The 288,358-nt window shown below is 38.1% G+C and overlaps 2 protein-coding genes across 30 annotated transcripts; both read left to right on the top strand.

Annotated features, from left to right (window-relative positions):
• Nucleotides 1-49,625: 49,625 nt before the first annotated feature.
• On the top strand, nt 49,626-217,755 carry PLEKHA5 (pleckstrin homology domain containing A5). 28 transcript variants are annotated; one of them, XM_052669654.1, is made up of 31 exons: nt 49,651-49,796; nt 49,925-50,001; nt 52,647-52,704; nt 146,556-146,639; nt 147,813-147,933; nt 154,457-154,561; nt 157,867-157,939; nt 162,200-162,300; nt 163,249-163,364; nt 171,356-171,823; nt 175,786-176,254; nt 177,769-177,852; nt 180,155-180,274; nt 180,952-181,005; nt 187,362-187,442; nt 192,978-193,040; nt 194,147-194,227; nt 194,362-194,511; nt 196,822-196,923; nt 198,032-198,143; nt 198,369-198,415; nt 199,180-199,227; nt 199,314-199,502; nt 200,003-200,120; nt 203,838-203,953; nt 205,224-205,433; nt 208,140-208,298; nt 209,620-209,747; nt 210,582-210,727; nt 211,857-211,941; nt 214,827-217,755. In XM_052669654.1, the coding sequence occupies exons 1-31, from the start codon at nt 49,699-49,701 to the stop codon at nt 214,843-214,845; spliced, it is 3,882 nt and encodes a 1,293-aa protein (XP_052525614.1). In that variant the 5' UTR covers nt 49,651-49,698; the 3' UTR covers nt 214,846-217,755. The 28 variants fall into 28 exon arrangements, with proteins under 28 accessions (XP_052525636.1, XP_052525634.1, XP_052525633.1 ...); XM_052669655.1 differs by having other exon boundaries at nt 49,652-49,796; nt 211,857-211,961; XM_052669662.1 differs by lacking the exon at nt 208,140-208,298 and having other exon boundaries at nt 49,649-49,796.
• Nucleotides 217,756-232,816: 15,061 nt separating this feature from the next.
• AEBP2 (AE binding protein 2) lies at nt 232,817-288,158 on the top strand. Of its 2 annotated transcripts, XM_052667919.1 has the most exons (9): nt 232,946-233,700; nt 252,171-252,378; nt 255,152-255,259; nt 263,000-263,186; nt 270,393-270,517; nt 276,975-277,042; nt 280,485-280,598; nt 280,861-280,927; nt 282,226-288,158. In XM_052667919.1, the coding sequence occupies exons 1-8, from the start codon at nt 233,072-233,074 to the stop codon at nt 280,913-280,915; spliced, it is 1,494 nt and encodes a 497-aa protein (XP_052523879.1). In that variant the 5' UTR covers nt 232,946-233,071; the 3' UTR covers nt 280,916-280,927; nt 282,226-288,158. The 2 variants fall into 2 exon arrangements, with proteins under 2 accessions (XP_052523880.1, XP_052523879.1); XM_052667920.1 differs by lacking the exon at nt 280,861-280,927 and having other exon boundaries at nt 232,817-233,700.
• Nucleotides 288,159-288,358: the final 200 nt, after the last annotated feature.

Below are 288,358 nucleotides of genomic sequence, written 5' to 3'. Positions count from 1 at the left end.
ACACTGTTTCCTAAGGAAAGAAAACTTAAAAATAAGCTGATGTCATGACTCCATCTTGATTTCTTTTCCTTTTTTTTTTTTTTTTTTTTTTCATTTATTTACCTTCTCTTCATTATTCCTTTAGCCTGAGGACCTTCTACTACCACCTCTAAGAAACCACTGATTACTTGGGCTTATTTTCTTTTCTAAGAATTAAAGAAGAGAGTTATAGATCTTGTAAAATTCTTTTTTCCAGGTTCCTAAAACAGAATTCTTCCAATTCTTCCAATTTTTAACCAATGCATATTTTTTCTGTTGCTAATAATAGTTTCTTTAACATCATAATTAAAACATTTTTAAAAAATAATTGATTGCATTTAAAATATTTTCTGTCAACTTTTCTCGTGATTAGTTATATTTCAGTTCCCTGTATGTAAAAAGGGATGTTTTTTCAAAGTCAGACACTATAATACAGGCTCTCAACTTGGCACCTGCTCTATTAACACACATTATGCAGCCATGTACAGACTGTTAGCAGCTTCTAAAGATAGATCTGCTGCTTAGCAGCACATCAGCCCTTTAAACTATATATGAAATACTGATGCTGTGTAAGAGCCCTCCATTTCCAAACTGCTTAAATAAGAAATAGAATGTTTCTGACTTTCATTTGAAGAGGTGAATAAAAAAACCCTGCATATGACTTTACATACAGAGGGCCATTCTTTTAGTTCTTGATGATGAATAACAGCATAGCGTGTTGCTTTAAACTCTCAGGAAAACTTAACAGTTATCTGGCCAAAATGTATCCATTTATATTTGTCAGCCTTCTTTGCATCTTTAAACTGAAAATGTCTTACAAATCTATGCTAGTACTATTTATTATGGGAGATACAATAAGTGCAAGACTGCAAATAAAGGAAGTTCTACAGCAAGTCTTCTTTAATGCAATGAAATATTCAGGGTTTTCTTTCAGTATAGTCTATCCTTTCAATTCAATACGCCGAGCTAATAAATGTTTTATTTTTTGCTCTTAAACTGCTGCCAAGTGGTGAATGGAAATGATTAATCTGCATTTGTCAAGAGGTTACCACCAAATAAACAAACAAATACCTGAACCATTATTACAAATAAAGCAATATCACTTCAGTCAGTGCACTTGTACTATTTGCAGTTATACCTATGGACACATTTTACCCATGGAGCTTTATCAATCATGACCCACAGTGTGGTGATTTCTATTCAGAGAAAACAACTGACATTTAAAATAGTGAAGAGTGAGCTGCTGCACAAGGTTATCGTTATGCACACAGCACAACATTTTCCAGTAAACAGTAAGCATCATTGCTTCCATATTTTGGGTTCCTAGACTTACAAAATGTAGACCTGATCTAATCTCCACAGTCTGCTGAGTGCCTTTCTTTGTTTACAGTACTGCAAGTGTAGATAGGCGTTGGAAATGAAGATGTTAAGAACCTGGTTGATTTCAAAAAGATTGGGTGTGACAAACATTTTTTATTAATGAATAAATGTCAAAAAAAGAAAAATATTCCTACAAATACACATAAATTTATGAATAAAACCACAAATTACTTGATCTGGACAAAACCTTCAGTTACAGTTAGAATATGTTGGCTCGAGTTTTACAACCATAAGACATTCTGTGCCTTCACTCAGGCTGTGTAATATTAATGGGCAGAGTACCAGTTTAATTTTAGAATTCTAACTCACTATGACTCCACAGTAATTGATGTTTTACATGCAGTTTTGTCACCAGGAAAGAACAAAAGCATGTAATCATTGATAACAGCAACTTTGTAATAATCAGTTTTGGATCATTTTACATAGCAGTCTAACAAGTAGCCCAGTGATTTCTGTACTACTTTTTTTCGTTGTTGCTGTTTTTCATGGTGTTGTTGGTGGTGGTTTTTTACTTATTTTTAATATAAAGAATAAGTAAATTTATACTTATTGGCTACATTTCACATTTCAGTTGGGACAAATCTTGCTACAGCACTAAAGCAACTGCTACAAGCTCGGAGCCTACAGCCCAGAAGCTGAGAAATGCACTCTTTACAACATGGAAGAAAAAGCAAACTCTCCATTTTTTGTGAAGCACATGTTGTATGAAGGTAGTTTGAGTGCTCAGATCTCAGTTCTGTTCTTTTGCAACTCTGGACTGAAGAGACCCTGTAAGAACCAAGGGAACGGGACTCCATGCAGTAATGCAGTACTCATGGGAGCATAGCACTTGGCAAAACCACACATATGTTTCCACAGAGTGACAAATTTGTACTGTTAGATTTCTACTGTTTTGGTGAAACTTATTCTGAGTTGACAGGAAACAACTCTGACTTTAAGCTCCTTCTTTAGATGCTACTGTAAGGCAGTGTGCGACCTTTTAGGATATTTATGATGTGAACAGAACTGCCTTTAAAATTATAATCCTTCAACTGTCAGCACATCTTTGCAAAGTTCAATAGATTCATAAATAATGGAAGTTAATATTCCAATACAATACTTATGTAAATTTTAGAGGCAGATATATGTGGGCTGCAAATACAAACACAATATTTTTTTCCATTAGTAGTACTTCAGGCTCAAAAGAGACAAAATTCCAGACGTCATATTCAGAATAAAATTTGCAATCCTGTTGCTAACAACTTTTTTTTCTTTTAAGGAAGTTCAGTTTTCCATTTTCCAGTATGCTGATTTAGTCATTTTGGCACTCTCCCAGTTTCAAATATAAAATAAAGCCTTGATGCTGCAGTAACATTTCCAGCCTCATCTTTATCTCCATTGTATTGCAAATATTTATCCTTTGCTCTCATGCAGCTTCCCACTCAGAACAGTCTGCCAATCTTTTTAAAAGCTTAGGTCAGTAGATTCCTCTCAACACAGCAAAGCTTTCTTGGAAACATAGGAAAAAGTCATACAACAGTAAGAGTATCATCAACATTTTGGCTACAGTTCTTCATATCTAAATGGTTATGACTACTTCTAATATAATCATTGGTTCAGTGATACAGAGATGATTATGGTGAGGGCTGTAGGTTAGTATATAATAACATCCTTCTTTTATCCCTTCTTTATAGAGTTGGGAACTGGACCAGTAAATTTCAGGTTCCCTATCAAAGGAAGGACATGGTTATCCAGAATTAAAGCTCTGTAACTTCTAAGTTCCTGTCTTTCCCTAAATTGTGTTTAGCATACCATGAAGTATTTCAAAATAACATCTAGAAAAAACTAGCATGCAAGAAAGCAGCAGCATGCCTAACACTAGCACATTTATCAAGCAACAAGCTGGTTGTACTCAGTAGAAAATAGTAGACATCCGCCTTGCTCCTCAGAGCTTTAGGGAGTATTCCCTTCATTTCTTTCAAGAATTACTTTTTTGTTTGTTTGTTTCATCAGAAGCAGTACATGAAAAGGGGTGGCATTTACAGCGCACTTTACAGTTCCTACTGCAGATTTTCAAGGGAAGCTTCGTCTCAGAACTGCTCATTCACTGTCTTCTCATAGTTCAGGGAGAAAGAGAAGCAGGCATCTCTGGCAGCAGATTTGTCCTGTTACATAACAGCAGCCTAATACAGACAGAAAACTTTGTCACTGGAGAGATCTGTTGCTGTTATAGTAGACAATAAAAAGCAAAGCTAAATGAAGATCACTGCTGCAGTCAGAAGTGGACAAGCTGTGTTTATTCATATCCAGCCTTGCCCAAAACATTTACTCCTCCGTTCATTTTCCCAAGGAGAAAAATAAACGAATATTGTTGGATGTAGGTTAGAGTAGGCTGAGTAAATTATGAGTAAATTATTTAGCTTTCATGGCCTCTTTAACAGATTATTCAGACTCCTTCACCAAAGTTTATAGCTAGCCTTGATTTTAGAATGGACTAGTAAGGGTTTAGGGTGTTGAAAACCTTGAGGAATCCTCTTTTAAGAATTATATAGATGCATGGGCTTTTTTTTAGTTTTCCATTTTAGAACATTCACCACGGATAGTTTTAACTAAACTTAAAATAGCTTGAACATCACTCAAAAAAGCTGTTATACGATGACTTCACTGCTCAGTTACATTTTGAGTCACTGCCTATTTCAGACAAAACACATTTCAAAAGAATATCCATTTCCCTTGCTAGACTCAGCCAACTGCAATTTAAAATCTTCTTTAAGCTTTAAATAATCAATTATATACACAGTGAAAAACTTTTCTTTTAATCTTTCCTACTGTTCAGAGAGGTCCAAGGTTTCCTGTTTCAAGATTTTCCAGGAATGGACAATACTTTCCACCCCTCAATATTTTAACTAGTGCCTGTTTATAACATGCTAAAACAAATTTCTCTGATGCTTTAAATTAGCCTTGAGTCTGCCCCATGAAGACAAATGTTCAATGTTCTAAAATATTTTGAAATTTTTGAAAATTTGTGAAAATTCTGGCAAAGCAAACAAACAAAATACAGGACTGGATACACCTGTGTGTTAATGTTTTACTACACAACATAATAAAACTATCAGGTTTGTGGCTTTACGTGGGAGAAGTCCCAGACTCCTAGATGACATCTGATAAGATTTACTATGCAAAAGTTATAAAAAATGCTGGGGGGTTAATTGTACGGCCATAAGCTAAAAAAATAAGGGGGTTGGGGGAGGGGGAAGAAAGAGGACGGAGGTAGCAGTAAAAAATGTTTTTATTTTAGTAGAACGTCATGGTTTCTTCATGGTTTTCTTTCTTCTTTTTAATCTTCATTTTTCATTTACATATCAGTCACCTCTTCAAGGAAGGTTTTAAAAAACTTTTGGCATTCTGTTTATACAGAATTATTACCTACATTTCTTATTATATCATAGAATCATAGAATCATAGAATCATAGAATGGCTTGGGTTGGAAGGGACCTCAAGGATCATCAAGCTCCAATCCCTGTGCTGCAGGCAGGGCCACCAACCTCCACATTTAATTCCACCTCCAGAGACAGGGCTGCCTGTTTCAGCACTTCACCACTCTCTCTGTGAAGAACTTCCCTCTGACATCCAAACTAAATCTTCCCTCCTTCAACTTAAAACCATTACCCCTCATCTTGCTATTATCTACCCATGTACAGAGTTGACTCCTCTCCTGTTTGTAGGTCCCTTTAGGTACTGGAAAGCTGCAATGAGGTCATCCTGCAGCCTTCTCTTCTCCAGGCAGCCTGTCTTCATAGGGGAGGTTCTCCAGCCCTCTAATCATCTTTGTGGCCTTCCTCTGGACCCTCTCCAACAGCTCCCTGTCTTTCTTAAAATATATCTTCTTATTCTAAGAATTCTGTGAAAACAGAACTTTATTTTCTGTTTTGCTTGTGTTCTGACAGTTTGGTAAAGAGCCTATATTTTCACTCCAGTTTTTTACATGTTTCTGATTTATTGTGTGCTCAGACCCTTTGAAAATCTATCCTATCACCTGCATTGCTGTGTGTAATGCCACAGGAGTGCAGTCAAACCTAAGATGGTGCCTGGACACTGCAGATGAGATCTAGAGTACTCCCTGGGCCAGGTCTGGAGAGGATCCCCTGCCATTCTTCTGGGAAACCTTGACATATAGAGTACTCCAGATATCCACAGCATAGAAAACATGCATGCAGCGTGAAAGGACTATGGGCTTCAGCTGTCCCATCTACACTATGAAGTCCAGTTTTCTTTGGGAAAGAACCCTAATGTCACCTGCCAAAGTGACATGTAGATAAAAGTAGATAAAATTCCTGAATCCTGAGAAGAGCAAGTTTCAGGATAAATCTCACAATAAACTTTGGCACAACTGGTGTAGGTACAAGCACTGGTGTAGGTACAAGCACAGTGTCACAACTTTGAACAGTCCCAAAATTAACCTGTAAGTGCCACAAATTTTCTACATACACTTCATATAATACTGCATGCCTCAACTGAATGTTATTAGAGTTAATGATTGCAAAGCTTTTTGGAGCTATAGGAATTTAAAAAGCTTTTAGGAAAAAAAAAGAAAAAAAAAAAGAGACCTTTGTGCAGAATGGTAAACTTAAAATCTTCACTCCCCTTTTGAAGGGAGTGTGAATGGAGGGAGGCATCTCATGAAGGTGATGTACTGGAACTAACACTGACTGACTGACTGACATTCAACCTCTGACTCTTCAATGTTAGTTAGCTGAGATTGTGAAACCTTTCTCTGCACCTAACTCTAGGCAAAACTGCACAGATTCTATAAGCTTTTGTCATGCTTTTAACAGCTGTTGACTCTTGCAGTGTGTCCGTATGTATGAGTGTTCATATTTGCAAGTTCACTCAGTATTTGCAAGTTTTCTCATCTTCTTGAAAAATTATTTTCTCCCTGCTTCCTCTACAGAAGGATTAGCCAGAACCCTATCTATCTTGACGTCTAAAACAAGGCAGACACTCTCCACCAGTTGCTGCTATCTTTTTGTACAAGAAGAAGAGAAAGGAAGTTTAGTATGGTCATGGCCCAAACTAATACAGATGCAGAATAGGCATCTGTTTGTAGATAGTAACTACAGTTATTTAGCTGCACACTTGTTCATTTTTGTTACTGGTAATTCCACATGGTATATTAAAGCCTCTTTCACAAAGTGAAAAATCAGGTTTAGAAATTGTGAAGACAAAAGCCATGGTTCTACTTTTGGACTAAAGTGAGTTTGGTGAGAGCTGCACTTGAATTCCAAAACTTAAGCAGAGTCTTAATTTCATATCCATTTTCTGTCATTAATTTTATTCAGTGTCACAATTTAAAAGATTTTCTCACAAAATAGGCAGTAGAAATAAACTAAAAAAAAAAAAAAAAAAAAAAAAAAAAAAAAAAAAACAGCTGCCATAGTATTTCCCTAAGAAATTACTTCTACCTAGAAACAGCTTTATTAGTTTGCATTAATTTGCAAAAATTATTTACTCTTAAACCCACACATTAGAATATAATTATCTGCTGAGAACCTTTGTGTACAATCAACATTAGTTACCAGGAGTTACTTTTTTTTTGCAATCAGTGTGCAACAAAAATTGATATTTAAGTGAAGGCTAAACTTACTAAAGAGACAAATTCTTTCATCCCCTACAAGAGGATGCCAGAGAAGGGCAATGAAGCTGGTGAGAGGTCTGGAGCACAGGTCTTGTAAGGAGCACCTGAGGCAACCGGGATTGTTCAGTCCATAGAAGAGGAGGCTCAAGGGAGATCTTATCTTCCTCTACAACTCTCTGAAAGAAGGTTGTAGCAAGGTGAGGGCCGGTCTCATCTCCCAGGTAACAGCAATAGGATGGGAGGGAATGGCCATAGGTTGTGCCAGGGAAATTTCAGGATGGATATTAGGAAAAAATTTCTTCTCAGAAAGAGTGTTGAGGTATTGAAACGTGTTCAAATGAAGTGCGGATGTCTCACTGAATGATGTGGTCTAGAGCAGTCATAGGCACGGGTTGATGATTGGACTAAATGATCTTAATGGTTCTTTCAACTTTAACGATTTTATGATTCTGTGATCCTGTGAAGTATTTGTGAAAAGGGAACTGTTTAGTTCCTTTTGTTATCTTTTGGCAAGTTGACAATCTCATAGCATCCAGAGAAGAATAGTTAGATCTAGGCAGTACTCTGTCAGTGCTACAACCAAGATAGGGCTAAAGAGATAAACTGGCAATGTGGTGTCAAACCACTGTTGTGCTGCGTGCTTACCCACTACTTACCAGCCTATGGAATATCATGGCTTTTGCTATGGCCACTAAGCCACCGTTTCATAGCCATAGTTCCTCAGACAGGAACCTGTAACTACTGTACAGGTCATAATTTCCTTTTAAAAAAAAAAAAGATTTTCTGTGCTCTATGTTAAAAATATAAGATATTCAGTGCTTTGTGTGGACCCCTCTACCTTTATACTCTTGGACTGTGTGTTTTCTACTCTGCACAACACTTCCGTTAAAGACCTGATCTAACAAGTATCCTTCTGATAAAGAAATAAATGCCTTTTTTGTAACTGGAAGGAAATAAAATCATAGCAAAGAAAGAAAGCAATAAGAAGAGAGAACAGAAAAATTAGGAATTTTCAGGGGACTGTAACAGTCACATAGGCAAAGTAAATCTTTCAGCAAGTGTATCAGCAGACACCATCTGTGGCTACTGTCTTCCTAATCATTTGTAAACAAAAAGAGTTAATTATGAACAAAGAAGAGTGAAATGGACTAAGAAGTAAAAATAAAAATAAAAACAAAGTCTGTCTTTCACCCATTCCAAACACATTTGACTCATGACAATAGAGACCATTAAAGATATTTCTATTGAGTTGCCATGGAAGTCTCAAGAAGCAGAGAACCTGCTGTATAAAATAAGGGGATTTTTCAAGAGTGCCTCTTTTAAAACAAAACAAAAGAGTAACTGAAGTTACTAGTTATTAGAGAAACAAGCTACATGCATATGTAAAAACAGGTTTCCACAAAACTTGAACACTGCTTTGTATCACACTCTGAAAAACAGAGATTCTGAATGCCTTGAAACTTGAAGTCAAAGCAAGACTGCCATTATAAAATGAGATGACAACCCTGTTTTTTGTGAGCTACAAAATTTGATTTCAAGATGTCAGTGAATTTAAATGAACATAGCGTTGATTTCGTCATTTGTAGAGAAAATTTGTATCTTTTTCTTTCGAAAAGAAGACAGCAGCAAACCAGAACACACCATGAAAACACACCAGAAATATTCTCCAGTTTTAGTAACTCAATGTCATACCGTGAAATAAAGATATAACTGCTAAAATTGTTGTACAACACATCTTCAAACAAAAGTAGTGTTTCAGAGTAGTTAAAAAAAGCTATACGCTTTTTAGCTTAATCAAAACAAAAAATAAGGAAGAATAATTTTAAGTTTGCTGCCTGAAGTTACAGGAGGTACTTCCCAGTCTGTTTGGAAACAAAAGCAGATGTGAGCAAGTAAATCAGCACCGCTCTCTGCATTTCCACACTTTCTTAAAAACAAAGGTGCATCACACAGAAAATAAAAGCAAAAATGTATGATAACTACAAGCAGTTCAAGTTTAAAAGTCATTGTGCCATTGGAAATGGGTTGATTGTACAATGGACTTATCTTCTTTGGTATTTTAATCGTAAAAGTAGGATCTCAAATTTTGTTAGCAACTTGCATCAGAATGCTTGAACTGTATTTACAAGATACAGTGCAAACAGTGTTTAAAAACTGGAAGATAGATGGCTTGATAAACCATAGTATGATATATGCATTTATTTTCTTGGTATCATTACCAGTAGGATACTCCAAACAACCACCTTTTGTCCTATCATACAGGAGATTGCTATGTGGAAAGGACACCGCAGAATGTAAAACACAAGTAATCAGTTTTGTGAATATCAATAACACTTCATCTTAAGGTCCTGGTACATAATATGCTGCAATTCAGGTCAGGGAATAACTGTTTACAGGATGGTTATGTAATTAAAGCTAAATCAAGGCCAGGTGAATGGTACTTTTTCTTTTTGCTGAGCTACACAATAGGTCATAAATATTCAGACATGATAAAATACTTGAATGGAAGAGCTGATTAAGAATGTGCTACCTCTTAGATAACAAAGAGTCTCGCTGTGACATGCCTGAACATTTTGTTTCTCTGACAACCTATTGCAAAATCCAGAGAGAAAAAGAATGAATTGTATTAATACTTAAATTAACTGAATTCTCTGTCTTAGAAAACCAGTTATTGCTGATGCCAAGATGAGCAGGACAGAGCATTTATAGACTCGCTGTGTTTAAGTAGCAAAATGTGTTCTTCTTTCACACAAGAGTCTTGATTATTTTAAAGTATTTCTGTATTTTTCAGAAGGCAAGGATGTGAACCACAGTCCAGCAGTGCTCTGAGACTGCAACACCGCAGTGTTTCACAAACAAGTTTGACCTTCGTGGACTAGAAATAAAGTTCCATCAATCAGCTCAGGTTGCCAGGGCTGGTCGGGCTCCTTACATTGGCACCAGCTTTGCTTTCTGCAACAGAATACCTGCTGATGCCTAAGAGGGCTGAAACAATGCTTTAACACTTCAGGGCATCGGTCTGAAACAACACTTGTTTTCTGGTTAGAAAAACTGACAGCATCTTTAACTTGAAAGAAGAAGGAGTTTTGAACTGTTTTGTGATATAAAGTAATTTTAGCGCACTTGGACAGGTGTTTAAAAAGACCTGAGAACCACCATTCCCTTTGATCAGTTCAACAGCTAACATTATTATCTCCATCTACATTTGAGGATTGGAAGGAAGATTAAAAGTCTGGCTTATGTGACTTATGTGCAGGAATATTTACTGTGATTAAATTTATTGTTTTAATACTGAATTGTCAGAATTCTGCCTACTTTTAGTATTAATGTTATACTGGATGAAGTGCCTTGGTAGTCCCATAATTTAACTGCTGTATACAACTCTATTAGAGAACTGAAAAGGCCCTGCCTTGAAAGATCTACAGCCTTGTGTTCTGTGAAATGATTTGCAACAGCAGAATTAGAGTGCAATTAGATTTCATTATGACTAGTGAACTGGATTGCTATATTGATTCTAGACGTTAACTTCAGCAGATGGTAGTAAAAGTTCTGCTAAACTCAACCAAACAAGCTCACTGGATTATTCTTTTTTTGCTCTCTTTAAGGCCTAAGACAACTGTAATACAACGAGCTTTCATAGTTGTAGCATTATAAAAGTGCACACATATCCACACATACATACACACACACATAAAGATGAACAAAAAGATGTGGGCAACTGGTTGATTCCGGGAAAAAAGAAAAGCATGAAAGAAAAGAAAAAGAGGAAACGTTTGTTTAGACTTTATTAAAAACCATTAACACTTCTAAGTCGAGAATTTGAAAATCAATTCCCTTGTCATTCATCTTCAAATTTTGCAGATTTGTTCTTCTGCACAAGTAGATTGTACTTTTGTCCCAGAATAGTATTGGATGAAAAACAGAGACATTACAGAGTAACTTGACAGAAATGACCCCACAGTTATGCAATTACATCTGTCTGCAGATGGCAAGGTGATAAGTAAAAAAGCCTGGAGAAGCAAAACAAAATTTTTTAAAATACCTGAAAATGTCAAGGACTTTATATAATACAGGGCTTTATACCCCTAAAGCTAATATTAAGTCTGTCATAGCTATTCTTAAGGTAGCATATGTTTTCTTTGTAAACAAACTCACAGCACAGCAGCAGCCTGAACCTTTGCAGGCACTCTGTGCAACCAGCGTCTGTTTACCATGTATGTATAAATAAAGCAGACACAATGCCCCACCTAGGACTATGTTGGAAGCAGTCATAGTTTCAGCCAACTAAAAACAACTTATCCACTTTCACACTCACAGATTCATTAACAACAATTTGCACGACCTTATTCTGTCCAAATGAGGGAAAATCACCACCCAGAACTCCAGAGGGTTCATGAGCCCTCTTTAGAGAACTGTCAGGAATAGTCACATTTGCACCCAGCATTCAAACTCCAAAGATATTTCAGGGGCAAGGAGAAAGCCTTTCAGAGCTGCACAGTCTCTAGACAGTATTAGCAGATATTCTAAATCTCCAGTTTTAAAGGCTTAAGAGCCATTTAGGCATTCCAGTTAATAGGTACTGGGCTGACACAAAGGTATTGAATACCTTTCCTAACCTATAAAGCTAACCTATAATTGCATTTATATTTGCTGTGTATATTTACCTCCTTCAGTAGACTAGGTGATACCCTGGCATGAAATCTTGTCCAATAAATGCAAATGTGTATTTGGGGAAGGGTATGAAGTTATTTTAACTGCTCCCCTTGCCTAACAATTTGAGTGCAGAGTGCAGTGACGTGGAACAGACAAACCCAGGTTACTCTGCCTCCACAAAGGTACCAAATCCAAATAAAGGTGAATGTGTGGAAACTTTTGAAGTTTCCATGTTTGTAAGAGATAAGCTGGTAGTATGTCTGCCAAGATGCTTAGGGCCAACGTGAGGGCTGAGTGTTAGAGATATTTCCTCTCTGGCACACATAAACTGGGGCAAGAACAAGAAGAATTATTTATTGCTCCTGCTTTGAGCAAGTCCTAACAGAACTCCCAGTCTGTTGAACAAAGTGTGGAAAGTGAAACTGAAATGTAGGCTTGTGCTTACTCTAATGAAATACTTATTGTTTTCCCTGTATTTCCTTATACAAACATCAGTTCTAGAAATTGAGCCAATGTAGAACAGAGCAGCACTTGTGTCTTAGCCTGCAGTTCTCTGGCCAACATAAAGCAGAAAGTTTTGGTAGCCTTCCAGAATATAATACACAATACAGTACTTAATATTTGTAGGCTAATACACAAAAACTGCTTAGAAACTCGCATAACCACAAGCAGCTATAGCGGTTTTCCAGAGCTGCGCACTCAGGGTTGGTATGCTAGGTGTAAGCACTGAACATGAACACCTGGGTGCCACGTCCAATCTTCCTGGGGAGCAGGAACACACTAACCGCAGGGTTAGCATAGCACATTTGCAGTAACCCTCATTAAAAGGCACACAAGTGCTACATGCCACTGACAAAGCTGATGACAGCCATACGTACCTTTGTATGATCAGACTGCTGTGCTCTATTTTGTACAAAGCAAGCAACAAGATGGAAAAAAACACGGAAGCTGTTCTCTGCTGCAGATTAAGGGACACAGTTTGTTTTATTTCTTCACTTAGTGGCATTTTACATTTCAGCATGAGGCACATGCAGCTGAGATGCTGAGCAATGCAATTTTCGACTCACCTTCAGGTCCATCAGCAGCAATGGTAGCTGGTACTTTTCCAGTAAATATTAGTGGTAAATAAATAGATAGATAAATAAATAAAGATGGAACCAATGAAAGTTTTCAACATACTTGTGTATGGAAAAGGGATTATGACAGTTTTAGGTGACAGTTAAAAGTGAAAAGGCAAAAATCCCCCTATGTGTACACCAGGGCTTTCAGCTTCATTGCGAATATTGTCCGGTTACAAACTACAGGAATTGGGTCCTCTGCTGTATTTATTAGTGTGTTTTCTGTATGTGCATGTGTTTTCCTTTTCAGTGTGGAGTAAGAGCCTTAAATTATGACATTAAACCACAACCTTTGAAATGGCCTTGAAAGCAAAGGGATTCAACAGTACACACAGTGCATAATGTGTCTGCCAAACTTTCTATTTTTAACTCTTTTAAGCTATTTTAACACCATTCCACTTGGGAAAGAAATCAGACTCCCTTTTATTGTTAAGAATACATTACTGTGCTTTTTTGAAACTCATGCTTTGCTTCCTAATCACCTAAATGCCATGCATGGATAAAGGGCATTGATTATACCTTTGTTTTTTGTAGTCAAACCATAGAGTCAATTAATTTGCATAGTATATTTAGGAAGATAATCAGTTATTAAAATGAAAAGGAGGCAGACAAAATTAAACTGAAGAGTATTTCAGCCAATAAGTCCATATGTAGCATATATGCACAAGATTTTCATATGGTTGTGTTTCAAAAAAGTAAAAACTCGAAACTATTACAGACCTTCAGATGATGCTGATTTCATGTTTTACCTGCCTTGCAAATCAGGCAAATAATTGATTTATCAAGCTTTCTGGGTCATTGACATTTATTAAAAAAAAAAAAAAAAAAAGACTACACTTGAGACTGTTGATACTAATGTATACACACTTAATTTCCTCAAATACAATCTGAGATAGAGAGAGGGAAACATACAGGTGGTAATTCTGTTTTAGCACTGTATTTGCTGTCTAAATACCACATGACTGTGGCGATGCGTAAATGGACAGGGCAAGCCTAGCTGAGGTGCCAGTGACTGCTAGTGTTACCACTTGCCCTGCTATGGTTGAGTGGCCAAGACCGAGCCTGGAGCATTGCAGCCCAGAGGGAGCACAGTGCAGGGAGGTCCCTCCTTGACCTTGGGGGACATGAGGTCTTGAAATCCTTCTGCTTGTGGGATCATACAGAGGCTTTCCCCCCCCGACAGCACACTTCAGCTGGGATCCCTTCTTACAACCCCAGTCCCATGCAGGGCTGGGACACAGGCATGCGGGAGGGAATTGGCCTCCGGTGCTCCCTGAAGGGTGGAGGGCCCCAAGTGAGTTAAGTATGTGAATGCTGCCTTCGAGGAAGCTACTGCATGCCTATCAGAGAGAAGGATAGTGATGATGAACATGTTAAAGACATTCACTAACTGTAGTGCTGCTGGCTATGTAAGCCAAAGATGGCTGTATAGATGACATACCAAAAAGCCCTTCAGCAACAGTTAGTTTGTGACTGTGCTGACTGTTGCTTCTGCTGTGATCATAATCATCTCACTACTGATGAGTACCACCTGCTCATTGGTTATTTCCCAGATTATACTTAGCTATTGCCATAGAAGAGTTTCACATGAGCTATTCATTACATTATTGCATGTGCACAACAGAGCCCAGTGCCAACTGCAATCTCTGGGCACCAGCACAGCCCAAATGGAAGTACTGCTTGTGTGCTCACCTATCCTCTCAATCCTCTCACTAAAGAATCTTGGCAGGCAAAGAATGTCAAGGAATTGGATTTGTCTTTGGTCTTTCTTCTCTATTTTTCTGCCACAGCAGCATTTGCTTCTTTCCCAAGGAACGTGATAATTAGTGTATCACTGCAGTTTTGTTTTGCTTTTCATTCGCATGTGTTCTGATCCCCTAAAATAATCTGAAGCAAAATAGAAGCAACCTGAAGCACAGTAGGACTGAAAAGAAAAATGTTTATATTTTCAGGCCTAATTTAAAAATGTCCGAGGCCCATTCTTAATTCTTCCATTCTTAACTTTCAGCCTGACAGCTGCCAGAACAGATGACAAAATATTTGGCATTGTTCTCATCTTTAAGACATGTAACAGTTCTGAGGCAAACCTTCCTTCTGATCCAAAGGATTTCTTAAATATTATGGGGTTCCAGAACAGGAACAGTCCTCCAAACAGTTTTAAAAACTGTAATGTTTTCTTCAGTTGAGGGACTCATATAAAATCTTTTTAAATATTAGCAAATACCACTTGCTGGAAATAGAGCAATTTCTAATTGAAAGCAAATATAAAACAGCAGTAAAGGTCATTTTTTTTTCTTACGGTTTTACTTGTGCAAATAGGTAAGAGGGCAAGACAATCAGGAAACTGAGGTTTTTTTCAAACTTACCTTTCGGTTTCCTGACTCAAGCATAAACATACAGCCAAATTCTACTCTTATTAATATGAAATACTGTGTAGGGAATTTTATTTCCTTTAGGAGGAACTGAATCCGAATTCAGGGCACACAAAGCAGCACCAATTCCTCAGAGTAAAATCAATGAACAATTTCTGTTGGAGGGGATCTCTGGGGGTCCTCTGCTCCCACCTTTCTCTCTCAAAGTGGGCCCGACTTTGAAAATAAGTCAGGTTGCTGGAGGCCTCGTGCCGTTGAATTTTGAAGGTCTCCAAAGACAAAGTCTCCACAGGCTTTCTATGTGCCTATTTCACTCCCCCACCATTCTCGTGGTACATGCTCTGTAGACCAGACAAGTTAAAACTCTGATTATTTGGTTAGACAGCATACATTTTCTCAACTAGTTAGTACACAGGAATGTGAAATTGCTGCAAGCAACAAGGTAAGCAGATGAAGAAGAGTTTGCAGAAAACAACTACCCTCTTTTGTCATATCATTTGCGATTTTTTTTTTTTTTCTGTAAGATTCTATTTTACATTTGGACTGTCTTAGACATCATTAAATTAATACAAGAAAAAAAAATCATGCATACTCTTTATCATTTATTTCTGCTCTTAGTCCTTCCCAACTCACTAAAACTACTTGGTTTTAATCACCGTTGCCGTCTCATTTCCTTTGTAAATATGAATGGGAATGCTGAGAGGGCGAGAGTCATTAAGGGCTGAACGGCAGTGCCTTGGGCTAAGGCATCACAACAGCTGCATCCTATAACCTCTTCTCCTGCCTACTCTGTGAAATACCCCCAAGCTGTTTCATCTCCTTATGCTTCTCACCATGTCTTTTTTCAAGGCCTCAATTCTGAAAAAAAAAATACGTTGAAAACAGTCTTAAGGAGGTATTCACTCTCTCAATGGCTCTCTATTAACGCATCTGAATAGCACTGAAGTTCTCAAGACCCTCCCCTAAAACTAATAATTAAAGATAAGATTGAAGGGTTCAGAGTAAGTACTTCAAAAGATCAGCTCCATTTCATTCGTGTTCCCTACACCCCTCTTACTTCAATTAGGATTTGTGTCACATATTAAAGTTCATTAATTATCATACTTTAGAATCTTGGCAGGTATTTTGAAAATAATCACAGAGTATTTGGAGTTATGTTTTCAGAGAATGAATTCATTATATTCAGAGATTGTTGTATAACTGTTGCCTGTGTTGTCTAACAACAATAAAAAAAAGACAAGGGAAGCATTTAAAACAGCTTTATTCCTTCTTCTTTTTCTTTTGTTTAAACACGTTTTCATTGTCACTTTGCTGTGAAGTCAAGCAGTCAAACAACAACACTGCCAACTGCAAAATCCAGATGTCTTAGAAGCATAACTAGCCATATTAGTTGCTTCACTATATAGAAATACAATTAAAATCAAGCTACTGATATTACTATGTTGTTCACCAAACTGATGATTATAGACACTTAGAAGAAAAAGAAATCATGCTTCCGAAATCATGCTTCCTCTACGTATAGAAACGCTGTTAAAAGTTAGAGGAAAAGAAAACAGCAAATACAACCCCAGACGCATTTTCTTCTACAGGTGAATGAACAATTAGAGAAAATTCCAGGCTGCTCTTGAAAAAAAAAAAAAAAAAAAAAAAAAAACGACTCTTGAGCTGGTGCTGTGTTGAGAATTACTTCTCCCTTGACCAGTCTGACTGGGTTTCCACACTACTAATGACTAACTCTAGACTGCAGGTTGCACGTAATAAAAAAGAAACTTTAACAAAGGAAATCATGATAGTTGGGGCTATGAAAAGAAGGAAAATCCAGTGGGTGAAAGAAAAACTGAGCTTCAAAAGTCTTTGTTGTTGTTGCTTGTTTGTTTGCGTTTTTTGCCTTGTTTTGTTTTGTTTTGTTTAAAAATGGAATATAGACACTTTGTCCAAGATCCATATGCAGAAATCCCCTGAGAACAGTTCTTGTTCTTCTACCATACCAGATAACCCTGTGATCTATGATTCATCCTTCAGGGGAGAACCAGTGGGAAGGATATACCAGTGTTTTGTATACCAGGGCAGACTACACCAGAAAAGAAGCATGATGTCAACAACGTACCCAGGAAGAAAGAGCCTTAAACTAACTCACATAGCTCTGAAGGAAGTGCATTGCCAGGAAGTGGAAAAGTACAGCAGATACTCTGCCTTCTGGCAGAGAAGGAGGGCATGGCTTTTCAGAGCTGGTGCTCAGCTTTGGCCTCAGGTTCTCCGAATAAGGACTTAAAGGCATCCTTCAGAATGGGATTTTTTTCTCCATGATTTTTATTAAAAAAAAAAAAAAAAAAAGACGAAATCTGGCCATTAAATCAAAATTAAACCACACATTTCCTCCTGCAGGGCTGTTCTGGCATCTAAGCTGCCTTTATCTCTTTATAACCAAACAACAGTGTGATGAATGAAGATATTGTGGCATGGGAATAGAGACATTGGTGTCTCTAAGATGGAGGATGGATGAGGAATTTAGTCTTCTTTTGGAAGTACCAACACTTGTCTATCTCCCAGTGTTGACAGAATCATCTGTGGGAGACAGGGCTGCCCTATTTTGTTAAGTGAGGCTTTGCATTGCAAAACTCTGTGAAAAATAAACCAGCATGAACTCAACTATTATACTTCAGAAAAGTCAGTTTGGAAGAGCACTATGTCATAGGAACATATTTAACACTCCCAAATCCTCATCTGGAACAAGTCTCGAGTCACCAGTAGTATGCTGAATGTCTGGCTCATTATATTACATTATATTACTTTTTTCATTTCAAACAGTTCCAAATTACTTTACAAATTATATACACAGCTTGCCTAACCACTTAAAAGCAATTACTGGCAGGGACAAGCTCAAGCGGAGTCAAGAGCTGGCGAGGACATGTGGTTGGTGGAAAACTGAGGCAATGGCTTTCTTGAGTGACCAAGGCTCAGTTCACTGCTCTAAGTAATGCTGAGAGGTTGCCTATTAATTCCCCATCTAAAAAGTGGTTATCACTGTATGCTGTGATCCAATAAACAATGTGGAGGTGGATAGAGAAAATTATGATTGCAGTTTTTTTGAAGTTTCTTTACTCAGAAACTACCACAAGGTGCATTATTTGATTTTGAAGATGTCGCAGAGAAAAGGAAACATACCAAACAAATGGCACGAAACTCAGAATCTCTTATCTCAGAATAACAAGTGGCTCAGGGGATCTTGTGAGACTGAAATCATCTGGGTATTTTAAACACGATGCTTAGACCACTAAACTATCCCCTCCGGTAACTGAGTTAATGTTTCAATTTCAATTCAGTTAAAAAATATCTTATTGACATGTCAAGCTAGAGGAGTGATGCCAACATGTAAGTTAGGGTATTCCAAGTGTTTGTCGGGGCAGGTGATGCACTCCGGTGCTGTTATTTCATGTTTCAGCATTACAAGGAAGCGCTCACTTCTCAGCCTATTCTGACAGCCACCAGAGAACAGAGAAGTGGCTCAGATGGCTGCCTGGCTCTTGGTGCGTGACCAGGATGGCTGCTGTAAGATGGCTGTGAGATGACCCTGTGGTGAGATATACAGGGCCCCTAGAACTGAGAAAACTGAAGGGAAAGGAGCTAACAAAGACAGGAATTCAGTGAGCCCCAAACAGATTCTAGGTATATAAAAGACAGCGAAAGAGAAACTGCCCCGGATAAAATCAGCTGCTCGTTTTCTGTAGGGGAGGAAACAATTGAGGGACTGAAATATTGTTGTAATAGTGGAAACTATTTCTATCCATCTGCTGTCGCTCAGGGGAGAAATCAAAATGCTGCACTCTCAGAGAGAAAATCAAGTTATTTTCTGAGCGAGGGAGGAGGGGGCTGTTTCAAAGATTCCTCCTGCATAATCCAACATGCAGTGGTCTCCACATCTCGCCTACTCCCACTGGCTGAACAGGCTTGTTCCTGCAGGGAACTGATGCAGAACTGGGTCCTGGTGTTTCCTCTGGCAAAGCCTGCAGCTTCTACCACGTTTTATGAAAATACTAATTACAAGCCCCCAGTTAAAATTAGAGATATGCTACTCCATTCTTTAAAAAATTAGCAGCTTCATGCAAATTAAAAACAGACTTCTGCACCTTCAACCCGTGCTAGTTAGTTTACACCCTTATTCTTCACATTGCCTGATTCGCCGTCTCGGCACAGCAACAACCTAAAATGCAGCTCTATCACTGACCCCAGGGCTTGCAGCACGCTCTCCTCATCACCAGCTCCATAACATACTTCTCTGTACTTGGGAGCTTGGCAGAGACCATTTCTGGGTGATTTGTCATCCTTTTGAGGTGCACTTCTGTCATTTTATTATTGTTTTCTTTAGTGGGGTGACAACCTCTGATGATTTGAAGTGCTGGGCCTGGAGCCAATCTTCTAGGCTCTTGGAAATTTGCTTGTCACCACTGAAAACCTCAGGCCACTGATGTGGACAGGTGACAAATTCTCCCTACTTAACGCTGTAACCAGCTCTCAGTGTATGTGTTGTTGGCACACAGCATGCATGTAAATCAAACTGCTAGTGCTCAGGATAAACTGTGACAGCATTTGAAAATGTTTGATGTTGTAGGGTCAGCACAGACAGAATAAACCTTGATTGAGTCACATTTTCACTGGAAATCTGCCACTCACACATTTTGGTTTTAATTCAAGGGCCACCTTGGTTGAGATAATGAATTTTCAATGTCTTCACAAAGATTCTTGCTCATATCTTAATAGTATCTGCAGTGCTGCTTCATTATCATCTGAAATAGTCCAGTGAATCACAGCACAAATGACAACAGAAAAATGACAACAATTCCACCTTTGTAGAATACATATTATGGCACAGGCAGAGGAATAAGCCTTGTGGAAATATAAATAATACATTCTAATAGTCAGAGGTTCATAAATACGAAGATATACACACACCAGTAACTTCTATTGAAACCGGCACATTTCTAGAACTGACGCACTGGATGATTTTGTAGGAATCATTTTGTCACTTTCCAGCTCAGTTTCCAAATATGAAATGTAAACTGATATCATTCTTACCACACTATGTAAATAAAATGCCTTGAGAATATGAATAAAAATCAATGCAGAAATGCTAATATATTATTTTTTAGCTACAGTTGCATTCTACACATACAAACAGGGAGCAAAGATGGATTTTTGCTTTTTTGTGTATCAGTGCCACCAGTGGAAGTTTTGCAAACCAGATTAGGTCCTTGGAGACATAAGTGCATTCCTACTGCTCCCAGTGTTTGTACAGTTGCAAAATGACTTAAACTACTAAGCAATTCTGTTTGTGAGTGTACAATAAACACCAGCCTTCATCTTACCTTGTTAGCTACACTGGCTCTTCAGTGCTAAGCGTAGGAAAAATGGGAGCTGTAATATGAGGAATTGGGAGCTATGTGACTCAGAAAATACAAGAATCTGCAGCTTTATCATGATGGGAAGAGACCAGTTCTGCCTGAACAAGCTGGCTTCTAGCAGTAAAATATTTCTCTAATTTCTCTTGTTAAAATGCTGCTCTGGAAATAGCAAGAGACTTCAGTTAATTAAATGTTAGATGGTTCCTGCATAATTTATATTTCATTTTGGTCAAAAGTCATCTGAGGACCCCACAGTACTGTGGCAGAGCTATGTGCTAAATTCTGCCTTTGTATATATGGCTGCCCTTCTTCTGAAGTCTAAAGACTTCTGTGTGATGTCAGGTCTTGCTAAATTCATTTTGTGTAGAAGGTGAAATACTGGAAAGCTGAATAACTCGTCCAAGGTCAATGACACAACAGGGAACCAAACTGCCAGGAAACGACAACTTCTATTTGCCTGCTGAACTCGCTCAGATGCATTGAAAATTTAATTTCTGCTCTGCTGACTCATAGGCAGCCACAGAGGTGTGGCTTCAGCGTAGGGCAGAAAAGTCTTTCTAGGGACACTGCTGAGTCACTTCTTTTTGTTTGGGCCTATTCTGTGTGCATTCAAAAGGGACTGCCAAGTCTGGTCCTAACGATAGCAGCTGTTCAAACTGTAATACCATGCTATTGCTGCTGCCATTGGGTACTGCTGCTTCTCTATTAATTAATCAGTGAATAGCATTCTCCTTTAAAGTAAGCCACAAGAATGCCTTAACTTAAGGAACAATACCTTTCAATACAGATAGAAAAACAAAGGTACAGGTGTATATTTGCATATATACATTCTCTTAAAGTAAATAATTTGAAGGTTTTAATACACTCTTTCATTTTGAAGCGTACAGCTTTAAAAATATTTTTAGAGCCTGTGTGACTCAGGAGAATAGCAACAGCGTCTATATACTTGTTTTTTTTCCTAGTGTTTCAGTCCAGCCTGGGGTTATTCTCCTGCCAAGAGTTAAACAGCGAAGGACTTGGCATTCGCTCTCTTGACGACTTTTACACGTCCTTGCCCAATGAGTAGTCCTACCAAAGTTAATAGAAATACTTATATTGTAAGCATATGTTAAATCTCTTAACAGGTCACAGACTACAACAGCATTGATTAGGGCTGACTAAATATAGAATATTAGAAGTCAGAGGATGATTTAAGAATAACTTTGCAAATAAAATCAGACTATATTTTCTAGGTACTCTGACCCTAGTTCTACAACTATATAAATGAGTGAAATCTTCACAAACACAAGTTATTCGTAGCCATCCTAATAGAGAGTGTAAGTAACTACATGGTTTTCAATCCACACATTTACAATTTTCTAGCTTTGATTTTTGGTGTTTTTTTTTTTTTTTTTTTTTTTAATCACAACACTGAAGTTAAATGTTCAAATCAGGAAGAACAGTTTTAAGATCTTATGTTACAGTACAGTTTTGAACACATTGGGATGAATCTGTACCCTCTGGGGAGCTTCTGTCATTTTTATTTTTGGATTTATACCCCAGAGGCATAGAGCAGTCAAAATGGCTAAGACCTATGAGGAGGTTAAGTATAAAATGAGGAAGGTAATATTACAGCCCACGTAAGCAACTAGATAAGAGCCTTTTATTTGATTCCAATACTGTGCATATACTATGCATATACTATGCATATATTATGCAATTTGTCCATTAAAAGGGACTAATTGGAGGAAACCAATAATAGTCTTTATTAAGAGTGGGTGTCCCAACTTTCGTCTGGGCAGGCCTGCAGAAAGCGACCACTTATCAAGCCTAGGAGGAAAGAAGGGTGCAGCTGTTTTTAGGGCTGTGGAGCAGCAGACTTTCCTGCATGAATCTCATGTCACTTGAGAGCAAAATGACATTTTCTACAAATCTGAGAACAGTGCTGGTAAAGGTCATTCTTTACAAAATAGTATAAAGATGACTGATATATGAAAAAGAAGAAAGACTGAGAGAGAGTAAATGAAATGGCGAGCATCACAAAAAAAATAAAACCCGAAAAACAAAACAAAACAAAAAGAACATATTTAAACATGTTTGATACTTGTCATTTTTAAAAATTTCTGTGGTTACTCACTATTTAAAAGATTATCTTGAGAACAGAATAACCCTTTGTAAAATGTCAATTCAGAATAAACATTGCTTGTATTTCCCACAGAGAACTGTTCATAATAGTAAAAACACTTTCAAAAATATATTTTTTTCTATAAGAACTTTTTATTTTCATATTTCATTAATCATTTCATGAATCGGTCATAAAACTAATTAAAACAAACAAGCAAACAAACCTTGCAGGTATGAAGAGTAAAATGCTGGACATGAGCTATAGTAAACATCATAACTTATTAGAAGATACGGCACATCACTTGTCACAAGGATCTATTCTTAACATAACAAAGCAAGCCTGCGAGAGGTTTACTATCTGATGATACCCTCTCTTACTTGACCATTAGATGTTCACTCCTCCATTTCTTATTAGATCATTTTAAAAGCACTTTCTTGTCACTTCCATGCTAGTCTCCTGCCCTTCCCTGCTGAGCTGATCCATTTACTGAACTCGAAGAAGCAGAACTGCCTCCTCTAAGTTACTGAGTACATGTACCAGTGCCAGCAGGAGACAGGCGGGGAAGAACTGCAGGGTTTTAAAGAGGGCAAGGAGGAGATTTGAAGGTACTAAAAGATGGAGAGGAGAATGATTGACAGGCTTTTGACATCTAGTAAATTTAAGAGAAAGTTAAGAAATAGAGAACAAAAGGGGGGGAAAAAAAAGCATTTGTGGATGGAGAAGCCATTGTCAGACATTTGAACATTTTGGGGCCATGAAATAAAAGGAACTGAAGACAATGGGTGTGAGTGGAAACCCGAGGAGAAGTACAAAGAGTAGAGTTGAAGTATTATGAGCTGTGCACTCAAGGTTAAATCCTACAGAGTGTATTAAGAGTTTGGTTCCTCTTTCTTTATAATTGCTTAACATTGAAGTAGCTCTACTGACTTATCCATGGAAGGCTTCATGATCTGATCCTGATTAAATTTATTTTTTTTTTAATAAAGCCAGTGATTCTATTTTAGACCTACTGATATTTTGAGTTGGACTTTAGCCATAAGAATACGGGACATCTGTTAATTTTGGTTGCTCTGACTAAAGAAGAACTGAAAGTTTTATCTCTTCATCTACTCCTGTCTTATGTTAGTCTTCTGCTGGCTTCTCAACACTAGCGTGACAGGGACAGCTGAGCATAACCATTCCTATTCCTATGTGGAATAAGCCTGTAAAGAAACACAGATTTCCTCCATAAAGATAATGTCAAAATCACGCCTTCAGAGAAACCAGAGTAAAATTTCAATACTTCTGACAGATCAAGGAGGTGATCTGATTCCAGTTATTATAAAGGCAGCAGATTGCAGCTTATCAAATAAAAAACAAAAAACAAAAAACAAAAAAACAACAGAACATTAACAACCTAATAAGTAACCAAGCAACAGAGGCAAGACATCATTGCTGTAAAAACTTTAGATTTAATATTCTCTGTTTTTTACCCTAAGTTTACAGAACTAAGTTGATACTATCACAGGCTTTTACTATGATAGATCCTGTGTCATTATCTTCTTCTGTGACTTTCCTGCCAGTCAGCAATTTTCTCACCACAGTTCCAGTACCAGGGCAACTTACTCCTTCTTAGCTGCCTAACAAAGTTGAACTTATTCAACATCTGTCACAGACACCACTTACACCACTTAGTGCATGGTAAGGATAGCCAAGTTAGCTTCTTTACCGTGCAAATTACATTGTGCAGAACACATGTACAGAGCACACTGTGAGATGCTGTTTCTGCACCCTACCTAATCTGTTAGAAGTAACTTGACTATCTCAACTTGGTACCACATTGTGTGGTGGAGACCTAATTGATGAGAATGTCTTAGCTTCTACTTCCACACCATCTTAAAATGGGGTTATTTTGCTTCCTTACAGGAGTGCTATAGGAATAAAGCCATGGATGCTGCTGAAGTACTCAGGTAGCATGGCAAAAGCCATGGAAACCTCCCCTTGAGTCCTTTTGGGCTGGTGCAAGCTGAGCCAGTCCCTCCATGAGTACATGCCTCCTGAGTACATGGCCTCCTGTGAATTTCTTCCTTCCGTCCTACTGCAGGTCAAACAGTGGATCAAACATGCAGAAATACGAGAAAGAAGGATTTTTCACTATCCTGTTAGATTAGTAGCCATTCAAGCAAATAGTTTTAAAAGAACATGAGAAGTAAGAAACAAGGGAAATTACAAGGTTATGAAAGGGCAATAATGGAGAATAGTCAATTAAATTAAATGAGGGAATATTTACACTTACCATTTCTGAGATTTACAATTCTGTAAAATAATCTCCCAGAGGAAGTCATGAAAACCTCATCACTGAGCCATTCTAAATGAGTTGGAATAGCTCTACGGTGAACATTATTGTGTGGGCTGTGGACTGGCTTATGGTTTCTCTCTTTCTAATCAAGCACAGTACCTTGTACCTCCTTGGCATAAACTGTGGCATAATCCATACCTACAATTTGTATTTGGATTTTAAAACCTGTCTAGATACTTATCCCAAATAAATTAATGAGATTACCAAAAGGATTAATGTGCTGTTGTTTGCCATTCTGTTTTCTGTGATCATATAATATAAATGTTAATTTAAAAATTTTGGATCACTCTTGAAAGCATTTCATTACATGGATTTCCCACACATAAACATATCTACTGAAAGTTTTCCCTGTTATTTGCATAGCATTAAATACTTCTTCTCTTGTCTAATGCTTGGTAACTTTAGGTAAAACAGTATTTTTATGAGTCAAGATCCTTTGTATTCTCTTATTGTGCATGAAGGAATATTTCAGAGGCTTTGAGTTGGCACTGCAGAGCCCTTGGGACAGATCCCATCCCCAAAAGGATTCTCTGCAGAGGATATGACAACAACAGCAACAAAGGTCACTGTTGCCAGTGCCTCATTTGACATTTCTTTGTCTTTATCAAATGTAGACTCCTACATCTCATTATTACCTGAATTGTGTATTGTCACTTTGCCTGTAATTCCCGGGGCTGCAACTGCGAAGAAGCTTTCTCACATATTGTTTCTCCCATCTATGTACCAGCTGAGATAAGTAACAAAGTCTAAATGAGCAGGCTTTGCATGCTACACAACCTTGTTCACTTCAGCATAGCTAATTCTGCTGCTAGTCTACAGAATTAATTCCATTTTAGCTTACTCTGATGATTTATTTACTTTATTCAAAACTATCTTGAGTCTTAAATTGACAAATGATTAAAACTGAAATGAGATACTTGGCTGTAAATGGTGTTACTAAGAAGAAAACAGTAGTTACTGGACCCACTGAAGCTTTTCCTACTATTTCAATTACAGCAAATATTGTGCTTCACTTTCTTTTGGAAAATTATGTTTAAAGTTTCCATGAAAAACATCTGCTGCATTCCATCCCAGCACTGGCAGCCACTCAGAGACAGATTAAATCATTCATTCCATATATACTAGTAAATTTAGGTTCCCTTCTGCTAAAGCTGTTATTGACCATGGATTATCGAAGCACTCATTTTATAAAAGCTGATTTCTAACTTTTTCCAATTTGACTACTTCAAGTAAATAACTTACTTTTTCTATATTCATTGCACCTTAAATGCAATAGTTAGTTCTGGGTAGCATAGCTTTTTGAAAAATCAGCCTATCAGGCTTTTCCAAACACAACTCTTGAATCTTTTAATCTTGGCTACTGATGATGATGATGCAGACATTGTTGTCCAGGATTCTCTATTTTAAAGAAGGTCTTATTATAACATAGACAAAGGTAATCAGAATCTCAGCTAATCATTTTCTATACTTTCTATCTTGAAGTATGAGAATAGCTCATTAGAACACGACTGATATTCAACATGTACCATTGATTCCCTGAACAATGGTGCACATGTGCTACTAACACAGCTGTAGTGTTTTAAACATTTCAACATTTTGGATTAAAGTGATGTAACAATCTTAAAACTAACTTAAAGTGGTTGTCATTATTATATTTTTACAGTAAGATAAACTGAGAACTAGAGATCTCTAGCAAAAAAAAAAAAAAAAAAATCTAAATGCCACCAGAACAAAATGAAAAAAAAAATAAATGCTCTGAGATTTATGATTGCCTTCTTATGATCACTAACAAAAGATTTTCAAGGGGAATTAAAGCAGTTAGGCATCTAAGTCTTAACAACATTGACTAGATTGTAGGGTAGATATGCTCCATGATGTTTTACCCTCTTGGCCTGCTAATTAGCTTGAACTTCTTCAGAACACTGCAGCACTCTCCTAGCCCATGCATCCAGTTTTTACAGGTGCACACCCAGGTCTAATCCTGAAGACAAATCCAAACATGACTGGACGTGCACTTGAACCTGAGATATGGGGAACACTCACAGAGACTCAACATTTATACAGCTTGTTTAAGTAAATAGTAGTTAGGGTAGTGTCTTAAGCATAACTTTTTCATGACTGTATTCTCCATCCATATTTCTGTATTGTGAATTATTTCTTAGCTAGACATAGAAAGGAGAGATTCCAAAATACTGCAGTAATTTTATTGCATTCTTGTATTCGTCTTAAATGCTCAGCTTTAAGCTGGGTCTAAATAGAGTCCAATGCTCTGAAACTATTAAATTCTTTAACCAAAGATGAATTGATCCTATTATGTGTTTGACTGGGTTGGAATTCTGCATTAGAGATGTTAGAGCGTTGATTTTTGTGCCAATACATCTTGAGTATCTGAGAGATACAGAGGTAGCTGTTTGAAAGTGGTTCCATGCGTACTTAAGCCCTGTACAATATCTACCTTTGTTGCACAAAGACCTCTGTTCACTTTAGTGTACAAAGAATTGGTTACAGAACACTGTGTGTGGATTGTAAGTGGCATGTTATCCGTATCTCTAGGCAAATTTTGCATCTGCCAATTTTTATACTGCAGAAATTACCCCTTACATGTAGCTTACAATCCTCCTTGTGGTATTTAAAGATTGTTAAGTTTGAGAAACAGAATGATTATTTCGTTCTTATGATAATTTTACAGATTTTTATGGAGAACGTATATACTAATATCGAGGGTTGTAGTTCTTCCACTGTATCCAGTGGAAGCCAAGCACTCTGAAATAAAATGGCTACTTACAATCTCTATTGTAATAAAATCCTGTCTAAACTCAAAGAAATAGGCTGTTTATACATATAAAAACCAGCCTGTAAGTGAGTCCAAGCAGTATCTTCCTAATACTACTAGGATATTTCATATGTCATCCACAAATGTGTCATGTGAGGGATGTCCTGTATTAAGTGAAACTAATAAGACCTGGATTAGCAACACATATAAATGTAGCCCTACTAGAAAATACAATTCTTATGCCTACTTTTTGCCTCTAATGCAAACAATAGCTGAGTAAAGTTAAAAAACTGATTAAAATTAAACCTCAGTTCAAGGCTTTCAGTCACCAAAAATGAAAGTAATGAAAACCAGGACATGAATGCTGGCTGTGTCAGATTTTGGGGAAATAATAGCTGTCTTTTAAATTAGAAGGTTTTGCAAAGCCTGTTAGAGAGTACAAAGCAGCAACCCACGTAACTCCTCTCTCATGTTAGGGAATCCAAAACACAATTCCACCCGCAGTGCTGCGTGCAAGATTCACAAATATTTGATTCTACCTCCTCTAAGAGCCTAACAAAATCTAAATGAATATTTGGAAAATGACTAGTAGCTTAGCATAAAAATTCCAAACAACTCTTCCTACTTATTTGCATAGAGGCACTCAACCTGTTCTTTTTGTGTGTCTGTACGTCTGAATCAGTACATTTCCCTTTCTTTATTTGTTTCATAGCATGTATAGAGATCTATATGCTGGACAAACATGACTTAATGAACTTATGTACTACATAGCAATTAATTTACAGCATATACCAATAACACACAATGAAGTATTACACTTCAAACCATTTGTTCACCTTCAGATTTTTTTATTTTCTAGTCCCTTTACCAAAGCTAACCTGTCACCCACTTTCCTCTATTATTTTCTCAGATTTAAGCTGATGTTTCTAGTTAAGCAGATGGTAGGCAATTTCAGGCCTTAGAATGCACCAGTCTTGGGTATATCACTCTCTTCAATCCACAACAGTCGAGAGCTGAAAGATCACAAAAACAGCTTCAGTGGAAAGGGCTATGACATTTTATTAACCAGGGCCCTGAACCTGGAATCATTACTATAACAGTGCAAAGTGGAGGTAAAATATCACATCAATATGACAGTGTTTTACACTCATTTCATACTTATGCAAACGACTGCATATGTGAAAAGCAATAATGAATTAATGGACCAAACTACATAGTAGCATTAAGGGTATATAGACAAATTTATTTAGGATTCACTAGAGCTATAGAGCAAAATTTTAAACTGCAGACATTTCTCCTTCCTCACATTCATGTCACACTTAGTGCTCTCTCTAATACACCTGCAGATGGATGTGAATAAGTTATAATATACAAAATCTGTAATTGCTACAGGATGCATTAAGTTACTGGTTGGATAGAGCGGCGTGATTCAAATGTGTTGATTGTCTTTGAAATAAATGGTTAAATTTCAGCTCATTAGCCAGTAGGAAAGGTAAGGTTTTGATGAGAATCTTTCCTGGATGACTGCTAATCTTTTTGTTCTGCATGCAGACACACTGTTGCCTATTGTCATGGTAACAGTCATTTCTGCCTCTGTCTTTCCTTAGGGTATGGGCACCCATACACTTCTCTCCAGGTACAATCATAAGATTCTTCCTCTGTTATCCTGAAGGCTTATTATGTACCCCTGATAGTGCTCCCCATCCCCCAGGAAGGGACCTTGCTTTGCTCTGAGTGAGGACATGTAATGCAAAGTGATTTTTTATTTTCTGGCCACAGAAGCCACTGACTTGTGACCACATTCTATTCAGTCTGTACGGGTACAATTAGATCACACCACTTAGCCCCTCGAGTTCATGCTGAAATTTGAGCACGTATAACATGAAGTAGGCATACAGGTGCTGACCAACACATAAAGGACATAAAACTGTTAGAGAGCGTCCAAAGAAGGGCTATGAGGATGGAGGCAAGAGGGCAAGGTGTGTGAGGAGCAGCTGAGGGCCCTGGGTTTGCTCAGTGCAGAGCAGAGGAGCTGAGGGGAGGCCTGATGGCAGCTTCAGCTCCTCACAGGGAGCGGAGGGGCAGCGCTGAGCTCTGCTCTGTGTGACAGCGACAGGGCCGATGGAACGGCATGGAGCTGTCAGGGGAGGGCAGCTGGGGGTCAGGGACAGGGGCTGCAGCACAGGGCGGTGGGCATGGAACGGGCTGCCATGGCCCCAGGCTGATGGGGTGCATCTGGAGAGCTCTCTCAGACATAGGGTTTGGATTTTGGGTGGAATCAGGAGTTGGTTTATAATAACTAATTTTTATTTGGTAGTTGGAGTAATGCTCTAGAGGAAGAAAGGTTCAAAATCAGTAGCCACATTTCAAGCCCATCCAGTCCGTCATTTGCCTGCAAACTCTGCCCATGAGGCTTTCTGTGCAGAGCACAGGGATGAACCCAAGCACGTCCCACCATAAGCCTGCTTGTGCCTGCCTGCCTGCAATTCCTGTTCCTGCATTCCTTCTGCTATTTGGTCTTAAAGACCCTCCTTGCATTCAGATAAAAGACAATTTGCTTCTGCCAAGATACATAGCTTCTGCTAAGCAGACAGACTTCTCAGAGTGAAATATTTATTGTGCTCATAATGCAAACACGCCACAGGAGTGACAGCCTTTTCCAAATTCTTACAAACCATCCAGGGTCACCCCCACACTTGTCACACATACCTAGTTGCCAAACAAAGCCTAGCATTTGCACATCTCTTGGTGAAGGGCAACTGACTGACAAGAAGCCTGGGGGCTGCTCTAACTTACACTGCTCCCAGGGTAGTGGGCACCGGCTGCAGCAGGAAGCCCCAGCCTCCTTTCTCTGGGAGCTGAAAGGGCAGGATACAGCTTAGGAGGGTGCTGGGGCTGCTGGCACCACATACATAGATGGGGGACTGCTGCTTTGACAGAGCCACGTAGATTTTTAGCTCCTTTTGATAGCTTGAACAGCATTAAAGTCTGGAAGTGACAAGGGTATCTGGCAAGAAGATTTCAGAATTTTACTAAGGACCTTTGCCCTCAGCTTTATTGTCATAATTAACTTGTCATCTTTTTCATTAGTCCAACAGTGTAGAAAGGAGCTGAATTTCTGGGATTAAAAACAGCAGAAAAAGAAACAGTAAAAAAAAAAAAAAAATTTTTTTTCAGATCTTCCTTTCTTTCAGTAAGGAACAAAACAATATGGAAGGGTGCTATTTATTTTCCTTCTGCTATGATCATACCATTACAGACAAGAAGCTTCTCTTGACTCATTCAGGTCACAATTTTTGCTTACCCTGTGTTTCACTTAGGGCTAACCTGAATAAAACTTCACTTAAACCTGGGTGGAGACCTCAGGCTTTTGCCCAGTGTGTTTTCTGGGTGCGAAGGGAATGACTGAATGTAGGAATGTAGACTCAGTGCTACAGGCAACATTTGTTGTATTAAATATTTAATAATAACACTGTGTCCCTACCCAGCACTGTTCATTTCAGGCTCTCAGAGCAGTTAATATTTACAATAGTCATATAGTAAAGCATTGTTATTAATTATTAATATGTTTACAGATACAAGTTGGGATAAAATATAACTAAACACCTTGTCAAAGCTGTACAACAAAATCTCAATCTGTGGGTTCTCAAAAAAAGAATGGAGCTTGGCAGTGACCTGTTTTTCACCTCATCATGTTCTAGATAGTTGGCTGCACACTTATGACCCATACAATTTGTCTGTAATTATTAACAGCAGTGGGAATTCAAACAAGTTAGAGAGGCTCAAAGGACTTGTTGCTCATGTACAAAAAAAAAAAAAGCAATAGAGAAGGCCACTGATACAGTCTAATGTCAAAAGAAAATAGTCTTTTTCAACCATGATAATCTTACAGAGCAATTGTAAGTGACATTGGGCTTGAGATACTGAATAGTATCTCAAAAAAATATATGCATATTATGTGCAGATTTTGCTTTGCTTCTATTCTATACTATAATTTCTCATTTCCCTCTATTTTTGCTAGCCTGTCTACCCATTTCCCTGGTGTGCTTATACTCAGGGCCCTTCTTAACACACAAGGAATTTATTAAATTTTCTTTGGAGTAATTAAACATGCATAGGAAAGGGTGCTGGTATTATTTTGTGCTATCATCCATTTCTCTGCATGTAAGTACAAAATTTGAGCAGCATCGACTAGGTGTGTGTGGGGTGCACTCCAAAGCATTTGTATTCCCAGTAAAGCACAGTTTCTATGTTAGTGCAGTATGTTATGCATACTGTAGAGGCAGCGACAACTAATGACATCAGAAGAAGATGGACAGGCAGCGTAGTTGTAAGATAAATCACTAATGGGAAAAGAGCTTAGGGTGGCAAGAGTGAGGACCCCATACTGCTGATGGTGTGCAGAAGGAAAAGGAAGGGATGGGTATAGGAACAGAAAAAAGAAATATCAGGCTGGGAAAGAGGCAAAGCTCAGTGTAGAAAAAGTTCAGCAAGCTGAATAGATAAAGGGGAATTTCCCCCCTCTTAAGTGCAGCCGAAGAGGAGAGAGCAGTGTGCCATATATCCCCTTCATTTTGACTTGTGCCTCAGAGAGCCACAAATAGGCTGCTTGTTATTTATGGGCTTTAATAATCTCACTCAAGTAAACATGGGCTCTAAAGCAGAGGATTGATTGCAACTCATTCCCAGGTATAACATGAGGTATTTGGGCCAACATTCTGCAGTCATTTTCAAGACTGCAAAGGTGAAGAGAGACCAGAATATTGTTTCTCATTCCTAAATTATTACTGGCTCAAATGTCCTGAATACAGATTAGAATTACCCGATTACACTAACCTAGGGAAAGAATTGGATAAAAATCCATAATCGTATTTCAGGAAAATAGTCTTCATTAGAGAGTAAAATCCGTTTTCCTCTTCATCTTCTCTGCTCCTGAGTGCTTATATCAAGCACACAGTGCTTTTTATAACCATCTTCTGGGGTGCTTGAATTCAATTGAATATTGTCTACTGTACTGGAAAGATTATGAAGTCACCTAGGACTCATCTCCTAGGACAGCAATAAGCCAACCTTCCCGCCAGTCATAAACACATAACACGCCTGCATTTAATGTTTGCTCTGTTCCCTTTGAAATGTTAATCATCTCTATGTAAATTCCAGCACACTGAAACTCAGTTCATATTAACTTCAAGTTACCTGATTTAGATACAGTAAAGGACAACAATTTATTGGGCTTTTTTTAAAGATCAAAGAAGCTTGTTCCTAAAATATATCCCCTAACATGCAAATGATTGTTAATGTCTCTAATTAGCTTATAACTTGAGGGTGCTTTCTGCTGTTGAAATGAAGTATTACCGTATCACAGGCTTAATAAACTCCATGCATCTGATTCTTTCAGGTCACAACTACAATTCCTATCCTGGTCTATGACTTCTGGTCTATGATTTCCCCAACCCTTACTGGTTCTGTTAGAAAAAAATCAAAATCATGGTTTCAACAGCTCTTCTCCAGCTCTATGACAGATAGCTCTGCAGAAATAATTGAGACTCCATCATGACAGGTACAGAAGTGGCATACATGTATGAGTGCTGCTGTGCAATGTCCTACAGCCCTGTGCTACAAGGTCTAGAGGTTCTACCGGTCTGCCAGTAAGAAATTACTCATAATTCACACTTTAAGCTTATTCTCCATTGCTGTAGCTTATACAGAGAGATAAATAAGCCACAGTGGCTATCTTAGTTTAAAACCCAAGTGGCAAGAAGTTTCCACTGTTAGGTAGCAAAGTGAGACCAAACCTACATCATAGGCCTGCAGAAGACTCTACCTGATATGTTTCACAGTAAAACAAGAATTTACTGTCCCTAGTAAACCAGAAACAAGAAGACAGAGTATCACGTAGCAAAACATTTTGTTTAACTTGGAAAGCAAATATTCAGCACACATACACATATTTAAAAATAAAAAGGTGCGATTGGAGATTGGACTAGTGCAGTTCCACAGGGAATGCTGTAAATGCCCCTTGAAGTTAGTTGGTGAGCTGGAGGTGAGAACATAAAATGTTCAGAGATGGCTGAACATTTGTTACAAATGCGTCCCTTCTTCATGCTCATTAATCATTTCTTAACTGATTCTGATTTCTTCAAGTACATTTGTTGATATGCTGCAGGATATATCTTTAAAGCAGCGCTGCTAAGAAGAAAATTACGAGTTATGTGCACAGGAAATAGGAAATCAGACTGATCTTTCTCTGCTGCCTTTTTATATCACAATATTACAAGGTAAGGCTGCTGTATTTTTTCTTCTTTTTAAAAAATTTTCTTGTCTCTCTAACTATTCCTCAGTAATTTTTTTTATGGTTTTATTTGAGCATCACTAGGTTACTACTAGTGTCTATCTAAACGTTTTTCCATTCATTCATAGGAACATGATCACTGACTGCATTTTCTGGAAACTAACATTGAATATGCATAAGATCACTTTTTTTTTTTCTTTCTTCTTTTTTTCTCATAGAAATGTGGACAGCAATTAATGGAGCTGCAAAAATGGCATAACAAATTGGTGTTTCTTATTCTCAAGGATTTATAAAACTCATTTGTCCATGAAAAGAAAACAAGCAGTAAAACCAGGATCAGGCTTTACACTCACATGGATTGTTTCACTGTGTATCTTTCCAAGTATACTTAGCCTGCAAGTTCAGTCAGATTTCTAAGAAGAACGTTCAGAACAGATATGAGAACTTTCACTGGCAGCTTGCAAGATGCATGCTGAAATCTCTGTTGTGCAAATGCTAATATGCTTGAGTGCTCAGATGAGCACCTGAGCATTAACAAAACGCAGGCATTTGGTGTAGGATTTGATCATAGATTTTCTTTTTTGTTTTAATTTGCTAATTTTTTGTTTGTTTGTAATTTACAATATTACCATTCACACTGAAGCTGCTAACACAAGTAGAAGAATGAAGTTTGAATCTGCTGATATGTTCAAAACCCATCAGCTGGAATGTTTTTACTTGCTCTCTGCCTGTAACAGGATAGCCACATCTTTCAGCAAGCACAACTCTACTCTCTTTGACCTCTGCTTAATAGCAAGGTATTTTTAAGGGAACACATCCAAATCCCTGTTGGACAAGATGAGAATGTTTATTAGGTGATTCATTTGAACGTGACAAACCCAAGGCAAAGAGAGGGGTCTTCAATGGTGCTCTGATACATGCTGTGACTTGGGCTCGGACAACAACTTGGGCATTACAGAGGTTTAAGAACTCTAGCTGCACTCTGAAGAAGCTAATGAAAGAGAGTGACTGCAGAATCCCTTAACAAAATAAAGGTTGTGAGTCTAGGAATTAAAGAGAGAGGTAGAGGGCTGTGGCTGAGACTTCCTAGAGAAGCTATGATGCTAGTTTCCTTCAAGAGAGGTAGTTGGTAGAAAATTAGAGAGCTGAAGTCTTTGAAAAAGGTGTTCTAACATTTGAGCTGGAATGGTCAGAGCAAACTGGCTTGTACAAGACCTAACAAAGTGGAGTTTTTTACCATGTGACTCATGTTTTTGCAAGAGCTGGGAACCTTATATTGTCACAAATGTGCATAGTATATGAGGGCAGACCGGTGAGGCTATGCCTGAACTCTTCATACAGATATGCACATTTAAAGAGAACAACCCCCAAAACTGTATGGTAAAACATTATGGTAAACAAAGAAATAGATTTACATGCAGAAATTGTAGGTCATTCTTTGACAAAGTAAATTTCTCGCTGACGGGGCCTTACGTGCTCCCTCACCACTAATTTAAACCAAAAATATAGTTGAGTCTACAGGTCTAACCCTTTTCCTGTAATATGAGTTGAATAGCATTTACCCTGTATGGTGCAAGTCAGTTAGTGTAGGTCCATTCGACATGGAGAATTTTAACTTTTTGTCTTCCTAAGATCAGTCACATTTGTGCCAATATAAATATAAATATATATATTAGGAGAGCTAAGCTTTATACAAAGATAAATTCAGGGTACAGTGAGCAGAATGTTTTACTCTTCTAACCAAAACATGACTCACTATATATTTTTCCTATGAATAGCCTTCCATGACAGTGTTTGACTATCACATGGTATTCTATAAAATGCTACATACACACTTCTAACACTACTTTAAAGCAGTATTGGACTGGATGTGGTTGAAAAATGTAACTATTTTTAATTTTTTTTCTAGTAGATCAGAAACACTGGGTTTCTTATTCTCCAGTTAAAATGCCTTTTGCTTCCAGTGTGATAAACATTACTAAGATCGTTTTTATTCTGTTTGCATAGCTTCTAATGAGCTGGTCCTCACTGTTTCTCCAATCTGGGCCCATTTGTGTCACTTCTGATATGTGATGAAATCTTTGGGTTCTGTTGTCTAGACTTTCACTCGGTCATTTCAGTTGGACTACTATGAATATTCATAAAATCACAGAATGGCCTGGGTTGAAAAGGACCTTAAAAATCATTCAGTTTCAACCCCCCTGCTGTGTGCAGGGTCTCCAACCACCAGACCAGGCTGCCCAGAGCCACATCCAGCCTGGCCTTGAATGCCTCCAGGGATGGGGCATCCACAACCTCCTTGGGCAACCTGTTCCACCGCATCACCACCCTCTAAGTGAAAACCTTCCTACTAATATCTAACCTAAACCAGCCCTGTATTAGTTTAAAACCATTCCCCTCTTGTCCTGTCACCATCCACCCTTGTAAATAGCCGTTTCTCATCCTGTTTATATGCTCCCTTCAAGTACTGGAAGGACACAATGAGATCTCCCTGGAGCCTTCTCTTCTCCAAGCTAAACAATCCCAGTTCCTTCAACCTTTCTTCATAGAAGTGCTCCAGCCCTCTGATCATCTTAGTGGCCCTCCTCTGGACTCACTCCAAGAGCTCCACATCCTTCCTGTACTGGAGACCCCAGGCCTGGATGCAGTACTGCAGATGGGCCTCACAAGAGCTGAGTAGATGAGGACAATCACCTCCCTCTCCCTGCTGGCCACCCCTTTTTTAATGCAGCCCAGAACACAGTTGGCCTCCATCTCACACTGCTGGCTCATGTCCAGCTTCTCATCCACCAGGACCCCCAAGTCCTTCTCAGCAGCACTGCTCTCAAGGAGTTCTTCACCCAGAATATTATCAGAATTATTCTGTAACAAGCAGGCCTGGATATGCTAGCCACTATTTTTTCCATTTACTTCTTAGTGAAACATGAAACATCTTTAGTCCACAGGAACTTCAAGCTTTATTTAGAAATAAATTATTTGTAACATCTTGATTTACTGGGGTGTTTGGGGGCCACTTTCATTTACCTGAGTGATACCAAATATCAGCAGCATCTGCTCAATGTTGTCTGTGCTCCTAGCTATCTGGAGTTGTAGGAAGTAAAATGGAGATTTGGCAGTATTCAGCACTTTCTGAAGAAGACTCTTCATTGCATGCTTGCATCAAGCAGGACACATTGAAGATAATGCATGGATGTAAAATTATGCTGTCTTCCAGAGGAGGTTGATCTAAATGAGTTTAAGATCTCATAAATCATTCTGTATTAGATATCTGGAGATAGCGATTTAAAATTCATTACATTATCATGGATTAGAAGGTATTCAGAGGTATAAATGATGTGGTGCAGCACTGGAAATGTGTCCCAGCAGGTCAGGTGAATTGGTTTCCAGTTCTTTGTATTTGGTCACCATCTTACAATTCTGCAGTTAGTGGTTTTGTTCGTGGGTTGCTAACTGGAGAACTGGAACTGAAAAGTGAAAAGAAACAAAATATATTCTACTTGACACTATAGACTTCATTTATTCCCATGTAATTTAGTGGACTGTGGCTGATTTGCCTTTGCTTTGATCTGCTATGTAATTCTTCCTTCTCTATCATACATGTTCTCCCAGAAGCTTTTGGTTCTTGGCAAGCTTGAAAATCAGGCAATTTATTTGGTAACTAAGTATGGACATAGGAGCCTTACTTCAGTTATCTATTTTCTTTGCCAATAAATCATTGCTGGGCAGATTTCTGACAGCAGCAAAAATGCCATGAAGGGCTAGGCTGGAAATTAAGAGCTTTTAGCCAAATCAAGTCTTCATGAGTATCATATATTGCAGTATTGATTTCTACTTCTTTATGGATGACATTCTCTGAGCATTTTTGCCTGCTCTGTATATTTAGAGAAGGAAAAAACTACATTTCCATACCAGCAAAACAACCTTGTGGCCTACTCACTGCTGAAATCCATTAAATGACTCTGCAAGGTGGGAAACGAGCCTGGTTTTCCTCTTCAGGTTATATATTTTACAGCTGTCTCATAGAGTACACATCTGTCTGTGTGGTCAAGGCCATCCACCTGACTGCTGTATTTTTGTCCTGCATTTGTTTATATCAGCATCCCGCGTGAATGTCAGAAAGCACTTACCTTCAAAGCTCTGCTGTTGTACAAATACGTTCTCGGTGCAGAAGCGCTCTGTCAGTGACAAGCAGCTCCTTGCCAAGATGAGAGCAAACCTGGCAGAGGCTTCTTCCTCCTGCTCCACCCGGTTTTGCGCAAGTTTCTGACGGGCTTTTAGCACTGAGTCTCTAACTAGAGTCAGCTGGCTGATGCTGAAATTGCTGTTGTTTAAGGTCAGAAAAGGCCTCGGTTTTAATTCAGTTCTTTTTCTTTTTTTTTCCTTCTTGATTCTAAGCCTTTTTCTGTTGGGTTACTGCATAACTGAGGGCCCTGACAAAGCACACATCCCTAAGACTGCTTTCTCTGGGATGAGCTCAGTTTGAAAAGAAAGTTGCCAAGTTGCAGCAACAGCATCTGTATTCTGTGTTAAAAAAATGATTTTGGGTTCAACTGTGTCACTGAAGGCTTAAAGAAGCATTTCTACAACAAAAAACAGACGATACTAAACTCAGTAAGTTGTTCAAATGTCTGTGTTATTAATAAGACTTTCATTTCCACTGGGACATAAAGCTGGGTTGAACTTGTATGTACCTTTGAAACGTCTGAAATACATGACAGGCTTCTTGTTTTCCACTGCATTTATTCTTTCTTTTGAAACACAGTTAAATGTTACTGCTTTCTACAGCTGCTGAAGCATGTGGACCTTTTCAGTGAACAAGTTAGATTGCATACCTTACCTTAATTTCAGATTTACCACAAATTTTATTTGATAGACAATCTGTTAAAAATAACTTAAAAGGAGAAAGGGGGAAAGGGAAAGGGGAAGGGGAGGGGAAGGGAAGGAGAAGGGAAAGGGGAAGAGATCTTGGAATTTTCATGATCCTGTTTAAAAGCTGTATGTGTTAGGGTTTGAAACACTTCCCATTACCTCTACAGATATTCTAATGCTTCGTGTTTCTTTATATCCAAGAAAAGGTTGTCTTGTTTGACCTACATAGGGCTTTGCAATTTGCTCAGCTTTGTGCTCTCTGTCAAGTTTACCGGTCAGATACTTCGTTGGTAATCTCATCTCCATAGAGCACGTTCTTTCTGAGGACTAACAGAAGCCTGGAGAAGTGTTTAAAGGGTGAGACTGTAATTACAGGGGCTGTAGTTAGCAGAGATCCTTCTGCGTGAAAATTTGCCAAAAGCTTAATGTGTCACTTATTTCTAATAGCATTTTGGCTTCAGACAACTTAGGCATCTTACATGCTGACATATGAGTATCACTCCAAAAACATATGTGTATTAAGTGTTGTGATACCTATAGATGTAATTGTGCTTCTACTAAAAAAGTACATATCTGATCCTTCCTGTTTTGGAAATAACGACAGTGCATTGATAATGAAAAGCAATGAAGAACGATGACAACAAAAGAAGTGGCAAATTATCTCAATCTTATTTTGTTCTTTTCTATTTTATTCTCTGAAAGCCTGGAAAATGCTTTTATTTACAGATTACTCTCTATCACCAGTGTATCTCCTTCTGTAGTTAACTCTTTCATTCTTAGCAATCAAAATAAAAGTAGATGATAATTTCTCATATTAGTATTGCAACACCTTTCTTTTCTCTAGTTTCCTTAGGAATTGGCTATAAACACCTAATATACATATGTATATATATGTATAAAGAGTGTACACTCTTTAGTAATACTGTACATGTGCAGAATTGAATCAAGTCTTTTCCAGGTCTGCAGCTGAACGGTTATATATTTTTTCCACAGCAATAACTGCTCCAAAACCAATTTTATCTTTCTTCCACTTACATTAATTCTTGTGTGTTGTGGCTCTAGTGACTCCCTAGCCAACATTTAATACAGCTTTGCTGGATGAGTGTAGAATCTATAATCTTTTCAGATACATTCCTGTAACATTTTCACACTTCTGATACAATCGTCCTTTGTGCAACAGTTCCAGAATTCATTTGAATTCTCATACTTTGTGTAAAAATACAGTGTTGTCCGTCCCATTGTGCCATCTCCTGAGGGAATGTGAAAGCACCTTCTTGCGTCAGCCACCTTGGGATGTTATCCAGTATTTTTAGCTGTTTGCATGCTGCTGCAATGTGGTCACATACTGCTGCCTTTTTTCTTGTCTGGCTGTCTTTTCTTGTGCTGGCTGCAGCCTACAGCATGGCCTCTTCTACTGCTTGTTGTATTCTCCTCCATATAGGTGTTCTTGTGTGATCATTTCTATAGCTTTGAGATTATACTGGAAATGTGGCTTTCTCATTTCTCTAATTTTTCTTTTATTTGACTCACTGTGGTACTGAAAACACTATGTCTTCTGCCATCATCATAAATAGGGCTGCTGTTTTACATGATCTTTTTCACTATTGGTCAAAAAAGTTGAAGAAAGGGTTCCCTTGGATAGCTGAACTGGTAAAAGATTTGTTTTTCACAATCATGTACACACAGCTGAGCAATTCCTGATGAAAAAGCACATTTTTTCTCTGCTTCTGTTCTGTTGCAATAGGCAATCTTTGTATGTGGTACTTAAAACAAAATCTGGCTATCAAGCAGGAACAAAGTGCCTCCTTTCCTCAGTAAACTTTCTCCTTTCCCTTCAAAGTTACTAAAAGGACATATGCATATGATAACAAATGTGCTGTCCCATCTATTACCACAAATATTAGGACATTCATTTGATACTCTTGTGACTTCTTTGAACACCATGTAATGCTCCCACTAGGGCTTACATCGCTCCTCTAGCATGGTGGTCATGTTACAGGGAGCTCCACTGCTGCAGCTTGCTGTGAAACACCATCAGTCTTCAGGGCCTTTGGCATACTGCTGCTCACTCCTGTTTCCTATTGAGCAGGGTTGCTTCATTCTTCTGTGCTTTTGCAATCCCCTCTGCAGTTGTCTTTGTTACAGGATCTGTTTAAATGCCCTCCCTTAGTAATTTTTTATTTTCTTTTTCTATCATTTCCTGAGATTCTGGATTACTTAATTTATTTCAGATTCTCAAGAGTTCTCTTTGTCTTCCAAGCTTTTTGCAACAGCCTGATGTGAGTTTTCTTGTGTTCTTTCTAGTTTGAGACTAGTATAAGGCTTTTGCACATGATGCTTCAAGTACAATAAAGCATGGACAGAGCTTTAAGAAGAGCAAACCTTCAATTTGCAAGTCTGCCATATGCTTTCCTGTTCTTTCTAAAATCTGATATATTAAAAAGTTACAGTAGGGCTTAGTGTTCTCAGTAGCTTCACTGACGGAAAGAGCACGGTGAAACAATACAAGGAAAGTAAAACAGAGTACTACTCATTTGGAGAAACAGAGCAGCTGAACTGGACTTGCAAGAAGCACAGGTCACATTGTAGGAAATGAAGTCATCAGCTACCAAAAGAGCAGAATGGAAAGCCAGATATCATTTGTAAAAGAGGGCTCAGTACAGGAGTGGGAGAAGGATGGTGTCACATTAAAAATGGAAAACAAGTGGGCAGGTAGAATAAAGAAGTGATGGTCATATCAGACAGGAGGACGTGGACATTATTCACATCACCATCCAGATTCCTCTGGGGATCATCTGGAAATGCAGAGTTTTGCAGAAATTACCACAAGTGAGGGCAGGTGCACAGTCAACACGGCAGAGAAAATGCAGCCTTTAGGGAAAACGAATAGCAGAGAGGTCATCCTGTCACAGTTTTCACCTGCTTCTGTGCAATGCTGGTCCTTGTCAGAAGCTGAAATGCAATGGAGGGAGAATGCTAGGGGAGGCAAAGATAAGGAAGTAGGGTTCAAGGCAGAAACAGCATCAGCTATCCTTAGTGCTAGAAATAGGAGGCTGAGAAAGGAAGGAAAAATGAGAAAGTAAAACTAGTGCGATCAATGGAGCAGCAAGACAGAAAGGAAATCGAAAGAAAATGGATGTGCTAGTGAGAAGCAGTATTTAAAATACTGAACCTTAGAAGACTGTTACTTTCCCTGAGATTGTTATGGTAGTAATGGACTGACTGGCAAGGTAACTGAATTACAAAATTTATGGAACTTGGTGCAGGAAACAAAAGCAATTCTTAAGAAAAAAAAGAAAGCGTAACTTTTAGGTATTTAATATGGAATAACAAAAGGAAGGAGGAGGTACCACAGGGGTGCTAAGTTAAAATTTCAAACATTTTAAATATTCAGAAATCTGGAAAAAAAAAAAAAAAAAGCGATTAATGTCGCTGAATAAAGAAAATTTAATTTTGGAAAACATGAAGTGTGATGATAAAAGCAAACTTCTAAAAATGAAGCTAGATTAACCTTTGCTACAAGTAGGGAGAGATGGAAACAACTGGTGAAAAAAAAAAAAAGAAAAAAAAAGCAGAGATGTATTAACAGCAACACTTAACCAGGGAGCTACAGACTGTGTGATCTGTGAACTGCTTCCAGGTGTTTAATGAAAGCTACCATGCTGTTAGCGAACACAAGCCTGCCACACAGGGCTTGTGCCTCCCCTGGAAAAGAGAGGCCTACAAATCAAAAGATTTTGAAAACCAGCTGAATGACAAAGCCACACAAGAATAAACCAAATATGACAGAACTAGACAAGCATAAGGCTGCTCCAGACTACCAACTACCAATTAAGATTATGCAAGCACTAAAAAGACAAATGATGGTGGATCACTGGGTGTAACCAAGTGACAGGTGGCCTTAAAGGATGGAGTGCTCTGCACTAGACTGTACTGATTGCATTGACCAGCTCACTGCTGCTGTAAAAGTGGTCTGGAAACTATTTCATTTTTTCTGAAGAACCCTATCTCAGTAACTGATATATCAAAAAATATCATTTGGACGAAATTATGCAAGTAAGGTTTCAGAAATACTTTTTCTGTTATATTTCCATCCAGCACAAGTGGGTAAAACTCATGTCATGCAGTGAACAAACCATTCTTACTGTGGCTGGAACAGTATAGGAGTAAAAGTACCAAACCTGAAAGGATGAAACTCTGTCCTACCCACCACTGAAAAAGCTTATACTATTGAAGAACAGGAGACCCTAAAGACAAAATTTTAAAAAGTGAGTACATAGGAATGCTGAAGTAAATGAAAATATAGAAAACTGGCATAGGATTTCTGGCAAATGGACCAGTTCAGAAAGCGCTAGGATGACAAGAGGTGAATGCTGTTAATAACAAGTGTTGGAACAGATACCAGCTTGTATCTAAAAATATGCAAGCAAACTTTCAAACAAGTTAAGAGCTGTCCTGGATTTGTCTGTAATGTTGGAAAAATTACAGACTAAAAATATGTTACTTTTCTCATTATTCTGCTGTAGCATTATTAAAGAATATAACCACTACACTGGTAATCATATGTCTAGTCTGTAAAGACTGGCATACATATTTTTCCAGCTGTGGTAATTACAGAAAATGGACTGTGATTTGATTATGAGGTAAAATATCTTGTAAAAATAGTATCACTTAAAGCTCTTCAAGGTATACAGAGCACAACATTTTGTGGAAAATGGCATCAAGATTGTAACAAGAATGTCTACAAAAATCTCAAGGATCAAACCCACGCTTTTATTTTGCATTACTCTGAAAGCACGCTACCAGCTGCTGAAATGTTAGAGATAGCTTAAAATTCTATTCCTTTGCTATGTGGTTGCTAACGGGATGAAAAATGGAAAGATACTGCAAATTCTTACTGGCTCCGTTAAACAAATACAGGAAAGAACGCACAAGAGAACAGATCACACAGTGAAGGACTTACAGGACTTTGCACCCTTGAGGATGTATATGTACAGTGGCAAACTTCTGGATGTTTCTCATGAAGTTTCTCCTTATTTGCTTGAAACAGAACATGTTTTTGAGAAGTAGGGCAACAGTAATGAAAAGGACTTAATATAAAAAAGCAGACGCTGAAGTCTACCAGAACTGAAGAGACCTGTGAGACCTGTGGTCCAGCTTAGAGGCAGAGAATTTATGTGTTGTACAGTGTATGATTTTATTCTAGATTTTCAAATCACAGTATTATTTAGAAGATGAAATTTCTTGGCTTAAAACAATTGTGGCTAACCACTATCAGTGAGAGGACAGGCAGGATGCTGAGTTCATTATTTCTCTCACAAATTATTTCCTTCTTTATATTAACTTAACCTAATTTGATCAATAAAATACAATTAAAAATGTGCTTCAACTGCAATGCAATAGTTCCAGGCGACCACATGCCTTGTGGTTGTTTGAAGGCTCCCTAAACTAGAGGTCTGTGAAGCAGCGAAAAAGAATAGAAGAAGGTTTTAGCAAAGCAGCTCTTGATCTTGAGGCCTCATTTTTTTCTGAGACGGTTGAATATATTATGCTCAGTAAACAAAACATGAAGACCTGACTGTGGCATCTATCATCTCAAGCTGGAGGACTGGGCCAGAAACTCATTGTGGTATATGTGACATGGACATAAAGGTAAACAAGTCTCTAAAGTTAGAAGAGAAACGATAGGAAGGAACTGTTCTCTGTTCAAAATTGCTCTGAATGGTCAATATTTTTCTGACAAGATGATGCTGGTCAGAAGAATAATGAACCCATTTGCTTTTCTGATGTTTCCTTGCCAAGGAAAAGTAAATCTCACTCTCTTGCTTTGGAGTTTGCTTTGTATTAGTTTGACAGGATCTTTAAGGAAATTAAATGGAAAATAATTGAATCCTCATGTAAGGATGTATTGTCTCAAGGGAAAGAAAAGTTTTGCATTACACAACCTTACCTGAAAATCATTAATTGCAGCTTAGAAAATTTTTGAAATGAACTTTTTTTTTTTTTTTTTAGCACAGACTATTAAACCAATTAAACTGTAAAATAAATTTCTATTGCCTGAGTAAGCGTGGGCTTTAACTTTTATCTTACAAACTGTGAAATCAGTCTGTGAGGTTAATGATCCACAGCTTGTTGAGTCAGATCGATGTTCTATACTAACCCCGAAGAAGACTACTGTGCCACTTGGACTAATGACCCCTAGGAAAACTTGCAGCCTTCAAAGCTACTGGACAAGAGCCCTGCAGTGTTATCAGGCTCTTTATAGCAAAAAGAGGCTCCATTCTACCAATAAAGCAGTCTGCAGAGGCTGTCTCAGACAACTTTTCTTTCTTGTTTGCTCTGACCTTGTCAAATTGCCTCTTGTATCTACTCAAAGATATTCTAACTTCTGAGAATGTTGATTTTTTCCCCTTCTGTCATGAGTGGATCTTCTCTCCCCATTCTATGTGTTGGATCAGGACAAGCTGGATCAATTCATTGATCTAATGGGAAAGGAATCATTTGAGAGGATTGATGTCATATTTTATACCAGATTAGCAAACCAATCTGATTCACCATGCACTGCAAGATCACTACGGAGGCAAAAAAAAAAAAAAACCCACAACAAACTAGTTTACAGATGGGGGAAAAAGAGAGCGTCCAAAGGAAGGACTCAGTGTTCCTTGTGGGGTCTCTTTCAATTCAGGATATTCTAAGATTCTATGATTAAAAAGGGACCCACCATTCAGAAGTCGCTTCCTTATTAGAATGTGAAATAGTGCACCCCCAGCAATGGTCTTTTCTTGTCATGTTAAATTTTATATTGTCTTGCTGGCTAAACAGCATAAAAATGTACAGTCACAGACAAGTCTGTATTACTGCCTCATCCAATTTCATTCGTATTGACAGAATACACAGAATCATCCTTGACGAACACAAGACTGTGAATAAGTTCTAGGTGGAGTGTCAAAACTGCCATTCTCTGCCTGCTTCAGAGGTTGCTGGCTTAGAAACCTAACCCTCTTTTTCTTGGCTCACCATTTGTTGTCACCTCATACCTGTTGGGAGAGGTGTGGGTGGATTTCTCTGAGTCTTAGTCAATGAATGCTCTCCCAGTGCTGGTTTTTAATTAATCCCATTTAAAGGGATTATTGGTTTTATGGACAGGGTTCTATTGCCTTAGGAATTTTAAATGTTTTGATTATGACTACTTTACTGAGCTGAAATGATTAAAAAAAAAAAAAAAAATCAGTAAACTTAGTGCTCTGATGTCTTCCCTGACCCTAAGGGAGCTGCTAGTAAAGCTACTGTCTTGGAGAGGTGAACAAGGAAGGAAAAAAGTGAGCTCAAATTGGAGAACCATGGAAAAAAGTTCAGGGAAGCCAGATTTTCAGTTTATCCCAAGCTCTCAGGAATGAGAGGCCATTATACTGCTGGGAGGGCTCTGTTCCTCATCCTGCCTCACACATACAGCAACAACTTGCTCCACATCCTCCATCTGCTTCCCATCAGTGACAGGAGCAACAGGCATATCAGGCCATGGAGGCAGAAGGCAGAGAGCAGTTGTTCACTCGTAGTCACTACTTCAGCAGTTCCTCTTCATCTATTCAGTGAAGAGAATCTGTTGGCCAGATGAGAGCATCCTGATGGATTTATGAGAGTCTTGTAAATCAGACTGACCATTTCACATTTGGAATTATTGGCTCATTTTTATAGTAAAAAAAAAAAATTATGAGAAAGGTAAAATATGCATGGAGTTGTTATGGTGATATAAACTGCTTTTAAAAGACAATTTTAATCCTTTTAGGTGGCATGGCTTTTTAAAAAATACATTATTCTAAAGTCTTTTCAAAAAGCACTTAAGAACTTGTCTGACTGTAAAAGGGACACACTCCTAATGAGCTTTATCAAATCTCAGTGTATGATTTGCTTTTAGCAAACTTTCACACTAAGATTGAAGCAAAAACTTTGACTAAACAGCAATTTTCAGAATGAAAGACTGTTAACCCAAGTGGTACCAGCCTGCACAAATGGTGCAAGTGTGGCTTCACTCACACTGTTCAAGGGCTCCATTCCACAAAATGATAAAGCACTGACCTCTGAGAAACCATAAAACCACATAATGACTTAGATTGGAAGGCATCTTGAAAATCATCCGGTTCCAACACCCTTGCCATTGGAGGGTCGCCACTTGCTAAATCAGGTTGACCAGGGCCCCATGCAACCTGGCCTTGAACAACTCCAAGGAAAGGTCATCCACAACTTCTCTGGGCAGCCTGCTCCAATGCCTCACCACATTCTCCATGAAAAATGTCCACCTAGTATCCAATCTAATTCTCCCCTCTTTTAGTTCAAAACCATTTCCCCTTGTCCTGTCACCATCAGGCTGTATAAAAAGTTGTTCTCCCTCCTGATTATAAGCTCCCTTTAAGTCAAAGCAACATGAATTCATGGTGCATGCCATCTTGCAGGATTAATTCCTGAAAGTAGAGTCAAAATGTGCCTTCCATATGTTTCAGAACTACAAATACCGGATTTTACTTGATGACTGTTTAACATAAAATGACTAAGAGTCCCTGAACAATGGAGTTGAACCAGGATTTTCCATCACGCCCTGGATGAGCTCCCTATTCATGTAACCAGCAAGTCACGCTACCACCATACAGCCCAATAATTTGCAAGATAATGTGACTTCAAAGGGGGAGATGGAGCACCTTCAGTGTACTCATAAAACAGTCTCAGCTTCCGAATAGCCGAGAGGATGGAGCAAAAGCATTTTCCTGGGAAGAGAATGACATGGCTCTAAAAACCCTTCTTCCTCCTGCAGGCTGAAGCGATTTTCTTGGTGGTGACGCTGTCACCAACCTGTTTGCTGTGAATTATAAAGAAACTAATCCTGTAAGTCCTCCCTACACATGGTCTGACTGCAGCCAATTTATCAGGCCTTCATGGCAAGCTTTTATCCAAGAATTCAGGCAGGCTCTGAAATACTTTATGCACTGCTCTACTTAGTTTCACCAAGAAGGCAGCTAGTCGAAACACAAGCAAAACATAAAGAAGGCTGCAACTGGCAAAACTTCTTTTCCTAACGAAGGTGTGTTCAACAAAGCACATGCTGAGTTTTGGAAGGATTTATGTACCTGAATTCTATCATCATCTAGCTTATTTTATGGATCTGGGCCAGTACACATCCTGCTGTATGGTACCTTCTGCTAGTGAAGAAAGCTGATTCGGCATGATGGAAGGTTTGCAGTGCTCTCAAGACTGAGAGCACTTGCTCTTTGCGTTGGTTAGGCTGCATGAGGGAAGTCAGTTGTGATCACTGCCTCACAAGCCCAAAATGCATGTGATTTCCCCCATGCTGTTGCCAGGCAGCCTTCCACAGCTCCTCAGTGGAAGGGTCATTATTCACTTTTACTTGTCACCTGAGGGCTCTTGCTCTGAGGAGAGAAGGAACTGTTTAGAGAATAACTTGTGTTCTCCCCAGTGAATCTTTGGTAGTCCATAAATCTCAGGTGCTGTCAGAGGTGAGTGGAAACGAAGGGTAATGTTGGGCAGAGAGGGATTCTTATCTCACATTCAGTTACTTAAAGATAACAGTGTCTGCTGACACGTTCACTGTGCTTTGGGTCTGGAGTACCTTGTACAGAACAACTGGGTTTTAAGGTTTTAGCCACAAGGTGTGGTGCGGAACGAGCCACGTGGCAACTTGCTTTGTCAGATTTAATCAGAATGGGAACACAAGGAGGGCAAAGCTGTTCCTCGCAACGCGGCCAGCCCAGAGTTTCAGTGTTTCTGTGGATGCAGGAACACCTCAGGCTTCCCAGTTCTGGTCTAGAACATGGTTTTGTAAGGCAAGATTCTCTCAGAAAGATCACAGCCACCACACAGCTCTAGTAATCTGTGATTTTTATTTGTAACTTCAATCAAAGCCGAGCATACCCACTCAGATTGCTCATCACAAGGACATGCACAGATCCACCTCCGCGCGTGGATTTCACCTCGTTCACCACCACCTCCTGGAGCACAGAACGCTTCTGGCCGTGCCCCTGGTCTGCGGCTGGGCACAGCCGTTGGGTCCCCAGAGAAAAACGTGGTGTCGCTCACTGCTGAAGGCCACACGTGAGAAATAAAAGGAAAGTCAGAAGTTGATAGCAGAGCAGCACACGCGCTCCTGGAAGAAATTCGATAAAAGTTTAATTTCCTGTAGGAAAGCGTGCCGTAAAGACCCGAGGAGCAGAGCTGCTGCTGGCAGCCGGGGGCTGTGACACACATCAGGATCCCGCCGCGGGACAGGCGCTGGCTCTGAGCTTAGCCCCGGGCCTGCGTTCCGCTTTCTCCAGGCGGGCCACGGCAGCGGAAGGACCCTTCTTTCCCTTCGGCATCGCTTTTGCCGACCAGAAAAACTCGTCGCCCACCGGGCGACCCCCGGCTCCTTTCAGAGACCGCGCCGCCCGCGTTGTCCGCTCCCGCCCTTCCCCCCCGCCGGAACTCGCCCCGCAGCCCCGCCTCAACGGCCGCGGCGGGGGAGAAGGCGCGCCCCCGCGGGTGGGCGTGCCGCCAAGCGGGGAGCCGCGCGCGCCCCCGCGGTGGGCGGGGAGTGCCAGGGCGGGCGGGGCGGGGCGTGCCGCCGTGCTCCTCCCCAGCGCGCGGCGCCCGCCCTCTCCCCAAGGTGTCGGCGGCGCCGGCGGGGACGCGCTCGCTCGTGCCCGCGCCGCTCTCCCCCCTCACCCCCCCCCGCCCCGCTCCCCTCGGCTCTCCCCGGCTGCGCTGGTAGCTGCGCTCGGCCATGGCGGCCCCGGCGGAGCTGAGCGTGGAGCGGCTGCGGGCGCTGCCCGGCAGCTGGAGTTACGGGATCAGCCAGGGCGGCCGCGTCTTCTTCATCAAGTGAGCGGGGCATTGCTGGGGGAAGGGAAGGGGTCGCGGGTCGCGGGGCGGGGGCTGGGCGCGTTGGTGGGGGGGGGGAGACCGCTGCCCGACTGCTCGCTGACCGGTCCTTGTGTGCGTCCCCGCAGCGAGGAGGCGAAGAGCACGACCTGGCTGCACCCGCTGACCGGAGAGGCCGTGATCACCGGGCACCGTCGCAGCGCAGGTAGGAACCTTCCCTGCGGTAGGGCAGCGACCCCCGGCCCTGCCCCGCCATGGCCGCCCGGCCCCGCGTTGCCGCCCCGCCCGCCGCCGGCCGAGCCCGGGCCGTCCCGGCCCCTCCCGCTGCCCCCGGCCCCGCTGCGCTCTCCGCACGCCGCCTTTACACCCGCCTTTAACCTCCGAGCCGTTCCCTCGCGTTCCTCCTGCCGCCTTGTGTCGCCGCTGTGATACCGTGAGAGCTCTCGGCCGTCTGCAGGTTGTTCACCTGCCCGGCATCCCCTCGTTGCCACCCGTGCCCCCCGTGTCACCTCGCTGGGCTCTGCCGGCGGCAACCGGTCACCTGGAAACCCTGCTGTTCTTCACGCTTTCCCATCCGGGCTGAACGCGTGGGTGGTTTCCAAGTGACTGCGAGAGGGGCAGAGGGGGGAGAGGAAGGGGACCCGAGCGCTGGGATAACTCGCTGGGAGGAAGGCGGTGTCAGCTCCGGAGCGGGAGCAGCGGGAGGCGCTGGGGGTGCAGCCCCGGCGCCCATCTCCGCATCGCGGGGTGCGTTTGCCGCCGGGAGGTGCTGGAGCGCGGCTCCCAGCGCTTCTTCTTTTGCGTGTAACCGCAGGAGAGCTGCCCGCCGATCGGACCACACCGAGCTGGTTGATGTTTGTGTTTGTTTCGTGCTTGTTACGTGTTCCCGTTCTTTAAGAATAGGAAATGGGCTTTTAGAAAGCTGTGGACGGTCTTCTGCGAGTTGGGAGGAGTTCACAGAGCGTGGGTTCTGGCTATCAGAACTCTGTGGCTTAATCTGCAGTGAAGGGCTGATGCTGAAGGAGTCATTTAATGCCGGGAAACAGAATTGCTGATTGATATCAGGCTCTTCTTTTCCCCACTCTCAGTACTCGGATTAATTGAGAAAGCAGCTTTCATCCACAGCAGCGTGCATGAGGGCAGATGTATGTGAAGTGCTCTGCTACTTGGACATTAATATTAGCTGAGCATTAATTCCTTTTTTTTTTTTTTTTTTTTTTTTTGAGCTGTCAGCGGCAACTGTTGACTGATGGTGATTCACCAGCAATTCTCTCAGTGTCTCATTTATTTCTACCATTAAGCCCCTTCTAAGGGAAGCACAGCTTGCTTTAGAGCATCTGTAGTGCTGGATACAGTGTTAGGGGAGTTATTATCAGGTAAATAACTTTTGGCAAACCTGCCCACGGCAGGAGGTTGGAGCTTGATGATCTTTACAGTCCCTTCCAACCTAAGCAATTCTATGATTCTGTGAAATGAAATTTATTTCCAAATGCTCAGTGAGGTATGACCTTGACTACCATAGCCATGATCTGTAGATCAGAAGTAGAGTAGAAGTACCTGCAGAGAAAATCATCTTGTGTATGTACATGTGTTTGTTAATTCATCTCTGAACATACTCAAAAGAAGTTTAAAATATGTCAGAAGAGACCATTTCTGAGTGAATGAATTTCTCTTTCAATTTTGTATTGTGAAGCTTGTTAGTAAATAATACTGTGAAACATTTACTAGTCGACAAAGAGAAACTTATCCTGTGCTGTAAACTGAAGAGCTTTTTATTTCTGGAGAAATACCCCGGAAGGGTATTCTTTTTGCCAAGTTCTTATAGCATCCATAAATACTTCTGCTGGAGAGTCTTCCTGTTTGATGGACTTTGCCCTCTGACAGTATCAGAATGCTTTGATTCTGTTTTGGTGGTTTTTTTTATTTCCCCCGGATATTTCACAGCAGTGAAATAAAAGCCATCCAGAGCAAACAAGCAAATAGGAAAAATCACATCCTCCAGACTGAGTGTTTTCTGCTTTTAACAGAAAATATATTGTTACTTCTCTAATTCAGTCAGTGAATCCTGCCTATCAATTAGTGCTTTTATCAACTGGAGTAAACTTAATGGCAGTGATGAATTAGAGTTGCGTAGTGGTGCCCAATGCCTTCAGATCTTCCATTACATCAGGAAACCGTTACTTGAAAGTAGCTGACCATTAGTAGTGGTTTGGATTTTTTTTCCAGAGAGATTTTTTTTCTTTTTTATGTGGGCTCCTGATTCCCAAGAGTGATAACAGAGAGGGAAAAGATGTACCCAATTCCTCCACCAGATTTGCATTGAAAATTACTTTATCTGAAACTGGGTAGAGTTGTAAACACTGCAGGAGTGCTTGTTAGTCACATCAGTGGTGGAATTATGCTAATATGAAATAGCTGTGTGGTGTAGTTGATACCATGCCTGTTACGAAGCCTGTGACTTGTGCAAGCTCCTTGCATTGATTTTTTTGCTTAGATCTCTCCCTGTCAGGTGATTTGATGCTACTGAAGTTGAAGGCAGAAAGGACTGGAGATGATTGTGAGTTCCAGTGACTTGACAAAGAAGAAAACATTGCTAAACAAGACAGGCTTGAACTGTTACTATTCGGGAATGACAAATCCAAATCAGATCCCTGTGTGAGCTGTTTGTCTTAGATTACAGAAGTAATGAGACAGTGTTTTGAGTCAATTTAAAAATCTCATTTGTAGGACTAGAGCTTTCAGCATCTAGAGTGAGGAATGAATGTTAAGTGCATTAGTGTTAGGGAGTAGACTAGTGCAACCAGCAGTGCTTCAAAAGTTAATTACTGTTCTTTGCTACTTTTTTTCCAGACTTACCCACAGGTTGGGAGGAAGCTTACACTTTCGAAGGTGCAAGATACTATGTAAAGTAAGTTGAGAGTTTATCTGTCACAGTGCTGTAATTCTAATTACTTCGTCTGAATGCCGCTGTAGTCTTGAACTCTTTCCAAACTAAGAATGGATGTTGTTGGAAAGAATCGTTCAAGCTGGTCCTATGAAATCCTAAAGACATCCTCTGTAGATGAAACCATTTCTTGAGTTTTTGTGTTAATGTTTTTTAAGTTACTTAAGGATTTGAATTCAAATGAAATTTCTGCTATGAGTTGACGAACTGGCAGCAAATATCTGTGCAAGTCAAGAAGATGTTGAGTTTCTGTGGTTTTGACACTTGTATGTATGCACTGTCATGCCATATTCTCAGAAAGGCAAGATCTTACTTGGTTGTTGGGAGCAGAGTCTTGATCCAAGCCCTGTTCTGTAATCTGAAAGTTTCATGTGACTGCCTTGCAGATTCCTTGTTTTTGTTTCCAGTATTGGTTGTTGTTTTTTTTGTTTGTTTTTGTTTTTTTTTAATTTAAATTTTAATTTCAGTAATTTTTCTTCAGATTTTAGTATGCTTGAAGGGGTATGTCCATCATGGTATAATTGCTGTATGCTCTTTTTGAAAGAGGAGCATGGAATTAGAGCTCCAATGTAGAATTCTAGAGGTCGTGTTGATTGGATCATCTTAGAAAGTTTGCCTCTCTAGATAGTCAGACTGTCCTCAACTGAAAAATTCTCAAATGGCAGCCATGGGTATTGGTCCAGCTAAAATGATGTTTTTCTAATATTTGACAAGTTGCAGGCTTTACTCGGTACATTCAAAAATTTTTGTTCACTATGCTGTGTGTTTTCCATTATTAAACCATCATTGGGGTGAGTTCTGCAAGAGAAGATTACCAGTGAGGGTACCCAGAGAGCTGTAGGCTTTAGGTAGGTTTTGCTCTTGTCTTAGTGTTGAGCAGAAGGTAGCTGCTCTGTGTAAGATGCGTTGTAAACATTGTGAGATGGGTTTTAGGCAAGTGTTGCATGGTTTATTCTGCATACTTGTAGGAAAACCATTGAGTTAACACTGAAAAAAATTCCAAAGAATATACTGAGAAGTAAGTCTTCAAAAATGTGACCAGAACTTGTGCCAGGCTCTCTAAAAGGGGTTTTTGTTACTAGACAACGTGTTTGTTTCACTGTTCTGTTCTGCTTTCTTGTAGCTTACGTTACACTGGTGTTGTATAACAAATGACAAAAACTGCACAGGTCTGAGGACAAGAATGTGCTAAGGATTTCACCCTCTGCTGTTCTGTTTGCATAGTTAAATATAGAGGAGTGAAAATTAAAACTGTGTATAGAATATAGAACAGTATTTTTCTATACCTTTGCATTCAGCAATTTATCATAGAATAAGCCTACAAAGAGTGTATTAGCTATAGTAACTGGAAAATATCAGCTTGTTTTCTTTGGATTAAAAAAAAAATGTGTAAGGACAGCTATTGTAGAGCGGTTCCTGTGCTTATGCATGAATAAACCAAGTGGTAGCTTGTTTGTGTACTCCTCCTGAGATCTTGTGTTCACGGTTTTATCGTCACAGTTAAGAGAGACATTAAGCTGATTGTTTTGCTGATAGCCAACACTAAATAGCTCTGCTTATATTTAAATTTGTGCCACATCTTTGAAAACATGTTGCACAAACAACACTTCTCTGTGATTTGATCGATGTAGGAGGATAGCAGGGGTAGTGCTGTCAAGTCTGCTGAGAGGTTCAGATGGTAGGACCAGTTTGTCATCCTTAGTTAAATATGTTTGTTGTTTCACAGGCGTAGCTACTCAGGCTGGGTTGAGGCTTGTGCTTGATGATAGCTTCTCCTTTTAAAGTTCTCTAGCACCAGTGGAGCTGAATGCTAGGCGAGATGCGAGAGCTAACGCAGACAGGGTGACAACATTGTAATCACTATCCTGTGCGGCGTAACTCTGGATGATGTGTTGATTATAATCATTCTAGTTGTCTGAGTCTTAGCTACCTCCGTGTGCCCGCATGACTGGAAAGCAGCACAGGCTGTTACGACCTTGTCTACGCAGGCATCCCCACATACGCATTTTCAACCTGCTTGCTTGAATGTACGTATTTGCTAAATGTCAATACTTATTATGTAGATCAAAGCAAAATAAAATTTTGCTAAAACTAAAAATGCTAAAAAAAAAAAAAAAAGCTAAAAAAAAATGCTCAGGGTCTGGCCTGAAAGAAATGTATTGTTTTGAGTTCTGATATGAGTGGTGGAGTTCCAGGGGAATGAATGTTAATGGCACTTTATTGATGTGTTCAACCATGTGAAACTTGGCTGCTGAATTTCTGTAATGTGTCCAGCAGGAGAGTTATATAAGAAGGATAGTCGAGTTTCCTGATCACATAAATAATTTCACCTAGCTTCTGAGCCACAGCTTCAAATATGTGGGTTGAATGAAAATATTTAACAGCCTTGCTTTATGGTAAGATCTTATGCTAGACTGTGTTTGAAAATAAAAACCTTTTGAAAATGATTCTTATGGTTCTTTAATAATAGGTCTTCAGTGTTCCAAGTGGGTGTGTCACTGAATCTATTACTGTGCTTTTTCTGGCTTTGATGTAGTAAACACTGTGTAATCAAATTGGGATAATGTCGAGGAGATAATCGTCATCTAAATCTTAGCATTCCTGGGACTGGCATTTCAAACAAATGACTCAGGAAGCAGACTGCATTGAAATGGGATTATTTTTAAAGGACACCTTATTTTTCCTCATGATGCATGCATTCATTTTCGGAATAAGTAGATACTGAATGGTGACACTTTTTTTTTTTTTTTTTTCTATAACATTGAGTTTGTTTTGTCTTTAAAAAGGAAATATATTCTGAAACAAGGATAGGTACAGAGCTATTTCTGTTGCTCAAGGAGGTTTTAGTTTTGGTATAGAGTTATGCTGATGAGTTGATGTTAGCTAGGCCTTTGACTTCCCGTGTTTTGGATTAGTAGAAGAATTGTAATACTTGATAATGTCAGTGTCTTTCTACAACATCTGTCCTCATCCCCACTAAATGCAGATGATAAAAGGTATTTTTTATTAGGTGGAATAAAAAAAAGTCATAATGTTGCACATTTTCGTATTAGATCTGGTTATGTTAATATTTTTTGTCTCCTCCAATTTGAGGAAATCTTCTTGTTTCCTTAATATTAGAAGTGTACACGAGTAGCCCTTTACTTAATGCAAACTGTCGTTAAACTTTTCTGGAGTAATATTTGGTTCATAAAATAGCTGAAGTTTCTACCTGCAATGGAGAGCTGTATGACTGTAAAATGGAAAAATTCAAGTACTGTCTTTACTTATTACTTTATTGTCAGTTCAATATGAAATTCTGTGTATTATCAGGTGAAGAATAATAATATGGAATAAAACTCCTTAGTTTGAAAGTGATGGCATACCGTGTTGAAAAACTTGGAGCTCTTTTTTGTTCATAGAATATTTTGGTGGACTGTTGAATTATATGTAGTGTATTGAGCTCCTTGTGAGCTTTGGAAAACTGAGGGCTTGTCTTCAAAACAGATAAACTAGATAGTACTGTGGGATGCTTAAGTTACTTAGATTATTTATGAGTGTATGAGGAAATAGCCCCATGTGACAATCCGAGTATGGTACTTGATAGAAAAGACATACTTGGTCACTGGCTTCAGCTTCTTCTTCTCTTAAGATTAATAAGAATTTTAGACATGATTTTTTTAATTACTGCATCGTAGTTAGGTACCAATATACTTGATTAGAGTGCTATAAAATTGCATAAGTATGTCTTTCTCTGCATTTATATCTGTTTGTTTATATGTTTCGGAAACTCTTTTCCCTGGTTTAAAAACACCCAACTCTTTAAGTTCGGGCATTTCCTTCCTTGCTTTTCCTGCTATTTTTTAATTAATTTCTCATTCTGGTAGTACTAAACATGTGGTAGTACTTTTGGAATGACTTTTACACCAGATTTATGTTGTTTAGATTATTAACTTACAAAATAAAGTTATTCAAAAATCAATCCAGTAATATTTGAGGAGTTTTGCATCAGTCTAACTCATGGGACTTCTATGGAAGTATTCTTAGGTAAGCTGTTAAGGTGTTTAGAATTTGATATTTCTTAGCCCTGCGTAGCGCTGATAATTTTGGGGGAATATGAAAGCTGACTGAAGTCAATAGGTGAATACCCTTAAAAACACAAAGAATTAGGAAGGCTAAATCTGGATTTTAGAGTTTTGTGTTGAAGGCTGTGTACTTACCAGAAGAGTTTCTGCCTGTTTGCTGAAGCAAAGTATTTGTAAGCCCAGGTTGAAGCTGAGGTGAGTTCACTGTTGAAACAAGTAGGTGTTTCAAATGCTTTTGTGGAGACTTTCATCAATAGAACTGGCTTTCAAACATGTAGTTTGAGAATTGGGTAGGTAAGAAAAATCTATTAGACGATTAAATGAGATGAGATCTTTTCAGCCTTCAGTTTCTGTTGTTTACTAAAATAAACTCCTGCTCATTACGAATTCAGCTTTTGTTTGAACCTTTGTCTTTTATGTGCATTCTAAAGATCCTCTCCCACTCAGCTGAGAAATTCTCCGGAAAAATCGAACATCAACTGGTTGTGTTTGCAGAAAAGCCCTTTTGAGAGGGAAAAATGGGAATTGATGGGGGGGAAAAAAAAAGTGAGAACAGATTATTTTTCTTCAGTAAGAATCGTAGTATTCCTCCAAGAAATTTAGTCCTGCTCTGGTCACCTCTGTCACTTATTTTGCTAAGAGTTAGGAAAGACTAAAGTTTATTCCTGCCCTTCTTTATTTTTCTTTTTTTTTCATGAGACCTCTGGATCAAGTAATGGTCTAGGTAAATGGGAGACCTGCCACATAAAATTACAGCAAACTGATCTGTGCCTTCTTCCTTTGGGCAGTTCAGAAAATGAGAACTTGTTAGGATTGCATGCAAACTTGCTATGTATTTTAAGATTTACATCTTTATTTCACTGCAGTATTTTCAAGAACCAAAATTAATGCAGGGAGCATCCTGCTTGGGAAGTGCTCAGGCACTTCACAGTGCTACTGCTCAGTAAAACACCTCACTACATTAAAGCTTCTGCTGCAGTTCTCCCTGTGGAAAGGATGAAGCTGTCTTTCTTGGGAACCCTGGGGAAAGCACACACTCTTGCTCTGTAGGGAAAAGTGGGAAGAAAAAAAAAAATATCTGTGGAGGCAGATAGGAACAGAAAGGGAATCTTGTTGTGGGGGAGCTGAGGGATGGGCTAGCTGCCAGGGGGCTACAGCAGCGTGAGCGAAAGGCAGCAGTGGAGTGGGTGCAGTGCTGAAACAGAGTGGGGGTGGAGGCACTGGAAAAAAAGAGTGTGGGTCAGAGGAGCGGAGGGAGGGCTGTGCCCTAAAATCAGCTTAGAGAGGAATGCACAAGAAGAGGATGGAAAAGGAAATATGGCCTGCTGCAGGAAAAGGCTGGGAGGGTGGACTAGGTGCAGGAAAAGGAATGGAGACTGAACCAGGTAGAAAGGGCAGTTGGCACTGAAAAGTAAAAGGGACAGGGGTGGGAGTTAATTTCCTTGCAGCAAATATTGGGATTTCTCCCATGTGGTAAGGTGACGGAGATGCATCCTACAAAAATGAGCTCTATGCCCAACAGGGACTGCTACTCTTTGCTTATGAACCTGTTTCAAAGTTAGTTTGGCGAGTAGAACATCAAACATGAAAGCTAAGGATTCTTGTGCCAAACGTGCACACATTTTGATGTGTGACGTTTTGTGGTTGATGTTTTGAGCTGTCTTGTTCTTAAAGTGTATTTCTGTATTCAGTAATACCTTATATGCTTTAGTTTTACTAAAATAGACATGAAGCCATGGGAGAAGTTAATGTTGCGCTTTTGTTGTTGTTGCTTTTAAATATTTGTAAGAGTTAATGGGTAATTACTTAAAAAAAAAAAAAAAAAAAAAAAAAAGGACATAGAATTTGTAACATGAAACATGGAAATCCATTAAAAAGAAAAGAAAAACACTGAGAAAAGAAAAATCCAGTAAAAAGAAAAGAAAGACACTGGAATCACTCAAGGTTTTTGATAACTCATACATTACTAAGCCAACTTCAGCAATTTTAGGGTTTGGAAGTTGTAATACTACTTTTCTCATTTTGGTGTTCACTGGTTATGGAGTTAATAATAGCAGATAAAGATAATGCAAACTTTGTTATTATTGTGAAGAGAATTGTTCTGTGGGCTTTCGTTTTTGGTATCCACACTGTGTGAAGTCTCACCTTCCCTTTACCTCCCTCCCTCCCTCCCCACCCCCCAAGACCCCAAGTATTTTGAGACCTTCCTTACTCTATCAGTTCCATACAGATGCTTTTTGTCTTCTCATCTCAGTCCCTGCTCCCTTCAGTGCCTTGAGCTGAGAGCCACTGCCAGTGTTAGCTGAGCTGGCAGGCAGGTACTTCCTGAGCTTTGCCAACAGAGGTGTGCAATTGGTGCAGTCACTATTCAGTAGAACTTCTACAGGTTCAAATTTGACCCAGTGCACATTGTTTTGCTTTTACTTAATGGAATTGTTCTTGCTGCTTTTTTTCTTGTGGTCTGTGAGTGTTTTGTTTTACCAGATCAAAACTAGCATCTGTTGTGGTGCTGCACTAAGCCTGTTTTTCCTGAGTATGTTTATGTTATGCTGGCTCTTATTCTAATTCTAATGAATTGCACTTTCATTAAACCTGAGATACACTTTGGCTTGGCAGTTCAGACTGATCTTCAGTATGCTTCTTTGTGCGTGCGAGAGAGGGAGAAAGCTCTTGTGAAGCTTGAGGTAGGCACTGGAAGTAAAGCTCCTCAGCTCTGGCTGCTGAGGCTTCTCTCAACGTGGAGCCTGTGTGTTTTTTCTGTGTTTCAGTAAGTAACTAAATTTAAACGTCTCTCCTCTCTCCTTCCTTTACCTTCTTTCTTTGAATGTGGGAGGTGGCTGCTTTCCTCCGTTCTTGCCTTTGACTGAGAGGAATGTGTTCTCTGACAGTGACGTTGGGAAGAAGTTACAACAGCAGATGCCTTCAGAAGAAGTTTCAGAGCAGGGACTTGTTCATAGGCACCTCAGTAAACTATTTGGGAAAGGCTGCAACTTCTCAGCATTGAATAGGTCAGGCACTGTTCAAATGGTTGTTTGTGGTGCTGCATCTGTCTGCTTTGGACATAAAAAACTTAAATTGAACACTTGTTTGTGAAGTGGAAAAAAGGCTTTTAGACAGTGTTTTGAATGCTTGTGTGGCCTGCAATGCTAGTAGAGCTTTATATAAACAATTAAAAAAAAAAAGTTTGCATGTTCAGGACGCTTCGGCAACTTGGTTCTTTGTGGCTTTCTCCACGGTGACTTAGTAAAAGCAGTAACTTGTAAGAAAAAGTAGAGTAACAAGCAACTTGTTCTTTAAAATTTTTGTTTTCTCTTCCAAAGTCGCCTACAACTTGTATTTTGTGGAAATTGTAGTTAAAGAACTAATTTGTGTTTTATTGCCTGAAAGCATTTCAGTGTGTCAGACAGGTAAGAGGAATCCTTGTACACAAAGCTGTTTCAGAAGGAAATATTCAGTTAAACCTTTGGTTTTAGGTGTCTCCTTTGCTAGCTTTCAATTCCAGCATTTCAGAGAAACTCAGGTTCTTTACTGCTCACTTAGTAAGTAGGACTAATGAAATTGTATAAGTTTTCAAAAAAATGCAAGTTCTGTTACTTTCATCCAAATTGTAGTATTAGGAAAAAAAATCTGCTATTTTGGTGGTTTTTTTTTTTTTACTTGTGTTGAAATCCTACAGACTAAGCAGCTGCTGACCAATGTTAAGACATTTACCATTGTTGTAAATGATTTTGGGGACCTCTAAAAACAGATGATATAACATCTTATGTCCTTCACTGCACCTGGTCTTTAAGAAGGGAAGAAAGCTGTGTTTGAAATAAAATGCTGTGTGCAATAAGAACAAACAAGTGGTGTTCTTAAATCCCAGTGGAGGGGAAAAATACCTTTAATCTGGTTGAATGTCAAAATGGTATCTTGATGGAGAGAGGAAAGCTGGCTAACACTTGTGTTTCTGTGCGTGGGAGGGAGGTGTGTGTGTGTATATACATGAGTGTATTGGCTGCACCATTTTGTAAGGTTACTTTATCGTTTTCCATATACGCAATAATCTACTTATTTTATCAAAGGCTTCAACTTAGAAGTTCTAAAGTTTGATAGAAAAGATTGAAAATGGAAATTATAACCAGGAGCGTGTTTTTAAGCAGTGTCATAACATCAAATGTTTATTGTAACCATTCATTTTCATCTGAATCAAGATGTAAGTTAAACGTCATTAGAAATTCATATGATCTTCTCTGATCTTAGAATCTCTTTTATGGTAGTTTCTGTCTTTAGTGCTTGGTGTGGGTCTCCCTTGCTTATCTCTGATCTGAGACAGTGCTGATAAAGCACACAAATGTTACTTTTTTGAGTGTGCAATTAATAGATCAACTAGTAAAAGCTGAAGTTTTCTTTTTATTGTATCTAAGTGCTTAAAGCATTTAACATTTGAGCCAATATTTTAAGGTGGTTAAATTGAGCCCATAATGCTCGGATACAGTGAATTTTATGAGTTTGTCACTAAAACAGTCCTTGTTCCGGTAGGTAGTCATTATTAAAATTGTTTTAGAATGAATTGGAAGAACTTCAGAGCTTGAGAAGTTATACTCAGCACAGAGGGTCTTGGAGCAGCTGTCTGTAGTGTTTCGATTTTTTTTAAGCTGACAAATGGATTTAGGGTTTCTTATGTATTTATGGAAGCACACCTAGCGACTACAGCTGACTGGTGAGCTCTGAGATAGTAATATTTTCTGATCTTTGCCATCTTTTCTGTCTTACGCTTCTGTCCCTCCTTTTGCTCAACCTCAGATAAACATAAGCTGACAGGATTTTCATGGCAGCTTTTAGTTTGCCTTGAAGTAGTGTGAGATTGAGATGCCAAGACTAGGAAGAAGCAGAGAAATATGATTGCAGCGCTGGAAAAGGCGGTTTAACATTTTGTTTTGAGCCATGTATTTCTTTTTCTGCAGCTCTCATCTGGTGGTTCAGTTATTAAATGAAAAGTACTCTGGGTAGCAGAACTAAAAACTTCCCTAGATTAAAACTTCCCCTGCTGTGATTTCCACAAATAGTGTTTAAGAAATGTTTTGCTTTTAAAGAAAATCTGCTTAGCTATCCAGATTAATACAATGCATGGTGTGTTTTAAGCAGCATAAAAGGTGAAGTCTTAGAATTATTTATGAGTGATACCTAGTATTATGGGTAAAGTGACTTCTGTTTAATTATAAATGGAATGAAACAGTCTACTTCAGGCCCTGTCATTACGGCTAATGGCTACAGACTTAACAACAAACAGGACATGTTGCTTTTTATGCCTCCTTGCAAGTCCCCCACCTGAAGTTTCTTACATGGAACACCTTAGTTTTCAGTTTTAATCTATAAAGAGATTTATAGACATCAAGACACATCTGAATCTTTTTCCCAAAGCACTCTTTATTCCTGTATCCTGAGCAAAAACACAAAATAGATTTTGTAATAGGCTCCGTAATAGAACTGGCTCTGTTGTGGATTTTGTTAAACTTCTGGTGAGAGTGCCAAACCTGTCTGACAAGAAAATCAGGATCTCTGCTGCCTCAGATTGCTTACTTTGTGGTTTCAAACAACAGAAAGTGCTATCAAATTCAGCAGTCGACTGAAATTCCACTGCTTTATCCTCTTCATTATTTTCTTCTGTGTGGATGCATTCTGCTTCAGAACGTTTTGCAGCTCAAATATGTAAGTTATGTGAAATCTTGCAGTTTTACATGCGGGGGAAAAAAGAAATGTAAGTAGTGAGACAGAAGTAGTAAAACTGATTTAATCAGTGATGTCCTATTATTGTAGGTGGGGTTTGTTGTTTCACAGTGCTGCGTGATTTAAGCTTGGGCTGAAAGACTGCAGCAGCTGAGGAGTTGGAATTACAAGTGTCTAGCTTTCATTTAAGTTTCTGCAGTCTTTGTCCAATATTTGAGTTGTTTTTTTTCTTCTCGCCTTTCAGTATGATGATATTTGTAAGTCATTAGAGGAATCACGGGAGCACTCAAATCTTCCCAAATTTTTGATGAATGTTGAAGGTACTGTTCATTTTTAGACAGGCAGCTCAACCAATGTCAAGTTTTACTGCAACCCCTGTTTGTTATTTTATTACTTTGTGCAACATTTGCCTTGTGCAATTGGAAATAGGGCTTTCAAAGAAATTACAGAAGTTCAAAAGTTTTTATTGAATTTTTCAAGGAAATCAAGAAAATGATCTGGAGTTGCTTCAGAAACCTGCATTGCTTGTGTAATTTTACAGTACCTTCTATATAGCTCATATAGATGGCAGAGTGAATATATAAAGAACACGTACAGCTTTTCACTTGTTTCAAGGTGGAGTAAGTACTTCTAAGAAAAACATGAGTAGAATTTGCTGACAGTCTCTTATATTTGTATCTTGATTTCTTTTGCAGCAATAGGGACCTAAAACAAGACTTGTAATGACTGGGGAGTTGATGCACGTGGGTTTGACTCAGTTGCTGGGTGCAACAGGTGTCTCTTTCACAGCTGTAATGGAAATGTCAGAAGGAGAGTACACAGAGCAATTTGTGTGCATGTGTTTTTTTTTTTCTTTTTCCCAGTCCAAATTTGACATGGATATGGCATCCACAACAGGCAACCGAATGCAGTGCATGCAAAGCTGTAGCTGGCAGATGTTAGTTGGTTTTGGACAAACAAATATTTCATGTGTTCCGATTTGTTTGCTGACTTTGACCTGAAATACTTTTCTTTTCACTAGTTGAGAGTCTGCACTGCTAGTTTGACAAAAAAATTTCTGAATTTCCAAGGACGTTTCCGAATCGGAAAAGCAAATGTCCCCAGCTCATCTTTTCAGCTCTGCTGCTGTTTGACTTTGTCTTGTAACTTTGTCTTATGTATGTGTCCTTATCATTCACCCTACTGCTTTTCAGTGCTTTCCTGCTTGCTTCTAGCACTAGCAGCTCAAGTAGTGTTAGACGTGATCTTCCCCAGTTGGGCTGCATCTCAGGCTTTCCTAAGGGGAATGTAAATACTGTGAGGTCAGTTCAGTATCAAGTGCCTGCAGCCTGAAACAAACCCTGAAGGATCTTCTGCTATTCAGGCAAAATTAGGATCTGCTTTGGATACAGAGTTAAATATTAAGAAGTCAAGATCTTAATTGTTTATGTTATGATTTTCATAATTTTTGTTACTTCAATTAACCTTACTGTTTTTCTTCTAAACTGAAAGCAAAAGAGTGAGTAGTGGGCACAACTCACTGTGGTGTTGACAGGTTTTAAAACCATCTGTCTTTGTGAGGTCGTAATGCAGAGAGATGGTGTACCTGTGTGCACACTCACCTGCAGTATTCCTAAGCCAGTGCTGAGTGTTGTACTAATGTATTTCTGCTGGGGCTGAAGATTTTTCACATTTGTTTCATTCCCTTTTTCCTCTCACCTCCTTCCCTCCCTCCCAGAACAGAATGGTGGGGAGAGAGGACTGTGCTAAGCCCACTTAGCGATGCAAAGCCAAATAGCCCTTGATGCCTTTCTCTTGTACTTGATTCAGACCTTGTTTCAATCCCCTAGTCATGCTTTCTCTGGAGAAGTGCTCTCTCTGTTTCATTTTAAATTGGTGATGGTTTTTAATTGGCTATACGGTAGTTAGAATTGCTTGCTCATACATGCTAAGGACTGGATACTGCCCTTCTGGTTTCACAAGCAGTGAAGGTATAGATTAACAACTGAGTGGGAATGTTTCTGCTTTGTAGTGCTGTCAGTAGCTTGGTTCAGGCGTGCTTGTCTTCTCAGCTGTTGTCTCTGAAGGACTGGCTCCTATTAGCATTAGCAAAGGAATCCATCTAATAGATGAAACTAGAACAAAATAAGTTCCGTCTGTTCCATGGATGCCAGCAAACAAGTTAGGGATTGAATTGCTCTTTGATATGTTCTTTTGGCCAGACTGGGACAAGACAGACTCATTCTCCATTTCATCTCCAGGTCTCTAAGTTATCATGATAATGTTGCTGTGAAACAGCAACAGAAAGTTATGAGTTACAGTTGGGGAATTTTTTATACTGAAGCTGTTTTGCTTTTGTGAGAAGCTAAATACTTTTGTGGTCATTAGATAAGTCCAAACTGCTTTACAGTGCTTTTTTAATGTTCCTGGTGAAGTTTTACCAACACATCTGTGGTTTTGTGTGGGAGGCTTTCATGATACTCAGATGAAGGAATATTTGATTATTGAATGATGCACTTTGATTTTCTTGGTGGATTAAAGTGTGTATTGAAACTGATTGTTAGAGGTATTGGTGGAAAAGTGCAGCACTGAACCAAGAATAAAACACTTTAAAATGGAAAGCATTTCCATCTGAATTGGAAGTAAAATAATGCTGAGTTCAAGCTAGTATTACTAAATGACCCATTCATGAGCAAGGATAAATACATTTTTATGCTATGGAATGTAAAGCCCTCTAAAGAATGGAACTCAAATACATAATGGTTTCATTAATACTTAGTTTTGTGCCACTGAACAGCAATTTTTAGTTTGCTGGAAATTATTTGTTTGGAGATCTACTATAAGAGCTCTCTCTCTTTAAATAATAATAATAATAATAAAAAAAAAACCAACAACAAAAAACCCAGCATAAATACCCATGTGCTGTTACAACCACCATTCAAAATGTTCAAGTGAAAATCCAGGCTGAGAAGTAGTAAGAGCAGCTAATCTGCGAGTTCTGTGCTTTTTCTCTCTCTCTTTTTTTTTTTTTTTTTTTTTTTTTAAGGTATCAAACTATGTTTGATAGGCGAATAAAAATAATGTTTTTGTTGTTGTTTATGAAATGATCTAATAGCATTTCTCATTTCCATTTGATGATGGGAATTTAATTGCAGGATTAGAAGAAGTCCACTATGCGTGGGATTTATGAAGTTGGTTTGGTTTTGTGTTTGTAGTGTTTTGCAACAGCAGTTGAATGTCTGGAGCCTTAAAGCTGGGGAATAAGGATGATGTAAATTCTGATACATGTTAACTTAGCTTTAGCTGCTAGAACTGTCTGAGTGAATGACACTGTGGTTGTTTGTCCATCCAACTCAGTGTGCTTTTTTTTGGTCTAATTTTGTAACCCCAAGATTTATTTTGGAAAAGATCCAATGCCGTTGGCTACGAAGTCTACAAGGGAATGCAGGGTTTTTGTTTTTGTTTTCTATTTAATACAGTGTTGGCCTTTTTTTTTTTTTTTTTTTTTTTTAAGCTTTTGAAGTGTTTAATGAATCTTTCTCATGAGGTGTGATGATTAAGCAGATAAAGTTTTAATGATGCACAGGAAATTTTTTTTTTTATATGTGCTGGTACTGATTAATTTTTCATTTCAATGAGAAATGAGGCAGTAGTACTCTCTCAAATTGGTTTGAGTTTCTTCTTATCTGCCATGCAGCTGCACTTCTGGTTTTTAAATACTCTTTTCTTCAGAAACAGTAAGAAACAGAACAGTTCCAGGGGTCTAAGAACAATGTGGTTCCCTCCCCCATTTGAGCTCTGGGGCCCTTAAACATACCCTGGGACTATCACAAGATGCTGGAGCATAGCCTCTGTATTGATGCCTCTCTGCAACTACTGTCAGTTCTGCTCTCTGCATTTCAGCAATTCAGCTATGCCCCTTAGTATTTGTAGATGTAGTGCTACCCTTCTGAGTAGGGGATGAATTCTTGGAGCTCTGAAGCTGTGCTACTTCAGAACCAAAAGAGGAATGGCTGCAAGTCAATGTGCACTTCAGGTGCTGTTACAAGTTGAGTCTGTCTGGCTTTCCTGTTTTGATAACTGAACCGCTTCCTATGACTTTGGATTAGGATCCTTAGAGATAAAGGGGATCCTGTTGAAGATTTTATTTTTTTCCTTCATGTACTTTTTTGTTTTAAGGCCAGTGGAGAAAAATTAAAATTTTTTAATTAGGGAGGGGGGGGGGAGAGGAAGGAGAGGGGAACACTGAACTGAAAGCAACTCATAGTTTCAAATCCTGATCACAGTGTAGATAGTAAAATGTTGTATCTGAGCAACTAGTGAAATATTGTGTAAAAATTAAAGGCACAGGAAATTATATTGCTGTGGAAAAATTAGTTTGCTTTATTCCCACAGGCACTAATTATCATTGTTCTAAACTGAAACATGTACTTTTCTGTGAGGGATCCTTGTAAGGCAAACATAATCAAGAGGCAGTAAACTCTCTGGTCTTATTTTTAGAGATAAATGGTGCTATTTCTCTGGTTGCTTTCCAAGTTATGTGTTGAAATGGTAAAAACAACAAAAAAAGATTGCTTGACTTAATTTCATATAATGGTACTTAGCACTCATATAAGAAATGAAAGAGGAGAGGAATCCAGCTTTATAATACATTTCCGTAACATAGCAACTTGGCTTTCAGCTATGTGTTTAAATGCTTTAGTTTTTTTAATTTGCATCCAAAACCACTGTTCTTGTTTCTTCACTTTTCAAAGAAGCTTAGCTCTGACCATGTTTGTGCTGCACAGAATATCATGTCAGTTTTTGTTCTAGATTTTTTTTGGTACTGCTTTGAGCTATTTCTCTATGTTCAGATTTCTCTTCTTAGTATCCTTTTGTGCCCCTGGCAATTGTACTAGGCCATTATTAGTCTATAAGCTAAGCTTAGGTAATTTATAAATTAAGTATATATTTATTTGATCAAGCTGTAACAAATACTGTGTGGAACTGTGGGACGACCTTTGAAGCTGTGATTTTATTTTCAGCAATTAGCTGTACTCATCTTCCAGTGTTACTACTTCAAGCTATTATGACTCACCTAGCAACGTAGTAATGGTGAGTAGTGGGCAGACAGAAGGGCATGGACTTTCCAAAAAGGAAGAGTTTGAGTATTTCCTGGTGTCCGTCAGTAACAGTAAACAGCCTATTGAGCAATACAAATGTTTTGTGAATTATGCCAGCAAATAACCAGGGAGCTGCAAGGGGAGAGGCAGCGTGCTGCTGAGTGGGCACTTCTCTTCAAAGTAAATGCTGTTCATTAAAAAATAATAATAAATAAATAAACACAAGAAAGATTGCTTTGTGCTTCTGCAGTCAGATATTGGATTAGCTTATAGTTCCAGGAGCAGTGAGGGGAATGATTAATATACTATATAAAGTTACATGGGAATTTACATACAATTACTGTTTTATTGAGCTTAAAGGAAACAGATGTTTTCAAGATATGACCTGTCTGAGCAGTAAATGGAACCGAGTAGTATGAATTCTTCAAAAGCTTTTGCATCTTTATTACCACTTTTGAGGCAGCTGATGTGGTTCACGTTAAATATTTCACATTCTTCCTTTTGAATAATTTTCTTATCTAACCATATTTAAGCTTCTGCATGTAGGAAATCATCTTGCTACAAACATAGATTAAAGGGTTTCATTTTGGTACAAAATTGATAGAATACGAAGTTAGTGAGCACAAAAATATGTTAAGTACTCTCTATGTAGAAGTAAGTCACTAAGATGATCAGAGGGCTGTAGCACCTCTCCCATGAAGAAAGGTTGAAACTGGGCTTGGTTGGCTTGGAGAAGGCTCGAGGGAGACATCATTGTGGTCTTCCAGTACTTGAAGGGAGTGTATCAACAGGAGAGGGAGTGACTGTTTACGTGGACTGATAGTGATAGGACAAAAGAGAATGGTTTTAAACTAACACAGGGTGGGTTTAGGTTAGATATTAGTAGGAAGGTTTTCACGTAGAGGGTGGTGATGCACTGGAACAGGTTGCCCAAGGAGGTTGTGGATGCCCCATCCCTGGAGGCATTCAAGGCCAGGCTGGATGTGGCTCTGGGCAGCCTGGTCTGCTGGTTGATGACCCTGCACACAGCAGGGGGGTTGAAACTCGATGATCTTTAGGATCCTTTTCAACCCAGGCCATTCTGTGATTCTATGAAGTACTTCAGCATTTAAAAAATAAACCAAAATATTCTGTAGAAAACTCATTTTAATGAGTGTTTTTTTCCACTTCGTATGATTGTTATTAATTATGATAATTTCACTGACTTTGTATTTGCCTGGAGAAGGGGACTTTCTGAAAGTAAAATAAGAAAGAAACAAAAAAGCCTGGTTTCAGTGTTTCAGCTGACTTGTAGCGTTCATTCTTTAGGAAGTGATTTGAAAATCGAAATAAGTCCCCTTTAAAAAGTATAAAAGAAACCAGAGGTAAAACCTTCAAAGTGCAATCTGCTTCTTATTAAAGGTAACTGTGATGAAAATGGCCCTCTCACTTTCAACGCACTGCGCTGAATATTCAATTGAGCAGGAACATTCAGGCTGGAGGAGAAAATATTCTTTCAGATTGGCTTTCAGAGATCCCAGTTGGTGTGAATAGCAGAACAGGTTTTGTGAAGTGGGCACTGAAGTTGGGCTGAGCCTTTTTTCCCCAGGAGAAGCTCAGTAATAGGAAGGCTTTGTTCCCTGGTGTGATTTGGATGCCTGCACTGGCAATCTACAGATGATAGATGTTTTACCACTTCAATCCATGGTATTGGTGTTGCTCTACCAGTGGACAGCTGCTGGAACTTAACAGGAGGCTCTCAACATTCACAATGCAGTGGCAGGGCCATGGAAGCAGAACATCTGTGACTATCAGTCAGCCTTCTGCGACCAGTGCTGCCTGGTCCTTTGCAGCCAGAGTTCAAGAAGCCAGGCTACTCCTGCTTATTGCCACTCACCACGATTTTCTGGCAGCACTGGAAAGCACTGGTTGAAATAATTTTATCTGGAACATAAGAAAGGAATGTTCTTGCTGCTTAGGCATGTGGCTTGCTTGTTTGTTAATGTGGTGGTGGTTGTGTGTTTGTTTTTGTTATCGTGCCACTGCTTCTGACTGGCTTTTGTCATCCAAGAGTTTTGAGCTCCACTTTAACAGGACTTATTATTTGAAAAGCAGTAGTACTATCCAAAATTTGACATCTATATGATGTTAGGCTTATGAATTGCCAGAATATATTGCCTTCAGGATGTAAGAAAATCTTTTACTGATGCTTAGCGTAAGTCTTATCACTTTCATTTAGGAAAAAAATGGAAGCTGTGGCCTTGACCCACAGTGTAGGGAAAGCACTTTATAATCAGACACCACTTGAAAATGACTGCAAAGACCTACTGTCTAAAATAACATTGTTCCTGTTAAATGCAACTTGAAGCATGAGCACAGCTTTATGCTGTAGTAGTATTCCTGTTAGAATTAACAGGAAAATGCTAAAATAGAAGGTACAGAGAAGATTCACAAGAGTGATCAAAGATAGAGGAATGTCTGTAATAACTCAGCGAGGAGTATCGGATGAAGTCTATCAAAGCGTAGATAGCAGAAAGAAGGGGAATAGAGAATGTTTGTTCACTGCATGTAGCAATGAAAGAGCTAGCAGTAGGAATTCAGAATCCAGAAGAGTTGGCACTTGTGGCTCATTTTGTATTCATAGGGTCTGAAAGACGCACGCGCTTAACAAAGGAAGGTGACTGAAAACATCTCATAGCAGCTCAGGATTTCATGGACTGTGATCTGCATTCTGTGACTGGAAGAAAGTAGGTGATCACATCTTTCATTTCATATCCCACCTCTGGGTGTTACAGTTGCCAAAGCAGGAGATATCACCATACATCTCTTCTGTCCCTGTGGTCTTTGCGAGCTGTTTGTTTCTCATCTCAGCTGGAATAGGGCACTGTGTTACCTGTGCTTGTGATCCTTGTGCAGCTACTCTGAAGTAATTCACAACAACAGTAATCTCTAGGTCATAAATATTCATTTACTGGTAATAAATCACAAGAATGTTGTGTTAGTTATGGTTATGTAAATTATTAGGGATAGTCTTGCAGAGTATCTGTGGCTGTTATCACTAAAGCTTTGATGCTGTGTGCGCACAAAATGTTGTATGGAAAGGCTTAATAGTCTACTTACTGTCTTGATTTGAAAATAAGCTGTTTAAACATGAAAGCTTACTGATATTCATCCTTATGCTTTACTACATGCAGAAGTTTACCAAGTTGAACGTAAAATTCATGGGACTGTTAGATGCTGTCTGCCAGTTGGGTATTGATTTAGTTTGAGGTAATGAATGTTTTGCAAGAAGAGGTTTGAGCAAGCGAGATGTGCTTAGCAAGGAGATTTTAAAGCAAAAAATTGTTTTTCAGATGGTAAATGGAGTTGAAGTGTTAAAATTGTACCTGTTTTTGGGAATCTTATGAAATAGGTGTAGAGAGCTGGAAATCAGCCTGGATGGTACAAGCATGGGGAGGGGAGAGTGAGGCATATTCAACAGTCTGATGGATGATTACTTACTGGCAAAAATAAAGCATTGTATTCTCTTATTTTATTCCTTCCTTTGCAAAAGAGTGGTGGTTCCACTAAAGTACATTAACATTTGAAGGTTGAATTTCTTCAGCTTTAAATCGGTGCCCAATTTGCAAAGAAAATCCTATCCTTTCTACTTGTAAAGACAATCTGTCTTTATTATTCTGCTTTCTGAAGGAGTAAATTCTTTGGAAAATTTAACAAGTGGGATATGGATATAGTAGAGCTTTAATCATTGTGCTTGTCTAAAGTTAAATTTGATTACAAAATCAAATGTTTTTATAGTGAAATTACAGAAATTAATTTGAGCAATGAAGCTGAAAGTTTTGTTATAGAAAGAACTCAGTGTTGGTCAACTCAAACTAAAATTCTATTTCCCTACTTGCAGCCCGTAACTGGTATCAGGATGTAGTATTACAAAGTGATGGGTGTTCATAACATCTGAAAGACAGTGACTCATCTCACTACTTCTAATACTAAATCATTGTAAACTGTATACACCCAACTCCAAAGAGAGTACAAGAACTCTCTAATGGAAGATTCCCATGAAGGATTTGGCTTTTGGGAATTGTTGTTACCTTCTGGCGTTCTTAAAGGAAAGAAAAAAAACAATAGTCATTCCTTTTTAAATACTTTGAAGAGTGAAAATGCAGACTTCCTAGCTGGTACAAGTTAAGGTTTTTGCTGTAAAGCTAGTATTTGTGGGAATAGGCATGTAAACTATCTCAATAAACAGTAATGAATTCCAAAACTTGCTAGACATACCTTTGGAATATCTTTTAAGTGTGAAGAGAAAGCTGTCTAGTGTGACACTGGCTGGCTTCCTAATCTAAGATTTATTTGCATTTAATTATTTCCTGTTCTGGCTGGGAAGGAAGAGTACAAGGGCTACTCTGAAAGTAATGTCTCCTTTTATATAATGTTGTCTCACGACTTTGGAGGTAGACGTTGGTGGTAGGGCAGTAGAGGTTGAACCTTCCCCCTAATATTCCTTTACATTTTGTTGCTGTGTGACAGATGGCAGAAGAAGGGCAGTCTGACAAAATGGCATCTGACATGAAAGCCTGTATGAAGCAAAGGTGTGTCACTGAATTCCTCCATGTGGAAAAAAAAATGGCACCCGTTGACATTCATCAACACTTGCTGAATGTTTATGGAGACCAGAGAGTGGATGTGAGCACAGTGAGGCTGTGGGTGTTTCAACAGTGGCAACAGAGACAGCAGTTCACATGTTACATTACAATTATAGAAACCCAACTTCTTATTTTATCTAGGAAACTAACATATAAAAAAGTACCAAGTCATAAAAATATTGCAAATTGATAATTTATAAATCAGAATTTTTTTTGTTCAAACAGGACCAAGATATTAGAACATTCTACCAATGCTGCCTGAATTTAACAGTGACAGGAAAGCAACCAAGCATTAAAAGGCATTTAGTGATTTTTCTTTTTTTTTTTTTCCTACATTGTTTATCCACTTCTGAGCAGAGAATAAGAAAACAAGCTGAAGAATAACCAAGTGAATCTTCAGATGTTGGTAAAGATCTTTCCATGCCTTTCCAATTTTCATGCTCTTCAATTTGGACTGCTTAGTGACTGCTGCTTTGCCCCCAGAAACGTCTGTTTAAATCCTGAAAAACAATAGAAGAATTGTTTGGCAGAGAAGTCAGCAAGTAGTGTCTTGGCACTGTCTTCAGCTGTTTAAGCCAGCTTGTTGACAGCAAAAGCATGAGCAGAACATAGGGGGGGAAAAAAAGAAAAAAATCAGTCTTCCAAAACTAAGTCTAATAGAAAATGCATTCCACTTTGGAGAGTGCAAAATAACAACACTTGAAAATATTTTTACATGAAAATAGGTTCTGTTTTCTTTATAGGTTAATTATCTCTTGTAGTTATTTACGCCTACGCCTTAATCCGTGTGATGGCACTTGTGTATCAAAAATGGTAAATTACTGGCTTGGAGCTACATTTGCTTTGAACTTCTGTTCCCTGCCAAAAAAAATAAAATAAAAAATTAGGACCTGATCTTTGCAAAAAGTTTCAAAAAGATACAAGATTTAGAATACAGGAAATAACATGAGAAGTGCTTAGAAATTATGTGAGAGGCTTCCAAGTCGCGCTTTCTCTGCTGGTTTAGTCCATACTTTCTGAAGCAATGATGAATTGGGACTCTTTCAAGTGCTGAAAATATAGGGTTTTATACAAAAAATCCCAGACAAGTGAATCATGTAAAACAAAAATTGATTACGTCTGTACCTGATGTACCCATAAAATCAGTTACTTTTTCATAACTGTGGTCAAACAATGTATAGCATGGGTGTAGGATTACCAAAACCGAAGGTAATGACACACTCCAAGGAGAAAGTGCTTAGTGGCCCTTTGGAACACTTTTATAGTATAGGTATGTATTAAAGAGTTTAACTTGATTTGAAGCTAGCTAGAAATGATCATTTCCTCAGTTCTATCCCAGACAGGTCCTCATCCATTAGTCGTATATGTAACCCTTTTCTCTCTAACATCTTTAACAATCTTGCGGTAGTATGGCAAGTCAAATCAAACTGAAATTTCATCTATTGTAGGAGTATTTTTCAATTAGATATGTGAGCTGGTAGGACATGTATCATTTTCAAGAAGAGCTTCTACAAGTAGCAGTTTATCAGGCAGTGCAAGCTGTTGAGAGAGAAGCCTTTAATTTTGGCATAGTTCCATCTTAGGAGGGTTTGTTAGTTCTGAAATATTGCTCGGTGAACAGCATGCTGCATGGTATTCCTGTACAGGAAAAAAATTTCTTACCTAGATTGGCTTGTAGTTTTTATACAATGTTTTTATGTGTGTACTCAAGTAATGTAAGTTTGGTATTTCCCTGTAACTCATTCCTATTTCTGTTTATATCTACTGTTTCCTTTGATTAGCTAAAACACTAAGTAGGTGCTGCTTCCAGGAATAAAGATATAAAATAACAAAATAAAATATTCTTTGGAGTCTGCTTTTATGGCTGACTCTAAAATTGGCGGAAGTTTTAGGTTGCAGTAGAATTAATAATAGTGACTTAAACAGCTTCCTAAATGTTCACAGAAATCTGAAGAAGATTGCTGTATAAAGCAGCTGAACGTATAGATGAGAAGCTGAAATGTAGTTTTACTAACAGAAGTTGATTCAAACAGGAGAATTGACTGTTCTGACCTATCAGGGTGTTGATCTTTAGTAACTATTCAAGTATAATCAAAGTTTTTAAACTCATCTGTGCAAGTCTAAGTTTTTGAAGAATTTATTTTAAAAGTGATTTTTGGGGATGTTTATTCATGACTATCATGTATTAGTAGATGTGTGTCCATATGTTTAAAAACATGAAACAATCTGTGATTTCTTTGGTTTTGTACTTTTTTTATGTTAAAAAAAAAAAAAAAAGTAAGATCCTCTCTTAAACTTCTAGATAGCAGCTTAGATTACTGACAATTTCATAAGCAAATGAATGCCAAAGTCTTTGAGCTGGTAAAGATTTTTCTATCTCCAGGTTAATTATTTTGTACACCAGTTCCTAATGAATAACTATAAGAAAAGATGAGAGGTCTATTTGAATAAAATGATTCGTGTTTGAGGTCTCAAACATTCCAGCAAAACCAGGAGAGAATTGACTTAGCACTGAAACGACAGCAAACATTAAAACAAGCAATAAAGGTACAATTGGGTGGTGGGAGTGAAGCCCTATTTATAAAGTAAGCGCAGAAGGAATGTTTACCTTGGCTACAAAGGAATTTATACCCCAGGTGATTGTTGCACTCATTACTAAAATTAATTTAAAACAGCAAAAAACCGTTCACGTGAGGAGTGCAACTAATTTGTCGCATTGATGAATGAATGACCATTTCCTTTATTTTGTCTGACTTGCTTGTAAACAGATTTTTTTCTTTGTATGTGTTTTGATGTCTTCATTGGTTTTAAAGGAAGTGAATGTATGCCGTATTTACCCCCACCTCTTACAGTAGTGCAGCATCAACACCACAGAAATGTGTGTCTGGCAAGGGTGTCTCACTGAATACTAGACATCTTGTCAATTTTGGTAAAATAGCTTCAGGAAATGGTTCTGCTGAGAAATATATTGTCAGAAATAAATGTTCAGTGCGAAACTCTATTATATGAAATAGATTGTTGTTGCCTTTTTCAGTGATATTTGACAGAGTGCTATCATTTTGTCGGAAGTGGTATGGGCTTTTGCCAGCTTTTGTTGATAACAAAATGTAAATATACTTGAGAAGCACATCGTCTGTGAGTCACCTCATCTCAGTTCCCGCCCAAAGCTGCCGTGGGGTCTGTCTGTGGAGATTTTCAAACCTTGACTGCACAGCTAGATTGCCATGGATCCCAGTGCCAAGGAGAGGTCGGTTCTCAGTTTCCTTTCTCCTGAACTAAAAACCACAAACTTTGAAGGTAGGAGTTAGTTTTCTCTTGGTGCACCTGGAAGGGAACTGAAGTTTAAATGATTGGTTCATGCTTGCTTCAAAGCATACTGAGGTGATGCAGTCTGGAGCAGGGGAAGACTGAGAGCAAGTCCCATCTACAGGCTAAAAAGCTGCAGTTTGATACGCAGTACTGGATTTTGGTGTGGCGGTAAGAGAGCACTTGAAATTTGTTGTAAAGGAGAAAACTCTTTCATATCTGAGTGGATATGATAAAAAGTAAATGCATAATAATTGAAATGTTGATTAAAAGTTAATGAGGTGACTTAAAGCATCAACTTGCCTTGAACGTGGCTTTTTTGTTTGTGTGGGGTGCTTAGTGCTTATAGTATGTTCATGTTAGTGGTATGCTTGTGTCAGTGGTCTTTTCCAACCTTAATGATAAGATGAATCAAGATCGCTTCATTTTATTTTTTTTTTCATGACCCAGGCCTGTCTAGGACAAAGTGTTTTTTTCTGGTATTGTACTGTAATACTGATAGAACAACTAGAGCACATTGATGCTGTCAGCAGCTCTAAATGCATCTTAAAAAATACCAAACAACAAAACAACAACAAAACAAACAAACAAACAAAAAAACCAACAAGCAAAAACAAGCAAAAAGACTCCAATACTTTACTCTTCTTCCTGAGATAGCTTTGTGATATGCTTCAAAATAGACCCCTTACAGTGAAGATGCAGAGCACTATATGGAATTGTCTCATTTCAGGCTAGGTGCTGTAAACAGGGGTACATGGGAAGGAAAATGTTTCTTCTTAAAATTGTTTTACGGTACAGTGGATGTTAATAATCTAATATGTCTTAGTTTGGTTAATATGGTAGAGGTGTTCTTCATATGAATGAATAGGAAACTTGAGATTTTATTCAAAACAGTTTTAATTTTTATCTGTTTTCATGTTTTTTATGTGTATTCATGAAGCATTTGCTATCAAAACATTTTAAAAGGAACTGGAGGAGGGTTTAGGATGACAGCTTTTCAGATGTTATGAAAAAACATTGGTGTTACCATGAACACATGGGCATTTAATATTTTTTCATTTAATGATGATGATTTGCTTGCAGTTACAAGAATGGACCTTCTTTGGCACGCTGCATGCTGTGTGTTTTCAAAAATATTGTTTCCCTATTATATAAACACAGAAGGCAGAGTTGAGGAATGGTAAATTGTGATTTTTTTTTTTTTCAGCTGGGTAGCTAATAATACAGCTGGGTTAATGGGATTGCTTCTCATGTAGAGTCTCAACAGTATAATATACACAAAGAAAGTTGTGTTTAACAATGTTGAACAAGGGCAGTGTTCCAAGGATTCAGTAATGATGCAAATATATGCTACCATTATGCATTTATCATTTATGTTGATTATTTGTTGATACAATCCATTCGGACCAACTGTAACATTACTATGTTGTATATGTTTATTAATGTGATACAGAAGTGCTTTCTTGTTGTTTTTGTTTGTTTGTTTTTGTTTTTTTTTTTTCTTTTCTGAAGCCTTTTTTCCCCCAAAATGTTGGTAGTGGCTTGTATTAGAAAATAGTGCAATCTTGTTTTCTGTTTCCTCCAGCTATAGTGTAGCTTGCAACTATTATCTGTTGACATGGTAGAGTCAGAACTTGCATAGATTTGGAGATCCTATTGTTAGGACCTATATTCTGTGAATTCCTTTGTGATCCGAGTCTGTTGTGGTGTTCATTACCAGTAAATGTAGTTTATTTTATATTTTTGTATCATATTTTTTTTGTATCATTTTAAACATAAACAATTCCTTTTGTTACAGCAGTGGGGTCTAAATTGAAAAGAGAGGAACGTGGATTCCTATTACAAAAAAAAAAGAAGTACTGATGGATTTTATTTTTTTTTTTTCCCCCCAGAGGATCTTTTATAGAAGTTACCTCACTTACATACTAACTAAATTGAAGCAGAAAGTCTGGGATCACAACTGTGGTCCCAATGATATGCATGCAGGCTATCCTTTGGCTTCTTCAGTAACTTTTCTCTCACAGACTTCCTGCCTGCACATCTCTCCCTTCCCTGTATTTTGTCCTACAACTGTTGTCACCCAGAGACGGCCACTTGTGTTACTGGAGTGCTCCTTGAGACTTACCAGAGGACTATTGACTTAGTTTTATTGCATTCTCTCTTCATTATCAACCAAAGGAAAGCAAAGAGGAAAAAAATATATATATTAATATGGGGCAAATGTGACTATGGAGAGATGCATTGATATGCATCTCTAGTTCTCGCTTAATGAGACTTGAATAAGAAATTAATTTCAGGCAGGCAGACCTGTTGTTGAGCACACAGGTGATTCGTTCCTACAGAGTTCTGTGAAAATAGGTACCTAAGTAGAGGAATCCATTCTGTATGGGGAAAATATTACGGAAAGCTCAAAATCAATTCCTGAGTGAGATGTTAGAGAATTCACTACTTAATCAAAAAGTCTTTCCTGAGTGTGCCTGTGGGGAATATGTTTATCTGCTTGGTGTTTTAGTTTTGTTTTTCTGTAATCTCTGATGTGCTACTGTACCAATTCCAGATCAAAATTGGAATACTGCACCAGCTCTGTGCTGCACGCTAGTATTTTCAGTTTGATTGCTATTAAAGATTTCCACTGTGCTTTTGCATCTTTAACATGACCTAAAGGGCTTACCGTGCACTAGTAGAGCAGAGTGAGAGCTGTCTTCTAAAGTGTGGTGTTCACCAGCAACCAGAATAAAAAGCAAGGGATAAACTTTTGAGCACCTTCTCGTTTACTAAGATCATCACTGCAATTGGATTTAGTTCAGGCTTCTGAAGGAACTTTTGAAACAAAAGTAGAAAAAGTGTTGCAAAGTTGAGTAGGCAGGAAGCCTTAATTCATTTCTAGGGATATGTAAGCTGAAGTTGGGCATTTTGGGGCAAGCAGCCCTGGCTGCCTATATGGTGATAGCAGCAGTTGCTCTGAATTCCACAATGGCAAATAAGCGGGCTTCTTTCCTCTCCTTTGCCCCCCCAGCCTCCAAAGAAGAAGAAATTGGGATGATTCCTTTTGAATGTCATTGTTTCATACGGAGATGATGTATTATTTGTAAGAATATCAAAAACAGTAGAGGCAGCTCATTTATGGAACTGAATATTGAGAACCCTTTCTTTACCTTTTGAGCCTGGAGCTTTTTCACTTGATCAAAACTCTTTCAGAAGCTGAATGAAGTGTGAATTTACCTGCAGTACTGTCACTTTCTGTGAAAGGCTTTGATCTTTTATCTAATTTGTAATAATTTGACTGTGTTGTTTTTTTTTTTAAAGTAAATTCAGTGTGCATGTGTTTTGATGTTTGTTTTGTTTTACCATTAAAATAACGCTCTTCTATTAGAAATGTTCTTGTTGAGGTAAAACTGCAGCTTAGCAGAGGGCTAGGAAGTTCAAGTACTGTGTGTTGAGGCTTACATGACATGTAGCTGCTGAGGAGGCTTGGCCCTTTCTCTGAGCACAAAGCTTCTGAGATGGAGTTGTGTGACCTGTGCTGGTAGGAGTCCTGGTCCTTTTGAATCTGTGGTTTGGTTTCATTTCCTTAACATTTAATCTGAACATTGTGACTTGATTGCTTAAGAGGATAGTGGTTATCAATGCACTGGTTCAAAACTGAGGGAAACTAATTTGAAAATTTAAGGTATCTATCATCCTTTTTGGGAGGCTGGATTTTGACTGGTGGAAGCAGAAAAGAATGCAAGCTTCCTCTTGAAATAACCTAAAAATGAAACCATAGTCCTCTCCTTCTTTCACATAATGTAAGTTAGGAAAAAGAAATGACGTTATGAAATAGCAAGTGATTGTGAAACTTTTTCCATAGGTGCTCAGTTTCCCTTTTGATGACTATTCAGTCAAATACAAAAAGCTTGTCTTAGGAGCAAGAGAAATGGTTGGTTCCTTTTGTGTGACTCGCTTTACTTGAAATTCAGTCTGTCCACGGGAAGTGTTCTTCAGCAGTTAAATTTATTGCTTCAAGATCAACAATATTGTAGCTATTGTGAATTGTGCAATGACACTGTGCTTAACATAAAGTGCAGTGAGATCTGTTTTAAGATTAGTGGTATGTTGCACAACTCCTTATTCATGTGTTTTGAACGTGGGTGGTGGTGCAGGTGATGAACTTCGGAGTTTACAGCAGTTTACAACAACCAGTTTAGGACCTTGTCTTTCAAGTGTATCATAACCACGTGTAGTTATATAGGTGGTAGTAACAGTAAAATGCCAGCGTTGCTTTTTGCCTTGCTTTGATTTAAATAGTGCATCTCTTAAGTATCCTGTTGTTTTGTTCCACTTCTCACTTACAGCACATGAGTAACGCTGGGGTGGAGGGCTCCTGGCAGTGTATTATCTTACCGCAATCTATAAATGGGCAAGGTCTAGTGCAGAAGGTAAAAGTAAACATCCTTTTTGTACACCACTACTTAATTGGAGTGCGTTCTTCCTTGCTAAACTATGAACTTCATGGTTGGTGTGGTCAACAGGAAAAACTTGTTTCAGGCCTCTGGGCAAGTACCTAATGGCCTCTGTGAAGCTCTTGCGTAGTTTTTTTTCTCCATAAAAATAATTTGGGATTATGCAAATGTCAGTGGTAAAACTTTCTGCTTTCTTAAGAAATGATGCTAGTATGAAAGAAGGAATACATGAAAACTGTTTTGTAAGCACAGCTTTACAGAACTTGGATTTATAACTTTTCAAATCAAGATATTTTAGTCAATTCTTGTTTGGTGAGATTGAAGTTCAATCTTTTTTAGAAGAAGATACAACCAGGAAAGATCTCTCAAGGCAGGAAGTAGTTTCATAAACCTAAGTGTCTCATGGTATGTCAAAGTGGTGTCCACTAGAAATACAGGGATATGAGTAACGTGAGAATTTCTATATTTAAATAAAACCACACACGTAGACACACACAAAAATAAAAGTGCAGAAGGAAGATTTGACTCAGTGTAGTGCTTATAAAAGTTGTTCAGCTTTAAAGATTTTGGGATTTGGGATTCTCTGTGTGGAGAAAGATGAAAGGTCAAGCATCTTTCACACCGGGAAACACCTCTTGGAAGACACGTGTTTTGCATTTGACAGAAAAGTGTGTGTCTTGCACTTTGTACCTGGATACTTATGTTGGTAATGACCTTAGTGATGCAACATTTTCTCTTCCAGCACAAACCACAAAGGACAGTTTGAATGTGTCAGTCTGCTTTAGCTCTCTGGAAGTCTAGGTTTATACATATTAATGAGACACTTGCTAAAATAATAATAATAAAAAAAGTAATCAAGAATCCTAGTCTGTGTTTTATTTTAATAGTTATTTATTAGGGGTTTGGGTGGGGAGAGATGAAGGTAAAGATTTGGGAATGAGGAGTCTTTGAAATTCTACTGTTCCTTAACAACCCAGAATACTACAAAACTGATGTACAATAAGACTCTGTACAGTGTGATATGGTATTTGTGAAGCTAGTACAACTTTTCAGCATTTTTTAATATTTGGGCTGGTGTCAGAGAGGCTTTTCTGCATGTAGTTACTGTCCTCATTTAAGTATGCTCATAAAGTGGTTTCAGGTTTTACTTGAAGTGGTTAGAAATCAGCAGAGTCAATGAAATAACTTTGGAAGCTCAAATGTTAAGCTAAACTCTATCTCTGGAGAGTGTAGAGCCCAGCACTGCCCCATGTCAGACTACAGCCAGCTCCAGTTGCTCCAGCAGAGACCTGCTGCTACCACAGCTGAGCCATGAGCCACAACAGGCGTGCTCTGGGAGAGCAGAGTTAAGGAAGGGAATAACTGTGCAACAGCAGCAGGGAGAGAGGAGTGAGAAACAGAGAAGCAGCCCTTCAGGCACCAAAGAGGGCAGGAGGAGCACAAGGCGCTGAGCTGCAGCTCCTTGCAGCCCAGGAGAGGCCCACAGAGGAGCAGGGTGTCTCTGCAGCCAGTGGGCACCACAAACGGAGCAGATCTCCTCGTGCAGCCAAGGAGGAGACTGCGGTGCAGCAGAGGATGAGGCCTGAAGGAGCTGCAGCTCATGGGTACTCCAGCAGGAACAGCCCTGGGCAGGAGCTGGTGCCTGTGGGGATTAGCCTGTGGGAAGCCCACACAGGATCGGTTGGGAAAGGGTGGCATCCCGTAGGAGGGGACCCCAATGGGGCAGGAGCAGAGAGTGGCCATGAAGGAGCAGCAGAGGTGGAGTGTGGACTGGCTGTAGCCCCTGTTTGCCTGTGCTGCTGGGGGGCAGGGAGGAATTGGGAAGAGGGTGGATGGTAGGGGAGATGGCTTCAGTTTGCTTTAACTTCTCAGTGCTCTAGTCTGTTATTAGCAGGCAATAAATTATATTGATCTCCTTTAGGCTGAGTCTGTTTTGCTTGTGTAGTAATTGGTGAGTGATCTTCCTGTCCTTATCTCAACCCAAAAGCTTTTTTCATCTTATTCCCTCCCCCTTGTTCTGATGAGTTTGGGGGAGTGAGAGAGCAGCCTGGTGGTGTTCAGCTGCCCAGCAGTTGTTAAATCACTGTACCATCAAAAGTGTTAGATAGTTCAGAACTGCTTTTAAGTCTGTCTTCTGGGTGAGAAGGCACTTAAAGGGGCAGATACAAACTGCAATGCGAAGTTTTCTGAAGGAATTATCTATTCTGGGTATGTCTGAAAAAGGGATACATTAATATGCTACAGAAATAAATCTAAAGGGATAAAGATTAAAAACTTGCGAGATAAAGGAAATTGAGTTGATCACAACTCCATGGCTTACAGTTTACAAATCACCTGTTTATTGGTTGCTGAGTTGATGGTAAATGTAGCTGTCTCGGAGATGCAGACTGGGACATATTTCCCTGCCAGACTGTTGAATCTCCATCAAGGACTTGACAGAACAAGACCCTGAGCAGATTAATCCAAGCTGACCCTATGCAGTGTCAAAGTGGTCTAAAATGATTTCCAGAGGTCTATTCCAGTTAAAATTATTCTTTGACCTAGGATTCTGCCTCCTGTGCAGCAGGAATGGAAACTCTCTATGATAGAGGTGGGGCAGGCAGCTATGTTTTAACCTGATTTAGGTCTTGAATTGGCAGAATACATCTCTGTGCCGTCAGCTTATAAATTTCTAGATAGTCTTTAGGGGAATGAGCGCGTGTATAGAAGTGTAGGAATGTTGGAAGTCTTCCCATAACCTCAAATAACCTAAAGGAACTAATATTTTCATTTTTTCCAAAGTACTACATTAAAAAAAAAAAAAGACAGCCTTTGGTTGAATATATAATATGCAAACTGATTTTGCTCATTTGTATTTTGTCTTTAATAGATATCAGCTGGCATCTTAACTAATTAGTTATAGATACTTATCAGCTCCTAATGGTAGCACATATGAAAATACTGAAGTATCAAACACTTTCCTCTGGGGAATATTAAGAATGTGATTTTGCTTATGTAGTAATTTCAAGTACTTAAAATGTATTTAAAATTCTACTAGTTCTAAGACCGGTAGCTGCCATATGCACACTGTATGTTATGGATATCACTGCCAACATCTTCCCATTTGTATTAAAGAGAATGTCTTAGTCTTCTGCTGGTCACAGTAAGTTTATAAATGAGGCCGAGACACTGAAGCTGGCATCTGAGTTGTGCCACACATTGGGAAAGAAGAGGACGAGCCCTTTAAATTGAGAAGTCTGAGTGGTCGATCATTACTTGACATTCTTGGTCATGCCAGTGAATAATTATTATCAATTTTTTAAATGGAGAATACAGAAAAATATAAAGTAGTCATCCTTATTCTGATCTTTTGTGGTTTTTATAGCAATGATAAAAAATTTTTTTTTGAATTTTTTTGTGTGTCAGGCAATCTTGATTTCTTCTTATGAATCGTTTTTAGTAGAAACTAGATTATTGGGAACATGCTTTTAATTTGTAGCATGCTTTCCTTGTCCACTGGATGGTAAAACTCTGCCCTATCAGATGGTTCTTTTTGGCCTGTGAGCAGACCTGCTGATTACAGAACTATAGCTTAGTTGTAGCTGCTTTAAACTTTCCACCTACTGAGGTACCATTTGTTTGCTGGAACAAATCCTTTGCTGGAACATCTTTTGGTTTGCAGGCAGAAACAGGACAAGAGGAGTTGTAGGCAAAGCGGAACTCCTTTCGAGTGTAATCATCACATTCAACTAAAATATCGAAAAAGAAATATCCTGCCACTGGCTTATCTTCAAATCTTCAAAATTACTTTTTATAAAGTAATATGATGTTTTCCTATGTATAAAAATAGTCTGCTGACTTGTTTAGATTCAGCTTCCTACAAAAGTGTGAATAGATTCTTCTGTATGGTTGGTTTACTTAATTTTGTTCTGAGTGAAGCTACTGCACAAATTTGGCCAGCTCCCTCTGTTGGAAGCTTAAAAGATTGCTGTGAAGTGGCAGGCTGTCTCTGTAACTGAAGCACTCTTCTGCAAAGCGTTTCCTTCACAGACTGTTACACCTAGGAAATGCAGACTTTCAGCTCTTCAGCTGTATGATTTGCCCACCAGTGTGGACAGTTGAGAGAAGTAGTCAGTAGTGTAAATTTTCCTTTTCTTGCTGTTCTGTATCAGGTGTTCAATCTATGGAACTAATCTGTACATAGTCTAAAGCGTAACCAAACTGAAATGTGTCATGTTTACATCAGCTTGTTGGAACTGAAGGTTTGGCTTTAGAGCTCTGCTCCTGTTCGTCTCCTCTACTTGCTAATGTGGTTAGTCAGTGTTAAACAAGCATGTTATGCTTTGTATATTTTCCACAAAATTTTACAATATCCCTGTTTCTTGTATATCAGCAGGAAATATTCAGTGGCCAAAATAAAATGAGTTCCTGATGTTTTTCCCTGCTTAATTTCCATTGCTATTAGAAAGTTTCCTCGGTTTGAGTCTGCTCGGGATCCATGTTTTATGAAGGTATGTGCTTTTCTGACTAGTGACTCATTCTAATTCAGCATACCTTTCAGCTAATTTGGACTTCTATCCTTTTACAGAAATCAGATAGTCTTACTTCCTGAACGACTTTGATACCCATCATTTATGCCCTTTTCTGATCCCTTGCTGCTGCTTTCTGATCAGAAATTTCCTATTTTTGAAGTATCACTTTAGTAAGGCAGCAAAGTAATATTTATAACTTTAAGCATTTTAGTTTGTTGACTGGTAAAAAAAAAAAAAAACCTTCATTGAGGCCTACGTGTTTCTCTTCCCTTCTTCTGGTTGGTGGGTAGAGTCAGTGAATGTGATTACAAAGGAAATAGTAGAGTTACCCAAAAGTTAGACACACACCTGCTATCTGGAGTCAGTAAATTCTACACAGCTTGTAACTGGGATACATTTGTTTGAGTACTTGCAGTAGCAGTGAAAAATAATCCATTATCTTAATTAAATGCATGAAGATTGCCAACAGTAGTTATAGCTTTTTTTTTTAATTAAAAGTAATTGTTGTAGCACACTCAGCTCTAAAAAACACAGAACAAAAATATGAAATATACAGTATTTTTCTTTGTGCTATTATAAATAGCTGAAATATGTTTTAAATATGAACTGTTCTCACAAAGCAATTAACTTTTAAAGCAAAGATGCAAACACAAACTCTGGCAGCTGAGTTCCTTAGAAGATTATAATCTGAGCTCCAAAGTGCAACGTACTAGCAGGAGGGGATAGCTGAAAAAGCAGTGTATTCAAGTATGAAATGGATTCTTGGCTAAGTTACAGCTATCACACAGGTGGTAGTTGATATAAGTTTCAGTATTTTGGTTAGAATTCTTTTAGGCCTGGAGGAAGTAGATTCACTGAACTGGAATACATTTTGGACCCTTGACACAGACTTCTTGGCTGGTTATATATTGCTGAGAGCCCATTGTATGCAAGAGTAATACCCAATTGCACCCTGCAGCAAATATACAGAATGTCAGTTTTGGAGTTGATCAGTACACATACTTATTTACTTGAACCTTTCACTTTAGTAAACGAGCAAGGAGTCCTGTTTTTAACTTTCTCAACACGCAAGTTGGACTGAAATAAATTGAAACAATGAGCTTCTACGTTATTGCACAAACAGTGCCTTTCTGCCTAACTTACTCTTCTGCTGTGTGCTTTCCAATTATTTTGTGTTTGTTCCCCCTCGAAAATTCAGTAACTGTTCAGATACAAGGATAGTGAAGTATTTCATGTTCATCAGGACTCTAAAATGTAAATGAAAGCAGAAAAGTAAGCAGAAGTATTTTTAGAAAGTGTTTTGCTAAGTATTTATTTAGAGACTTAATCGCAACAAATGAATTTAAGCTCCACTGTTAACTGGAGTATTTGTCTGAAGCTTGTTTTTTGTTTGTTTTTCCCTGTAATTAGAACAAGTATTAAAAAAAACTGAAATATAAAGAATTTGTTAGAATAAGTACTTTCATTCATGCAGATGTCTTAAATAACTTTTTGTTACCACACAGCATGCAAATTACTCTGAAAATCCATCACTATGGATTCGATAAATTCTCTGAATTTTTGAATAAATTCTCTGAAAAATATTGCTTAAAGAAATTCTGCTTGTCCTCTTGCTGTAATTTTAGCACGTGTTATACTTGTACAGTTTTTAACATTTTGTACTTGTATCATTATTTGTAAATGGAGTTGTAAAGAGCTTTGGCAACCACTTGTACAATACTTTTTTTTTCTGCATATTCCTACTAGGCGTTTCTCTCTACTGGGTATGATCACGTAGCACACCTCAGTGTCCCATTCATGTTCTAAGCCTTTCTGACATTTCCTTCATTACTTTGAGTGCACAAGCTGCTCCATGACCCCCTATTTTTACACATGGGAGAGCTGGTAAGAATGTTAATAGGTGTTATGGCAATAAGCAATTCACGTGGGACTTCTCATGAGAATTTCAATATTTATTCTTGTCAGGAAAACACAAATGTCAACGTTGTTAACTTCTTTCTTGTTTTGATTCTTGGCTGAAAGGAATCCATTTGCAAATGTCATTTAAGGGCTGGGCTACTGATGTGTTAGGTGTTACAGAAGCAACTGTGGTTTGTTATAAATGGAAATTCATATAAATGGAAATTCAGACGAAAGGATGAACTTAAAACTGCATAGCAACTTCTAGTTGCCATGGTACTTCAACTTGAAGTAATTTTCTTCAATGCTAAAAAGCTTCTTGGGTGTCGCCTTTGCTTTTAAGTAGTCCCTGTTAAGAAGTAAATGGCTCTGGGGAGAAGTAATGAGAAACTATTTTAGAACATCTGATGTGACAACTGATGAAGGAGTATCAAGAAAAAAGAAAATCTTAGCATTCAAAAATCTGCTTGGGGATTGCTTATTTTAGAAATATAGAAACCTGCTTTTACGATACAGCTTTAAAATGCTAAGGAATGGCAAGTCTGTGCAGCCTCCTCAGCCCTGTGTAAGAGGTCAGCTTTTCAAGAAGCAAATACTAAGCTGAGTTTGTCAAGACTTGGAGTTTGTAGGCTGAATTGATCTCCCATTTATTCTTTTCCTACGTGCCAGCTACTTTTTAGTTTGTGTTCTTCTCCTCCCTGTTTCTGAATAGAGCATCCTCTAATCAGTTCAGTTAGTGTACCTGTAATTCTTACTCATGTGATAATCAAAAAGATGCTTTGTCTGACTGGATAAAGCCCTTTGGAAAGACGTTGAACGTCTTCCAGAACTTTATCTATCCTCAATAATTTTTCTGTGCCAGAGCTGTTAAGCGTTGTGCTTGGATCCCCCATGTGGAATTGAGCTGCACTACGGCTTTCTACTTCCCAGCTGAACTACTGTTGCTGGGGTTTGGGACTGTTTTATTTATTCTTTTTGTTTCAAATCAGTTGCTTTAATATGTTCTCCTTGAATAAAACATTTGATATTTTTAAAATAATGAAGATTGTCAGCTACCATTACATCTTATTCTTGAAAATAGCAAGGGCTTGGAAAAGCCTCTTGAGTGTTGCAATGCTTTGATACATAAGGAGTAATAATCGAGAAATGGCAGTCTAGAAGCTGCCTGTACACCAATTTATATTGAATGTCATTTAGAGTTTTTAATATTGAGCATTTCAGTGTGACACGTGAATGGCATATTAAAATTGTCAGAAAAGAGTCTCAGTAAACTTCTTGAAGCTGTTTTTCTCAGAAGATACTTTCAATCTAAAAATATTTAATTTTGAAAACCATGAGTCAAAGTGTGCTACCTTATTGTAGTCACACACGGATTGCAGCTAGTGAAGTCATTCTGTGCAGTGCAATGGCTAATTAACACATGTTGCATAATATAAGCCTCAAATTGCAACATGTCTTCTTTAACGAGCTTGCATCATGCTTATTGGAATGATCAATACTCAGTGAATGAAGGTGGCAATTGACTTAAAATGACCAAGTTTGTGGTTGGTTTGTACCTCCATGTTTTGGCTGCTCCCAAGTAGCTGCTGGAATTCAGAATTATCTTTGCAGAAAAAATACAACAACTTGCAGGACTGAAGTACTGTGTGTACTGTGTTATTCCTTTTTTTAATTCAGGATTAGTTAATTCACTCAGCTATGCTTGTTAGTGAAGCATCATTAAAGAAGGGAAATTACTAATATTTTTAGAAGGAAAAAACATTGCCTCAGGCATTTTTTAGTTTGGGAAGCAATGATCATCTTTCATTTCTGCTTAGTCACTGAAAACATAACAATCTTCAGCTACTAAATATAGCATCTAGATGTTTTGAATGCCACTATTTCAAGCTAAGGCATGACAGGCGGATGGTATTCCTACTTAAAACATGTTCCCACCACAACAGTGTCCTATAACTGTTCAGGATTACCTAATAGGCAGCGCTGAGATAAAGCTGCAGCTTTATCCCTGCTTCCAAATACAGCAGAGGAATGGGTGGTTATTTAATCGTCATAGAAATGTCAGTGCATTCCAGCAAGGTTTCCACCCAGCCTCCTCTCAAACTCCAGAATACCGCTTGAATAGCTTGAGTGCTCTGGGCTGTGTACCACTGTCTTTTATTAGGTGAGAACATGGCAATAAACGTTTGCATGTTTCATCTCCATCTACAGCTATCTAGCTGGAAGATGATTCAGGAAACAGCAATAACTACACTTCTCAAGAATACTATTTTGACCTTGTTGTGTTGCTGCTATCCATTATGAACGTAAATGTTCTGCTTCTCAACCTATTACTCCATCTGCTCCACAGCTCTGTCCTGATTTCAGAGCCAAGAATAAATAACATCACTTCAGACAGCAAGTGAGTTTTTGAAAAGCGCCTACAGATTAGTCTTTGTGTCTGTCAGCAGTCAGTACAGCTTAAGTTGTTTTATACTCAATTAAAGTGACCTAAGTGAGCAGTGTGGTAGATGAGCTAAACTGTAAGTTGAGCTTTAGGTTAGCCTGCCAAAAAAAATCTTGAGCCTCCATGTCAACAACACTCATGTTATTATTGCAGATAGGCTGGGATTTTGAGTTAGAATTCCTAAGGAAATTAATTTTTTAGGTACCTGAAGCTATGAGGTTATTTCAAAAGTGATACCTGTGCTGACACACTGTACAGTAGAAACCTGGACTGGCTTTTAAAGTTAGCTTACATGCAGAAACCAGCTTAACCATAGCACAAGATGGAACTTGACGTGTTTGAAGCTTTCTTCGTGATGCCTCAGCTCTGCTTGCACCTTAAAAATCTTTCTGAAAATCCTCGCTAGGGATTCCTGTGTTATTTCAAGTGCCTTCTATTGTGACAGCTTTCAGAAAGGACATGCTTGGTTTTTCTCTGCAGCTGCTTTTAAAGTGAAGCTCATCATTTCAAGCACGTTTGACAGCTTCTTCACTCTTTTGTTAACAATCTGTAATTGCGTATTGCTTCCTACTGGTTTTTTTTTTTAATGCTTTTGTATTTTTTAACAAGATTGCCTGTGTTTTGCCAAATAGAAATGCAAATGAAATCATTCATATAGCTTCTGTAACTTACTACAAAATATTTCCAAAAGGAGCTTCTTGTCATGAGAATGTCTCTATTTGTCTGTTGTTCCTGCTCACCAGCCAGGTACTAATAATGAGACATATAATCTAAATCTGTAGGACTTTCAGCTGCTGCCAGTGACACCACCTTAGGCAGTAGAGCTACTTAAAGAAATGTCATGTAGCATGCTAAGTCCCTTGAGTTCACCATAGCAGCTGTCCAGATATGGTTGATCCTAATGCTGAAAATGTAATAACCTCATTAGATTGCCTCTTCTTTACTAAACACATTTTCGGGGTTAAATGCAGTGTGAGATTGTGATGCTGCTTAAAAATACACTGAATCCTTCAGTTCAGGAGGTGAAGAATCTCATCTGCATCAGAATCACCATGATCTTCAGGCTGCTGTTTCGATCTGCTTTTTGGATCCCTGGGGTCCTCTCACAGAACCATACAAACAAAAATCTGTTCCCACATTGCTAACTGTGTTCAAACTTGCTTTTGAAAGAAAAATGATGCCTTGAGGAAGTTGCTACCAGTGCCTTAGGCTGTCACCTTGGATTCATTGCATGTGAAGAAGGATCTTCTAACTGGCTTAAGATTTCGTGTTAGATTTTGCTGCTTTGTTATTGTTGTAGTTTTGTTTGCTTATTAGTTTTTGAGGTCCCACTAAAAAAAAAAATAGAATACAGATAATGATTACTATTGGCTATGGAATAAATACTAAACTAATGCGTGAGGAATAATAATCTGTGTTGAATGTGAGGCAATTTAGGATGTGCTTTTAGGGAAGTTATTTTAAAATGCAGTATTTCATTCTAATCTTTGTTTTTCCTATCAGGAAACTTGTAGAAATCGTTAGATTTGTTGTTTTTTTTAATATTTGGGTAGTATCAGGGGGGCTGAATCTGCTATAAAAAGGAGTAAAATAAGAAGAGACAAATTGATGGAAGAAGTGAGTTTAACACGGGAGATTTCCTGACTTGGAGAAGTTAAGATGGTTGAAGATGCATGAAATGGAAAGCAATGCAGAGGAAGAAAGATTGGAACAAAACTGAAGGGAAATAGCAATATACCTTCTGTTGTGATGGCTCCTAGAAGATATAATATCTTAAACATAATATTGGCAGAGAAAACCTGGGAAGAGCAGTCTGTAGGTTTGGGAAAGGTCTTTGAAGAATAAAATAATTGTTTAGTTGTGCTAGAGTAGCCCTAAAGTGTTTCAACAATCCTCTGTAGGCTGAACTAATTGTTAGTTTATGAGCTTGATTTCTGCTCTAGACTTTGTCTAGCTTTTTAACCTTAAGCTAGATGATGAAGTGCAGTGATTTGAGAGGAAGGACAAGGACTGGCCATGTTTTCTTTTGCACCCAGAAGGTTTGTTGGGGTTTCGCTAGGTTATGTCCAAATTATTGCTTCATAAATGCTGGATCATTTCTTATATGACTTCATACTTGATGATTTCCTTTTTTGATCAATGTGTAATCTTTTTAATGACAGTTGATCATTAATCTCTGAAATTAATAGCAAGGCCAACTATGTCACTGGTGCAATCTTGCATTCAGTCCTTTCTTCCCGATTCATCTTATTGTGTATTTTCTCACTGTACCACATCTCATGCAAGAAAGCGACAACAAATATGCCGTGTCTTGCTTAGATTTTAGTAAGGCCATGTTGCTATCCTTTGGGGAGATTTTTGAATCTGCTTCCTTGCTGCAGCCTCTCACTCCTCTCTCAGGAACATCCTGAGATTAGAGAGGGAAGATTTAGGTTGGATGTCAGGGGGAAGTTCTTCCAGAGAGAGTGGTGAGGTGCTGGAACAGGCTGCTCAGAGTGGCTGTGGATACCCCGTCCTTAGAGGTGTTCAAGGCCAGGTTGGATGGGGCCCTGGGCAGCCTGGACTGGTGTTAAATGGGGGAGGTTGGTGGCCCTGCATGTGGCAGGGGGTTGGAGATTGATGATCCTTGAGGTCCCTTCCAACCCTGGCCATTCTGTGATTCTGTGATCCTGGAGACTGAGCTCTTTGGTCAACCTGAGTTACTGTAGACATTGATATGTAGTCAAGTGATGTTCAAGTTCTATTAAAACTAATCTACTCTTGGAGATTTGTTGGCCCTTTTGGGAGAAGAAGTACTTAGAATGCTTGAGGAGTTAATGTTGTCTTAGGGATTTCCATGTCTACATTTGAACTGTTTTCTAGAATGAGTGAACACTTGCATAAAAATGCAACTATATGCAAGTAACTTCTAAAATATTGTATTGGATAATAGAGAATTATCTTCCTTTAAGGAAGTGGCAATGTTTTCTTAATAATCATTTGTATATTGTTGTGTAAATCTATCCTAGGTTAGTTCTCTATTCTGTTTCATAGGTAATTTTTTTGTTGGTGTTGTTTTGTCCTTTTGTTTCTTTATGACTAGTGATATATTGGTAAAATTAACAGGTTGCATTGATGCCACAATTGCTCATTTAAACAACTGTTGTACCTAAAATTTAAATCTTTAAATAATTTAATTTAGTACTCATTACAATTGCTAATCAAGTTCTTATTAAAAAATATATATATATATATATATATGCACACACATAGGATGAGTAAAGAGATTTACATTGTTAGATAATGGATCCAGTGATATTTTGTGATGCTTATAGTTATGAAACAATACTTCTCGAAGTTAAAAGTGTATTTGTCAGTGTTTGGATTATTCCCAAACCACCATGCCCATTGGCTTCACAAGGTTGTTTTTATTGTTTTGTTTTGGGATTTGGTTTTGTTTGTGGGCTGTGTTGTGTATGTGTGTGTTTGGGGTTTTTTTTGAGTCCTGTTGCTGCTGGTTTTTTCATTCTCAGAAGGCAACAAACAAGGAAACTCAAAAACTACCTTTTTCAAGGAAAAAATGGAGTGTTTAGGATGTTCACACATTTATTGATACATTCCTGTATTTTAGTGACGTATTTGCTTCATTTGAAAGAAAGTGTGGGTATTATTCTAAACCAGTAAGTGATTACCCTGCTGTGTACTCTCCAGTAAGCTTCTCACATTATAAGAGCTTATCTGTAATTCATTGGCTTTCAAAAGCATCTTGATTTCCTTGTCAGCAGCATAGTGATTTTATTAAATGACTCAATAATAATTTGCTAATTCTTATGTCCTTGCTCGAGGACAATCCTGTTAGTATTCTTTCTTGCCACGAATTGATCATGCTGGAAAGGACTGGAAACTGAATCTCAGCAGTTGCTGTGCAATTGATTTGTCTCATTGTGAAAGTAGCACACAGATGCGTCCTCAGCTGTAGGACCTTTTGTTAGAGGTGCTCTAAAAATAGAGCAGAATTCCTTTACATTTAGTAATGTGTGGTGGAAGTTTCCACTGTAAGGTTGTTGGCAGAAGTATAGAGCAGGCCCTGTGGTATGTAGCTGAGCCCGAGGTCTAGTCAACATCTTTTCCCATAAATTATATTAGATATCTGTGTGTTTATAAGTGTATCCGTGGTTGGGTATGGGATCTTTACTGTCTGAGGAATGTGACTGTTTCAATCTTGTCTAGGTTATAAAATTCTTTAAGATTTGTTTTCCAAGTATGGAAAATAACTACCACTAGAAACCTGGAGTCTGCCTGTTGAAAATGAAATGTCCATGATTTTTGCAGTGCTGGGAATTTTAGATTGTGAAAATTAGTTGTCTCCAATCCACTTTAGCAGAACAGGAGTCTGAACAATGCGGAGTAAATTCAACCCTTGTTAAAGGCAATAAGAGGATTTTGGAATATACAAGTTCCTGCTTTTTCACAAATCACTTCAAATACATTGTATAAAATACTCAAAAGGTTTTAAGTTCATGTGTGTACTCCATTTTTAGAATAATCAAGTGCATGTATGAAATTATGTCCGGTGAGTGCAAACCACCTGAAATATCAAAATATACTACAAGCCACGTGGAGGGGAGGACAGGAAAGCAGCCTTTGAGGAGAGATCACATTGTCTACAGAGGAGATAGCTGAAAGGGAATGTAACTCCAGAAATATACTAACAACTGCAGCAGAGTGGAGAGGAGTTGTTTTTCTGTGTCTCTGGTAGTTAAGGCAAGAAACAGTGATCTCAAGTTGGAGCAAGGGAAAAAGAGATTAAAAGAAATAATGTCTCTGATAGTTCAGTAAGCCTCGATATGTGCTGATCTGTATTTGTATATAGTCACGATACTAAGGTAGCTGCAAAGCATTGATTTTTATTTTTTAATGGGATGAAACCTCTAAAAATATTTAGCTCTAGTTTGATTTTATTGGCTAATACACTGCACATGAAGGTCATTGCTGCCACTGTCAAATTAACATGTCACTTTACACGTGTTAAACTTCCTAAATCATTGCTTGTGAACTATTTTCTTTAACACTGCCCTTTCCCTTTCAATTGATTGCATAAACAAATGTAACTTTCAGGTTGTTTTTTTTCTGGATTTATTTTCTCATTTTTAATCCTTTTTTTCTTTTCTTGGAGTGAACTCATCAGCATGCTGATGCTTTGATCTTACTATTGCATATGATCTGCTTCTTTGGCCTGTCTGTTCCTCATTCTGAATCTAAATGTAATATATTTGAAGTAGTTTTGGTTTTTTTTATTCAGTGCTCCTTTGTCTTCCCATATCATGTTATGTGCAAATCAAAATGCCACTTGGTTTTTGGAATGAGAGAGAAGTCCTAAGTAGAAGCTATCATAGAGTTGGTTGCTTGCATATGGTTATACTGCTGTCAGTGCATCAAAGCAGCTAGGCTATGCAGTGTTTATGCAGGGCTTCATTAAAGACTGGAAGTAGTACACTGTAACTCACTGTCTACCATACTTAGGAATCAGCATCACACTGCATGCTGAAGCAAGTGTTTTCAGCATTCTTTGGGGAGCTGAATGTCTGATTTTCCTTTGTTCATCTGGTTACGCAGTTTTTATATGTAAATGTTCTTCCTGCAGGGAAATTAATTTTTGTGTTTTGGGAATTAAAGCTTTTTCCCCTTATATACACAAGAAGCTGAGTAGAAGGGCTGAGTAGACTGCCTGTGAAACAAAGTCTTTTAGTTCTCTTCCCAAATGTTGCTTCCAGTGTTGTTGGAAAGCTTCTTGTTGGAAAGACCAGTGAATTCACTTGACTTACAATATTAACCTTGCTGTGATGTAATGTAGGATGTAAGTGTAATGTAAGGATGTAAGTTTTAAAGTGTATTTCGGAAGATGTACAATAACTTGGCTTTTATTGGGAGTTTGGTTTGGTCTGAAGTGCTGTTAGTAATTAAAATTTACTCTGGGGTATGGAAATACTCCTGTTGGGAATAATAAATGGCTTTTTTGTTTGTTGCTGAACTAGTGAATGAGAAGTGTAGGTTCTGTGCTATGACATGAATGTTGATTTAACATATTTTTTAATAGGTGGAGGGGCAAAAAGCCTCAAAAAATATCACTTTGTTTTCATTTAAAAAATATGTTCTTTTCAAAACAATTATCATATGTTCTCAGATTCAAGGATAAGATTTTTACTGTAATGTTAAATGTCCTATTACTGCACTTACATTCACACTCCTGTGATGGAAATAACATTAAGGCTCCTCTGAGGATATCTGGTCCAAGTCATGGTGTTAATTTATAACTCAACCTTAATTGCACAGTAAATGGAGATTTTAAAATTATTTTTATTTTTAATCTTAGAATCATTGAAGATAATCCTCATTGAAACCCTTTAAGATCATCCAGTCCAACAGTCAGCCTTTCTCCTCATGCCCACTAAACCACGTCCTTCACTGCCACATCTCCATGTTTCTCGGATGCCTTCAGGGATGGTGACTCCACCACCTCCCTGGGCAGCCTGTGCCAATGCATCACCACTCATTTTGAGAAGAAATTTGTCCTAGGACACAACCTGAACCTCCCCTGGTGCAACTTAAGGCCATTACATCTTGCCCTATCCCTAGTTATGTGGGAGAAGAGATCGACTCCCACCTTGCAATCAGTGATCTTCTAGAGTATACCTTCAATACAGCTGTCTTAGGCAGACCAAAGAGATGTGATAAATGTGAAGACCTTCAGGAAAAGCATAATCAAATAGAGTAACTATGAAGAGTAGGATGTTCTGTCCCTTTTCCTCTTCCTTTTCTGGAGTTCTGAGCTAAAAAATAAATCTCAACCGGTCATGGTATATATTAGCACTTTGTTCTTCAGATATGAATGTTTGGTTTTTTTTGCTGTCCTTTGTGGTAAGGAGAGTCAGAATTTTTTTTAAAGCTGCATTTGTTTCTTTTGTTGAACAAAATTTGCATTTCAGTAAAGTTGCTATTAATTTCTTACATCTTGAGAAGTGATGACTACAGAAATACTATTCAGCATCATTTTCAGTATTGCTTGTTAACTCAGCTTTCTCGTTTATGTGTACCAGTTTTCATGCAGTGTCGTCCCCCCCCTCTTTAAACTCAAGTCTTACTCATTCTAGCTTCTGGTTTTACAGATGGTTCCACGTTTTGGTTGTCCTTTGCAGACAGGCCTTAGCTTTTTAGGGCTCATTTTGAGCTGGGAGAGGAAAACTGGCTTTCCAGACCATGCAGAGTTCAACAGTGTTGCCTTTTTGGGTGCCACTGAGCTGACACCTCTTGAAATCAATGGATAGATCTCCAGCCTCTTCTTGAGAGGTAGCACTTCATTAAAGCCTGATCCTTGTCTCTAGCTATCTTTCCTGCAAGAATCACATTGCGATTAATGTGCTGGATTTCAATTGCTGTCTTGTATCTCAGACAGGCTATTAGGGGCTTTCTAAGCAATCTACTTTAATCTAATTTTGCCCGTCCTGAATAATTTTGTATCAATTGCAAATTATCCCAATGTTATTCACTTTCTTTTTCAGATAGCTGATGTATATGTGATTATGAATATATAATCTGTTCTTATACTCTACATCTTCCTACCCATTAACAGAACATTGAGAGGACTCTGTTTTGCCTCAAGACAATTGGGCTTCTTTAAAAGGACTTTAAGTATGGGATTTCTTTTTCAAGACTATGAATCTTGTTGGTATTACTTGATTGCAGTAAATTTGCAAGATTTTCCTTTCTTTACAGAGGTGATGCTAACACTTTCGCCATTTATCTTATATATTCCTATACATGCTAATTTTGTCCTTCATTATCACACCTGATGACTCCCAGTACAGAAGCTAAACTTCATACTCTGTTCTTACAACAAATGCAGAGCACTCTTAACAGCTAGGGTCACCACTTATCAGATATCGTTCCTGTAGTACAAAAGACAGTTTATGAGATGTATGCAGTCATGTCTTACTACTGATTTTTTACTTATTTCCTCAGAGTTATTGAATAAATTCTAATATGACTGGTGATTTTATTGCAGTTTGCTCCTACCAGCCCAGCCAAATAAATCCCTTGTACTGCTGTTGCTTTGAGACAGTTTATACAACTCTCTTGGCTATAAAGAACAACTCTGGCACTTTTATGGGGAGCTTAGTTTCTCCTGTGTGAAAAATGTAACTAATTCTTTTACTTCAGTTTTGTCTGCCTTAAGTGTACCTTTCTTGTCTTGTTTTATCACTTCTTCACATTCTGGAAGATTCTTTTCTGATTATTTGAAGGAAGTTTCTTGTTTGTGCCTCATGCCAGAGGCAGTTTTCTTGGCCTTCCAAATCACGCCTTCTTTGTTTTCTGTACTTGGCCGTAGGTTTCACTTTTTTTTTTCCTTGTGGGTTTTATTTAGTAGTTTTTGTTTTTGAAATTACAGCTGGATGACAGGATGCTGTGTTTCTACAGAATCCTCTCCACCTTCTCCCCACCTTCCCATTCGTTCCCTGCTTTGAAATGGAAAATTCTTGACTTTCTGATAGATGGCAGCATATACTGAGTATTTTCCTGTTCCAGAGCTGTGCTGGAAGAAGCAATGACTAGTTATTACGTGGTTTATATAGAAATAGCACGTTAAAACAAGAGTGGGAAAATTTTTGTCATCTTCTCCTGAGCTTAGAGTGAGCACAGCCAAGGCAGTGATCTGAGTACTAGGATGTGCTGTTCTCTTTTCTGCAGAATTGGCTTGGCTTGCTGTAAGCCCCTCAAGTGAGGAGCGATTTTCCTTTTTCATATTCGACTTTTTATGGTAGCTCTCAGAGGAGCCTGCCTAACTCTGCTCCTAAGTTGGAGGGAATGTTAGTCTGTTGCACAACGCTAAATGCTGTGTAGAGCCTACCTATGCTAAATACAGTGTGTTCAGACAATGTATGTTTAAGACTAGTTTAATTTGGGTGAGGTTCTGTATTTTAATAATCATAAAGCCTAGGATTCTTTTTTCTAGTAAAAAAATTTGCCTTTCTTTAATAGGAGAGGTTATCCAGCCTGTTGAGAGCAGTTCAGTCTTCATTTCAATCTCTCAGTATTGTTTTTCCATTTTGTAAACCTGCTGGAACAACTGTGTCCAGTCTAATATTTTTATTTTGGAATTTGCTTAAAAGTAGGTTGTGAGAACAAAGATTAATGTGAGAGTAGGATGTGGAGAAAAATTCATGAGACACAAATGAGGATGTATGGGAAAAATCGGTATGTCAGAACTGAGGAGAATTGCTAAATCTAGCACTTCAGTCTTTCCTGTAAAAACTGATGTACTTCACTACATTGAGCAACTATGCTTTTAAACAGGTTAGCATATAAGGGGGAAGAAATGGTAAAAATGAGAATTATTGTTGCTTTGCATATGAAATGATTGAGTGCTGGGAGGGAAGGGGGAACACCGGGCAAAATTAGCTCATTATGGCACAGAAGTGCTGATTTCTGTCTCCATATCAATTCTTGGAACATAATGAAAAATTAAACTACTTCATAGATTTATCTATGAATCTATGGCTTTGGTTAGAAGGGACCTTAAAAGTCACCAAGTTCCAACACCATCCCAAAGGTAGGGCTGTCAGCCCCCAGCTCAGGTTGCCCAGGGGCCCCAACATTCTGGCCTTGAATACCTCCAGGGATGGGGCACCCACAGCTTCTCTGGATAACCTGTTCCAGTGCCTCATCAGCTTTGTTCAAGTACGTTCTTCCTGTTATCGAAAATGTTGAATGTCTCCTGCCAACCATATAAAAAATATTTTAAAACTATCAGAAAGTGTGTAAGAAATTGGATGTGAAGTCGGCTCCTTTAAATTACTGTTGTAATTAGTAGTGATCTTCAGGTGATGTAAACTTGTTTTGATGACTATCATTCAGTCTGATGATTGCTTATTGCCAGCAAGTCATCTCTTTGTGTGGTATTATCTCTGTAATATTATCTCTAGATAAATCATTAAGAGTTGATTTTTTCGCTCTGGCGAAGTGCATGATGATTGTGTTACTACTCCTTAATGTCTTTGAAATTGATCTCAACAGAATGGTCTGTAAATAGAGTATTTCCCCTTATTGCACATCTGAAAATTGCTAAAGAGAAGGAACGGAATACAGCAGAGGGAAGAAGAAAAGTGGTGTGTTGTCTTATTTGAGCTGTCACCTGTCAGACCTGGATAGATTACTGTGGTTCTAGACATCACTCCCTAGACACAGAGGAAAACATTCAGAGGTAATTCTTACTAGTTTCTCTTTAAGAAGGTAGGATAGTAAGATCAGCAGGAAGCACACAGGCAAATTGCTTAAATCTCATGTTAGTCTGGACAAATTGTGATACACTCCTTGGATGTGAAGTATCATAATCTCATTCCTGTTGTGAAGTAGAATTTGTGAATAAGAAACCCGGAGTCTATTTTACAATTAGTGGCTAATGATGGAACTTATTTCATATTGGTAGTAACTGCAGCTGTATTTCTTATATAACTTATAAATGACATATGGAAAGCATTTCCAGCTTTTAACTCATTTTCAAAGCAATTGAGCTCAATTAACTAAAATGAGTATTTTTTTTTCATAAACGTGACATGATTAGACAGCACTGCTAAATATTTGAATTAAATATGATTTTGGCAAAAGTGTTTTATTTCCTGACATTCACATTCTCCTGATTTGTTGCGCTTATTAGAAAGCTGCTTTTATTTGTTACAACACTGTTTGACTATTCATAGCAGCAGATCCATATGTTGTGATTTGAAGAACTCAGAAATGAGGAATGACTTAATGCTTAGCAACTGGCTTTTGGGTTTTGTTTTCTTTTGGTGGCAATACTTAATTTCCTAATTTGCTAAATTATTCTCACTGGCATCATATTAACCATTTTCTGTTGCATGTGAAATTTCATTAACATGTGTGGGTATATTTGTGAATTTTGTAATTAACTAGAAATGTGTACTGCAGTCTTACTATTTAACACAATTTTTCATGTTCTTATTTTCCTTACCTAAAAGATTGGGTCTAACAACTGCTTGAACAGAGACTGAAGTAATACCAAATGAGGGGCAAGGTACGGGAGGTAGCAACAGAGGTAGCTTAAGCCTTCTACCTTCTCCCTGAAATCTGAAGAATTTGTAATTCTCTTACTGGTAGAAAGCTTCGTAATAACTGTGCCACAAATGTTAAGTCATGTGTCACTTTCCAAACAAATCTTACACATAGCATGTTCTTTGGGCCATAAACTAATGAAACTGAACAAATCCTTCTGTGTCTTCAAGGCAAAGGTAGCTGATGGCTTAAGAGTATCATAGAGTGAATAAATTAGAAAATTCAGTAGGATGAGAAAAGAGACTTGTAGTGATGAATACTGGATATCTAGAGCAATTGTTATTGCTAAGAATAGAATTTTGCAGTACAATTTCATTAATTCTTGCCCTGGTCTTCCTTCTCCTTTGCCTTTCCATCTGTCCCACCCTTGAATATATAGCTAAGAAAAGAAAAAAATCTTTTACTTTTGGAGTGTGGAAAAAAAATTCTGTTATTTGTATAAAAATGTGTGTAGGTCCTTTTTCAGTGTCTTAGGTGAAGCCACAAAAAAACAAACATGAGGAGGATTGGGGTGATGGGTGGGGGGGTGGAGGGGGATGGTATTCATTTATGGGTTGATTTTGTTGTTGCTGTTATTATTTTAAATAAATTTACCCTGTTTGTTCTACTACTTGAGGTGCATGTGTTTGCACTAAGCTGTCTCTGTAAAATTATTGCTGCTCTTACTATTCAAACCAAGAACAGAACTACATATGAAGCTTACCTTAAAAATGTAGACTTTGTATTACAAGTTGTTTTTTTTTGTTTTCAGTAGGAGTATTCAAATAGGATATTTTTTTTTTCTTGTATTTTTAAGTTTCATTTGTATATTAACCTACACTAGAGGTCAAGTTAGTTCTTTTCAGATACTTCAGTGAATAAGTTATGTATGTTCCACATTAAAGCATTAATGAAGAAGATCCTTGACACCTTGGCACAGGAATGGATTTTTCCAGGTGAAGTGACTTCAGGTTGCAAAAACCATGCCAACTACTGTGATGCCAAAGAAAAGGAGTAGCATATGTGTAATTGCTTCCAGATGTACTCCCTACAATTAATTATTGCATCGCGGTTGCCATCATGAATAAGCTTGTTAATTGTCTGTTTTTCCAGCTCTTTAGGTTATCTTACATTAATTAAATATGAACTATCTTAGGATACTAATAAGGGTTCTGGAAAAGGCAGTACAATTTCTTGATGTTTTCAAAGAGATTGGAAGAGGTGATTTTAAAAGGTTATGGAGACCTGTTGCCAAGTGTCTTGTGCATTTCTACAGTAAGATGCACAAATCATGTGCAGATTTTTCAGAAGCAGAAGGTTGGCTGGAAAAGTCATTTGGAGTGTAGTAGTCAATTTGGCTATGTTTGCTTCTGAAAGCTTGAAAACTTCAGTAGAATATTAGAGGATTAATGTTACTTCTTGTGTTTAATGCAATTGAGAGCTTTGGATTAATGAACATTGCAGACAAACATTCAATGCTGACATTTTACTTCTGAGTAGCTCTTAAAGTAGCAGAAATGCTAAATCTTTAAAATAAACTTATGCTTTAATATTCTTATCCGAAAGGAATGAATTAGATAATCACAAAAGATAACAGGAAATTCAAATGACTGTCAGTCAACTTCAGTCAGTCAAACAAATGTCTTCAATCTATTATCAAAGCAAACAGAAGTAAAATACAGTATGTCACAGGGCAATGGTGAAGAATCAAAATGCCCATACGTATAAGAAAGTCGTGTTTTGCTTGATGTTCTTTTAGTACTTGGAATATGAAGTGGTGATATTAATTTAGAATGGCAATGCAATAATGGCACGAAAATACTGTATGCAGGTAACTTAGATATTTGTAGTTGAAATAAATTTTTGGATAACAGCATTGAATGATTTCTTCGAAACAAGGGAAGGATGATTCTGAATTTTATTTTGACACCACCTTTCAATCCTGTGTATCCTGGCACTTCCTTCCTCTTGGATTATGTTGTAAGAGAAACTGAAACTCAGGCTATTAATACTTGATTAATAACCCCCAGTGAATATTTCATTTTATTTTGCACTGCTGTCTTGTTAGTCCCAGTCTACCTGTAATACACACTTCTGTAGCAATGTACCTAAATCCTATTTTTCTCTGATGACATAATTCTTAGGACCTATTCCAGTGCAACTCGTGTTCCTGTGTAACTTAAGAATGCAGTACTGCATTTTGTGATGCTGTTGTATCTGTGAAGTATAGTTGCAGCAGCTAAGGATTTACTAATAAAGAATATTAATCCATAATGAATATTGTTTCGTAGTTACTGAAACAACAGTCCACTTGTTTGCTAGAGCTCACCCTCAGTAAATGGCTGATAGCACAAAACTGGGGGTAGTGGCTGACTCACCAAGGAGCCACGCAGCCATTCAGAGGGACCTTGGAAGAATCTCATGTTCAACAAGGAGAAGCGCAGAGATGTTCACCTGGGAAGAAACAACCTCAGTCACACTGGGGGCAATCCATCTGGAAAGCAGCTCTGCAGAAAAGAACCTGGAAGTCCCGGTAGACACCAAGTTGTGCATTATCAATATGCCCTTACTGTTAAAAGACTAATAGTGTCCTGGGCAACATTAAGCAAAATTTCACCAGGAGGTCCAGAGATGTTATCTTTCTTCTCCACTCAGCATTGGTGTGACTTGCAGTCTTGTATCCATTTCTGGGCTCTCCAGTACAAGAGAGAAGTGGAAGGAATCTAGTGGAAGGCCAACAAGTTGTCAAGCACCTCTCCTATGAGGAGAAGCTGAGAGAGCTGGGTCTGTTCAGCCAAGAGGAGGCTTAGCGAGGAGCTCGTCAGCGTATATAAATACCTGAAGGGAGGGCACAAAGAGGATAGAACCAAGCTCTTAGTGATGCCTCTGGTGCCAAAGTGAGAGGATGTTCTGCTTGAACACCAGGCTGCACTTCTGTGCTGTGTGGGTGATGGAGAGCTGGCACGGGTTGGACAGAGAGGCGGTAGGGCATCCTCCTTGGAGATCCTCAGGAGCTGCCTGGAAAGGGGCCTGAGCAATCTGCTTTGGATGTCCCTGACTGAACAAGGGTTGGAGCAGATGGACTTAGAGGTCCTTCCCCACCTCAACCAATCTTTGCATCCATGAACTTCTTGTTTGTGTTGAAATCAGGTATTGGCTTTCTTGCTCATTAATTTGTCTTCTTTCCTTTTTGGGTGTATGGAGTTTGGTTTCAGATTATAATACCACACACTTATTTTTCATGAGGAACTTAATTCCTTGTGACGAATGGCTTTGGATGAGAAGAAATCTTTACGTATTTACAGGATGTCAGATCTACATTGTTTACCTTTTTATTCTTCAAGATATCAAAATGTATACATTAATTCAGTGTCAGTGTGAGCATGCATCTTTAAAATGAAGGTGAATATTTCAATATCTTGCAAAATATCCTTGGAGCTTAATCACCTAACTAAAACTGACTGTAGGATTCAAAATTAGGGATGTGTACTAGTTATGTAAGACATAGTTAATGTGGATTTTGTTTCTGTATTGGGTTGTTGTCGTGGATTGTTTCTTTTTAAGCTTATCTCCTGATTTGAATGGTACCAACAGTATAAATCATATATCTTTTGAAGGATGTGAAACACTGGAGTAATAATAAGATTTTATCCCTGGGTGGCTGGCCTGAAAACAAAAGTCAATTACAAAATGCGCTTAATGTGTTGCTCCCTCTAGTTTTTATTGAAGCATATAGGCTTTTTCATATTGAGGAATATAAAATTCATTCAATCAGTAAAATTGACTTCAACAAAAAGGAAAGCCATAATATGAAGATTTTCATCTGTGCTGGCTTTATTCTGTCATTCTCATGAGATTTACTTTCAGCAGATTGAGGTGGCTGGCAGTGGAAGTTCTTGTTAAAGATGGCTCAGCTGAATTGGCGGCAGCTTGCACTGAAGGAAACCCGTGGTATTAGCAGCTAATCCAGCACTACACTGGATCTAGACGTTTGACATTTGAGAATCAAATTGAACAGTGATGCTAGCTTGTGAATTTTTTGTTCAAGTATATTATGCAGTTATGCTATTTTAGGCATCTTTCACTGGGAATCCAGTAACAAGGATTGTTCTATCAAACATATGATTGAAAATTATCCTTACGTACTGATTAGTTGATTAGTAAAGTTGAACTGTGAGTTAGCTGCAGGTCATTGTGAGGTTTGATTACCCTATTAATATTAACTGGGTTGATAACCTTTCAATATCTGTAGCTTGCAAATTACTGGCCTTTCCTTTCCACGACTGCAATTGCTACCTTTATATCAATTTTCATGAAAACAGGAAGCAGTCTGTAAGTTCTGACCTGCTGGAGGAAGATACTCTTATTTGGCAAGCTAGTGGAATTGGAAGTGAAAATCAACTCCTTACCACTGGCTTGGTGCATCATTACTGGGGGATCTGGGGGAAACAGGAGGAATATTAAAAACTGTTTATAGATGTTTGTAAGTTTGAAAGAACTCTGCTTTTGTAATAAACTGGTACAAATACCAGTGCTACCGAGCTCTACAAGAGGCGAGGAAAGAGGCATGACTTCTAGTAGCTGGATATGTCCCGTCTTTGAGGTTTCTATCAAAGTATATTTGCAGTTTTCACAGCAATTGCCAGAAACTGAGATAGCAGAAAATCATTATTTATGATTTGTTTTTCAAATTCCAAGCAATGGTGTGTGGTTCAGTGTGTGGTTCACCTCAGGAGGTGGTGGTGCCACCTTGCATTTAGCTGCATACAATGGATTTCAGTATCTATTCCTGAGCATACAAAAAATTTCCACAGTTGTTTTGAAGTCTTAACACAGTTGCATGTGGCAGCTGCATGTATAAAGCACGACTGCCTTTTTTTGTTTTAAATCATTATCATCTCATGTCCTATTTATAGTATGCAAGATTGAGAGTGCGTTCCTTAAAGCCCAGAGTGACAGATCTTTGTCATACCTCCCATTAGGAATTGCACTCATGTTGTAAGCTTCAGGCAGTGAAGGTGCTGCAGGGGTGGCCTCTATGAGCATATTTTTGTGTGCTGACATCTGTGAACTATGAGATGATTAATTTATGAATAATTATTTGTTATAATATTAAGGTTTTATTCCTCAGTAGAAATAGTTCTCTGAGAGCCCGTTAATAAAAATGTAAAACATGGGAGATATTTTCATTTACGTCATTTTACATTACTGTTAGTAAATACCACTTTGTTTTACTGCTTACATCCTCTAGGTGGACCTATCTAGTAGCTGTGTAAAACTTAAGGCACTTACCATTTCCGTGGAACTGAGGAAATTTGAATACCTTGGGCAGCAGTTAAGCTCCTTATAACAGTGAACGCTGGCTGCTTAACCCTTTTCAGCTTGAATGCAGTAGAACATCTGCTTTGAGTCAACTAGCTGCAAGAGAGTCCCTTTTAAAGAGTTTTCCAGCTGTGAAAACAAATGCAGAAACTCAGCTGAGCTTCTCCAGTGACTGTATTTTCTGTGTATCTTCTGTCGTCCCTCTTAATTTTAGTATTTATTTTTTTAATTTCTGTTTTGGTTGAAGGCTTCCAAATGTCTCCAGTTGAAAGAGAAGCTATCTTAGGCTTGAGATAGAGGGTCTGCCTCTCCTTTTACCCTCTGCACGTTTACACAAATGGCTCTTCAGAACCTGCAGCGTATTTATTTTTTCACTTGACTTTGACTTTCCATTATCTTTTTCCCATTTGAACACTTTCAGAGTTTTTCTTTCTTCTGATAAACTTCTCCATTTGGTGATTCTGTGGGTTTTTGTTTTGTTTTTAATACTCTTTGCAATGTTATACTTACTGTAACGCAGAACAGTTTGCCTCCCTCTTTCACTGCAGTTATTTTGTCAGTTTACATCAGTAGTTCTGTATCAGGTACGCAGTGAATTGTCAGCACGTTTTTGGAGTAGTTGATTTTTAAATATAAATACTAAGTTATAAATCTATAAATGAACATTTCTACATTAGAATTACATCCATTAATATAAAGAATAAGCTTAATGGTCGCTTGTATAACTGATAGTCTGGGTAAGTTTAAGAGCTTTGCAGAGAAGCTTTCGCTAGAGCTATTAACTTAGAGGAGAATTTGGTTACTTTCCTAATGGGATCTCAGCCATTTTGACTGGAGCGTGTTTAGTTAATAAAAGGGATTTTTGCCATGTGGTGGTTATTAGAAAAAGAACGGGGAAATAACTTGCAGCAGGAAAGTGCTTTTGATTTTTAGTGTTTCTTGCATTTGATTGTTTTGCTTGTGTTGTGTTGCATCCAAAACTGGAAATGTTTTTTTGTTTTTTTGTTGTTGTTGTTTTTTTTGCTTTTCTTCATGGTGAGTAGAATTGGAACAGACTAGATCTGTACTAAAGTTGCCCTCAAAAAACACTGATGTTGTATCTTTTTTTTTTTTTTTTCAGTGTAGGAAACAGGGAGAAAAATTAATTGCTTTGGAAATCAAGAATAGCTATTCAAATTGGATTCCTGAGATTCTGCTTAAAACAAAGATATTCACATGTGAAATCACTTGCTTCGTTTTCAATGGCATAAAATGAAAAGGAATGGCTCAAATGAATTGAATTTTAGAAGCAGTTAAGAACTTATCTTACCAAGAAGAGATCCTTTGTCAGGTTGTTCTTTCGCCCCTCTGGAGTGTTTTTCCAAAGCTAATGGCTAATATAAAAGAAAAACAAATCTATTAAGAGGATAATGAGTGAGGGGGGATCCTATCAAAACTGAGGATTGGTAGAGGGTTGTCTGGGCTAGAAAGTCTGATAAGCATAGGCAGGTTATGTCCTTTGGAAATGTTGTTGGTTCAGGGCTGATCTCAGAGAACTGGAATATAAATACTTAAAACATTTGGAAAACAGCACTGTCAGAGCAGCAGCGCTAATTTTATATGTTCAGAGACTGGTATAATGTTCAGATTAATCATGTGTGGTAACGTATTGGAGACCAACACAGAGTGCTTTTCTAAGCTGTGAACAGCACAGATAAACCTTGGTTTTTTGCACTGTACTGAGGCAAGAGCAGAAACTATTTTATGTGTAACATTTAGTATACCCATATTTAGAAAGGGAATGACAATGTAAGTGATAATGTGTGAATTTGCAGCTGGCATACAAAGAGTGAAAAACCATAAAAAGATGTCAAAGATGCCTGCAATAACATAACAAAGAATAGGATGCATACCAAATTGGGTAATTATTAAGTTAGGAGGCATTCAAATGAAAAGATGAGGTGAGAAGACCATCCTCTAGAGAAGGTTTTTGGGTCAGAAATTGTAATGTTAGCTTGGCAAGTTGTGCAAGCTCTGTAAGACAGCTGAAGACTGTCAGTTAATTTTAAGTTTGTTGTAGCTGCTAAACTTCTGAATGTCTGATAATGAATATCTGGAGTTAACCACACTGGTAAGCTGTGAAAATGTTGATAATGACAGAGGAAAAACAAACAACGCAGAGATAAATGCTGCCTTTCTATTATGTTTGTATGTCTTCGACCAGATTTTCATGTTTACCAGCTCCTGGTTTAGTTAGCCATGTGATTTGTGCATCAATAAAAGTGGAGCAGATGTGTGTTCCTTTGTCTGAACTATTCTTGTTCTTGACTGTTTGAAGTTACTCTCCTAAACTCATATTCCATATTCAAGCTATTTAATTTGCTTTCAGTACTGAGGAAGGACATTTGGAGTTTTGCTAAAAGTGTGGGGGGAAGAAATAGTTGAGAGATGAGGCAATATTTTCAAATGAGCTGTGAAATAATCACAAAAGAAAGACCAAGAGAATTGTACTTATCAGTGTAGGAAGACTGAAGTGTTACAGGATCGGCACACTTGGAAATACGTAGCACAAGCAAAACCATGAATAGGTATAAAAATGTAAATAATACGTAAATAAAATGACTCATCTTTGAACTTGGCATGATAAATGTCCTCTGTATTTCTCCAGACCCAGTTACTGCTCTTTGTTTGAAAAATCTTTCCTCTTGAGTAGGTGACCCATCATAGAAGTCAGCTGATAGTTACAGTGTCAAGACGTAGTAGAAAGCAGGATTTTAAATGGGTGCACATTACTGGAGAATGCAGCTTTTAACAGTCTGGAAAAGGAAGACATTTGAAATTTGTGAGGTTGTATTTGAGGAGGCTTTTTGAGATGTTGGTTATAGCAGACCAAAGTCAAGAAAGCTGCCTGTATGATCCTGCCAAAACCAAGAAGAGCGCTGAAAGAGCTCGTATGTAAGAGATGTGTGTAAAAGATATGATTGTAGAATTCTTTTTTGGATGCCAGAAGTACATTTAAAACTCTTGGTGAAACTCAGCTGTATATAATTTAGCAAATAACTTATTTTTAGTTAAAAATATCAGTTGCGTAAGTCGAAGATTTAATAAAATCCATATAAAGCCTGGTTATAAGCTCAAAAGTGAATCGTATTTCATTCTGCAATAGCGGTGAGTTTGATATTGAGTCTTAAAACAGACCCACACATAATGCAGAACACCAATCTTATTAAAATGAGCTGCTCTACCATCACACCAGCTGATCAAAGGTGTTTGAGTGTGATGCTAAGAAGCTTTTAGAAAAGAGCAAAGGTGTTTTAAGTATTCATCACCTGATTTCTTGATAAATATATTAAAAGGGGGGAGGAAAAACTTCAGTCATTAAATGTTTTTTATCACATCTTTTAATTGTATGCTGACTTCAGTGAAATGAAACTTACAGTACTCTTCAGGGAGTGATTGAATTCAATCTCATAGTGGCACAGAGAGATCTGGCATTATATCTCTGCGATAACAAGGCTTTCTTTTGGACATAAATACAGAAACTTTAGAAAATTATTTCAGCTTCCAGTTCTGATTTTAATCTAATACCAGCTTTGTCAGGGGAAAGCCAAAATACGTACCAGAATAATATTTCTATTCTGAAAATGCTATTTGTAGGATATATTTCTCCATTTATGTAGTGTCCTCTTTTTCTTCCAAGAAGTGTTTATTAAATTGGTGAATTTCTACTTATTTACTGTAAAACTTTCTTATCAAATGTTCAAATCTCAAAACTCTAATGTTTGTTAAAGGGAAGAAACACTTCCAAATTTAATCAGACATTCTCATCTACAGGTAGCATTTTGCGTTAATTATGGAACCAAAAGTGTTGTGCTCTTATGTGCTATTTGTAGCTATTAGAATTTCATCACTGTAGCTACGTTTGGTAGGTCATAAAGAGAATAAAATACAGATGCATGGAGGAAAAAAAATAGAGAACAGCAGAAGTGTTCTGAAGGTTTCCTAAACTCCTCTAAGAAGCTGACAAGCTGTCTGTTGGATTGTTTTGGTTGTTTGTTTTTTTTCATTAAAAAACAAAAAAAGTCATTTATGGGAGTTTACATCCATATAAATTTATAGTTTCAGAGCAGACCTTTTAAATTAGAATCACAGAATGGCCTGGGTTGAAATGGGACCCTGGGTTGAAAAGGACCACAATGATCATTTAGTTTCAACCCCCCTGCTGTGTTCAGGGTCTCCAACCACCAGACCAGGCTGCCCAGAGCCACATCCAGCCTGGCCTTGAATGCCTCCAGGGATGGGGCATCCACAACCTCTTTGAGCAACCTGTTCCAGTGCCTCACCACCCTCTGTGTGAAAACCTTCCTCCTAATATCTAACCAAACCTCCTTCGTCTCATTTTAAGACCATTCCCTTTTGCCCTATCACTATCCACCGTTCCCCCTTCTGTTTATATGCTCCCTTCAACTACTGGAAGGCCACAATGAGAAAATTTTTGTAATTATTGCTCAGTGTAATGGAATTTTGGGAGGCAAAGGGGAATATACCTGGAAGAAGAGTTTTCTTCAATTCCAGTGAATTTTATTAGCTGCTCTTTTTCTTCCTTTATCAGCCAAACGTGGCAGTTACAAATCCCTATCTATTCATTAGTTTGTAGAATTAATCTTTCTTCAGTGGCAATCTTTTTTTTTTTTTTTAGGAAGAGGAGAAATTAAATCTATGTAGATGAAAACATTTCTCATTAAAGGCAGCTTTTACAATGGTGACATCTCGTTTTGTGTTCTATTGCATTAATCTGAATCTCTGAGAAAGTTCAGAGAGCAGCAACAGAACAAATGATTGAAAGTCAGGAAAAAAGGGAAGATAAGCTTAGATAAAAATGTGAAGTATAATTTAGCACTCCTTTTTCTTTAAAGAGTTAGCTAGCAAGGATATACGGAGATTCTTATCATGCTGCATACTCTCTAGCAGTAGACTGTAGAATGCATCTGAATTTTGCAGTTTGGACAGCCCTTGGACCAAAGGTTGAGGTTTGTATGTATTGGTATAAGAAAATGAAGGTATTAGGAGATAAAAATCAAATTATTGCAGTTAGAGTAACATGTTTGTGATTGTTTTGGTTATTTTAATAGCGATGTAATGGTATCTCTGGAATGCAAAATTGGATATTTGTGTGTTCATGCAAACCAGGCTTAATGATGGCTTAGCTCCGTTGTGCATCCTGAGATCTGGGTTGATGCTTGGAAGGAATTGTGGAAGTGAAAGTACTTTTATTCATTTTGTGCAAATTCATTGTCAAAGGGCAAGGGTGAATTTTAAGTTAATTTCTATAATAAATGTTTGGTTTTCATACCAAGAGGGTTCTCAAAGTGTGAGAGTGCAGTGTGTGAGCCTTACACCTCAGAACACCATGTGTGAAGTACAGATTCTTGTGACCACTAAATGCAGCCACTCTTTTGCACTGATGTGAAAGCCTCATTTTTACGTTAGTTCTGGATATTAGTGAAGATTAAGAATAGTGTCTAGCTTTTCAGCCTGCCATTCTATTAACCTCTGTCTGTTCCACTCAAAGAGCCTGCCCTTGATACCTGCCCTGCAAGAGTAGCCTTTATTCTAAATTTGGCTAAATGTTTCTATGCCCAACTGTGATAGAGACCGGGAAGTGGACTGTGTTGTGCCTATAAAGCAGCTTTTACAATACAGCATTTACAGAGTAGCTTGCTTGGCTTTGCTCTGAGCTTGAATGGTAAACAGGAAAGCATTTGAGGAGGAAAAAATAAAGAGTACCTAGTGCCTGGGGCACAGCTTTCTCTTTGCACAAAAGAGGGAAAGATGTAATGCATTCATTTGAAAGAATGAATATACAATAAACAGAGAGAGAGGCCTGTGAGATAGCGGAAGAAAAAGCAAAGCACAGAAGATCTCTGTAGTGCTTGTATCTGAGTTTAAGTGAAATAAAAGATGTTACTTTTAAGGGAAGGTTTTAAATATCTGTTTTCCTTGGCATGGAATTTTTACTTGTGAATAAGCTTGGCCTTTGATATCAACATGAACAGTTACATTAGGAAACTAGATAGTTTCTGTATTCATAAAGAGATTTAAAGTGGAGATAACCTGCTTCTAAACATAAACCTCTTGTTAGGCTCTTGTCTAGTCTCTCCCTTCTTGCCTTTTCCACTCCCTGAAAATGCTGCCCAGAAATCACTGGGTAGGATAACCCTCAAATCAACTGGGATATATTTGGGAGATCTGTTGTTTCTGTCTGATTTATGAGTTCTGCTGCTTAGTGTTCAGATCATACGCTATACAGAAAAGGGTTTCAATTTATTACAGTGGCATCATGTAATTACACTGAAGTACATGATGATAGTATTTAAGCCTTAAGATGTTTTGCAAATAATGCAAACAATTATCCGTGCATCAGTTCAGATTTGAAAAAGAAAAAGAAGGCGGGTCCAGAATAGGTCAGGATTCATACTACTTGTTGGCTGAGTTTTATGTATTCCAATTAACGATTAGAGGTTGGACTCGAAGTTCTACAATTATTTGGAAGTAGGCCATCTCATGCTGAGCTGAAGCATCAGGCCATTTTAAATGAGATACGGAGCATGCTCATTTCAAGTACCCACTCTTTCAGATATTGCAGCGTGCGTCTCTGTTCCCTGTTAGTAGAGCTGTCATTCAATTGAAGTAGAGGAGAGCACAGCATGCCCTTTTGTCATCCTTCTGTCGGTACGCATACGATTTCTCTGGGAGCTGGAAATTTGAGATGTGAGCCCAGGCTTGCTGTTAGAACGTCAGTGGTGTCGGTGAGTTGATATTAATCTCTTCCTTTCTAATGCCTTTAGGTACCTCGAATAAAGCTCAGCTTCGTACTTGTCTCTATTCTCTGATAATGGCATCTATCTGAAATGTCTCTGCTACTGGCTTCAGTAAAATAATTCTGGCGTGTATGTATTAATTTCTTTAGTGAAAAAGAATTGCTTTTTTTTTTAACAGGAATGCTAGGCTGCTTAGCTCAGAAGTTCAACAAATGGGCATGTGTCTTTTCTTCTGACTTCAAATTAGCCAACTGTTCCAAATGTAACAGCAGTTCTTGTTAAAGAACTGTCACATTTTTCATGCTCTTTATGTCCTTAGTAAATTGGTTTAAATCTAGGTTATTTTGTCTATCTGACATTTAGAGGGAGTTTGAATACTCTTGTAAAAGAACTGCATTAATGTAAGACAGTGTTGAAAGATATGGTGTTTCATTTCAACACAAATTGCTAACCAGCTTAAGTTAGCTATTGTCGTCTGTTAATTTTGCTAATAGATGTGCGTGCATTTCTTCTTTTTAATCAGTTAAGAAATAAAAAATTGCTCAGCTCTGTGTTATGACTGAGATTTTGCACTTTGGTGGGCTATCACAGGAATTTCTCAACTCATTTTTAACCTTGATCATAGCTAATGTATATGTTTGATACAGCTCAACGTTTAATTCGTTTCCAGTGAACTGTAAGGTAGAATTTATAATTTGAAGCAGTGTCAAAGCTTAATTCTTGCAACTGAGTTGAAGACTTTGCTCCAAGAGTACCTACAATTTGACTTTTAAATTTCTCAATGCAAGGCTTTTAACCTGTAGCAAAAAGCCAGTTGATAATGTATTTTTAAAATGTAAACTTGGCTGTAACAGTGACGGCATTAATGGCCTGCCCCTCTACCAGTCAGTCCCTAATTGCATTTCCCCCCCAGTGAATAAAAATGATTTAAGATCAGCCTTTTAATTAAACTTCATGTGCGTTCTGAGGTTTCAGTTCTGACATACTGGAATAATTGCTTAAAACATACCTTATTACTGAATTGAGATTAGAGCTCTTAATTATTTTTTTTTAAATGACATTTTTGGGTTGGGGGATTTACGCCTTATAGTGGTGCGTATGACCTTAAAATATTGCACTGGATAGAAAAGTTGAAGGATAGTGGCCCAAACTGCCCACGCTTGAATTCCCTGAGGTTGCAGAAGAGCTCACTGCTATACGTTTCCCCCACTGTGGTTGGAGCTACCTGGGCTCACCACAGGGTGATCACAGCCCACAGGCTGCATTTTGGCCTTGGGCTCCCAGCTGGGAGGGGGACAAACATGTTGGTGTGCGTGGCTCTGGAATTTTGGAGGCCAGTTTGCATGACCCTCTGGTTTCTTAGGGAAATGGTTGAAACAGGTAGGTGAGTCTGGATTTCTGTTGAAGCCTGAGGACAGCACATTTAATTGAGGCCTTGCTCTGGCAGAGGGTTGTCAGAACCCATCAGCAAACCTGCTCATCGGCTGCCGAAACTGGATGCCAGAGAACAGCTGTCTGACAGATGAGAGACAGGCACTAAGGGCTACCTGTGAGCCTGTGTTGTGCAAGATTGTGTTCTTGTGCTGACTTACTTTCAAAGCGCATCATTTATTCCCAACGCTGCATTTTTACCCTTGTAACTAGAATACATAATTTGCTAGTGCTGGTGCCTTCAGGTGCTGTTAGCTGTGAGTCTTAAAGATCTGGAAAATGTGAAGAAGTCAGATTTGCCATTAGGAGAGTTGAGTTTCCAGATGGAAAGCCAACCCAGAAAATTTGAGACCTTGGTTTGCTTAAGGAGATTAAGAGATGAGAAAGCTGGAGATCTGTACTCGATTCTGAAGAACAGGTGCAAGAGGTAAGTGCATGCAGAGGAAAGTGTTTTTGACTGTTCAAGCAGTGTTCACTTGTCACCAATTACATGGAGAACTGCTTTGGGTCACTCCTTTGGATCACTGAAGGAGTTTGGGCTTAGTATGTTTCTCCTGAGCTGTCCCTTTGAAATAACAGCTAGTATTAAAGGATACAAGGTGGGATTTCATGGTTTGTAAGGAAATAGCGTTAGTCTCAAGGAAAGCAGAAACTTGCAAGTGGTAAACATCTCATTATTTATCCTTATAAACTTTATCTTGTCTATTTTATTCCTCAGAATATTGTTTCTCCTTTTGAAGAGAAGGCTGACTCTGGCTAGTTTAAAAAAAAAAAAGCATGGAATTCTTGTATTACAGTTACAGCAGTTAACTGAAATTTTGACAGGTGAGGTATTGTGTACCCTACATTGCTGGTAGCATGCAGGAAAGCAACCGTATTTGTGATCTTAACTGATGGCAATTGTGCAAAAATAGGTGAATTTGAGATCAGAAGACCTGATGTCTGAATGCTGCCTTTTGCTTTACTGTAATTTTACTGTGTTAGTTTTGTTCATTTCTGTGTGTCTGCGTATATGAGTGTGTAAATATATGGTGAATGTGTATGTATATAAAAACATATGCTGAGTGAATCCGTACAAGAGCTGCTGGCTGTATGTTTGATTACAACGCAACCAAATTCTGAATTGTAAGCTGAAGTGAGAGTTGTCAGTTTTTGTTGTCATTTTACACATACCAGTCATCAGTGGGATTTTTATTTCACTGTGGTTTGTTATATTGTAACTTCCAGTAAAGTTCCAGAGTAAAAGTTTAAGTTCTCATGACTCCACTGTGTAGAAGTGCCCTTCAGATTTTCAGAATCCATAGTTTTTCTGGAAGCATTTTCAAGGTGCCCATTCGTGTGACTGGCAGTGTAAGACGTGTAAATCACCTTGTTCTGTTTTTGGATTTTTTTGTTGGGTGGTGGGTTTTGGTTTTGTTTTTTTCTTTTTTTGGATGAGAATTTTAAAAAATGATTTAGTTGTCCAAAAGGTGCTGATTTATTTGGCACTTTTTATTAAGATAGCTGAATAGCCTTATAGCTTTGAGAATGTAGCAGAGACTTCAGCCACCTTGCAGAATTTTAGAGGCATTACCACTGCTGAAATAATATTTAAATAAACTTTGTATGACTTCAGGTCTTTTTAGCATAAATGTTGGCCTGCAACTAAGAAAAAAACATTAGCAAAGGATATGGAAGGTAGGGACATGAGGTAAGTGGGGGGAACCTCTTGTTACTATCACAGTCAGTCTGCCTGCCAGCTATTTTTTGAATGATTAAAATCTGGATAGTGAAGGCTATCAGATTGTCTTATAAATGAAAGATTTTACTACTGCTGACACTTGTTCATGTGCCAGATGGAGAGCTGGGACAATTTTAGACTGAAGGTTGTGTCTAAAATCCTTGTCAGCATTCTGTGCCAAGTCTTGACCCATTTTAGACAGTATTCTACAGGCTGATAATGTGAAGAGGAAAATGACTTTTTTTTTTTTTTAGATACTTTTTTTTTTTTTAAAATAGAGTGTAGGAAGGAATGGAGCTATGTTTCACAATCATGATCTAAATTTACATTTCAAAATGAGAAAAGAAACTGCACACCAGTATTCATTTACATTAATTGGCTGTAATATCTGCATTGAGCCTGAGATTTTTATAGAAAAATAACAAAGGCATGATTATATCTTTCTATATGTATATAGTTCAGAAACCAAATGCTAATCTAAAAAGTTTCAGATCCCCTGCAAGTGGCTTATTCATTTTGGGTTTTTGTTGGTTGTTTTTTTTTTTTTCATTTTTTAAATCTTCAGCTGGCTTGTGTCAAGAGAAAACAAGAAAGAAGTTGGCTGAATCTTGGCTGAATGAGCTGAGAATTGTCCCTACCTTTTCCAAGCATTGCAATTTAAAGTGGGTGTTAGGTACAGTGCTGTGAATTTTGGCAGCTTTTAGCCGTGTAAATGTTAGATCACCGCAGTTCTGTAATGAAGGAGTATTTGATGGGAATTTCCATCACTAAAAGTTTAGAAAATTATTACATACAAGAGCTTTATATTACCTGAAAGAGAACCAAGAGTAAAAAAATCCTTTTTGTAGGTCGAAAGCTCCTCATACATTAGTTAATAACAAACAAAATGGTAGAGAAAAGGAGGGGGAGAAAGGAGGGAAAAAAAAGAAAAGCATGGTGCTGTTTCTCAAAATAGCATATGAATTTTAATTTTTTCCATGTATTTTCAGAGGAGTGCCATAAAAGTAGTTGAAACATCTTTCACCATATTTATATACATGTATCTATATTTTTAAGAGGATTTGGAATGGTAGTTTATGCTCCAGAGAATATCAGCAATTGAAATATTTTTAGTGTTTTCAATGTAAGGCACATTTCTTTACTGTGGTAGTGAGAGAATGACTTAGTATTTAAACATCTGAGTGCCTTTAAGAAAAGTAGGACTGCATTTTGTTCATGAAACTGATCTGAATTTCATGAAAACGTGCCATGTTTCTAAGCCTGTCACAAATCTGTTTTTTCAAAGCACTGGGATCTAGGAGGAGTGGAGAGCTGATTTTGGCATGTGATTTGGATAAGGGTTGAAAATAAATTATGTTTTGTGTGTATATTTGTACCTTAATCCAGAGAGGCTTCCATGTTCTCCTATTTATATGGAAATTATTAATGTAGTTATTATTTCAGTATTTAAATATTATTCACCAGGCTCCCTTTGCTCTTGTGCCATTATTTATAATAGCGTGCAGATTTTTTTTTTCCAGGGAACTAACAGGCACTGTAACATAGCCATGGTGGTTCAGAATCCCTTATTTGCATGGAAGTTAACATATGGGCACTTTGTTAGAGAATCAGAATCAGAGAAAACCCAGTGTTTTCACTGTAACTAGTGGAACGACCCTCAAGCTTAACTTTTAATAGAACAGTGTTTGCTTTGTAGTCTTTAGAGGTCTCTTTTCTTGGCCAAATTAAATGTGACCCATGATTAAATTAACAAAGAAACAAAATGGTTGTATTGAACTCCTTAAAATCCTGCCTTGGCTTTCTGACAAGCTGAGGTACGTGAAGATGTATTCAGTGTATGATGAAGGATTTTGAGAAGAAAAGAGTGCTTCTAGAACAAAAGAATATGACAAGGTTTTCAGTGTTGTCATTAAAATTGGGTTAGATATTAGAAGGAAGTTTTTCACACAGAGGGTGGTGATGCACTGGAACAGGTTGCCCAAGGAGGCTGTGGATGCCCCATCCCTGGAGACATTCAAGGCCAGGCTGGATGTGGCTCTGGGCAGCCTGGTCTGCTGGTTGGCAACCCTGCACATAGCAGGGGGGGTTGAAGCTGGATGATCCTTGTGATCCTTTTCAACCCAGGCCATTCTATGATTCTGTGATTAAAATAAGACTTAACTGGGAATTCAGAACAGATCATTTCATTTTGTTTTTCAGTTTTTTGAGATATACTGTGAACCTTTTTTTTTTTCTTTTTTTTTTTTTTTCTCCTGCTGGAGAATCTAGCCTAAATCAGCATGTTTCTCTCACTACTTAAACACTGGCATTATCTGTTGTAATGCTGTTTTATCCCACACTGCCCAGTGCATTTGTTTTCTGTACAAGCAAAGAAAAGGCATGTATGTTTTAGAAGCTTTCAGGTGAAGACTCTCAAAATAAGTATCTGAGGGCTGCTTTTGGAAGTACCTCAAAGAGCTGTTGTTATCTTTCTGGTGAAGTCTGGCTGCCGCTCAGCAGATGACAGCAATGCCAGTGTTCTAGAGGGATTTGCCCAGAGGGAAAGAAGAGGCGGTGTGAATTGCAGAAAATAGTCGTGAGTGATAGAATTTTGCTGGATCCTTAAAATTATATCCTAAAATGCATCTCATGGAAACATCTGTAAGCTGTTCATTGATCAAAATGAAAAGGAAAGCCAGCTACCGGATGGCTTACCTGAGCTGTTTGGAGTTTTCCATACTAAGCAGTTGAGACTTTTATTGACTTCATTGATTTCGGCCAAGTTGGATTTTTAACTCCTTTAACGATCAGAATACTTCACTGTTGTTCCATTACAGAATTATTATCCTGCAGCTTCTGTTGCGTTTAGTTGCTTTAATGTTGGGCAGTATTCTGTGTCATAGTATTACAAGTTGGAAATGGAAACAAGGATTTACTTAGCCAAGGTCATGTAGAAAGTCTAGTGAAGCAGAAAGCAAAGCTGGAGGGCATATAACCCTGATGTAATAAGCCTGATGTTGTGATCCCTGAGCTACTGTCTGTGAAATATCTCGGGTACTGAAAGGCACATCAGTGCAAAGCTGCACCTGGCCCAATGGGAAAAAAAGCCATATAGCTCTAGGGAAACTGCAGGCTGCACTGTTTGTGAGACTTTAGGTACCGGCTTTGAGTTATACCATCTGGAAATACCAGATCACTTGCAGCTGGTTCTGATATCTTAACACAATACTCACGGTAACGTGGTATTATGTTTAAGGTTCTTGCTTTATCAGTTTGGGATTCTGATCTCTAAGGTATCCTTCTCCTTATTTTGTTCTGTAGTGATTCTCTTTTTGCAGCATATATTCAGATTGATGACTTGGTCCATTGAGTGCTATCTTTAGTTTCATTAACATTTCTTAGTGTTTAAATCAAGTAAATATTGTTAAGGTTTTTGTTGTTGGCTCTATTTATTTATTCATATTCAATTGAGATATTACATATATTAATTAGTTAACAGTCAGAGCTATTCAGTTTCTTGGTTTTTGTCTTACAGTGACACAGCTGTTAGAGTAGCAGTGTGTCATCTTCTGACAGCTGTGTTGATGTTGAGATATTCCATCTGTGCTTCCCTTCATCATTTTCAAATAAAAATAAAAATTACTAAAAAGTTTCGCACCTATGTAAAGCTGGGAAAAGTTTAGAGAACATTATTAACTCTTTTATAGAGTAGTAACACAGAAATTAAGCAATAGAGGCTAATAAATGGGGCAGTGACTGCAGTGAGCGTATAGGGGTGTGCATCTCTTTTTACACGTGTAGCCAGTCCTTAACATTATTCACCATCTTGATGTAGCTTTTGTAACATTTAGATTCTCTACTTTCTGGTCTAGAAAGCACTTTGGCTTTTCAAACTCATTTTTTTCATTAGTTTTCAAACTAATATTTTTCATATTTAAAAGGCTGAACAAAAGTGTAAGAGCCTTTTCCTTGGAAGATATTGGGAAAATAATATTTTTCGTGGGTTTAAAATACTTCCAGTTAGTACGCTGCAAAGCTTTGATATCTCTGTGTCATTAAGAGAAAAACTTACAGTTTAGAAGATTGAGCCCTTTTTCAGAGAAAAATATTTCAGTCTATCTGCAAATATAAGAATGAAATTCAGACACCTATCAGATCTTGCAAATCATTAACTTAGTGGTTTCACACTACTTAATTTTCCTGCCCACTTCAGCTCATCCTCTCATTTTCTCACCTTCTGTTTATGGGAGAGGGGAACAGGATAATGGGTAAATCTAACACTGGATGTTACCCTCCTTTTCTTCTCAGATGGTCTGATAAACATACCTAGTTTCATTTCTGGATGGTGGTTTTCAGCTTGCATGAATTGGTGAGCACTGCTGCTTTTATTTCTAGTTTAAACAATGGCTTTTGCTTTGTAAACTTGCAGCTCCTTTCCAGCTCTATCACTGGTGTGATAAAAGATGCTGACCCTTGTGTAAACCTTGCCTCTGCCTCCAGTCCTACTCCTGGCAACGCTCACATCAATACTGATGTGATTGCCCCGTTCGGATTTCATTCATTTCACTGACAGAACATACTGTACATAGTTTCTTTCTAGCAGTTCAGTGTTGTGTTTTGCCAAAGGGTTGCCAAAGCAGAGTATCCACAGTGTTGCTTATTATTAACTGCCAACTTACAAGAACTGCTCAGCTAGTAAATAGAACTTGACACTTTTCACCAAGCTTTTTGATAATACTAAAATATGCCTGCCAGAAGCTTTGGAATGGTAGTATTAATGTTACTGGGGGCTGATGTGTTCCTCTGTTATGTTACTGAATTTTGTGGTGACATTGGCATTACTACACACTGAACAGGTTGCCCAAGGAGGCTGTGGATGCCCCATCCCTGGAGGCATTCAAGGCCAGGCTGGATGTGGCTCTGGGCAGCCTGGTCTGCTGGTTGGCGACCCTGCACATTGCAGGGGGTTTGAAGCTCGGTGATCTTTGTGGTCCTTTTCAACCCAGGCCATTCATGATTCTACGATTCCATGATACTACATACTTCACAACAATCATGCTTTTCAGTGATTCTTATTTTCATCATATTGAATTCAGATTTCAAAGGCTCTGTGATCAGAATTCATTTCTCATAAGTGTTGTAAAAATTTGGGTAGTTGTCAGACAAGTCTAAACTACCTATTAGATGCCACTGTTTGAAATGATGTAATTTTGCAGTCAAACTGGGCTAAAGAAAGCTGCTACTGGCGTAAATGTTTCCTTAATATAAGGTATTCCCACAAAATTGGACTAAATTTCGGAGTGCCTTTTTAAAATTTTCATTTGTGGTGTCTGTGTGGCAGCTGCTTTCTGTGCGTAGTTGTTTACGAGATTTTTCTGAAGCAGAAGATTGCTTCTAAGGATTGTATCATAAGTGTGGTTCTCCAAAAGGTGGCCTTTTTTCCTTATCATACCCTGAGGAAATTTGTCAAGTTTGTATCAGTTTAAAATCTGTTCTCATTATCAATTATGGCTATAAATTGTATTTATAAGTTTCTAAAACTTTTTTTTTTTTTTTTTTTTTGTGGCATTAATTCAAGTTTGAGGTGTTTATTTAGATTTCTCTGTTTTAATTTTTGTAGACCAAAATCTTTTTTTTTCTTGTAAATACCAGAACTATGAAGTTTAAAGAACCTTTAAGAACTCCTTGTTTTTGTTTTTGTTTTCGTTTTGTTAAGAACTCCTGGTTTTGTTTTGTTTGCCAGTGCAGAGAGCAGACAATTCTCACAAGTGAAGTGGAATAAGATTGAGGTCTTAGTGCTGATCTGTGGGCCATTCATGTTGTACACATTCTTGAAAATCTATTTTACAGTAAATAAAAGTTCTAGATAATAAGAATTCTAGACTGCTTCTCCCCACCCAGATAATTGCATTCCAAATTTGAAGGAGGGCTTAGAAAAGGAAGGGAAGAAATGAGCCTGGATGTTACTGATCTGAAGAGTAGATTGTGGCTGGTACAAGCTTCAGCAGAATCCTAAACTTCCCTGAAACGTTGTGTTTTATCTGTGCCTAACGTGACTACACTGCTTGATTATTATTTTTTAATTATTATGTACATCACTGCGTCAGTTGCTTTAACAATTTGCTCTCGTCCTGGTCCTTCAGGAGTGAACCTAAAAATACTTCGCCCTTACCCTAAAAGCATTGGAAAGGAGGATACAATTTCATCTGCATTGATTTGGGTTTTTTTTTTTTTAATTGCTTAGAGTTGAAAGCTGTGTACTTGTAGGTTACTGTAACCATCTCCCTCTAGATAGACTATTAACTCTAAATGCTGGTTCTCTTTATTCGCAAACACTTATTTAAGGTTCTCTGTCACTGTTTGTATGTCAACATAATTGAGAAAACGCATCCCACAGGATTTGGGGATCTTGCCTTCTCCGGTACGTTTGCTGAACTATTAATGTTCATGCTGCATGGAGATCCTCCTGCATATCTTCAGCCTGTTGGATGCTTAGGGCAGAACTAGACCTGCCACTTGCAAGCCCAGACTGGGCTTTGCTGTTGGAAATACTTGTTCCGTCTGTTCCGCCAACAGTCAAAATTCCTACTTCAAAATTCATTTATTTTGTTGTTCCTGGCATATAGAACTTGAATAAGCCAAGCAGGACAAGGTTTAAATGCTAGAGCAACAACACATCAGTGCTTTCAGTCATAGATATACAGCAGGTTAGTAAAAATAGCAAAAGCAGCAGAAGCCAGCCAGTAGGTCTTAGAGTCATTCTTGCTAGCTGGGCTTGATTGCAGCTCTGACCAGTGATATTTTTTGCATGCACTGTTTGTTGTTCTACCTCTTCTTTTTAGTTTTGATGAGTGTAAGCTGCCTCAAAGGCCCTCTCCCTAGCTGGTTTTTTGTTATTGTTTTTGTTTCTGTTTTTAATTTAGCGTTCTGTTACACATTATTTTCTGAATTGTGAGTGAAACAGCTATGAATTCTTATTTTAGGGATGTAAGCATTAAAAACCAAACAAACAAACAATATCAATTCAGCAGCATTTTATTCTGAGAGTGCTGTAATCTAAGCAATATTTTTCTGCTTATATGAAACACATGTAATGACAAAACAAATACTGCACTTTATTAAAGCCCAGCATTTAAATAGAGACTGTGTTGCTATGATCAACCAGACATTTGGAGCCTCTTATTCAGCAGAGCTTAACTGTCATCTAAAAATAATTAATAGTTCTCATGCATGTTGTCTACACTTGATTAGCATCCTCGCAATGTAATCTATGTTGTCTGTTACTCAGAAATTATAAAAGTTGTCTTCCTTAAGAATTTCTTCCAGTCAATAGGAGAGACTTCTGTTTTATTTTAAAGGGGCATCATGACAATCTCTCCTTTTTGAAAGAATTTTGTGGTCTGATGAACAGGAACAGCCTGTGGTTTACAGGGAAATGGATACCTCACTGCTCCTTTGGTGAGTTACGCATGCAAGTGCCTGGAACCAGACAGCATGCATTCGAGGTGCTCGGTGAGCTGGCAGATGTTCTTGTGAGACTGGGTTTTATCCGCTATTAAAGGTCTTGGGATTTGGTGGATAAATCTGATGACTGGAAAAAGGCAATCATAGTTCTTTTCAAAGGAGAAGCATGAAGAGGATGTAGGGAACTAAAGGCTGATCAGCTTCGACTCCGATCCTGGAAATACTACGCAACTTCTCATTGAAGCTATTTCTACTTTTCTGAATAATTGAAAAGGAAACAGAAACAGCTAGCATGGATTTGTCAAGGGACAACTCATGCTTGGCCAACCTGCTTTTTCAGATGACTCTTCAAGTGAAGGAAACCAGTGTATTTCATTCACCTTTGGGTGTAGGCTCATATGATGCTATACTTACAGCCAAATGAGGGATTATGGATTAGACAAATGGACATAATTAGTTGAAAAACTAATTATATCTCTGGGCTTACGGAGTAGCACTGGAGTTTTAAACAGGTGACTGTTACAGGAATTGTTCCTTGGGGTTGATATTGGGACTTAAATTGTGCCTCCTCAGTGAGTTCCTGGATAACACCAGCCTTAGGAGGAGTGTGTAGTGTGCCAGAGGGCAATGTGGCCACAGAGAGACCTCCGCAACTGGAGGGAATGAGCAATTGGGAACGTACTGGAGTTCAGCCTAGGCAAATGTGCAGATGAAGGGCAGCATACCAGAAAATGGCCTGGCGTCCTCATGGTGAGTAGAGGCTGTGAGTCAATATTACGCTGTTGTGATGAAGGATAATCACATGTTGATAATAATCACCATTCTGGCTAAAGCAGCTCAAGTCATCATTTTTGAGGATGTCTCTGAAAAAGTGTCCGGTTTTGGTTCCATCATGAGTGCAGCAGAAGCAAAGCTGGTTTTGGGGCCAGAACATGATGTGCTAGAAGAAGCAAGCTATATGTTTATTTAGCCTGAAGAAGAGAAGGCAGGGACATAATTCCAGTCCTTCTCCACCTAAAGGAGCAGAAGCAAAGAACGGATGAGTGGCAGTGATGAATTGCAATGATGTACATTCTAAACAGTTAAAACACAGTTGTTAAGCACAGAGAGGCTATGGAGTCATCAGTCATACTTTTGAAACTCAGCTGGACACGGGCTTCTGCAACCTGGTTTGATTTGAATTTAGTTCTAAATATGAAATTGAAGTTGGGATTTTGCAGGACGAGGGGAAATGGTTTTTAATTGAGGGAGGGGAGATTCATGATCCTTGATGTCTCTTCCAACCTTGGCCGTTCTGTGATTCTGTGATTGTCCAAGTTGGGTTTTTTTGAGTTTTTTGTTTGTTTTTCTTTTGTTTTTAAAATCTTATTCATATGAAATATATTTTTCACTTAAGGATTTTATATAATATAGCCCTTGTCTTATGGACAGTCTCAGGATAGCTCATTACATTCATCCGAAGTACGTTCCCTAAATCCTGTGGAAAATACAGGTAAAGTTGCCATGATGTCATTTGTATGTATGTGTTCAGAGCAGCTTTACTTTTCTTCTTCTCTTTGAACCTGTTTTTGTTATTTTGTCTTTGTATTGGTCTGACAGGAGAATAAAATATTTTTTCTCTTGAATATGTCAAGATGGTTTACTGCAACTGTTCAGAACTGCAGAAGACTGGAAAATAGTAGAAAGCTGTTATAATTCAATACTAAGTTTTTATCAAATTGAAAACCAGCACTTGGTGGTAAGGTACCATTTATCAGTAGGACTAACCTGGTAGTTCTCTCTTTCAGCTGCTATGGACCTGCTTGTCTTCATCTCCAAACATCATGTGCTATTACTTAATCAAATCTCGCTCTGAAATCAAGGCTGGGGGCTATTAATGAAACTTAGATTCTTCTGGAAATAGCACAGTTATTACAAAGGAAAGCATTAATGTCTTGAAACTAACAAGGGATTAATTGTTTCTATGAAGCTTATCATATTCTAGCAAAAAGGAGGAAGAGTTGCCAAGTTAATTTCAAGCAGAGGATCAGGTTTTTTTAAAGGAAACATACAAGTGAAAGAGGGAAACATAATCTGCAGTACTGACCATTTAACATGTGACTGATGGTCAGTAGATTTCTGGAATTTAGTTTTGTCTTCAAATCTCATATTCTGCACGTTTCTGGAAATAGGGTTTTGAACTAGTGAATTTTGTGTGATGGGAGATTTTTTCAAAATAGATCACTTGCTTTAAAGGTAAGCACTTGCAGATTTTGAAGCTAATCTTTCTGTCATAGAAAAGTTATACGATATCATTATTGAGAACAACTGAGTTGTAAAAGTTTTTATTTACAACTTATATGTCTTGGACAAGTTGTATCTATTTGCTCTGGCTTCAAGCATTATTTAATTTTCCCAGTGTTTGTTTGTTCAGCTTTGAATGCTCTTTATATAGGGTAGTCTTGGCTTACCTTATGATGCTAGGTCAGATGAAGCATATCCCTGTAATCTTCTCCCAAGAGTGTATACTCATACTGTGTATGAGTTTTTTGGCTTTTTTTTTTTTTTTTTTTGTTCCAGTTTAAAGTAACAGATATAATTAATTATCACAGATGCATTCCTTTATCATACTTCGATTCTTTTGTCTTTCAGCCTTTTTTATGTGGATCCATTAGAAAAGGGGAAAAAGAAAAGTTAGTGGAAGTGCAGACTTCCACATGTTATATCACAGAAGTAAACACAAGTCACAAGAATACATGTTGGGTTAGAAACAGCTATAAGCACACTGGATGCTGTTCTCAGTAATTGTCTCCTCTTGTCTGTTTTGCAGTATACTTTGTCAGTTCAGGATATCACCTTACTTTTCTGCCCCTGAATTTTGGTCACTGTAATTGCTCCTTGGTTTTGGTTATTCATTTTTCCTTGCACATCCACTTTTCATATTTGATCAAATGTCACTCAGTATGTCTTATGATGCTCCTGGCTTTGTCACCAGCAGACTTCATGTGCCTTTTTGAAGTTACTAATGAAAATGTTAATTTTAAGTTAGTTCCCTGAGCATGACTGCGTTCAGACAGTAATCTTCTGTGCATCAGTCGGTTCCTGGTTTTGCACTTGACTTCCACTCTTCACCAACTTCATCCCTGCCTCGGTGGCAGTCTGCTTACATGCATTATTTCCTTTAGTTTATCTGCCTCCCTGCTCCCATGTTTGACAGTGTTCATAGTGAAAAAATAGGGTAGAATATCAGTCAGTTTTTTGATTCCATCTTGGCTAACTCTTCTTTGAACCCCTAATTGCATAACAGTTCCATTTATTTTTTTATTTTTTATTCTTTTCCTCTGTACAAGGAGGGGTTTTATTGTCTGATTCAAGTTCTTCATTTTCATTTTGTCTGATTCAAACTTCTCCATTTTAGAGGCCTGCATTTTCTTTTTGGTCTGTTTTTCCATGCTTTCCTTAGATCTCCTCATCTTAATCATATCGTGTTGTTTTGTTTTGTTTTGAATTGGTTATTTGTCTTGCTGAATTTGGAATCTTTTGTAATAGAGGGTTCACATCTTCATAGGTCACAGATAGTTATACTTATTACAATGTCAAATAATTTCAGGCCTCTTTTGTACTTTTTTGTTTGCCTGTGCTGCCCTCAGTCTGGCTGGCTAAAGGCAGTACTTAGCTGCACAACACCCCTGCTGATTCCTAGCCAAGCATAAATTAGATATTGCTACTTCAGGGCTGCTTAAAATCTAAGGCTGCCATATTTAAAAATTTGACATTAATTTGAAGCTATTCAGGAAGATAGTCTTTGTTAATTTTTATTTTTGTATGAGGGATTTCTGTCCGTATCCTTGTCTACCTTTGTGTCAGTTGGTCTTTTCCTTTCCATGATGTTCCTCACAGCGTATATGGCATCACAGTCTCAATAGTTTGGAAACATCCATTCTGGTATCCAAGTTCCTGACCCTAGCATACAAGATTGCTTTCTGTTGATCTTTCAGCTGGTTTCATACCCTTTGTTTCCCAGTGGAATTGGGCAAGTGCTTTCTGAGGATCATGGGACTACCTCCCAGGTACTCCATTTGACTGGGGTGAAGCCCCAGTGGAAGTGGAAGTGGAAAAAGTGCAAGTGGAAAAGATGGAGGAGCAGGAGCTGGGGCAGGAGGAGGTCAGGAGAGTGGGACAAGTGGCCTTGCTGCGGGCTGCAAAGCAGAGTTGGGGTGTTCTTAGCTATCTTAGCTGGAGCCCTGCAGAGGGTTGTGCCACGTTGTGGTGCCTTGTGCTAGTCTTCCCTCCAGATCATTCCTCTGGTTTATGAATATGACTGCAACAAATCAAGGCTTTGCGAGTTGTAGGTAAATTAGAAGAATGTGTTTATACAATGCTGCCAACATCTGTTCTTTTTCACTTCCTCTCTCTGTAACATTTTGTATAACTCGTGACACGCTCTTAAAAATCTTTACTGTTAGCTCCTGTTGAAATTTAATCCTCTTGTTAAATATGTTTTGTCTTCCATCATTTCGAAGCAGAGATTTTATTGGCAAAAGGGAGTTGATAACTTGGAGCTGCAGCAACACATCAGAAGTATGTGACATCACCGCAGTATCAGCTTTCTCTGGAGGCTAGCAGTCCTGACAGCTGAGTTGCTTTTTCTCTGGGTCGGGGTTGTGCAGTGCTCATTGGGGAGCAGCTTTAGAGAGGAAAGGGCTGTACCTCACGTCTTGGTGTGTATTTTGTTGTTTGTGTGTCAGGCTTTTGGTAAGGAATGAATTTCCCCGGAGACTGGTGAGTAATTCTTATTTTTCGACATACGTTTTAACTGTTTTTTAGACATAAAGCATTTCCTTCTTATTTGGAAAAAAAAAAGTTCAAATCCAGCATTTAATAATTCACATCATAGTCAAAGTGATAAGCAGCATTTTTAGCATTCAAAGTTAAGATTTTAAATGCAAGCCTAATATTAAGTAGTAATTGACTGTTCGTTGATTTATTACTTTCTGTGTGTAACTTCTGAGATTTGTATTCAACTCTGCTCATCTATTGGATCGTGTTTAAGAGATTGAATGTAGCAGGAATTTAAGCTTTCTTAATCAGCAAGCAACACTAAGTGGAAGTACAATCAAAACAGGCGCTTTTAAGTTACCTTATTTTAGCCTATAGCTTATAAGGCAATGATAGTAGTTGACCATCTTACAGATGTTATTTTGGGGATTGTGTATGTGTGTGTGGAGGACAACAAGTGGAAAAACAGATGCGCTTCCAGTGAATGTATGTGTCTGTATGCATATCGTCTGCCAGGGTGAATGTTTATTTCTGTATGAATATCATATACTGAGCTGCAAAACCTGTCAGCCTATAAATTCAGGGGGAAAAAAAAAACAAACTACCAAAAGAAAAAGCCCTCAGAACTGTGTCCATTTGCAGCTTAAGTTTTAAATAACTGAAATACACTCTGGTTCCCACTTCTTGGTAAATGTTTTAGCACTGCCCAAGAAATATAAAATCTTTTCTTCTCCCTGGCTCTTAAAAGTCTCATTATAAAAGTGCAGCAGTGTTTAATTTAGAATTCTTGGCAGATTCCAGTTTTTGAAAGGGTTTCTCCTTTAACGTGTTAAAGCTAGATAATGACAGCACCTCTATCTACACAAAATGAGAGCTAAGGTTTTGCTGTGTCACTTTGGTTTCAGTGGATGAATAAATGCAAAAAAATGTTTTATTCATTTGTTTGGAGATTTTGGGAGTAGTGGAACTCATCTTGGTAAAAGTTAGGTATTGATTTCTAGCAGGAAATCATTTCCAGATTGGATTTAGATCATCTGAATCAGAGCCTCAGGTAGCTCCACGGATGTATATGCTAGCTATCAGAAACTCAGGATAATTTCTTTAATGCATCAACTGACATAATTTATGTGATATTATAGGGTGATAGTATAATATTTCAGATACAGAATTAATATATATATATGATTTATGTTAATGATAATAAGCCAAATCACATAGAAGTTTCCTTGTAGCTTCTTGTGGATGGTTTTCAAGGCAGAACTTAAAGCAATGAGTAGTGGAAAATGGTTTCTGAAGTATATTGACACAAATATACCTTTGTTACAATCTTCAAAATAATTTCAGTGTTTATTTTAATGATGTGTTTATGGTACCTACTTAGGTTTTTTAAAGCTGAGTGAATTTTTATTACCAACTTTATAGCTGTTTGTTTAGTGTAATTTGGGGTTAGTTGAAATAGGTCTTTATAGACAGTTATGTTGGAGCTTCTGACTTCAAAATGTTTTAAGTATGCTGTGCTTTTTGATACTTGTAAACTCTATTGAATGCTCTATAATAAAAAGGAAAAGGGTACAGATGTTGTACCTAAAAATTAGTTTGTAGATTTCTAGATTAGCAGCCATGTGAGTGAATGACATGCATGACTATTTTCTCATTCTATTGGCTAGAATTTCAGATTGAATATAAACTTCTAATTTTCCACTTTTCTTTACCGAAGGTATGCAGCTGCACTCTTAAATGATTAAGGATAACTTGAATTCTTTCCAGGGGGAAGGAAAAAGGGAGTGGAAGAAAGAGGCATTTCTTAAATATAGGTCTAAAGATGCTTATTATATCAGTTAGAGTCATCACAGTATACTTTATATAAAACTCCATGGTTTTGTTGGTTAACTGAACAGTGCCACAGTTAGACTGAGTTGCTGTGGTGATCTCTGGAATCTTCCAGTTACTTCTTCCTACCTCTACGAGTAACAATTTTGCTCACAACTTTTTCATTTTCTTGAAGAATTCATTTTGTTGCTATTTGTTAAAGGAGAGAATAAAGTTTAAATATGAGCAAGTTTATCTTGCTAAAATGTGTGGCTACCTAAAGCTAAAAGAGGAATGTATTTGTGTGTTTTATGGCACGCATCACTTACTCTAGTGATGGAAAGACGCTTTTGGCTTTGCTTCTGAATTGAGCTGGTTCTATCTGTCTTTGTAGGCTTCTGCTGTTGGTTTGTTTTTTAGTTTTGGTGTTTTGTGGGTGTGTGGTTTTGTTTCTTTGTGTGTGTGGAGGTAATTAAATATGTTTCTTCTACCATTGAAACAGCTATTTTATCTAAATGTTAGGATCTCTAAAAGAGCATGAGCTGTGAACGTTGTGTAATCTGTTTTTTCCTTACCTGGATTAAGAAACAAATTTCATTCAGGAAAAAAGTGAAAGCTATCATACTGCCAAAAATTTACAAGAACTTTTGAGTTTAATGCTCATGAGCAGTAAAATAGTTTAGAGCAGTGATCAGTGAACATGTTCATTACCTCAAAATACCTTCTGCCTAATGAGAAGAAGTAGGAACATTTATGGCAAACATTACTACTTGTTTGCACTTGTTCTTGGCAAAGCTGATAATTTTATATCATAGTCTTAATGTCTTTCTTGATTTTCCTCATATGTTGATCTTCAGGCATTCTTTTTCTGTACTGTAATGTTCTTCTTTTTTTTTCCCAAGTACTGAGAACACTCATTTTATGACGACTATATGTGCTTATGTAAAATACATATTAAGGCATCTGACATCTGAGCACAAACTGAGCATTAAATAATTAAAAACTTAGTTATGTGACAGTACCAATCATTGACATGGTTGGAAGTGTCCAACTGAAGGAGAAAATAAGTTTTATCTACAGTAGATCTGCCAATGTACATTTTGGCTTGTGCATTTCCTGCTCTTTTAAAATGCATAAAGTACGTTGGATTTTCTAATTGGGATATTTTTACTTCAGTTGTCCCCACTGTCATGGCTAATATTCTGCTTTTAGTAGAAAGCTTGGCAGTGGCCTAGGAAATACAAGGTTTAAACTCATTTAGAAAGTCTGATAGTGTCGACTCCATTAACCTTTTGTAAAGTAGCATGTTTGTATTATAAGATAATAAAAATAAAGCCATATTGAATGGTCTGAAAGTTCCTTTCTTAAAATTTTTGTTTCTGTTATTTTGGAGTTCCTAATGTTTTACGAGTCCTGCCGCCATCCTGGTGCCTACAAAGGTCTGTTTACAAGAAAGTTAGGAACACAACTGTCTTAAATACTCAGACAGCTCTATAAGCTGCCCATATGGTTTTGAAGAAATAAAATGAAAGCACTCCATTTCACGTGCTACAGTTCTAGCACAAAATTACACTTCAATGCGTAGTACTAAAAGGGAGGAATTTTTCGTTTCCATTGCTTATGCAGGGCTGTTTGGGTAGTAGAGGCCACAGGGCGCATGTAGCCCTCAGGGCCTACTGAGGGGAAAGGAATATGAAGAGAGATGACCACAACAAGCTTTTTTGCTGACTCTTGGTAGCCTGACATCATTTTCAAACTCCTTTCACTGGGTTGGCAGGGAACATAAGCAAATTGGGTGCTATCACACACTGCAGACAGCAGATATCTGGAAACTTTCCAGCTGTAGTCAATAGTACAGCCAAGCTCTCCACATTTGTCCTCTCTTGGAAGAGTTAGTCAAGTCCTGTTTTGTTTTCATTATGATGACTTACTCTTACGCCCATTTTTTCACACAAAACAAGAAATGCTGTTAAATCCCACACTCTTCACCTCTTCCACTGTTAACGATCTTCACCTCTGCTTTATGAGATTCAAATGAAATAGAAGAGAATTAATAGTACTCATAAATAGTAGATGCTGTCTTTTAATACTGGTGTCATTTTGTGATCTCTCATTTCTTACTGAACGCTCAGTTCTAAACATTATACAGAAGGATTGTTGAAAGCCATGACTTCACAGGACTTTTTAATTATTATTTTTCAGTCCACCATTAAGTTGTAACTGTAATGCACATACAGCTCCAGACAGAAGCCTTTTTCAGTCATTCATCAGGTTGAGCAGAACAGACGCACACAACAAAATGACGAGGAGTTAGAGCTGTTCTGCACTACCTTTCTGAGATCTGCTCTGTGCCTGAGTCTTTGTTGGACTCAGCAGGAGTCTGAATTGGAAACAAGCAAACAAGTGAACAATGCTCTTCTCTGCATCTAAGAGGTCTTTTCAGTTCAACGTTTAGGCTTTCTTCTCTAAGTGATAATGTTGTGTGACTGTAAACTCAAAGGCTATAAATACATTTTAAGCAGAAACAGAAATCATTTGATATCAAGGACAGAAGGCAATGCCCTCCAGAGCTGGATTTCCATAAAGAATGCTAAGACTTTTTATACTAGATGAAAAACATTCTGAAACAATTTTATGTCAGAAGGCACATAACATGTAGAAATGTGTTGAGTAGCTGGAGAACTGTAAAAACTCCACATAGCATAAATTATAGATCTGAAATACCTCTGAAGTTGCTGATTCTGGAAACATTGTATAAGGTGAGAGATACTGTAAAAACATTATTCTTTACAGATACTCTGTTTTACAGTCTTGAAGTGTAGCCTAAAATCTGCTTTTTCTGACGTGTAATCTGGAAAGAAAAAATTGTGGCAAAGAGTTTTCACTTCTGGTTTTCTCATGAAAGATCACTGCCTCGCAAATCTCTTCCTTATGTTCATGTTTTCTAGTGGTAAAAGGAGAAATGAGTAATACTCCATATGGTAAATTGCAGTTAATTTATTTTCTTGAGTATGGTATACACAGTCTTTTAAAATTCATTCTAAAGCCAGCTTCAGCATAGAAAAAACTAGAACAAGTTCTGAAGTTAATAGAAGGAAAGTGTTCTCATCAGTATGGAGGATGATAATGGACTTTGTCAATTTAAAATTCCCTTATTTTGCCACTGAGTGTAATCTATGCCAGCCATTGTCCATTTGTCCCCGACATCAGTCGTGCCACGTTGAAATGAACTGATTTGCCTTGTTAGGTAGAGTTTCTTCTTGAAAGGAGAGTCTTTGCTAGAATGTTTTTCATTGTGATTGTTACAAGGTCAGAACTGCAACAGATGAATTGCTCTAATGTTAAAACATCACTGTTGCCAGCTTGGTATGTAGCTAAGCTAATGCATGTGTCAGCTGTTGTCAGAAGCACAATTCCATCTTCCTTGCTGCACCCCATGCTGGGTGCCCACTGGAAAGTTAGCACAGTGAAAAATGATTCATTTTCAGTGGTGTGACTTTTTGAGCACTGATGATAGCAGAAGAGCTGCAGGTGTAGCTTTTAGTCCAGCTTTTGTTAGCCCAAACAGATAGAAGTCAAAAGGCACTATAGAATAGTCCATGGAATGGACTATATGGTGGGTGTGGTAGAACAATCCCACTAAAATTGGCAATGTGCTCCACGTTCTTCAAGCTGGCATGGAGTCTGATTTAGTAATGTTACAAGAGAAAGTTGTCTTATTTTCTGACCTGACTCTGGAAGTTTGAGCCTTCTGCTTAATCAGTGCCTTGACATTGCAGTCAGAGTTTATGGTTTGTCCAGGCTTCAGGAAATCCAGAGGGATTGCCCTTTTCCTGTAATAAAAGCAGTCCTTTTGCCTGGCAGGCACTTTACCTGCTGACAGCCACATCTTGAACTTTTTATTCAATGAGGAATGCACGTCACCACTCCATGAAGTTTTGACCCTGGCTTGTACTGATGACACCACATCTTGTCACCAGTAGTGACACGATCTAGGAAACTGTCACCTTCAGCCTTGTATTGGTTCAATAGGTCCTGACAAACTTGCATACAGTGTTCTTTATGTCCCTGTGTGAGCATTCATGGATCTCACCAGGTGCAAACTGTGATCTTCCAACATTGCCTTGATCATTTTCAGTGCACTGAAGCTGATATTCATCTCTACAGACAGTTTCCTGGTTGTATTCTGCCAATTCATGCAGTTGAGCTAATGGAGACGCTCTTCATTTTGTGCTGTAACAATTGTGCATAACCATCTAGAACGTGGCTTGCCTTAAACATTCCTGCCATCACTACCGAAACACACCATCCACTGCCACACTGTGCTCACAAGTGCAGTTTGGTTTCCAGAAACATTCAGCAAGCATCAGTGAATGTCAGTGGGTGCCATTTTCTGCACGGAGGAATTCAGTGACACACCTTTGCTTCATATACATTTCCATGTCAATGTTAGTTTGTCACAGTGCCTCTCTGCTGACATCTGTAACACAACAACAAAATGTAATGGAATATTGGTGGGAAGGTTCATCCTCTACCACAGTTCAACTACATCCCCTTCTGCTGTTCTGGGCCAGCGTAACAAAACAGGAAGCATTACTTTTGTAGCAGTCCTCATTAATTTCCATGGTCTGTGGCAGCTGTGTGCACTTCACATCAGAAAGTTTTAGCTCTTGGGATTATGACTTGAGAAGTCATCACTGATGCTATTCAGCGTTTTACTACTCAGTATGTGGGAGTGCAGCCTACCAGAGCTGGCTGAAGATGACTTGTGTATAGACTTTGAACAGCATGCCATAATTCCAGAAGCTTAGAGTCCCTCAACAGTTTAAATTAAACCATCTGTGAAAAAAAATGACTTCCAGCTTCTAGTTCCTGACGAAGTATGAACTTACTGTAAGAAAGTGATGGCAGAGTCATCAGTGGCATCATATCTGCTCAAAAGGTAACATTTATCCTACAGTTTTTTTCTATTGCTGCAGTTAACCAACAATTAGAATAGAGATATCTCAGTATGTCATTCTTTGAAGGACTGTGTTTCTGGGTCACTGGTAGTTATTAATAAAAAATGTGTTATTTCAATTGTGTGGTGAGATAAAAACATAATTGTGGAGGTTGGAAATTAAGACACCGAATTGTAATATCTTTTTACTATGTGTGTTTTCTGCATGGCAATCAAAGCAAATGAGATGTAGTAATTCCCTTGCATTTATGAAGGAAATGAATAGTGCGGAACAGTCTGTGTCAGTACTGAAACTGAAGATGTGAAAATACAAGGGGAGACAGCCAAGAAAAACTTTCCTCAAGTGAAATTTTCTAAGTTTTTAGAGCCAGTAGTTTGATTATATAAGGCATACAGGTATCAAAGTGATTAACAGCCTGTGTTTAAGCACTGGGAAGTGGATGCAGACTCTTTTCGTAGTACATGACCAGATGTGTTGAAACACATAAGAAATTCTAAGCAGTAAATCATTTGTTCCATGTAATGAAGCCATTTCCTGAAAGAACATAATAATTCATTTCCTTTTTGTCCTTACTGAGCATTTTTCCTTTTTTTTTAATGCTATTTTTTTCATCTACAGCAGTATGTATATAGTCACCCTTCTTCTATCCCATTTCCTTATCTAGCAATAAATAATATTTATTATTATTTATAATAATAATATAGTGCTGTTTATAATGTGTTACTTATAACACATTATATAAGTAATTATATACATATAAGTAATAGTGTGTTATTTATAATAATAATAATAGTGCTGCTGAAGTTGTCACAAATTGTTGCTGCTTCAGAAATTGTGGAAGTGATGATGTTTATTTGTCTTACAAGAATCTCAGCAGCAAGGTGGGGAAAAGCATCTAAAACACTACACGAAGACAACAGTACTTAATCTTGTGTTCAGGTTGGCTTACTTTTTTTTTTTTTCTTTGTAGTAATCTGGTTCTAAAATAACTGGATTGTACCATAGCAATTTTTAATATGAAAAATCTTATTTGGGAGTATCTTTGTTTTTTCTTTCTTAGTGTCTTTTTTTTAAAAACCAGCTTTGCATTTCTGAGATTGAGTATGGGAAGATGCGTGAATGACATTAAAAACTGTGGACTTCTTAAATACTGCAGGAAGAACTTTTCCTGTATTCTGGACTAGTAGGAAAATATTCACTTATCTGGATTTCTTCTTGTGCTGATACATAGAGTAACTCATCAAGAAAAAGCAAACTAGAACTAGTTTTGATGGAAGACTTGGTGCATTTTGAAAATGAAGGTAATTAATTTCCTCCTTCTTGGCTTTGTACAATTTCTGTTAGACCACCATCTCTACACACTCCCACTTTTCCGTTTCTTCCTGGTTGTTGAGGGAGGTGCTGATCTCCAGCTCCCAGCCATAATTTGGCTTTGCCCGTTTCCGTGGAATGTTTCTCAAGTCATTTTTCTTGTTACTTAAATCTATGGACGTTATTGCTTTTTGATCACAGGCAAGCAATTCATACTGTAAAATAGTATCATTAAACAGCATGGAGACAGATTCAGTGCTGCAAAGGATTCTTTTCACTAATTGCAAATGGGTTGAGCAAAGAGGCTAGATGATCTACAGAGGTCCCTCTCAACCTGAACCATTCTGTTATTCTGTGTTCTTAACACCAACAATTAGACCTATCTGTCTGATCATCAAAGTTAAATGTGTTATAGAAGCACAGACACTGTCCCCATAGGACATTCTGCCCCTGATAATGAGCTGTGCTGATCTGTGGGAGGAATTAAAACTTTTAGGAACCCTTCAGTATTATTGTGGTTAATATTATAATGGCTTTTTTTTTCTGTGAAGTAATATTTGCTAAACTGCTGAGGCTTGCCTAATTTTTAGAAGTATTTTAAAGTAGTAAGATGAAGAATAATAGGGAATGATAGACTTGAAAGCAGAGAAATAGAGGAATTGTGACCTCTCAGCAGCTTGGTCCATTCTTTACAGATCACCTCTGATTTAAATCATGGTTTTCCGCAAGCGTGATCGATGTTGTTTGTATCTTGGAAACAGAAAACGCTGCACCTTTTTCAGGATCTTTCATCTGAAAGATGAGCAGGCAGACTTATGAACATTTCGTGTGACAGTTTCAAGAAGGCAGTGTAGTCTTTTGAAGTATGTGCGTGTACAGAGAAAATCTAAATTTCTGTTTATGCTGTGATTTCAAGCAAATGCATCTTATTTCTGTCCTTTGAAGCTTTCTGAAACAACTTGCTACTATTTGTCTAAGGAAATAATATAGATTTTTTGGTCTTCCTTCTCTTTCTGTTTTTTTTTTTTTTTTTTTTTTTAATGATCAGCTCCTGAAACCAAATCTTTTTAGAAAGAAAGCAGTACCAGAGCTGTGTGAGCCTGATCTGTGCCCTCAGACCTCGCAGATGAAAACCACTGCAGTCAGGGTTCCACTTTGGTTCCACATATGGTCTGTCTATGGACTTAAACTCTGCATCATAGGCAATGAATGTTTTTAGTAGACTTTATACTCTCTTGTCTGAGATGATTGCAGGCCCACTCATACTGCAAGCTTTAATTATCTTCTGGGGTCTGGTGCACGCGTTTGCACATACTGTGTCAGTGGACCACCAAGATTAAACACTCTTAAAAACTTGCAGTGGCTTTGAGGAGACCTGTCGTAGAAGTGTTAATGATGGCTGTTTGTTTCTAAAAGAATATTTTTATAAAGTTTCAGCATCTGTCTTTACTTCTTGCAAAACAGAATCTGTTGTGAGGGAAAGTCTGAAATATGGGATGCCTTGAGTGCAGTACCACAATTAAAATGGGTGTCTACACCAACACTTCAGCTGCTTTCCTTTATCAGACTCTTAAATATTTCTAAGTGCTTCCTAGCTGATAATGCATTTACTTTATGGAAGCTTGCCAAGCCCTTTTTCTCTCAGCAGATTAGGTCACAACTAGGTATTTTCCCAATATATTCTGATATAAGGGCTTGATAAGCATGGTTTCCTTTTAAGTTTTACTGAGTAATTAACAGAAGCGTGTGATATTTAATAAAAATTGGTGTTTACTAGAGATCTAACTGTGGAAGTGTGTCGACTCGTAAGGCATTGAGAAGATGATCAAGATATCATGGAATTGGTGTAGCTGAAAACAGTGCTATGTTGTTACATGCCTACATAGCCATGCTGGCTAAAATAAAAATGGAATTTGCTTCATAGAAAATTTACACTGGGATTCAGATAATCTTTAAAATAAATAAATCATTAATAATAGTAGATGGGGTAAGGGGAAGATATACCTATAAAATTGACTGAAAGGGATAACTTTCAAGAGAAATAAGATGTTTAAGTACTACTGCTAGCACATATCAGATTGTCATCACTGATGTACTTACTCAGATTTGCAAGGAAAAGCAAAGCAATTTCACCAAGCCTCTTTTGAAAGTCTGCCATTGATCCTAAAGTACTAATTTACTAAAATAAAAGTGTACGTATGTATGTGTTGCATTTACAACTCAATAAAATTAAGCAGCTTTGATTCTTTGTAGTTGTACAGCAGGAGTTTAATGGAACGATTGAATAGTGCTGTAACTTCAAATAGTGCTTTTTAAAGGATATCTTTCTGTAAGTAGTTTGAGACTAAGCAGGATTTGGGGTTATATGATACAGGCATAAAAAATACTAAGCAAGTAGTGTCTTTTAAGAAGCAAGCAGTATTGAATGAAGATAATCAACAGCTGAGGAGACCAGTAGTGGAAGCAAAGTGATGTCTGAGTTGTGAGAGAATGTGAATCCAATAAAATCCAATAAATAGGGTTATTTCAGTAATCAGCAACTTCTTATTCAAGATAGTAACTGCAAAGAGGAAGTAGACGTGACAGTGAAAGCATGGAATAGTTGCACAGAAAGTGGAAAGCTGGGGAAGGAGTTACACGCATAGTTAAGAGATCATCTGGAAGAAAACTAAGGAGAGGAAGGAGAAAGAGAGCAAGAAGGTTGGGCTTAGGTGCTAAATATTGAAAATAGCAGTCAAGCAGAAGATCATAAACTGTAAATTCACAGTGTACTCTTTTGTTCCTTACTATAAGAAAACAACCCCACAATAAGGTGAAAACTAAAATGAGCAGAATTCTGATGCATAGTGTATCGAGGGGGGAGTATCATTATAGAACTATATCAAGAATATCGAGAGAACTTAAATAGAAGGAGATTACAAGAATTTACTAAATAACTAGGTTTTGCAAGAAGGGATTGTCACCTGTCCAGAGAGTGCTCCAAACGCATTGAAAACTTAGAAGTGGGTAAATGAATGTGGGATTTATCAGTTTTGTTAGTAGATTTATTGCTTCTGTTATTAAATGCACAACTATCTCTCAGTGAAACACAGAGTTTTCTATATTTTTTCTGCATCTTTGAACTTCAATGAACTCCCATTTAAACTAAAAGTGGGAAGGAGGCTGGACAGGATAGTCAAGGTTGTCAGTGCTTGAGAGGTGAAGACATTCTGGGGCAACTTTGACCTTTTTTCAATGTACATCCATTGGAGACATCTTGAATTCTTGAAAGCATGAGAGCCAAGTAAGATTTCAGTTGGAAATACTTTTGACAGCAAGATTGTTTTTTGCATAAACGAGATAGTGTTTGCTTATATAAAAACTGCTTAATTTATTTGCATGCATTTTTTTCATGTAATATTTAAGGAGATTTTTTTTTCAGTGTTTAATTATTATAAAACATGAACTATTATTAAAAGAGGCTTCTCCTGCAAAGTATCTCTGGAATTCATAATAAAATAAAAAGGAACCATAAATCAAAGCTAATTTTTGAGTTCATACTTCTCTGTCTAACAACCTTTCTGAGGTAGTGCATTTCACTTGTATTTCTTACAACATAATAAGTCATGAAAGCCAAGGCTTGCAGAACTGAGCTCAGTGATAGGCATTAGAGATCATTCCCTTGCCTAGTGATCTTTGATGAAAACATTTGATGTCTTGATAACTGTATAAAATCATTTGCGAAGAATTGTTACTTAAAATTGTGCGTAGGTTTGTGGATGGTGGCTGAGAATCCTGGCTTTTCTCCAGTCTCCAAATGACAGCACTTGGGGTGCTGAATTGCTCCAAGTGTTGTGATATAGTTGTGATCATGCAGTTACACAACCTGTATGTCTCTTGTAAGTTCAGGTCATTTCCAGTTCCATAAACCTTTAACATTTATGTGTCTGTAAGTAAATACCTATTAATAGTTCCTAATCAACTCTTCTTAATGAAACTAGGTAACTTCATACAGTCTAATATGACCAATCTATCTTTAGCAGCAAAGAGAACTAGCTTGTTGTATTAGGACAGCTCTTATCTGTGACTTCTTGTTGCCCTCTCCAAAAGTTAGCTTTTATTTCTTTTACCTTCACTGCCTCTTCAGGAGAGGTTGTAGCATCCTTGGTGCAAGGGACAAGTGGGCTTTTGGGGGCAGCATTGGTCGCTGGGATGTCTGTGGTCAGTCCTCAACAGGATGGGAATATCCAGTACTACTTCTTGTCTGCAAGCCACCTATTGACCCATGCTATTCCAAATTTTATTTGAAGTTAGAAAACAGCATGTAGGCTTTCACTCGAAGGGTCTTATGTTACACTACTTCTTGGAAGCTTCCCAACTAGTTATCCTTTAAGGAGCACTAAGATTTCAAATATCAAATCTGAGACTTACAGATAGTTGTGCCTTCTAACTGCCTCCTTTTTTTCTCAAGCTGTCTCAAACAGCAAATAATGTTTTGGTCATTATATTTTATAATAATACACAGTTGAGGATTTTCTTTGACTGCAGTGCTGTTACCAAGATAGTATATTTTACACTGTGCTCAGGGCTTAAAATGTAAAAATCTTATGTACATTAATGACACACAGCAAGTTGCTTCACAGTTTCCTCCACTTTTTGTGGCCTTTATTGAATTTCAGTATCTTGCAAATTCTCAAATACGTTACATGTGAGAGAAATCCTCCTACAAAGTTTTGGAAAAACAATTTTATCAGCTTGGGCAAGAGAAGGCTTTATTTTCACTGAAATATAAATCTCGTTTTACAATGGTCCAATTGAAAGAAAGGGTTACGCTTTCAGGGCAGTAATGCTTAATATTTAGAAATAAATATCTGTAATGATTGAAAAGCTGAGTACAGTCAGTTGTATAGAGATGTTCAGGTGCTTTTTCATTACAGCACTAGCAGGGAGACCAAAACTCCTGTGATTGCTTCATACTAAGGAGGGCTTAAAGGGAAAATCCAGAGAGAAAAGAGCTTTTGCCTGAAAAAATGAAACTCAGCAGATCAAGAAATTGGTGGCAGCAGCAACTGCAGACGAGGTGTTGTGTTGTTTGCCAAGAAGATCAGTGGAGTTTTGCGTGCACCTTCCCAAATGTGTGTGCGCCAAAGTGTTCTACATACTTCACTTTCACAGTCACAGTGTATGTGATGCAGGTCAGCACTCTGTGCACTTGGAAACTTCCTGTCTCTTTACACTCCCTTTTATATAGTGGCCCTGATGTTAAATTACTGTACTCGTATGTCTGCTAGTGAAGCCTACGGTTCAGTTTATACGGTTGCCAGAGTTGTTTAAAAAACTTAATTGAAAAAAAAGCTTTATAATTATAGGGTATGACAGTACTGACGACAAAAAAAAAAAAAAAAAAAAAAAAAAAAAAGCTTGTGCTTTTGGTACAATGTGGCATTACAGATTTAGTAAAATAAGAGTTTGTGTAACCACAGACCACGTTCTTGCTAACATTTGTGTAGGGACTGCATTTACTTAAATTTTTTTCAAAATCTAGACAATTTCTTGTTAGATAATTGTAAGTTACTGCATTTATTTCAGTTATGAGGCACTGTTAGAAAGCAAGCACACAACATAAAAATTGCTGATGTGATTTTTTTGTTACTATTTTTCCGTAATTTAATAATGAAATGCTTCACATAAGTTGAATAAAGCTGGACTGGACTCATCCTCCATATGTTTCCAGTTTAATCTTGCCTTCAAACATCAGTGAAAATAATTAATTTAGAGAGGAGCACTTAATGGCTTTTGTGATTTTTTGCTGTATTCATAGCTTTAAAGTATTTTGTTATGAAACATGAAAAATGTATACATTTGCCTCTCTTATGAAATATCTCTATGTACTCTGAGTAAATTTGTGATATGAAGAGATTGCCTATGGATTAGATCATCAGACTGAAAATCTTACTTAAGCCTTAGAAAACACATTAGGAGGCAGATATGTGGTATGCCAATCTTCTGAAATGTGTTCTTCAGTTTTACCAAAAGGAACAGTCTTTCTGAATTAAAGATGAAGAGGTTTGTTGGAAGTTATGTCCCGGTTTATGGTTTTGTTTGTATCCTTTCAGTGAAGTAAAAGTCAGCCTTTGCTTTGATGGTCACATTGAGAATGACTAAATGAGAAGGCCTTGGACTTTAGGACCACATAAATAAAGTATACAGAGAAAGGGCATGAGCGAAGCTTTGAAGTGGTATCTAGCTTTAATTTCAGTGGGAGAAAACCAGATGTGTTTAAGAGTTCTGGCCCCTGCTCCATTTTCATGAGAGGATAGGGAGCTCAACCAAATCATACAATGGAGAGACCCCAATCTGAGTGTCTTCACCTCTGTACTTGGCTCTTCCTTGCCACTTCAGAGTGAATTGCTCTGTTCCAATCTAATTCTGTCTAACTCTTCAATTTAATTGCATAGACCTTTCTGTACCAGCTGGATTATATATATTTTTTTCTATTTCTACTGCTGTCAACTGAGTTGATTGCCTATCCAAAAAAAAAAAAAAAAAATCGGACAAAAAGCCCCAATACATTTAAAGATTACACCAACTTCAAAATGACAAAACTGGATCAAATTTTCTGTTTGCTGATTTCGCAGTGCTATTGGTACACAGCATTTCTGTGTCAGCAGTTCTGTAAAACAAGGCAAAACTAAAACAAACAGTTAGAAAGTGCGGTCCCTGGAGTTGTACATTATTTTTCTGTCTACGGATAGGATAATGTATTTAAATGATCTACTTGAGTACATTTTCAGTCATCCTTGTATCGCTTTTGGCCATCAAAAAGATTGCTGTTAACTGTACATGAGTAGATTAAGCAAGATTTCTTAAACACGTTTAGCACTGGTGAAAATAAGTAAAATAGTCTTGTGTCTGTCTTCTATCTTCTTGAAGAGAGTGTCTTGAGTAATGGAAAGGAGAAAGAAGGAGTGGAGTAAGAAAGCAAATAGTATGAGTCAAATTCAAGGTTGTGGTCATCTTCTAACCTGGACAAGATAAGTTATTTTTCTTTAAGGGTTTGTCCATGTGTCAAAGCTGAGATACCTGCTAAAGCCTGCAGTTGTTCAGAGAAATGATTTTGGAAGAAGAATATAATAAATTCCAGAGAAAAGGAGGTCAGATTTTCCTGTTTGGTTGTCTTGCACTGAGATAGCTTGTTCAGAGACATGTTCCATTTTCAGCTATTTCATTACAGTTGGGATTTTTTTTTTTTTCTTTTTTTCTTTTTTCTTTCTTTCTTTTTTTTTTTTTTTTTGGTTGGTTGGTTGCTTTATTTCAAATGCTTTTACAACTGGCCGCTGTCAGGGCCACTACTGGAATCAAGAACAGAGCATTATTTTGATGCGTGCCAGACCTGTGATGTACCTTGCTTCTCTGTCACATCACCTTCATTCAATGAAGAAATGTATCTGCTCCAGGGAATGCTGCAGTGTTTCAGCATGGGGCACACTTCCTCAAAGTCCCAGCATAACCCAGACACCAAACCACTGTTTCCTTTCTGAGGAAGTAAACATTTTTTTGTTCAGAGAGTGGTGAGGCACTGGCACAGCTGCCCATAGAAGCTGTGGATGCCCCATCCCTGGAGACGTTCAAGGCCAGGTTGGATGGGTCCCTGAGCAGCCTGAGCTGCTGGGTGGCAGCCCTGCCTGTAGCATGGGGTTGGAACTAGATGAGCTTTCAGGTCCCTTCCAAGCCAAACCATTCTGTGATCTTAGTCAGCAGTGTTCATTTCTGGAGTTTAATGCTTCTCAGTGGCAAACTTTAATGGTTAATATTGAATCTATGCTCATGAATACTAATAAAATATACAGGGAATTTATGGTGTGTAGCAGGCCATTAATACAAACTGTCTGCGGTTGCTGAAATAGTAAAGGTCAGTCAAATCCTTTGGTATCAGCACAGCTGTTTGTGTATATAGTTACCCCGCTTTCTCAACACATGTTGTTACCAGAAATTGATTGGAGATCTGTGGAATTACCCTCCTTGGAGATCTTCAGAAGCCTCCTGGAGTTCATCCTGAGCAGCACTGCTCTGTGTGCCTTTTCTTGAGCAGGTCGACCAAAAGGTCTCTTCCACCCTTACCTGTTCTGAGAAAGAAAGAAGAAAAGAATGTTATATCCGTACACAACTTGGAGGTTGTATCCCTGCATCAGCAGAAAATTAGCATGCTGTCTTCTGGCTGCCGTTATCCAAGTAAATCACTCTTGGTCACATCATAAAGGCATAGACACAGAAATATGCGGAGTTGAAATTCTGAATTGCAGAGTGGAGTTTGCATAAAATGGAAAATAAAATTTGCAGTAAAAGAAAATATTTTTGCTTTATTTCCCCTGTGACCCATTGACAAGATAATGCAGCTTTGGGTGTAGGCCCAGCATGAAATTTCTTGGACAACTGTCCAAGCTGAATGTGGTAAAGATTGTGAATACTGAATGGTGGCTTTTAATGAAATTTTCTGTAGTCTGCAAGATTTAGTTTAAAACAAACGCCTAAAACTACTGTTAGGTAGGAGGGTTATGACAACAATTACCGAGATACTCTATATTTTACACCAGTAACTTGAGAAGTCTTGTCAAAATATCTGCTAAGTGAATGCCAAAAATGCAACATTTCTGATGAGTAATGAACAAGTTTTAAATTGAAGTGTTTAAAGTCTGTTCATCCAGTAAGACATATTAAAGTAATCACACTTCTTTTCAAGCTTACGAAATTTCACTTCCATCTCAGCAGAAGACAAAGAAAAGATTGTTCTGTCTTTGTCTCACCTGCAGAGAAGTGACTATAGGGATCTTTAAAATGCTTTAAGGAATGTTATACCTCACTGGATATTGTTTCGTGTTTTATGATTTTTCTTGCCTTTTGTTCGTATGCAATGTCAGCTTCATTTCTGTACGTCCAAAGTCAGTTTGAGCAGTACAGAAAACCATATTTTGTCCAAAAACAAACTACTGTGTTACTACTGAAGTACTGACTCATTATATGATTCGAGAGTAGAAAAAAAAAATAACCATTGCTGAATAGATTTCTGTTTTTGCATCCTCTCTTCTGTTTATCCTTCTCCTTCTCTTATCTGTTTTCCCTCCTGGCTTTGTATGACCTGCCCATGGGGTTGTTGAATCCTGCCTGTTCCTGTGCAGGCATGTACCAGGTTCACTCCCACAGCACCTGGGATATGACACCTCTGAGTCACCTGAGTGAATGAAAATTAAGTTTTTGGAAGTCAAAAGAAAAGAATTTAAGAAAATCCGGTTCATTTCTTGGGAATATTTTTGAGTTCTCTTCAATATGGGCCATTTTCATTTTAAAGTTGTGGGATCGTGGCAATAAGGAATGGTACAAACATACTCCTGTGGTCTCCTTCTGTTCCTCTTACTGTACTACATGAGCTTCTGTTATAGCAGCTTCTTTGGAAGCTGAACTGAGAATTCTGCTGAATTTACTGAAAAAATAAAGATTACTTACCAGAATTTGTTAGTTCATTAGCTATGCTCCATAACGTGTCTACCCAGCTAGGTGTTTGTAGGTTTATAAAATTCCACTTAATTTCAGCACGGGGAGGCAGAGAGTTTAAAGAATGGGGTTATGTTTCTAATCTTGCACCTTAGGTTTATGCACATTTATCCAAATGTCTGCTGTTCATGGAACAAGTGTGAATATTTTATGGGTTTATTGAATGGAGATAACTTGTAATTAAGTTATGCACCAAAGCTGTAAAATGATTATGAACAAAAGGCATGTTCAAGAGCTTGGGGAACGTAAAGATAGCCTTGTGAAGTCTCCGTTGTTTTAAGAAGCAGGAAGAGCAGAGTGCATAACATTTGCAAGATGAGTTGTGCTTCATAGTTGTGAAAGCTGAAAAGGTTAGGCAAACAGGCAGTAAAAGAGGGAGCTGCTGGGGAAAATGTGGCATTTAGAGCTCCTGTCCTTTAGTGCCTCTTCAGCTATCTTGCAACTGAAGCACACTTTTTTTGTCCAGGTTTGTTCCCTGTCCACAAATATTTTTAAGGCTGAGCTTGGGGTAAAAAAGGCGTAGTAATATATAAGGTCCTACAAACTGTATCCTGTATTCTTTGCAAAAGTAAATATTTTAAAAGGAATTATTGTTTTTTCATTATTTACAGTGCTGCTTTCAGTTACTGTTGTAGTACTGTTGTACTGAAGTACTGTTGTACTTCACTCTTTGTAGTAAATACTTTTTTGATTATATAAAGTGTTAAAAATACAAGTGAGGTGAGTTTGTTTTCAAATAACTTGAATATACCTGATTAATACACCTTCATTCTGTGCTCATTGTCCTTTCCTAGTCTGATTTCAGCTTCTGTGCTTTTTGATCACTGAAGATTTCATGAGCACACCTGCCCTGCTCCACCCCTACATCTGAGGAATGCTGTTCCCAGGGGTTGTTGCAGTTCAGGCCTCGACTTCTCACAGTGTCCTAAGCTGTTGCTCTGCCAGCTGGCAGCTCTGCACTTTCATTCATGCTTGCTCGTGACGTGGCTGGGACTTGTGAGGCCTTGAAACTTGCAGGAAAGCCCCGTTCTGCAGCAGGACCAGCATATAAGAGTCACCCGATAGGCATGTCTTGCAGGCAGTTACAACAGGACTGCTTCTCCCCTTTGCTCCTGTGCCCACTTGGGCTGGATGGCTCAAGTCAAAACATTTCCTTCGTGAGTGGCAGCAGCTGAGAGCCATTGAATTTCGGCAATTTCTTTCATGTTCTTGGAGCTGCTCCAAGATCTAGTGATCCAGTGATCTAGCAAAAGCTGCAGCTTAGGAGAACAAGATACCGTGCCAGGTTTGGTGTGTACTGGTGAGAGCAAAGGCCTATGCTGACAGGCTCCCTGGTGCTGGGAGGTGCAGTGGAGCAGTGTGCTGGGTTAGTCATCGACGAAAGCAGACCTTGAGCGTGACATAGTGCTGTTGCAGTCACTGAATATTAATCTGCATCAGCTGAAGATTTTAAATGACTGACTTCATTTTTACTGGTTTGATACACTTGATGTAGTGGCTATATATGGCTGAGTTGGAAAACTAAAAAATTTATGCCTAAGAGTTGTTCCTTATCTCCCCTCTACAGTCATAATGAACGAAAAGTAACCTGCAAACATCCGGTAACGGGACAGCCATCGCAGGACAACTGTATTTTTGTTGTGAATGAACAGTAAGTAGCTACAAAATAGGTGTTTTAAAAGTGTCTAACATTTAAATAAGCTTCCATGATTGCTAATTGTGATGTTTATTTTTTTTCCAAGTCAAATTACCATGTATATAATTTCATTTGTTTAAATTTATTGAAAATAATATTAAATACTTGATACTATTTTTTTTAATAGAAAAAAAGCAATAAGAATAATGCAACGTGGTTATGTAGTCGAAATGTACTCTGTCTAACTGTGTGGATTTCCATTTGTCGCTTCAGATATTCTATAGTATTAGCAAACAATGTATTTATTATGTTGTAATCCAGTAAACTTCCAACAAGGAATCCATTTTTGATTCCAATAGGCACAATCAAGCATGTTTAATTTACTTTGTTTTATCTGATAGTTTTTCTGCTGTTGGTTATTTTGTCAGCCTGTTGAGTCCTTTCCCCAGTAATTGCTATCTTTGCATTAATTTTGTGGCTTACACAACAAAATGCAAAGATGATATGCATGGTGGTCATACCTGACTTTAAGATGCTATATGTAGCTGGGTGTTAGGTGTCCTATTTACCACCACTGCTGCAACACCTGTTACACTGTGACAAATGTTACAGTGTCAACTGTCAGAATTACAGTATGTGGAATTGCATAAATGCGTGTATTCTGAAAGAGAAGAGATTTAGTCTGGGTCATTGACTCAGAGGGTGGTGAGGCACTGCAACGGCTGTCCAAAAATCTTGTGGGTACCCCATCTGTGGAGGTGTTCAAGGCCAAGTTAGATGGGGCCCTGGGCAACTTGATCTGGTGAATCGCAGCCCTGCCCATGGCAGAGGTTTTGGAACTGGATGGGCTTTAAGGTCTCTTCCAAACCAAACCATTCTATGATTCTGTGAAGTGAGGCAAAGCCATATGTGGCTTTGGAGAGCATTTCGTCCTATTTCTATATCAAAGTGTTTTTCCTTCCCACTAACAACATAAGCTAATAAAGAAATCCTATTTTAAACATCTTAAATTCATCTGTGACAGATTTAAGATTAAAACACAGTGCAGGTAACTTTACAATGAAGTGTGAACTGCTTTTAAATTGAAAAAGTAGGACGCAGCTTGTATTAGGCTACATCTGGGGGTGCTTTTTAATAGCAGTGTGCATACACAGCATGTTCTAGTGCTATTACATATTCTATTTTCAGGACTGCTGCAGCAATGACGTCTGAAGAAAAGAAGGAGAGACCTGTAAGCGTGATATGTGAAGCAACTAACTATAATCTGACATCAGATTATGCTGCTCATCCTATGAGCCCTGTGGGCAGAGTAAGTCTCTATGTCCAAATTAAGTTAAAATTAAAATGATTCAGTTATATCACAAAGTACTAGGCAGTGTTATGTTAGTATTCCATTTAAAAAGAGAAATGAAGCACATTACCTTTTTTAGGGCACTCAGTTCCTATTACGTTTAATTTGGTAACTGAGGTGTTTGAAACAGATTATCACAGAAGTTGCAAATTTCATCAGATATCTCAGATCATATGACTTGCACACACATTGTTTACAGAATTCAACCTTTCTAATCAAGTAAGTGCAAATGAGCAATCTTGAGTAACTGCTCAGATATCTGGTTGTAAGCATTGTTCTGGAAATTGCTGGATACACAAACAATTGACTAGATTTCTTTTGGTAAAATGCAAAGATTCTAATTGTAAATGATGTGGTTACTAACAAGATGGAAGGTGATACTGTGGTAAAATAAAAGGGCAGGTGTCATGATTTGCTGACATTGAACCAGAAATCCTGGTATCCTGAGAAAATTTCAAGGAGAAATCCTGGAGATTCCTAAGCTACTTAAATTTGCTTCCCATCTTCCCTATTTAACCAGCTGCTCAAAAGGTTAAGGTCAATGTCCAAATGTTTATCCAGAGGATGGGTTCAATTAAATTTATTTTAACCTCAATTATATTTATTTTAAAGCTGGCTTTATCCAACAAAGTTATTGTGTGCATTTTTTCCACTTTTTTTTTTTTTTTCCTGAGCTTTCATGTAAGGAAAATGCACTTGCTACAGAATTAATCATTTCATTATGTTTTGTCACCAAGATCACAGCTGTGATCAGTGATGACAGGCACAAGCGCCATAACATCTTCTACCAAGCAGTCATTTAAAACAAGGGGAAAAATAACATATATTATGGAAAACCCTAATGATGAGAAATGCTTTTTGGCAGATTTATCCATCCTATAAGAGAAAATAATGGAATGTGTTTTTAACTGAACAGATTTCTTAATTTGAAAGAATTGAAATAAGTTGTTTTCCATTTGGTGGAAAAGGAACATTCAAGATTTCTTGAAGTGCATTTTTGAAACACCTTTTTTGCTGTTGTTGTTTTAAATGTAAGTCAAGGATTCTGCATGTCTATAAGACATTAGAAAACTGTTATTTAATGAGAAGAAGCCTCTAGCTTTCAAACTATGCTTTAATCTGTTGTTGCTGGGGGAAAAAAGGAGCTGCAGATAAGTTATAACCAGAAACCAAACTCATAATCTCAGATTCTGTACAGTCATATTTCTGTCCATGCAGGAAAGCCATCTTAAAAAGCTGTTAGAATTGTAATAATGTTATAGATTGTAGTAATAGTTACTCAAAGAATGAATTACAACAGAGCCAGCTAGGAGACGCGTTTAGTGTATTTTACAAATGTATTTTCATAGTCCCCTTTCAAAAGGATAGTTTAAAATGCTCTCCGGTCTGGTTTGTTTCACTGTGTTCAAGAAATTGAGATTGCTATAGGCCAATTATTGTAGCTTCTTTACATTCTTTCATTAATGACACTTGAACTTCCTTTGAAAACTCCTATTTTTGAAGACTTCTGTGCTACTCTTCATTCCTCTTGTCTATCTGTTCTACTTGTTAAATACATTTAAAATATTAATGATTCATGTGCCTCTGTGTGCAATTACTGTACATCAGTTTTCACATGTAATCTTATCTGAATTACTGTAGCACCATTTTAAAAGCTTTGCTTTCAGAATATAAATAATTTGTAACTGTTCCAGAGCTAACATTTAGTCAACCTTTTCTGGTTCTTTAAGGCTAATGGTTTAAATTGCGTTTAAAGACGACTAAATAGAAATTTCCTACTGTTGGAATCTAGACGCAACAACTGATTTTCTTCTATGTTTTTATTTTTCATGTCTCCCTCAATACGGAGTAAAATCCTTAGCTGTCTTATCAACATCTGAATATAATGGAGGAGGAGTAAAATATTAGTGAGGAATTAAGTCACAGAACAGCCCATCCCTCCTTTTTTTAGCTATTCTTATTTTCAAAGATAACTCATGATTGTACTGAATATTGGAAGATAATGAGGAATGGAGGTCAAGTTTATACTACAACTAAAATTTCAGGTAGTTGAGTGGTACAGAAGTATGTACTGCCTTTCATGAATGTTTATTGATCCAGAATAGGCATGACGCTTGGATAAGTTTCTTTATTATAGCAGAAAGACTTCTGAAGTCTTTTGCTGTTCAGAGGTTTGAATGGGGTGAGACAAAAATCAGTCTCAGATAAAAGTCTTACTGCTCTTTCTTTCCCACTAGATAAAGCATGGTAGTCAAAGATTACACTACAATCCTGGGCAGAGTAGTCTTTTAAGTGCTACTTCTTCCTTGTTGACTTGAACTGTATCTCTGAATTTGAAACCAGCAGACCCGTGACTGTGGAAAAGGTCTACACAGGCCTGTGGCTGCTAGAGACATACATATTTCTACCTTTCCTTTTAAAGTGAAGTCTTCCTTTTTTAAGTGCTAAAATTGCTACCTAGACCAATATGGTTACATGCTCTGAAATGAATTTTGGGGCTCAGTTTTTTCATATGTAAATAAAGTAAGGCTTGTTACTGGCCCCTCTCCACATTTCATCTCCCTTGCCCTGATTATCTGCAGAACCATGCTAACAATTTTCTCACCATAAGTGGAATGAAGTCTCTATTACAGCGAGGATGTGTCAAATTGTTTATATGTGTATCAGTTTATATGTATTTCATAGAGTCCTCAAGGCACTCCAGCTTTAAATAAGTAGTTTCAGTACATCAGTGCATGTCTGATCGGGATTCAGTTTAATCAGAAATAGTCATGAGATGCATCCACATTAGCAAATAGCACAGTAAACAGGAGCGACGTGCAGGGCAGTACTGGAGCTTAGGACCAAACATCTGTACTGTGCTTTTGTGGTTTATCTTCAGGCTAGTCCTTATGCATTTACATTTTAGTCTTATCCAAAATAAACAGAGTTTGCTCTAGTAAGCAAACTAAAACACAGTAAGGGGGAATGGTTGGGAGATTATTTTCAAGAGCAACCTCCTAATCCAAGCTAAAGTGCTGAGGCAGAAAACCACTCAGTTCATGGAAGACTGCAATATTGGAAGGCACTGAAATTGCCTGCAAAATACAGAAGGCAGAGCTATGTTGGCTTGTGGTCTGGAGGATAATTTAAGCCTTAAACATAGAAATATATTTTTAGGCAGAAGGAAGAAGAAGATTTAGTATCTCTTTCCTTTGAATTTACATTCAGAAGTTTCTTGAACCTTGTTTTTAAATAAGTTTAGCATTGATCATTTTTTATGTTAGTTAGTTGAAGAGCATTTTTTAGGTATAGTTAGCACTTCTGAAACTGGGGAAGAAGACTCACGTAAATTTGGTGTCCATCAGCAGCTGTGTTCAGAGAAGAGCAGCTGAAACAGTCATTAGGTATGCAGCCCCAGCTACTGAATGAGCTATTGCCCAAAGTTCAAGACTTTTCTGGTGTTTGTTTTCTTCACAGTGGGGAAAGAGTAAATATCACTGATTGGATTTCTCAGCTTCTTTCTCAGTACTGGCACTGTGCAGAGCCCTGTAGGTTCTGATTTTAGAGACATCACAGTTTCTGGGATCGTTCCTCAGAATTGATCTAATTATACAAAATGTGACTAAGTTTGTTATTTCTGTTGCCTTCTACATCTTCCACCAAGTGGTCAGTAGCTAGACATGTCATTCATTATTCTTCTTTCTTTTTGCTTTTCTTCAGAACTGGAGCTATGCAATATGTCCTCTACTTACAGTGTTGTGGGGTGAAAAGTATTTTAATCCTTCTAATTCTTGATTATTTCTTTTGTTCCTGTTTTTCTTTTTATGTCAGGTTTGTGTGTGAAGGGAATGTGGGATGGACAGGGATGCCAGATGTAAAAGGAGGAGGAGATGGCCTAAGAAGCTTGAAAACTGATAATTAGTTTATATGAACACCTACAATATTTAAATACCCTAAAATAATAATTGTCTTTGAGGCTTAGAAATTATGAGCAGATATTCTCATTATGAAATTAATGGTAAAATAATCATAAATCACCAAAAGTGTTCTCTGTATTTGCTAAAATTAGAAATCAATTGTGATGCTCTATTTAATTAATGGACATTTGTATTCACAGTTAGTAAGATGTGTAATCAACCTACTAAATCTTTGCTCAGAGCTTAGTGAAATTGAAGTCAGTTTGTTTTTTGTGGTTTTTTTTAATCAGACTTACCTAAGAGAAATCTATTTAAATTATCTGAATTTGCTAGTAGACTTGAAAGACTTATGTTGTTTTCAGAAGCATCTTTAATGTGTTGGCCATGTAACAAGCATAGGAAGTTTCAAACTCTTAAGAGCTTCTGAACGTTCGAGATGCATGAGCATTACAAATTGCTTCTGATCAAAATCTTGGCACTGCTTTTGTGTAATATGGCAATAGAGTATCCATACAAGTTAACTTAGATGTCTGTATGGATGTATGAATGGACTGAGAGATGAGAGGCAGGAAAGCACCCTGCAGAAAGGGATCTGGGGGTTCTTTCTGATGACAAATTGGACATGAGTCAGCAGAATGCCCTGTCAGCCAAAAGGGCCAACTGGTACCCTGGGGTGCATCATATCCAGCATCAGCACCAGGCAGGGGAGGCTGTTGTCCAGCTCCGCTCTGCACTGTGCAGCCTCGTCTCAAGCACCGAGTGCAGGTTTGGGCACCACAACATAAGGAAGATGTAAAAGGGACAGGTTCTGCATCAGTGGGCATGGAACAAGCTGCCCAGGACAGCAGGCACAGCTCCAAACCTGGGAGCCAGGAGTTGGACTCACTGATCCTTGTGCATCCCCTCTGATTCAGGATATGCTGTGATTCTATGATGTAGATTTACTTTATATAATGTGCTCTGAAATGTTAGGGCTTCTCTGTGTTTTCCTTTTTTATACCTGCATGTTGTACTTCTCTTGTGTTCTTAAAAACTTTTGTCCATTTTGCAGTGGTAGAATTTTGCACATGAAAATATGAAAGATTTTACTTTCATTTTGAATTAGGACTACAATTACTTACTCTGTCTTGCTTTCCAAACAGAGCTGAGTCAAATTTCTCTGTCTCTAAGGGAAATTAAAAGTACTTTGATTGTTCTTATATTCCCTCCTGATTCTTCAAAAAAAGAAAAGAAAAACACAAAATGACCTCGTTTCATTGTGTTGTAGACTTCAGACAAATACGCATAGTTTTTGTAATGTCATTCTTTTCAGACTAAGCTATATTGTATCCTTCAGTAAGTGGCATCGTTGACAAAAGCTGCACATTGTTCTTAATTGCAGCTTTCAGTTTGATTTTTAACTCTGGAATTCTCTCCAACATATGTATAATAACAACCATGCAAATCGTTGAGGCATGTTGAATTTTCATAGAGAAACCTCATGCTCTAATTTTCAACAAAAAATGAGTCTGTGTTTAGTTTTTCCATTTGAGCATCTCATTTAGGAACTTTGCATAACCTTATGATCAGTCTCAGCAGTAGAGATGGGGAAGCTGAAGCACAGGATTATACTGTCTAAATTAAAATAGTGGGGTTCGAGCAGAGCCAAGCACATAGAAAACTTATCTGGGCTTTCCTTCTGCAAAATGGTGTGCTTTGCTGCATCTCATTGCAGGGTCTGTAAGACCCCAATCTTATGGAAATTGAAAAATAAACATTCAGTTTATTTAGTTGCAGAGCAAAATTTCTAAATGTAGACTGAAAGGAATTAAATCTGAATTGGCCAAGCATTGCATATTTCTTTTTGCCTTTTTGAATTTGTTTTGTTTTGTCAAGTAAAAGAAGGAAGAAATCATCTATGATCTGCATAGCTGTAAGGATATAGAAGGTGTGAGCAACTATAGAAATGAGCACTGGAGATTCGGGACAAAGGACTCAAAGTAGGCCTTAGTGCAAGCAGGTGAAATACTGCATATTCAAACCGTCCAAGAGATTTATAGGGAGAAGGTCTTCAAGGAGAAAAGGGATTTTTAGAAAGTTGCTGCGTGCAAAAGTGGGAGTCTCAAGAAAAGCCTTTGAAAATTATGTCCTGTTGAAATCTGATTATGTTTCATTCATTAAGTCCTTGTTAGAAGCAGGAAAGATTTGATTTTTCTTGTCCAGGTGACGTAATTTTTTGTAATTGCAGTAGTTCTGTTAGAAAGAACTAAAACTACACCGTGGTAGATTTGCTATCTGCCTGATCAGATAGGTAGATCTGATAGGTATTTGGTTTTTTTCTTCTTTACATAAATAAATAAAATCTGTAAGTATTTGTCTTGGATTTTGTCTTTGAATTTTCTGCAAAGGAAAAAAAACAAATTGCTGAAGCCAGCAGAACCATTGTGATTATGTATCTATAAAAGGAATACAGTTTATGTTCTGCAGTCCTCCAGAGAGATGTGTAAGGAAAAGATTTAGGAAAAAAAAAACATGAAAATGCATTATGATTTTTCAACAGATATTGATATGACGTTTCCTTTAACCTGTTCAATTTAATTTAGACATCACGATCATCAAAGAAGGTTCATAATTTTGGAAAGAGATCAAACTCAATAAAGAGAAATCCTAATGCACCAGTTGTCAGACGTGGCTGGCTCTACAAACAGGTATTCTTCCTCTTCTTATCTTTGGAGTGGGTTTTTTTGTTGATTGTTTTTTGGTTTTGGTTTTGGTTTTTTTTTATGAGATGTATAATGTACAAAAGCCAATCATTTGGAAGTAAACTAATCTGATGCATTTGATCTTTTCTATTTAGTGGCAGCATACTCAGCCTACTGTAGATTCTCCAGTCAGCAATATCAGACTATTTGCATTCTTCTTGCCCTGCAAGAGACAACAAAACCAACTCAGTCATATTTGGTGTATGTTTTTAAAATCCACTAAGGATCTGTTTAGAATTTGGCATTTAAACTCTGCGGAGGCACTCTGTATACATATTTTTGAATGTATTTTTATAATTTACTGACCCTTATAGAATAGAATGACCCAGCTAGCTTCCTGGATGCTGTTGATGAGTTTTAAAAATCTACTACTAAACAGATAGAAACTTCTATAGTAGCAGAATTTTTTAGTAGTAAGTATACATTAGGTGTAGATTTTTCCCTTGTTTAGATACTCTTGTGGCCTCTGTGCTCTGTGTTACTATTATAGAGTCAATTTCAGTGTAGTATTTTCCTAATGAAGAAAGAGTAGCTTTCACAGAGCTCTTAAGGTTGAAGTGACCTCTTGATCGTCTGCTGCAACTTCCCCTACTCAAGAAGAGTTAGTTATTGCCAGTTTCCAAGAGCTGTGTCCAGTTAGATTTTCAATCTCCATAGATGGAGACTAAGCAGAACCTATCTGGGCAATCTGTACCAGCATTTGGTCATTCTCACAGTAACTTAAATAATTAAATAAGCTTTGCTTAGATGTAATTTCACTGCTTTAAATTTGTGCCCATTGCCTCTTGTCCTGTCACTGGGCACCACTGAGAAGAGTTTGGCTCCATCTTCTCTTACCCATCAGGTACTGATAAAATTCCCTCTGAACTGCCTTTTCTCTAGACTTAACAGGCTCTGGTTTCTCAGCCTCTCTTCACACAGAGAATGGAGAATGCTTAAATCCCATAATGATCTTTGAGGCCCTTTGCTGTGTGCCACTATATCCATGTCTCTAGACCCAGTGCTGCAGATAAACCTTAGGACTGCTGAGTAGAGAGCGTATCCTCCCTGTACGTCCTGGCACCACTTCTAATGCTGTCCAGGATGCTGTTGTCCTTATTTGCCACGAGGTTGCCTTGCTGGCTCATGATCATCTTATTGTCCACCAGGACCCCACCAGCTATCTCTTCAGGGCTCATTTGCAGCTGATCAGTCCCAGTGTGTGATGTTGCCTAGTGTTATTCCTCAGCAGATGCAGGGCTTTGCATTTTCTAGTGTTGAACTTCATGAGATTCTTCTCTGCCCAATTTTCCTGCCTGCTGAGGTCCCACTGAATGGCAGTAAAGCCATCTGGTATATCAGCCACTACGCACAGTTTTACCATCTGCAAACTTGCTGCATGTGCAATTTGTGCCAGTGTCTAGGTCGTTAATGAAGAAGTTAAAAAGTGTTGCCCGTGGTGTAAATTCCTGGTATACCTCAATAGTAACTGGCCTCATCACCTGCTGATGACTGCCAACTGGGTCCAGCGTTTCAGCCAACATTCTGTCCACTTCATTGTCTAGCTGCATGTCATTGGACAGGATTTGTATGTAGGATGGTTTAAATGCTGAAATGTTTGACTGTGTTTTGTAAGAAATGGTTGCTATATGTTTCTGTGTTGTTAATTGAAAAATAATTTACTCGTGAGTTTCAGTAATAGATATTGTCTTCAAAAATCTACAGACAAAAATCTACAGTAAAAATCTCTGCTGACTTCTGTTGGTAATATAATAACTTTCTTAGCATATCCGTATACTCACAGAGAACAGTAAGTTTTGTTTGAATCAGGGTGTGTGCTATCTCATTGAATATAATGCCAATTTTGTGTAATTCTTCTAGTAATTATGACATAATCATAATAATGAGGGGAAAAATAATTTGTAAATTACTGATACAGAAGGGATTTGGTCTTAAGTAGGGAAAAAAAAATCAAAATATGGGAGCCACATACTCATTTTGTATATTCTTCTGCTATGAGTAAGGAAGGTAGAAAGATCATTCCTGGAATGGGTCATTTTTGGGAGAATTATGCATGTGTCCATGTAGAGACCTGTTGGTGTTTTTGACTGATGGAAGTAGTCTGATTTTTAGCAAGTCCATCTGAAGGCTTGAGGTAATCCTTTACACTGAAGAAGTTTGGGGATTTTCAAATCATAGGCTTGGTTTTCATGGCTGGTGTCCTTAGGGCCAGAGTTCCTGTGTTCTAATCCACTGCCGAGTTAGTGACCTTGTCAGTGAGGGGAGGAAGCCAGTCTGCCCCCTTTGTGTCTGCCTTTCCAGCTGTGAAATAGGAGCTGACTGCTATGGACAGTGCTTCCAGAGTTCATTAGTGTTTGTTAAATCACTGTGAACTCCTTAGAAGAAATAGGCTATAAAACGTTGAGTTATTCTATCTATGAAAATGTTTGTAGCAAAGGATTATTTTTTAACTTTTTCTGTATAATGTTGCATAGCTAATGCTTGCTTTAACCTTTCTTTTCCATCCTTCATCTTCTTCTCCCACCCCAAAAACAGGGCAGAGTTTGAAATAAGAGGCTAAAAATAATGCTAACAATTTCTTGAGTATAGGCAAAGTTCTGGATTTCATTATTGAATCCGTCTTGGTTGTCATAAAACCTATTCACTAAAAGAATATTGATAATTCACATGTACCTTTCTTCTTGGAGAAAATTAGCATATTTATTAAATCTAATTCTGCTAGGATATGTGTGCATGCTGCAGTGCTTTAGCTTATTTACAGTGCACTAGTGACAATCTTTCATTCTGAGTTGTGTGGTATAAATGGATTATAAACATAAATGAAAATGAAATTGCTTTAAGAAGAAACTTGGTTGGAAAGAAATTTGCTCTAGATAGTGAATGAATAGTGGTCGAAGATGAAGCTTAGTAGATGGTTTCAGAAAACAAAGGGTGTCTTTTTAAGTACTATAATTACTCATGCACTTAAAAATAAAATAAAAAAAAAGTTTAGATCTACTCCTTAGTGTAGATTTTGGGCTCTAGCATTATGAGATAATGGGCTCTCGTTTCATCCATTCTCTTATGATAAGATCAGGCTCCCTGGCGTTATCGTCATGATTTGCAGTGTCAGTTCTGCAGTGAAAAATCAAAGATACTTAAAATAAGACTTAGCTGAGAAAATGAACAACGCACCACTCCAGTTTTGTGGTACCCAGTTTACTTTGTGAACCGTTTACCATTTACTTATGTGATTGCTTTTATTAATACAGGACAGCACTGGAATGAAGTTGTGGAAGAAGCGGTGGTTTGTGCTCTCAGATCTGTGCCTCTTCTATTACAGGGGTAAGTTCCATTCAGGAAAGGCTTGCCTGCCAATTCTACTGCAAGCAGATAGATTTTGACATATTACTCAAATATAGGAAAAAAGAAGCTGCTACTTGACTTAATGGATCAAATACTTGTATAGCTGCCAATATCCAGGCCTGTTACTTTTATCTTTTCCTTTCTTAATTAGCAATTTCATGTAATTGCTTCCTGCCTGTCAGGAATGCTCAAAGGGCAAACCCATTTGCAGCCACCTTTTTAATATGTTCACATGATGAGTTTTAGTTGTCTCACTACTTCTGTTGTTAAGAAGTAAATATGCCAAGTTAAATCTGATTTATCATGCAAATTAATTAACTGAAATGGGGATATGAAAGGAATAGTGGAGAGGGGCCAAAACTTTGCCTTTGGAATGATATAGAGGATATATTTGCCTTTTGGGAATCTAATCAGTGCTCATGAATACTTACAAAGTGAAATTTTGTCAAGTTCCACATGAGTAGAAGTCTCTGCTGTATTTGGAACAAAGTAGAAATAATTTGTACCTTTAAGTAGCTACATCAGTGTATTTTACAGGGAAAAGTTAGCTGGTTACAATTTGAGTCTTAGCATATGTGTATGTTAGAAAATTGGTTTCTTCATCATTACAGATTATTAACTGTAGTGCTCCTGAGAGGATAAATAAATAGGACTTGTGCATATGGAAATGCATTCAGTTCTGAAATAAGGTGTACATTGATAATAGTTTAAAGGAGGCTGAGAGCAAAGAGGAGTGTAAAGCTTGGCAAAATGGAGGAAAATGAACAATGAAGGCCATCTGCAGTCTTGTGGAGGATGAGAGAGATTTTCAGCTTATGAGGAGATTTTTGAATTGGTAGTAAGTAGTGTTGATGCTAATAACCCTGAAAGCAGTGACTGATGAAATTAAGATGCTGTTCCATTCAGAGCAGCATGTGCCTGTGCTAAACAAGACTAATAGGTCATGAAATATGAAAGCTTGTTCTTTGTGACCATTTTAGTTAACAAATTCTGAATTACTGAAATATAATCATTAGGCTTTGTTTCTTTATCCAAAACATATATGTTGGTAGATAAACAGTTGTGGAGTGAAAATTAAGCTGTAATTTCAATCATAGAGGCATCAATTGTGCTTCAATTATGCTGCATTTAAGCAAGTGGTCATTAAGTACTCTGTGCTTTCTTATGGAGCTTTCTGATTTTAAACAAGTCCCCAAGCTTTCTCTTCCAAAGGTTCTAAAGAAAGAGCTGCTTTGCCATTTGGTGGTGAACAGATTAAACTGACTTAAAGTATTGCAAATCAAAGATTGAAAAAATCTCAACAATAAATAAAGTAAATCCAAGCAGCTCTATAATCTGTTTCCTTTTCTACATTGTAATCTACCACATAAGCTGAAATACAAGCAGTCTAAATTGTTTACAAGATAAACTTAATTATCACACTTACTAGAAAGCAGTTAAAGCTTACAAACTCGCTAAACTGATGCACAGTGAGTCTTAAAAGTATTCAAAATAGCTAGAATATTAAAGCAAAAGAATAGACACTTAGACCCAGTGCTTGTAAGTTCTTGTATTAATTGTCTCTCAGGTATTGACAAAATAGAAAGGGGGTGAGTGCTCCTAGACTCCAAACAGGATTTCTGGTTGCCTGATTGTAGTTACTGGTTTGTTGTTGTTTTGGTTTGTTTGTTTTTGTTTTTTATGTTAGTAAATCTTACTGAAGATTTATGGTTGTGTTACAGTGTTAGCAGCTAATGATTAGATTTAATTTGTAGATGAAAAATGATTTCACTGTACTTTTCCAGAGCTTAGAGAATGTTGTTTTTTTGTTTCACTGGTGGATAAAAGACTGCTTGCTCTCAGATCAGAAGGTTATTGTTGCAACAAATAAAAGACCTTTGAACTGAACAGAAGATCTGCTGTTTTTGCCTTGAATTATTCACGCACAGCAGACAAGTAAAGATGGGTTTGGGGCAGTATAACGTGTAGATAAAAGCTGTTCTGATGGGAAACAGATTTTAAAAATCCGGAAATGGAATGTAGCACTATGTGTTAGCAAAGACCAGAGTCCTGCAGATACATAGCTGTTAAGTGCAACAAAAATGCTTAATGCTTCTATGTGACGCTGTTGTGTGTGACATGGTAATAAACAAGTTCAAGTGTAGTCTAACAGCAGAAGATAATATTTCTCCCCCAAAAGTGGTCCAAATAAAGTAGAAAGCCCCAACTTTGCCACACATTCTGGAACAGGGAAAAAAAACCAGCAAAATTCCTCTGTGTGTGTCTAGAAAATGTTTGGAGGGAGGAGCCTGGTTTCAGGCATGAATATGAGTAGACAGTTGAGTACACCTGAACGTAAGTCTTCTTGCATTTCATCTTTATCTCTTAATCAAAATGTTTTTATACTAAGTTCTTCAGTTAAAAAGCTATCTAAGACAGCATAATTTTTACATCTAACATCTCATGTAATGCTAGAATATCTGGATAGAACTTCTCCGTTATCAATAACTTCAGTGAAAGATGCAGCTTTTCAGAATTTAGTGAGTAGATGAGGACCAAGAGAAGATTCTCAAATCCACATTTGAATCCACAGTTCTTCTGTGCTGTTATATTTTTCTATAAATCTTCTAATTGTAATGGCATTAATTTTCTTTGCTTGAAACAACTTGAAGTATCAGTTTTTCATCTTAATTTCATAGATACATAACATTTGTATTGGACAGTGTCTTCAACTGTGAGAAGTTTTATCAGAAGATCTTCTAAGATACAGGATGTGAATCGCAGTTCTTTGTCTGAAATACAATTAAGATTGACTTTGTGAATTGCATCCAATTATTCCTTTATCAAGGCATAATTGGATTTGAGAGCTGGTTGTGGCTTCCAATTAAAATGTCAATTTATTATTTACAAGTCATTTTCTTTAAATTGTATATAAAACAAGGTTCAGTGAAAAGGGTGTTTCTGTTTGTTTTGCAAATGATCTGACATGTATTTATTCATACAAATAGAATGTAATTGAGTGTAAAGTGTTCAGGGAAATTATAACAATTTCCTAGCTTCATACGCCCAGTATCAGTGAATGGTTAGAAGAATGTGCAGATCTACTGAGTAGACAGTAGATTTCAGGTATTGCTCCTGCCACCAAATTAGAGGCTAAATTTCCTTCTCCTTTTCAGTTTTGAAGTCTTACACAGTTAAGCACTGATCCACAGGAAAAACCTCCAGGTGAAGCTATTCATGGTGTTTTCTATGAGACAGATCATGTCTTTAAACTAATACAGAATTGGCACTTTCAAGAGTCTTCTTATACTTGTCCATCTTGGAGGAAGATGTCAAAAGTGGCCATATTCAGATGGCTTAGATTGATTTCATTGTGCTGAGCAGTTTTTTTGGGCCACACACTTACAAGATCATACAAACCTGTATAGGTAGCTGCGTAACAAATGGATCTGGTTTTGGGATTCTCCAATGTGTTTTCTTCCAAAATCAGAGAATCACCCAGGTTGAAAAAGACCTCCAAGATCATCTAGTCCAACCATTCACCTACCACCAATATTTCCCCACAAAATCATGTTCCTTAGTACCACATCCAGATGTTTCTTGAACACCTGCAGGGACGGTGACTCAACATCCTCCCTGGGCAGCCCTTTACAGTGCCTGACCACTCTTTTGGAAAATATATTTTTCCTTACATCCAACCTGAATCTCCCCTGGCTCAAGTTGAGGCCATTCCATCTAGTCCTACTGCTAGTTGCATGGGAGAAGAGGCCAATTCCCACCTCACAACAGTGTCCTTTTAGGTAGTTACAGAGAGCAATAACGTCTCCCCTGAGCCTCCTCTTCTCCAGACTGAACAATCCCAGTTCCCCCAGCCATTCCCACTAAGACCTGTGCTCCAGACCACTCACCAACTTCATTGCCCTTCTCTGGACACACTCCAGGGCCTCAATATCATTCTTGTAGTGAGAGGCTCAAAACTGAACATAGTACTTAAGGTGTGGCCTCAGCAAGACTGAGTACAGAGGTACAATTATCCCCCTGCTCCTGCTGGCTGGCTACATCCTGCCTTCTGATACAAGCCAGGATGCTGTTGGCCTTGTTGGCTTCGTGGGCACACTGCTGGCTCATGTTCAGCTGAGCCAGTAAGTTTCTTGTTACTGGCCATGTGTTGTTAAATAGAGATTTTCATTTAAGTGTTTGAGTTGGAGTATTATGCATCAAAATACTTCGTTTCTCTAATCAAAGAGTATTTATTCACAGATGAGAAAGAAGAAGGAATACTAGGTAGTATACTTCTACCCAGTTTTCAGATATCTGTGCTTTCTCCTGAGGACCATATTAACCGGAAATATGCCTTTAAAGTAAGAAAATCAATTTTTTGTTTTATTTTATGTCTGAAAACACAATAACCTAGTGATCAGAACTCATTTTACTGAGTTGCTATGCAAAAAAAAAAAAAAAAAAAAAAAAAGAGTATTTACAAACAGCTTCTGAGATTGTATTTTACATAATATGGTAGCAGAGGATTCACATTTTTAGTCTGATTTAAATACAGACATGGTTACTAGAGTATGAAAATGGATAAATATCACGTGTTACTAGTCATTTATTTTTAGTTCATTGCTCTTAAATGCTGTGGGGTGTTTTAGAAATGCAAACTGCATCCACAGCTAAGCTTACCCACAAATGAAAAGTTTTGTAGTTATTTAGATACAATGTATCTTTATATATAAATAAAAATAATGTTTTATTATTAATTAAATCACAAATATGAATCACTTTTAGGAGCGTTTCACAGCTAATCTTTAATTATTATATAAGTCACTTACTAAGTATTCTCTTTTGGCTTTTTTTGTGTTTTATGAGCTCCTTTTGGTTCTTCATTTGGCCTGCTAAGCAACACATCTTTTATTTAATGTGGTGAGTATAAACTAAAATTTACTGTATCATCAAGATGGCAAAAAAATCTATGCCAAAGTCTTATTTACATTAATTAACTATATTAATTTACATTAATGAATAATTGAGATTGTTTTTAATAGAACAAATAATTGTAAGGGTCTTTTATCAGATGCGTTAATGAAGAAACAGCTATGACTGAATATTGTAGACCATTATTTGGAAAACACAAATACAATGAAGCAGAAACATAACACTGAAATATTTCTTCAGATATTTTTCCTGACAATATAATTTTCAGAAATTTTATTATAAAAGAAATTACAGTACTTATATAGTAAAATAATTTGCCTCTTTTCTTTTACAGAATCTTATATTTTTATTGCAATGACCATGTCATTTCCAATCAGGCAGCTCATCCAAACATGAGGACATATTATTTCTGCACAGATACAGGAAAGGAAATGGAGTTGTGGATGAAAGCCATGACAGATGCAGCACTTGTGCAGACAGAGCCAGTGAAAAGGTAATGTAGGTTCATAAAACAGAGGAATTGTATACCTTTTTCTCCCGTTTAATTTGACTTATTTAAATGAAGAGACCGCCTTAAAATAGAACTTAAAATATAACATAAATCATCTGAGGTGATTACTCTTTCTGTCAAAGAATTCCTACTAATTTAACAATATTGGATAAAATTTTGCAGATTTGTTATGAATACAGATGCCTTGAGCGTAAGAGGACAGAGGAGGAAAAAACTGACAAGTTCTTTTAGCCTATGGCATCAGAGAAAGCACCATTAATGGCAAGTGCTGTGTGCAGGCATCTTTGATTTACTGTGCCCTTCTCACTGAAGAACAATAGAGTCATCACAGAATGCTTGGTTTGAGAAGGCCTTCAAAGATCATCTAGTTTCACCCTCCCTGCTATGTGCAGGGTCACCAACCACCAGACCAGGCTGCCCAGAGCCACATCCAGCCTGGCCTTGAATGCCTCCAGGGATGGGGCATCCACAGCCTCCTTGGGCAACCTGTTCCAGTGTGTCACCACCTTCTGTGTGAAAAACTTCCTACTAATATCTAACCTAAACCTCCCCTGTCTCATTTTAAAACCATTCCCCCTTGTCTCATCACAATCCATCCATGTAAACAGTCATACCCCCTCTTGTTTATTTATACACTCCCTTCAAGTACTGGAAGGCCACAATGAGGTTTCCCCAGAGTCTTCCCCCATATTCAGCACTGGTGAGGCCGCACCTCGAGTACTGTGTCCAGTTCTGGGCCCCTCACTGCAAGAAAGATATTGAGGCCCTGGAACGTGTTCAAAGGAGGGCAACAAAGCTGGTGAGGGGTCTGGAACACAGGCCATATGAGGAGAGGCTGAAGGAGCTGGGAATGTTCAGCCTGGAGAAGAGGAGGCTCAGGGGAGACCTCATTGCTCTCTATAACTTCCTGAAGGGAGGTTGTAGTGAGCTGGGGGTCGGCCTCTTCTCTCGTGTCATTAGTGATAGGACCAGGGGGAATGGCTTCAAGCTACGGCAGGGGAGATTCAGGCTGGACATGAGGAAGGTGGACTTTTCAGAAAGGGTGGTCAGGCACTGGAATGGATGCCCAGGGAGGTGGTGGAGTCACCGAGCCTGGGGGTGTTCAAGGAAAGACTGGATGTTGTGTTGAGGGACATGGTTTAGTAGGAGCTATTGGGAATAGGTGAACGGTTGGAGTGGATGATCTTTTAGGTCTTTTCCAACCTTGGTGATTCTATGATTCTATGATTCTCTTCTATAATATCTTAACTGGTGGTAGTCTTTGTCTTTTATGTGTCTTAAGTACGAAATTCACAGTTGTAGCTTCTGTCAAATGAAACAGTTCCACTGATGGGTCTGCATGTTCCTGTTCATCATGCTTTTATTAAAATTATACTTACCTGTTCAGGAGACTTATCTTTTATATGTCCATGTGTTGATAACAAAAAGTGAGTCATCACTGGAAGCCAGGCATTCTCAGAAACTGAATATTGCCTGCTGCTATCTGCCCAGTAAAAATTGTTTTCTTTCTCATTGTGATCCCTTGGGCCAGCTTCGTGACATCTGTAATGGAAACCTCATCAGTAGAAAATTTAAAAGCTGCTTGTTATTGATGGCACAGAAATTGTTGCTGATGGCTGCTCTCACATGATTTACTTCTGCACTCCCTTAGGTCCCTCTATGCTGGAGCTAAATGAGTGACAGCAAGCCTGAGAAATCTTAAGTATAAAAATAAATAAAAACCCATAGACATAGGTACCAAATAAAGACAAGGTTACAATTTCTATCTGAGCACATTACATCTGTCAAAATAGATGTTTAGAAAATTTAGAAAGATGTGTCTTTCTAAATTTTGCCTCAATTTTGTAAGTTGTTGCCGTTAACTTGTTGTGCCATTTCTGCATTCTGTATTCTGATATGGTACTGGTAGAAGCATGAAGTGGAAAACAGAATGATTAGACACTTGTAATCTTAGATGTTATAGTGTTTTGTGAGCTTCTCAGTCAAATGTACTGGAACTTTTACTCAAATCAATCTGTGGGACATTCAGGCAGTAAAAATAAACAGGGAACACTTCCAAAGTGGCACCTATGAAGTGTTTTAGTGACAAATCTTAATCATCAGTCTGAAACCTTAGCTGTCTAATATCTTTTAAGTAAATAAATAGTATATGAAGTATTTCATTCTTAGCATTGGACAGCATAGTGTAACAGATTAACAGAAAAAACATTGTTCTCCACACTTTGGAAAAAATAGCACACCAGTCTGTCAGCTATAATGTCTATTTTCCATAAAATACAGAAGAAGATAAAACATTTCAGCTTGTAGAAATGAGGAGTGGTAAGGTTCAATTACAATAATGACATCTATCTTATTATGTAAGATTTCATACTGTACATAAACATGTTTTGTGCCCTGTAATCCACCATTTGTTTGGATGATGTGGCAGAAAAGATAAGCAGAGAGGCATAAGAGTATAAACAGGTCGATGCTTTTTTTGATGGTAACATTTTTACCTTTTAAGTTCCTGATTGAGAATTTTTTTAAAGCCATTGCACTTAAAATAATGAACATATCATATGACAAAATATCTCATTTAACTTAGTCAATAATAAATTAAATTTAAAACTCAATGTTGGCTTGCATTATAAGTATATTGCAGATAGCTGGTGATAGCTTACAGAAAAATGGTTAAACCAAATTAGACCCACTTCACTTCAAACAAAAATCTTATCCTGAATATGTAAACACTGTAGGAAGAGTAATATTGATATGTGGCACTCTGAAACTTTCTGAACTAATGAAAGGACCTTCATTTGGTTGGTGCAGTACTACAAGACTGAATATTTGAATGCATATCTTTACAGTAAAAGAAAAAAAAGAATTGGAAAAAATATTCTGACAGAACCTCCTTGATAAGTGTCTTCATAGTCTCTCCTGCGATAGCCAATGTTGTACAAAGGATATTTAGCAAATTAAAATGTACTAACAAGGGCTATACAGTATGATTTGTGATATTTGTTTTAACATGAGGAACAAATGAAATTAAAATGTTGCTGTAAACATTCACTCTTTTATTCGATTTATTGCTGTAGCTGTACCGTCACGCTTGCTGCCTCAAAGCCTATCAAGACACGCAGTAAGCTTGCCCTCAACAGTTGGTCCAGCTTCACGAGATAGTCATTCTTTCTAGGTTGTGGTTCCGTGATTGCTTTAGTATGACTGATGTGCAGCCCATGGCAGTTAAGGACATTTCAGCTTCCCTAAATGTTTGGTCATGCTCCTATCCCCTTCTTACAGCTGCAATGCCTATTCCAACACTGATGTCTGCTCGTTTCAAATGTCTGCCCGTTTCAAATGCTTGACAGTGTACAGGCAAACAGTGGGGATTCCCAGTATAGCTAAGCTTATCTATTGCTTTTCATCCAGCTACATGCTCCTGCTATCTGCCTTGTGTTGCTTCAGTTGCTTATCTTAGTCCTTGGTGAATCACAGTGGCACACGCTGAAATAGTAGAAAAACACTTGACAGCAAAATCAGTAGTTTCCTGCCTGGTTATCTAGATGAATGGGCTTACAGACAGACAAAACAAGTGTTAGAAACAGGAAAAGCAAGTCTGTAACACTACCCTGTTGTTTTAACTCAGGCAAAACAAAACAAAAGAAAACAAAACAAAAACCAAGAAATTTGATCTCTTTGAAAGGTTTGTTATACTTCAAGACCATTGAAGTCCCTAAAATTTTCATGTCTATTAACTATAAAAAGGACAAAAATCTCCCAGACATCTGTTTTCTAAAGAGTCCACCTTTTAGCTATCAGGCCAGTTCTTAAAATGGACCATCTAGCAGGATGTGATCTTATACCCAGAAGAAATACTTCCCTGTAAGAATCTGTTAAGAATTAGTGTGGTATTACCTCATTCTTAAGTAACCTAGAGTTTGGCATGCACATGGATTTAAGAATGAATTATTTGAGTTGAATCAAAAATTCAGCCAATGCCTTTGGCTCTCCATTCTGTCTTTTCTAGAAGTTCTAGTGTGATACTGAGCACAGTTTTCCAACAGACTAAGTTGCTTATGATACCATGTCTGGAGAAACTTACTCTGTAACCCAAATGAGCCACTTTTCTGTTCTTGTTAATATAGATTGCCCAGTAATAAATCAAAGTTTTAACAGTATAGTTCTTTTAATCTAGAAATTAAGGGATTTCCTTATTTTCAGTACTCTTGTAGTACCATCCCAGTAGTCAGGTTCAAATAACTAGAGAGCTGGAATATGTCTTGATTTTTTTATTTATTCATTTATTTATATTGAGCACAGGAGTTCCTTAGAGAGAAAAAAAGATAAAACAGATCTTTGAAACATTTGTTTGGGCTATTTTTGTCAGATTTTCCACCAGATATTCTCTTACTTTCCAAATATAATGAACCATATAATACAGAAATGGGAGGTGAGAAAAATAGAATAATTTCTTTTAGAACTGATCAGCAGCTTGAAGTAGAAGAGCTCCCTTCTGATGTATAATTGCAGGAAAGGACAAATAGTAATTACTCCTATTGACTTAATTATAATTACTCCTTTCTGAATGTTTTTGTTTTTATTTTACCTACATAGTAAATTCAGATTTTATAACATACTGAGGAACTCATCAAAATCATAACAAGAAATACTGTAATGAGCAAGGAACTGCCTAAGCTTATCACTCCAAATACGATCTCAAATAACCTGTCTGGATTAGCAAAACATTGTACTCATTCTTTGTCATATCACTGCGGACCGCAGTCAAGTTGTGTCTGTGGTATTGATTGCTTGCTTGTGTTTGCAGATGTTAATATCCATGCATATATCCACTAGCCCACTCTATCCCAAATGCTTATTTCTCTATGCTCCATCATTTGAGCATGATTTTCCTCCACTCTCACTGTTAACTGCGTGTGCTAGAGCCATTGTATCCTCCTCTTGAGCGCTGCACTGTGTACTGAGAGAAGATTTTTCTCTTCTCCTGTAGTTACTCTCCCTGAACAGCATAAGCTAAGCTGCCAAAAAACCACTTGTTAGCATAACAGCATCCACAGCGGGGGCTTACTGACAGTGCTGGGTTTGAAAAATGGCTCTCTCTTTTCAAATGCCTCTAGCTGGCTTTGGGCCATCCTCATGTTTGGCTGATAATTGACTACATAACCCCCTCATCTGCTTTAGGATTTTGCATTTGTTTATAATATTTGCTTATAAAAGCTGAAAATAGTATTTTTCCTCATAGAACCATTCCCATTATTTGTTTTGTAGTAGAAATCAATAAATTGTGTACAGTTTGAAACTGTATTTGATATGTATTTGATGCTCATTCTCTTTTGCCTTCTTCCTCTTCCATCCTCAAAACATATCCCACAAGCCTTGCTGAAAACCTTTGAGAGCCACATACAAACATGGAGATAAATAAATATGGATTTCTGACATTTGCATAAATATGAATTTCTATTTCTTTGCATACTAGTTTCTGATGTTTCTTTTTTGGTTGCAACAACTGCTATTGAAAGAGATCTCTTGCTCACGCTATGTTGTCTGATCTGATGCACAGAGTTAAAGGCAAGCCCCAAAGTCTATTTTTATCAATTTGAATGTCACACCATGAGAAGGATCATCAGAAAGAATGTCAAAATTGAAATACTTACCTCTGCTGCGTATAACCATAGCAACAAGTGATAAGAAAAAAATGTTGTGATTTTTTTCTTTTTTTCCAATTAGCATCTCCAGCATGATAATGTGAATAGAACACCATGCTAAGGCTTGGTTTTTCTGTCCACCTGATGAATATCCTTAGAGATGCCACTCTGTTTGCAGCACAGTTTTTCCATCTGTAAAAGGGCAACTCCTTACTGCAAAGCACCCTGAAGGAAACTGATGTAACATGTTGCATAAGAGGATACCTGGTGGCATTATGACAGTACTAAGGCATGCTAGCCTGTGTTTAGGACTAGTTCCAAAGGAGTACTTTACTTGCAAACTCTTGCTGGCTGAAAGATGAAATTTTAATGCCATTTTTGACTTGATAATTGTGAGAAATGACATTTTTAATTCTTGGGAAATTCCTTTAGCTTGTGGTAAAACATTAGGTCATAGAGTTTTGAGGTGAAGGGAGGAGGTGATCCACTTCTTCGTGTAACCTAAAGGAGAAACCCAGACAGAAATGTTGGGTCTTGGAATACTCTAAAGTCTTGGGGGGAAAAAAAACAACACCAAAACCTAACCCTCACTTTTAAAGTGAGATAAGCATACTATTTCTTTGCTGATAATTGGAAATTATAAAAAATGTGATGTAGATGTAGCAGTTCTAACACGTGTTCTCCCCTTCTATGTAGAAACTGGTTGTACATTAAGATTTCTCTACAGTCTTTCACTGGCAGAAATTTTAGCATTTACTGTGTATTTCACACAAACTCGAATACAAGGTGCAGCAGACATTGATGTCCTGCTGTTGTTTGAAGTGGTGTACTTATAAAATAAGTTCTTGATCCAGTTGCCCAGAACAGGGGGGTTGAAACTAGATGATCTTTAAAAGCCTCTCCAATCCAAGCCATTCTGTGATGATTCTATCATATTCTGATAATGGAAGGTGCTTATAAAGTTAAACAGTCAGCTTTATTAATTGTGGATAATGTTTTATAAGGACATTACAGTCTTCCATCCTTTATATATTTACTGCAGTTGGGAATTGGGAATTCATGGCTTAAACAACATGTGAAGGAAGTGTAGACTTGTTATACATTTTGGCCTCATGTTCAAGTCTGGTTAAGCAAAAATGCTTACTGTTGTGAGTGTAGTTACTTAGAAGCAGATCACTTTTCATAGTGGTCTTGTGCTCTTGGGCATTTGTATACATGATGATCTTTCTACACACAGATCAGGTGCTTGAACAGGACCCAACTGAAAAGATGAATAATGTTTTCTCCCCAAAAGGATGCAAAAAGTTTGGAAAAATTAACATCATAAAATGAAATGTTATTCTTTGAATGTTTGGTTTTATAACGAGATGTAATCTTAAAACAAATACTTCCTTCCATTCCCAAAAATGTTGACCAAAAAGTTTCAGCTTTTTTTGTTCTTTTTTTTTCCTAGTACATCACACTAAAAAATGTCACTGTCTGAGCTGGATGTTCAGATAATGTCCAGGGATGAAGAAGATACAGCTTATTGACATTCTGAAATTTTAAAAGGAAAATGGTTAATTGAACCATATACATTCTTTACTTGTATAAGTACTCCAAAGCAGTAAAAATATCATTATTTTTGTGGTATGGTTTCCTTAGTCAGCAGCTATCTTCCCTTCTAAACTTAGGGAAGCCACAGTTATTTCATAAAATGTATGATGTCTGAAGAGATGGCATACCAGAGAAACCTAATTCATGCCAGGGACCATGAACAATTGTTTTCTTAAATGGATCTTGTTATATGTTAAATCCAGTAGTATCATGAATTATAAGCTATTCAGCAGTGTAGTCTGCTACCATTTTTAAAGATAGCTTTAAAAATAGTGTGAATTTCAGGCTGTTGATTTCTGGAAGCCTGGGCTTTTGGAAAACTACTGATTACTTTCACTGTTTAAATGTCCAGCCCTCTGGGAACCAAACATCTGCGTTTTCAGAGTCTGGCTTTTTGCTCTTGTTCAGTGCACATTTTATCAGGGGGATTAATTTGAAGCTGTCTTTTAAAAAAAAGTTGCCCTCACTTATAAATATTTGTTTTCAAAATAGTAAAGAAAGAGAAGCATCGAGGGTGAGGGGGGAAAAGAGAGAGAGAGAAAAAGAAAGAAGCTGTCATTGATAATTGAAAAAATACATCCTGGATTTTTTTCTCAAATATAGTAGTTTAAAATATCTGGACAGTGATCACTGAAATTACCCTGATAAGCAGGAAGGAGATTCACTTTTTTTTCTTATTATTATTAAAAATGAATGTTTTCTTGATGTTACAGCTTGTTGTATATTCCTTTCTAGAGTTGAGAGGTTCACCACTGAAAATACACCACCTCGAGAGGCCAATAATATTTCAAACCATCGGGTGTTAATTAAGCCAGAGGCACAGAATAACCAGAAAAACAGAGAAGTGAACAAAAATGAAGAGAAGAAGGCTTTGGAAGCTGAAAAATACGGATTCCAGAAAGTCGGGCAAGATAAACCATTAACAAAAATTAACAGTGTGAAGCTAAATCCTTTGGGGTCAGAATACAGGACACTACCCATAACCGCAGTTCAGGCTGGACACTTCAGACCAGTTCATTTAAATGGAGCTGAGAATAAAGCTGTTGGTGTTGTCCTGGCAGATACTGGAGATGGAGGTCAGCACAATGCAATTCAGCCACATATGGAGTCTGAACGAGTTATGCAGAGAACTAATTCCATGCTGCAGTTGGAACAGTGGATTAAAATACAGAGAGGAAAAGGGCAAGAGGAGGAAGCAAGAGGGTAAGTGCTATGTAATTTTATTTTTTTTTTTAACTAGACTTGCTACCAAATAGTCCTGTATCCAGGCTACTTGCTTTATTCTTCCATCCATATTACTTAAATATTCTTATAGAGAACAATATTACATATTATGCATTGTTCACTACAAAAAAATGCCTGGATTCCTACTCAGAACAGATTTAAAGTTCACCTTTTATTAGCACTGAATGATTATTATTAAGCTATTAATAAATGGTCAGAAAACCCTTTGGGGTGTGAGAAATAGCTCTGTCCTAGCAGAATGATATCAATCATAAGAATTATTTTTCCTTCTTAGAATCTATTGATGTAAGTGCCCTGTTCCTTTGTGTTTTTTATGTTCAAATTCTTCTAGCGATATTTATCTAAAATGCTTCTAAAATATTCCAGTCAGTTTTCAAACTTAAACAAACTATAATAAAGAGAGAGATAGAAGTTTTACCTAAGAGTAAGTCAGAGTAATCTAACTAACTTGATGCTCATAGCTTCTTTTTCTTGTGAAAATAAACATCTCCCAGTTCTAATATTGAGCTCCTGTGCATATTCTCAAAGCTTTGAAATTGCATGTAAATGATTGACAATATTAAATCTTGTGCTGATAGCTATTTCTCTTTCTGGCACTGCTTTCAGGCTGCCCTACAGACAAGCTGTTCTAGCAGTAAAATATTTGAAAAATAATAATGAATATTACATAGGATTAGAAATAATGGGGTGATATTTGGGGAGATGTTTTGAAGAGCTGAAAGTTAGGAACTTCACCTATAGATACATAGCAGAGCTTATGATAAAACCAAATTCAGAAGATCTGTTTTCCTAAAATGTGAAATTATAGTTGGAGACTTCTTAAGTTTTTGCAAAACAGCAAAAATTTGCACTAGTTTGTCTCACACATGCCAAAACTGGTTAAAAATTTCCTCACTGCCTTTACTTTTTCATTAAATATAATTAGGAATAGTTAATGTGTTTTTTCATGAAGTACTCATTCTAAGTAGTTTGCTCAAGTTTGAATCTGCACTACAGAGAGTGAGTTGCACAACCTGACATTTATTTTATTGTGTATGCTTGCATAATGAGAACTGAGAAAATTCCTTGTTGCAATTAAATTTTTTAAATTGCACGGTAAAACTTGCATCCAAACAGCAGAAATTTGAAGAACTGTGCCCTTTTTTTGATTGTGAGCAAGCACGGAACCCTAAAACTGATTTATTATAGTGGGAAGAACCATTAAGAATATTCTCTAACTAACAGTATTTTGTTCTTGATAATAGAGACACTTGTTGCTTTAAGAGGGGCACTGATGACACAAGCGGGCTTTTGAATTGCAACTCGGCAGAAAGCTGACAAGCTTTAACAAGTCAGTTCCTTGAAAGGGTAGATAATAGCAGGACAAGGGGAAATGGTTTTAAATTGAAGGAGGGAAGATTTAGGTTGGATGTCAGGAGGAAGTTCTTTACAGAAAGAGTGGTGAGGTGCTGAAACAGGCTGCCCAGAGAGGCTGTGGATGCCCCATCCCTGGAGGTGTTCAAGGCCAGGTTGGATGGAGCACTGGGCAGCCTGGTCTACCATTAAATGTAGAGGTTGGCAGGCCTGCCTGCAGCATGGAGGCTAGAGCTAATGATCCTTGAGGTCCCTTCCTACCCAAGCCATTCTGTTTTCTGTGAAGCAGAAAAAGAATATTTTGCTGTCCCTTTTGCTTCTGCATGGAAGCAGTCTTAAGTAACCACCAGAATTTCTAATGTGTAGTGATGTCTCTAAAATGTGTGGGGTTTTTTGGTTTGTTTGTTTGTTCGTTCAGATTGCCAGAGAGTCTAAGTAGAACTGAAGTTCATGGCTGAGAGCAGAGAGAAGCTCCAGTTTATGTTACAGTTCAGGATGAGGGTCTGGTTAGCTGCGGTAAGACCTTTCTCAAATGTTTAAAACACAGAGGAACGGTCGCCTGGTACCAGGTGCATTGCTGAGACGCTGCTTGCCCAGGGTGGGTCCTCTGTCTCCCCACTGTGCCCTAAGCAGTAAGTGCCTGCTGCTCAGCGCCAGCTGTTCATTGTTGCTTTGTCATCCTTTGCTTGGTTCCCACATAAAGGTTGAATATTCTAGGCCAGTTGGTATTTTCATTCCTTAGGATAAAGGAATGTTTTGAGGTTTTGATCAGAAGGTATTGATAAGTGTGAATACTGAGCCTCCAAAACTGCAGCAGCAGTCTCTTTCCCACATGGCCCAGCTTGCACACCAGAGCAAGTAGTGCTGCCCAGCATCTCTGAGGGTGTTCTTACTGAATCTGTGAACCCATATGGAAAACTTTTCTTCTAATGGGAACACTAGTAGGAAGCTATTTATGACAGCAGGAGTTTGCAACCTTGCAGGCTGTATGACTCTTTAATTGCCTGTGGCAGTCCTTTTGCATGCAAAGCATTACCAGGCTGAAGCACTGTCCAGAGTTGTTTTTTGGGTTTGACTGGAAGGGCATTTATATGTAAGTATCAACAGGACATCAGTGGATCAATTCTATAAATGATGGATGCATTATCTTCCTAAATGTTCTAAAACATAAGTAGCATGCAGACTTCAGATTTCTGTCTTTTCATATTAAGATCTTTACGCAGCTCTTGTTCACACTGAGATATTTAAAAGAGCCAGCAGGATTATAGCATCCATTCAATTAATAAAATAGAGGGGGAGCTTTAGTGAAAGAGGTTTATGTAGCTACTGGCTGCCTTCATGACAATATCAGACTTTACCATACTCATTTGTGAATAACTAAAACAATATTATGAAAGTTAGAAGAGGGACCCAAAAATGTCTCAGTTGTTTTTCTAATATGGAGATGGAGAAAAGCTCTTACCATTGATTATATATTGTATAAAGAAATGTAGAGTCACGTAGGCAGATTTTGCAGCAAGAGAACAAGATTAACAGTCATTTTCTGTGAGAATAAAAAGCTATCCAATCTATGAAATGGGGATAGTAGTTTCTTAACTCTTGGAAAGATTCAGAATCTGCCATAGACTTTGTATTGTAAACCTGTTTACCACAGTTTTCATCTCCAAAATGATACAAGCGATTATAAATATTCAGCTATATTCAGTGAAAAGTGTTTTTTTTTCTTACCATCGTCAATTTCCTTAATCATTTCATAAGCATCTAATACCCACAGTGCTTCACCATTTACTATACATCATTTCTTTAATGTGTTTGTGGCACCAAAGCTGCTCTGATCTGACTTCAGGCTCTGGTGCTTTCAGGTTCCAAGGTTTCTATTTGAGTTGGGCTTGCTGAGGCGTAGCTGGAAACTGCTGCCCTCTGATGGCTGCATCGTGTTCAGCTTGAGATAGATTTTGTCTTTGGGCCAGCATCACTCACAGATGTGTTCAGAAGCAAATGACTTTAAGTGGTGCACATCAGAATTTTAGATAAAGGCTGAATGAACTGATATTTATGACCTCAGTTTTGACCTCTGTCAATAATTGCTATTTTTCCTTAACCTGCTGTTACAAATTCACTCTGTTTTTTCATAACTGCTTAATTCTTTCTCAGAGATGTAACAGGGGACTTTTTCACTTTTCAAAAAGAGAGCATTTAAGAAGAACTCATGTTTGGAACAGTATAGAAATTCTAAGCTTAAAAAACTTGGTCGTGTCTAGCATGGAGACCAGATTTGATCTACAGTCAACATTACTAGATGGTTAAACTGGTGAAAAGATGAAATTGGGATTAAATTGTCAGGCAGTTAATCTGAAATAAGATTTCAGCTGCTACGGTTCTGAAAAATGTTGATATCATCTGCAATATCATCTTGATGTTTTGCATTTTTTTCAAATGACAGTTCTCAAAAATGATGAGAGCTGGCAGGATAAACCTAATCAGTACTGAGTAACTTTTTATTGCCATGATTTTAACATAAACTAATATAATGTACTAATATACTAACTAATATATTTGTGTTTCAGTATAATCTCATATCAGACACTACCGAGAAACATGCCAAGCCATCGACCTCAAGCTTTACCCCGGTACCCAGAAGGCTACAGAACTCTGCCCCGAAACAGCAAAGCAAGGCCAGAGAGCCTCTGCAGCATGACACCATCAGCTTACGACAGAGCCATGGGACCCGTGACAGCTGAAGAAAAACGAAGGTCAATGCGTGATGACACGATGTGGCAGCTCTACGAGTGGCAGCAACGTCAGTTTTACAATAAGCAAACAACTCTTACTAGGCACAGTACTTTAAGTAGCCCAAAAACGATGATCAATATTTCTGATCAGACGATGCATTCAATTCCCACCTCGCCTTCCCATGGTTCAATAGCAGGTTTCCAAGGGTATTCCCCACAGCGGACCTACAGATCAGAAGTGTCTTCACCAGTGCAAAGAGGAGATGTAACTATTGATCGGAGACACAGAGCACATCATACTAAGGTACAATACATGCTCTTACAGTTAAAAAACTTATTTGCAGGGGTTTTTTTATAAAGTATGCCATTACTGTTGTCTCTCTCTTTTTTCTCGACTGTCCTAACTTTTATTGAAATGGGGATTAAATGGCACTGCTGCCTTCATGGAGAAAGTCTTGATTTAAAAAAGCATTTAAAATCTATAGGTTGTAAAAGATATTGTAATATGTTGCAGAAAAACATGTGGTCCTAATATTGCTGTTCATGAGATTACATTTCTCTAAAATAGAATAGTTTGCTCTATGAGTAGAAAACATTCTCCCTTCTAGCTTTTCTAGCTGAACTCCAAGAGAACTGAAAGTCCTGCATTTCTTTCCACGTATTACTGTCTGTTTTTCAACCACAATTTTGGCTGCCTTGGGTTCCAGCAGAAAACTGAGGGTAGACATTTCTTTGGATGCTTGGAGTTATTAGGGTCATCAATAAAGAAAACTGGAGTCTGCACAAAACCTTTGTATGTGACTAGCATAAAGTCAAACATCATCATCAGTGAAAGAGAGGCTAAAAATTGTAAACCTGAGTGCCAAAGAAGTATGTAAAATTAGTATATAGTTTCCTAGAGTTGACTGTGTAAAATACTCCTGAAGCCTTTTGCTAAATCATTAGCTCAGATGTCCTTATGATTTAGGTCCCTATCAACAAAGAAGTATTTTTGTTTTGACAAAAAGGTTCAATTGCACTGAAAATCTAATAATTCTTCACCCAAATCTCAGAAGTATTACTGAGATCGGTGCTGCAGAGCGTGTGCTTCTATAATATTTCAGCCATGTTTTGCTTTCATTTTTCCATCTGTAATACTTTGTGCTACTAATTAGTTTCATGTTCAGTGTCTTCTATACAAGACTCCCATTTCCCTTCAGTTTTTCATGCCATTCAGTTTGTACTTAGAATCATAGAATCGTAGAATGGCCTGGGTTGAAAAGGTCCATAATGATCATCTAGTTTCAACCCCCCTGCTATGTGCTGGTTCTCCAACCACTATACCAGGCTGCCCAGAGCCACATCCAGCCTACTTTAGTTACACAGCTAACCATTCCTATGAAGTCAAAAACACAAACCTGTGTTTTAAGTAATAGATGGTTAGGAGACTGGCTGTTTAAAATCAATAGAGTAAACCTGAGCCTTAAATCATCTGATCTACATAAAGATCTTAGAAATTTTGAACAACTTTCAGAATAGTTGATAATTGATAGATAGGTGAGAACTAAAATTGTTCTTTACTTAATATCAGTATGGCAACAACTATAAGAAAGAACTATTAATGATATGAACAATGAAATCTGGGATATTTCTGAAATTTAGAGGTAGCCTACTCAAGTGTCAAAAATGGTAGTCAGGAGAGAACATGACTGGCCAAAGCTTCCCAAAAATGCAGCAGATTTGTTGTGAGAATTAAGTTGGCTGGACTTTTTTTAGCACATAATAGCTGTTGAGATTTTAGGTAACTATGGATCACGCTGCAATTTTGTTTTTGTACAGCATGTCTATCTGCCTGACAGAAGGTCAATGCCAGCAGTTCTAAGTTTACAGCCTGTTTCTCCTCAGAGTCTCCAAGGCAAAACAGTGAGTTGTATTTTTTATTTGGTACATCTTATTTATTTATTTATAAGAATAATACTTTAAGTATAAAGAGGCAACGCTTAAGTCTTTGTCTGTTCAAAGCTTGCATTAAATATAACCTTTATTTTAATTAGAAGGAGTTTTTTAAAGCTATTAAAAAGGTGGTTAAATTGAATTCTGAGAATATTCTACTCAGTGAGCCCAGATTTTCTTTCTGAAAGAAGGATTTTTTTAAATTGTCTGTGATACATTCCATCTCTTCCCAGAGACTTCTGTTTCATAGAATATTTCTTCCTCCAATACTTACTAAGAAAATCCTAGAAATAAAGTTTTCCTTTTTTGAACATCTTAAGGATGCCGAGACTGCTGTTTCTTGCACTTCCCAGCATGAATCCCTGGCATCTTCAACAGCATAGGGCAGCTGGTGCCTTACCTCCATGCCTTATTTCTCGCAGATACTTCTTGGGTTCCTGGCCCCATCAGCTCTCCTGGGCTTGCTGGAGCTTGGCTGATGAGCGGGGTAGGGGGCAAGGAGGTCCAAGCTTCTGCCTGTACAAACCAGAAGTGCTGCCCACAGCACATGCATAACAGGGGCCAGAATTAGGAAACCTGCAGGTAGCTCTTTAAACAAATGCTTGAGTTTTGTTTGTTTCAAGAGTGCCAAGCGTTATACCAAAGGCACAGCTCTGGCATCAATGACAAAATTGTTTGCAATGCTATACAAGTCTAGCACTCCTCTACAGAAAAAGAAAATGTTTGCAGATGTAGTTAAATACTGTCAGTAAGTTTATTGTTAATGCACTAAAATTGAGCTTTTGCAAGCCGTATCAAGAAAAGGTTTGATCTGAAAATAAATTGATTTGTTATTCCTTTTCTTCAAAGATGCTACTTCCCATTCTGTTGTTTCTAAAAATAAAAATTTCTTGTGCTTCTCAAAGATGACAGTTTTCAAAGAGCTGAAAGCATTGTTGCATATTCTTGGAGAGAATGTGAAAGCATCTTGTGTAGTAGTCTAGATTCTTACGCTTAGTTTCTGAAATCAAACGTCTTAAATCCAGATATTAGAAAAGTGGTAGAAGGATAAGATTGACCATTGGACACCTTGACTTTGGTTCTGGTTTTCCTTCAAAACAAATGGTTTTGACAGCGGAAGCAGAGTGGAAATACCTTGCTCCCCCTTGTGGGTACTGCGGTACAGGCTCATAACAGTGCCGTGCTTATCCTCAGATATTTTTCTTCTACATTCTAAGAACCCGGTATTTGGTTTTCAGTAACTTAACACTTTGATCTTTGGAGCCTAGTTCTGTACTTCCTTGCTTTGGGAAAATTCTGAGACTGGGGAAGAGAGCAAGCAGGTTTCTGGGGTTGTGGTTTGGATTTTTTTTTAAGCTCCTGGAACATGTAAGTAAATCGAAATGTCGGATGGATGTCTAACTTCTTCTAAGACTTAGTTCTGGAGAAGTGTAAGAAACAGAGGCAAACTGGAACATAACATCTGCTTGCGATGTCAAGAGTGTTTTATTTTCTTTGAAGTGTTGCTAATAGAAGTGGCTCTCAGGAATGGCTCAGGTAGCTTTTTCCAAATTGACCTACACCATTCTGTGTAGAATTACCTGAAAAGTACCCATATGAGTGTAACTTTCTATTCATGCAACCTTTTAAATACTGTCCTTTATCCCTTTCTGAGGCTATATTGTACATCTTAGTTACAAAAGTCAGTGCCTCGGACCTGTGGAAGGAAAGAAAACTATTTTTGTCCTGCTTGTGCAGTTCTATTTTGTCAAAAATGTTTGCTCCTGACGTGGTCTAGCTATCTCATGGGAATAGTTTTGTTTGTTTTTACTTTTAATCTTAACATAGAAATTTGAAGAATTAAAGTTTGTCGGGGGCACTTTTTATCCTTCTACCAAGCTCAAATGGTTGTCCATACAGATAATGATATCCTAAGGGTTGGAATTATATCCCCCTTCACTGAAGTCAATATCATCAGTTTGATATGCATGCCAAAAAGTTGGAGAGCCACACAGACTTTCTTCTGCAAAATCCCCACTTTTTTGTCCTGCACTCAGAAAGTTGAAATTTTTATGGGATATGCAGTATCAGTTGCTACTCAAGTAGTTAAAACTTTACCCTTTGTTATATATTTGAAAAGGGTCAATTTGGGAAAAATGGTATGTCTTTTGTGGTATCTCTATAAAAAGTTATTTAGAGAAAGATATAAGAAGCTTTATTTTATTTAAGTGTTGTTTAGGATACCAATTAACCTTTTTTCTACTCTTTGGCTTCTCACACTGCACTCCCTCAGCCAGAGGAGCTCACGCTGCTGCTAATAAAGCTGAGACGGCAGCAAGCTGAACTGAGTAGTATCCGGGAACACACACTAGCACAGCTCATGCAACTAAAACTTGAGGCCAACAGCCCAAAGGTCAGCTATAAAGCAATGTGTGTCATGTACCATTCTCACTAACTTTTAGTTATTCATTAATCAGTTTGCGTTTTACCCATAGTACAAGATTCTCTGTCTGCTGTGGGTGTAGAATAGAATGTGACTGTGTATATGATGTTCTGTTATTAACCCTTTGAGGTCTTAGCAGATAGCTGTCTGATATTAGCTGAATTTAAACGATGTAGGAATATTTTAAAATATATTCTTGTTTACTTTAAAGTTGCAGGCTTTTAACCAATTGTTATAAGCAAAAATAGCAGTAAAAGATCATGAGATTTATCTATTGTTTATATTGCATCATATCAAATATGATCTTACTGCATTCTGTCGAAAGTATTAGGGCATTTAAAACATATTTACCAAAGGGTTTATAGTTGCTTGTTTAATCAAATATAGTAGACGTTTCATGTGAGCATTCTGTATTTTATGTGTAGAGCCAAAATGTAATGTAGTATTTCGTAGGCCAATTCATGACAAAATTTCATCACTTCTGTTTAAAGATCAAAACTTGTTAATATGTCACAAAAAGGCAGGCGAAGTAACATTATATTTCTGTCTTAAACAGTTCACTGTCTAGTTTACATATTTAAAAACTCTTTTCATGCATTCTGCACCCTTCTGTCCCTTTCCTTTTTCCCTCTAACTGCTGCCTCTAGAATGAGATTCTTTCGCATCATCTTCAAAGGAATGCCATATATTTGGACCATCAGGTGGGATTTGCAGTTTTCTTGTGTGCTTACTTTTCTTAATGCCTTTTGCCTGCTCCTATCAAGCTGGAAATACTTGGGAAGTAGGATTTTCAGTGATTTTCATAAAGTTGCAAATTTAATACATGACCATTTTAGGTTGCACAAATTAGCTTAGTTTATTACAGGCTTGACAGAGAATGAAAAAAGTAAACTGAAATTCTACTGAATACAACAGCCATTTTCCAGTTATTTTTTCTATTCTTCATATCCTTCCTTTAATAACACTCACTAACTGTAGCATTTTACCAGCATTAACCAAGGTGAAACTGTATTTCCAAGGTCATATGATACACGAGCAGTTTATAAAATCAGAATTCTGATTATTTTACTTTCCAAATTAAGAAGAATTTGATGTTTCTGCAAGACGTAAAATGAAAGGGAGATCAAACATAGAATCGTAGAATCATAAAATGGCCTAGGATGAAAAGGACCACAAAGATCATCCAGTTTCAAGCCCCCTGCTATGTGCAGGGTCTCCAACCACCAGACCAGGCTGCCCAGAGCCACATCCAGCCTGGCCTTGAATGCTTCCAGGGATGGGGCATCCACAGCCTCCTTGGGCAACCTGTTCCAGTGCCTCATCACCCTCTGTGTGAAAACCTTCCTACTAATATCTAACCTAAACCTCCCCTGTCTCAGTTGAAAACCATTCCCCCATGTCACATGTAAGAAGGTTTTAAATCATAGCTTAGCAAGTAACTTTTTTTTTCGATTACTCGGTTGCTTCTTAAAGATTTATATGAGAATAAGATTTGTATAACTTCTGTTAATGTTTGGAGAAGGAATATAATTCAGTCTTCGACAGTGTACTTTATTGTCAAGGGAATAATTGTGATACCAAATTTCTCTTATTATGGCTTTGTTGCATGGTTAAATGGGACTCGTTTGCAAGTTGTATTTGAGAAGTTTTAAAATGTTAAATTTTGAACAGAACATAGAAAGTCACAAGAACTTAAAAGAAATATAAGCAACTAGATGTCTGCTAGTTAAAAGCATGGAAATCTCTAGAGCTTTTTCCAATATTCTTTCTCCTAATTAAGTTTTTTGCCGTTACACTTCAAGTGACTTCATCTTCCTCTGATCTCTTGGAATCAATGTTTAGATAGTGACCAATCCCATTAGATCTGCATTTCTAAACATTTTAACCCTGTTTAAGGAGCTGCAGGAGGTCTAAAAGTAGGGGAAAACTGTTCTTTCTAATTGCTAAATTTGGCAAATCCAACTCAAATATTCAACTCATTCCAATTCATCCAACTCAAATATTTCCAGCTCATGGTGTTTTGGAACAGGAAAATAATTCTGTCTTCAAAAATATAATTCATTGCAAAGGAAGAACAACTCGCTGTGAAAACTGAAACTATGTACCACACTGCTACCTCATCAGCCAAGCTTGTCAATATAATACACAGGGTAAAGAGAATGGCCTTTGTATAATATGCAAAGCAGTACAAAGGATTTTCTCTTTACTTGTCTCAGATGAAATTTGTGAATGTAATGTGATAAAATGTTATTAATTCAGGGAAGTGCCAAAATCTTATAAACATGTCATCATTGCCTTTACCAAGGATGTAAGAAATTACAGTAAGAAATCAGTATCAAGTCAAAAATACACTAATCATAAAATCACGGAAGAGCAGATTGGAATATTTGTCCTAGTTTCTCATTGGTTTTTCTTCTTTTCCCAGTATTAGTATTACACTCCCATCCACTTGCATTAAATAAATCCTCCCGAGAGTGTTTTTGCTTTGGGGCTAGTGTCTCATTTATGTCTTTTTATTGTTTTGTCCATTATCATTTCCCCTTTATGTTGAAAAGAAAAGACCCATGTTTCTCTTAGTCTGGGGCCTTTCCTCCTCATTATTTGCATCTATAACCAACTTGCATAGTCACTCATTTTGAATTTTAAATGCCCAGTGTACTTAAACGAAACATTTCCACTCTTGATTTATATTTAATCTCTGAAAATAGAATTAAAACCCTCTCTTCCTAGAGCATTTGGTGGAATTCCAGTCCTATTATCTTCAGCTTTCACACTGTAGTCACAAAGAATGCAATACTTGCAGTGCTGTACGCAGCATTAATTAGCAAGTTCCTTCTCAGGTCACACAGAGGAATTTTCAGAAAGGCAGAAGTTCATGTGTAGAGACACTGACTTTTATATCGTTGCAGTAAGTTGTTGTCTGCTGGTTCAGTGGCATTCTTATCAAAACTCAAGAACATCCCATAGCATTTATAAGTCTTGCTTCTTTTTAGTATAGCTGTTTCCCTTTGAGATGCTTGGAAATTCTGTTACATTTTTTGGTGTTTTTCTATTATGCTTTCAGAATTTTTGTTGTTGTTGTTGGAGTTCAGGGCTTGGGGGGGTGGAGTGCGGAGGACTGAGGAGGCTGATGCACACATACCCATCCATGTTGTTTCTTGGATGTTTTACAGCCCAAAGAATTATTGTAGCCTTTTCTTCGAGTGTGGTTTCGAACCACTCTGCTGCCTTAAGCTTCCTGGAGAGGCAGAAGACAGTTTGATTTGTCTTTTAGGAAGCAGTTATTTGGATGTAGGTAGCACCCCAGGCAATGCTGATTTGGTTGTCAGTGTGGGACATGTTAAGAGGACAAATATAGTCTCTGCCTTATGCATTACAAAATCTTAAGGGATTGTTTTTGTGTATTACTAAATCCAAGCCAACAGTCTCCTTAAAGTATTTATTGAATGAATTTGTACCCAGTAATTACAATAACGGTAACGGAAAGTAGGAACATATTTTTTAGATGAAAGCTAGACATGCTGCTTTTTCTCCTTTGTAAATACAGCTGTGGCAGAAGGTCCAACTTGAATCTCTCTGTTAGTACAGAAGATTCCAGCAAACTGCTCTTTGAACACATATTTTGATTTTACATTGCTAGTAAAACTTTTCTTTGGCTCAAAAACCCCTTTCTTCTGAGCTGAAGTTATCTCTGAAATTCTGTATGTGTGTGTTATTGTAATCTCAGCATATCCCAGGCTGGTTTGTCACAGTGTAAGCTCTATACATTCTTTTTATTCTTTATGTTGAGGAGATTCTTTATGTGGATAGCTTAGGTATTCATATCTTTATTTCTCTTTTGCTGAGATTTTTTTTTTTTTTTTTTTTTTTTTAGCTTTTAGTTCTTAAGGGTTGCATAAAGATAAACAGAACTTGAACAAGAAGTTGTCAAATAAATGAGTGAAGGTTCAGTAGCCAGCATGCATGCTGTCTTAATGTTTTGCTCCTGTTTTCTCCTCTTCATCACCCTCTTTCTGATATGATGAAGGTGATTCTGGAAAAAGTAAATTCTGGAAGTAAATTAGAGGAGGATGGAATAGCACAATGGCTGTTTGGATAGGACTGACAAAGAATCATAGGACTTCAAAGATCACCTGTTTCAACCCTCTGCTGTGTGCAGGGTCGCCAACCAGCAGACCAGGCTGCCCAGAGCCACATCCAGCCTGGCCTTGAATGCCTCCAGGGATGGGGCATCCACAACCTCCTTGGGCAACCTGTTCCAGTGCTTCACCATCCTCTGCGTGAAAACCTTCCTACTAATATCTAACCTAAACCTCCCCTGTCTCAGTTTAAAACCACTCCCTCTTGTCCTGTCACTGTCCATCCATGTAAACAGTTGTACTCCCTCCTGTTGATACGCTCCCTTCAAGTACTGGAAGGCCACAATGAGGTCTCCCTAAGAGCCTTTTCTTCTCCAAGTTAAACAAGCCCAGTTCCCTGAACGTTTCCTCGTAGGACAGGTGCTCCAGCGCCCTGATCATCTTAGTGCCCCTCCTCTGGACCTGCTTCAAGAGCTGCATATCCTTCCTGTACTGGAGGCCCCATGACTGGACGCTGTACTCCAGATGGGGCCTCACAAGAGCCAAGTAGAGGGAGACAATCACCTCCATCACCTCCCTTTCCTTGCTGGCCTCCCCTTTTTTAGTGCAGCCCAGCACATAGTCGGCCTTCCAGGCTGCACATATCCTTTATTAATTTTTGTTTTTTTTTTCCCCAGCCTAAAATTCTGTGTCCTATATTAGCAACGTTTATGATGCAACTCTTAATTGTACTTTTCAAGTTTTTTGGAAAAGGTAGCGAGCTGACAAAGCCACCATTCTTGTTCTTTCTGCTGCATCTTCCCTTTTATTTTTTTGAGAGTAACGATCTGGGTGGGGTAAAAACAAGACTGTGTTGGATTATTGTTGGAAAAGAAAGCAAGAAGGAAAAATGCTTTTTCCTTCTTTGTTTTGGATGGAGGAGCAGAGGAAAGGCAGGAGAAACGCTTAGTCTAGTCCTGTTCCCACTGCTTTTGTTTTAGGAAGCTTGAGAGGAAACAGATAAAAATGCCAATCTGAACCCAGACTTATGCCACCCATAGCACACCGTCTTATCTCATTAGCGAGGTCATCTGTCATGGTGGGGAGCTGCTATTCCAGCCGATGGCTGTCACCAGAACAGCTCAGGCTGCAATGTCATCTGTGCTGGCTGTTATCATAGCGTGGGAGAGAATTTTAGAAGAGGAAGGAAAAAAAAAATAGTAGCTTGGCATTACAGTTTAAAACATAAAATACCTGCTCAAATGCTATCTTGTAAGTCATATGAGTGTTCATATGTGTCATGTGTCAAGGAGGTGTTTTTACATCATTTCCAAATGATGAGAAAGCCTGCATATAATACATCAGTAGAGAAAAGGGAAGATGAAGTGTCTGGGGAGAAACAGTGAGTGAGAAAACTAAGACTTCTGGATGTGTTGCTGTGTGTCAACAGGCAGCTCATGCTTCAGTTTGCTTACATGTAAGGAAAATCTTAATTCCAATTTTTAGAAATTTTTGTGATATCTTTAACTGGAGAGAAAACAAAGATATGACAGGATTTAAAACATACCCTTTACTGTTCAGAAATTTGAGAAGCAAATTTTATTTGAATGTGAGAAAAATAGGGCATGTTTCTGTTATGAGCATGCAAACTTGACCAATTAGAAATTTCTTCAGTGTGAATAGTGTCCAGTTTCTGTTTGACAGTGGCCTCATGATAATACTTTAAAAGCACAAAACAGGCATTCTCTTTGCCTTTGAGCATGGGACTCACCGTTGTGGCCAGTGGCTCTCTGTTTTACTCTGCCAGTTCTTCGATACAGATTTCCCCTCCTGTGCTCACTTCAGTTAACAGAAGAGTTGATACATAGACTCTCATGAATATTAAACAGTCTGTCAGTTGGATTTAAAGTAAAGGAAGAACAACTTCTTGTGTCAGTTCTAATTTTCTGTTTATGTAATGCTGCAGAATACGGAGTAAATAGGAGGAGTTCTTTGCTTGCTTTTTTTTCCTGCCTTACACAAACAGCATCATCAGCTTGCTTATTGAGATAAGGTATTCTGTTGGGTGATTAACGGAGCAGCTAAACAGACTATTAACTATGTTTAATGAAACAACAACAACAACAACAAAAAGAAGTCTCGTATCTATGACTACAAAAAAATCTTTCCTATAAGGAGAAAAAAAAAATAGTTTAAGTGACTTTTCAGTTTCTTTAGGAGATGAAAATCAAGTTTTTGTAATTTTTCACTTAATGTTAGGGAGATCTATTTTTAAAATAAAAAAATCCCTATTGTGTTTTGTATACTTTTCTGAAGTCCTCAGTGTGTACAGTTTTTACTGTAATGATCCTGATCTGTTTTTTACTTTTGCATACATGACAGTAAATATAAATCAGTACAGAAGGTGTTTTGACCAGCTCAGAAATGTAAAACTCAAAGTAGTTTCACATTCATATATGAGGATGGATAAATGAAATGAAATGAAATGAAATGAAATGACCAGTGATTCAAAGAGTCTATCAAACAGTTCAGTATATAAAGGCATTTTGTGATCTGCGAACAAAAATCTACACCTTGCTTTTGTATTCTGAAGGAATGTGTTTATCTATTTGACATACACTGAGTTACTGAAACTGTAATTTCAAAGGTTTTCTGATTTCCTATTGCATAATCTGATACGCATCATTTCTATATCTTGCAAAGCCAGACCTATTTTAAGAATGTTAAGGATTTTTTAAAAGGGAGAGGTTTGTTCAAATAATATTTCATTGGTTTGGGGCGGTTTTATGTGGTTTTGCTATATTTGTATGATATCATTAAACTTTTCAGATGTTTGATATTACTGAATGATGGAATATATAAAAAGCATGGGGTAAAATGTAACCTACTGTATTATTAGAAAAAAATTAAAGTAGAGGCTATATTTTACAGTGTCGTCTTTCAAATCTAGCCATGCTGTAAACTGATGTTTGCTGTATGCTCCTCCTGATTTGAAATAGATGAAAGAGAATGAACCTTTAATCACCATGGTTCACACTATGATTGAGAACTCGGCGCTAAGACCGCAACTGTACCAGCAAGTAAGGTCTCGGATAGCGAATGAAATTGCTTTATCATCTGCGAAAACTTTTCTTAGCGACAGTTTTGGTTGTTCCTCGGATTTCTTCATAACATTGGTGTTTCTCTTATTTGCTTTGGAAAACCACGAGTCATCCATGCTTTACAAAATGCTGCAATATCGTTAGCATGGCTTTCGCTGCGTTTTTGTTGTTAAGTATTAAATGTACCCCTTCGAATAACTCTGTCTGGACTACTTAATTAGTTGGTGTCTTACGCAGCTGTCCAGTAAATTCATAAAACTTCCAATAAGCTTCCAACATCTGTCCTAGCATGATCCTATGCTATTAGTGTTCAAAGGTGCTTCTTTCTTTTGACCACTACAAAAGCATGTGAGTGGTGTTTACCTGGTCATTTCTGGCAATTATGTTTCATTCTAGGAAGTGGATTTACAGGTTTTTGATTGCACCTTCCAAGCCTTTAGCCACTGAAGAAAGGAAGGATCAAAATCACTTTGATCCGGGGACTGTAAATCCAAAAGGCAGTGTCTGTTAATAAAGTCACAGCAGCCTTAACAGTGCACACTTACAGAGTGTCTAGTGACAGATGTAAATGGTAAGATGGAAGACGAATCCAAAATGTGAATGGAAATATTGCCTGAGCATTGAGACCTGCATTAACTTATGAGCATGGCCAATACGTATCTGTTGGCATTGCAGTGTCTTAGGCATGCTGGAGCTTAGTTCAATAGCTCCTGCCGCATCAGAGAATGTTTCAGAAGCTTTTATCCACAACTGCAACAAAGATGTTGTTCTTACTTAAATGAGGGTGGTATTTTACTGTAGTTGAAGCATGCAGTTCTGGCTGCCAGTTGGAAGTGAGTGTCTGAGGGGCTCTCTTATGAGCTAAAATAAAGGTGCATAGTTCACAGAAAAAGAGAGGTTCTATGACATAAGTCATTTACTGGTATTTAGTGCTTTGTCATGTTTCTAAAGAAACCGTGCTGAAGCTTAGTTTCGTGGTTGTTTTGGTTTTGGAAGTTAACTCCATCTTGTAGATTTGCTTGTGATTCAGGAAAGATCCATCTCAGGATCTTCAGGACTAGCAGTAGTCCAATTTGTGCTCCCAGGTGCAAAATAGGAGTTCTAACATGGAACCTGAAGGGACCATTTGGAGAGGAATGAGAAAAGTATGTTGCCTTCAAGTCCAAAATGAAGGTGATTTTGCTGTTTTTTATTTTCTTTTAGAGAAGCCGGGCCATTACAAACTTTTTTTCAAGAAAATCACTTTTCTGTTTTAGACTATGTAAGATAAATAAGTTAATGTACATAGATTGAGCAGGGGTGCTTTGGATCTGTCAGAGTGAACTAACTCAGCTTCTACTGTTGATCAAGACATGATGGAGGTGTAGCTGTGCCTGGCTGGTCTGCCTGGCTACTTAGGAACACCACTAAAGTCAGAGTGTATTTGAAAGCTTAAACAGCATTCAGTTTTTAATTTGAATAACACAAATTGTTTTCACCAATCATCTTTGGCAGTGCAGTTTAAAAGAAATTAAAACAACTGGGAGAAGCCTTGGGTAAGTGACTTAAACCTGTTTTGTTGTCAAGTTGAACTAGTCTTTGACGAGTACAGCCATTCAGGCAGTACAGAAAGGATCTTTCTTTCTTAAGTTTATTCAGATCGAGTTTATGACTTAACTTATTCAGGTAGGCAAAGGAAAGCAAGAAATGCTTGTGTTTAGTTAGGAATTAACCTTTTGCTTCTCCTTTTTTGTACTGATTAGTGGCTCTTGAGTAAAATAGATTAAAATTATACTATTCCAAATGTCTTATTTAAAAGACATTTTAATTGTGATTGTTCATCTGTCACTGTTTTTAAAATTAATTATTTAAATCACTTTGATTTACATTAGTCCACTCTACACACTGTACCATAAATATGCAGGTGTAAGCCAGGGCACTGATTCTGAATGTACAAGCAAGAAAAACAGAGGCCATTTGCAGCCTGGACCCATTCCTAACTTTATTTTTTTATTATTGTTTTTTTTGCTTCTTTCTAATGGTAGATGTGGAGTGTTAATTTTCTTTTCTAAAGTGGAATCTGCTAAATAAAAAAAAAAAAAAAAAAAAAAAAAAAAAAAGGAAGGAATTATCCTCAATTCCTTTCATGTGTGCGACTTTACTAATGGGAGAAAAATAAAAATGTGAGAGCAGCAAGCTGACATGTGCCTTTACTTGAATATTTGTTCTCAATACATGAAAAACATGAATAAAACTAGACCTGAATTTTATGAAGGAGATCTTGTTTCTGGCATGGCAATTCTTTTTATCACTATTATTTAACCAGCTGCATAAAATTAAGCCATCTTTGCACATCACATTTTGAGATTTGTAGGCAGAAGTATTTCTCAGGTTTTGTTGTGAATGCACAGGTTGACTGTATCTTAGTTGAAAACCTAGTATTTCCAATTTGTATTTCTAATATGAAATCTGCTGCATAATACCAGTTTGGAAGGGAATCTTACTTGCTGTGGGTTAAGTAACTGTTTGTGTTACTTCCCAATTGGAAGGAGTTGTGGAGAGGGAAAACAAACAGACAAGCAAACAAAATAAAACAGCCTCTTGGAAGCCTGACTTTAACATCATGCTCCCCACACACAGCATGCCCTACATTTTGTCCTGTTTCAATCTTTTAAGTTCCATAATTTTTCAGAGACGTTGGCGTTTGTTCAGTTGTGAAATTTCCTGCTATAGATACTGAGCCAAAATCATTAGCAGAGTCTGACAATAATACCTTCACTTAAATGTTTCAAATATTGGGTGCTTAAATAGGTCTTACACCTCATGTCTCAAGAGGGAGATTTGCCTAATCTACATTTATTTGAAAAGAAGGTTCCCACTAAAGACATTTTGTAGCGTCCATCACGGTGGTCTTGTCCCTTTCTGTGACTCATCTGATCTCAGTTTTTGACAGCAATGCTGCCTTACAAAGTATATGACAGCTAGTTGACTAGTAGTTTCACAGTATGAAATAATTAAATTCTGCTGCATATGCACATTCACAGTGAAGATCATAGAACGTGAACAGAGCATTTAAATCAACGGGACTGGCTTATTAACAGAAGTTATTTCCAGTTAAGATTGCTTTTCTTTTTCACGTGCAAGACACACATTTGGCTGAGCCGTGTGCAGTTTGCCCTACAGAAATGCTAAGTTCCGTTTGGAGGTGTTCAGAGTGCTGCTACTCAGCATCAGCATGCGAAGTGTTTAAGTGCAGTTGGTAACAGGCAAGGTCTTCTTCGGATATGGGCAGAGAACTGTGGAGGAAAACTGAAGAAGCCTGCAGCAAGCCGTGTCAGTCTTTCAGTAGGTGGCAGTCTTTCCCTGGAATGTCCATGCTGGATAAGAGTAGGAGCAGTTCGATAAAGGAGGCTTTTGTTGAACGTGACATAAAATACATTTCAATAACTTGGTCGTTGGAGTTCTTATAATGCATTTTCCAGGGTTATGAGATTGTTAACCTTGCTTGCAATGTGTAATTGTGCTTTGTCTACTGCAATTCCTCTTACAATTTCCAGTAGTGTGATAGCATTCTACCTATAGATTTTTGCCTTTAATTGATTTATAGACAGGCTGATCGAAGAGAAGCCGCTGTTTTGTCAGAGATGGATTGAGTGTTTCATATCATTTCTAGAGTTTTTGGTGTTAAGTCCATGTAAACTGTTGCAGCAGCAGCGTGGAAGTGGCTGTCCAGAATTGTCTGTTGTGGTGAGCTAGAAGTGCAGACAAAAACAAGAAGTTGGCAGCAATTTTAAAGATGTGGTAGGATATTAATAAGAGGAATTAGCACGTGCACACTATTCTTTGAAAATGCATTTTTACTTTCAGAATGTTTAGGATATATTCCATCCAGGAGATAGACAGGGGCAGGGATGCTGAACTGAAAAGCTTTTCTCAACTTTGCTCTGATTAAGGTTGAACTGCTGAATAAAGAAATGACTCCTTAAAGAAAAAGAATAATAAAAAAAAAAGATAATAGCTTTAAAAAGATTCCTTTTCCAGGCAACTCATATGAACTGTTGAGCAGTGTCTTGCAAACACGTGTTTAGCTAATACTGGATCATCTTTTTCTTGTGAAGTCTTTCTGTTGTGAAGTATACCTAGATTTTCACTGTAAGTTGAAGACATTTGGCCTTAAATTTATATTGACCATGTTTATGAGTTTTGTTTAAATATTTCCATTCCTCATTTTTCTCTCATTAAGGCAAAATCTACATTCAAAAAACACAACTGTACAACAGTATGGGATTGAATAGATATCTTAAAATGCTAATATTTGTGGCATTCATGAGGTGCAAAAGTGCTGTGGCTTTTTTCATATTCCATCACTCATTTTCATAAAATGTCCATTTCAAAGAAAGTTACTGTGTGGTTTTAATACACTATCCATACTTTTAAATTGTCACCAGGTGCATTTGCATGAGGTATGTGGACATAACATCTTGAAATGAAACACTTAAGTGTGTTGAAGATTTACTGTATGTTTGGAATGCTTGTCTGATTAACCCTTCCCTAGTCCTTTTATTTATAAGTGTCCTTTAACATGGACGTGTGTTTTTATAGTTTTCTTGCACTATTAAGCCATGATGACCTAATTATATCATGCACATGAAAGGAAAGCATATATGTTGGGACTCAATGTACACATGTTTTTAATTAAATGGAATATTAAGGTTGATAGCGTTATGCAAGTGCTTACTATATAGGACAGTAAGCAAATTCTGTGTATGGTAGTCCATTCTAAAATAGGAAGCTGCCTTTTCTTCCCCATGTATAGTTTTAAATCTTGTTACAGATCAGTTTAGGGACTGAAAGAGGTAAGGACTTAATGTGAGGAGCTGTATTGAAGTAGTTGAAGGATACTGGTTTGCCTAGGTCCAAATTGAAAACAGAAGGATTTCTGTTTGTGGCATTTGTGTTTATGCTCTGAATGCTGTTGTTGGGGTGGGGGTTTTTCATAGGAGAAAGTAGGAGGGAAGATATTTGGCAACACTTACTGGGCATGTGTGATATATTTTACAGATATTTGTATGCTTATGCCATTCTGTTCTGACTTCAGATTCACTAAGAATATCTTCCTTGAGAATATACTTGATCTTAGTGGACCTAGAAGGGTTAATTCCAAGTAGAGTGAGTCCCTGTATTTAGAATGTAGATATTTAAACATGCATAATTATGTATAAACTCTGTTTAGGTGTACACTGGCAGTTTCATCTTTCAAGAATCCATGTTTGATTGAGTTACACCTCTTAAAATCCAGTTTGCATTAGAAACATAGCCTATTTTGTTTATATAACTTTTTACCAACAGTGTTTGACATTCTACTTAGTTACCTTCAGTTACTAGATATTTTGGCTAACTATATATTGCTCAATGTGTTATGTTTGACATTCAAGCAAAAGCTGATATGCTGTATTAAAACTCTTGAGCTGAACACTGGCTTTGTTTTCATAGTCAAATTAAGTTGTTTTATGGCAATATTATTCTTCCTTATAGTTAACACAAGAAGAATGTAGGGGTACACTATACAAATATAGAACTGAAGAGCTGGATATTGATGTAAGTAATTTGTATTTTTTCTTCACTGGAAATGTTGGTATTTGTTTTCTTCTTCTCATAATAATCCTTCCCTTGCCATTTGGGTTTGGAATGCACTTTGTATAGGTGACTGCTAACAGAGATTGATCTGTGAATGTGAACGTGAACTTTTTTTTTTTTTTTTTTATTTTTAAGAATTTCTAAGTTGCAAGAAATATTCCATTTAAGGATGAAATTTCAAGTACTGTATGTGTTTAAATGTGAAATGTTTCTAGGAAGAAATTACTTAAGACAGGAAAAAGTCTGTGGATGTAGTTCAGTTAGAAGCATTAGAGCAGTAATTTCTTAGGAAATATGACTGATACTCCAGAACTGAAATTGGCATGGTTGTTTGCCATTCAGAGGGTTGGTGTGCTAATTACTGAAGAAATGGGCCCTCCTGTTTAAGGTCAGTTTTGGTGGCAAAAAGATATGCACATACAGTCATACTTTGTATGCACAAGTGTACACATCTAACCATACGTAAAAGTAGACATGCTGATTTAAGGGATGTTACTTTAAAGGAACAATTAGAGTTAGAAAGTCAAAGCAGCGGCGCAAACTGAACCAAAAAGCTGTTCAAAAAGAAAACTGTTTCAGATTGATTAAAGTCCACTGAACAGTTACTCCAGAGCTGAAGGGGAACAGATTTATTTCTAGCCAAGCCTGGATTGGAGCCAAAACAGCAGAGCGTGGGTACTGTTAATAACTATCAAAAACTAACACCTGAAAGAAACCACGGGAAAAACTAGTAATGTGTACAATGTTATGTATAATAATGAAGAATATGTTGCTCGAAGGTGTTTTTTGCTACCTGTCTTTAAGTTATAATGATGTAGTTGTAGAATCAGAAATTATACATTTTGAGCAATGTTGTGTCGAGTTGCAATAACACTTATTTCATAGTGCCTTATGGTTTCTTGAGGTTAATTTGAAAATGCAACACTGATGCCTTCAGAACTTTAGAATTCATATTTAGTGGTAACGAAATTTATCTAGTCTCTTGTAATGATTTGAAGAAGTTATGCTTTGGTTATTTAAGATATTAAAAACAATTCTAATTGCAGTCATTTTCTGTTATATATTAGGCTAAGCTTAGCCGTTTATGTGAACAAGATAAAGTTGTACAAGCACTGGAAGAGAAGCTTCAACAACTACACAAGGAGAAAGTAGGACAATTGTATTTATTACCTAAAGTGGATGTTATTTTACATGCTTATTATCAGAACATTGATAACTGAAATATAATGAAAATCAACCCAATGATGCAGAACATTAAAAATAATTCTCTTTATTATAATAGTACACGCTTGAGCAAGCTTTGCTATCAGCAAGTCAGGAGATAGAAATGAATGCAGATAATCCAGCAGCCATACAAAATGTAGTGTTACAGAGAGATGACTTACAGAATGGACTGCTTGGCACTTGTCGAGAAGTATCGCGAGCTACTGCGGTAAGTAATACATTCTTGCTAGTAAAACTCAGTGACCTGTTAAATGGTTATCTTCATGTTCTTAATTGGTTTCAGTTTTTGTTATTTTTCATTACATTCCAGCAAATCTCAGTTGTCTTGTACTTGCATGTATTTTCGTAAAAACTAGAACTTTCACTATATTCACCAAGTAGTCTTTAATTTTTCTTTTGCTGGGAATTGAGTGCATATTGGCCTCAGTTGTTGTGGTAATTTTCATTTTTATAATGTATGAATTTAATTACAGCAGAAGTAAGTCAAGTAAAATAATAGAAAACTTTATCAGACGTTCCATCACATATGTAATTTGTTTTAAGCAAAAATATCTACAGAGTGAAAAGAAGAAAAGGTAACGCTTTCATGGTCTCTCTTAATAGTGGTCCATCATATTTCAAAGATATTCTAGCTCATACACTTTTGAAAACCTTAGACAAAAGTAGGGGAGCTTCTATTTAATCTCCTTTTTCACTTCATGAAACACAGGGCAACAAAGGAAACAGTCATTTTTATTTGCTTATGTAAGCCTTTGACATGGTTCTACACCACATCCTTATCTATAAGTTGGAGAGGTATGGATGTGAAGACTGGACTATTTGTTAAATGTGAAATTGGTTGACCTGAGGGTTGTTGTTAATGGCTCAGTGTCCAGTGGAGGCCGATTGTGAGTAGTGTCACCCAGGAGGTTATCTTGGGACTGGTACTCATTTTGTCAGTGACATAGATGACAGGGTTGAATGTACTCTCAGCAGATTTGCATATGACACCAAGCTGAGTGGTGCAGTTGACTCAATAGAAGAAGATGCCATCCACAGGGACCTGGACAGGCTTAAAATGTGGGTCCATGAGAACCTCATGAGGTTCAACAAGGCTGAGTGCATGGTCTTGCATTTGGGTCAGAGCAATCCCAGCTGTATATACAGACTGGGAAAAGAACTTGGTGAGAGAAGGACTGGATCCTGGTGGGCAAGAAGCTGGACTAAAGCCAGCAGCATGCACTTGCAACCCAGAAGGCCAACTGCATTCTGACCTGCATAAGGACAGTCATAGTCAGGTGGCCAGCAGGGAGAAAGAGGTAATGGTTCCCCTCTACTCTGCCCTTGAAAGGCTCCATCTGAAGTACTGTGTCCAGGCTTGGGGCCCCCAGCACAAGAACGATGCAGAGCTGTTGGAGAGAGAGTCACAAAGATGATCAGAGAGCTGAAGCACCTCTCCTACGAAGAAAAGTTGAGGGAATTGGGCTTGTTCAGCTTGGAGAAAAGAAGGCTCCAGAGAGACCTCACTGTGTCCTTCCAGTATTTGAAGGGAGCTTGTAAGCAGGAGGCAGACCAACTTTTTAGATGGTCTGATTCTGATAGGACAAGGGAGAATGGCTTTAAACTAAAAGATGGGAAATTTAAGTTATATGTTAGGAAGAAATTGTTCACTCACAAGTGATGAGGTGCTGGCACCTCTGAGAAGCTGTTGATGTCCCATCCTTGGAGGTGTTCAAGGCCACCCTGGGCAGCCTGAGCTGGTGGGGTCAGCCCTGCCCTCAACAGGGGAGTTGGAGCTCGATGATCTTTAAGGTCCCTTCCAATTGTTGTAAAAGAGATTGGCTGGATGAGGAAAATGGAAGCATGGGAAACTAAAGGAAATCTTAGAACACCTCTCATCAACTTTTTAATTTATGCTAAATCAAATCAAGGGCTTGACCCAGGTTTAGTAAGGGAGAACGACTGACCTCAAAGATTCTTTTTGTGCCGCCTTCTGATGTTTGCAGTTTCACATATGTAAAAACAGGTGTATTAGCAAGCCCGGGGTATTCCTGGCTTCACGGTATACCTGTAACATTACAGGCAAGGTTGGATGACTTAGTTGTATTGCATAATAAATTTTATATACATGCACATGCTTTGCACTCATACCTATGTATTCTGTGTAATAAAGGAGACAAATTTACATCCATTTTGTATTTTTTCTGCACCTGTGGAAGGGCATCTTAAGATCCACATGCCTGCTAATTATAACAATGTAGTCTTAAGAATTCATCCTGGACTGTCTTGTAGTTTGTGAAAAGACAAAATGCCATTAGTTTGTATGTCATTCAGTATCATCAGAAGATGCTAAAGCTGTTTAATTGTGACATTCTCTACGACTGTATGTACACTTACTGCCAATCTCTAGGAATTAATCCCTGATGTTTCATGCTATTGTATGAATAAAATTGCCTACTTTTTAAATTTTTTTTTTAACTTGAATGTGCAAATGCAATTCTTTTTTTTTTTTTTTTTTTTTTTTTTGTCATATACCTAGGAACTGGAAAGAGCTTGGAGAGAATATGATAAACTAGAATATGATGTAACAGCAACAAGGAACCATATGCAGGAGCAACTTGATCGGCTTGGAGAAATTCAGGTGTGGCATAGGTCATAAGGATACATTTAAGTCTTTTTCATTTTCTATGTTTTTGGTTAAAAATTCTACACAAATGGAAGAAAAAAAAAAAAAAAAGGAGGGGGAGAATGGAGAATGTGTGGTCTGGTAACTTACAAGATATAAAAAGAAATTAAAAGTTCATCAGTTCTGAGGAGGTTTTTAGCTTTTCCTGTATTTTGAAGCTACTGTGTAAGTTTTTCAGTGTCCATCTCTTTCCATTTCAGTGATCGTGTCCCAAATGGAGAAGTTTTCTCAGACCTTAATTGCTATGATGGTCATATTAAGTGTTCACATAAATCCTTTCTTTTACCTCATTATTTTAAAATGTAATTAAATAATTGTATCAAAATAAATGAAATATTTAAAGTATTTATTCAGATGTTAAACATCAGAACTCTTCCTGCTTATCTTCTTACTTTATTATTTGTTCTCTTTTATGGAGAATTGGTTAGTAAGTACACGTTCTGAATTTCTGAGGTAATCTTTCTGTGACACACAAACGTGTGCTTATCTATCTGCAATAGACAGGTCGGTGTGGTCAATACTGTGAGGTGTTAATGGATGTTTTTGCTCGAGGGACTGATTTTCTATGCTGCTCTGAAAGAGAGATTACAAGGAAACTCAAGAGCTGAGAAATTTGTGCTATGCAGCCCAAAGCATGCATAACCATGAACGCAAATAGGCCTACATTTTATATGCTCGTATGCAAACATCACGTTCATCTGCAACTATTTTGGATTGGAACTGCTGATTCCTTTCCTTTTGTTGTGTGTAGGTCTTCCATGCAAGCTTGGTTTTGCTTTTCTTTTTAAAGAGAACATGTAATTCCATTAAGTGGAATTTCAGCTTGCAAATTGCTATCAAAATAACTGGTGTGTTTCTGAAATGACTTAATCTGTCTGCTCCTTTGCTGACAACATACTAATTTGTTACCTTTTAATGGGAGAGTATCTGTCGTTTTTGCATTTTGTTTTATTCATTGGGAAAGAATATAAGAATATGCAGTACTGTCTAGAGGAAGAGGTTTTATTTTTTGCCCCTCCTGCAGTATATTCTTATTTATCACTTTCTGTTTCTTTACTGGCAGACCGAGTCGGCTGGGATACAGCGTGCTCAGATTCAAAAGGAACTGTGGAGAATTCAAGATGTCATGGAAGGTTTAAGTAAACATAAACAGCAAAGAAGCTCTTCAGATGCAGGTAAACTGGACGTTTTTCTCTCTTAGGGAGTGAGATTGGATCACATGCATTTTTATAAGTTAAATATCACATTTGCTTTTGTATGTTTGAAGGAGTCAGATATTTTAAATTGATGATTTGTGTATTTGCCTGGTAATAACAGCTTATATTTTGCATTCATAAAACTACTTACTGAAAACAATTCTTCTCTTTCCTCCTACCCTTTCCCCCTCACCCCCCAAACAGGCATCATGGGATCAAGGACATTTTCTGCTATTAAATATAAAAATGAGGTATGCTTTTGGCATATTTACCATTTTAGCATCACTGAATATCAAATATACATGATAAAAAGGAACATTATTTGAATCGTTTTAAGAATTTCTAAAGTATGTATTCTGTGAAAATACTTCATTGTGATTAGTTTTAAAAGACTGATAACTAGTAATTCTAACACTTTCATTTGTTCTTTGTCTTCATATTCTCACCAGTATGTTTCTCTTTTCCATTTCTCACCTTTTCCTCTCCCCAGGCTCTTATCCTAGAAATATAAACCCTGATTTTTGGATTTGCCTTTTTCCCCAAAACACTTTTCATGGGAAGAAATATGTTGCTTTGTATGGCTATTCACCTACTGAGCCTGGTTCTCAGATGGCCGAGCACCCACAAGAGCATCTGAAACTGTGGGAGCTCCCAGATGTTCAATTGCTCTGAAAATCTGGCTAGCATTTACAGTTTTAAAGGGACATGTCATGACTGTCTAAAGCGTTTGGAAATATACATGTGGTTTACAGAACTTTTTGAAAATGTATTGTATATCAAAATCTTTAAAAAGATACAGAGTTTAATATTTAAAAGGACAATTCAGAGAATTCATAGATATCTAATTAAAAATTGCCGATGATAGAACTGAAAACTTTCATAAGTTGATTACTAAAGCTGTTGAAGTATTTCATTGTACATGGTGGTAATTAATTAAAATGCATATTTTGGCCTTTTTTCATTTTTCTTTCTTTTTTTTCCTTTTTCCCCCTTTTTTTTTTAAATTATTTTGTAGTGTGACATCGTCCCTTTCATACAAAAGTCTATAGCTGGTGTAGCTATGGTAATATATTTTTATTTATTTATAAGTTATAAATAATTGTAACAGGTGTGCACATCTAAATAAGGTGACTATTCTACAATCTTTAGGAAGAGGAAGTAGTCCCACCTCGTCCTCCACTCCCTCGGTCCTATGACTTTACAGAGCATCCTCCCATAATCCCCCCTCTGCCCAGTGATAGCAGCTCCTTGCTCTGTTATAGCAGGGGCCCAGTACATCTGCCAGAAGAAAAGAAGATTCACCAAGTTCAAGGATATCAGAGAAATGGATCTCACTGTGTAAGTGGCTTAAACTGCCACATCGTTCTTGAAGCATTCCCCCTTCCTTTGCACAGTCACAATTTTTATTTTGCCATCTGGCTACTTTTATATTTGTTTTTACTTTCGGCTTTTGGTTTTATTTACAGCTCCATCATTTGCTTTTCACATTTTCCTGTCATATATTCTGTGTATATATAAAATGTCTTAAGACTTAAATGGGTGCGTTTTGGATCTAAGTCAATTTCAAAAACCAAACTCTTCTCCTCACAAGTATTTATAAAACTTGAGGCTCAGAAGCAGTTCTTGCTGAAGCCTATGGCAATTTTTCTGTGATTTCTGAAAATCTGCAAACATTTCTCAAACTAATTATGAAGGAATACTGCTGCCAGAGCAATTGAACGGTGAGCTGTTGCCCTGAAGTGAGCAGTCTCATCAGAAAATAGCTGTTTTGAGTCTTAAGACATAAATGCTTATACAGAAATGCCAGTTTATTTACCTCATAACTTGTCATTCTTCAGGGTCCTGATTATAGGCTTTATAAGAGTGAACCAGAGTTAACTACAGTAGCAGAAGTGGATGAATCTAATGGTGAAGAAAAAACAGAACAAATGTTAGAATCAGAATCTGCAGCTAAAGGTTTGTCCCCAGGAGTGCCGTTTATGACCTTTCAGCAATTTTTCAGAAGAAATGCAGAGCTTTAACTGTTACAGAAGCTATTTCATCCTTCATATTTTTGTAGCCTGTCCATTTCTTAGTACGATGAAACAACTTCCACAATAAAATAATCATTTAATTATATGACAAGAAAGATTTCAGTCAATTACACCACAGAAAAATCAAACATTACACTCACCAACAACCCTGAAATCCTTATTGACACCATGTCTAATCACATCACTCACGTTCCCCACACACCATTCCCTTGAACAATTACCCATTTTCTGTTCATGCCCCTGAACAATTATTCAGTTTTTGAATCAAGCTCCCAATGTTATGTCACTGGAACGTCCAAAAAGGCAGCACCACAGAATTTTCAGACTCTCATAAGGCAGAGAAACAATGTCTTTTTCTTTTTTTAATCTTGTAATTGTTGAATTGCCTTCTGTCCTCTGATATAATAGGAATAATGATCATGACCTTGGAGTGTACAGACAATAAAGGTCTTTGCAATTGCTAAATGCTTTAGATTCTTCTCTTCATCCAGCTTCCATAAAAGCTACTAATTGCTTGCTAGAGTCTTTTACCAGGAAGTGCTCCTCAATTCTGTTTGTTAAAACACACAGAATAGTTTGTTAAAGGTGACTCCAGGAAAAGCAGTCTGAGCACTACCAAAAAACCCCTTTAAGAGCTTTCAGAATAACTGAACTTTTTTCTCTAACGATTGATGTTTACAGTGCCAGCAAGATAATAGCTTGTATTAGTTTGACTAAACAAATATGTAGAGGTCTGGTGTAATACTAGAATTGACCCAAGAGCTATCATCATGTAAGGATATTACTTTCACCAGAACAGCCATCTAGGCTTTTAAAACAAAAGACAGCATAAAGTTTGGGTGCCCAACAATGTGAATGACCCCATGATGGATGATATATTTAAGCTTGCACTTACTTACAGGCAATTACTTAATTCAGATTGAATATATTTGCTGAGGTGTAACAGCCACTTTAGGTATTAAATTACTTAGTGGTAAAAATATTCAGTTTAGCCCGAGATTTGCTAATCACCAACCACCTAAAATTGCCTTTTTTGTTATAGATTTACATTTTTTGGCGCATGGTGTTTCAGACTACTTACAGGCATTTATGACACGAGGGAGACTAATTAAGACAACATAAGAAGCCTATACTAACTATATAAAGCTAGCTGATACTTCTTGAGCGCCCTAGTCTTCTTTCTATTTTCTGTAAAGATGGAAGTTAACTTTATTATGTCCACTTCCAAAAAGCAACCTTCAGTAAAGAACAGCAATAATAGAAATTATTCTACTATAAATAGTATTTGGAGTTCAGGGTAGCGAGTGCAGGGAGGGCTATTTGTCTTCATTCAAAATAGAGTGAAGTGAGTTTATCATAGCTGTGCTTTATCGTTTGGTCCATTCTTTTTGGATTTCCTGACAGCTATTTTTTTGTTCTGTGTGCTTATAACAACAATCCCATGCAGCAGGAAAAATACAACCCTTCCTGGTTTTGGTTGTTGTTTGTTTGTTCTTTGTAGTGCATATGACATTATAACCATATGCTGTTCCAACAAACATTTTTATGCCATTCTGTCATAAGAGTTTATAAACTCTAAGGGGAACAAACTCAAAGGCAGCTCATGTCTGAAACCTCCAATCTGTTTTAAGAAGTCATCCTTAAATGACATTTTTCAGAATGCTTCTGAAAAATAAGTAGATTTCAGAGGAAACTTTTTAATGTTTTTCTCACTCTCTGTGTGTGTTACTGTACTGAACATTTCTGATGTTTTTCTCTGTCAGCCCTTCCCATCCTGTGTAAAGCAACCCATACAGCTCTCTGCAAGCAGAGGAATATTTATGACCTGAGTGGCACATAAAAGTGACACTAAAGGAAAATGGACTTAAGCTGTGTTTTATCCTTTTCATGTGTAAAGGAGACCCAAACTGTTGTTTTGTAGTTTTTGTTCTGAATGATGTATTTGGCATTCAAATAACTCCAGGCTATTTTGTCAGCCTATCAAACAATTTGGAGAAATAGTTGAGACTTCGACTGAGTCAGTATGTCCTCTGAAATCAGTGTGACTTCAGGAAAAACAAGGGGAGGTAATTTGACCATCGGAGAATATAAGTCCATTTTTATAGGCAAAAACTGCAAAAAAAACCAGTATTTTTAATACTTTGATTTCCTGCATGTATGAAGAAGGAAAGATGAAACATATTACCTAGTTATATATGTATATTTTTGTGACTTTTATATTTTCTACTAGCTTAATTACATTTTGGCAGAAGTTCTGTAAGCAGAAAAACTCCAGTGGTGAATTATCGTTATGAAAGGCAGAATGTATGGTGGGCAGCAGGACACAGAATATCCTCAGCTCCCAGTCAGACAGACCCTGGCTGCTACACTTCTCTGTCCATGAGCTGCAAGGCTGAGCATACAGGCACTGTGCACAGGCACACATGCTCTGAACAGACCCAGCTAACCACAACTGTAAAACAGTTTTGAGATCAGTGCCATTGCAAGCACTGCAAAAGTAAAAACAGCACTCACATAAAAGTGGAACAACACAGATAACCGTGATCCTCTTCTCACTTGCCAACTGACCAGACTGAAAGCTTGTTGGCTGGTCTCATACCTACACATGAGTGGGCCACTCCAAAGGCTGCCTGCACCTATGGTATTTCCAGCAGCCAGCTCTTGAGTTTCTCCAACCTCTCCAGTAGTGAGATCTCGAGATTAAAAATCTCTTGGACACTTGGCTCCTAAACCTCATGCTCTGCTTGCTGCCTTAAGTTCATTTAGCATCTAGCATAGACAGAAGAGTCCTCCTGGGTAGCAGATCCATACCTATGGCCAGTGTGGTAGCCAGCCTGTGCACGTGCAGGCTCTGCCATCTCTCTGGCCCCAGCCCTATGATCTGTCTCCCCCTCTCTCACATGCTACTGCATGGAAAGGAAAACCTACATGAAAAAAATATGTGTGAATAAAGTTTAGTAAGAAGAATGGACAGGCTGCAACTGTCAGGCTCAGGACTTGATGAGACAAGCATACTGAAAAACAATTTGCTTACACAAAGCTGAGCCTTTTTATTCCCCCTCTGTTTTATGCCATGCTTGTTTTTTCCTATCTGCCTTGCCCCTTCTTTTTCTCAATCTTTGTTTCTACCCAAATAAGCAATCCACCTGTAATTACTTTTCCTGCGTCAGTCCAACCTTTTAAAAATGATTTCCAATACTATCACCTAGGTAATGTTGGCCTTAAATAGCTGTACTGGTATGGTCACGTGCTGGCCTTGCAAGCTCTATTCCACAGACAGTCCCAGATTCTGCCTTCCCGTTATCTGTGAAGCCTATGAATCTATGAAAGCCTAACTATCTTTCACACAATTCCCCCTTAACCATATGTGAAGTCTAGCCATTGCACAAAGCACTGTCTAACTTTTGTCCATTTCTCACTGTTATTTTTATGTCCAGCAATTTCTCATGCCATATGCAGTATTTAGCCATGCTCTTCTCTGCCTAACCTGCTGGTCATCTGCCTGCATACCTTAATGGATGTCACAGTTATGCAGAGTTTGAGTAGTTTCCGAGGCTGACAACGTGCATGTAGTAGAAAACAATGTGCTGTTTGATTATGCTTTGCATAGGACTTAGTATGTTGCTTTACTGTTTCACAGGCTCACATTTCCCAGTGGGAGTTGTACCACCCAGAACCAAATCACCAACCCCAGAATCCTCAACAATAGCATCCTATGTCACTTTAAGGAAGAATAAGAAGATCGATCTAAGAACGGTAATTTAAAGTAGCTTTCAAGCAATTATGGATAATGAGATGTTAATTTCTAAGTTTAATTTCTGCAGTTACTTGAAAAGTTGCAGCTATCTTTTTAATTTCCTTTACATAAAAATCACTGTGATATAAAGTGAAATATAATCTATTCAGTTAGCTGAGACAGCTGTAGAGAAAATAACAAAATTGTAAGGGTCATGTATGTTAAACTGCAAAGAGATTTCATTACACTAAAGCTGGCTAAGAAATACATGGTAATGTTAAATCTACTAAGCAGCTGGAAACTGAAGTTTGGGCTTAAGCTGAAAAGACATGAAGCATCTTTCGTTAAAAGCTTTCAAGAGTATATTTGGATTCTGAAGCATTTTAACAGCCTCTGTGAAATACGTAGGGGATTTTATTTTGATACTAAATTGATCTGGGAAAAGCTAAAGCAGCCAGAAAGCGAAAATGTCAATCAGTATGTGGGTAGTAAACCTGGAATGTCAGGTTAGAGTCCTGCAGTCTCTGGGCTGAAGGCAGATGTTTACATGTAGCTTAGGCAAAAGTGGGGAAAATTTCTGCCTTCGTTGTAGGATGAATAGGTGAGGATAAGCTGTGGAAAGAATAGGAGAGCAGAGAGATGCTGAATGGAAAAAGAGTACCACTTGCAGAAATGAAGCCAGTTGCTATGAATCTGCTGAAGGCAACCATTTGCCCAAAGTAAATAGTTCTGTATTTTTTATGACAGAAAAATCTGAAAATTGGTGAATTTCAGGATTAGAGTGGGTAAAGCCATTGTTTTTTCAGGAATGATATAATGCTTAGAACTACACATTTTTAAGCGATGCTAAATTCAGGTTGTTTCAGCCTGAGCTTGCCATTAGGTGATCCCCAGCTGGGAATGGAATAAAAAGGCAGAAGTGAATATTAGATCAATTGGTATAAATGTCCTCAGTCGTTAAATTTCTCCTAAGTTTTCGTCTTAGGGGAGTCAGCTCTCTGGTAATATCTGGTAAATTATTTCAACTTCACACAAAAGGTCTGAAAAAGTTTGTACCCATTGTCTTGATGTTAAGCATTGATGATAACAATACCACTGTTTAAAAAAAAAACAATGTGTTTTTAATTTTGGTGTTTATTTGTTAATCTTGTGTTTTGTTTGTATACACGAGAGATCTTTTCTTGCCCACAATTCCTCTGCTTTTTAATAGCCGTTAGGTGATCTTTCTGATAAGCTAAATAGCTAAGAATCTTGCTGCTTTTAAAGAATGTGTATATTCTTCCTTTTAAGGAAAGACCAAGAAGTGCAGTGGAGCAGTTGTGTCTTGCAGAAAGCACACGGCCTCGAATGACTGTGGAGGAACAGATGGAAAGAATAAAAAGACACCAACAGGCTTGCCTGAGAGAGAAGAGGAAAGGACTAAATATTATTGGTGTTTCAGACCAGTCAACATCACAGAATCTATCTTTTGTCAGAGATAATCCATTCAAATCGGCACAGGTTGGTCCAAGTTCTTAAAAACAATTTAAAAAATAATAACAAAAGTAATAATCTTGAAAAGTCATGTGACAGTAAAGGTGTCTAATAACTGACATTGTTCATATAGAGAAGCTGTTGCAATTCTCTGCCAGACACAAGAGAAAGGGCAATGACAACCTTCATGTTTATACCTAATGACAGTAGAAGTCACTTATTTAGGGAAATAAGTAATTCAATTCTACATATGATCTTTGATTATCCACTGTGATGTTTGTTAACAGTTGATGCTTGTTGTCAGATGTAGTAAACAGCATGAATGCACACTTTGTGACTAAAAGCAGTATCGGGGAGAACCACGATTCATTTGATGTATAAATTATGAAGATTTTCTGTCATGCAACATATTCAAACATCTATAACATGAATTACAAAACATTTCTAGATAGGAATGTATATTTATGATGATTGTGTCAACTGGTGCTCTCTAGTGCTGAGTCCATAAATACAGAAAAATAAATCACTTTCATTGTCATGCATTCTTAAGCAATTAAGGCAAAGCAGAGTGTGTTTTGAACATGCAAGAGTGGGGAGAGAAGATGAGGATGTAATTGCTTGACGCTGACCAGGAAATATGTCTTAAATAAATAAATAAATTTTGAACTACAATAAACCTCTGAACAAACAAATTCCACGTAACAGTTGTAAGTCTACTTTTTTGACTGCTGAGTCAGGAAATTAGTTCTCTTTTTTCAATAGAAGTTGTGTTTTCCATCTTCTGCTATACTTTTTTTTTTTCTTCAGATCATGCTGACTTTTTTTTTACAGTAACATGCACATATCTCCTTTTCTGTTTTGTATCTGTTTATCCAAGACCAGATTAAATGCATCACACTGTTTAGAAGGTGCCTATATTCACATATATGTTAGCTTTTTTTTTTTTTCCTCTGAGCACACTAAATTGTCTTCAGAGCTATAGGGAAGTTCCTTCAACAGCACTGGATCGCCAGAAGGCACTGAATTCATATTTTCCTTTTGCATTAGATAATCTATTTGGGACCACATCATGAGTGATGTAGTTGAATGTAGTGGCTCCTCCAAACTTTTTTGTGATTAACTTGGCATTTCCCAAGAAGTTCAAAGCAAAGCTCTGCAGATGTTTCTTGTAGTAGAATTTACACATTTGAGCATCACGATTGTTTAGAAGGTGGGATAGTGAAAGAGTGATAGGACAAGGGGAAATGGTTTTAAACTGAGATGGGAGGCTTAGGTTAGATATTAGGAGGAAGTTTTTCACACAGGATGATGACGCAGTGGAACAGGTTGCCCAGGAGGCATTCAAGGTGAGGCTGGATGTGGCTCTGGGCAGCCTGGTCTGGTGGTTGGTGACCCTGCACATAGCAGGGGGTTGAAACTATAGATAATCATTGTGGCCCTTTTCAACCCAGGCCATCCTATGATTCTATGATTCTCATCAATTCCTTAAGTTAATTCATAACTCAGAGTGAGGAAACTGCAGTCGTGTGTGTCATACCTGGCTTGCCAGCACGTAGGGAAACAGGATGGGGAAGCGGTCAGACCCTCAGCAGCAGCAGTAACTGCTGCTGCACAGAGTTCTGAAGGATGCTGGTCATGTCAGCATGTTCTCCAGTCCTCTGAGCTACATGGGTGAGAAAAGAAATTTTTCCATGCCTGTTGATTTCATACAGAAAAGTGACGCAGTGACATTTAACTGCTGGAAATCTGTTCAGTTGTTTTATTTTTTCTTTTTTTTTTTTTTTTTTGCGTGTGAAGAAAGGAAAGATAAAAGGATTTTATGAACAGCCCACTATGTAATTTTTAAGTGATTACCAAAATAGTAAAGGAAGTTGTCTAACAAGTGTTATTGTTTGGGGCAAGTGTAAGATATGGGTGCATATTTTGTTTAAGAAAGCAGAGAGATTGATTTGTAGACTGACTTTAATAGAATTTCCCCTTTTCAACATGCATGTGCTAAATCAGACAGGAATTCAGCCAGAAGATTTACTACTTTCCTGGATCCTATTTTTCTCCACCCTAGTACTTAGTGTGTTGCAACACATAGGAACTTCAGTTCTGTTGGATTCACTCTTTGCCAACATAATGTTCAGAGTTCAGAATCTTAAGTCAGTTCCACCACCCTTCCTCAAAATGTTTATATCAAACATATTCTATGTACAGTAGACATTTTAAGGAATAACTGATACGGAGTTCTTAGTGTCTTTTGCTTATACTCTGCCATTATCAGATATTATGTTGACCTCTGTTAAATCAGTTACCAGCAAAGGCTTGGAAGATACCTGAGATACTTGGCAGAGTGCACATAGGTGTGCAGCTGATTTTGCATTGGCAGCAGATTTTTATATGAATGGAATTTCAGAGGATAGAAATGCTAGAGATTTTTGCAGGTGGAAAAGGAGATTAATCTTGAAAAGTAAAAAAGCAGCTAGGTTCAACTGTTTTGAAAGGCATAATAATGAGAAAATTCCAAGTTTTTTCTTAAAAAGAAAAAGAAAAAAGCCAGCATTATCGTTATTGAACTGTGATGTTCAATGCTTCAATGCTTAGCAATGGAATGTCACGTAAAAAACTGTTTTGAGTTAAGATGCTTTAGTTTTTCAGACAGCCTTCTTAGCACAACACAAGACTTGGACCTGACGCTGTAATAACTGTTTTTAGAACAAATGTCTCTATATCCATTTTGTTCTGCAGAATCGCAAAAAGGATGAAAGTGTATCTAGTCACATAAAGGAATTAGAGAGCACCACTAAAGATAATAATTTGAAACAAAAAAATGAAAGTCCTGAAGAAGAAATAGTGCAAGTAAAACATGATGGAGAACAAGAACATAATTCAGGTTTTACAAAAGAGGTACTGAACTCTCCTTAACTGCATTGCTCATCACCCTATCTTGCAGTAGAAAAGTATTTTTAACCACAGACAGCAGGGTATGGGAAGCCAAGCAAAATTCCTTTTTCTTGGAAGATTAACATATATTTTTGTATTTTAAAAATGTAGTAGTGCAAAATGGTATCAGATCAGTCGGTTGCCTAGAGATTGAATTTGCTTATATGTATATACAGTCTTCTTAAATTTTGTTCTAATTTCCTCTTAACTTTACTTCATTTCACATTAATTTTCTTTTATTGTCTTGATTGACCAGAAAATTAAAAACATATCTGATCTTTATTTCTTTGGGTTTGGAAACAAACCCAGTGCTGATGCATCTTTAATAATCATTGATCTGTGTGGTTTTTGATGGTCATTTTATACACCTGACTTTTTTCCATGGTTGGCTTTAGTGCATCAAACACTGTGCAGGACAGAGCATAAGGCTGATGCAGCAACTCATACGTAGAAGTAGGCACAACTGTAGTCTGTGCTGTTTGGCCATCAGATTGATTTCTGTCTCGATATCATCTCAGGCTCCATTAGCAGTGAGTTACCTCTGTATTTCTGGTAGCAAAGTGCCCTAAGGACTCAGCAAAAGCAGACTGACTGTGGAGAACAGATTACTAGAATTGTTTCCACGTAATCATATCCTCCTTGGAGTGTCATATTTTTAAAATCTTGTGTGCACTTTTTTTTCTTTTTCACTATGTATTCTTTCATTAATCTCCTGTTGCTTTTATTTTCCCACTCCTTTTTCCTTTCTCTTTCCTATTTTATATTTGGTTTGTTTGCTTGTTTTTGTTTGTTTGTTTTTTAGAATGTTATAAAATCAAATAGCTAGCATTTGTTATTCTTCTAGAACACTTTCTGTTGAGAGTTGCTTTGTGTTAAGTATGCAAACCCCTTAAAGGAGTATTTCATAATATGCTAATATTGGTCCTAGCTAATCAAACCTTTAAGAGCAATATTCAAGCTCGTTGCTCAAATACTGCAGTTGCTGGAATCTTTGGCACTGTGCAGAGAGGGATAGCATACAAAACCTAGGCAGGCTGCAGTCCAAAGAGTTCTGGAAGTAATTAAGACGAGCCCTACCCATTGGCTCTGGTCTGAGTTTCAGGATAACTCTATTAACCTGAATGGCATTGATAAAAATTTCTTAAGTTATGTAATTCTAAGTTACTAAGTATACATGATGGCAAAATTTGTCTGTTAATAAAACTGTTTCCTGATACTTTATTTCTTATCTACCACTTAGTGGGTGTTACTGCTTTTTTGTTTCATGATTTCAATTTTTTTATAGCTGACAAAAACTGATGATTTTTTATCAGATACACATGTTGTATCTGACTCAAAAGAAGTGAATAATGAAGAGAAAGCAGAAAAGGAAAAGAATAATAAAGTGGAAGAAACACATGATGGTGATATAAGGTAAAAATAAAACAAGATGTTCAAAGACTATTTTAAACTTGCATGTTGTATTTATTAGTTGAACGTACCAAGCAACTAATGAAATACTGTCATAATACTTCTGAGGTATACTTGTATGTTTTGAAGTGGTTCACATACAGAGAAATCCAGTGAGAAACTTGCAGGAGTTCTGTAAGAGGTAATGAGTTGGTACGAGGGGTGATGTTGATTCCCAGGTACTGCCCAAGTTACAGATATGTTCATGATTCTGGCTCTGTGTTACAAAATGTGCTTAGTAGTGTCAGTCCAAGCTCTATCAGTTTAATATGAAACCTTCAGCCAGGGCTTCTATCGCAAGCTCTTTAACACTGGCGTTTATGAAAGCATTGCATTTGCAGACAGATTCAACAGTTTACTTTATACCTTTTGGCCTTTATTTGACAGTTTGGGAGTATTGCAGAATTAGACAAAGACTGTATATCAGATATTTCTCTTTAATGATTCCTAACTTTATTGTAAGCTGTGCAGATTCTACAGTTTCACAGTCGATCCTGAGTTCTTATATTAGACCATAACTTTCTCACAGCATACTTCATCAAAATAGGTATCACACAGCAGGAACCTGTATGAATATGCTAAGGAAAAGAACTCAGTTTCTAGCATATGTTTTTTTTTACGTCTAACTTTATGTGGTAGAAGGGTTTGAAAATACGTATTTAACTTCTATTACACAAACTCACCAGTTGCAACTTTGTCTATTAACAAAAGAAAATTAAATTGTGACTCCTATACTTAGTGGCTAGCACTTGAAATTAAGTTAGTGAGTTCTAAAAGCCGTGGTTTTTTTTCCGTCAGCTTGCAGAGTGTGACCACAGTTTCAAACCACAAACCCAAAACCGGTTCAGAAGAAAGTGAAGCAGCTAGTGTTCAAGAGCAAAAAGGAATTATTGCTTCATTTGAATTAGCAGCACAGTCTTCAAAAGGAAATCAGGCAACAGCAGGTATGGAAAAGAGTTTGACTAAAACAAAAGTTACACGGGACACATAAAAACTTCATTTCATTGTGATGATGTCTTTTGATGCTCAAAAACCCTTGTGATTTGAGAAGCGCTGAGCTGGTCTGAATATTAAGTATAGGTTTTTACAACATAGAGAAAAGTAGTTTCCTGCTGGGTAGCTACAGAAATTCCATTTTTCTGAGGATTCAATGTAGATATTGTGGTAGCATTTATTTCAGGGAATTATTTGACTTTAGCCAAAAATTAAGTCATCTTGTAGTTATTGGTTGGAGCAAATCCTTCCCTCTTTATCTTGTGGAACAGTATCTCAATCCCAGGTATGTATGAACTATTTGATCTCCTGGCTGATGGACAGCCTCGAGTTTTGAACTGTGAACCACAATTTGGTCGTGATTTCAGATGCAGGAACAGCTGAAGACATTAGCTGATTGGTACAAAGACCCGCGGTGTACTTTGCAAGAACAAAAAGGTGGAAAAAAGCAAAACTTTGTGCAAAGAGGAAAAGAAGAGGGGAGCAAATGGGCGAGGAGGAAGTTGATTATAGAATTTAAGATATAATTAGGATATTCAGTAATGGGAGTGGTTATGTAAGCCAGATACTTCGATCTATGGATGTAAAAGGTGACCTGAACCTTGCAAAGCAGTCAGCAGTTTTTTCCTGTGACTTGGTAATCAAAACTGGAACTTGTAAATGCGCTCTGTAGCACCAAGCAGAATAACAAATAGTTAACCTGAGCTGGGATATAAAGATGGTTCTGAAAGTATTCCAGCTAGTTAAATTGTACGTATTTTTTCCTCTGACATAACATGTTAGTATTCGTGTGTCTGTTCTTTGTTCCTGAGATGATCTACTAGTTGTGTATAGGCTTGAGTCTTTTCTGAGATGTTTTGTTTCTTGAAAGAAATGACCCTTGCTGACAACAGCTACGCTGTCCCCTGAAGTTGTGCTCACTGTGCTGATCAGATTTTAAGTCTTAACTTGTGTAACTTTCATTTGGTTCTGCTTATATTGATTGTGGCTTGAAATGGTGATTTTCAAGCTTATGTTTACTATGTAAGCCTTTGCCTTGTGTAACTTGTTTTCTTGTTTATCTTGCTGTATGACTCGCAGTGAAAAGTTTGCCTTCTTCACCAGAATCGTCATTGTCACCAGCTTCATCTACACAACCACAGCTCACAGAAGGATCACATTTCATGTGTGTATAGTTACAGAGAAGTACGTCTTTTTTCCCACCCCTCCTGTCATTTTTCTAATACCGTTCTGAGTGTATGTACTGCAGGTATCTTTGAGAAACATCTGTGGACAGTACTTGGCAAGACAAAGATATCTACTACGTTGAGTATAAACTAACTGGAAAACGAAACAAGTACCCATATTGACTTGTTTGCAAGTCATGTGTTCACTACTCAAATACAAAGGACTAATTGGCTTGTTTTGCCACAGGTGGCAGGATAACAGCCCTTTGAATTACATGCAAACCTAGGCTGTTAAAGAGCAGATAGGCATTTAAGCTACCTGCATTAGTGCTCAGGTGCAAATGAATCTTGCTGCTTCCATGTGGGCAGCTGAAGTGAGATTTCTTAGTGATGCACTGAAGGGAATGGTCTAATACTCCAAAGAGTTTATGGCTTAAGATATGGATGAGTGAGGCATGACAAACAGAAAAGAAAAAAAATGAGGGTGAATGAAATGTAACAGTTCTGTTGTGGGTTTTATTTCTATAGGGATAATCCTACTCAGTATTCTTCCCTGTCTTAGCTGATTTCAAGGAAGTTAGAAAGCATGAGTTTGGCTAGATTTACATGTTCTTACCTGCAGTGTTACTGACTCAATAAATGGAGTTGAACATACAAGAAAGCATAATTGTTTGTACAGGTGTTTAAGGAAACCAGTATGATACCTACCTGAGTGCTGCTGCACTTTGCCAGCATTTAAAATGATCAACATCTCTTTGTTGTCAGGAAGTATCTGTTTAAGTAGGCTTTCTGCTAAAGGAATGAGTTTGGCTTCAATGATCATCTCGAAAGCCATAGTTAATGCCATAAATTAAATGTAAGGAAATCTTATATTTGAGACTTTTCAGTCTTTCAGCATTGAGAGATCTGAAGATGCATTTTCTTATTTATTGCCCTGTATCACCAAGCTTTCATTTTAGTAAAATTAGACATCAATCAACATAAACACTTTATCCTGCATGAATTAAGAGCAGGAATCGGCATAAAAAGATTGTATTCAGTACCAACACCAGTGTTGCTCACTTTCTCCTGTATGCAGCCCATCGTTACGAAATTTAGTTTGGACTCTTGTACTTTCACTTAAAAGTGTTGTTATGAAATCATTTAAAAATAAGTGGCACTATTAATTTTTTTTTTTCTGGAAGCCTGTGTTAAAGATTTTAATTTCACTGTATACATGCTGATGCATTCATGATGTTTGAACATTTATGTGTTTTGAAATAGGGCAAACTTTCAGGGCAGTGATGTGATTGAAACCACACTGCTGAATTCCTTCTGTAGCCACACCACAGATGCCTTGACAGGGGAGGCAACCTGCAGTTTCACCAGAGTTTTTTTGTTTTGCTTTTTTTTTTTTTTTAATCAGTTGCATTAAGTTACTTTTACCCCTTGTCATCAGCCCCAGCGATCAGTTCAGCAAAGTCATTTTAATTATTAATGCTGAACACGAGAGTAGCCAAAGTGAAGTGCTCACATAGTGACCTGCTTTGTAATGGAACAACTAACCCCTGACACCCCACAGCGTGTTGTAACCTCGCAGGTAGTAAGTATGCAGCTACAACACTTCCATCTTAAGAATGATGCTGCAACACTTAGAATTGTATTGTTATGCTTATGGCAAAACAGCGCATCTGGGCTGCTGGTTGTAAAGCTATTGCTCTGCTCATATATGCACCACCATAACAAAGTAAAATAAATTATACCCTTTGGGGCTGTTTAATGTTTGAATTGAGTTGAAAAAACTATTCAACTGTGTGCATATATGCTCTGCCTTTCTTTGGTGCACTTGTTACCTCTGCTAGTCAAGTGTTCCAGAGCCAATTTGTGCCTTGAGCTGGGCCTTGTGTACATAGATGTAAGGAGAGTGCTCTGCCTGCCTGCAGTAGTTTCTGCCCCTTCCTCTCTGTGCTGCCACTCTGGTGTTTTGGAATGGTAAAAGATACATGCAGGAGCTGGGTGTCTCTCAAATGCAAGAAATCCTGGATACTAGAGGGCTGCAGCATCAGTCCTGTTCTTATGTGGCATCTGGAAAATGTATGGTAGATCTCAGAGTATCGTGAGGTAATACCTATATTTGGCTTGCTTGGTCAATTAGTAAAACGATACTCTGGGCACAGGGCCAGGAGAATTTGGCGTAGGAAATTGGTGGCATAGGATATTCTGGGACTAAGGAAAACCCATTAGCACTAAGCTACTTTCTTTGTTACAGCCCTATTTTGCAAAGGCACATTCTGGATACGTAGCTCTGACATTGTTACATTATAAGCATTGCATTCAAGCAGAGTAGTGGAGGGATAATGAAATTTTAGCAGCACCAGGATCTGAAGCTCCGAAACACTTTTACCAACGAACTGCTAACAGCTATTTATAGAAATCCTTTCAGCATTAACCAAGAGGCAGCAAGCTCGGGGCTGAGCACAGCAACTTCAGCACACTCATAGTGATGCTGCAGCACGGCCTCATGCAGGGACAGCGCTGTGTCCTGCTGCAAACAGCACCTGGCATTTGTCAAAGCAGGGAGGGCCTTTGCCACTGTCCCTGGTTCTACATAGAAAACATTTGGAGCTGGCCACGTCAACAAGATAAAAATCTCAGGACAAAGACATTTTCCTAGTTGTGTAAAGTTGAAAAAAGTTTACTTTTGCTTCTTGCTGACAGTGAACTTTCTGAAAAGCTGATTTTGGAAACCACTTATTTCTGAGATACTCTATTATGTTCTACATCAGTGATAACTGCTGCTAGGATGAGGTCAGACATTCCGTGCTGCATTTAGTCCCAGGAGTTGTGTTATACAATATTCTGTTGTTGCTAAAATACGGTAACCTAACCTGTGTCTGTCTTCCAGCTCTAATGGCTTCTGTTGAAACAATTCATGCCTGAGATGTATGGACCCGACCTACGGAAATGTGAGAAGATATTGTACAGTATATTTTAAATCTATGAAATTCATAGTTCTGATGCTTTTGGCCACAGAGCATCATTTTATCACTTCCTGGAAAATGTTTATTCCAAGAGAGCTTTAAATGGCCCATATGTACACTCAACAACCTTCAGATCGTTCTCCTGATACCAGCTTGCTGCTATGATTTCTGTGCACATAAAATAAAGGCTCTTCTCAGTGTGCAGTCTATAGTCAGGACTTTATTTTCCAGAATTTAATGTTCTTTTACGTATGGATCACATAAGTTTACTTTTTGGCTTCTTTTAGACGCATAACTCAGTTAATTTTACATATCACCACTAAAACCCTGTTTTACACTTTTTAAACACTACAATTTATTGTTTTGACATTTTATTTGTAAAAAATTTTATATATATATATACATATAGATATATTTAAAATGTGCCATTTTTATTATTGCTTAGTAAAAGATGTCCTGTTTCTGCTGTAATTATTTCTTGGTCAGGTTGCAATGTCAGCAGTTACTGCCACACTTCTGTCAACATATACTTTAATGTCAGTGCTTACTTTTACTTAAATAAAATGGAGTGTAGGTATTTTGAGGTACTGGGCTTTTCCTTTGTTGGGTTAGAGTGTGTACAGCAATAAGCAGGTTCTCAATCCAGTACTTAGTTTGTGTACAGATGTAATTATGTTCATTGTATATATATTATACAATGAGCACATGCGATGTAAGTAAAGAAGCCACTTATTGTTCAGATAAGAATGTTCATATCCCATTTCTTTTATATCATAATAAATAAATGTTGATGTTCTTAAGGACTGGTATGGTTAGTGTTTCTTCCAGCAAGCAGATGTCATACAGCATATTCCACCTTTTGATGTGGGGAGTGCAACAATCTTATCGCATTGGCGACACCACCTGTCAACCAGAGTAGCATGACAGACTCTTTAAGATTCCAGTCTTCCTCTCCAGGAAAGAATAAGGCTGCAACACACAACAAAAAGACAACGTGAGATCGAGATGCAAGAAATACAGGTTCAGCTCCTGACTCTCCGGGCTTGTATCGTGATGTTGGAATAATCACTTAGTCATTCTGTGTGCCTCCATTTCCTGCCTGTTTATTTGAGACGGAATGGCCTGCCATGCTGTGGTGTGGCAAGTAGTAACTCAATATTTGGAAACGTCGAATGCCACATTCAGTGGGGTTAAGGAGAGATGTATGATGATTCCTTGAGGCTTTGACATCTGCAAAGCATCTTCCAGAAACCGAAAGAAAACCCAAGGCCATTTGTCAAGTGTCATCATCCTGCAGATGTTGCTGGCTTCACTTCTCCTTCTTACGCAGCTGTCTGAATTTGCCTGAGACGAGAGGTTTAGAAAAGAATGATGAAAAATGAAATGATTTAAAGGGCAAGCTTTTGAATCTAAGATGTAAAGCTAAGAAACCTTTTAAAGATTCAGGCAACCACTGTGTGCTTTGGTGCATGTGCGTGCCATAAGTAGGAAGGAAAGTTTCTTAAGAAGGCGACTGCCAGCTCTCATTGTGCTCTTTTTATCACACAAATCATAGCCCATTCAAGTTAATCTTAAGGTACCAGAGAATATATAATTTGGTGTGCTTTTCCAAAGAGGAGTGCCTGAGATTGACACATGGTTTGAAATTAACTCCTTATCATTACCACCTTGAGAAGGAGATTGTGTTCACTGTACATTTCTGCCTCTCCCAGCTCTGCTCTCAGTTCTTTCTGTCACAGAGACACAGAGCACACTTTCTACCTATTGCCCTGCCTTTTTCTTTGAAAAGCAGAGAACTGGGAGGCAGAAATTAGCAGTGGAGCTTGGAGGGTCATAGCGAAAGAGGTGGCAGAGGGAAAAGAGATGAATCATGATGCAGGCAGACAGCACGCAGCTTAAAGTCTGACCAAGTAGCCCTTCCTCTTTTTTTGGAACGAGAGCCCCAGATTAGCACATCCTTCCATCCAAAATGCAGAGCAAACAGGAGGAATGTGATTTTTATAGCTCGGCCAGCTGAGATTTAAGTTCAGCGGCATCACTGGAACACCTGGGGCAAAACAAATACAACACACCCTGGTCCCTCCCTAACTCTTACACAGAGAGCTGTTCAGCTGTCAAGCTTTGCAATCTCTTTCTGTCCTTGCTGCCAAAAAAAAGATTTGCAACCAATAAAGGAAAGAATGACTAAGTGGTTTTTGGACATTTGTAGATCTTGTCTGTGTTTGAAGCAGCTGTCAGTTTGGTGTGTCTGCACAGTATGTGCAGTTTATGCTGAACTTGGGGGGGCATGGGAGAATTTGCAAGTTTTGCTGGTGTGACTGTTGACAAAGATGGCAAAATGTGAATGGTGCAGGAATGCAGTCATGCTCACAGACTGTAATTTCACCTCCTGTGGGCACTTGCAGCGAAGACTTGCTATTTCATTGGGTGCTCTATCTTTTTGTCTTATGGAAAAGAACTAATGGCTCTGTGTTCTCACAGAGCATTTACTGTCTTTTACCTCATCAGAATAACTCATCCCGGTGGTCATACTCTGAGATACAGAAATATCAGAATACTGGTACTGTCAGCTTTCAAGCGTCTATTTTAAGTTTGTATCTAGGATATTTTTATATTTCTGATCGATTGCTTTACTGGCTATTGCACTGACACTTGTATATACAGAACATGTACTTTTTTTCAAAAGCAAGAGTCCTTAGGAATAATGCAACACATTCTCTACAGATGTTCATGCTTTTCGGAACCAATTACATCTATTTTTGTCTTCTGTTCACCATTTGCACTGTTCCAAGACTACTAGAGAATGTGATTCTTTTCGCTCCCTCAATAAAGTGACATAACTCAAAAAAGTTATGGTTGGTGTCTTGGCAGTTTTTGTATGTCGTGGACTGTCTCACAGAACAAGGCTCCAGCAGGCAGTTGAAGCCCTAAGTTTGTATGTACTGTTACTGAGAGGGGAGAAGTCATCTTCAGTTCATAGTTCTGTCTGTCGTAAAACAAATACAATATCCAATTTTCATGAAATCAGGAAAAAAAAAAGAAAGAAAAGCAGTTTGTTTTTATCTAAATCACTTTAGTTGGGCAGTCTGGGAAGGAATCATTGCCAACCCTGTTGGATCCATGAGGTGTAGAAACCAGGAGTGTGCACACGAAGAATTTTTGTGCGTTACACTGCTAGCTATAGATGTATTGAATTCTCCAGTATTTGGACGGATGGGTCAGGTTATATGCTGGGAGAGCAGAGCAGCAGAGTGGAAGGTTTTTATTCATGGCGGCTTTGATAGCTTTGATATCGAACTTCACATTGTACTTTAAAAATAAGGTCAATTCTTTCCTAATAAAAGCATTAATAGTGCTCATTCAGATCTCAGAAATGGGCCACCATGTCTTTTCTGCACAATATATTTTTGTCTCTGTGATCCTGGATTCTGCTGTATTTATTTCCTGAAGTTATTCTAGGGTGTGAATTCTCAGTTAAAATGTTATTTTCCATCTTTTGGAAGTTGACTTTTAAACGACCTACGAGCAAATTGCCTGTACCTGGCATTAATTGTATATCTGAAACAACTTCATTTAACTTTTTTAAAGATGCATGTGAAGATGACAAAGCAACATCTGGCCTTCATTTCTACTAAAGAATGGCATACATATACTTGCAGTTGTAATCCTTGGAGCTGCTCAGCTTGTCCATATGGGAACGCTGAAGAAGCTGCTACAAAATAAAATAGAATATACTCTGGTGTTGGAAAGCAAATGTCTGGCCCAAAGCGAAGGCTAAAAGCAGCTGTTTTCTGAACTTGACATGCACAACTTTTTACCCAGCTGTTCCAGATGCGTCGATATTCAAATGTTACTTAGAGAATGAAGCTCTTGGTAGTTTTTGGAGATGTTTCTCCACTGCGTCCTATGCCAAAGAAAATGTTTTTAAAGTTTGCCTAAGTCCATCAGCTGGCTGTTGTTGTGAAACTGCAGGCAACTCGTAATTGTAGCTACGGGTAAATGACATCACCACAGCAGCTGGTGATCAATGGATTCATGTCGTGGTCTTGCTATGGATGTGTTAAAAGACACTGTTTAGTCTGGGTTGGTCTGTTTGGTATAAAAGAAAAAGCTATGGGCAAGTGGTGCCGTTTTCAGTGGACTGCTGTAGAGAACAACAGGACAAAAACAGATGTGATCTCATTAACTTCTTTATTGCTGAATCCAAACCTAAAATAAGGAATTGATTTTTTTGTCAAATTCTATCCAGATCCCCTATTCAATGGAACAGGAATACTTCAAAGAATTTCAGACTAAAAATGGAAACACTCTCTTCCTCTTTTGAAGGTGAAATCAGTGGGGTTTAAAAGAAAAAAAAGTATTAAAAAAAAATGCAGGCCCTGCAGATTCAACTTTATACATTGAAGAAGCAAAATTTACTCCTGACTTAGAGATTAGCTGGTGAAAACTTCCAAAAAATACCACCTTTCATCTATTGGTTTTCATGAATCAGTCAAGTGACTGCAGAACCCTGTTTGGCAGTTTTAGATGTACTCCTTCAGCCTAATGCGTAAAATGCTTTCTTGTATGGAAAAAAAATGCCTTGTCCATACAGCAGCTGTCCCTACAGAAGCACAGGGACAACTAAACTCAGGTCACCAGTTTCCTTTGTGAAATTGCCCAAAAGTTTCAGTGGTTTGTACACTGAAGGCTCAAAACGTATCGTGTGTGTCTCCTCACATTTCTAAGGAACTTGCATAAGAGTATCTCTTCTAGGAAATAGATTCTGCTTAGGAGAAAGAAAATACGTTTTTTAAAGTGCCAGTCACACTGCTAACAATCAAATAATGAGTAGGTGTGATTAGTAGGTACAAACAACTAGAAATTTCAGAAAACTCCCGTTGACTGACAAGAGAACATTTCAAAGTGATTGCAAAAGAAAAAGCTGCGAAATTCAGCAACGCTCAACGATGTTGCAATTAAATAGGAATTTCTGCTCAGGCTTTACACCGACTGCACACGCAGCGGACCACTCTGTGTTGTGCAGCTTTCTTCTTGGTAAAATCCCAAGAACGAGCGAGGAAGCTGTTTCAGATGTTTTAGCTCTTAAGATAAATTATTTTTTTAATATTTTCATGCTTACCCAGCAGTTCTGGAAAGAGTCATTAGTGGCTATTTCTCTTTTTAAGCACTGTAAAGATCTTATCTAGACAGGGGGAAAAAAGGAAAAACAGCTGAACTTTCTGATGAATGTCCTCTAATGTTTCTGACTGATGATTTTTGTGTTTCATTTCTTGCCTGAGGGCTGTCTCAGAGACTTTGCTCATGCAGGGGCTGGTGCAGCACTAAACGCAAACTTGTGTGTGAGTGAGAACTGCCTGAATGGTCTTTCTTGAGCTAGGAGATGGCTTGGAAAGCTGCAAGTGTTTGATCTGAAGCTCCTTTAAAAAAATATTTGGCTGGTTTTTTTTTATCAGTACAGTTTTGAAACTCCTGGTGCTATCATGCCTACAAAAAATAAGTACTGTAATAAATGGAAAATGCCAGGATAGCAAATGGGATTCTGACTGGTGTTTGCAAGGGGGCAGTTACTGAAGAATTGGCCTCAACTGTTGAGCAAATTGTGTCAGTGAAAGAACTCCAATTGCTTAGATACTCCTTGCTTATATAATCTGATTCTTTTGGTGTACAGGGGGAAAATTACTCTGAGCTCACAGAATTTTATTTAAACCTTTTCTTTCATGATCTTAAAGCTGTTCCACTCTGTGTAATCAGCAAAACACAACGTAGCTGAGCTTCATTTCATTAACTATCGAGAATTTAGGACAAGGAAGACCAGAGGTCGTGACATTTTGGTCATTTTTACCTCATTAAAATCTTACGGCCCCTGAGAAATGCAGTAAGGTCATGTTTGTAAAAGGTGGGAGTCCAAAGCCTCGCTTTGAGCCATGCCTGTTTCAGAGGAGTGCTCTGCATGAATTATCATACATCTTTCCCAGTTGAGTCTGGTTCCAGGCTAAAGCACTTCAGTTATTTCACGTTCGAGCAGAACCCTCCACCTTCTTCATTTTCAGGCAACTAATTACAGGCAGTCAGAGAAGTCTGAGATCTCTGTACAGCTGATAACAACAAACTATTGGGAGGGTGACTATATACACGTGCAAATCCGAGATAAATCCTGAGCGCTCCGCACTTGACAGACGGTTCCCAAACCCTCCAGTGCTGTAACTGCATCTTTGTCTGAACGCAGCTATCAGGCTTCCAGACTCCCTCCTTCAACAGCAGTAGGGGTGCATCCTGCTGGTTTTAAAAGTGCCCAGCTAGCTGGGTTCTTGTTTTGAAGAATGCTGCAAGCAATCAATATTACTGCAGCACAAGGCTGTCCCTCACACAGCCCTCCCTTTTTCCTGCAGCTTTCAGTAGGCACAGACTTGTGGCACAAAAGCAGCGCTGCTACCTGTTGGCTTTCACACAGAAGCAGTCCGTGCTTATTTCCATCACCAGAGCTACGTTGTGCTAATGAGGGAAACAGAAGACGAAAGGCACATCCACTGCAGTCCAAGTTCAAGTACACGCTGAAGGACCCCAAAGAACAGAGCAGCTGCTGCTGCAGCCTTCCCGCTCTGGCTTTCCTCCTTTTTTTTCCTCCTTTTTCCTCACTGCCTCCGCTTTTGTCCCAGTGGCGTGGCTGCCATTGTGTACGAGTTTTAGGGGATGAAAGCGAATGATTGCTGATGGGTGACATGATAGTGTTAAAATGCAAAAGCAGATTGGTTCTAATAGTGAGTGACATAGTAGCCCTGAAAAAGCAAGCGGAGGTGGCACAATAGGCTTAGAGCCACCGCCACAAGCAGAAGTGACTGACAAATGAAACTGCAACACACAAATACCAATATGTGTCTAAAGAGCCCGGCGTGCTAAAAAATGCCCAGAACTGTCCGATGTCTCACGCCCTGGGAAAGTGTGCAGCTCGCAGGCCCAGATGCAGCCCAGGCCACTGGGCTGCCATCTCAGCAACACGGGGTGTCCCGCGCCTCGGCCTCTCTGGGAATCTGGGTGCTGAGCACGCGCAGGAAATCTGGGATTACAAACTTGTCTGAACTTTTCACAGCCAGGCATTAACATGCGTGTGCAGCAGCCTATATGTAAATGATGTTATCTGAGCTGTTTTATGCATGCGTTTCCAGGATAAGAAAGGAGATTCCTTTGTGTGAACTAATTACCTGCTAAGAAAAAAATTAGAGCCTTTTTAATGTTAATGCCAGGCTGTATTTTTATTAACCTCTATACTCAATGATCCCTGTTGTATGTTTATTGTGTATTTTCAAATATTAAAGGCTTGATACTTGAAACTACATGAAAGAGGTTCCCAGTGTGACTTTGCATAAGCAGGTTTCTTTGTGGGGTTGTAGCCACATCTCAGAGCTTTTTTTTTTTTTGCCCATAAAACAGGGTCGCTTTACCAATCATAGAGACAAAGTGACTTTTAAATGTTTATTGCTGTTAAATCTTGCACTGCAGCAGTTAAAGGCAAGTGGGCAGTCATATTAAACTGGAACTACAGAGATACTGCAAAACAGAATCATAGGATCATAGAATTATTTGAGTTGGAAGGGACCCTTAAAGGTCATCTAGTCCAACTCCCCTGCAGTGAACAGGGACAGCCACAGCTCCATCAGAGCCCTGTCCACCCTGACCTTGAGTGTCGCCAGAGCTGGGGCATCCACTGCATCTCTGGGCTACCTGTGCCAGTGCCTCACCACCCTTACTGTAAAAATACATTCCTTGCCTGATCTGGAGTCTCTCACAATCAAAGAAAGAGAATTTATATTCACATAGCAGAGCTGAGCCCAAAGGAGATCAGTCCTTTAGGCTTCAGGTGGACAGCTTGTATGATTAAAAGTGAAACATACTCGTGCTGCAAGAGTTATGTCGGGAGATCATCTGTGCAAGAGTCCAATCTCTTGTGGCCACCACATCTCAGCCAAAATTCAGCATGTTACTCATTAATACTATAATTAGATAAGGGATGAGGGGAGTAGCTCTCAAATATTTCATATTTTGATACACATACAACTTTTAAACCAGTATTTATTTTAGCATACTTTTTTAAGCACAGTAGAAAACTGGGTTAAGTTTATTCATATTTTGTTTTTACCATATAGCATAAGTTGTTAATAATAGAATCATAGAGTCATAGAATCATAGAACGGCCTGGGTTGAAATGATCATCTTGTTTCAACCCTCTGTTGTGGGCCGGGTTGCCAACAAAAGCATGTTACAGCAGTCCAGCACAGGTGGTGGACTGAGGTCACCCTGAGCAATCGCAGAAAGTCCCAAGATCTCACGGTATCAGCATGGAAAAGATCTCCAAGACACGTGCTAATGCAAGGAAACTGAAAGACAAGTGGTTCGTGTTTGCTGATCCAGTGCTCATGCCGTGTCAAAATAAATCAGTGGGGTGAGAGGGAGAACAGGTTTTCGTTGGTTGGTTGGTTGTTTTTTTCTATCAAGTTCCACTTTAAGCTGGCTTCTTTGCTGCCTCTTTACTTGGAACTCATGTTGGTGACACTAGAAAGGGATCCCCCCCGAGAAATGTTTCTGTAAGATCAGGAAGTGGGGCTCAAAGTAGCAGGGAGATGAGAAACTGTGACCTCAAGTGGGGCCAAACAGATTTTCCTTGGAAGAAATGAGACTAAGGAGGTCATTGCTCTGCAAAGCTGATACCTTGACACCTCTCAGTGCCTGAATTACATTTGTTTTGGAATGTGTGCCTCTTCATTGTGCCTCTCACACTAGCACAACCTAAATCAAATAGCTTTCTCACCTTGTCATCCACAGTTTGATCTGAAAGACTTGTCTGTGCACTTGAATTGTTGTAAGACGTGCCACCTTGAAAATCACACCTTTTTCACCTTGTTCCAAACTGTGTCATAATAAAAATGTTTCATATATTTTCCAGGCTTTAAATAACTGAATTCACTTTTCACCAAGACGAAACAAACACTTGGCCCTGCCAAACTCATTCAGAAATTCAGCTCTGAAGATAATGGTTCTGATAAACTGTTAAGCTAAATGTAACACAACGCAAAAACTCTGCCTTTTGTTCTAATGCAGCAAGTAGAATATTCTAAGCAGCATCTGTAACAACAGCTTTCAGTGAAGGGTTCAAAGACAGAGTGCCAGACCTCGGAGCAATCATGTGAAAGAGATTCTGCTTTGCCCACCCAAACAATGGTTAAATTGCTGTATGACAAAATGATACAATGGTTTGTGGACTCTCATATAATCAGCTGCTTTGGTGAGTCTGCAAGCAGCTGAGCAGAGAATAGTTCAGGAGATGGAATGTCTGCTTTACCTATTAGCACATCTGCAGGGCAGGTCATTGGGGCATTAAGCTAATTTAGGCTTTAGGTCTCCCAGTTCCACTATGCGTTCCAAGCTTCCTGTGAGAGGGACCCTCTGAACTATTTAAATTCTGAATTACAGAAGGGTCACAGTGCAACTTAGGATCTTCCCTGTGAGGTGTATTGAGTCCCACCTGCTCGCAGTCATTTTCCATAGGCCAACTACATCAGGATTTGCTATGGGTCTCTCCTCAGTTCCTCAGCTCTCGGGCTGTTTGACATTTTGGTCCCACTGAGGTCAAGGGGAGTTTTGCAATCAATCCCAGTGAGGCCAAAACTTGTGACAGGGTTTATAGGGTTCATCCGAGAGCACGCATCTCTGAAATTTAAATTTGCAATAAAGGTGATTGTTCTGAGACTGGATATAAAGCATCAGAGCTCAACTTATGTTCCATTGGTGATAACCAGCATGACCATAGAACAGGTTTCCAAATGTGCATAGATCCTAGAGCTTCAGACAAACAGTTTGGGAACTCAATTAACCTGTGTCTGGCCAAAAGTGCCTTACTTTCTCCTTCCTTATTTACATCACAAAGATCTCAGCCATGCAGCAGCTATTTTCTGTCACTTTGGTAAAATAAAATTTGCAACGTGAATGGGATAGACTCAGAGGTGCCCCAGAACTGATGCTTGGGGTGATCACCCAGCAGATGCAAACTGTGGCATGAAAGACAATGCATTTATGTGGAACAGAATGACCAGAATTGGGCAGATAAGATCCCAGCGTTGTCAGTATGACCCTAAGCAGTTCAGAGGGCCACAGAAATCCTCTCCATCTCTTGCCCCAAAGCTGCCATGCAAGCATCTCAGCATAGATACACATAGAGAGAGTTAACAGGAGTGACACTTGTTACACTGATGGCCTTGGACTGCAGAATGTGCTGCTGTTTGCACAGGTTTTTTGCAGGTTACTGCTGCCTACTACAAGGCATTTTTGTTGACAGGGAGGGTTATATGGGCATGTTAGGCGCCGCCCCATCTAACAAGATAGGTGAATTCAAGAGAAGGTCAATGAAGCACTGAAGGGGGAAGAGAAGTGCAAAAGAGTTCCCTTTTTGTTGCTAGATTGCAAGCATTTTCCAGTTTCAAAAGGCAAGACTGGGGAAGTTTGCAAAGTCATACTGGGGTGATTTGACAATCAAGCATTCCCCTGGCTCTGTTGTCAGCACACTGACCAGCAATGCAGCTCATCTGGCACAGAATCGCTGCAGTGAGCTGATGAAGATCTTTTCAGTCCCTCGGCTTCCCAGTGCTGTCATGACAACAGCTACTTTCTTGGGCCTGCTGAAACCCCTTTTCACATTCAGTGAATGCCATGCACAGAAAAGTAGGTTGTTCTCATCAATCTCCCTCTCTCTCTGAGATTTGTTTGATTGAGAATAGGAAGGGATGCTGTACTACTGTGGACTTGGCTTATTTTCCAAGAACATGGCACACATTGATCTTACAGCAAAGGTTTGAAGAGTTATGACTTGGAAACATATTTCTGATAGCTGAGTATATAAATACGATATCTGTAATAAAGACTTTCCCTTAGTGGCAAATGACAATAAAGTTATATTGCAATTACATCAGTCTCAATTACTTTGAGCATGACTTCTGCTGCTCAGTGAATGCTGCAGTAATAGAAAGGTGAGTTTCTGGAAGCGAGTCTGAATTTTTCTTCAATTCAGATGTTTCATTGTTCATGCTCAAGCCTACTAAATAATAATTTCTATTCTTATACACTAAAGCTGTGTATCTCCAACTGTTTGACAAATATTCCACAACTTGAATTTTTCTTGTGACATTAGCAGAGTGGGGAGGGGGAAAAGGGGGTGGTGACAAAGAGGAATAATTCAGCTGTTAAGGCTTTGGGGAGTCTAAATTTGTCATACATGCTATCATGGGAATTCTGAATTCAGTTACTGGTATCTCAGGCTGCATCTAAACCTACCTGCAGGTTCTCACTACCTGATTCCCGTCATGAGGTTCAGCTTCTGTAGCTGTGAGCGATGACTGCTGGGAACATGGTTTTCTCCCCCACGTGGACATGGGACAAAGCCAGGGTGTATGGCTACAGCTCTAAGCACAGAAAAATATTTATTGTTTTTGCCTGTCTCTGTAACATGGAAATAATATCTCAGCTTTCCAGAATCACAGCAGAGTTGAGGTGGGAAGGCATTTCTGGAGATCATCTAGTCCAAAGCCCCTGCTCAAAACAGGCAGCTACAGCAGGTTCTTCAGGACCACGTCCAGATGTGTTGTGACTGTTCTCAGGAACGGAGATTCCCAAATCTCTTTTCTGTGCTTAACAACCCTCATGTTGAAAAAAAGTTATTTCTTACGTTTGAATAGAGTTTTCTGTATTTTACTTTCTTCCCATTTCCACTTGCTCCTTACCACTAAGAAGAATCTGGCTCTAACTTTTACCTTTCCCAGCAGGTATAAATTACCCGGCAGGTAATTTATACAACCCTGTCATCCCCCCACCTCAGCCTTCACTCCATGGGCTGAGCAGTTCCAGCTCCCTCAACCTCTCACCATCTGGCAGAGGCTCCAGTCCCTTCAGGGCCCCTGGCTGGGCCCGCTGGAGCCACAGCTGTTGGTGGAAGGACACATGTTCACGTGAGCTCGATCTTGGAAAGCCATGAGATTCTTCTGAGAGGAAAAAAAAAAAAAAAAAAAAAAAAAAAGCACAAACCCTATAACTATATTTCTACAGGAGATTTTAATCTATTTTTTAAATACTAATGTAAAAAAAAAACAAGTTAATTGTTCTATCAAGAGCGTGTATTCTAAATAAGGCCATACACTAAAGAAAGGGATTTTCAAAGTGATCTTAGAAGAACATGGAAAAGCTTCTGTATGTTTGTATTGCTTCCAAACTGTGATTTGTATTTAATTAGCATTCAATTCATTATTCATTTCTCCTTGGTTGTAATGGTTACACACCGGTTTTGCAACAAGCAAGATCTTGATTATTTTTCTGGTTTGAAAAGAATCTCCATGAGTGCAAAGAGAGGCTCTGCTCTTGATTTCACATCTGCATGCTCAGAAAAAAAACCCTGCTGTTATTTACTGACTGGTGTGCTTGGGCAGAATTCCACTCCTCTGGAATTGCCCTCTCTGCCTTTATTGTAATGGTCTGCAGTAGCTGACCTGCAGAAAGTAAATGGACACAGTGGTGGCAGCCCTGTATTTGTGGTTGGGGGCACACCTTCATTTAAAACTGGAATCCAGCTCTGCTTTGCATAAGAATGTAGAAAACACGCATTCCCCGAATTAACAGCATGTAAAGAGTCTTTAATCTGGAAGCAAATATGTTAATTATCTCTGGGTAAAACCAATCTAAATGGCACCCTTTAAGGATGTTGATTCTTCTGAAACACAAGAATTTTTGCTGCCTTTTTTTGAAAAAGAACAAACTATGCCTGTAAAAAATGCACAGGAGGAGGTATGAGGACAAGAAAAAAGTCTCTGGTAATTTATATAAATACGCTGTTTGAATCAAAACGTAAAAATACTGATGATAGTTACAACAAAATGATTCTCTGTGCTATTCTACAGTGTTGTGTACCTCATTTTTTGATACTGCCATGATGTATTTTATCAGCTGTGTACATTTTCCAGTGTGAACACCTTTCTGAATAATGTCAAAGAAAAACACTTTTTTAAATACATACTTAGAAAGTCCGTGGAACTCATGATGACTTGGAGACAGGGTGACTGGAGTAACATTCAGGGGGACGTACCAAGGCAGAAGCACTGTGGTTATTTCTGCTTCTACAGCAAGTTCTGAGCTGGTTCTCAGCTGTGTCTGTAATAACTGCTAGCTTACCTTATCTAAACAGTGTCTATTTGAAATTCTGTGCTTCAGTTTCAGTTTTTGCAACAAGCAGTAACCTACATAAGTGAACCATATTATGAGGCCTTCCAATTCCTCGTGCTCAAAAGCACATCTTCATGCTTTTTTTCTTTTGTTTTTCTTTTGTATTTTCTTTTGGTATCATGTGGCAGCAAATTTGACATCAATTAGAATGTATTTTAAAGAAGATGTGTTTGTAAAATATCTGGTTCCTTCCACTTGTGTCAGAGTATCTACATGCAGCATGGGCTTCCTCCTGCTGTTTGTGTGCATACACGGCTCAGCACATGGGTGCTCTGATCTTGCAAGTTGTTACAATAGCTCAAATGCAAACAGAGTGAACATTAGGATATGCTTTTGGATAAGTTCCAGAACTACAGAATGGGGTTTTCCACTCCTGAACTAACTGCTGGCATTTTAATACATACATTTTTCCCCATCCCTGTAGTGTGCATTGTTACATTTAATAGAGCTGTCTGAAGCTTTCTGAATTTTCCTGACTCAACATCAACAGAACGGCATTATATTATATATTTTTTTATCCTAGCTACCACTAAAATCAGTTCCTTGTTGTAGCTCATGGCATGAGTTTCCCAGCCAGCTGTGCTGCACAACAGAAGGGGCAGTGTGTCCCCACGAGGGCTGTAACAAGATCTGGGGAGGGGAGAAGGGGCAGACAGACCCAAGCAATATCTGGAATCCACATTGCCAAATGTTTTTCAACACCAGAGACAGCTCACAGGCCAGCGGGGACAGAAGAGGGACTTCAGCTAATACACGTTTCTGGCAGCCTTCCTTTGACTGAACCAACCTAAACAGTGCTTGAATTTTCCTATGGTCATGGGCCTGCTTTCAAGCAAACAACACAGGGGAAGATTAAAGCTTTAAAAAGAAAACACCGTGGAAGGGAGTTTAAAGGGAGAATTAACTGGGTGCTGTAGGAGAGGGTGGGGTTGGGATTGCAGAATAAGGCGGTTTCAGTCTGGTCTGAAGGGAAGGGTGAGAAATGAGCGCTGGATGCTTACTTGAAGCAATGGGCGATTGCAGCTTCTTCCTCAAGACCTGGAATTTGGATGAGGAAGGGTGGGGCAGAGAGAAGGGGAGGGTGCAGTCTCCAGAGACTGCTGAGCGGGCAGAATGTTGTGAGCAAGGTGAGTCATGAGGTGCAGGCAGCAGGAATTTCCTGCAGTGTTAAAGACATGCATGTGGAGGCAGGAGCAGGACAGTGCAGTGATCAAGCGTGTCGTTTCACAGAACTTCCCATGCCATCCTAACAAGTGCAGGGTGGCATTTTTTTCCTGTATCTTAGGCCAACGGTACATATTTTTCTTTCTTTGTAGGCCTTTCTTACTGGTTTGTTTTGCTTGTGTACTATGCCTCAGAGTGTTATGATGCTGATCAACACTGGGAAGAAAAGCTCAAACAGACTGCACTGCATGTACCAAATCTTCTGACGATCTCATCCAACTGTTCTTTAAAATAGCAAAACAAAACACAAAGTTGTTGTGTCTCCAGAAAAAGAAGAAACTGCTTTGGAGTCTGCTCACTATTGATTCTGCTGTCAGTGTGAATTCCCTGCACCCCTGTGGTTCGGAGGTAAGACAAAGAAAACTACACTCTTCATTTCTTCCCCATGCTCTGCTATGTCTGTGTCTGCAAAGGAATTCAAATCTCCTCCAGATTGCCTGGGCTGTTTGTTCTCTTACTACTGGAGAACAGCACTACTTCAGCTCTTTGCCTGCGAACAAGCTTTCACTAACCTGCTGTTTGTTTGTTTTTTCTCTTTTCCTCTGTACCTTGTTGAGAAAGTCTTCCAAGTGCCACGGATTATTAAGTTTCAGCATAACTACATCAGCTCTAAAGTACTGTCCCTGTTGTAATGATCATCTCAAATTAGACTGAGCATACCAGAGCCCTTTGTGTGAAGGACAAAGTAACATCCTCCCTTGAAGTGTAACTGAATGTGTAAGTTATTTTTTTTCTAATGGATTTCCTAGCAGGGTGTCTCTTGTTTTGGGCTTTTATCAGACCGTTCAAATGCAATTGATTTTGACACTACCAAGTTTAAGACTCACCTGTTCTCAGACAGATCTCATCTTTTGACTGGAACCAGGGTATGAAAAAGTCAAAAACCTGCGAGAAAGAAAAAGGAGAATTACCTTTTCTGAGCTGATTGAACTGTGACCTAGGAATGTCAGTAACAAGAGAGCTAAGTCATCACTGCTGCTTCTGCTTGATTCGGACTTTATCTTAGCACTTTAGGGAGCTCACGGACCAAGCCTTCATGCAGGATTTCGCGGTTTCAAAGAACTGAAAGTAGGGCACTAAAGATCGTCAGGGTATTTATTTGATGACTGCTGCACCGCTGCGGCACTGATCTCCTGCTTTAAACGCTAAGTGATTGCGGGTTCGTACCCTCCTTCCTATGCATCCTATCCTAAGGTTTCACTCCCTCTCTCCGAATACACAAATTACCCAACGAGCCGGCGTCCCTACTGCAGTACTTAAGGAAGTGAGAAGTGTTAGGTCTGCATCCCCCTGTCACCTCCCGGCGCACAGACACTGGGAACCCGGTGAGCGCACATGACCTCAAAGAACCCGAGAGTTCTGAAAAAAGCACACAGCTACGGGCTCGTGAACACGGTGGGATGAATTCGGATAACACACACGAGGGTGCACGGAGTTCTTTGAGATACATGTTTCCTACTTCCTTTCTTTGCTCGTTCTCAGTTGCGAAAGGTGCCTTTCACTTCACTCCATTTAGATCTTTGTTTTCTCGTGATTCGGTCCCTCCCATCGCCACGGCTGATTTCAGTGAACTCCAGAGGGAAATCAGTTGTAGAAGAGGCACAGCAATTGCTTCAGCCACTGCTGCCTTCTGACTGAATCGAAAGGTTGTTGTTTTTTTTTTTCCAGACCTCGCTCTTCGTGTCTGATGAGATTAGTGACAATAACACCCACGGGAGAGCCACACCTCTGTAGGCTGAGAGGGAAGTACAGAGCACGCTGTTACTCGGGGGGAGGTGGGGTGTCGAGAGGCTCTGGGTTCGGAGATTGTTCCGATGGAGTCAGTGGAGCAGCGACTCTTACACTATGCAGGTGAAGCAGCGTTACACACGTCCTCATTTGTTTCAAAATATTCTTGCCATTTCCAATGTCTAGCTGAGGCTTGTTTTGAGAAAATCTGGAAAACTATCATGCGTTCCCACTGCTGTTAGTCTCACGCATTTGCTTACGCTCCTCTGCAGGTTAAAGATGTCATTTGTTTGCTCTCAAAGATGAATGCAGTGTCACATCCCTTTGCTCCAAGGCTGCGGTGCTCCCGCAGCACTGTGGCATTCTGTGTTGGCATTGCGCAGAGGGCTGCTGGTGTTGCTGCGGACAGATATGCATGCAGATGGATGGGCGGGCAGTCAGCCCTGCTTGTGCTGATGTAGGGCTCATGAGCACCCTCCCCTGATTTTAATCCTCTGTGGCTAACTTTTCCTGTTTCTCTGTGGCAATGCCAGATATGCCTGCTACGACTTGAGGAGGTGGTACTCTTCCTGTTGCACAAAGTCTTTCTGGCCTGAGCTGTGGTTCAGTTTTGTCATCTGTTCTTAAGCTAACCCGTCTCCGCTTCACGATTTCTAATTTTTATTTTTTAACGTGTCAAGTTCAGTAAGAATTGGATAAAACATGAATAATCTATATACCCCATTTAAAATCCATATGAAATAGTAGTACTCTTCCCACCGCCAAAAATTAGCCAGATTACCCAATTTCATCTGTGTCTGAATGCTACCGAAAATCCCCATCCCATACGGATTCTTGATCATTTCCATGTGACAATTCACTAAATGTATACACACAGACATCTATACAGACAAGGAAAACAAAACAAAACAACAAAAAAAAAAGAAGTGATGTCTGGCATGATCTGCCTTGAGTAAACTTCATCCCTCCCTTTTACTTTTTTTTAATATTAAAATGACTTTAATTGACAAAGTCTGTTCTGAAGTCTTGTATGTGATTGGTGATCATTCCTCTCATCCTTCTCGCTTCTCCATCTATTTTACTTCACATGGCAACATTCCCAACTCAGCGAATTTACCAGCCCTCACTCTTCCAACCCTCGGCCTGACTTTGCGTGGAAAATATTAACCAATTGCCTTAGTTTTAGCACATTTAACTCTCTGTTTTTATTTCCACTTCGGGCAGTGATGTGCATTTTGCATTCAGCCTCGGCCACGCTGCAGCCTGGAAGCTTCTTACGGCAAACGGAGGTGTGAGGCCGCACTACAGGCGGCCATCTCCTGATGGATGGCAGGACAATTCTTTTGCTTCTTTCTGCCAGTGCCACTGAAAACCTCTTTCCGTCCCCTTTGTGTCCCAGCCCAGCTCTCTTAGCGATTCTCACAGGGCAGAGTCACACACTCTCCTTGTTGAAGGGCCTTTTTCCCTTCCCTTGAGAAGGCACGCCGTTCCCTATCCAGCCAACTCCGAAGCCTTCCTTCCCCACACTTCGCTCAGTTTTTCTCTTCGCCCCCGAGCCCGACGCCGTCCTGTGACTGCGAGTCTCGCGTCAGAGGCGGGGCGGCGAATGACGACCGCCTGGCATCAACCCCCCCCCCCCCGCGCCCCGTGCCCGCCGGTGACGCTCAGCACACAAGACTCGCGCGCTCCGCCTTCCCGCAGGTTTTTGTCCCCGGGCGCCTTCCGTAGCGCGTGCGGCGGTGGAGGTTCGGGCCCCTCCTCTTTGCGGCTCGCGCCGCCGCGCGATTGTGCGGGTGAGAAGGGCGAGGGCGGGGGGAGCGCGGCCGCGCGCACACACAAACCGGGCCACGCGCGCACCGGCCGCGCGCACGCCACTGCGCGCGCCCGGCTCGGCTCGGCCCCGTTCGGCTCGGCTCGGCCCCATTCGGCTCGGCTCGGCTCGCAGAGACTCGCAGGCGCCATGGCGGCCGCTCGCAGCGACATGGCGGAGCCGGAGGGGCTTCTTCCCGGCGAGGCGGCGGCCGCCGCGGCTGAGGAAGAGGAGGAGGCGGCGGCCTCCGCCGCCGCCGCCGGGGTCGGCTCCTCGTCGTCGCCTCCGTCCTCAGCGGCGGAGACGGAGTCGCTGCTGCTGCTGAACGGCGAGGCGGAGAGCATGTCGGAGCCCAGCCCGGAGAGCGCCAGCCAGGCCGGGGACGGGGAGGACGAAGACGAGGAGGAGGAGGAAGAGGAGGAGGAGGAGGGCGGCGAGGAGGAGGAGAGCAGCCTGGTGGGCAGCAGCAGCACGAGCAGCGGCTGCTGCAGCGACGAGACCCGCTCGCTCAGCCCCGGCGGCAGCAGCGAGGCCGACGCCAAGGAGGAGCCCAAGGGCCCGCGGGGCGGCCAGGAGGGCGGGCTGGGCCGCGGCGGCGGCGGCGGCGGCGGGAGCAGCTCCAGCAGCGTGTCCAGCGGCGGCGACGAGGGCTACGGCACCGGCGGCGGCGGCGGCAGCAGCGGCAGCAGCAGCTGCAGCGCCGCGTCGGGGGGGCGGCGGGGCAGCCTGGAGATGTCCTCGGACGGGGAACCGCTGAGCCGCATGGACTCGGAGGACAGGTCAGTGCCCGGTGCGAGAGGCCCGCGGGCGCCATGTCCCGGAGCCTCGCCCCACCCGAGGGCCGCGGGGCTGTCAGGCCGGCGGAGGGGCGGCAGCGGGCCGCTCGCTGCCCGCCTGGCGCGCCGCGTGCTCCGGGCGGGGGCGTTCGGTCGCGCCGCGCCCCAGGGCCGCTCCGGTTCCGGAGGGATGCCGGCCGGGTTCTTTCGCCTCGTACCGTGCCTGCGGCTCGGGGCCGGGCGCTGTTCCGCGGGCGCGCCGTACCTGCGGCCCCGCGAGTGTACGTGCTGCGGGCGGCGAGCTGAGGTTACCGCCGAACACACAAGGGAAGATCCCACCTAGCTGAAAGGAGCGAGGGAACGGCCCTTCGCCGGGGCTGAGCGTGTGCTGGATGAAGCCGGGCCCGGCCGTGTGAGACTTAGTCATTTTTGGATGAATGGTTTAATGCCAAACGCAGGTGGTTTCCGTAGGTTCTCTACGTCTCGTTTTGCCGAGGCTCTAGCTTGAGGCTCGAGGGAAGGCACAGCCCGGTTCCCAGCTATCGTTCAGCCCGGAGGCTGGGCACTTCTAGGAGCACGGCTTGCTTGCTGGCTTTTTTGGGCGCGTGTAGTACAGTCTAGCGGAAAATAAGATGGAAAAAAGGGATGTAAGAGTGGAATACGTCGGCTCCTTTACTAATAAGCGCTCCAGAATAGTTTTAGAAACTTCTTTTATTCTTTTCCTTTTCAATTTGGCTTTAAGGAAGCTTTGAGCTATGCTGTAGTTAGTACAAAAAATAGTAATCGTTACTTTTCTTAAGATAGTTTCCTTATTAAGTGTGAAGAGTTATCCGTTTTGGTACAGGTACGTGCTTTGTTTATATGTTAGGTTAAATTTCAGTAGATGGGGAAACGCCCGTGTTGCAGGAGTGTGGCATCTCTGGGTCCAGCCTCATGTGTTGAATAAAAGTCCCGTGAGTCAGTTCCCCAAATCATGCAGAGCATCTGAAAGCCTTAGGAAAATTTTCTTTAAAAAGTCTGTTCTTTTGGTTTCTGCCTGACTTCTGAGACTTCAGGACTTGGGGGAGTTTTTCGTTTCAGGTTTGCTGTGAGGTAGGAAGGTGGCGGGACTTTTCTTATTTTCTTATTTTCTTTTTTTCTTTTTTCTCCTCTCTGTTTTCATGTGGATTTTTACATGAAATCACTCAAGTATGGGAGTGGTTTTCTGGAAGAACAGCAGGTTTGTTGTTGAGGTTTAGGGTTGTCATTTTTTGTTTTCTACAAAATCAAACTCTGAATTGAATCTTGATCTCTTGAGAATGTCTCAATTTGTAGGTTAAGGAAATAACAGGAATCAGTTGCAGGGGTTTTTTGGCAGTGCAGCCCCATTACATCTTTCTCATACACTAAAGAGCTGGTGTACTAGTTTCTTTCTCAGTCATTGTTTTTGGGCTACTCTTGTTATAGTGGCACAATCAAATCTGCATGCGTGCTTTTCGTTGCTCCTTTCCTGTACCTGTGGAGCAGATGTAGTTGCGGGAGTGGGGGCCCTTTGTGTTCACTAGTTTTAAATCAGCACTGTGTTTTTGGTTTTAATCGTGCAAAGTTTCGTCTTCAGTGTCCACGCTGAACATACAGGGATGCTGAGAGGGAGTTTTGTATGGTAATTTCATAGCCTGCTGCTTGAGTTGGGTAGGAAGGGAGCCACGCCAGTCAGAGTGCCATTTCTTATTTCTGGTGATAGGAAAAAATCATTTTGATGACATTTCTTGCTGCAGTGGAGTAGACAGCAAAAACAATGACACCACATGTAGTCCAACAGGTCCCTCAGCCTATCGATCGAAATTATTGCTGCTCCTTAGAAACCAGCTGGGACATGATGTACATCCTTAAGCTGACCAGCTAGGCAGGCAGTTGCCTATGGTAGGGAAGGCACAGAAAAGCCTGAAGAGTGTGCGCTATGGGGTGGTGGAGTATCTGGAAGGAGCTGGGTGCAGGTCAGATTTACAGGTAGTAACTGTGACAGAATTATATCTGTTCAGTGATATTCTCTATAAAACAGTACACTGTACAGCACTCTGAGCTCTACTTTCTGCCTGTGTCCTGAATGGAGACTCCAGTTTTGTCACTGAAGACCTAGGGAAGTTGGCATCATCTTGTCTTGTAGACTGTTGTGTTGTAAAATTTCCTGTGAGAGAAGAAAGAATCTGAGGGACTTGAGTTCTTATCTTTGGTTAAACAAGAGGAAGGTGTGTTCAATAGTGATTCTCCTGTTGTAGGTAGGTTTGCTAACATTTCATTCAGGTTATGCCCCGAGGCTTGGGATTTTTTTTCTTGTTTCCTCTTTAGCAAATTTGAATAAATAAGAGGGTGTGGTGAGGGCCTGAAATTCCTTAAGTGATCAAATTCCTCTTTCAGTACGATCTTTATCATTGTCTAATTTCAATGTATTGTCTGTCTTGTTTTGATTTGGTGTTATGAACTATGAAGTAAACTGCAGATGTGACGTTTGAGCAGGAGAATCTTGCATGCTATCAAGACATGACCACTTTCAGCTACTTCTAATACTAGTACTTTGAATCTATTTTGAGAGATCTGCCAAGAAAAGAGAACAAATAATTTGGAGTATTACTGTAGGAAATCTGTAGGTATTTGAAATGAAATAAAAACCAAATCTGATGTTGAATAATGATGCCTGAAACTTGAGTTGAATTTTGGTCAGCTTTTTTGAAATGCAAGTTCACTTGGTACTGCATTTCAAACCAGTTGCACCCCTGCCTTTTCCCCCTCTCCTCCCCGCTCCCCCCATAAAAAAAAAACAACAAAAAAAGAAACCAAAAGATGACCCAAGAACAGAAACCAAAAAAGCAAACCGCACGCTGATATTTAGAATAACCAGGTGGCATTTTCTGCTCAGTGGTGTTAGTAATGAGAGTGCAGTGCAAAGTCTGCAGATATACTCATTGCATTTTATTCCTGGGATTCGAGCTGTGTTTCTACTGCTGTGCGAAAGTTTGCCCGCTGATTTTGAGTGAGCTCATATCTGCTGTCTCATTGATAAGAATCTGCGTTCAGGTCGAGTTATCCTTCAGATAAAGATTAATATCAGCATGTGAATGTTGGTAATTTTCCTGTGCCTTTCCTTAGCTTCAGACAAGCGTTGAAAGGATGGATGCCTTTCTGCTCAGTTCTCTGGAGCAGGACAGCTTCGTACAGTGCTGAGAAACATTTGATATGTCTTAAAAATCCAGAGGAATGATTCAGTTAATTACAGAAAAAGCTGAGTTTATCACTGGGCTGCAAAACTAGGCGTACGTGTATGCGTGGATTTGGGTATACATCAGCTGATGAATGCAGTGAAGGTGTGCCTGCAGCTCAGTGATGCATTATTGCTGAACTGTGAGATTTACTTAGAAATACTTAATGTTAGATTACTGAACTCAGTTAAATATTTTGTTTAGCAGAAAGTTTGTTATAGAAGTGCTATTAAATCTGAAATTTCACTGAAATTTTATCTGATTTTATTTGATTACAATTCTAACAAAATGTGTAGCAAAAATTACTTCACTAATGAAACTGCATGAAGTGTTGTATTTTTATTTTTTTTTTTTTACCTTGGTGAATTTCTCTTCCGTTTCCTCTGGTCTTATGTTCTTAAATGATCTTCAGACTTTTTTAGAAGTTTACCCTTCGCTCCATCCTCTTACTGACCAAGCAAGAAGCACTGGAAGAATACGTTCAGCCAGAGATATTGCATGTGCTGTTTTGCTAACTGATGCCCAAGTGCTTACTGACCAGCTGGTAGGACAGACTTAACAAGTTGTTGCTGGACCCATCTTTTCCTCAAGCACAGCCCTTCCTATTGTCCATCTTTTTCGCAGAGCAGCGGATTTTAGGTTTTATCACCTCTGTTGTTATTCACCAATAAAGTCAATTACTGAGAGGAACTGTCAGTATGACAGCTGAAACCTCAATTTTCTAAGAAACCTTACTAAAATACTATTCAAGGAAACCTAACTGAGTGTTAGACTTGTAGAATGCTTCTAGAAATGCTATTGTTCTGTCCCCATTTAGTAAGTGAGCAGCTCTTGATCTTGAAAATAGCCTTTTCAAGGAAGGTGGGTTTTTTTAATAATAAAACTTGAGATTTTTCCTTGGGTTTGTTCATTGTATGGAATGGAATGAGGCAGAGTGAAACTAACGTGCTGACCGGTGAGAGGCTGAGACTTGAAAAATCCAGATTCTAACCTTGGTGTTTTTTTTGTTTTTTTTCCAACCTTATTTAAAATGAAAGCTTCTTCATGCTTTTAATATGTGGATTGATCTTAAAATATCAGTACTTTAAGGATCTAAATACAATTCTTATGTAATGCTGTCTGTAGACCTTCAAAAGTGAATAATTTTCATGGCTGGGCAGGCAGCTACACGTGAATGGTAAGAGTGATGTTTATGAAGGCAGAACAGTAAAACTGAAATATCTTCAGGAAGGCATATGGTACTAATAAGTATGCTTCATGTATCTGTATGACCAGATTAGAAGATGCTTCGGTCCTCTCTGCTGCATAGTCTCACATGTTCCTATCCAGGAAGTGAAGAATCATTCATTAACGTGGCAAGGTGTTTAAGTCATTAATTTTTTTTAAGTGTACGTAATGCTGATGTGATACAGTGGGCTATAAAGACCTGAGATTCCAAAATTCTGCTGAATGTGTTGTGTCTGTATTTGTTGAGGTTATTATTTGCTTTCAAACGGTAAAGTAAAACTCCCGTTTCTGTAATTGTTCTGTTCAGGCACTGCAGAAAATAGCTTTTGACAGGAAGATAAAACAGCTTAGATATATTAAACAGGTAGTATCTTTATTACTAGAGACATTGCTTGATATAACTGAGTGGTTAACGTGAGGTCTTCTTGTGGACTAGATGGAAGAGGATGGAGTAATGAACTGTTGGAATATCATTTAAATACCCTTCACAGAATTTAAGAAAAATGTTGTCCTATTTAGTGTATAAGATAGGTGGTATTTGTGTGGATGTTCAAATTGAGCACGAGCCTGAGTGTTTTTTGTTTAAGTTTGTGTCACCATGAAGTCTGGTAACTTTTCAATGTGGGTTTTGGTTGGGGAGCAACTTCAGGGAATTTCCCAGCAGTAGTGGAAGGAACTGCAGTGCTTTATTTGTTCTCTCTCCACTGCCCATTTAAGCTGTGCGTTGCGTGCAGCCTGAGCGTCCATTTGGCAGTGATGTGACATAATTCATTTCTGGAGTTACTCATCCATTGGTGAAGCTGACTTTCTGGGTGATGAAGTAAAAAATATTCCATTGTAGCCAGTGTTACTCAGATCTACGTGTCTTTCCAATAGCTTTAATATATTTACACCCTTTTTTTAATAACAAAACCAAAATGCCATTCACTTAGAGAACAGTGGTGGGGGAATGAGCAATATACAAAGCTGACGTGGAAGAGAGCAGTATGGGAATAAGTATAAGCACAGTTGAGATATGGCAGCGGTAGAGAAATTTGTTGCAGCGTGTAAAGTGTGGATGGGACTTGGAAGGGAGCAGATGCAGCATTGGAGGGATTTCCTGCAAGGCGAGAAAAGTGAGATGTGCTTTTTGTTATGTTTGGAGACGAATTACGTGTAATAACTTGAGGAAAATGTGAGGTCTAAGCCTGCAGGAAGTGAGAAATCGGTATCTGCCATAAAGGAAGCAAATAACTGTGGGGAATCCTTGAAATAGATGAGAATGTAAACTCTGCTAACTCGTGCAGCAGTGGAAAACAGAGGAGAGCAAGGAACTTATTTGTGCAAATAGCAAGGCTTCCATTTTCTGTTTTTTTTTTTTTTCTTTTTCTTAAGTGGCAGATCTAGAAAATTCTGCAAGTTGCAGGTTTTTTTTTTTTTTTTTTTTTTTTTTTTACAAGACTGGTTCATTTTCATCACTTTATGTGCCTGGTGTCCAAAGTTGTTCATGCTTAGAAAATGGATGTGTTTAGATATTTTTGTCTTAGAAAATGAAGTATAAACATTCCATATTATGCCTGCTATCTGTCATTTGTTTTGCGGTGCATTAAAGCGGAGTTTGCCTTTCTCAGGTTATGATTTTGCAAAACTAAAAAATAAATCATCGAGGAAAGAAATGTGCAGCCTCTCAGTCAAAATGGTGTTGCCTCCCCCCTCTACTCCCCCCGTTTTCTTCATTCCTCAGGTCTCTGTATACTAGAATGTAAGGTCTTAAATATCTTCTCCAAAACTTATTCAGTTGATTGGTTTTAATGGATGCTTTCATTAGCAGAGTGTTACCTAGGGCACATGCAGAGTTCTGTGATAGTGATATAAAAGCAAAAGATTTGATACCATCATGAAAGTCGTGTAGTGGTGGGTGCACCACATATAGTCACGCTAGTAAGTGTACTTTAATTAAAGAGTACAGCATGAAGACTCTCTGTACTTATTATTAATGTTGTTCCTTGCAGCACCTTGTGCAAATTACCAGTTCCCCTGTAAAATTGCAGTGAAGTCCTCATTTTGATTGTTACAGTTTATTTTGTTGTGTTTGTAACTCAGGCTCCAAATATGAAAGATCTTAAAGCCCAAAGAAAACAATTTAATTACCAGCAGTAAGCAGAGAGTTTCAAACAGAACTGCTTCTATCACATCACGGGTAGATTTCCTGAGGCTGACTTGAATGCCAAACTGTAGCATAGATGAATTATACAAGTGGTACTTAATTCAGCGTCCAACAGAACGGAATCACACCTTCAGATCTTTCTGTTATGAACTGAGTCTGTTAGTGCAGTTCTGCTTCTCTAGTTTCTCTGCTTTCGATGCTTGATTACTGCTTGACAGTTAGCAACCCTTCAGTGAAGTATGAAGTTGGTGCAGAAGGCTGCTGTGTCGGACTGTATCTTTCTCTAAGTCAAACCTGACCTGTCATAGGATGGGTAACTGAAATAGGAAGGGGAGTTTTGGCCTTTTTCTTTCTCTGTTCCTTTTGATGTATGCTTGTTTTTTGAGTTTTGTTGTTGGGGTGGGAATAGCCATCCTGAGGCTGGGAGAATGAAGCTGTTATGGTAACAACTGGTGGCATTTCTTTGACGTTGTACCTGAAGGCTTTTAACTTCTAGTACTGATTAGATGTAGTATTAAATATCATTCTCAGAAGTGGAAAGTACACTTAAAAAAAAAAAAAAAAAAAAAAAAAAAGCTCATTTAACTACTGAATGTGTTTTGGTAAAGATTTAAATTCCTAACTCTCCAAGGAGATGATCAAGTTGGAAATGAATGGTTTCCTAGAAATGAAAGTGTTACTTGTATCTTTAACATACAGCCACTTACAATTTCTAGATATATGTAATGCTTCTGCATATGTACTTGTTGTTGTCATATCACAAAACGTGCATATTTAATCTGCTGTACTTCGTACTGCTCTGACATTTTGCATTCCAGGTTTCCTCGCTGTATTTGCTTTTGTTGATGTGCATGCTGCAGCTCAGGTGATAACCTGGATTTGTTCTGTAAATGCATGAGCCCAAATACTCTGTGGCTGACAATCTAAATAATCAAAGTAGGTGATCCAGGAGAGTGGAAGCAGCTCCGGAGAGGTGGTGATTCATAACACACTTTCTCAGCTGTGTTTTGTTTCCTGTACATGTTTGCTATTTTAAATTCCTTTGATTTCAGTCTTGAAGAGCTTTTCTACCTTCTCCCAGTCTAATACTGTTAGAATGAAGTGTTTGCAATACTGTTCCCTTTTCTTGGTATTTACACCTAATCTAGAAACAGTTTTACTCTAAAATTAGCAACTGCTTCAAGAAGAATTTCAAAACATGTTTTTAAATACTACCAGTTGTCATGCTGTACAGAATTCTCTCCTGACTGATGTATTTTCTCCTAGGTTGATTTCTTAGCAATATACCCATTCAGATGTTCAATAAATAGTTTTGCAGGCTTGTTTGTAGGATTGATGTATAGAATCACAGAATATCCTGGGTTGGATGGGATTCACAAGGATCACTGAATCCAAGTCCTAGCTCCGCACAGCACCATCCAAAATCCAAACGTTGTATCTGAAAGCGCTGGCCAAAAGCACCTCGAACTCCATCAGCCTGGGGCAGTGCCCCTGACCCCCAGCTGCCCTCCCTGACAGCTCCATGCCGTTCCCTCGGGCCCTGTCGCTGTCACACAGAGCAGAGCTCAGCGCTGCCCCTCCGCTCCCAGTGAGGAGCTGCAGCCGCCATCAGGCCTGCCCTCAGCTCCTCTGCAAAACCCAGGGCCCTCAGCTGCTCCTCACACATCTTGCCTTCCAGACCCTTCTCCAGCTTGAGTTGGGTCTCCTTTGGGTGCTCTCTCAGAGTTTTATGTCCTTCTTATTTTGTGGCATACGAAACTGCACACAGTGCTCAAGGTGAGCCAAAGCAGCACAGAACATTTCTTAGGTTTTTTTCCTTATGAGAAATTTGTGTCAGAATAACTTCACTTGTGTGAAGTATAGGTTGAATTGAAGAAAAGTCAAAGCATCCAAATGACTAAGGAGACAAGTGCTTCAAAGGGAGTTAGTGCTTTCTTAGCTCATGCAGGTTGGGTTATGGTCTTTCTCCTCCCTTCCATTCCCCTCCACATGTTCAGAAGTTGCCTTATGGTTTTCTTTTTACTTAAAGGTAGAAAGACCCTGAAGGTGCTTTTGGAAAATGCTATGTCACTAAGTCCTACGCTTTTCTTTTACTATCTTTAGTGTTTTTAGAATGCACCTCTTACTTGCTAGGTTAATTCCCCTCGACTTTCACAAAATAATTTTGCTGACATCTACTAGTTTTTTTCTGTGTTTGTGTGTGTGTGTGTGTGTGTGTGTGTGTGTGTGTTGATTAGGTTTTTTTTCCTTGCCTCTGAACAGCTGTGGAGTTCTGCTGTCTGGTTATCAGTGGGCTTTGTGGTAGGAGTTGCTAAAACAGGTGTGAGTGGAAGATACTGACTTAAAGCACGCTGATGGACTTATACTTCACTTAGTTCTGGGTTGTTTTCATCCATGCGTTCTCATTTGTTGTTGCTCTGAGGACTATCCTTCTCTTTTTAGCCATTTAGCATTCTGCAGTCTGTTTTGATTGTGATTTATGTGCGTGCACTAGTATTTTATTACTGGTAGTAGGCTTCCTTAAATTCATAAACTGATGATTATCAGTTAAGAAATTATCTTGGATGTGTTCTATTTAAAGACAGTTAAAAACAACAACAAAAACTTGTTAGAAACGCAGGTGGCTCTATTTCCTGTCTGCTTTGAAGATTGTCTCTGGGTTACTTGCTGGATAAATGGAAGAGCAAACAAACAAAATATAGGAGCTCCATAGCTTTATGGCATTTTTGTGCTGCAGACAAAATGTGTCCAATACAGTATGGGGAGCTGATTTGTTTATGGAACACAAATGTTCAATTTGGAGAATTAAATTGATAATTCTAGAAACTTAGTAGTAGAAGCATATGCGTTGCTTGTGTAAATCATCAAACTCACCAAAGACAGGAAGGAGAACAAAAAAGATCAGGTGAGTGTTCAAGTTCACCGTTCTTCTGTCTCATGGTATTCTCTGGTTTTGTGAACTGTTTCAATCTCACTTTTAACTTGGCGTAATCATTTGGAGATCATAACTCAATGAAATCTAAGTCTGCTTGGACGCATGTGTATGGCTGTGCTTAGTTAGCACTGTGTTTTACTGAATACGATAATCCTGATTTTTGATGTTCTGATAGAATAAGCACTGTGAAGAGGTTGGCAGTGAAGTTTACTTAATATTCCTTGGAAGTCAGCAACAGTTGAATCTTAATGCAGAGCCATTTGAATTTATTATTACTTGCTTCTGACTCAAGGGCCAATTTAGTAATTTGGGGTGTTGAGCAGTACTGAGGTCAGTTGTACCTCTAAAGTTGTCTCCTGCTTCAGGTTTTTGCACCTTTGATCTACACATCCTATTGTTGAAAATAGAAGATGAAATAAGAGTTAATCACGTGATGCTACTTGGGAATGTATCATTGGTCCTGTGTTTGGAAATGATAGATATGTTAGGGAAAAAATCCTAAGACAGTTGCTTAAGTTTTCTGTCAAGGTTAGGAGCTCAGGATTGATCACTTGCTCGTTTTCAAGCTTGGTGAGGATTTGTCTTCACTAATATATTGATTACATAGGAAGTCTGTAGGAAATAATGTAAATAACGTCTGAATTTGTTGGCTTTAAAAAAGCAGAGAAGCTGCTGTGCGGTCTGTTCTGTGCCCCGGACTTCTACTTGTTTTGGAAAGGTTGGGAAGCTTGTGAACCTTTTCTCTCTTGACTTTTCCTAGCAGCATGAAGGCGATGTAGAGCTCTGATGTGTCACTAAGAGCCTCAATTTTTTTCCTTTCAGTTTTTGTTTTGTTTTGATTTGGCATTTGTAATTGAATGATCCGGATTGATGCTGTTTGTTTTGTTTTGGGATTAGTACCTAATTGTGATTTGGTCTTTCACATTGTAAAAGCTTTTCTTTTGGAATTCCGAGTTTTAACCCTTGAAGCTGTTGTAAGAAACCTCTGCTATTTGGTTTCCATTATTCTGAGTGGTTTTGTTTGTTTGTTTTTATATTTCTCCTCTGAGTTTTCCAGTTCAATCCTCCTTAAGCTTCCTTCATATGGATCAGGACAAAGTAGTTGAAGCTTCGTGTAGAAATGACAAGGTATTTCACAGGCTAGTGAAGCTAAATAAATTAGCGGGGTGTTTTTTATCCTTAAAATATTCACCTACTTCCAGCTAGATGTGTAGTATTTGGATTCTTGAATGCTAATTATGCTTTCATCTAGTCAGAGGCAATCTTCTGTAGATTTGATGCTTTACGACTTGATCAGCACTACGTATTTTAGAAGATTAATCGGTCACATTTAGCGTGGCTTGATGGCTGCTCTGTGGTGTTGGTTTTAGCAATGCTGCGGTGTATGTTCCCTGAAATGTGTGTTGGTTTTAAAATTACTGTGTTGCAAGATGAGGTTATTTATGATAGGAACCATCAAAGTCATTTCCCTTGATGTTAGCTGCGATCATCTGGGTCCTTTTTGCTTACGTACTGAACATCTGGGGACTGGATGCTGAGCATTCTCAGTGGAGGTACTGTAACTCTGCAATGAGCTCCTGTTGATCAGACAGAACTGCTTGTTGACCCTCAAGGGCCTGGTGTAAGGCCCATCTGTTAGGTCTGAATTTTGCCTGAGGGAAGGTTACTTCAGTTAAGGTCTGTGGGGAATATGGGTAGCAGACATTAAAAATATAGTTGTAAATTGGGCTTTTGTGCATGTGCTTGGTACCCGGTGGCTAATGGGGTCTCACAGAAAGTGAAAATGCAGTTATGCTGTTCTTGCTGCTTCTGTTTTTTTTTTTGTTGATACTATTTCTAAACCCCTACTGTCTGTTGTTCTGAAAGATTAACCAAAAAAAAAAAAAAAAAAAAAAAGGGGGGGGGGGGCAGGGGGAGAAATTGGGGCATTTCATTCATTAAATTCAATAGAAGGGATTACTTGCAGTTGTGAGGAAATCAATCAACTCAGAGAGCTAAGTGTGTGTCAGGAATGATGTGCAATACACCATTTTTTGTAGTGCATTAAATCACAGGCTCATTATATTTTCATTCGCATTTAACTGTACACAGCAGTTAGTGCCCAAATGTGCATGTGGTAAGTTATGTGGTTTGAAATATGTGCATTTTAAATTGGGATGAATTTGGAGATTATTCTTTTCTCAAAAGGAAATACTTGTACTTACGCAATTCCAACAATAGCTTAATTTTGTTCAGATCCTTAAAGGAGAGTAATAATCTAAAATTGGATATCCTAGAAAAAACCTTGTGTGTTTTTAACAATTGCTGCTCTATTTATTATTGCTAATGTTTCAGTCTCAGGATTGTTTCTAAACACGGTTTGGACTGGATTAATCAGTTAGATGCATTTGATTCACATTCAGCATAGATTGTGCAGGTATGAACGTTTTAACATGAAAGTGATGCTTAAATAAATGTCTTAATACATCCTCATTATCAGCATGATTATTTTCAGCTAAAATGTAAAAATAAGACCTCCAACAGTGCCTTTGAGGTAACGATTCCTTTAGTTAAGCTTATGTTAATTGTGTTGCTTAATGAACACACTTTAAATATCAGTTTCATTTCCAAGTCGCTGGCCATAATAAAGGAAAAAGGTTCAGCTCTTCTGAGAAGATGCAGTACTTTCCATTCTACCTTGGTACATCTGGAAGGCATTGTTTGCCAGCTCTGGTGAAATTAGGTGTTGGTGTAGAGAGGCGATTTGGAACAGCATTCAGTTCTTGCCCCTAGGGCTGTGATTTTAACTTACGGTTCATTCTGGTGCTTGGATTAGGATGAAAGTAGGGAAAAACAGTCTGGAAGACTACGTTGTGCTCGCTGTAACAGTTTTAAATTTTAGTAATTAGTCAGTCTTTTGAACGATGCTTCTTAAAAACAGCTATTGTGTATGCAGGCTCTCTCCAGCAGTGACTGTTTTTGATGCTCTATTGTTAGGGATGACCCCTGAGTTGAACTCTCTGAAACTCAAATGTCTAATGTTCTTCATCAGGCTATGGTCTATAGATCCATTACAATAGAGCTGAAGCCTGCTTACAGCTCGGGAGCAAACCCAGACCTGTCTGTCACTAGCAATAGGGGAATGCCACAAGCGCTTAAGTTGAACTAGTGTCATTCTGCTTTGATAGTGGCAGTCAGGATTTAAACAGATCTCGCGGCTGAGGAGAAAGGACTTAGAGGGGAGAAAAAAAGAACTGGGAAAAAATTGTTTTCAATTTCTTAGCTGCAGTTTGTTTCAATATCTTTTCTTTACCTTTAGTTTACCAGAATGTCTTCCTTCTTTACTTCGCGCTGTTCTTTCTGACGCATATTATTACGCTCTCACTTACACGCTCTGTGGATATTAAAGGAGAGAGCAAAAAGAAAGTGGTGCAGAAGGAGATGTACTTACCGCTACTACCTTCCCTTTTGTTATGGAACTTTTTCTACACAGCGTGATCCAAGGTCAGATTGGATTGGAAAGCCCTATTCAGGGGTTGAAAGATACACAGACACTGCTGTAGTAGTCCAGCCCTGTTTGGGCTGGGTTGATGTCAGGACTCTAGTGGGCTAGGCAAAAAGATGGAATGTGTGCAGGCACACATTGCTCTCATGCCCTTTCTGAGATCCCAGTAAATAGTAGGTAAATCAGCAGGCTGAGGAAAAAATGTTGCAATTAAATCTTCATAGACTTAAGCAGCAGCCACAGTTCTGTTTACGAAACCCATCATCGTTTTTCTCCTTGATCTTGAAATAGCAATTGAAAGTCAAGTGGTCTTCCAAGTCAGTGTTTTCCTGATGTGATGTATCTACAAACTTTATTTGAAAAGCTTCTTGGCCTACTAGACAAAATGTGCATGTACTTCTGCTGTACAAAGCATGCCAGAGAGGAAAGATGTTGCTGGTCTTTCATTGATTCTCTTCATTGTCTCTCCTGACTGACCCAGAACTCACTAAGTGAGATGGAATAAAAGTTTGAGTTCTTTTTTTTTTTTTTTAAATTATTGGAGTACTGTTAGGCAGCTGATAACCTAAAATTGATTGCTTTTGGAGGTACAAAATAAAAAGACTATTTGAGGGTTTTTTTACTTGGTTATTTTTAGAAAAGGCATATCAGAGCAGTGTTTCTTGCTTTTTAGGGGAGCTTGTTGAGAGAACAACCAGAAAATGATCCCTTATTGTGACCCTGATGATTTTGTTTTTAAGCAATTAAGCTGTTTAGGCCCTGTTACAGCACTATTCATCTATACTTTTAATGTCTTAGTTATGCAAGCTAGAAGAAGGGAATGACTTCTGTTAAATGAAGTACTGACCTACTATCACCAAGCTGGATTTCAGTTCCTTTTTACTTTGTCTTGCACACACTGAAGAACTGTAGTCCAATGTAACACTTGAAGATAAACTTCCAAGAAATTCTATATGCTACTTGTTTTGAAATGCTATGGGCAACCTTCTTTTTGTCCCAGTTCTTCTAATACTTAATTTTGATAGCAGTCATTGAATAATCTAGGTTGGGAAAGACCTTCAAAATCATCAAGTCCAATGGTCAACCTGATTTAGCAAGTCCCACCACTAAAATATGTCCCTTAGTGTCATGTCCACACCTGTCTTAAATACCTCCAGGGATGTAATTCTAATCTGTTAGCCTTTAGCAAGCACTTAGGCTATTAGAGCTAAACAAAGCAACATTAACTATTACAATCAGATCAGCTTTCTAAGTGTTGCTGATTTCTTGTGTCATTAACACACCTATTTATCATAGTATCTTTTGCTGGATCAGTATCACTAGTTCCAGCTCTTGCATATTTTTCTTCAGAATTAAGGATAGTTTCTACAAGTAGAATAGCATTTCGAAGATTAAAAAAAAAAAAAGAAAAAGAAAAAAAAGAAAGAAAGCCTTGAGTTTGCATTTCCTGATCTGTAAAAATGAAGAGACCTGTGGTTTTGTATCGTCAAGTCCGTGTTTGTTGTGTTGCACTTACGACATCAGTAGCTGTCTCATGCTGTAGGTTGCTCAATTAATTTTTGTATTACAGCTTAGCGAAATTCTTCAGATTGCATGCTTGTGCAACCAAACACACATATGCAGATGGTGCGTACTTTGTCCTTCATAGAATTTGTACTGGGTTGTGTTTCTTGTTATTTTCACCTTTCAGACCAGGCTTGAGAAGCAGTGAACCTTTGAGAGAACCATGCTGAATAATCGTTGTTGGTTTGTCCTGGTTATCAGGTCCATACCCCTTCTTGGACAAGTGTTTGGCAGTGCCTGTGTGTAGTGTTTTTGAGAATGGTCCTAATGCTTGCAGTCGATATAGAAAAATGGACTCAACTGTACAAATCTTGGAAGCTTTAGCTCCTGTTTAAAACATGGATAAAACTCCATACTTTAGTACCTGTCAACCATGATAAAGTTAGGGTTATTTGTCTGCTTGAAATGATCTGAAGAAGCTATTGCATTAACAGGGCACCTGTAGTGCTTTGCTGTCCTTAATTAAGCAACTCCCTGTTGGAACCACAGGTCAGTGTCACGGTACTATATTCAGAATTGGTCAGGCTATGTGCCATCTCATATGCATTCAAAACTATTTCTGAATGCTGATTTTGAGAAAATTTTTAGGATAGCTCCAGAACTTGGATGTATTGGAGGAAAGGTATGTTATTAAGTAACCTTATTTTTCTTTACAGAGTCATAGGGATTGGAAGGGACCTCTGGAGATGTTCCAGTACAACACTTCTGCTAAAGCAACTTCCCTACCATAGGTTGCACAGGAAAGTGTCCAAATGGGTTTTGAGTGTATCCAGAGGAGGAGACTCCACAACTGCTCTGGGCAGCTTGTTAGAGTGTTCTTGTCACTCTCACAGTAAATAAGTTTTTCCTCATGTTCTGATTGAACTATCTGTGTTCCAGTTTGTGCCCCTTGCCCTTTGTTCTGTTGTTGGGCACCTTCATAAAGAGCCTGGCCCCATGCACTGCATTCCTGCCTATCTCCAGGCTGAATATAGCCCCAGGTCTTGCAGCTTTTCCTCCTGAGGACATGCTCCGGACCCCTTGTAACCTCTGTGGTCCTCCACTGGACTCTCTCTAGAAGTTCCCTGGCTTCTTGACCTGAAGAGCCCAGAACTGAACACAGTACTCCAGATGTACTCCAGAAGGAGGAGGATCACCTCCCTCAACCTGCTGGACATGCTCTTTTTAATCCACCCCAGGATACCATTGGTGGTCTTAACCACAAGGGCAGACTGCAGGCTGTCAGTAGTTTTTGCTTTCATAACCTGATTTTACAGATTTTACTTTCAGGAATAACTTTTGGCATAGATAGCAGATAAGGAAGGTGGAAATGTCAGTCTCCTGGTACATCTATTACAGACCTGGCATTGGAGGAAAAATATGATTGCTTGCAACGTACTTTAAAGTTTGGTATCTTCCTAGAGGGATGCTAACAACTGTTACTAGTATTTTGTAATTAGAGACTCTTAGCATTGTTGAGCCTGTAGGTTCAAGTCAGCTCTAGTTGAATTTTTGGAACGTTCTGGTGATTATAAATTAGACTTATGAGAAAAGACAGAAACATGGAACAGGTTCAAAACCGTATCTGTAAGCTTCTGTTGGCCACTTTTGCTTTATCACTGTGAGCCTGTGTTATGAAAGGAACCAAGGTTACTATGTGTACAGAAGAAAGAAGATGGGGTGAGATGTGGGGCATGGAAAGCTGTACATTTTCAGGATATAGAAAAAGGAACAAAATAAATAATGGGCATGTGGAAAAATATGTAGCAGAAAGAAACCAGTGTGGCTTTCATGGGGAGAAGGCACGCCTTGTAAGGGGTTAGGTCTTTTTTTTTATTTTCAATTGAAAAATAGAAGATGGTATTTATATAATATTTAGCAAATTCATGTTTAATAGACTTCTATAAAAACAAAAACCTGTTGAAAACCTGTTGACAAGGTCTCAAGAACTTTGTTTTTTTTTTTTTTTTTCCTAAAGGAATTGCTCAGGATATGTTCTAACTGGAAAGCTTTCTAAAGGGAGTCTGTTATAACTAAAGCATGACATTTGATATTGACAAACGTGATGGAATGCCTATGGTTGAGGAGGGGAAAAAATACAAATAAGGGAAATCAGAATTTTGAAATCGGGAAAAAGATGCTAGCTAGCAGTGATTAAAGGAAAAAAGAGGTATGATGAAATGAGTTTCCTAGGCCAGGTTGGATGGGGCCCTGGGCAGCCTGGTCTAGTATTAAATGTGGAGGTTGGTAGCCCTGCCTGTGGCAGGGGAGGTTGGAGATTCATGATCCTTGAGGTCCCTTGCAACCCGGACCATTCTGTGAAATTATTTTAAAGCAAAAGAACAGATGTGCTGGTAATATCTTCTAATTTTGAATAATGGTGCGGTTTTTGTTTCATCCATGTCAAAATATGTTATAGAATGGTAGAGAGTATGGCATCGGAAATGTGGAACAACATTTCTTTTAAAGTAATGCCATTTGATTTTTATTTTTTCCTTGCATTTTACTCAGAAGACTGAGTAAGGACTTATGTAAAGACACTGAAGTAAATATCAGTGCCACGTATAGGCTGTACTAGAGAAGGTGCATCTATTAGGTCAACAGAAGCAGTTCTTCCTCTTTACCTGGCGCATTTGAAACTGCGTCTGGATTGCTCTATTTGAGCAGATGCCTCCAAGATAGTGATGTACTGGAGTGCATCCAGTGGAGTGCCCCCAAGCTGGTTAGAAAGCTGAAGTAAATGCTGTGCATGGAGAGGCTGAGAGGTTGGGTTTCTTCAGTTTTAGAATAAGAATGGGAGGGTTATTGCTGTTTTATTACTGGTAAGGAATGTATAGCAAAGGAGAAGCTGGAGTTGTCCACTGTAAAGCGAAGAAGATGGCAACAGACTGAAGTTGCAACACTAGGGAATCTGATGAGATGTTAGGAAATTGTTCACTTTTTCCACAGTGGGGTTAATCAGATGTTTGGAAAAACATTTTAGAAAGGTAGCAGAAACTTCAGGCTTTGAAAATACCCATTAAAAAGTTAATTGTAAAAGGCCATGCTTGTATTTGAGCAGGAAATTTGACTAAGTAGGTCCCTGAGATCCTTTCAAAGATGAGCTGTCCTCTAATTCTGTGGCTTTATGGAAGACAAACATGAAGGGTTCTAAAAGGTAATGAGTCTGTTTACTAGGTTAAAAAAAAGGCATGTCTGTAGCTATTTAATTTTTATCCAGAAGCAACATCCGTCTACCTCTAACATGGAAAGAGCACTTCAGTTTTTTTTTTTCTGGTCCAGTTTCATTCTCGGCTGTGTATCTGTCATGACACATAACAGACCATCCGATAAAAAGTGACCCTGCTGTCCATGTTCCTACAGTTGCTGCTAACGTGTTTGCAAACTACTTCCCCACATCCCCTAAAAAAAAAAAAGCTGCCAAACCAATAACCCAAAACAAGGTCAAATCATTAATTTACTCAACACATCTGATAGACATGCAGACTACCAGACCAAATAATTAAGTGTGGGAGTCTTCAGCATCCTGTAAAACTTCAGGGTCATTTGTGGTTATAGGTGTAGATACATCTCTGGTCTGACCACACATGCTTTCCCCTCATCCCCTGAGTAAAAATAAGGAGTGAGTGATGTGGCTTAGAAGTAGCTGCAACCACACAAGATTTTCTGGCAAGTTATTGAGTGGGGAAGAACTTTCCGGCCCTCTCATTTGTTGCTGCTGTCTATAAGTTATACAGTACAGTGATAGTGGCTATTTTCTGACTAAATGCTTTGTTCAAGATGATGAACCATAATAAATAAATGTGTAAGATATCCTTTTTGACCTAAATGAATCTGATGCAGTGCCATAAAGGTTAATGGAACAAATAAAGTTTGTAACAAACACGAACTTTCTTCTTACAGCATAAGCAGCACTATTATGGATGTAGACAGCACAATTTCCAGTGGACGTTCAACTCCGGTGATGATGAATGGACAAGGAGGTCCTGCCTCCTCTGCAAAAAGCATTGCTTATAACTGTTGCTGGGATCACTGCCACGCTTGCTTCAGCTCCAGCCCGGATTTGGCAGATCATATTCGCTCCATACATGTGGATGGTCAGCGAGGAGGGGTTTGTATTCTTTCTTTTCTTCCTTAGTCCTTATTGCACTTCTTAATGACAGTAGTAATTTTATGTTATAAAATATCTATTCTGTAGCTAGTGACAACTGAGGTTAGGCCCTCAGCAATGTGGTATTGGGTATTGAGCTGTTGTGTTCTACACAATTCGCTCTATTTTTCCATTCTATGGTTTTGTTTGAATGGTTAGCTTTAAGAAAATATGTTCTTAATAAAATAATTGAATCTATTGAATTTTTAATAGGTTTAGTAACTTCTCAGCAGCCTGAAATGCTGGTTTATATAGAAATACTTGGAATTAATTTTCTTGGAACTTCTAGTGTATGTGTGGCTGCATGTTAACTCAGGCTAAGTCACATCGTGATTATTTTTACAAATGGGAGTCCTGTTAGTAATAAAATATGCATGGATAAATATAAGAGAGAAGTAAGATGGGTTGTTTTGGGAGTACAAGTCCTAGCAAAACAGTTCTGTTTGTACTGACAGCAGGTCTTACATCTTCAATGTAACTGCATCTAGTATTTTTTTTTAAATTGAAGTACGTATTTCAGTTTAATACGTGGTTAAGTGATGTGGTTTTGGTAGGTCTCACAATTTTAAGGTTTTAAATAATATCCAAGTGGTGTAATATTAACTCTGTACTTCTTTAATTGGGTCACAGTGGTGGCTGTGACTCATTGGCTGCATTTAGCTAATGTTATTTGTTATGACTGAACTTTCAGCTTGATATTCAGTGACTTTTTTTCAGTCCAAACTCCAGGCAGAATCATCTGACCGATGTGCCAACTTCTTAGTCACCCAAAAGATAGACTTTGTAATTCTATTTGTAGGTTTACAAAAGTGTTACGTGTGTCCTGGATGAAACAATTAAGTGGATGAGATGTATCCGTATCCTGTGGAATTTCATGTAAATGCATCTTTGGTGACCTTTGTCCCACCTGTGACCCCTTTTCATTGCTCAAGAAGAGATTGAAAATCCTGAAAAATGTTCTATGTTGTATTTGTCTGTTTATGTTCAGTGTGGTGTGATTTGTGGATATTTTTACTTAGAAAATGCCACTGTATTCATCTTTTTGAAAGAGACAGCTGTAGGTAACGCTGTGTGCCTGATTACTGTGTTCAGTTCGCACTTGTTTTATTCCCCCCGGTGGAGTTGATTTATTTGTTGTAAAGTTTCTCCACTGGATGCTCTGGCAGGAGAATGTTTTCTTCCAAGGACTGGTTCGCCATCTGCTGGTGAGGCGGTTAAGTGGTGCATGTTCTTGGGGGTTTCATTGGTTTTCAAAACTTGATCAGCTCAGTGACTATAAACTTGAAGAAAAGTAGCAGTAAATGCTTACTGGGAACTTTTAAGCATGCTTATCATGTTGCTTTTATGGTTGTAATGTATATATTTTTTTCTAAGCTAATACTAAGATAACGCTTCCACTCCATATAGAATCATGAATGCCCAGGATACACTAATGGAATAATAGTTTTACCTCCCTAAAATGTTTTGTTAGAAATATTTTGGATACAGCCTTCAGACACATGTTCCCAAAAGGCCTTGCTGGAGTTTCTTGTGCATTGCTGTAAAACCAAGTGCATGTTTTCTGCAGAGATTGCATTTCAGCAACCTGTTGTTTCATAGTAGTTCTTTCCTGGATGCTCTGCAGTTGGTGATGGAGATACTGGGACAATGAAGTAACTGTTTCAGTTCCAGGAATTTGAAAATTCCAGTGCCTACAGGGAGACCTTAAAGCTCAGAAGCAGCAGACACCAAAACATGAGAAAGTTAGGCCTCATGGGTCAGTAGACCTTGATCAGTCACATAGGCATACAAGGTTTTCCAGCTTTGCATTCGTAAGCTGGGGTATCTGTATGTTACGTAGCAAGCACATAGCACTCCTCTGGCTATGCTTTTGTTTTGAAAGTACAGTCTTTTGAAGGTTCAGTTTTTTTAATCTCTGAAAGAGAACAAGAAACCCAAATCCAATTAGTTGCTTCAGTTCTGAAAGGTATTCTGAAAGTATTTTGGACAATGCTATTCCTGGGGACTGTATTCTGCTGCTAAAAATTGGGGCTGTACCTCCCTTCACACACAGACTTGTTGAGGAATTTCTGATGAAAGCCAAGTTCATTGAGCTTTTTTATTCTCTAGGTTATAGATAGACACAATGAGAGGAGAGAGAGAAAAGCAGCGTGAGTAAGTTCTACTCCCTTTAATGCACTATTGTGCGTGTGACTAATCTGTACATGGAAATAGCTAAACACCCATAGATTTTAAATCCTATGGAAGATTTTAATTTTATTCATCAGGAAGTGAACTTAAAACCTTAACTAGGGTTATCCAGTATTCTATAGTATAAAACTTACATTTAAACAACTGGGTTTTAATTAAGACTTCAACTTTGCCTTCTTAAAGAATGAAGTTATTTCATGCTTATAAGATGAAATAATTTTATCATTTATATTTTTGCTATCCAGTAAATTTCATCATACAGAATTTTATATCTCAGTACTTGGATGACACTGATACAAAGTGCAGATGCAAGCTGTGGCTGTTAATTGTGTCTGTCTGCAGGATCGCCTGGCTTTTATGTTTTATTTTTGAATACTGTGGTTTCAGTTGTTTTTGCCTTGGTGAGGTGAGAATTATGTTGCAGAATAACTGGTTGATTTAAAATTCTTTGAACTAATTTGAATTGTGGAAGCAGGCTTCTTTGCTAATTCTTTTTACTGTTTTCTTTGACTTGTGTAATCTGACCACATTTTTACTTTATCAGGTGTTTGTTTGCTTGTGGAAAGGTTGCAAAGTATATAATACACCTTCAACAAGTCAAAGTTGGTTGCAGAGACATATGCTGACACACAGTGGGGACAAACCTTTCAAGGTAAGGTTCATAGCAAGGTATATTATGCTTTATTTTAAGAGCAATCCTATTCATTTTTCCTTACAAAATGCATTAATTGAAAAATGCTGTCACAGGAAGACTTGTTAAAACTTATCAAGTGAGGTAAACGTGCACTTTTAACATGATAGTGCCCAAAGATTCTGCTCTGTTATGAAGCGCAAATGAAGATATTGTTATTGCTGCTCTGTCCCTGTTCTTTTTAACCTGAAAATGGTAGGGTAATCTGAAGTAAAATAATGCTTTCATTCAGTTTCTTGTGCTTTTCCAAGTTGAGCTGTTTACAGTGTAACAGTGAGATGCTTTGCCTTGTGCTTAACACTTCGGATGATGCCTGACGGTGCACATTCTGTGCTTGAATGAGCTGTTTTTGTTAACAATATTCAGTTGAAACAATCAGTGTCTGTGTGTGGTTAACTTCTCTGAGAATAATAAGGAAGTCAGGAATGCAGGACCGTTGAGCTGACTGTATTTCCTGCATAGTATTTTCTAACTTTCTCTTTCTTTTTCCCCCTAATCTGTACCTGCTTTTCTAGGTATAGTAATGTTTATCATTCCCATATCCACCAATCCGTTATTAATGAGTTGCTTCATCCTCTTATGGATACAGTTGGGGCAGTTCATAGCTGTCAGTCCTGGATCACTTGATGGTAAGTCTCACCCACACTACTTCAGATTGAAGTTCTTCCATCTAGGATTTGAAAACTGAATGAGGGTGGTTTTTTTATTTATTAAATCTAGGTAGCATTTTATACCTCTCTTCCCCTTCCTTGCTCCAACCCATCAGGTTTTAGTCACTGCTTCTCCACTTCTTTTTTCTGTCTTCTCACATAACATCATCTACTTTTTTTTAATTTTAGGGCAGTTTTATTACTAAAAAGTACTTTTCTGTTAGAGTGACCTCTTTGAGAAGTTACTGCTTCTGCACAGCTTCTTATAGTAGCTATAGCAAAAAACTATACTCAAAACCTAGAGAGTAAAAATAGTTCAGTGCAAGTGAAAGCGTTTTTTTTTTTTTAAAGATATTATATATATATTTATTAATTTTTTCCCCTTCCAAACTGCTTAATTTAGTCTGAACATTTCTCTCAGAGTGGACGGCAGGAAGGAAATTCTGTTCTTGAGTTGATTGTTTTCTTTGTTCAAAGGAATTAAGTTAGAATCATAGTGTAAGGATCATAGATCTCTGAAAGAAGATTTCAGGTATGATTGTTCCAGTAACTGATCTAATCATAATTGCAAATCCTTGAATCAACTTGAAAATGAGTAATTGGGGGAAACTTTTACCTTCTTTCTTCTCATTTTAGAACTAAGGATGTACGTTAGAGTGCAGTGGCAGTTTTCTGTCTTATAGACAAGTCTTCCACTAGGTTTCAACACTTGCTTGTTACAGATCAAAGAAACTAAATTTAGAGGTATTGAGTTTAAAAGAGAAGAACATGTGTCAGGAAAAAAGAGTACTTCTTGAATCTTGGGAGAGTTATCTAGCCCAGTGAGTAAAACTAACATCCCAGTGTTTGTTTGTTTTTTTATTTTTTTTAAAAATATATATTTTTTTGGCTAGCCTCTTTAAAGCTAAAGCCCTCCAATTTCAAACAGTTGGTTCTGATAATAAACATCTTGTGTTAAGTGTGGATTATTTCCCCAGCTAGTTTTGCCTGGTCACACTTGGGGAAAGAATAAAGCGTAGGCTAGGATTGCAGTAGTTTATTGTTGTGGCTCGAAGTGTGCCATTTCCTTTTTTTCCCTACCATTGTCTTCAGTGTTTCTGTTTGTTTTTTATCTTTATATTTTCAAATCTGTTCCTGGGAGCTTTGGATGGAAGATAATTGTGGTGTGAATTTTAGTAAAACTCTTTTGTTGCCCAATTCATTTATGATGAGTATAGTCCTCAGAGCCCACATGATGTGATTATGGTAACCTGTTAGTTATCTAGTCTCATTTCTTCCTCGATTCTTACTTTTTCAAGCTTTTGAAATCTGTCTGATAAAAAAATCACTTAAGAAATAACACTCAACAGGATCAGTTGTTGCTTTATGTCAGTTCAAGAACAAAATGTTTTTGCATTTAGCTGTTCTTGTAAATCTTAATTCCTCAGATTTCTAGCAGAAGCAGAGTTTTTCACTTCAGAGTTGTATTGAAGACCTTGTTCTTGATTATCTAAATAAAAAACCCTAAATTAATAATAAAAAAAAAATCTGTTGCTTTGTAAGGTTACACTGGAGTTATAGTTTAAAGGAAGGAATCATTATCAGTTTAGAGGACTCAGTATCTTTTGTTAATAAATAAACACCAGAATTTGTGTGGACTTTGCTTAGAAGGTAGTGCAAATGACAGCTTGGTGCTGTTGTCTGAAGAACTGTTCAGGATGGTTTTAAGAAAGGCAAAGGATGTTATCTAGGGAGGTGATGATAAAATGCAGAGAAAATTTACTTTTGCAAAGATATGAGAAATCTATAATTGTTTAATGAAGATTGGAGATTAATAAATATATGGCAGGTTGCTGTGTTCCTTCATCTCTAGTCAAAGAAGGGACAAAAATATTAAATTGGAAAGCAGTTGGGCATTGACTGAAGCATAAAGCTGCCTTTGCAGGTCTATTCAGTTGAAGGATACATCCCCTTCCTGCCTACCTTTTGCCTGCAAATGAATTCATTTTATGTAGTTGCCCATTGTGGATTTAATTCCCTCTTTTTGTGGTGCCTGTAACACTGTCCTTTGATTTAAAAGCTGTGTTCTGCTGTGAATGAGCTGCTGTGCTTCCATTTTAAGTTCTTTGTGGGTTTACCTGCCCTGTCCATGTATGCTTATAAACTATCTGACTGTGTGGTTCATTTGTCACTGAAATGAACCCTTTTATAGATTACAGAGGCAGTTGTTTCATAAGTTCCTCCTGTGGTTTATGTTTGTGTGGTTTAGTGTGAACACCTGAATACTGCAGTAGCCACTGTCATGGGAAAGTTACATTTGCTTATAAATACCTATTTTTGAGATTATATTAGCTCAATTTTTTTTTTTATATGGAACAACTTCCTAGTAGCATATGTACATTTACTAAGTAGGAGATATTTTACATCTTACTCATCTGCTAAATTAATGCAAAAATAATATTCTAGATCTTTAGGATAGAACTCTGGACCTCAGTTCCTCTCTAGTCCTAGAATTTCTTTGTTTTTCTGTTTCATTTCCTCGCCAGTTTTTGATACTGGATGGATTTGTATTTTTGAAGCAGTCATCACTGATTTGTTGTTTAGAAAACATTCTCTCTCAGGGTAAACATGATTCCCCCCAAGGCAAAAGTGTGTCAGATAAATGAGGCATTTACCATTGTAGCTAGTTCTCAGGGTGTAATCAGATATTTCTGCAAAGCTGTGTACTTCTTTAATCATATTTTTGGCAAGCACTGTTCCCAAATTTGTTACTCTTGTCAAGAGGAGCAGAAGGACTGGTCTACCAGAACTTAACTGGTTGCCTATGGCCTGTTGTTAGGCACTACTCTTCCTAGTACCTGAAGTTGTTTGCTTTTGTGTTGCTGGGAGTTTTCTCTTAGCTAGAACCAGACTTCTATAAGCAATTCCTTCAGTCTTTTTGTTGTTGTAGGCATTCGTTTAATACAAGCATGTATTTATTTCTCTGAAGACTTTTAGTATGTTCACGTTTGTGTTTTGTTTTATATCTAGAGTTGAAAGAGAAATACAAACATTCTTTAGCTCTATACTTGCGTAATTTTTGCTTCTTTTGGGTGGAACATCAGGAATATCATTGTATAGTAGAGGTCCTGTCTTAAGTTCAGCAACTTAAACTTTTAGGCTTTCAGAACATACAGATGGAATTAGAGGAACAGTCTGAGTTAGAAAATTGATGCTGGTAACTTTTTGGCAAGCTAAGGAGGAATTGTCTTAAACTTGACTGTTTTAAATAAATAGTTGAATAGTTATTGTGCTATGGCACTGTACTGGTACTTAAACTTTTGAACCACTATTTGCTGCCGTAGAAGGCATTGCAATTTACTTGTAGACATACCAAAAGAACTCTTAGCATGTAACGTAGATGTATAAATAAAAAGTGTTAGGCACAGTGAAAGATCAAATGGGAAAATGAGCTCAAATGTGTGGAAGATTTTAAGCAAAATAATTGCTCAAAGCAATCCTCCATAAGTACAAGACTGTGTGGGTATGATACCAGCTGCTTTCACATACTGAATCTAGTGGGTGTGCTCTTAATGTTTAAGATCAGTCATGCAGGGTTTGCTCACAGGGTGAACGCTTCCTGCAGCAACATCAAATGACAGTACAGAAATTTATTTCAGGGTTCTGTTCTTTGCTTAAAAAGAAAATAAATAAAAAGGGGAGTGGGGGGGGGTGGGGAAGTAATAATAAAACAGAACCCTGGTGCTCATTCTACCAGCTGACTTCACAACTCATTACGGAGTAAATTAACTTAATGTGACTCTTAATAGAGTAACATATTGTTGAAATCTGGAAAGCAAAACCAAGTAAATTCAGTTGTCATTTGGAATTCATATTGACTATTCTTTCGGCAGCGTATCCTCTATTCACTAGGACACTGCAGGCGCAGATAAAAACTGTAAAGATATTCTGCTTTAGTGCTCAAATGATGAGATAGTAGAGATTGTCCAGATGTCTAAAATATTAATATTGAATTTGTTGAAAAAATTTCACATTGAATATTTTTTAAAAGGGCATTTGATTATTTTGAACTTGAGTAAAAAAAAATTACTGCTAGATACTTCAATGTCTTGTTTAAAGTCCCTGGTCACTGTTGCCCATTAATAATGGTGGGTATGGGTACACTGGAGAAATTAAACTTCTTACGTGTTGACTTATTTTCTCTTGAAGTAACATATCCACCAATCCGGACCCAACCTATCATATTGCAAATTTAATGCAAAATTTTCAGATAAAAGTTTTTGGGGAAAAAACTAAGAGTCTGCTGTAAAGTTGTGCATAGTAGTTGAGTTTGATTTATTAGAAGCCCTCTAGATCTGTATAATTATCTGGTGGGAAGCTGATTTGGTGTGACTTACCGTCCAGAGATCCTGAAGTGACAGCCTGAACTGCTCCTTTATCTTTGGAGAGAAGAGACTTTATCCATTAGTAACGGATTGCTGGATATATTATTTTAGAGAAAAAAAGAAAAAAAACAGGTAAGAATTTTTTTCTCCTCTTCTATTGTCTTCTGTCCACTACAAAGACATTTGTTGTCGTCTTTGATATATCAGTTGTTGATTATTTGATGATACGATCTGATAGTGTTAAACTCTTCAGCATGTGAATGTGATGATCTTTGCAAACATTTCATGCTGAGGCTGCAGACTGTAAGTAGTCTTTCTAGAAAAAGGTAATTGCCAGTTGCAGTGTGCATATTGTGAGGACTTAATGTTTGGGCTTTTAAAAGTCAACCTTGGGTAGAACAAGAGTAATAGTTTCTATAGTGAATCTGTGTTGATCATCTGTGTTTGTGTTTCTTCTGCACTAGAGAAAACCAAGGTTTTGACACTGTGGGTCAAATCATAGTCAGTCATAAGACTGTGCTTTTTGTTTATCAAGACATAGCACAAAGTCTTACCAACTTGTGTTTTAAAATGTTTTAGAATTGTGCCACTGCTATATTTGTATATTCAGAAGGTGTTGCTTTTGGATACTGCACTTGAATAAGTGGTAATAACTGCATTATACCAAGACATCAAGTTGTTTCTGACCTCCAGGAGGCCTTGGAAAGATTGAACTATTAATTTCCTATTGTGTGGTTGTACTTAAGGATATAGCCTTAATTTATGCCCATTTTCTTTTTGTTAGTGCTTGTGGGATCAGAAGGAGCTAGAAGCTTGGCAGTAGCACCTTAATGAAAGTTTAACTTAAGTTTAGATTTAGTTGCTTAGTGTAGTTTTGTGGAACTGATTTTGTGAGTGAGTGAGCAGATGCTTCAAGGACTTCAGAACAAGAGAATAAAAAAATTGGTCAAACTAATACACACATTTTATCTGTATCTATGAATTGAGTTTGTTCATCTCTAATATGATGAACTTTTTGTCTTCAGTATTTGCTGTAATGTTACACTGAAGTTCCCATCTTGTAAATGAGATAAGAATGCTTTGTATTGTTCTGAATATGAATGTGCTCTGATTTCTTATTGTAAGTCATTACAGTATAAATGTACAATATCGTTGTTGTTTGAACTTGGGTAATTACAGAGCAAGGAGGTAAGTTTTTGTTAGAGATCACCACATCTCTTGAGATGCTTATTAGTGGAGGAGATGGGGAGAATCACATATGTTGTCCTAAAGCTTTTTGTCAGGGAATTACACGGTTTTAGTTAGCTCAGAAAGTAGCAAGCTTAAAGGAGTTTTTCTAAAAATCATGTAAATAAAAATACTAAGAACATCCTCCTATTCTTGTTTTTTATTGTCATGTAATCTTGTATTCCTGTAGCAAGTATGAAGTCAGTGGGATAACATTTCTCTTTATGAAGACGATATTTCTCTTTTATAATAATAAGTTTGCTAGGTCTGAGGCAGGGATAGACATTTCAGGTTGTTTTTTTTTTAACAGCCACAGTTGGGAAACAGCGCAGCTGGGTGTTAGGAACAAAGCATGCTGAGTGGTATTCTGCTGCTGTCATCTTATCTTTCAGTCAAACGTGCAGGCTTGGGACAGATTACTTTGAGCTTGCAAATTCTTCTTTAGTCCTCAGAGAAAAGTTAGTAATGTGTATGTAGTTGCACCATTACTTGTTGCTGAACTGCTGTTGCAGCTGCCACATCAGTTTGCAGTGGAGGGAAGAGATGATGCACACTTCTGTGCAGCTCATGATGGAATGTTTATGTTTTCTTTCACCCTTGTAAGCTCAGAGCACAAAAGAAAAGGTTTGTGCCTCCCACTCCAACTATATGATTTACTGAATGTAAATATAAACCAAATACAAAAATACTAATAGTTATTGTGGACATTACTAGCTTAGTCTTATGTATCTTGTGATTTCTATATTTCTCTTAGTCAATATTGGAGCTCATCTTATTTTTCTGTTTCAAAGAAAATGGCATCTTTTTGTTAAGTACTTCTGAAGTAATTATTACCATCCCAAAATAAACATGTGTAGTGTTAATAAATTTTTCCAGTTACTGACATTAGTTTTAGACAAGTGAAATATAATGATTGACCTTGTATAGCATTTATAAAAAGTGCTGTGTCAAATTTCATGTGGATATGGATGTATTTTTTTTATTTGAAGAAATTTACTTTGTCAACAGAAAGAGGGAGGTTATAGAACGCTAATGTATTGAATACAGGAGACTGTAGAACTGTGGGGTAATACAGAGTAACAGTGCTATGTTTCAAAAGGCAAGGGGATATAATGGTGGTCTGTAGGGGAAATGGTCTTCTGTTGTGCTTTTCTATGAAAAGAATTGTTCAGTGCATTGTTCAAGATAAACTTTCTTCTAAACAATGCTGTAGAATATAATAAAGCATTTTAAAAAGTGATTGCACCATGAAATAACTGTTATAAGTTGCAAAGTTCAAATGGGAATTTGAGATGCTTTTGTTTCTGTTTTTAGAATCGCATGGTCATTAAGAGTTTCTTCTTTCTTTTAATGTGTTGGAGGTTGAGCCAAAAAAAGCAAATTGAAAGATCTAAGAAACCTCTGTGAATGACTGCCATGCAGTGCTCTGATGCAGTTGTTTCATTTTCCTCTCTTATTAGTGTGTGGTTGGTGGGTGCAATGCCAGCTTTGCATCTCAGGGAGGACTTGCCCGTCATGTGCCCACACACTTCAGCCAGCAAAACTCTTCAAAAGTTGCCAGTCAGCCAAAGGCCAAAGAAGAATCTCCATCTAAAGCTGGAATGAATAAAAGAAGAAAGTTAAAGAATAAGAGACGGCGATCATTACGTAAGTATTTCTGGACATTTTTATATCCACAACAGCACGTTTCATTAACTTAATGACATAACGAGTGTAGCCAAGATTTAGTTTTGGGAAGAGTTGATTTGCTGTATTCTTTCTTTCTCTATGCAGTTGAGGTTTTTCAATTTAATATGAACCTATGTTATTTGAAGTATGATTTGTTATTTAAGGTGAGAATTATTTCCTCTAGCAATGATAGACTTGGTAGACTTAGGCATTCCCAAAGGACGTATAAGCAAATTATATTATTAAATGCATCTTAGATGTAAATATCAAGATCTCCTCTAGTTTTGAAACTGGTTAAAAGTTCATAGAAGTTAGAATGTCATTTCTGTCTTCCTCAGACTGTGACTTGAAAAGTTTTCACTTTTAACAATTTGCATAAATTAGAAGGTTCAAAAAGGGAAGGCTGATTGATGAAGAATTAAGTGGTCACTTTGCAGTATTCTTTTAGTTCAACTTAATTGTAAGGAAGGGCTCGTTTGAAGTATGTGCAGGTTCACAGAAGATTGTTTTGTTTTGTTGACTATGTTATTCAAACAAAATACAGATGTCTAAGACTGATCATTCCAAATTAATTCACTTTCAGAGATTTGCAAGTTGTGTTTTAGTTTGTGTGATTATCTATATTAGTTCTTTTAGTTGACTGATTTAATACATCTTTATTCAGTGTCTCCCTCAATATATGTAGAAGTAGAATGCAGTTTGGCATTTTATTTGTAATTTATGTATGCTGTTGACTTAAAATTTCAAGTTGTAGTTAGGGCTTCAAAAGATGGCCCAGTCATAATACGAGAATAGACTGCAGAATTTGTTCTGCAGGCATGCACAAAGTCATCTTCGTGGAGTAGTGGGGGAAGTAAATAGAAAGTTTTTGAATGAATCCATGGCAAAGAGGTGTAATTGGTTTTTGACATTTCAGGGATATTTACTCAACTGCAGAACTTGAATAGTGTGTTCTCTTAATCAAGTGTTGCACAAAAAGAAAAATGACAGCTGCTTGAGTAGCTTTTTTTTTGGTCTTGTTACCTCTAGAGACAAACACAGCGGTGGCTGTATGGTTTTGCCTTAAGGCAAAAGTCATCTCTAACAGAATTGGGAAATGACTATTTAATGTATTGCTCTGGGGAGTATGTGACCCAGAAATGTATCCAAAGTTGATGACATTTTCTGACAATGTTGAATAGCGGTAGCTTTTCTTTAAAACTTGCTGAGGATTATCACTGATTTGGTGAACTTGCTCATCTGGAAGTTTCTTAATTTAGCATTAGTTCAGATTTAGAAGAAGAGAGGGCAAGAAGACTTACCTGAAATGCCAAAGCAACAAAATAGGCTGGTGAAGTATTTCCAGGCTAGAGTATGTGAAGCTAGGAGTGAAGTCGTTTTTACTTAGGTATTTTTAAAAGGAGAGGTGCTTTACTTCTGTACTGTTTTGTCTGCAAACGGGGTTATAAGGTATGACAAATAAATACAGTACAGGGTGCTTTTCACTACTCTGCAGTTTTTAAATTAAATTCGCAATTAGTCATTTGTTGAAAAAACTGTCAGGTAATTTTCTCCTGAAAAAATGCTGTCAGAATCTCTCAGTGGTTTGAGACCCTGAAATGTTTGCAGTGTGTAAATGGATTAGTATTTATTGACAGTTGATTGTCAATACATGCTGAAACTGAAGTATACCTACATAGAAATTAAAGGTTCAAATGCAGCAAAACAATTAAGTTCCTTCATTTTTATAGACTTGTTTTATCTCTGAAGTTCATCACCCTTCTGAGAGACATTCAAGCTAATAAAAAAAAAAAAAGAACAACTTAACTGTAGCTTTATTGTGATAAGTATATGGTCTTGTATCTTAAAAGAGAGTTCAGACTGTCAATATGTAATCTTTTTCTTTCTTTCTTAACACCTTGGTATTCTTTTTGTCTGTAAGCAACGTGTACTTTTAAGTTTAGAAATTTGTGCCTTTATGATAAAAGCGTGTTTTTGCTATGCACACCTTCATAGCTGTTTACATTAGTGTGTAAAAAATGACTGATTTTTATCATACAAATTTTGATGTTGCAGAATAATTCAGGATCACAGTAGCTTTCTTTCTCTTCTAGATGCCCTTAATCATATTAATTGTTGCAGGAAGTCAGTCACTTAGAGATATAAAGCCAAATATATTTAACGTGTCTCTGAATTACAGCATTGTTATTCTGAAGCTACTTCAGTGACTTTTGAAGAACCTAAGATTTTATGTATTTGCTTCTCGAGTAGAAAAGATGACATACTTATTAACAGCCATAACAGTTTAAGTTTACTGGAAAGATACATGAGATGTGGAAACTTACTGTTGGTGAAATTTACATTGGGAATGTATCAGTTACGTAAGATTTAGCGTTTCATTTAGTAGGTTGCTGGTCAGAAGATTTTCATTCACTTAAGTAGGTGGAGTGTATGTGAAACTTAATGGTATTACGTAAGAAGGGAGACATCTTGGTCCAAAAATTACTCTAATATTTAATAGATTTAAGAGGAGCTGAAAATATGGGATTAATGCTCTATAAAGAATTAATAAAACTGTTCATATGCGTTTTACAAGTTGTTCCCTTTACTCTGCAGTCATTGAGTGTTATCTAGGGCTAAATCCTGAACAAATGTTGCTATGTAAAACAAAAAGCAAAATTTTGGTATTGACTTTCTGTTCTCCCCTGTTGGCTTTTTGTTCCGTGGCTGCTCTGGACATTGCTTTTGAGGTATGGATGGGAAGTAAACTTCTTTTTGAAAGATGTACCTGGGTAGAGCTCCTCCTGCAGTAGGTGATGAGAAGACTGTACAGTATCAGGAAAGCTGAGGAGGAGAGAGATAGGTCTGCAGTGAGCTCCCCTCAAAGGAGATGATACTGAAAACAGAGGAATGGAAGCTTGGCATGATAAGGTGGAGGGAGAGCTTTTCCCCACTGCGTGAAGTGCACTTGCAGAGCTGCTAGACTTCAGAGGAAGGACCTGTCGTGTCAGGGGAGATGCAGGTGTTAAATGAACCAACATAGTCTGTTCCCATGATCAGTCCACCCAAGAAACAGCAGTGGATGATATCAGGAGGAGACTTTTTCCTTTGTGAAGCAGAGGTGCCCGTTTGCTGACCTGGCCTGGCCTACTCTCAAGAGGTTTGTTGCCGGCTAGATATGTTGCCAAGAAACTACTGAGTCTTCTGTAGTCCACTGTTCTCCACAGCTGTTATTTCATGTGGGCACCAAAAATACTCAGGGGTGGTCCAAGGCATATCTTGGAGGACTATGGGGTCCTTGGAGCAGCTCTAAGAGACTCTGGACAGATGGTCTTCTTTGATTCTGCTGGTCAAATGAAAAGGCTTTGACATGATCAGTTCAGCCCTGTTGAATTGATCAGTTTTTTGTGTTTTACCTACAGATTTGGCTGGTCAGCTGGAAAACACCCAAAAAGCAGCCCAAAGGAATTCCAGCCATTTTGTCCAATAGAACAGTTTCACTAGGAGCCCTGCTTAAGTGCCTCTATGCAAATGCAGAGAGCTTGGAAAAGAAAGAGGAGCTGAAAGTTTTAGTTGAGTCTCAGGGCTGTGATATCCTTCCACCATGTCTCTTTGAGGCCTGTGATAATTCATGTGCCTGGAGAATTTGGTGCTCTTGAGGAGAGACTACAGGGAAGGAGATGAAGTGGGGTAGCCGTGTGTGTTAGGGAGTACTGTGGCTGCATAGAGTTGGGTAATGGTACTGAAAGGGTTGATTCTTTCAGGGGTAAAGGCCAGTAACGGTGATAATATGGTGAGAGTCTGTTATAGACCTCCCAACCAGGATGAAGGCAGGAAATATTCTACAAGCAAGTACAGGAAATCTCATGCTGGTTAGAATTGTTCTCGTGGGGCATTTTTACTTCCCAGATGTCTGTTTAAAATCCAGTTGAGATTCCTGGAGTGTGTGGATGACTGCCTGACACAGGTGGTGAGGATGCCCAATAGGGAGAATGCCTCACTTAATGTGTGTGTGTGTGTGTGTGTGTGTGTGTGTGTGTGTGTGTGTGTGTGTGCAAACAGGGAAGGGTGATGTGGGTGATGTGATGGTTGGGGGCTAGCTTGGACACAACAATGATGAAATCCCTGATTTTGATCCTTGGTGAAGTCAGTAAGGTGATTAACAGTATTGATACCTTGGATTTTTAGAAGGCAGAGTAGGATGACACCTGAAAGTACAGAAGCAGTCTGACCCAATGTGCTGAAAGTCAAGCAAGGAGGGGAGATGAATCTGGCTGAGCAGAGAGCTGCTTCTGCAACTCAGGAAGAAAAAAAAAAAAAAAAGAGCTCTGGAAGAAGATGCAGACATCTCAGGAGGACTGTAGATGTTGTTAAGCTGTGCAGGAAGAAAATTAGAATGGCCAAAACCCACATGGAACTCAATTTGATTATTGGAGTGAAAGATGATGAGATGATAATGCTTTTATAAATACATCAAGAGTAAAAAGAAGATTAAAGTGAATCTCCAGCCTTTATTGGATCTGAGAGAAAGTGTTGTGATGAAAGATGAGGATAAGGCTTGAATTACTTAATGCCTTTTTTGCTTCAGTCTCTGTTAGTAAGGTCAGTTGTTCTCAGGCTACCCAACCCCTTCTGTTGGAAGACTGATGAAGTCCCTATAGCCAACTGAGAAACTGCATGTGCCTTCCTACAAGGTTTGAATGTTCCTAAGACAATGAGGCTGGATAGAATTCATTTTGGCACTCTGATGGAACTGGCCATAGTGCTCACCTTGCCATTTTCCATAATTTATCAGCAGTCATGATAAACTGGTAAGGTTCCAGTTATATGGAAGTTAGCAAACGTGACTTCAATCTGCAAGAAGTGAGGGAAGGAGGATCTGGGGAATTACAGACCTGTCAGTCTGGTTTAAGTGTTAGGAGAAGTTACAGGGCAGATTAACCTAAGTATAATCACATGGGACGTATAGGACAGTCAAGTGATCAGAAGCAGCTAGCCTGTGTTTATGAGGGGCAGGTTCTGTCTGAGTAGTCTGGTCTCCTTCTACAACAAGATGACCCACCAAGTATGTGAGGTAGAGGCTGTGGATACTGTTTACCTGAATTTTAGTCAAGAATTCTAGTTGGTGCCAAACTGACAGCACTTCCCAGCAAAGCAGCCCAGCCCAGCCCCAGCCCAGGTGTGCACCCATCGAGGTGTTCAGGATGAGCCACATTTCTAGCTTAGCTGGCCTGTCTGTGAGGTGTGGTTTGGACATGACTGGGATACAGTTTTATAATGGTATTTGGTAGGTCAGGATGATGATTAGACTTGCCTTAATGGTCTTTTCCAACCAAGAGGATTCTATGAACTATATGTTATACTAAGTATGCTACACCGTATAACTTCTTGTATTATCGAATCTTTGTTATAAATTCACAAACATTTGTTTTATAAATATGAGTGAAGCTCCAAAAAAGTTTCTGACATTTGGTACAACAAACTGCCTAAATCAGCAATTGAATTTTGTCTGTAGAGATCTTCACAATTTCAGATCAAAGTAAGATAGGCTTTTTGTCTTTCAGGGATAGAAGAAAAGGGTGGAGGGATACCTGTTGTAAAATGCTTGACGTTTGAAGTTTCATATATCATACCTTTTACTGCTTAGATCTTAGTAGTAATAATGAAATGTGAATCTTGAGTCTGTGTTTTTCTTGAGTCTGTTGCTACGTGTAGTCTTTTGTTTTTCCTGAAAACTTTAGTTTGTATGAAGAAAGAGAAGTGTTAGTCCGTGCAGAAAAATGTGACCCATGCTCCTTTTTACTTCATAGATTAATGGTTTCAATATAAGAAATGCTTGCATCAGTGACCTTATGCAGCGTGAGAAGTTACCGCTTACAGCAAAACATTTCAGTAGGGTGATTGCCTAATTGGCAGTATCCAACTGAGATAGAATAAGGGCAGAACGTAATGTACAGATGAATACCTAACAACAGTTTGTCCCCAGAGTGTGGAAAATACTAATCTAAAGTGGAATCTGTAGTTTGTCTAGAAATAATGGATAATCATGATGAAAGGGAAGGTACAAGTTGTTTTAATTCAGGACAGAAAAATTGGAAATAACTGTTTTTTGCAGATTATAGGATAATGTAGTTGATTGTGTAGTTTAACTACGATTCTTAGTTTTATTTTCAGCTTTATATACTGAATTACTGCTTTCACATAAGATTTAGTAACTCTTAATACTTTTATTAATATATTACTCACGTAGTTCTGCTACGGAATGGTACAGAATATATTTAAAAATGTTAGATATTTTGAAGAGCATACAAGAAATATGTGCTTAGTAGCAGTTATTTCTGGCTAGAGTGGGTTTTAGGGTAGAGTTAATAGACCTTCTTTACACTCTAAATTGGATTTCAGTATTTTAGTATTCAAGACTTATCCATAAAAGTGCTTTTCAGAATAAAAAAGGACTTTACTATGCATGCTGTTTATAGACTACAAATTCTTATTTAATTCTGCTTGCAGAGGAACTATTCAAAGTGTTTGTTCTCCTTACAGCATCTCAGTATTCAGCTAGATTACTTTTTTTAGCAATTGGAAATTAGATCAGGGCAAGTGGTTTGTAATAAACTTTAGAAATAAGGTGTCTTCTAACATGTTGACTGCGTGCACTGTCATGTTTTGAAATATTTTAATACTGTCTTTTAAAAGTCATTGCAGTAATACTGAAATTATTGACTGTGCTGTAAGGGTACCTTGGCCAGTTAGTTGTAAAGTTTATGGGAAATTTATTGGGCTGTTTTAGCATTAAAAAGGAACTCAAATTCATTAATAAAAGTTCTTTTTTCCTGTTCCTTTGCACTGGGCCACCTTTTTGGTGTTTACGTTTTTTTTAGAAATGGTAGCAATAGATCTTAGAAAAAACAATGAATTTTTAATTGTGGAAGATAAGGAAAAAAAATCACTTTAAGGTTAAAAACTGAGCAGGTGTAATTCAGTTTGTCAAAATAGCTACTTCATCTAAAGGGAATATGTTGTGACCACTCTGTGTTTGGAGTGAAGCCATTCTCTCAGTTAAATTACTGTTTGCAACTCTGATGTAGGAGCCCTAGTTTTATAAAGATAAATGGTCTGCTAATGGCACTTCAGATTTATTTACGTGCTCAAATCTGTTAGAATGCTTTCAGCAGGTTCAACACTAAGGATGTCTTTTATTTCTAGCAAGACCTCATGACTTCTTTGATGCACAAACACTGGATGCTATAAGACATCGAGCCATCTGCTTTAACCTCTCAGCGCATATAGAAAGCTTAGGAAAAGGCCACAGTGTTGTATTTCACAGTACTGTAAGTATTACTTTGTTCACTGTTTGTTACCTGCATCTCTGAAAAATGTAGTGCTGTATTCCTCTTTGTAATATGGCTTTTAATCGGTAACCATTGATTGCTTTTGAATAGTTGTTTATTCACTTCTGTTAGTAAATAAGTTTTTTAAAAATACTAGTAGTAGTTGGTTTTTTGTTTCAAATTGAAAAGCTTGCAATGTTTCCCCATCTGATACACTTGGGGAAATATCTGGCAGGCAGTATGTGTTACAGAAAGCATTGTAAATAAGAATGAATTCTGGTGACACTTTCTCAAGTTACAGTTTGCAGTATTTATTGCAAGGAAGACTTTGAGGATAATTGTATAACTGATAGATGTCATTCATGTGAAATTCATTTTTTTTTTTTTTAGTTGAAAAGATGGAATACCCAATAAATGCATTGTTCATTTCTTTTTTTAAATAATAATAATAATAAAAACCTTCCCAATGAAATACCATTGAATTGCTAGGAGGCAAGTACCAGGTGGGGAAGTAACCTTGAGTCCTGTTTCTGTATCCTGCTGTGGATGGATTGACATCAGTATTTGTTTAGAAAAATTGAAAATAGAGAAAGAAGTACTGAATTTGAATACAGGGATGAGAATTTCAAAAGGCATAATGCCTCATGTTTTGTTACTGAATTGAGAGATGGAATGCATAAGAGGGTAGAGACACTTCTTTAAGAATAAAAGAATTAAGGAACAGCACAAAATGAAGAACTTTGTAAATTGCCAGACTAGTGCAAGATTAACTGCAGTCCAGGGAAGGAGTGCTGACTGCTCTCTTTTCAACTATGACTTAATTTGAACCAACAATTAAACTATTGAACTGTCATTCTTTTTTCATAAACAAAAGATGATTTTATATGCATGGAACTTAGCATTTCCTTCTCTTGTACAAAACTGATGATAATTACAAATCTGTATCCTGTTAGACGTTCTTCCCAAAATGTTAGTCCTGAACTTTATCTGCATTGAGCACACCAGCTGTGGAGGGAGATTTATAGGTGCCTTATTCTGCTGCTGCTGAATTTAAACCTTATTTTAGTTTTCCTGGCCAAGACTGAATGTAAAACTTTGTGAGAAAAGCAGGTTGTCTTGCAGTTCACAGCTTGCTTTAATCTGCAGCGTTATCCAGATAGACTGTTAAGTTGTGGACGCTCACTTCTAGCTGTTGCAGTAATTCATAAGGAGGTGGAATAAAAGAGAGGAATGTGCTCTTTAACTGATCTGAATTAACTTGGAGGAAGTACTGCAAAGCTTTTCAGTTCATCTGTGCTTGTACCACTCAAGATGATGGGGGGTTGATTAGGTGTGAAAACTTGATATTATTTAAACCTCAGCTGTAGGAGTTGTTTCAGCGGCAGGACTGTTCTAAGATTCCAGCTGCACACTGCACGCCCTGTTAACATGCACAGCTGTGCAGAGTTGCACCGGACATCAGCTTTACTGATGAGATTGTTTAATATAAGGAAGATAATCTTGTTGTAGGTATACATTATTATACTGAGCTAATGGTCACCTCAGGTGCAAGTAAGGATGGAAGTGGAAAAGTGGGATGTGGTTTCCGTGGTCCACCTTCAGATGAAAAACATGTATAGTTAACAGGGACATGAATTTCAAAAGTGAAAAATTTGATCATAAGACTTCTGGAATCTGAGGAATTTATAGGTTTATTTCTTGATTCATTATAAGAACATCAGCATAGAGTAGTGTTTTACAGGATAGTTACCTTACTGAAAAAAATAATAACACGAAGCTTTTCTATGCAGTCACTGTATCTCTTCATGAAACCTTTAAATCTTCTTCATAGACGTGTAAAATTGTAAAACAACCATCAAAGCCTTTTGTGGAAGTCTGCCTTTGACTTCATTATGTTCTTATTTCTCTGATTAGTTTTCCTTATTGCAGTCAAATTCTTGGTATGTTGATTCTTTGCACTATCAAGTGGAAAAAGTCAATCAATTTCTCTTCAACTTAAAGAGCAGGTATTAGATTTTTTTTAAGAACGTACCTGGCCTATTACCCTCTGTCTTTATTGTTGATAGGGTTAGTTCTCTAAGGTAACTGAGTACTAAACTGTTCTTTATATTTCTAACTTTTTTTGGAGATTTTAGTTCAGCAATGGCATACGCTGATTTTGTTTACACGTGTTTTGAAGTTGTAAGCCTCTTAAACACAATAGCTGAATAAACATGCAGGAGAGACATTTGTTTCTTTTTCCAGAAGAGGTCAGTAGAACTCCATTTCTGATCTGAGACAACTTGAAAGGTTTCCTTTACAGAAATAAATACAAAGAAATGTTTCCTGTTCCAGGGACTGTGTGTGAAATGTAGATAATTAGTAAGATTTTCTTTTGTTCAAATGAAGCTGTATTGTACATGCGTTCACTTGTTGAACTATACTTTTTAGTGTGAAATGTAAGTTATTACATAAGTGTACACATTTCCTAAGTGACTTTTAGTCTTCAGAACAACTTTAAGTCTTTAAATCTTTCCGTTTTGCTTGTAATATGCAGATTTGGCCTTAATGCTGTGGATATTTTACTCAAAATAGTGATTCTTTTCTTTTTTTAGTCTATGTTCGTTGTCTGTATCGTGACTGTATTTCTGACTCAAGCCTGCCTGGGAAGTGGTAGAATGTTTGTTGTGCTAATTGTGGTAAAAGTAGTGGATACATTTTAAGTCTTTTTAAAACACATCTTTAAACTTGAGAATTTCAAAATACATTTGGGAAGAACCAAGGCATGGATATATGCAGATTGCTGTTGTCTCCTAACAGAAAGCTGACTTAGTACTTGAATGTTAAACAAAACCAGATGTGTACCCTTTAAGGGATGAAGATCTTCGATCCCATACAAAAACATGTGAATTGCTGAGCTTTTGAGGATTTCCAGAGGACAAGATAAGACAGTGATGTGAAAAACAGTCTGCAAAACTTGCATTGGTTCCAAGTGTATCTGAGTGAAAGCGTCCCAAGCTATGACTGTCATAGGCCTTTAAATGTATGATTAGCTCTTTTGCTATACAGTTTGTATTCCCTACTGTTGAAAGTTACTTTCTCCTCTTAAGCTTCCTTGTGTGCGTAGAGAAGCTGTTTCAATATTGATTGCTTGAAGATCTTATTAGGCTTCTGGAGTAAGAGTGCTGCTTGCGATTGTATAATTCAGACTGTATTGAATTACCCAAAATTTTGTGACTCGAGTCTGTTTTATACTATTATTTTTTTGGTCCTTTTTGTTTTATTGGAAGCACAGGGGGAGGGAGGGAGGAAGGTTTTTCAGACATCTTTTTTTTTTTTTTTTTTTTAACTTCATGATTGCAATGAAGAAGAATCTCAAGTTTTGTACTGTGTATTTCTGAAAATGAATCACAGAATCACAGAATGGCCAGGGTTGGAAGGGACCTCAAGGATCATGAATCTCCAACCCCCTGCCACATGCAGGGCCACCAACCTCCACGTTAAATGCTAGACCAGGCTGCCCAGGGCCCCATCCAACCTGGCCTTGAACACCTCCAGGGACAGGGCATACACAACTTCTCTGGGCAGCCTGTTCCAGTACCTCACCACTCTCTGGGTAAAGAATTTCCCCCTGATGTCTGACCTAAATCTCCCCTCCTTCAACTTAAAACCACTTCCCCTTGTCCTACACATATCAAACCTTTCAAAGAGTTGATTTCTCTCCCCTCTGTAGGCTCCCTTTAGTTATTGAAAGGCTGCAATGAGGTCACCCCGCAGCCTTTTCTCCAGGAGGAACTGGACCTTTGGTTGTTGGGGAGTGTAGATGAATGCTGCTTCAAAGGGTCACACAGGTTCTCTTTGAGGCTCTGGAAGCACTATGTGTTACAAGGTAAATCCCAGGAAAAGCAACGATTTCAGCTTTAACTTAGGTGCAGTATATACTTGGGACCTTGTATATTCTGGTTGATTTTCTAGGTCTTGTTCTTTCTGCTTTAGATAGGATGAAGAACAGCTTGTAGAGATTTTCTTCCCTTTAACTGGTTATAGCTAGTTTACTATGTCCAAACAATATTTTGAAATGCCACCTCTAAACTTTTTAATATGGTATTCATTATGCTTGCATTACATGAGAAAACCATCTGCATCTCCTTAAAACATGAGGGTAACTTGAGAATAAGCTTGACTGCACAGGAAAATGTACATTTTTTAAATAGAAAAGTTGGTGAACTTCATTTGTCCTGTAAAGTGAGCGCTGACATTATCTTTATTTGGTTCCAGACTCGTGTACTTCAGTCTGCAGCAGAAAATGAATCCAGGGACTGGGCAAAGACTAAAACTTAAAGTTGGAAAGGATAGGGGAAACACTTTCTAAATCGTTATTAAAAAAAAGTCAGTTTTCATCTCTGCTCCAAACTTAGAAAAAAGACGTATCCTGTTATGGATGTGGCTTGAGACCTGTGAGCAAAAGTGGTACCAGTATTTCAAGTGGCTAAATTAAGAAACTTACAATATTTTTGGTGTAAGAGTTGATTAAATTTTGTCTAATGGGCAAAAAAAGCAGGAAAAAAATATTTTTTGACACTTATTTAACATATCCTGTTGTGACAGACATACAAAATGCTTTGAGGTAGGAATTTGAAGCTCAGATAGTTGCAGCTCTGATGGTGTGGGCAGGGACAACTTCAAATAGATCAGGTTGCCCGAAGACCCATCATCCAGCCTGGTCTTGAACACCTTCCTGGATGGGGGCAGCCACAGTATGTTCCAGTGCCTCACCACTGTAATTGAAATCCAGTCTATCATTGTTTTAAATAATGTTACCCTTTGTCTTAGCGCTACAAACCCCAGTAAAGAATATCTCTCCATCTTTCTTGTGGGCCTGCTTTATGTATCAGAAGGCTGCAGAAAGGTCCCTTTGGAGCCTTCTCTATATTAAACAGTCCCAGCTCTCCTGGCCTCTCTTCATAGCAGAGATGTTTCAGCCCTCCTATAATTTTTGTGGCACATGTGACATCTTCTGGCAATTCTTACAGGCTGCATTTCTTCAGTTTATCTGTAATTCAAATTACATGGCATCAAAAGCAGAATTTGTCATCAAGCTTTCCAACCACTCTTCAAGATTAATCGCTAATATCTTAATTGACAAATCTTAAAGTTAGGCCTAATTATAATGGGAATCTTCTTTTGGAAGGACTGACACATCCTTCTTTAGCCTTACTAAGCTACTACAGTATATTAAGTTTAACATACCATGATATTCGGTTATGGAGAGTTACTTTGGTAGTTGCAGTTTATAGACATAAGTACTTTGTGTTCCATATGCTATGTTTTCAAATAGCCTTTTTCATTTGCCATCCACTGCGTTTCTGTGTTTGAAAATTTCTCTAATGAATTCTTAGAAGTTTACCGTATCTACAGTGGCTGTGTGTAGAAACTCTGAAAGATTAGATAAGCACTGTTTTGCTCAGAGGTGCAAAAAGTGGGGGAAACTGGTGTTTGAAGCAAATCTCACATTTTGTAACGTATTGTGAGATGCAGAGCAAAGGAAAAGATGAGGGTAAGTCAGTTGAAGAGGAAGCAAGTGGCTTTCCTTTGTCTTCCTGGATACTGCCTTTTTGAATGCCTTTGTTGATGAATATATTTCATTTCTGTACAAATATTACTTTTTTAATACTTTGTGCATTTTTACCTTTATATCTTCACTAGAGGTGGTAGTCTAGCTTCAGTGTCCTGCACCTAGAAAAGTTACTCTGTGAGAGCATTTTTTGTGCTGTTGTATGTGGACTAGTATAAGAAATGAGAGCACCTTTCTTGCAGTTTCTCATCTGGAACCTTACCAGGGGCCAATGTATGTCCTGTGGATTGCCAGCAGGTCTTAGTACTTGCCATTTGTGTAACAGTCATAGCAACATGCCAATGTCCCTGTTATGTATGCATTAAACAATCTCAGTAATACTGTAAATTCTTCTAAGGGGCATTTGCTTTATTCAGTACTTAGTTATTCATTCCTTTTGATATCTTAAAGGTTACCTAGGAAGTTACGTATATAATGTTTCCAGATTATGTCATACCAGAATTAAACTAGAAGCTGCATTAGCTTCTCATAGACATAGCTTTTCTATAGACATCTTGTGAAAAAATGTGGATGTGTTTGTAAGGGATGTTGGTGAAACTCATCTAAGAATGCATGCACTTTAAATCTTTTGGAATGGCTACTTAAAAATTGGAATCTTTTTTAAAGGAAGACTGTATGTGATTCTTTTTCTTATATTATGAAAATATTAAAGGAAAATAAGTGCAAACATTTAATCTTGACAAGAGTGGCTTGAATAGTGATGTGCATGTTCTACTTAGAATTAATACAGCTTTGGAGGATTAAAGGTTTGCGTTTTCTGAATGTCCAGTTGAAAATAAAGAACAATTTATTTGAGCAATAAATTTACAAATTTGATTTTAATAATTATTCAACTCTTACCAGGTAATAGCTAAAAGAAAAGAAGATTCTGGAAAAATAAAACTCTTGCTTCATTGGACACCAGAGGACATGTGAGTATAATCCCAGTAATATGATAGGATGTAAGTGGGAGTTTACAGTAGATTCTGGTACTAGTTTGGGTAAACTTTAAGCTGCACTTTTTTAATGCATTTTGTCATCATATATTATAAATAAAGAGGTCTTCTAATAATTGAGTAATTTTGCCAGCCATATACACAAGAAAAAAAGAATTGTACCAGTGTTTCGTTTTTTTATTTTTTATTTTTAACACTGTTTTACCACGATCTTCAAATATTTCTAGGCACCAGTAAATATATACCCATCAGTGCAATGGTAGAACAAAAATCTTTGCATAGAGGACACAGTTTAACAGCAAAATAACCATAGTTGGTCCTTGAAAGTGTATCTGATATTGTGACTGCTTCTTTGGGCTTTCCCAATGAAGTTTAGAACACTATTCCAACATTTGATTACTTTTTCTCTTGTTGTTCCGAAGTTCTGTCCTTTTCCAAATGAGTATGTAATGCAGTACACAAGTAATGCCCTCAGGTAGGCTTGGGACATACAAAGTAGTAAATATTTCTTTGAAATAGCTGAGATAATATCTTTCTTTTGACAAAGGAATGAATTTATGTAAATATTATAATCTTTATTATATGGAAGAGTAGGCTAAATGATTGCTTTCCACTATTCTCTAGGAGACCAGTAGGCAAAGCAGTTTTAGTAGAGTCAGAGAGTAGCTCTTGCAAGTTTTTCATGATCCACATTTTTATACAGTTTTTAAGGAAAAAAAAATATGTATTTAAAAGTAAATATAGTTATATGGACTCAGGAAGGAAAAATCTATTATGTCTGCTTAAGCTCACATTAAGTCAAATACCTGCATAATTAGGTAGGATGCACAGGTTTAGAAGTTCATTCTTAAAAGTAATGTTGGAAGATATCTGTGCGTTGATAAAACTTAATAAGGGAACTCAATAACTTAAACATTCAGTTGAATAGTCATAGTTTTTTGCAATTACTATATAGAACAAAAGAATCTTTTTAAATATAGAGCTGCCTTTTAAGTGATTGAGTTTGAAGGTAATGAAAAGCCTTAGTGTAGTAATCTCTACTTTCTCCCTTGAAGTGATATAAATTACTCAGTTTTGTAGTGTCCCAGGTCAGTCGTGCAGTAGTGTGAACTTGGCACTGTCAGTCAATAGTAGCTTTCACGTATAGAGGACTAGGATTGCTGATAAATTACCTAGACAAAGTTTAATAACTTTAAAATATCTGTAGCTTTTCCTGCTCTTTGCAGCACTTGTGGATCCCAAATTTCAATTAAACCTGGAAAAGAATAATTAAAATATTGTAGTATAAAAGTGTAGTTCTTTGCTGCCTTCTAGGACACCTTGTTATACTGTACGCAACAGTGTTTTGAAATTACTATCACTGAAGTATTACAGATAGGAAGACAAAATATTACATATTAAGAAGAAAAGGTATTAAAAACATAACACTAAGAGCACGAGAAGTAAATAAATTGGGACTTTTGTTTCCTAGTGTTGTGACAAAAGCTTTTTTTTTTTTTTTTTTTTAACTCATGAAAATATATTCAAATGTTAGGTTTTCTGCACTGGAGAAGACAGGTTATTCATTAGTGTACATCCCTGATGGTTGTAGGGCTGGTTGGCAAGTTCAAAGTAATTACGTATTTCATATTTCTTACATTTTGGTTGGGTTAGGTAGAGAGTGTGCTTCCTCTGCTGAGTGATACAGTTGTGAATTATTTGGTAGATTTAATTTCATCCTGATTATTACAGTTAAGAACAGAAAAGGCAAGATATTGTGTGTTGTCATCCATTTGTCTTACACAGGGCATGTACGCACTTCAGAAAAGCTGAATGCACTCATAACCATTATTTTCCATTGTACTGAGCTGTTAATCAGCCTTTCAGATGGAGCCAATAATATTAATTCAACCTTTTCTTCTGTGAGTCGTTTGGAGAAACTATTAAATTGCTCCAGATTTTCTGTACATCAAGCATTTTTGCAGGAAAACTAAATTACAGTCTTTAGCGAATTTCCTATAAAGGAGTGAAATAACACTGAATTTTTTGGCGCAGGAATTTATTCTGAGGTTTTTTTCTTGTCTTTCTTCATATCTCCAGTGGTATTTACTGTGAGAAGTTTTACACGCAGTTCATATCATTTTGCTTCTTCAGCATACAGTTTCTAATTAAATTGTTTTCAAAATGCTTCTGTTCGAAATACTTGATATCTTCTATTTAAAAAGCTCCATCTGTGATATTTTCGTCATTCATGAGCTGTTTTGAACCTGGGTAGAGAGATTGCTGTTGATTTTCTTCCAACTTCACCTGAAAAGTGAAAATAGTATCTTTGGAAAAATTCCTTTTTCTTCTCAGATAGTTTCTTCTCAGTTCTCTTACCAAAAAATTGAATTTGAATTTCAGCTAACTTCTATTGCTGGAAAAAATAAACTGTTTTGAGTGTTTTGTTTCTCCATTTGAAACTTCCTTCAGAATATTAGTTCATAATTCCAAACTTTTTTTTGCCTAACCTGAAATGAATTTTTTGCTCTTGAATCACTTAAAAAGCAAAGCAACAACAGCAAAGAAAAAGCCCCACTATTTTATGTGGGCTGAAAATAATCCTAGTTTATTTTATTATTTTTATTTTTTCCAGTTGTGAAAGCAGTATGGATTATGTAGCCTTAGTCAGTGCTAACTGTTGGAAAGAGTTGGGAGGTAGGTTTTCAGTAAGGCACTTACAGCATTTGTAAGTCCAGTTTCTCTCTTAACAACCTGACAAGATCAGCAGGGCCTTAAAAACTCAATTCGCTTTCAGTAGAAGATGCAGTAATGCAATAAGCCACTCAGAAGCAAATAGTTTGGTTTCAAATAGTTAAAAGCAAAATGTCGATCAGCGTAGGCTTTCTCTCTAGCTCTTCCAGCAGTTTTCGCTGCAAGAAGTACTGAGACGGTGCTTCCTGTTAATGTGCAAGGTTTTATTCCGTCTCGCATTATGAGCTGTTATGTAGCCAAAATACGTTATGGTGATTGCCTGAATGTCCTCAGAAGGTACTTGAACTTCAGCTGAGTTGGGGCATTTGGACACTTAGAGCAAAATGGTGTGCCTGCGGTAAATTTTATACCTAGTGAAATAGTTTTTAAAGATTTGTTTAGTTCCTGCTATCCATAAAATAGAGAACGGAGTGCTGTTGTTACTGTATGTTTGGTTTAGTATTCTTCTGGATTAATCTAAATTCTGTTTAGTATCTTTTTCATGCTGAGAACTTGAAAGACTTTGGAGTATAATGTGTAAAGATTGGCTGTCTTTTCTTCGCTCCGGTGAAGGTGATTTTTAACCAGTGAAATTGGAGATTGCATATAGAAACTTCATATGTACTAGTTTACCACATAATTTTATGGTAAGAAAAACAGTTGATCTTTTTTGAATATTTTTTTTATTTTATTTATTTATTCATAGTCTGCCTGATGTGTGGGTAAATGAAAGTGAGCGACATCAGTTAAAAACTAAAGTAGTTCATTTATCAAAACTACCAAAAGATACTGCCTTGCTTCTGGACCCAAACATATACAGGTAATGTCTTAATTTTGAAATTTTCATTACTTACGTGTAATCTTAAGCCTCACTTAACTTTTTGACGTTGGGGAATCAGAATTGCTAATGCATTATACACCAGAACAGGGAGCCTTGATCCTGTCAGCGTCCAGTAGTTAAGTTCTGAGGTCTTAAGTTGTTTCAGAATTACTAAAGTTCTTGAACTGAACTCTAGTTACTGAGAAACGGGGAATGTGTGTATTTACCAAGTGTATTTTACTTTTTTGTGCTTGGTGTACAGAAATTCTAGTAAAGGAGGTACATACAGTGGAATCCTGAAAGATCACTTCTGTTAAGATCACATGCTGGTTTGTATACCAATTTTTTTAAAGTCCAAATTTATCTTTACATAATTTATATTCAGCTGTAATACATGCAGTATTACCTTGAAATCTTACTTGTATACAAGTACTGTTTTTTTTTAAATACAAGATTCTTTAAAGGGGGACAGAGGGGAACAGTACATGTCACTTGTCTTTAAGCTGCATTCACATTTATGTTTGTAGGATTTGATTGGCTTTTAACCCATCTTGTTTCTAATAATTTCTTGATTTTTTTTTTCCCCCCCTCTGTATTAATGTGCTCACATAATTGTCAGTACCCACAGTTGTATGTGTGTACAGTTTTTAAAGGTAATCTGAAATGCTTAATTGTCTCTTAAGTTTTTGAAGGTCTAATGTTATGTTTTTATAGGTTTATTTTAAAAATGCATGTATATGGTGGGGACAGAGGAGGGTATTGGGGGGAAGAAAACAATTGTTTTCCCACAACCAGAGTTTCTTTAACTTCCAATGGTCAAGTGTCTGAAAGAGTTCCTGTACTGCTAATTTGAGGTCTTGGTGTGCAATAAGCCTTTCAGTTCACCTTTACTATCAGTGTATTTCACTAATCGAATTAATGAAAGCTTGGTTTACAATATGAAAATAAATCCTCATACTACATGTGCTATCTTTTTAAATGTAAGTATTTTAAATACTTACATTAGCATATGAATTGTTGGTGTTAATGATGTTAATGATAAAATGTTATGAGGAAATGGGATTATGTATTTTAAAGCCACTTAAAGTGGTGACTGTTTTATAACCTAACTTAGGTGTTAATTGTCTTTATATTAATTAACTTTGCGGAACTCGATGTATTACTAGTTTGATTTGAAAAGAAAGAATAATATTGGAAAATGATCTGTAGGGTGAAGTCCATTGGAAAAAAAAAAAAAAAAAGACAACCCTTTCTCCCTCTTCCAAATAGAATTGAAGTCCCTATACATTATCAATTACCAGATTATTATCAATATAGATCAGTATGTGATTTAAAAAAAGCTTTGGGACCAATTAGGAGACAAAAGAATTAAAATCAAAGACCAAAATATCGCATGTGGAAAAGGTGGTCAGAGGAATTCAATCACAGCTATTAATGTCATGATAAAATGTCGATGCTAATAGAAACTTTGAAATCATCTGAAATGTATGCTAATTTGAGATCATATAAAATGGCTCTCAATCAAAGTAAATGATTGTTTATAGTCATGATTCCATAATATGCTCTAGGTAACTTGGATTTACATTTCAGGATCTTTTTCTGAAAGATATCCTATCTTCTTTTACAGAACAATGCCCCAGAAGAGGTTGAAGAGGTAAAAACCAAGCGAATGGGGACAGCTGCAGTCTTAGTCACTGACAATGGATTTAGAAATAAAGTTGCACATTAGTCAAATCCCATCTTTTTTTTTTATAAATATTTATGCTTAGTGTAAACATTCTGTGAATGAAGTTGATGCTTCTGTGGAATATATTAATATATTACTGTATATCCACATTTTCATGGAATGGTACAGTGGGAGATTGAGCAAACACTCTTCTGGCAACTTAGTGGAACAACTAAAAGGCTTTGCATGCTTTCTTCTTTAAGCTGCTTTTTTTCTTTAGTGAATACAATAGTTTATATTGATGAAAAGAAAGTAACCGTCGCCATTTACTCACAATTCCCAAGAGAACTGCTAACAAGCTATTAGGCTTCTTATCAGTGTGAACTAAATATAACACATGCCAGACAATAAAACAGCTACCAAGGGGTTATCCTGTCACCCTTTCAATATGGTGGATAGTAATCATTTGTCATTTGTAACTTCGTGTCCTTTTGCAGATCCGTAAAATATATTGAATAATGTTTAAGGAAAACCAAGAAAAAGCAAGAAACGTGTTGATGGAATGCTTGTCTTTTCCATTCAACTCTGAATACATATAGTACGGTTTAAAGATGTTAAGAGTGTTGCAGTATGTCTGATCCCCCTTTTCAGGAGTGGTATAGTATGTTAATGAAATCTTTTTTTTGTGATTCATATCAATGGACGGTTTTTGAAAAACCTTTACTTAAGCAGTTAGTGTTATTTGTGTTTTATTTTTACTTTTTTGAATCTGTAGAATCCCCATTCACTTGTAAAGTATACTTTTTTTATTTGGCCTAATGTTTTCTAGTTGTAAAGAAAATGGTATTTTTAAAAAAAATATCTAGAAATTCAATCCTTTATGCACCAAAGTTGGCTTTGAAAAGGAAAGTAAAATCACTTTCTTGCTTAATAAGCAAGAAGCCGTGGATTTTTTTAACTGACAAATAGAGATGTGTCTAACCTGTTAGTCTTTGTATGGAGACAAAAATGTTGCATATAGATAATAGGACATTGCTTGTAAATATTTCAGCAGATTTGTAATATATTTTTATATTATGAAATGTACTGTAGATGTTTTTCTAGAGGCATGAAAGTTAAAATGTATATATTACGGTAGAAATAATATTGAAGGATATTGTAATTCACTAGTGCTGCCAGAAGAATTGTTTAAAAAAAGCACCTTCCTTAACAATAAAAAACCCTTCTTTTACATACCTAAGGGACTATATACTACTGTTAATATCTGTTGTAAGAACAAAAACACATTGAACATCCTTCCCAGAAGTCTTTGAGGGATGAATAGTACCCATAATTAATTCATGGCGCTCCTTTCTAATAGTGAACACAAAATTAGTTTTTTTCCTTGCTATTGGAAGGAACTAATACGTAAAATTTATATGGATATATGCAGTCAAACTGCAGAGTTAGTCCTCCTTGTTGGGGAGGAGTTTACTACAGTGAAACTAATAACCAGCAGTTTTTACACTAAATCTTTATTAAATAGAATAAAACTTAGAAGTAACCCTTTGGTTGCGGAAGTGAGCGCACCCTAGTACAATACAAATGCTTTCTGCGTTGGTACTGACATGAGAGTCTTGCTTAGCTCCAATGGGTTAAAAATATTACTTATATACATGAAAAAAAAAATCTTATCAAGCAAAATAAAGTGCAGATTAAAAGCACCACTAATATAAGATGTTCTGGAATGGTTGTTTAATAAGGGTATTATTCATAAAATCTGTTGTGATGTGACTTTATTTTTGGAAAAAAAAAATGCAGTGTTTTTTTTTTTTTTGCTTGAGCACTTCACCTACTGCTTTTTCTGTACCTATAAAATAATCCACAATCTTTGTTTCTTTTATGAATTTGTTATAAAATTGCCAAATAGAAGTGTTTCAGATATAGTTTGTATTTGTATTTTTTTAATTTTATTGCTTCATGAGTTTCTTGTAAGTCATTTATAATTGACAGATGATTGTAGACCTTGCCTGAGTATTTTTTCTAATAAAACAAAGCAAACAAACCTCATTAGCTTCACAATTGTAAGATTTCAATGAAGTTTTCAAAGGTAAATATAAGCATGTCACTAATTTTTTTTTTTTTTTTTATCTAGAAAGAGTGAAACACATACATTTAAACAATTGGGAATTTGGGAAGTCAATCATATATTCTTCATGTAAGCTTTGACTTTCTTTTCCTGGGTATAAAAAAAGTATTTTCAGGTTTTCTCATGATCCAACTTGTCTTTTGGAAGGAAAAAAATAAGTGTAAGACCAAAGCATCTGGGAACAAAATAATATATTAATTGTTTCCCGTAGAGTCAAAAGGTAAGTGGATTTGTGGCAATTTTAACACAAAGGTATAGAATTGAAATAATAAAAAACATTTTACATAAGAGTTTTTTTTTACGTACACATTTTTTAGAATGCACTTTGACAATGTTCTGTGTTTTGGATGATACTGACTACTCTAAAGGTGTGCTTCATTGTTTTTTCTGCCCCCTCCTCCCACCTCTTACAAATTCCAGTTGTGACAGAGTAACCAGGCAGGTGGAACTGACATGGCATAGGAGTTCTGAGAAATATTGTTCTATTTTTCATACTGTTTTTCTTGAAATGCATTAATAATTAATTCTTCTCTCAATTCTTGAGCAGTTACAGATATCTTAGTTCTGGGTGTAACATGTAGAGGCTTCCTCCTATTGTTCTAAGCAACATTCCTTTTTCCAGTTACTTAGATTTTCCAGTTAGCAGCAGAATGCATCTCCTCCCACTTGGACTGTTCATTTTCTTTGTAGAAATATACTGTAAAGACACAGTTATTTACTCTTAACTGCAAGCTGTTTCCTGCAAGATCTGGGAAGTGTAAAATTTTAGTAATTTTGCAGTTGAATTTTAATCTGGAGTACGTATTTCATGAGGCTCGAGGGAACTGGGCAAGTTCAGCTAGATAAGAGGAGTCTTTTGGAGGAACCTAATGTCAGTGTTTCAGTAGCTAAGCAGTTACCAAGAAGGTAGAGCTAGGATTACTAGAACTGCATAGCAGGAGAAGGAGTTGTCATCGGTGGTCATGAAATAGAATTTTTTTTTTTCTCTCCATCATGAGGAAGGTTGAACATTGGAACACAGCACTTAGAGATTGTGAAATCCCTGTTCTAGGAAGCTTTCAAGTTCCAGGCAAAGCCCTGAGCAACTTGGTCAGGATTCATTGTTAGTGCTGTGCTGAGCTGAAGATCAGATTAGATCCTTTTCCAAGGAAGCTCTCCACATGAATAATCCTGTGTTCTGATTCAGAAGGAAGTTGGCTTTCTCCTTCAGCCTTGAACTCAGGTGGGCATCAGAACTGTTTGCTAGCATGATCTAAACATAGCTGTGTTCATAGATCAGGGCTAGAATTGGAGTTGTTTGATATGAAAATTAATCGGTTGTGGCAGTGACTTGGATCTGGGGCTTTAGTCTACATTTTTGTTGGCATCCTACGTAGCTGATCTTCAGTGGCACTGTCGTAAGGTAAATGCTGGGGCATGAAGATGTGGGGACAGTGATGTGGGGTGCAGTGTTTGCTCATTTACTGTTGGGTGACAGCAGCAAAGATTTTCGTAAATGTCGTCTTAGATATTATTCAGAAATGATATCTTAGATCATCCTACTTCTGGGACATCTTCAAAGAACATGTGCTGAACTCTGTTCTATAGCAGTTCTGATTTTCAAGAGATACAGTACACCCAAAGACCTGTACCCGAAATTACCAGTCCTTTTGCAGTGTGTTGTCTTGACTTTTACAGTTTTCTAAGCATGACTAACAGGATTTTGAATGAATTTTGGGAATGAAGATCATGTCTGTCTTTTGCTTGAGTGGAAATTCTTGTTTGGGAAAACTTCCTGCTGTTTGAGGATAGCATACAGCTGATGGTTTGATATTAGATCTTATTCTGCCTTTAAAATTACTTCGAAAATAAATGAGGCAGAAACACATCAGTTGCATATAAGTACTTTCTCTTGAGTAACTGTTTTTTCACATTTTGCCCTGATTGCCATATATACAGCACTTAGCATTTTTTTTTTCTTCACTTACGTAAGTCCACTACATAATAACCCTATGCAGTGCTTCAGACTTGGGGATGAGTGACTGAATGACTCTAAAGAGGAAATGGACCTGGGAGCATTGGTTGATGCTCGACTGAGCATCAGCTGACAGTGTGCCCAGGTGGCCGAGAGGGCCAACAGCATCCTGGCCTGCATTAGAAATAGCATGGCCAGCAGGAGCAGGGAGGTGATCATCCCCCTCTACTCAGCACTGGTGAGGCTGCACCTTGAGTACTTCACTACAGGAAAGACATTGAGACCCTGGAGCATGTCCAGAGAAGGGCAGTGAAACTGGTGAGGGGTCTGGAGCACAAGTCTTACTTGTGTGGCTGATGCAGGTGGGATTGTTTAGTCTGGAGAAGAGGAGGCTCAGAGGAGACCTCATTGCACTCTACAACTTCCTGAAGGGAGGTTGTGATGAGGAGGGGTTTGCTCTCTTCTCCCAAGCAACAAACAGGACCCGAGGAAATGGCTGCAAGTTGTACCAGAGGAGTTTAGGTTAGACGTGAAGAAGAACTTTTTCTCTCAGAGAGTGGTCAGGCACTGGAATGGCTGCCCAGGGAGGTGGTGGAGTCGCCGTCCCTGGCAGTGTTCAAGAGGCGTCTGGGTGAGGAGCTGCGAGATATGGGTTAGTGCTTGTGGTAGCAGTGGTAATGAGAAGATGATTGGACTAGATGATCTCATAGGTTGCTTCCAACCTTGTGGCTCTATGATTCTAAGTCATGGTAAGTAATGGTAACAGTTTCCAAGTTATGTTAGAACTTACATCTGGACTAACTTGTGAACAAATGAGTTAATTATGTTTAAATCTACATTAATTTTAGGAAGAATCACTGTTTGATTTCTGTTTCTTACAGCTTTTTTTTTTTTTTTTTTTTTTTTTGGTGCAGCATGTAAATTGGTTACTATAGGAAAATTTGTCTTACTTAGTATATCAGTCTGAAATTGATGATTTATCCTCACTTTTATCTCCCTGATGTTTTACACTGTTTTATGAAACAAATCATAAGCATTTATTTTTTCCACATAAAGGTATCAAAGTATTAAAAAAAAAAAAAAAAAGTTGTCTAATCAGGAACATTGGTTTTTCTTAAAAAAGCAGTGAGCTGACTCTATGGCTTCTTTGATTCATGTTCTATCAGCTGTTAAATAGATGTTCTGTGAATAGATCCTATATACACATGGCTTTGAAAATAAAATAAACAGCTTGATCTGTAAAACAATCAGGTCTAAACAAAACATTCCAACAGCTGACGATAGTCGTAACATCACATGGATCTTCTTAATCCAGTAAAGATGCCCTTAGGCCTGTTAGTTATCCTTGTATTTGCTTACATCAAGCTAATACCCTGCTAAATTATGTTGCTTCAACTTTTAATAATTTTCTGAATTATGTGATTTGAGAAACAAAAAAAAACACACCAATCCTTTTCTGTTTTGTTTGAGCAGTACTATGGAAAAATATTTTAAAAACAAGAATACCTTCATGTATTTTCAGTGGGGCCCCCCTTTTTTTTTTTCTTTTCTAAGAACTGTGTGTTTGCAAATACAAAAGCTGAGTTAGGACTAACAGAATAAAGTCACATTAATACAGCTGTAGTCTTCTAATGCTTATAATGGGAGCTTGCAGGTATAAATACAAGTGTGTAATCTCCTGGAGTGTATTTATGAGAATAATTAATACAATGCCAGAGGGTTCCACTGCTGTAGTCTCTAATTACAGTGTTTTTCTAATATATTATAAACTAAAATTTGACGAACAATAAAATCTCATACTCTGGAAAATTATTTTTCATCCATTTGTTCTGTTAATTTCCCTGATAGCTGACAAAATGTCTACAGCAGACCCAGACACTCTGTGAAGATTCAGGACATCTCCTGGGTTGGGGTTGCACAAAGAGCATTCATTTGGTTTCTGTTAAAAGCAGAGCACTGGATTGAAGAAATGGGAGCTGAGAATTTGCTCTTCCCAGGTGATAACGAGCATA

This window comes from Tympanuchus pallidicinctus, unplaced genomic scaffold (assembly GCF_026119805.1).
Source record: "Tympanuchus pallidicinctus isolate F22 unplaced genomic scaffold, pur_lepc_1.0 scaffold8, whole genome shotgun sequence".
In the NCBI taxonomy this organism is placed as follows: domain Eukaryota; kingdom Metazoa; phylum Chordata; class Aves; order Galliformes; family Phasianidae; genus Tympanuchus; species Tympanuchus pallidicinctus.
This window is presented reverse-complemented; position numbering and strand designations above follow the sequence as displayed.

Coding starts and splice junctions, on each gene's coding strand:
- PLEKHA5 (XM_052669654.1), top strand. CDS start 49,699: ATGGCGGCCCCGGCGGAGCTGAGCGTGGAGCGGCTGCGGGCGCTGCCC. Junction 194,228..194,361: donor AACAACTACACAAGGAGAAA/GTAGGACAATTG, acceptor TTATTATAATAG/TACACGCTTGAGCAAGCTTT. Junction 208,299..209,619: donor ATTCAGGTTTTACAAAAGAG/GTACTGAACTCT, acceptor ATTTTTTTATAG/CTGACAAAAACTGATGATTT.
- AEBP2 (XM_052667919.1), top strand. CDS start 233,072: ATGGCGGCCGCTCGCAGCGACATGGCGGAGCCGGAGGGGCTTCTTCCC. Junction 233,701..252,170: donor CGCATGGACTCGGAGGACAG/GTCAGTGCCCGG, acceptor TTCTTCTTACAG/CATAAGCAGCACTATTATGG. Junction 263,187..270,392: donor TAAGAGACGGCGATCATTAC/GTAAGTATTTCT, acceptor TTTTATTTCTAG/CAAGACCTCATGACTTCTTT.